At 41.5% G+C, this 204,998-nt stretch overlaps 7 protein-coding genes across 18 annotated transcripts; 3 read left to right on the forward strand and 4 right to left on the reverse strand.

The window, feature by feature from the left end:
• Window positions 1-451: 451 nt before the first annotated feature.
• On the reverse strand, window positions 452-46,784 carry LOC136783894 (homeobox protein caupolican-like). Of its 2 annotated transcripts, XM_066744252.1 has the most exons (8): window positions 45,976-46,784; window positions 37,622-38,020; window positions 26,628-26,761; window positions 16,464-16,822; window positions 13,211-13,381; window positions 12,331-13,141; window positions 10,700-10,781; window positions 452-3,043 (listed from the first exon to the last, which is right to left on the reverse strand). In XM_066744252.1, the coding sequence occupies exons 1-7, from the start codon at window positions 46,021-46,023 to the stop codon at window positions 10,742-10,744; spliced, it is 1,962 nt and encodes a 653-aa protein (XP_066600349.1). In that variant the 5' UTR covers window positions 46,024-46,784; the 3' UTR covers window positions 452-3,043; window positions 10,700-10,741. The 2 variants fall into 2 exon arrangements, with proteins under 2 accessions (XP_066600349.1, XP_066600340.1); XM_066744243.1 differs by having other exon boundaries at window positions 12,331-13,381.
• A 25,278-nt stretch (window positions 46,785-72,062) lies between these two features.
• Window positions 72,063-162,389, forward strand: sowah (sosondowah). Its single transcript, XM_066746157.1, has 13 exons — window positions 72,063-72,208; window positions 72,380-72,441; window positions 72,756-73,154; window positions 73,285-73,434; window positions 86,964-86,999; window positions 87,316-87,420; window positions 123,515-123,529; window positions 156,695-156,799; window positions 160,103-160,175; window positions 160,260-160,352; window positions 161,517-161,543; window positions 161,616-161,767; window positions 161,842-162,389. The coding sequence occupies exons 1-13, from the start codon at window positions 72,082-72,084 to the stop codon at window positions 162,124-162,126; spliced, it is 1,629 nt and encodes a 542-aa protein (XP_066602254.1). The 5' UTR covers window positions 72,063-72,081; the 3' UTR covers window positions 162,127-162,389.
• Window positions 162,390-162,493: 104 nt separating this feature from the next.
• BTBD9 (BTB (POZ) domain containing 9) lies at window positions 162,494-169,584 on the reverse strand. Of its 4 annotated transcripts, none has more exons than XM_066746134.1 (10): window positions 169,429-169,584; window positions 168,889-169,218; window positions 168,476-168,818; window positions 168,151-168,406; window positions 167,937-168,069; window positions 166,345-166,482; window positions 166,131-166,261; window positions 165,918-166,046; window positions 165,664-165,853; window positions 162,494-165,593 (listed from the first exon to the last, which is right to left on the reverse strand). In XM_066746134.1, exons 2-10 carry the CDS (start codon window positions 169,201-169,203, stop codon window positions 165,426-165,428), a joined length of 1,803 nt encoding a protein of 600 aa, XP_066602231.1. In that variant the 5' UTR covers window positions 169,204-169,218; window positions 169,429-169,584; the 3' UTR covers window positions 162,494-165,425. The 4 variants fall into 4 exon arrangements, with proteins under 4 accessions (XP_066602231.1, XP_066602236.1, XP_066602241.1 ...); XM_066746139.1 differs by having other exon boundaries at window positions 168,889-169,214; window positions 169,429-169,579; XM_066746144.1 differs by having other exon boundaries at window positions 168,151-168,373; window positions 168,889-169,240; window positions 169,429-169,579.
• A 7,514-nt stretch (window positions 169,585-177,098) lies between these two features.
• On the reverse strand, window positions 177,099-179,302 carry LOC136785756 (interferon-inducible double-stranded RNA-dependent protein kinase activator A homolog). The gene is made up of 2 exons (XM_066747007.1): window positions 178,677-179,302; window positions 177,099-178,607 (listed from the first exon to the last, which is right to left on the reverse strand). Exons 1-2 carry the CDS (start codon window positions 179,037-179,039, stop codon window positions 177,960-177,962), a joined length of 1,011 nt encoding a protein of 336 aa, XP_066603104.1. The 5' UTR covers window positions 179,040-179,302; the 3' UTR covers window positions 177,099-177,959.
• A 624-nt stretch (window positions 179,303-179,926) lies between these two features.
• Window positions 179,927-190,566, forward strand: Tao (Serine/threonine-protein kinase Tao). 5 transcript variants are annotated; one of them, XM_066747140.1, is made up of 12 exons: window positions 179,927-180,300; window positions 181,307-181,744; window positions 181,822-182,170; window positions 182,248-182,423; window positions 182,516-182,678; window positions 182,781-183,124; window positions 183,204-183,449; window positions 183,531-183,758; window positions 183,841-184,080; window positions 184,153-184,410; window positions 185,674-185,930; window positions 186,084-190,566. In XM_066747140.1, the coding sequence occupies exons 2-12, from the start codon at window positions 181,439-181,441 to the stop codon at window positions 186,202-186,204; spliced, it is 2,688 nt and encodes an 895-aa protein (XP_066603237.1). In that variant the 5' UTR covers window positions 179,927-180,300; window positions 181,307-181,438; the 3' UTR covers window positions 186,205-190,566. The 5 variants fall into 5 exon arrangements, with proteins under 5 accessions (XP_066603237.1, XP_066603241.1, XP_066603238.1 ...); XM_066747144.1 differs by having other exon boundaries at window positions 182,802-183,124; XM_066747141.1 differs by having other exon boundaries at window positions 181,311-181,744.
• Window positions 190,567-190,855: 289 nt separating this feature from the next.
• CrzR (corazonin receptor) lies at window positions 190,856-199,134 on the reverse strand. 4 transcript variants are annotated; one of them, XM_066725032.1, is made up of 6 exons: window positions 196,847-199,134; window positions 196,271-196,506; window positions 193,410-193,593; window positions 193,126-193,331; window positions 192,914-193,026; window positions 190,856-192,764 (listed from the first exon to the last, which is right to left on the reverse strand). In XM_066725032.1, exons 1-6 carry the CDS (start codon window positions 197,133-197,135, stop codon window positions 192,629-192,631), a joined length of 1,164 nt encoding a protein of 387 aa, XP_066581129.1. In that variant the 5' UTR covers window positions 197,136-199,134; the 3' UTR covers window positions 190,856-192,628. The 4 variants fall into 4 exon arrangements, with proteins under 4 accessions (XP_066581129.1, XP_066581131.1, XP_066581128.1 ...); XM_066725034.1 differs by having other exon boundaries at window positions 196,271-196,629; XM_066725031.1 differs by having other exon boundaries at window positions 193,122-193,331; window positions 196,271-196,629.
• LOC136786148 (probable ATP-dependent RNA helicase DDX46) lies at window positions 194,003-195,050 on the forward strand. The gene is made up of 2 exons (XM_066747681.1): window positions 194,003-194,272; window positions 194,553-195,050. The coding sequence occupies exons 1-2, from the start codon at window positions 194,129-194,131 to the stop codon at window positions 195,048-195,050; spliced, it is 642 nt and encodes a 213-aa protein (XP_066603778.1). The 5' UTR covers window positions 194,003-194,128.
• Window positions 199,135-204,998: the final 5,864 nt, after the last annotated feature.

Genomic DNA, 204,998 nt, shown 5'->3' on the forward strand with positions numbered 1-204,998 from the left:
AACAATGTACAATTTCATTATCCGCGGCTGACTGCCGCTGCTAAATCGCCGCTTGGCAAAAGTACAAAACGCCAAGTGCAAGCCGCTCGGAACGAATCGGCGCGAGCGATCATTGTCAGTGTGCGACGGTTACCTGATTTCTTCTCCCCATTTTTTCCTCGCTTTTGGTCGTAGTTTAACAAACGATTTCTAGATACGTTGCTTATCGGAAGGGACGATGCGTACCATATACATATACATATAAAAAAATATCAACAATCTCTCGAGTACCGTGCACGCTACGTGGGATCGCCAAGAGAATTTTTCACACCGTGTCAACCTTGTCAATTTTAGCAGTCGACGAAACGTAGGCGTTCGGCCATTTAATTCGATTTCCTTGAGAGAAAGAGAGAGAGAGAGAGTGAGAAACTTATTATCTCTCTCTCTCTCTCTCTCTCTTGTTTTTCGCCAGGACTTGTACATTACGCTTGCAGATAGCTTCACACGACCAGGAAAAACTCTATTATACCAGCAGTGCTACGAGTGACACATAGATACACATGAAACATTTATTATGACAGCGGATAATTGCGTTTGTGCTTATAATCACACACGTAATATAGTATACAGTATACTCCATTAAATACAATCGTTCAGCGAGACGAATGACAGTCCGTCCAAGCTGCACGCGCAGTTTTTAAAGTAACGTTATAGAAGAACATCCGGAAGTAATCTGCAGTCGCAATGAAGCCAACCGGAAGTATCTTGGTTCCTGCTGCTCATCCCAGCTTTATATATGCGATCGATGGGGATCTTTTTTAAGTTCGTAGATCTTTGGAAACAATTCTATCGTAGTGGTCAGATTTGCTCGTAATTTACATAGAAATCTGCTCATCGATTTGGAGTTCGCCCAATTCTTCCTTTTCACCCTATTTGTTCGGAGAATTGGAACTGCGGAATCGTGCATTTGGGATTCCGGCGCATTTTTACGATCATTCTGTTTCAGCTGTAGTCAAACTTTCAACCCTGAGCGTCCGCCATTTACATACATCTCTCCCCAGAGCGCACATCGATCGCTAAAGCACAGCTCTTTCGTGTGCTCGCGTGTAGTTGCGCGTGCTCGGCTCGCCTACGATTCGCCCCACGTATACCCCTTCGTATTTGTGTACGTGTGTGTGTGTGTGTGTGTGTGTGTATTTATAATACAGCGTGTACGCTCTGCGACGGGGATCCCCTGGTGGATCCGGGGGCGCCACCTCGATAAACTTTCGCGCTGCAGTTGATACACAGCCTTAAAGATCTACGATCTAGAATTATGCGTGTTCCGCGCGGGCCTATAAGAGTATTCGTGTATTAGTCTGTGCATATCATTCCTTTTTTTTTGCCGAGAACGCGTGCTGTATGCATTAATATCTCAGGGGATTTATTAACGAGTCAATGATAATTTTAAGATAGCAGCTCGTAGGTCCACCTTAGAAGATTTTTATGCCATCGTCAGCACGTATTTTCAACAATAAAAAAGTCTAAGGTTTAATTGCGGTATCTCGAATCGATAAGACAGGGTAGTTGAGTTCAAAGAGAAATTGCACACACTGAGTTTTCATCAATATTGCATTTTATTTCTTAGCAGATTCGCAAAATAAACGTATAGATAGTACTTTGTTCGGCGAGCCACATTACTGATCCGGCACGCTACTCACAGTGAAATCATACAAAATTAAACTCGATAAAGATAATAACAGGATAAAATAAAACAATTATAATTTTAGAAGCAGTAAACGAGTCACTTCTGGAGAGTTTATAATTATTATTATTATAAAGTCTTCGCATCGACTGATACTCTCATTGAGACGATCGGCGAAGATACCTCTTATCACTTGATTATTAAAGTGCTAATTTGCACGTTGCCCGCAATTCCGATTGGTCAGCGTGGCATCCTAATAAGTTGCGCCACTCACTTGCACAGCGAGTTCGATCATGTGCTTCGCAACGAATCGGCCCGCCAACGACTAATCGCTCATACGCATTTCTCCGCAGCCCTATGCTACCTATTTACAGAATATAATCATCGATCATCGGTGCTCGGTGTCGTATATATATATATATATATATATATACCCGAACGAATCTCGTAGGTCCCACGAGTAAAATAATTCTATTATTCGTTAAGCAACGTTATAAATGGAAAATTATAGCCGGCTAATTGGCCAATGCTGGCCAATCGAGCTGGGATATAGCGCGGCTTTAAAATCGTATAAAACATAAAAACGCATCGGTGTAATAGTTGAAGATTGCCAAGAGGTAGTTTCAATCTTTTCAACATCGGACTAGTCTTACCGCGAGAAACCGGTTGGGGAAGATCGTTCGGGAAATTCGAGCCTTCGCAGAGGCAGCACCGACCGATCGAGAGTTGACTAAAAATCCACAAAGGCGCCGGTATGTAGAACGCACAGGAATATCTTGCACAGCGACCTTGTACCGACTTATCGTTAGTTTCGTTGCTCCAATAATAACCGTTCGTCTCTCGCTCTCCGGCGAAATAGCGTTATGCTCTCCATAGCGACGATCGCAAATCAAGTTGCTTAAGGTGCTTAAGTTGCTTTTCTCGCGGTCTTCTTTTCTGGCTGGTTCCTTTGCTAGCCTGCACGCACGCACACTCACACACACACACGCGCGCGTACACTTTCACACACTCACTCACGCAGACGCACACACGCTCTCTCAATCTTACGTGCTGTCGTGCGTAAGCAGGCACTTGGACGTAATTCTCCTAATTCCCAAATCCCCCCTAAGCCTGCCCAGCCACCGCCGTACCGCCGCGTACCGCCGCCTCCGTCGCCACCGCCGCAGAGGCCGTACGTCTTTCGCAGTCGCACCTTGCGAAGGCCCAGCCACGATTTATGTATCTCGAGGTCGAGACCTCTGACTCCTCATGTCCCCTCTCGCCTCCCTCGTGGCCACGAGATAACGCTAATAAATCCCAGGACATCTTGCGAGAGTAGAGAGTCTGTATTTACAGTCCGGCGGAGGACCTCCGTGCGTCCAACTTTGCCGCTGCCTTATCCTGCAACAGAGAAATGGAAATGGTTTAGTCGCCATGCTCCTTTGTTCTACTCGACGGAATTAAGGGGGGAGAGTATCGCTCTTGTTGGCTGAGCACGCTCGAGCGAAACCTCCGGAAGCCGAACTGCCCGCAATAAGTATACGCGTGCAATGTACGCAGCTTTACACGCAAACTCCTTCCCACGTACATATACGCGTATATATATATATAATTATATGTGGCTACCTCGCGAGCCAACGCGAATCCGTTAATTGATTTTACGGAGCGTGCTGATTAGCTACCCTTACACCAACGCGCTTCCCCGATAAGAAAGAAAAACGTTCCTTTCTGCTCTACAGCTCCTTTCCCCCGATAACAGCTTTAAGCTAATGCACGAGCAATACTGCGCCGAGTAGGTATATATGTACGCGCTTGGACGAAATAGATGCGACGAGATAATTATTCTTTATTTATCCTGGCGGTAGGTGCTCTGTGTCTGATAAGCCAATCTCTCTCTATATATATATATATATATATATATTCAAAGACTCATAGCGCAGCGCCATTTACGCCAACTTTACGATCGATATTCTTACATGTAACGCGCGTAATTAAAAATAAATGTGCTTTTAAATACCTATATAAACGATGCTTGTAATTCTTTACAGTTATAAATGTCAGGTAAGTATAAGTATCGCAAAAATTACTGGGGTTTCCTGGCACGAGCAATTATGCGAGGAGCTTTATTAGATTTTTTCTTGTTAAAAAGTTTTGCAGCCTGCCAGAGCACGGATACGCTATAATTCGCTACGACTGTAGTAATAAGTACACGTGTAGCTGATACGGATCTCTGGTAACTAATGTATACGTGAGACACGTAAAAGTGGCGAATGAAGCTTGCGTATGGCGCGACACAAGATCCTTATAGTATAAGAGTCCATATCTCTTTTTGGAATTAGTGTAGCGCTTAGCGAAGTCGTTAACGCAAATCGGTCAACAATTTTCTCAATATTCCTACATATAATACATAGATACGATCGTTTATATGAAATGAGCAGCGTGGTTCTTTAATTCTATAATGAAACTAGCGTCTACTGCAACTTATGGGATTGGCCCGTCTAAGTAGTAGAAACATTCAGTCTGTGCAGATATTGATTTTTGGTACTAATTCTAACGAAAGTACCGTTTGCTACAGCTTATAAGTCAGGGCTATCTAAGTCATCAGAAACAGATTCGGTCAGATATTAATTTTAATGAAAGCATTAATTACTGTAACTTATAGGTTAGGGCCATCCAAGTTGGTAGAAACAGATTCAGTCAGACATTGATAGTCCATATTAATTCTAATGAAAGTAGCAGTTTCTGCAGCTTATAGATTAGGGCAATCAAAGTCGGTAGAAACAAATTCAGCCAGACATTGATTTCGATACTGGACGTTATCGAGTTGTAAAAATTGTTCTGGATACTTGTAATCATTGGAGATCCAAGAGATTCGACGAGGGAGGTAATCACAAATTACAATTACACGGAAACGGACGAGTTTGGAGTTTGGAGTGCTGGACATTACCGATGCATTTACGTGACAACGCGGCCACCATTGCTCGCTGGGTACGCGATTACCGCGTCTCGCTAGGTGGAGTGTGCAGTGGACAAGTCTGGTACGCATTCCACCACGATCGGTTCGATCGATACCACTTCTACGAATGCGTGTGCCTGTAACTGTCGAGAATCCATGCTGCAAATAGGATACCAACACTGCTAATCGTCCTTAAGATTGTAAGCCTGCTAACGATAGTGCCTGATAAAATTTAACTATTCTTGACAGACAACAAACCTGCACGTTACTCGTTTTTTCAGTGATCCTCACCTCTGTCGAGAAATGTATCCACCTATATAATTATGCAGACCTCCGTGTTCTACAACTTGTAACTCATGCTTCACTGCTAGTGTAACATTACGTTTGTTATAATGTGCACGACGTATCTGTAGTGTTTTTAACTATTCTCTCAAGACTCTTGATAGAAATACTCGAATGTCTAGAATAATTATAAATATATATACATATATTGATGAGAATCTATGGTAGTAGTAAATATTGTTAAAGTATTTTGTGATTTTAAAACTACTATATTTAGGATCCTGCAAAGGACCAATCTTTCAGAGGCACTTGACAAAAGCGCGCCTATATTCGCTATCGTCGTCGTCGTCGTCGTCGTCGTCGTCGTCGTCCTGGCTGTGAGTTACACCGGCCTCGCGCGCGCGTCACATGATTATTAATTTTTGTCAGTGTCAAGCGTTTATTTGCCACGAGTCAGACATTCCAAGGATTTATCGCTCGGCTGGATTTTTCCGCGTTTGATAGATTCGACTAAACGAGTTACCGGTTTTCATCTACCTCCACATTTTCGTGTACTGTCACCTCGGAGCAGTATTGTCTGTGAAATATTTGAAAACGTCGCGTTGCGCGAGATAGTTGATCATGTCGCTAGCTGTTCGACGACCAAGCGGAATATCATGACAAATTTCACGCGATTAACAGACAAGTCGCTTGAAACGGGCCTGCCATCCAGCAACACTCTTCTTCGCTTCGCTCAACACACACGCTGGAATAAAAAAGAATCCATAAATTTAAATAATGACGCTTTTATTTCATTCAATTCATTTTTGAATTTACAACGTCTGTATTACAAGCATATCTTTAAATGTAAATTGAAACTCTGCTTGAATCGGACGTATCGCGGAATATCTGTCTGGCGTTAAATCTTGATACAATGAATGTCAAATCGTTTATAAAGACTGTTAAGAGGAATAATTGTAACTGAGAGCGTCTGGCTGCTAGTAAGTATCTAAAATTTATCTATGACTCGACATCGATAGTGTAGCGCTTATATAGAACGTTATCCCCACGCGAATTATTCGCATGTATGAACCTCCGGGATCAACGAATGGAATATTCATTGAGGCTGCCCATGAATTTAATAAACCCACTGCTATTTATGTTTAGCGAAATACCAGACTTAGGAACTTATGGCGCTTTCACATTTATCTTTTATCAGACTAATCTCCCGTCTAACGGATTGATTAACGCAAATTCGTAATGGTCCAACACTAAAGATTTCGTTCAATTATTAAACAGTATTATAGCTCCAAAAATAATATTCTAATGTATTCCAGAAACAAAAGTGAAATTTTATATACCAATATAGCTTCGCAGCCAATCGATTTAACGTTGCATAATTCAGAGGCTAACAATGTTGAAAGTTGTTGATATCGTATACTAATAATTGAGTTTAATTTTGAAGAACGCTTAATGTGCTATAACTAAAACGCGACTAATTCTCCGAATATCTCTTAAGAACCAGTTTGACCGTTCGATATTATCTCTGACGAACCATCGAAAAGTGACATTGCGAAACGTACACTCCGAGTAGATGCTGATTAGAGCACCGGCGCGATCCGAGCTCACTAATCATTTCAAAGTATTCTTGGCTAATTCACCAAAGGATCGGGTAAGCTTTAATCTCTTGGACACCGATCGTCGAGTCATTAAAAGGCCGCCTATCAGAATTTCATGCAAATGCCACCCATTTTAAAGTGATACAGTCGATCTTGCGCGTTTCTACATTCTGTCGCGATACTTCGATTACCATTAGCTACCTACAACAGTCGTTTTACTAATTGATCGACTGATAACCGCGACGCAAGTAACACTTTTCTCACAATTTGGTTATCGAGCCAGCCATACTCAAAGAGTTACAATATTTCCTCCTCTCCGAGATAATATACCGGGAATACTACCTTTCACCGTAATAAAATTCACAAAAAGCTTCGACTAAATGTTTCCGATATTTTATATATGTTGGACAAGGAGGTTTACAGAATTTAGTGTGTTGGACAAAAATCCTATCTCACTATAAGCTTATACAAATGTGATGGAATGTTAAAATCTTGTCGCGATAACGGCTCTCTCGGTACTACAAGCCGATATATGAGCTAATAATTAAAAATATAATTGATATTTTAACGTGAATGTTAAAGTCGCGCCTCGTAAAATTTAAATATGCTCTGGAGTAAGATTATTCGTATATAGGGGAAAGTGGAGGAAGAGCGAGAGAATCCTGTAAAGTGCACGACTGACAGATAGTATTACGTGTGTGTGCAAAGGGAATTATACATATTAGAGATCTCTGAGAAATGCAGATCTCTTATTCGTGTATCGTTTCATGAATTCGCAACGCGAGTTAGCTACGACTGGTAATTAGTCGTAGAGCGAGAAATATAGTGACGAAGCACAATTATACGAGGTAGCGCTGTAATCCCGTGACGGTAAAATCTGGAACGTTCGACACGTGTGACACATTATATATGCTGCGTTAAATGCTGCATAAACGAGGAGCGTCCATGAAGCAAGATTCAAGACGATTGGGACGACCGATAAGAAGCCAAAAGCATCAGTAAGCTAAATGCACTTGATGTACCACCATATCCGGCCTAGAATCAAGCCCTTTGCATTGCGCAATGCGGAAAACTCGAGGAATTAGCATGAAATTACAAGTTGCCACATTGTATCCCGTAAGACTTATTAATCCAATTAAAGTAAGAACGATCGTAAAGCTGCAGTATTCCATACCGGCATTTTTATTACGCCACTTAATTTTAATACCTCCTAGCTCTAACACTTTTCAGATACTTAATGCAAAATGTAAATTTGTAAATGGATTGAAACATTAATCGCGCTTTAATTACTTCATCCCCGAGAGGTGAGTTTTTGGTACATTTGCTGTAGCAAGATAAATAATGGGTATACTTCTACTGTTGATATACAGACTCTTCGTATCAATAATCTATTACTCGGTAGGTAATCTATTGAAATACTGTGAGAGAGAGAGAGAGAGAGAGAGAGAGAGGGGGGGGGGGCACTTGGAATAAATATAATAGAAAATATATACTATATCCTATATATATATTTGGTAGCATCGTTACCGCTGATGAAATTAATATTGAAACTAGGGTGTCTGGTATAATATATAATTCGCTGCGCAGAAGGCTACCGACCGTCTGTTAGACTAAGAAGAAGATTTTGGGGAGCATAGGAAGTTCTCCGGTTACCCAGGTAGCTCGCGCGAGCCGCTAGAACATCTCGAGGCGTAAATCCGAGCTACCGTTTCGGTGAGATCGAGGCTTCTCGCGCCGCGCGATAAACCCGAGAGGGCCCCGAGCGACAAAAATAAGGGTCGAGGACAAAGAAGGACGCGCTATTTGCTCGCTCGCTCGATCGCTCCTTCGCTCGTTCGCTCGCTTTCCAAGTGCCGGGCATTCCGGAGTAACGTCTGCCCGAAGGAAGCTTAGATAGAGGCCCGAGAATCTTCCTTAACCGCCAGGAAATTCAGACTGCTGGAAAGGAAAGGAATATGTATATTTTCGCATGCGTTATTTTATTCCGCGCTAAGAGAGCTGCTTTTGGAGAGGCTGAAAGCTGAAGGAGGACGGGGAATGGATCGCGACGATGTCTCTCAGGATTTATTAAGGAGACACTCGGATTCTCCCGGAATCTCGTAGCCGTTAAAAAAAGAGCAGCTATCCAGGCAGGGACGGTGATCGCGAATTTTATGCAGATACCGTGAGATCGTGTGAACTTGAGAAAAATAAAAGAAGAGAGAGAGAGAGGGAGAGGGAAGGGAGGGGTTAAGAGAGGAGGGAAGCTGAGAAATCTCGACGGGTCAACAGCAGGTCGGCAGCACCACCACCCACCCTAATGGCAATTAAATATCCTCGCGCTAATTGGCAATTACAGTGCACGGGTGTCGACCAGCTGCACTGCTTTCTCTCTTTTTTCTTCTCCTTCTTTTTTTCTTTCCTTTCATATATATATATTATACGCAACTTATTATACATGCTTATTAACTTATTAATCCCGCTGTTATTAAGCGCAAAGATGGGTAGTGAATGAGCGAGTGAACGGAGAAGAGAGGTTCAGAAGTGTATAGAGAAAAAAAGTGGACAGAATACGAGTTGTGAAGAAAGTTTGGGTCTGGAGGAAAGACAAGGCCTCACGGTCTCTTGAGCAGGAGTGGAGAGGCAAGGTGACGACAGCGAAAACTAGTTTATTTGGGACGCGGCTATAAATTAGGATCAGATCGCCAGGAGATAAGGGAGTACCAGCTAACACCCGGAGCCCTCCGAAAGAACGCCTTTCCAACCTCCTCTCTTCCCCCTCCCCCCCCCCCCTCCCCCCACCTCCCTCTCCCCACTGTGTCCCTCATTCCCGTCCTTTCTCACCTTGCCCACTGGCCGGGAGACTTCTGGTATCTTGCGAGAAACACACCGGACGTTCCTCGCGCTCGTTTGCTAACCAAACCCTTCATCCTCGCTCTAACCTCGCCCGCTTGCCCCGCGTCACTCTCCTCGTCACCTTACGTATTCCGCACCTCAAAGAGAAAGACGAGACGCGAGAATCGCCTCTTGAAAATCCGACGTTAGTCCTTCGATCGTTCCGCGAGTATTTTATTTATTTCCAGCCAGTAGTAACGTAACTCTTCCCTCGACAGCAATCATATTCGTTAGGAGCCTTGGAAATGTTTAAAAGGCGAAACTACTGGTTTCTTTTCCTGTAATGATAAAACGCAGGAAACTTATTGGCATAGTTGGAGCGAGGTAAACATGGAAAAGCCAAGTTAGGATGGCTGTGGCAAAGTCTCGTGAGAAGATTGTCCGTCCGAGTCTCGAGGCCCGTTCGTTCGTTCATCGGCACGACAGGTTGAGGTGTGTCCAAGTGTACTATAGCTTGCACGTACGTAGCACCATGAGTCCTCTTGAGAGTATGAGTGTGATGTACGTGAAGGAGAAACAGAAAGAGAGAGAGAGAGAGAGAGAGAGAGAGAGGGAGAGAAGAAACTACTCGATGGTGATTCCATTCACTGATTGAAATCTCTGTCCATTTGTCACTGTCAAGAAGGTGGCGATAGCCTCTCTCTTTCTCTTTTTCTCAACAGCTGGGCCACCCTTCTCTCACTCTATTTACTGCCCACACGCTACTCAATACCCGATACCATTATTATTTCGACGCGAGTCCTCCTGCCTTAACGACCAATTGACTCGGTAGATATTAATTCCTATTATCGATTGTGCCGAAGTGTCCATGCAAACTTCGAAGGCGAGCACCGCAAGTCGAGTGAGCTAATTCAGCGAATAGCTGATCGCTAGCGCGCACCGTTGCACGATCTTTGGATCGATAAGCCAACCGTGTACCGTTGCCACATACAGTCTCACAGCCTCACCTAACGCAATCTCGATCGTCCACTCCCCACAAACGCAATATTGCTCATATAAGCGTCTCTCATCAGCATTTCGACCCAGCAATATAGTTTTCCAAGTATTACCGATCGAACCGTTCCAAACCAAATCTATATTCGCGTTCATCCGCTCGATATACGAAGCAACGTTTAACATATTCGAGCCTTGATAATACTGATAATAATAGTCTCTGCACAGATATACGAACATATGCAGAAGCGTTATTGAATAGATAAAATCGTGCGATAATAGTGACAATTATCCGCGTCATTAATAAATTATTCGCTTTCACGAGGCTCGTCGTCTGGTTCAGTCGAGATTGCGAAGAGACGGCGCGCGGCTCGCCCAGAAGATATTGGCAATGAAAGAGTGATTTCAGCTCACCTTGAAAGGCGTGACATTTATCCAGAGTGTCGAGAGCTCGCTTTAAACTGGTGACACGAATCCACTACCCATCGTTTGAGATCTGGAAGAGGATCAGAGAGACATAGAAAATGGTCTTAATTTCGTTATGCTTTATATATATGAGCAATTCCACCAATTCGGGAACTGGTTTACCGACGCACATCCCAGATATTTTTTATATTCTCAGATCTTGTACTCTTTATCGAAAAATGATGTTCTAATTTTTTTCAGAATTGTTTATCCATTATTTACGACGTGGTTATGTTGAAAAGATTTTGATTTTAAGTACGTCCTATCTTTTAATTTATTATCTATACTTTTTCAAATAACTTCACCTTTCCAGTGGAATAATTGTTCTTCTAGTAACATCACTTTATACCGAAGAAATTAGCGTTTAAAGTATAAAAATCAATTTTTCAGGAAATGCGTATTTTTTTTAAGTATTTTTTTCGTAAAGTTGAGAAAATTCCACATGGAACCTGTAACTTTGAAAATGGGATCCCTATTAAAACTCGTCGAATCGATAATAATAAAAAAAAAAGAAATAATAAATAGTTTACCGCAAGTATTATGAACTATCTCGATTCTTATGGACTTTTTTTGCAAGTACGACACTAGAGCCTGTAATATTTATTCGAAATTACTTAATTTTATTACTGTAAGTGCCGGTGTCTTTGCGTAAAAATCGGGATTACGTAGGAGAACCAGATTAATTTTTTTTAATTGCAGTAATAGCTATCCCAATGTGTTTTTTCTACTCTGTATATCATTTTTTATTTTTAAATCAACTTCAAACCTACAAATTTTAAACTTTAAACTTTCAAAACAAGAGTATATTTAGGGTTGAGGAACAAAAAATTTAGACTGGTACTCCTACGTAATCTCGACTTTTACGCAAAGACACCGGCACTTACAGTAATAAAATTAAGTCATTTTGAATAAATATTACAGGCTCTCTAGTGTCATACTTGGGAAAAACGTCCCTAAGAATCGAGATAGTCCATAATACTTGCGGTAAACTATTTATTATTTCTTTTTTTTTATTATTATCGATTCGAAGAGTTTTAATAGGAATTCCATTTTGAAAGTTACAGGTTCCATGTGAAATTTTCTCAACTTTACGAAAAAAAAAAACTAAAAAAAAACGCATTTCCTGAAAAATTGATTTTTATACTTTAAATGCTAATTTCTTCGGTATAAAGTGATGTTACTAGAAGAACAATTATTCCACTGGAAAGGTGAGATTTTTCTACATGGAAACCATGTGTGAAAAAAATGTATTAAGTTATTTGAAAAAGTATAGAAAATAAATTAAAAGATAGGACGTACTTAAAATCAAAAACTTTCAAATATAACCACGTCGTAAATAATGGATAAACAATTCTGAAAAAAATTAGAGAATCATTTTCGCGATAAAGAGTACAAGATCTGAGAATATCAAAAAAATCTGGGATGTGCGTCGGTAAACCAGTTCCCGAATTGGTGAAATTGCTCATATATATATACATATATGAATATTATACACAATGATAAAATGGCAGAAAGACAATTAAGAAGAGGAGGGAACGGTGTCCCATCGGTTGGAGGATTGAGAAATAGCTGTCACTCACCCTTTGTAGAAAGGTTTGAAGGCGGTGGTGGCCTCCGTAGGTGGTAAACTGGCAGTGGTCTGGTGTTGGTGAAGTATGGAGTTCTGTCCAGCCGAGGAGAAGTCTTTGTGCGGCGAACTTTGTAGCCTGGAGCTGAAGGAGGACGCACTACTGGCCGATCCGGAGCTAGTGGAGAGGTAACCAGTGGCGACAGGATGATTGTTCACATAAGGATTGGGATTACCGTTGGTCGTCGTATTCCCGTTGCCACCAGGGCAGTAGCCGCCCGGAGGTCCCTGGATCACTCCATTCGGAGTAGCCACCTTCATATTGGGAGGTGTTTGGGGCGGCGTATCCGTGCCAACTTCGGGAAACCCCGCCGCAGCCGAGGATGAGGCGCTTGACGTAGATCCGGACGAAGAGTTTGGATTGTAGTGCAACTGACCACCCGAGGAAGAGGATAGGAAGCCACCGTATCTCGCGCCAGCGGCGGAATACGGCGCTGTTGCCGCTGCGGACGGGCTCATGGATGCCGACGAGGGTAGGGCGAACGAACTTAGTCCTCCAGCAGCACCGGTATTACCCCCAACCCCGCCTCCAGCACCACCAGCACCACCACTACCACCACCACCACCTCCTCCTCCTCCTCCGCCTCCAGCACCGCCGGAGCCCAGCCAAGGTTGTTGAGAATGGTGATGGTGGCCTTGATTAGACAGGTGATGCTGCTGCTGCTGCTGCTGCTGAGCGTAGTGCTGTTGTTGGTGTAGGTGGTGGTATTGCTGATGGTGCGGGTGACTGGGCGGTGGCGGTGTTTTACACGCTGCGGTGTCTGCTAACGACCAGATTTTTGGTTTCGTTGCTGGTATTGGCACACCACCACCACTACAATCTGTTTTAATACCCTCTTCTTTCAGGTGATCCTCCGGCCCGTAACCGTGATGATGATGGTGCTGCATCGCGTGGTGAAACGGATGATCGCTTCTCCGGGGATCCTCCTCCAGGTCCAAATCGTCGTCGTCCTCCAGGTCCTTGTCGTGCTGCATGTGCTCCGCTTTCACGTGTCTCATTGGCTCTGCGGAAATAATGACTTGAGCTTATTTTCATTCCGGCGAACGTTTCTTTCATTTCAATGAGAAACAGAACCAACGCGAAGGTTATGGACAGTATTGGTATGACGAGCGTATAGGTGGTGTGCATGCGCTAATTGGATAAAGAGATATTCTAGCCCGCACGGTTTGCTAAATGTCAGGAAGCATAGTTTGGAAGCACTGCAATGCCGTTTCGTGGTAATATAAGCGTTAAAGTTTTATAATCCCTGGCGTGAAAGTAGGGTATTGAAAGAGCGGAGTCATTTCGCAGACGAGACCCGGCTGCTGCGCTAGATAGCCCGGTGATATGGTGGTTGGAGAGTTTTCTTCGCACCCCAACAGAGTTGAGCTGTAAGGGATGCTGCGAAAAAAGGGAGCGAAGCCTTCAACCACTTTGGGGCGCGAGAGATTTGAGCTCCCCTTGGGGCAGAGGGTGAGAGCCTATCTCCCTTTCTTTCTAACGCGATGCTGTTAGCTTCTATCCTCATCCCCGTCGATCCTTCTTGCCTGTCTCTTTCTCTCCTGGGGCACTCTAGGATCGTCCCAACAGTCTGCCAGGCAGCCATCGAGCCGAACCGAGCCAAGCTAAACCGAGCCAAGCCAAGCCGAGCCAAGCCAGTCAGTCAGGGGTGAGAATTTCATTAAGAGGTTCGAATGAGTCGGCAGAGGGTTTACTTGATGGGTCGTCAAGCGATAATTTCCAAGCTGGAAGGGGCCGCCGGCGCTATATCCAAAGTGCGAAAGAGACAGAGGGAGAGAGGGGGAGAGAGAGAGAGAGAGAGAGAGAGAGAGAGAGAGTACGAAATAATGCAGGAGCGAGAGCGGTATCGACGGAAAAAGAGAGTTTAGGTTTAGGGTGCACGCACCCCTTATAAAAGGAACCTTATGGCCCAACTAAATAGATACTACCGCCGAGTCCACAAGTGGCTCTTTAACTTTTGACCCTCTTTTATCAGATGTTAATCTCATAATCTTCGTACCGTCCGGTCCAATGCTTCGCTTAAGAGTATCAAGTTTATAGCAAACATTTGCCTTCCTCGAGAAATCACCAACATATTTTTCCCATCCCTTCTCATTCCCATTTTATTTCTCTCTTTTCGTTATATCGTACATAAGTGCGATAATAAAGCTCGACTAGGCTAAAAGCTTGAAGCGCTATTATCACATACATTCTACTCGTGTATAAAACTTTTTGCCCTCGTGTCCTCCCGCATAGGCACCACATGGTTTCGAAAACAAAAAACACGACTCCGAACTTTCTCGACCATTTCAGCGTCGCGCCAGTGGAATATACATTCGCACCTCTCTCGACGTTTTTTAAAAATTCACCATTCCTGAAATATCATGATTTTATCGCGTAATTTGCTTGGAAAGAGAAAAATAATTGCTCGAGTTTGATCGTTAGTATATACTCGTGAGATTGTTCTCGCGAAGATTGAACAATAGTAGCAAAGCGTTGGTGAAACAATCCATCAAGTGCATCGCAGCTGCGTCTCACGTCTCTTTCTCACATCTTGGCAAATAAATCATGACACTTCCGCAATCTCAACAGCGAGATTGCGTAACAGGTCAGTTTTACGGGAGAGAATCTTCTCGGAAATCTGACGCGTGACACTCGGTAAGAGCGCCTAGATGGCCCGGTGTGCGCTTGGGGATAGAATAGAGTTGATGGCAGTGTAGGGAAGGTGGAGGAGAAGGGGAGTGGAGGGGTACGAAGAGGATAGAGAAAGGGGGTGGTTGGAGGCAGGAGGAAATGCGCCGATATTGGCCAATGTGCGGTGGGGTAATGGTGGCCATAGGAGGGTCTGTGCCATTCGTCTCGCCGTGGGCGCCGATACATCACCGTGCCTCGAACCAACGCTATCCCTCTATCTATATACATCCACGCTGCACATACATGATATAGTATACACTCCTCCCATATACGTATATACTACATTTGGCATATATGGACCTGTGTACAGCCCTGCGGAGAGTGTATGTACTATAGATGGCTACTCAGGTCAGCCGCACCCTCCGCGCACAGCACGCGCGCGCACTTAGGTGTTCCTCTATCCGTATACACGTACAATAAAACCACCTATGTATTTGTAGCTACATACGCCTCTCCTCTCGTACGTATGTGTTCAAGCTGGACGCGCACAACGCACACTGGACCCAGCAGCCAGTTACCTACCAACACCAGCGTAGCCTCCGACGAGGGACCAAACCGAAGGCCATTAATCTCTTTGCGCGGCAACCCGCAACCCGTCACTGTGTTTACCCACATGTGAACCATTATGTCCGCCCTCGCGATATAGACCCGGCTCCGGGACCGTTGCGAAATTCTAACGTGCCGTTTCCGGGCATCAACCGACCAACGATGATATACCATACACGAATTTACCTTCTCCAAAATCCTACATTTCTTACCAACGAATCGTTAATAATTTCCTTTTCGCACTGTCATTCTCAGCTTCTTTGCAAATCCTAGCTGTATTTTTATGGTAAAGATATTAGCTCTCTATAACTGAATATATATATGACAGAGACTAGTCGGATACTGTTATAAAATCAACCACAGCACAGTAATGTATCCGGATGTTGAATAAAGTACGGTATCTGTCCTGGTTATGGTTAACGTAAGATGATGAGAATCGAAGAATCTATTTTTTCAGCTTTCACGGAGACAGCTTATTGGAAAGTTTTGAGAATGTATATAGTGATCTATTAGTCCGGACGTTGGAGCTACACGTGGGAGGAGGTCAAATAGCTTGATTCATTGTGGCCGGAGCTTACGCAACGTCAGAATTCACGAGCGATGAGTATTGGATATATCGGGTAAACTGCAGTCATGCGCGATACACGCGTCACTGCTCGGTATTGCCGCGCGCTCGAAGATCCCGTTTCTTTTAGACTGTCTCTCGAGCTATTTTTAACGAGACCTTAATTACTCTCTGGGGACAGAACTCTTAGACTCTAAGAAACTCGTGCTTTATGCTGGGTAAAAAATTTGTCACTTGGCAAGGTTCGCCTTTGGAGAGAGGTAAAAGAGAGAGAGAGAGAGAGAAATTTTTGTTAACTCACCATTGTCATCCAGGCCTCTTCTTGCCTCGTCTCCGACTCTGTCACCTCGATTGTCAGTCGCCATTTCATCCTTCTCCTTGTTGTCCTCAGAGTCCGTTAGGACGGCATCGTCATCGTCATCCGTCTTGTTTTTCGGCTCCCATGTCATTTTGTTCTCTTTCTTCAGGCGTCTTCGAGCGTTCGCGAACCACGTGGACACTTGCGTTAACGTCATTTTCGTGATAATCGCGAGCATGATCTTCTCGCCTTTAGTCGGATATGGATTTTTCTTATGCTCGTTAAGCCAGGCCTTCAAGGTTGCCGTTGACTCCCTCGTGGCGTTTTTTCGCCTCGCCGCCAGGTCGTATCCAGCTCCGTATCTGCGTTAGAGGCAAAAAGAGAATGATTCCATTAAATCCCGCAGCGACAAGCAAGACGTTCTGCATGATTCCGAAGAAATTACGATAATCATCGATTATGGTAAAGTAACGAAGGAGGGATAAGAAGCGTTCGGACAAGGACGGATAAATGGGTCATTACGCCACACTGCATGGATGCTCGAGTTTGGAGAAAAAACAACAAAGCTATGTGTTTGACAAAAAAAAAAAAAAGAACAACCGTCCATCATCATCTTTGGAGCGGAGCCACACTCCATCGTGAAGTGGCATTGTGCGAAGGGTGCGAATTCCCTGCAGATTTTGGCAAGTCCAAAGTGCTGCGGAGTCCCGAGGTCTTCGCAAGAGACGACGAGTTACGGAATGGCGTCTCCTACTGGGTTGAGGGTGATACTGCGGCAAATATATACGGAGAATAAACCCCCAGCTGCGGCGTGATTCCATCGAGCACCCCCAGCACTCACTCGCCGTAATGGCGATTCGATCGATCCCCCAACCACCCCCGGACTCGCTTTTACCGTCTCTCTCACACACACACACACAATCTATATCTATCTATCTCTCGCTCTTTCCCTCGCACACGCTCTCTCGGAGAAACCTGCCACTGTGCGCAGTGTTACGCGTATGTACCATTATATATATACACACACATACCCACACTATAGGCTAAAATACCGTCTATCGACGTTCCACGAAACGCTTTTGACGCTCGTCTCGCTCTCTACTGCCATATCAGGTATGTATACATATATTCCATTGCACACGATACAACCATTTTCCTTCCTCGACCCGATTAACGAAAATAATCCGTAAAAAAAAGAAATGAAAAAAATCTAACGGTTTTCCCCCATATATTTTCGTGGCACTCGAGGCATCGTTGCATATCGCGACTCCTATCGACGTCCCGTCAGCCATGAAATATTTCCAGCAGCTCCGTTCTCCAAGCGAGCACAGGGAGAGCTGCGTCCCTCGGACCGAAGCTTCGAGGTTAGGCAATTTTCTCAAGAGAAAGAGCAATATCGCTCGACAGTGAGAAACAAAGGGATCGGCACTGGTTGCACGCTAGGAAGCGTCCGTTTTTGCAGCTGCTTAGACTCCAACAAGTCTCATCCGTCGAACGATTCGTCTTAGCGAGTGTTTTTGCCGGCTTAACGAGAGATGGCTGGCCGAGATTGGCCGGCTGGTGTTGCGGAATTACACATAAAAATGGTAATGTCCTTCTATCGGATGCGCCGCTACCTCTAAGCCACTTTAATTAACCGACGCTCATCTCTCGCGTGAATTTTATATACGCGCAGCGAAAAGATGAATATTCAACGAGATTTTGTTTTCTCGGAAAAGTCAACGTTCCTCCTGCACCTATGCTTCGTACCGTCCTGAAAGCTATACCTGGGCCAATCAGCTATCGCCTTCTCTCGCGAGGCAAAATCTTTCTTTACGAGCTGGTCTCATTCGAATGGACACGTTTCTTCCGACTGGATCGGTTTTTATGATCGGTCCTATCGGTGTATATATAGCACCCCGCTGGTGTCGCGCGCACCAAATACCATGCAGCTCCTTTATATCCACCTCTCGTTCCGATTTAATTTTAAAAGTAGCACCTGCATCCTCCGAGGAAGCTCGGTTTTATCAAAATTTCAAATTTATCGAATATCTCGCTCAATCAACACAGCTCCGAGATACATTTTAAGCGGCTTCATCGCGAAATTATTATATTTATACTTATAAATAATTCATTTGGAAAAGATGAGGGAATAGAGTTATATATTGCATCTATATATATATATAGCACATACATGTATATATATATATATATATATATATATAGGTAGACGTATAACGTGCAGGGATTTGCCACGGAGGAATCTTTTCCGCTCGTTTTCCAGTGAGAGGCACCGACACGGATAATCGAATCGGAAGAGGGCCGTGATAAAAGCAGAAAGAGATTTAGAGCGACGCGCCAGTGGTGTGGGCGAATCGACCTCGAGTGGGGGAATTAAGGGAAGCAGACTGAGGAGAACGGGATGGATGGGCAACGATTAGGTTCCTGATTTTAGACCAGCGCGCGTATATAACTCCCATTGCCATTTCTCGGCTTCGGTAAACATTCTGGCTTTTCGATGAGCTCGCGCGAGTGGCCAGTTGTTGGCAGAAAAGACGCGGAGAAGGTGGAGAACGTTTCACCCTCTATTAAATTCCATCGGACAAGGGAAAGGCGGCCACCAAGCCTCTCCTTTCTCGCCAATAAAACCGGCCTCCTTTTACTTCTTCTCGCCCTATTCTTCCTTCTGTTCTTTAAGCTTCTTTTTCTTTCTCCCACTGTCTCATCTTGCTTTTTTTGCCCCGGGCCCACTACCGGGGGCCACTCGCTTCTTCTCCAAAGTCTCCGATCGATCGCGATTCCTTCCACTGTAGTCAGCCCCGTTCTTCTCCACTCGCTCCAATCGAGCAAACACTTATAGGAATCATGTAGAGAAATCCACCTGGAGCTCTATTATAGTAATACTGTAGCGAGTGTGTAATGAGTAAAATTCCATTGTAGATATATATAGAGCACTCCCCCCCCCCTCCCCCCACTCCCACTTTCCGCCAAAACATTCCATTTCTCCGGATTATATACCAAAAACGATCAAACATCCCAGCTGAATCGTGCGTATCGTGCAGGTTGCCTGTTCGCAGGTCAGTTTCATATATCACTCGACTTGAGAAGTTTTTGTTTCATGCTTATCCGGCTTGTATCGTCTCACGTAAAAACGAACAGCTACCGTACAGGTCGCCTGTAATAAGTATTATTTGTAGCACGGTATATGGCAAGGCCTCGTGTGTTTTACGATGGGTAATTTTTAAACTTACATCGGAGTTTGTTCGCACGAGCGAGAGGAGAAAGGCAAAGTCAAAAAAGACACGCGGTCTCCGCTAAAGAAGAAACAGAAATGAGCTTACACGCAGGTGAGTGTAATAAATTGTACGAAAGGTCTGAGGAATTTTTATTAAAATCTAACGGGTGATCTCTGCTGCGCGGGTGATATTTGTTTCGATGTAAAGAAAAATAACAGACTATCGATTTTCTTCGTGGAGTTATTTCGTAGCTGTCAGATTTCTAGATTTTTACAAAATTCAACGCATAGGGTTAATTTAAAAATGCTAGCTGTCCATTTCTAGCCAAGGGGTGGGAGTTTTACTCGATCAAAAATTTGACATATCGACTGGAAAAGACATTTTTTACCAGAGTAAAAAGAATGAAACTAAAAGAAGGTTACGCAAAGTGAATGTATAGGTAAAACGGTTCATGTGCACAAGGATATGCACGCGAGATTACGCCGTTGTTGCGCCATATTTGCCGTCCTTTGCATTCACGAGACCAAAGTGCTCTTAAGAATCATTATCCTGATCGGTAACTATTGTTCACTGATAATTTTACCCTCGAGCTACTTTAAAAGAGCGCGACTTAAAATCTTGTAAATTTTAATCTAAACGATTGGAGCAGCTTGTCGCTATGTATGTATTATAACTATACGCTTCGAGTCAATTTTCTGTTATGCGTGTCTAAAAGTTTTAGTTTAGGCTTTTTGCCCAGGCTACTAATCTTGTCAATGTGGTTATTTCGATGGGAATGAAATATTGCTCGGCATAGCGAGGCTTTGGCCCGAGATGCAATTTCGACTATAGGTAGTAGGTACTCCACTAGAGCTTGTGCGCCGTAGTTGCTGCGCAATTATCTAGATACACCCTGACGCCCGCCGGCATTTACATAGTAAGCGTACCGTTGCGTGTCGTGGGAAGAGAATCGCTCGGATGTATCGACGCGATTGCCTCGCGTATGAAGAGGCACCAACGGTAAGCCGCAACTGCTTCTTCTTCTTATTCATGTCCCCCCCCCCCCCCTCTAACCCTCCCCCAGCTTCTCCCACGTTTCTTACTCCCGGCAGCCGAATCAACGAAACATTCAGCGAAAATAAAATAAGCCCCGGCAATAAGCCGAATGACCTCGTATAAATTTCCCCTTACCACACTTATCTCCATTTCCATTTTGCAAAAAATTTAATTTATATATTTCGCAATCGGATTTTTTTTCTTCCAACATGATTTATCGAGATAAGACTTCACGTAGAACCGAAAGATTCAATTTCCGGATTAATCAACATCTCGACGAATTTTGTTTATTGCAGTTTGAACGGGATTTAACAAATTTCGTATACAGTATATATGTATACTATCTATCGCGTTTGTGAAACGCCAGGCGGAAATCGCTTAAAATACTGTGGGAACCATTGAAAAGCCATTAGCGTGATGGCGCGACGATGCCAGTGTCGAAAACGCTTTTCATGGAAATTTAACACACGCTTTTGAAAATGCAAGCAAAAGCTGACGGAAAAAGAGTGGGATTCCAATGGTTTTGAATCGTATTTCGGACGTTGCACCGTCTAAATCGACTGTTATCCACCACTATCATTGAATCTTTTACGTTCTGGACTTTGATTCGAGTATTTCAGTAACGACTGTTTCGGAGCTTTCACCCGGAAGAGGTGGCCATTGGGGCTGTGCAAAAAATCGATGGCAAGGATATAGCATTGGGTAACAGGTGTAACAGGATAGACTTTTTTTATTATAGAAGAATTTTTATCAAGATTGGAGAATTAATTTCGTAGTGTGGAGAGGATGAATTTTTAAACGGAGGATAAATAAAGTGTGCATGGATGATGAAGGTATATATAGACGGGAAGGGAAGATACGTGTATACTATACTATAAATGCGAATTGTCGAATACGTCCAGGGGGTAATAACGATGTGGAACAGTGGATGAAAGAGCACGTAATACCAGATACCGAGGCCACTCGAGCGTCTCATTAGGGCTTTTGCATATGGTGGCGTCAACCTCGAAAGGTTAACCAATATTGGCAGAACGCGCATAATTACGTCCTCCGACTAACTGTACCATTCTCTATTGCTCTAATAGCATATATATATATATATATAGCTGGAGTCTGCCTATTCTATCCGGGACTCGTCAAACTCGATCCCTCCTACATCTGCCAATCAGGCTTTATCACTGGCTCCCGTATTTTACTACAGTGTATGCAAACTCTCCCCGTATACAGGAGTCATGAAATATTTCGTATATCTCGTTATAGTTTCTAGAGTAAAATGGTGCAATAAGAATCTATATAGCAAGCTTGTCTCGGGTAGATTCAAAGTTGCCAACTGAATGTGTTTTACCGCAATTGCTCTACACAGCACTATACTGCATTTCCGGCAGACGCCGTGAACTACAGTCAAACTCGACGGCGCTTTGTGTCGAATCGGTTTCTCCGGCTTAACTCGTTTGTCCTCGTTATTGCTACCTTGCCAGTTACTATAAGGTCCGTTTCCATTAACGAGCAGTGTGCAGTGATCTGTGGAGATGCATAGGTCCAGCAAACTCCACTTCTACCAACACACTTGAGCGCTTCGATGTCTCTTGAATCTTCCGTGAATTACTCCGCACGACGGCTATTTAGAACTCGATACTAATTGTTCAACTTATCTCGACGTTTTTCTCTCCGAGAGACAGCAGCTATTGTTCTCGCGATCGCTGTACCTCACTTGAACCTAATTGATCGTTCGTCATTAACCGATTCGCTCGTTCGCTCCGAATAATCACTTAATATATATACATATACGTGCGAATCAATTTCAGCGGACCTGCGGATAGAATTATGGTATATATGTTGGAATAAATTAATAGTTAATTATTAGCAAGGCTCTCGTGTTCCTTCTTCGTTATGTCGATAAAAGCTGAGATTGAGATCGGAGGTTTTTATTTACGGATGAGATTGACTTTTCTACGAGTTAAGTTTCGTCTGGGTAGATCGGGAAAAACGATAGCTAACCGGTTAACAGCGAGTGACTGCAAGCCTAAAAAAACAACTGGGGCACAATTAAACCGCCATCCTCACCTGGATTAGATCGCGTTTCACAAGCAAAAAGTGGTATTTCTATTTTAGGTAAAAATTAACTTGGCACGACTGGGAATTTGCTAACACGACAGCTTGTTATATTCAACGAAAGAGAGCTATTTAATGTTATTATTGAAAAAAATTCGAGCATTCGCCTCTTCCTTAGAAAAGTATATTTTCTACATCCCTCTGTACCATATATATTCTCCTAAAAATTAATGGAACGGAAAGCGCGGCGTTCATACCACTTGAATTCATAAATTCTTCCAAACCCTACACCCTATTTTTTTTCAATCTAAATAAATAAAACTTTTATCATTGTCGAGAAATCCCAAGAGATCATCGAATTAGATTACTTTTGGCTTTGATAAAAAATTAATCGCGTTCATCGTTTAAGTTTTAATTCGCAGCTTCCTGCCATAATATAGAAAGCACTACCGGAAAAAGAGGAGCCGACGAAAGAAACTGCGGTAGGACATCCGTCGATTAAAGCAGGTCTTGGCAAAGAGTTGGTTATCTCTGAGAAGCTCCGGGAGTAGTAAAGTAGAAGTATAGCAGGAGGAAGAGGATCAGCACACATACGCACGCACGCACGCACGCACGCACGCACATACACATAGGAGAAAAAGAGAGGGAGCTGTTAGTTGGCAATCGGGGATAGTACGTGGCGCCGATCGAGCAGCGCTCAATTTGCGCGTCCGCCGGGTCTCGTTGGAAGCTCCAAAGGGATGAGACGGGAAAAAGGGGGATGGAGAAGCTTGAAAACAATGGGAATGGGTAAGTGACGCTTGGCCAACAGAATACAGCTCTCTCGACTGAAGCGGGAAGGACAAGGAGAAGAGAAGCCGCTCTCGTATTATTAAGCAAGTAAATTAATAGAGGCTCGTGGAGGCCGACGAAGGGTGGATTCCAGGATAAACAAAGCCTATGGGAGGGGGGGGGGGGGTAGCGTGAGCTAACACGTTGAGAGTGCCAGTGTCTTTGTATGTGTACAAGCTGTGTATCCGTGCGTGGGCCAAGCGTCACAGGGTGGGGAACTCTACTGGTCGTGGTCGTCGTCGTCGACGCTGCCGTCATAGTATAGTTGGTGTGTTTGCATCGACACAAGGGTTGCTAAGCAAAGCAAGTAAAGCACCTGTGGGAGTTGTCTCTCTCTCCCTCTCTCTCTCTCTCTCTCTCCCCCGTCTCTCTCGAAGCAGAGTAGAGTTAGTGGGTGGAGAAGAATGGGAGCTAGTAGGGATATGGGAAGAGTGCGCTGGCCCGTACAGTATATATACGTAACGAAAGAGAACGAGAGAGAGAGAGAGAGAGAGAGAGCGAGAGAGAAATGCAAGGGAGAGAGGAGGCTTGGCGAACGGGCGAGCCAAACCCGGGAGGAAGCCAATCAATAAACCCACTCGCTCACTCGCTCTTCTACGGAGAGAGACCTACTACTGCTCGCGTAGGGAGAGCAGATGCCTATATACCTAACCTGGAAGCCTCCATTATGTACGCCCACTCGGCTGCCTACAGCCATTTTGTAACCGTCCGTCGAGCTCGCGCTCGCTACACTGATTCTCTCTCTTACTCTCTTACCCCCCACCCTCTACCATCCCGCCCCCTCTTTCTCTCACTCTCTCTATCTCTCTCTTCCTTCCTTCCTTCCTTCCTTCCTTCCTTCCTTCCTGCCTTCCTGCCTTCCTTATTCCTTTGGACAGAATTGCCCCAGCTCTTTCATCCCTCTTCCAGGATAAACAGATATCAAGCACTCCCTCAGTTATACGTATCACGATCCCAAGATCTTCACTCCACTTATACTTCGCGCTACCCATTCAATATCCTAGAGAATAAGACTGTCCCCCGTAAGCTCATATTTGTCAGTCTTCCCACTTCCCTCTACCACATCTCGAAACATTTTCAAAATAATGACGAAAAATCTGCGTCTGATAAACTTCCCAGCCTCTATAAATTTTGTCGTCATTTATACAGAAAAAAGTTTCTTATTCAATGTATAGCGCTAGACGTACAGGGTAACCTTGGGACGAATAACTAAAGGTTAGTAATTTTTAAAAACATTCGTGCATTCTATACTTATCAATGGACTAGTTTTATAACATTTATGTTGGTAGTTCAAGAAATGGAGTAAATATAGCAGTAGGCTAAAAATTGTTTAATTATAGTTTTCACGAAGTTTTTATTTTGTCCTTGTAGTCTCCACGTGCAGCACCGTAATTTGTACTATTTTTTAACAGTAAAATTTACAAGAAATTTCTATTGTGTAGGTATATAATAAGATCCGAATCGGTATTAAGGGGTGAGAAGAGGGGAGAAAAAAGGGCAAAGGAAAGGAGAGGAGGGAGCTTACCACGTGCTTCCAATTAAGACATACAATAAAGTATTCTTTGACGCGTTATTTCGTCAACGGCACGCGACACATATGTGTGTGTGCGTATACATATTTCGAAAATAAAGCACGCATGTTTCGAATTGAGGAAGATGGCGGCCAGGCTGAGCAAAAGATCTGGTTACGATTGTATCTTCCGTTGAAAGAGCTGTACGGATCCAGCAATTCGATCCCGGAAGAGTCGTCAAAAATAAGTCGAGTTAGTCAGAGTCCTGTGATTTTCTGCACGTTTAATCATTTTAATAATAAGTCCAATGCTAATGGTTTTGCTTCCGGAGGGGTAAGGAAATTAGTCGGGTAAATGAAATCTTGGCCAAAGTACACGGAAGTTTCGCTAACAAGATATAGCAATCCCGTCATCGATAATCCCACTTGGAGAGAAGCGAGATGAACTGCGAGGGTCCTTGTGTTGACAGCACCCTCGTAACTCTCCGTCCCCGGCAGAAAGTCCCCGACAGAAAGGACAAGCCACTTTCTATTTCTCTCGCTCCTTTACGCTTCTCTTTCTCCTTCGTATACCATCGTTCTTTCATCACCCTCTCTTTCTCTCTCCTTCACACGACACTCGAGATTTTTTTCTACGGATTAAGACCAGAGGACCTTGGCAACGCGTCGTGCTTATGCAAGCACCTTCGCTCTGTCTCAAAAATTGTCACGCCTTGTATTCATAGCGTGCCCTCAGCTGTGGTTTTTCCCTCGTTACAACCTTCTCTGCTTGTCCACGGAATCTATTTTCACCCCAAATATATGAAATAATCATCCATCAACTACATGTATACCTATGCATACAGCATATATATATATTTTTCAAACGCGACGTTATATCGTCTCCCACACTTTGCCATTCCATTTGCTTTTTCTATTACAGACAATAGCAAAGTTTTCCAGCTCGAGAGAACCGTGCTAAGGGTAAACTTTGATCGGAAAGTTTTGCCCTCTTATGTATATACATATATATGGGTATATAAGGTAAGAAAAGCAGGAAGAAGGTTAGAGTATTTAAGGTTTAGAGTTTAGAGAGGCGTGTGAGAGCGCTGTAAAGTGCGAAAGCAAACAGGGAGATGTTTTTGCATGATTCTTCGCGGAGTATGGATCCGGGTAATCATCTTGTCGATTTAACCGACGCAATTTCGCAGGGCGTACGACGCGAGTAACGGCCTGCTTCTCGCGCGCTGCAGAGCCTCCAGAAGATATTACGGATTCGCGATAACGATAACCGTTCGCGTGGAAAACGTTCCTGCAAGTGTGTAGCCAGTGCGAGATCGTGACTCTCGTTTTAATGGCAGCGAGCACAAGTCAGGGTATCCGGCAAGTACCGAGGATGTTAGGGTATATATATATATATGTATATATATAGCGAAGGTAACTATAATGGCGCCGCGCGTTGGTGGTGGTAGTGGTGTGTGGCATAGGTGGTGGTGGTTTAATCTAATGGAGCCGAGAGACCATGAAACCTGGTGATAAACTTACCCGTAGGCGGCCAGAGTTGGGTCGTAGGGGTAGTAACCCGTAGCGGCAGGTTGAAGGGCGGCCGTACCCCATGCAGTCCCCATGTCCGCCGTCATCCCCATCCCCGTCGCGTCCTTCAGCCCGTACGGATTTCCCTGCAAGAGCATTGTAGCATTGATTTTCCTTTTTACCTTCTGGCGTCGGAGCAGACTCTCTTTCTACTGCAGACTTTGTTTCACCTATACTCCCATCCGCCAACGAATTGCTTTGTTATACGCACTCAAACTGTATTATACTCTGTATATTTGTGTATATATAGCGCATACATGTCCCATCGACCAGTAATCCTCTCTTTTCACCTCTACGTGCCCTCAAACGGACAATATCCTTTATTTATAAAGCAATTCGTTTAACGAACAACAAGTACAAACTTTTCGAGAGCTATATACGGATGCACACGAAATATATTTTTTGTGACTTTTTTATAAATATATAACGATCTTAGGCTGTAATTCTCTCTCTCTTAATTCTTTTTTTATAATTAGAAGACTACTAGCAAACGTGATGTATATCTCACATTTTTATTATCTGCATTTATGGTAATGTCTGGTTGATTTAAGCAGAGTACATGTATCAGTGATCTTAGTTAGGCCGAGTGTGCACTCAACATACGTGTATAAATGTCAAAGGGACTGTGTTTATGCGATGTTTGCATGCGCATATTTAATTGGAAGATTTACTACAATTTAAATCGAGCCTTACAAGCAATATAAGAGTAGAAATTTGAACTTTTGACGCATTGGTCTGCTCGTACCAGCCTTATTTGATACACCGCGCGGAAAAAGTTTTAGCTCCGAGCTGATTTTAAAATGCCTAACATAATCGTATACCATATAACTTGGCACAGAATTCATGATCTATAACTCGTGCTGCATTTACACTCGTGTTGCTGCCAGCTTAAACTTATATTTATGCATTTTGAGCGCACGCCTAAAGATAATAATAAAATATGCCCACACATCTATAGATATAACAATATATTTATTATATTAAAATCTCTCCTCGACCCGTAATATCTACTTATATATATATATTTACTTTAGTTTGATCGCTGTGCTTGAAAACTCTAACCTCCCTTTGTGCCAGTGTGGCATCGGTCAAAACAGCCCGAGTGAAACATAGATCCGTCAATTCGACCATTTGCCAATCCATCATTGTGTCAATATGAATAATCGTTGCATATTATATTGACAAGTTCTATTGTAATGAAACGCTTCGCGATAAAAAATTGCATCGAAAGATAAATAGAATGACAACTAGTTAAAATGCAGTTTTTCCTGTCATGTAAAAAGCTGAGATAAATCGGCTGTCCGACGAAAGAATAAAAAACCAATAAATAACAGAGAAGGGGTATGAAAGTTTGATTAATCTATAATTAGCAGGAATCGTGCCTGATTTTTGTCACCGAAACGAATATGCGGAGAATCCAGTGATATTCCGGAGTAAATCAAGAATGACAGGTTAGATTGCATAGAGCGTTTTGAGTCGATTCATCGCTTTATTCAGTAGCGACGAGTCGAAGCCTCTTGTATCTCGAGAGATCGAATGTTGGGAGAAAGAGGAAAACGGAGAGTGAGCAGAAGGGTGAGAGGTGCAGGAAGAGGAAGAAGGGATTTGAAAGCTTTAAGTAGCTAATGGTGACGGTATATGGGGATATTATTAGAGTTGCAGGAAGACTGGCGCCAGAAAGCTTCGTATTACACCTTGGGTGGACCTAAATTTTTAATTCCTGCACGCCATCCTACCGGATCTTTTCTCATTTTCGAGCGACCGCGGCCTTCCTCGACCTCCCTCGGCGACCTGACCCTCTCCAACCCAACGAATCTGCCCCTGCGGGAGCTAGCTTTAATGGCCTACCGCGGGTGGTCCTCTGACCCCGACGCCTTGGACTATTGTTACGACTCCACGCACTACGCTCAGCAGCCGATTATAATGAGCCACCGTGCATTAAAAGCCAATATACAGGGTGTCATTTAAATAATTATCAACTTGGAAATCATGTGGAGATACGAGATCATGCTGAGTAAAAAAATACTGCACCACTTAGCAGCCTGGACAATAAAATTCTTTCGGAGATATATTGGAATTGGAAAATATTCTCCTCCGTCTTGTAGCAAAGATTCTCCGTGTCCTTATAGAAGCGAGTCTTTTCGTTGGGTCATGCAGATACATTCTCATTGTCCAAGTCCACTCTTTATATCGCATTGGAGAAAGTGAGCAGCAATTATTATTTTCTTAGATTGTAGAGCGTATAAAAATAATGAGGCAATTTGGTGTACAGTTATGAGAAGGAATGGGAGAGGGGAGTAATAGGCCTTAATACGGTTAGACTAACCGTACCGGAGTCGAGATTCGATCTATCATCGGTGATATTGATGAAGCATGAGTTTGCAAAAGTATCGATTCAATTATTTATCGAGAGCTGCTCGCTTTTTGGTGGAATCAAATTTTATCAAAGGAGAGCGACAGGTATTTGAGTGAAGTTTTAATTATTTGTTTCTTTGGTTAATCCGTTTGTTAGTAATCAGTATCAGCGAATCGCGTGTATACACACGGGGGTCGAGGAAAGGGAAGCCTCGATGAAGCTAGAATTGGACGGTGTACAGCAGGGGTGTCTTCTCGGGCTATAACTCTGTCGAGTGCAGGAATAAGCCCCTGTCCCATTCGGTCCCACCTCCTCCCCACTCGTACGTTATTTCATTCGGCTGCCGATTAAAAACAACGATATCGGGTACGATTATGACGCAGAGCGTGCATGCTCATTTTTATCACACGATCGAGACTGCTGAGCGGGCCTCGTATTCCAAATAGCACGAACTCTTCCCCTCCCAACACAAAACTTTTATACCACCAACCGCCTCTATATCGATTCAATTAATTTCCTCCAAATTATCACGATCAACCCTAACACTCTTCAACTAATGAAAATAAGCTGATCGTGTCGCGTGCCATATCCTCTGGGTAGATAAATCTGCAGCGAAGGTCAAGAAATGTTTTCTTCTCGTTCAGATAATTGTTATATAAAAAAAAAAAAAGATTGACGACTGCGTAATAGAGATGAAACAAAAGTTGCAATGTAGTGATATTTGGTTAGATAAGAGAGACGAGAAGGAATCTTTCGAGGTAGTTGATGTAGAGCAAACCCTAAGAATGAGCATTCAGGTAATGCGAAGGGTTTTAAGCGCGGGTTGAAACAATAATTTAATTAAGCAGGCCAAAGGGTGCGGCTGAGTATCGACAAGGCGATGATGAAGCCGTAGGGAGTGTCCGGATAGGTTCCAAGCTATTCAAGTCTGTGCTCAGTACTCGAGAAGATGTCGCTCGACTAGCGAGAAACTGTACAGAGAGCCTATATAAGAGGGAAATGGAAGGAGAGAGAGAGAGAGAGAGAGAGAGAGAGAATACCGTGCCACGAGCATTACCTTTTTTATTCAGAGCGAGTTGTGTTCTTATTTTTCTGTAAGCAGAGACCACCGTGCTTGGCGTAAAAGACCTTCCCCTCCTCCCCACCCCCCGAAGCAACCCAGTGGCCTTTTTGCAGCCCTTTACACTCGCACCACCCACTTCATTCAATGCTAATCCGATTCTTATTATATTATAATGCTCGTCGAAACGACGTTCCCTTCCGAATCGTCAGAACGCGCTTCCCTCTTAACGATCAGACCTCGTGATATACGTATCCTGTAAACGTGTGTGTATACCTGCACGCGTGTGTGGAGGCCGCGCGATGAAAGGTCGAATTAACGAAATTCGAGCCGACGACAAGTGGACGACGACGGTGAACGTTACCGTTATGAAAATATATCAAATATACGATACCCCCATCGATGTATGTTATACTTTTATATAAAGCAAAGACAAATGTCTCCTGTTCTTTCTTTCGATTCTTCAGAGAGATTCCTCTTGCAATTATACCACATTAATTTAAAATAAACAATTCTTTTAGAAAACTTCTTGCGATCATCTATAATGCTCGCTCAATTAATCTGCTGGTGGATCAGACGATATCGAAAGCTTAACGATTGTTGAGAAGGGTGAGTTGGCACGAGGCTCGAGGTCCTGGGATGTACTCGAAGAAAACGATCGCGTATCGAGGGATGGGGGCAGAGAGGACTGAGGGGCACTCGTCAAAATGCTCAAAATTCCCGAGACCGGACGCTTATGACATTCCGAGCTTGGTTGTCGTACCGCGGCCAGTAATCGTCGCGTGCACGAAATTGCACGGCACTGAAATTCCAGGAAGGATTGACCGGGGCCGCGAGGCGTTCGCTGCAATTTATAGCGATAAGGTGCTAAACTATGACGTTCGACGCATCCCTCCAGGACAAATGGCATTCCGCGGGACTCTAAAGTCTCTAAACTAATAGCGAACGCGCGATCTGCTTATAATACCCCGGTCCTACACTTTTCGTGCCCTCGCGTGACCCAGCTTCATCAATCTCTCTATTTTTTCTCTCTTCCTCCCCTTATACGTACCTGCCAACACCACCCACCCCGCATGCTCGCGCCACCTCTAATAACACACTCGGCAAAAACCGACGCCGTATATCAATAGATTAATACCGATTTCTACATCGTCGCTATTATTCTCGCTGACAATCGGAAACTGAAACCTTCTTTCAGATATAGCTACGTAATCGTGTTTTATATATAGTATTCAAGACAATTATTATAACGAATCCGTCGAGCGATAATTAAGTGACGCGTAATGGATGACGAGAAGATCGAAGCCTTGGTGGTATAAAGTTTCGGATTAACGGTGTTAGGTGTGTTTACGAAGGAGTCAGCGAAGGTTATACACGTGTGCGAAAGCTGGTATCACATGCCGGTTGCACTTAACTGCCAATTAAAAAATTGCGCGTAACATACTACGATTAAGGAGACCACGCGTGTATGTTGCACTTATCAATGAACCGTAAAGTGTAATGTTTTATGATTGTACATTGTACAAAGAAAGGTCCGCGGAAGACTTTCGTTGTCTCGCATTAACACTCGCTTTCTTACAGTTTTTCTTAACCCCCCTCCCTCCCCCTAGGTGAAGTCATAAATTTCTATAATTAAAAAGCAAAAAATCAACGACCGAGCAATCGTGTGTAACCCAACAGTGAAAATAGAAGGTTTCGGAGAAAACTGTGGTATGCTTGCTATATTTAAACGTATATAAATTTAGTGCTAATGCTATAATTTATGGATGGCGACCGTGATGGGAAGGATTATACGATTTTTCTGAAAAAGATTTGTATGCTGGCGGACATTCGCGGGGGTGTATAGAGAAGCATTATCAGACGACCGAGGAAAAGTCTTACATGTCACGGTAGTTTCTCGCGAACTCTGGATTCCGTTAGAGCTACACGTCGCTTTCAAATAAGACAAATCCCCACGGTTGACGAGCAGAACGTACCACCTCCCAACCTCTATTTCCCAGCCATCCTATCTCAAGCGATGCGTTTTGTAGCTCCTCGTCGTGTATTGATTCTATAAACTCGTTCGCCTTTCTTCCCGGAGGCGAAAGGACGTCTTTCGGCTCCTTTTACTACCTTTTATATCCAACTCTCTATCTCTCTCCCTCTCTCTCTCTCTCTCTCTCGTACTCGTTCGCTCGCTCTTTCGTGTTTACTCCTTATAGCTACCAAGTATCTTACATAGAGAAGCTGTTTCGAAGAGACCGAATTAACTGATACGATTCTTTGCAAACATCTAGAAATATAGTACTGCAGTCGCAAAAACCAAAGACAAGCGTGGTGATTATATAGGTTTTCTACTTTTTTCTTTTTCTTTTTTTTTTTTGCTTTAATTATACAGTGTTCGATCAAAATCCCATCCTGTGTACCACGTCACACGCTTGACTTTCGATTCGTTGATTAATCTCTGACAAGAAAGTTAATTATGTATAGCATCAGGAATACCAAGTTGAAAGGTATACGTTTGCCGTGGTTTTAAAGCCGAGTGTCACTCGGAGTTTTCCTGCGAAGGAAATGAACGTTAGGTTGGAGAAGAAGCTAAAGTTAAAGTTGCTTCGGCGCGCGGGAAACCTGTCTCGATGGATTCCTGGCATCGCGCTTGCTCGTGCTGAAATCTCGTTCGATCAAAGCTGCTATAGCGGAACATTAAAGCATTTTTTTGCACTTGCATATTAGATCTACATTCCTGCGGCGGCTCGCGGCACGGTGATAAAATTCCGATAATTTAATTTGTCCGAGCAGCATATTAGCCACGCTCCTGATTTCTTAATACAGTTCGTACGACAGTTTATTTGCCCGGTTGTGAAAAGAAATTAATTGCTATTTACGTATATCCATAGGTATACTACAGTAAAAAATATATATATATATATTTTAGTATAGAGAATATCGCTGTCCGAGGAATCCCGTTTATTGAATCATATTGCGAAAATGATGGTGGCATAACTTTAGATAAGCTGTTTTTTATGAGCAATGAAAGGTGAGATTTTTGTACAGCGTAGGAGAGACAAGGCAAATAAACATAAGATGGGATCGAACTTCCCTGAGATCAAAAATCACGAAATCTATCTTAATTTACGCCTGTACGAAGGCTGAGATAAGACAAGCCTCGACTATCGGCTCTTATCTTCGACTAACTTACAGTGATTGCGCGGTAACATCAAAAAGCTGTTGCTCTATATGCGCGCGTGTACCTGTGTGCAGTATGCGCGCGGACAAACGCGCAAATGGTATCTCAGTGTGACTGATTAAATCGAAGACGACGTGACGCAAAGTCTACTTGTGTTTTATGAGATATATAAATATATATATATATATATATATATATATATATACACACACACGGTATGAATTATATAATGCACAATAATTTAATTCAAATTTCTTAATAAATTTATAAGAAGAATTTCAAATATCAACATTTTTATTGCAATATTTTTGAATTATTAGCTTTTTACTTGAGCCCACGATACTGGTTCACTGATAAAGCAAGAAAGACAGCATGAGAAGGCGAGAAGAACAAGCACTGTATTCCCTTCGTTTTTGCACTTATATTGACGACGCAGTTTTACAGGCTGAACTATATAAAAATTTAAACAATTTAAAGATTGTTACATGGTTGAACTTTTCTGTATTAGACTCTTTTGCTTGTAATTCTATAAATGAATTTTTAGTTGAATTAATTTCTACGATATATAATTTACACCGTGTATATACGTGCAATTGCAAAAAGTTCGTTGCTAGGAAATAAAAAGACTTGTTAACAGCAATCAATAGTTCTCGATCGGTTACAATCTTGTTCGACAGGCGTACAAATCTCGTAAGTGAAAAAAAGAGCTTGTATGATACAAGTAGGTATATATAGCTGCATAAAAATGGTCGAGTTATGAAAACTTATCGAGGGACTTTGATTGGTTCTCATAGTCCAAAGCGACACAGATAAACCTACTCCGAGAACATTGGTGTAAACCAGAATATACGTTACTCCAATTATTTTCTTTCATTTATCTAGCAATCGCTGCGCTCTCTTATCGTATTCTATTACATTAAACAGCTTACGTGTGACATAGCCATACTGCTGTCATGTAGCTCGTAAAGTTAAATGCGCGATATAATTTACACGCTTCATTATGAGAAATTGGAACGTACCGAAATATCACGCTTGTATATAAACTTTCACCGCGCTCATCCGAGAAGAGAATCCAAGAGAATTCCCAATTAATTAAGAATGTTACCGAATCGAATTAAAAGTGCTTTTGAACGAAAAGGCTGGTGGTTCGGGGCGAACCCTTCTCGATTATTCCTTTTCCCATTGGCGATCTTGGATTTAATCACGGATCGGTGTCTTTAATAGCGTACGAGATTAATTAATCAAATGCTTCGACCAAAAGCGACTAATTAGTATAATTACGGCGATGAATTCGAATTTAATTGGCTCGACTTCCTCTCTTCTCAGCACAGAGCCTTCTCACAAACCTCTATAATAATTCGCACGCGTTTATTTCTCAGCTGACGTATCCCGCGGGATAAGACTATTATATAGGTGAGGCGCACGCAAAACAAGTTAATGTCCTATAAATTCTAATGGGGACGGAAAGTCCGACAAATGCCACTCGCATTATTGCATAACCAGATATAGATATCCTTGCGTAACTTTCATATAATGCTAACATTATTACGATTATCTTGGCAATTATGAACACGCTAATTTGATGAAATATATATATATATATATATATATATATATATACGAATATTAATCTAGAATGCGAGTATGTTTGATCAAGAAATTATTTCAATGATATAGTAAACGATATAATTATATGTATTAGACGAAGAAGCTAGCTTCGACTGATTTAACTAGTTCTCCTTAAACATTAAATTCCATTACCATTCTGACACTAGTTTTAGCATTATTGATTATTTTTATTTGAACTCTGATGTGTGTTAACTAGGTAATACATATCAGCATAACGAAGGTACGTACTCGTTTGTACACATACTTATCGTACACTTCAGCAAGTTTTTGCCAAAGAAACCAACGCAATTAGTCTGTTGACATCTATTAACAGCGATAATTGCTGAAGCAACTTAAATCAGGATTCCATCAAGGATAATAAAGAAATAGCAACGATGTCATAATTAATAAGTTATGCAGAAAATTTGTTAAACAAATTGTGCCTTTATAAGTTTATACATCGCGTTCTTCTTACGATGTAATATCATTTATATCGCACGCATTAAAAGCAGTAGAGTTATTATTAAAGTAGTCCAACGCGATTAATCAATCGCACAAACAGATAAACGTCCGGTCTGCTGGCAAGGCAGTACAATGACTCTGTAAAGAATTAATAAGGGAGGCAGGACAGAGTAAGGATTTTCCTTTTTTTCGTATAATAATCTCTACATATAAATTTTAATTGGCGATATTGCATTGATCGAAAGAAGCAAGCATCAGAGTTCGCTGTACTCGGAGATGAAACAGTATAAAACTATATGTATATATGGGAGAGTCCATAGGTGAATTGAATCGTTGCAGGATAATGAAAGATAGTTGGATTCGATTTGGCCAATTTGTATACGGTGATGAAGCTAGGCGGTTGGACGGTTATAATTACAGCGAGAGTATAGGACCGCTTTCTATAACGAGGCTCGGTAGATTTTTTCTTCGCGGCACAGCGTATACATATATACATTAATATAGCGCGCCTACGTTAAAAGCAATGGTGCACCGCCTACCAATTTTGCCGCGGAGCTCACGCGATCGTTCGATATAATTTCAATGTCTGCAGTAACTTAATTACCTCGTGGCGCACTTTCGTCGAGTTGCACGCAAGCGACCGGGCAGGAATCGCGTTCGAGTTGGCCGTTGTTGCCGGCGCGGCGTGGCGCGCCGCGAGAATCGCTCCGGCACCGACTCACCGACCGACCGACACACCATCGGCTAGCGCGCCGCACCACCGCACGTTGCATCTGCCTCATTCGAGAGCTCCCGCCAATTATCCGGGACACAATTCTACGTACAGGGATTGTTATTAGATCATTAACTTGATCCACGTCTCTCACATTTTGTATGATTGCTACCTGCCGCCCCGGAGACCTGCACGAGACGAGAGAGGAGCGTTTCAGGCGTTACGCCTCGCAGCGTGATAAACTGCACACGTGGAAAACATACATGAACAGCGTCGATTTGTCGTGACTGCATGAATTGCAGCTGCCTTTACAATGTTCGATGTCACTTTGGTAACGGAGATTATAATCACGGAAGAGCTACTCTTCCATGGCGTGACCAGCAATTTTATGCCCAAAGATTTTTCTTCTCCGGGATGCATCGACATGCAAATTTCGTCTCTCTTCAACGTACTGGCTCTGATAAAGAGGGGAAGTATTTCCTAAGATTCGTGAAATAGGAATTGTGATTGTTTTATTGGAGGTGAAAGCTTATATATTACTGCATGCGGTAGGACATTTTTATTTTTCAAGATGCATCCACAACCGTGTGTATATTCCATCTCGGTACTTTGCAGTGTCAAAACGAAGAAATATTACCAAAGATTTTTAAAACTTTTCTGGCTACCAGATGGAAATGACGTATATTCCTGGCTAACAAGAAGAATCTTTTCAAGTTTCATATATATTATAAATAAAACAAAAAATGAGTTGTTTTTGAACTCTTGTAACATCAGAAAATATATCTTTCGAATTCTTAAAATGTTCCTACAGAGCTCGGAAGAGAATCCTTCTTTTGTTTCACGAAAAAAGCTGCACAACCGTTTTAAACATCAATAACTATATTTGATCTTTTTCCCCAAGTAGCAGATTTAATTAAAGAAGAAGCACTCGAAAAGATTTCCAGAACTCTTGCGATCGCTCGTGAAAAGTTGAATACAATATATATATATATATATATATATATATATATACTTATATACATAATACATAAGTAAACATAATAGAAGTGGAGAGAAGCGTGAATAATTCGAGGCAGCCGGTGCACCTTTAGGAATTAACGAGAGACGAATGGAGAGACGCGCGAGCCCGTTGATATCGGAGGACCGAGACCGAGCACCATCGCCGGGATTCCAGGCTAATTCGCGGCAAGACCACGTGCTAATCCGTCTTAACTAAGCACGTCGGAGTAATAATCGCTCGGCACGCCTAGCTAAACGCCGAGCATTCATCCGTGTGCCGGTGTCCCAGAACGCTCTATTTTATCCTACGAGTCTCAGCTGTCGCCTTATATATATATATATATATATACATACATACATGTATACACTATGCAGCCTAATTTCGAAATCTCGCCAATCGCCAGAGCAAAGCGAACGCTGCTATTATAAGACCGGTGGAAAAATGAATGGGACATCATGAATCCTGCGCAAGTTATTTACATATATATATATATATATATATATATATATATATATATACTTGAAAGTGTGTAAGAATATAGAATAATACTACGGTGAATCGGCGGAAGTAAGAAAGACTTACCAGTGGCGAGTAGAAGGCGGAACTGTCCATACCGATGCTAGGATAAGGTGCCTGGTCGGTGGTAGAGGGTGTTGGCGTGGGGTACGAGGAATAGGAGGTTGCCGTAGGCGCGAGTCTCGGGTAGGCACCAAGCGCCAGTCTCGCAGCGCTGTCGTACTGACAACTGCAGACCGTCTGACCAGTGACGGGGTCCGTCATCATGGGCCTACCGTTCTCGCAGCAGCCGGGGCCCGCGGCTCCCGCTACCGGTGTACTCGCACCCCCTGACGCTCCCGTCACTCCAGCCCCCGTCGTCGTCGTCGCCGTCGACGACGGAGACAGGGCACCAGGACTCAGAGCTCCCCCCGACGACATCGCCGGCGACGTCGCCGTTGTTGGCTGCCCGCCGCTCACCAATAGCTAAAATCAAACAAACTTCCGTTAAATAACGCAATTCCAATTACCACTATGTCATAGGCAAGTGCAACCTCTACAACACCCTACTCTCTTCTCACCTATATAACTATGTGGACACGCTAAATATATTTCGTCTCTCTCTTAATTATCACCAATCGTAAAAAACAACGCGTATATATATATAAATATACAAGTGTAAAAGTAGATTATTCCTAACGAAGCAACGATTAACTTGCGTCAGCTTACTTTGACAAGTGATATAGCATGCATTCTTGTATACGCATAGCAAAACAAGGCTATATCAGTTTGCTGGACAAGTATCTGACAATCCCGCGACATTCAAATTGATCCAGCGTTAGTAATCAATAAAGAGCTGCATAAGCAAGGTAAAAACAAGGTAAATGAGCCGATTACCAAGGTTAGGTTTCAACTGCGGAAGTATAATAAGTGGATCTCGTTTATTATTATTAGTTAATTGCTTTTTTTTCTTTCGCGAAGTTTGGTGGAGAGCGTTGTTTAGGTGGCACGGAGTCTCGTGAATAATTGGGGAATTATTCCGGCGCGATTAATAGGGCCGTAAGCCGAATATAAACACGATGGCGTCAGTCGTGATCCTCGGGCGGATGGCTGCGAGTGAGCAGGGGGAGGATTGCCCGTTTAGCTATAGGACGGGATCTCGCACGGTAAATTAGCCTGTTGTAAATGAGGATGGAATGAATCCCGGTAATTAATATAGCAAGGGCGTGGAGTTATTTCGAGAGGACGAGCCACTCCAGACGGTGCTAGAATATATCCGCCTTGATAAAGCCTCCCACTGCGACTTCCAGCATTCCGCTTTGCTCCACGCTCCCGGGAAAAACGGTAGTACGTATATGCACCCGTGGCAAACGACTCGCGCCTATTCTCCTTTCTATTCGTAGACCGCGTGTCGAAATGGAGCGCAACCCGCCCACCGCAGACGTGACAGATCGACCCGACGAAAGCTTTATTGGCTTCGGATTAACACGCTTTATTTTCTCCCTTCTTTAAATCAAGATCAATGAAAAAAATCTGAATAAACCGAGAGCAGGATCTTCCCAAAAGAGACTAATCGTCGCTCGAAGAACGCGCGTGAAAAATTCAACGAGCTGCCAATGCGGAGTGTGTTATATGGTTCTTTGAATCTGGAAAAAGTTTCGTATACACAAATCCTTGAGCTCTACTCGAGCTAAGTGGCAGCTCGTTGAATCGCGTGTTTATCATTCGTGGTCCATCCTCGTCCGCTCGATCGTGCACCGCCACACTTTGGTAGTCAACGACTCTCGTACGAAAAAAGAGAGAAAGCGACGAGACGGGGGGAAAAAAGCGGTGAAAAAAGCAAGAGTAGAGGTAAACTGAACTTTCGTGAACAAAGAGGCTGCTGCTGGAGGTGGCGATACTACTACGACGGCCGGAGGACTGCACGCATCGCACGTACGAGTGCATCGCTGTATGTATGCGTACACGTTTCTCTCTCTCTCTCTCTCTCTCTCTCTCTCTCTCGTGCACTTGGCTTGCAGCATATACTCCTTCGACACACGAAACGCCGAGCTACGACAGCTCCGTCGAGCGAGTCTCCGCAGCCATTCACACCCTGCTGGGTTTCCCATCGGAACCTTTTAAGACCCATTTTCATCCCCGCGGCTGTACCCGAACAAATCAAGGATCATAGACGAATAGTATCCTTGCTAAAAGTACCCGTCTGGAAAAGCTTTTGCTCTGCAAGATAATTGAAATATAGGATTCTTTTGTCTGATATATATTACAGGTATACTCGCAATTGTAGATAAAAGACCGATGAGTTTTATCGTTTATCGCAGAATAAATTTAATGCAGCGATAATGAATCGTGCAAGAAGCGTCGCATAGAAACGGGGAAAGAGAACAGCGTGGATATACAAAAGTTCCGCGTAGGTAATATATAATGTGTAAATTATAGCGCGGTGTATCACGGTTTCGTTATATAAAAGCATTATTTTGAATCAGGATTAAGCAGATAGGTGCGGAGTTGTAGAATCCGTCTCGGTTGGCCGAGATCAGATTTTAATCGAGGCTAGACTGAAAACGGTACGATGTTCAAGATGTTAAATTATCGTGAAAGGAAAAAATAGAGAATTACAAGAAGGAGCTTTTTGTCGTAGCGGTATAATAATTGTGGTTTGTTTCTTAAACGAGCGAGCTCTGTAACGATACCTTATATAAATTCAGCTTGGTGAGAAAATCCGCCATGAGTGGCCAGAGAGCTCCCATTATTGTTTTCGTCGGCCTGTGGCATCACGAATTGTGATTGAGCGCTTGATTACGAGCTACGACCTCGAATTCACGCACAGGTGCTCGTCTTGGCCCGCATGTGTCTTTGTGTGTGTGTGTGTGCGCGTCGATGCTGCGGGTTATCGATCGATCGCCAAGCCGAGCCGAGCCGAGCCGAGCAGAGCTGAAGGGCCACCATCGAAATGTAGAAATTTTCAATGCGTGGGTCTCTATCGCGCACCTCCATCGCAAGATAAATATGTCCTCGTAATAGTGATGCAATAATACAAATTGACAAACGATAGATTACCCCGATAGTCATAACGATTATTATTCCATGCCAAAACCTGAAATACCATCGAATTATTACTATATAGTATTGTGCCAATCAGATTCAACTTTACCACGAGCTGAAGAATCGCGAACTCTATAAGCCTTATTGGCGAAAGATGCTCTTAATCCTATTGTCATCATTTCTTTCAAGCATTTTCTTTATTACGTAAGGGCGCGTAACTTGTTTATCCAAGAGCCGATGTTTCTTGCTCGAAAACATAAATAGCTGCTTAAAAGGTGATCGGTTTATGTTTAGCTCTCTAAGTTTTTTTTTTCTCTCAGATAAGGGAATAAAATTTCTTTACCGAGTCTGCTGAACTGCTGGAGATAATCGAATAAACGTTAAATGCTGCAAAAGTTGTAGACTAAGTGAGGGAAGAGTTGATGCGCGCGCGATTATGGTTTGCGCGCGCGCATTTCTTACAGGTAAGATGGCGGCTGATTCTTCCCTCCCGTCGTCCAACCCCTCCGTGTGTTTTTCTTGACGCTGAAATCTCGAGCATCAAAGAATCCCGACTTTCCCCCCCACATCTCCACCCTCCGAGTGTTTCCACATCAACGACCTCTTGTCCAACAATGGCATTACAGTCCAGGACACCTGTCCCCTCCCATACTCATTTATGCCCCCTCTCTTCTCGACAAATTAGCCGCCAAGCTGACTTTTATTACCCGCCAACATGGTCACTTCAAATGTTCCTTCCTGCCCCAACAAAAACTACCTTTATTTTTTACACAGCCCTTTTTCCTATAAAATGCCAAGATTTTCAAACCCATAGGAAGCTCCAATTTCCACACTGCGCAGGGTATACACCAGTGATATTTTCTTCGCTCCGCGATAAAAGAAGAGTATAGATCGTTATTTTCGTAAAAGCGACGAAAGATGGAAGATGCGTCACTGATATAGAATAAGAGTTTTTTCTTTGTTGGTTTTTTCAAAGTTGTGGGTTATTTATAAAGAGATGTCTCGATAAAGCGCGCATCTGCGGCTGGTTAAAAAATGGTAATTTGGTGGGTTAGTTAGGTGAGCGAGATCGGAGGAGTCGCAGCGTGTAATAAAGAAGGTCGTCCCAGAGATAGATAAGGTAGAATGGTGTCTGGCGCGAAGATTTTTGACCCATTCACCCTCGAAGAGGAAGGCCTGTCGACACGGTGCTCAATGGACCGTGGTCCCGATGATGCTGGCGAGATTTACCGTTAATTATCTCCGTCTAAGTAAGGAGGCGGCTAAATAAGTTTTATCGTGTGTGAGTTTAAAAAGGTCCGCCGCAGCAGCAGCCACCGTGTCTGGAAACGCGCTGCGCGGGGGCGACGAGAGAGCTGAGAGCTATTTGAGGCGTTAAAGACTCCGTTAAAGTGGCAGTAGCTCGACGTTAAGAAGCCGCAAACGTTAACTACACTCGAGCGACGAGCGGAGGCTGCCTGAGAATTTCTACTCTCTCTCTCTCTCTCCATTTCCCAAAATGAAGAAACAGTAAAAAGAAAACCAATAAACTTGTGGTGTCAAGTTTGCCGGATAATTAGCGAGCGGGATGATATGCGATGCTCCACAACGGATTCTAATTGTGATATAAAGGAGTCAAGATCGTAGCTTGTCCCGTAAATTTCACTTTATACGCTTGTTTACGTTTTCAGCTTAGTTCCTTTTTTCCTCGATGTTGCTCCAAAGCAATTAGGTAAATTAACTCAACGCGCCCGCTTCTCCGATACTTCGTTTGCTGGAATGTTGATGTATCGGTCCAACGGCTTAAATTGATATAAATTGGAATATAGCATTAATTAGAGGAGACGATCGAGTGATCGGGAAGAAGAATGTATTTTTCGGCATCGTTGGTAAATGATTGTTTATTGTTCAATATTTCCGAGGGGGTTTCCTTAATCTCTTGACTCTTCATTGAGGCGTCTCGTGAAGAAAGAGAGAGAGAGAGAGAGATTCTTTGGTCCGATAAGGAAGTGGAAGAAAGGAGAGGTAGAGCAGGGGAGGGGGAGGACGAGAAGGACCGAATCTGCGCGAAACGAGGTCGGTTGATCCTAAGCGGCTACGGGGCACGTGCAGCACTGCTGGCCAACCGGTTTTTCCGCATGTGTGTAGCGTTATACGCGATACAGGCTGGTATACTATATAGCATGCACACATATAGGTATATCGGCACGGCAGCACAATCACTCGGTCGGTAAGTACGTGCGAGAATTCGCGCCGTAATTGCGGATTCTGTCAATCATTGTGCAACAGAGTTTCATGCCCCTGCTAAATCCCCCTTTTTGGACTGGAGGGATACGCGCGAGAACCGACAGGTAATAACAAAGTATCATAAGTGCACGTAACGAGCGTATACTATATATATATATATATATATATATATAATAATAATAAGCCGAGAGACTAAGCAAGTGCCGGTCCCGAATTTCTCTCGGCGGTCATGCGATTCTGCGGTACGATCTTAATGAGAGAGAAGCCGAAGAAAAAAAGCTTACACTGGCGGAGCAGACGGCAGGCATTGGTGTAACAGCCTCACCCCGCGATTAATCCCAACTTCTAAGACGATTCGTAAGAAAAGAGCCAAGACGCACACTGTATAAATCATGATAGGGTGCGTGCGTCTCTAAGAATCCCTTAATACGGCCCTGTCGCGCGCGCACAGAATTTTAGCCGACTTCCCCTTTAGCGGCGCGCGTCCGTCCTCTTCCCACTCGCCACGAAAATTCCATCCTGTCCACAGCCGCCAGAATAAATATATGGCAAGCCTGTGTTTACTTGTATACGTTCCTCTCTTTGCCTTTGCCCTCCTTCCGTCCCGCGCGACTTGCCCACAACCAAAACAAAGCAGAAAAAAAGCATCGCAAAGAATCGGACGGCTCCAATTAGCAGGCTGGCCCTTCGAGAAATTGCCCCTTGCAGTGTTTGCTCTCTCGGGAAAAGACGTTTGAAAGTTCGTCTGGAAAAATGTGATCACGTCGCGCTACAAAGAAGCGATGAGAAGATCGTTCCAAAAATCGAGTAAATCTGCCCTACGCTAGATCTACTTTTCTATCGATGGAATCTGATAATCGTGCCTCTGGGATCGTTGCATCGGAGTTAGAGAGAGAGAGAGAGAGAGAGAGAGAGAGAGTGGGAAGAAAAATTCAGAGCAAAGAGAGAGGAACGATGAGGCGAGATGGCAAAAGGGCGATATGAAGAGTGGACGGAGGCGAGCTTCCGTGTTTACTGCTACACGTAATTATATGGCGTGCACGATGCACTCGTATACCGAGTCTATAAGTGCGAGCTACCAAATGACGAAAGAAACGCTCGCGCTCGCTGCAACTGCCTGTAAATTTAATGCCACGGATCGATGTCCCTCGTACGCGCCATGCACGAATTCCCACCGTCGATCAGTCATTCATCCCACATCCCGTCGACTCGACCCAATCTAACCCTATACCACAGACCTACGCGAATTTTCCATGATTTTCCGTCAATCGGCGAAAAATTACACCTGACGCCTCTATTCATCTCCCTTGCTTAATCTCTACACTTCCAGTCCAAAACTTCCCAATAATCCACCTTGCTGAGAAAAACAATCGCAATTTCATTTTCAATGCTGTTTTTGCCCATTATACTTAATTTACTTCCGTTGTTACGTTATAATTATTCTCTATGGAATGTCCCAGCTAGAGAATACTAGCTTCTTTTGTCTCGTAAAAAGAGCTTCGACGTTGTTTCGAAAGAATTCTGTTTACCGTATAGTTATAGGACTGACTTTTTCGCCTCGCCGGAATTAATCCAACGTAAAACCACGAAATGCGGGACGCGATTCGAGCTTCATTTTTTATTTAAACGGATATTAAGAGTCACCTTGACCCAAAATTTACGAGCGACCGATTGCGAGCGACGAGCTCGGTAGGATATAATGCAATTTGCAGTTCTCGGCTTCTCTTTTGCTCCTTCAGCAGTGGATCCAGTGCTGTGTGCCGTTGCCGAATGCGGGCAAGTCTACCCGTATTACGGCGACTCTAACTTTACGGCAACACCTGCGCGACCCTCGAATATACTTACGTGCTTCGACTTTATCGCTATTATTTATTTTATTCTCCTTGACTGTACATTTCCGTTGAAGGAGTGCGCCTGCGCATCATCAACCACTCGCGCGCCCTCCTGACCAATTTTACCGAATCGAAACAACCCTCGATAACCGCCCACGAACTCATTCATCCCCCTAACTTACCAGAAATGAAATTCCACGCTCATGCTGCTGGATATCTCTTTTTAGCTGTATAACAGGTGATTATAGATTTTCCAATAAATTTCCGATAGATATATATATATATATATAGTTTTTATCGCGAAGCAGCGGTTCATAGTTCATAGCGGAGAACGATTATCGAGTTATTTGCACGAATGCGAATTGCATACAGTTGATGTGTATTAATAGAGCCGGGGGATTTCGCTGATTTACATGCTCATTAAGCGAGTGCTTCATTGGGACGAGCGGTTAACAGCAATCGATAAGACCGAAAGGAGTAACGGCTGCAGCGTTCAATTAAACGATAATCGCTAGTTTTTGCCAGCGGACAATCGACGATAGAGTATCGAACATCGGTAGCGAGCGCGTTTCTAATTGCTGTTGAAGTTTTCCCGAGCTCTTCATTCCACGTTTCAGCCGGAGAAGAAAGTGAGGTTAAGTAACCATCCCGGATTGGGAATGGCGCGAGACGAAGCAATGCGGTCGCGCGACATATTCGTCGATCGCGAAGCTCGCGAGTCGACGTCTTGCCTGCTGCCGATTCCAACCGATTTCAACCGATTCTTACCGATTATACACCGTGCCTTACGTTCGACCAAAGTAACGCGCTTGTATGTAACAGCAAAACGCGCCTGTCGGACAATAGAATCGGAAACGTGTCTGGAACGTTCCTGAAACGTGCCAACGTGTCATATTGATTCCAGGAATGTTCCAGCAACATATTTCGCAACATTATGTCCCTTCTCCAATCTTCCACCTTTCTTTCCTCATTTCCACCACGCGTAAACCGATCGCTTCCTCGTCGATGAAATTTCCAACAATTGCTCGGTTATCAGCTGCCTCGTTCTATCACGTACGAGGCAAACTCGCCGAGTGACGCGACGGCCGTCGCCTATTGCTCGCGAATCATACACCGTGCAAACCTTGTCCACTAAAATTAACCGCGCAGCAATTTTCCACTCGTGCACGAACCAGCAATTTCGAGCTTATTTACGAGACACCTGTCATAAGCAATTTCTCCGTTTCAACAATAACAATGAAAGTTTAACGTTTACAGCGATTTGTCAAATTAGCGGCTGTACGGTTTTTCAGAGAGGGAGGAAAGAAATGTTTTTTTTGCCATATGTTTTAGTCTTACCTGCGACGCCGACGGATACGAGTATCCGAACTGAGCGTACGCCGACATCTCGATCGGGCCCAGGATCGTGACTCAGTTCCCAACCTTTTTGTCTCGTGGAACTAACAACTCGTTCACAACCGCACCTACACGCACTGCACTCACTGCTTCTAGTTTCTATTTTTACAAATCTTTGGCCTCCTCGGAGCAAACAACGCGAAGACGAGGGAGGAGCAGGCGGAAGAAGCAGAAGATGATAATTGGCCCAAACTGTCCAGCCAGTCGATACTTTCCAGTGACATATCAATGCGTCCTAAGCTGCTGACAATAGAATCGTAGTTGCTGCATGTTGCTGGCCCGTCGAGCCCGAATTTGGCCCACACCACTCACCACCACTCGAGTCCAGAGCTGGAGTCTCGCTACTCGTCGGGCCACGCGTATTGTCACGTCACGTTACGTCACGTCTCACCAGAGAGTCACAAAAATGCCACTAGGATTAGAACGCCGGGTACGGATCGTGTCTCTCGTAATTCGCGCCAACAGCCGTTTGATCGAAGGAAGTACGACGCGTCTCGCACGAACGACCTGTAGCAGCAACGTGCTGCGGGACGGACATTCGGACAGACGTAACGAGCGATTAGTTATAGAGCGCGAATATAGTTTAGTTCCTTCCTTCCTTCCTTCCTTCGTTCCTTCGTTCGTTCGTTCGGTCCGTCCCCTGCTCTCACAGGGCACTCCAGTCTGCGACTGACTCGGCAGCACTCACACCACTTCAGCAACGTCCCGCTCCATCCCGGCTCCCCCTCTGGCGAGCAAAATCGAAAGTATCCTACCCCCACCAAAGGCTAGTGGGTGGTCCCGAAGGTCGGCTACCAATGACAAAGTCCCGCTCGACTCGATGGGCCTGTAGCTTCGACCACTGCGCCATTTCTCATTAGTCCGAAACCGGTATACCTTGAAATAAGGAACACCCACCATTCCTGGAACGCCCACATCTGCCCCACCTTGCTCCGCCGGTACCGTGAAACGATCCACTGCCGCCACCTCCTCCCCCGCCACCCCCCACCCTACCTTTACCACCCCGCTTTCCCCTCAAGTCCAACGGCCAACAAACGGCCGCGTCGCCGGAACAACGAGAAACGAGTATGTTTACGCGACTCTACTCTTGTCAACCCGACGGCGAGGGACTTGACTAAATCTGTCGCCCTCTTTACTCTCCACGGCCTCTTCTGCCTTCTTCCGGATTATATCTCGCTGCTCCAAATCTACTGGATTTGTTCAGCGACTGACGCGATAACTTCCAACCGTGCCATCGTCCAGCAAATTCTCCTCAATATTCACTTATCAATTCTTTCCCGCCACCATGTACGACTCTCGCTGTACGAGATTCTTTGCTTCGTCCCTCGATCCACCGTACCATCTACGTGATTCTTTTCTAATTGGATAATTGCGAGATGAATATTTTTCCTGTTATCCTAATTACGACACGAGCCATTTCATTGGTTCCATTCTCCGTGCATTACTAGAAATTTCACGAGCGATCAACTCCGAAGGGGTGCCCAGTCATAGGATTTGCTCGGTTCCGTGCCACTCCGGATAATTTCACGGGTTATTAACTCTTGCCTATGGGTTAAGACCGCTTCTGGTCAAGCAGTATTTGTCTGCTAATTTCCCAACTTAGCCAAATCTGCGGATATTTTGCTTTTCCCATAAACACGGAGATCACTTTCAGCCTAATCGCCCCTGTCCATCTGACGTACAGCATTAATCATAATGTACCCGTCTGGAACTCTCTGGCTTAAAGCGTGATCGTCGATGAATCTCTTCCCCTATAGACTCTATACTTCGACCACGTTCATAATTTATGACTAATTAGTCGATATGGTCAACGTGAACAATGCTACCAATTTGGTCAACGTGGCGAAAAAACAGTCGGTCGTCCCGAGGAGAAAATCTCACCGGAAGTTTGGAAGGAAGGAAGGAAGGAAACACTGGCTGGAAAATAGAAGGGACTGAAAACAAGGGCAATTACAGGGGAGGGTGCTTTGGAGAATGGATAAATTGTAGTTACGACGCAACGAAGCCTTGTGCCACTAATAGGATTAGCGAGCAGGTCGAAGTGGTCCTTGAAAGATAAGGATCCTCCAGTCTCGTCGCCGGGACTCGATCCTACCTGATCTCCGAGGTTTCTAGAGTGTGCCCTCAGGCCTACTCGAATGATTTATTGGCCTCTGCGTAAACCCGGTGACCTGCCGATCACGCCCCCTTGCCAAGCAGTCAGCTTCCTATTATGCACGCATTTCTGAAACCTATATCCCAAAACTGGAAGCTACCCGTGGTAGTTCAAACTTTCGATCTATTCATCCAAAGTCACTGATATTCTCTTTCAAACCGCAAAATAAACCCTTTAAACCTTGACTAAACATTATTGACAGACCATTCACCAGAAACATCTCCTTCCTTCCTCGCTTCCACCTGTCATGCCATTTAAATACAGTCTCTTCGGTAATATTCGTACTATTGACTAAAGTATATAGAAGCAAAATTTTTATTTCAATATCATTGAATGATACCATTTTGAAACCATGATGAAGCTTGAATGAATGAAAAATTGGAAAATATTTTAAGAAGACACAAGGGAATATATAGTTAAATATATAGTATAGTTTTTTATTCCACAATAGCGAAAACAGTGTGAAAAATCCTCCTAAAATGTTGCAACCTGTCCACTTGATACTGGGAACGTCTTAGAAATGCTTTTAACGCTACATTTGCTATTTTCTTATAAACTCGATATTATAAGAAAATAGTAAAGACCTTTGCCTCCATTACCAGATCCTCTCGGCGCGGACTTAAATGCTACATAAATATCTCTAAGCAACCAATAATGCTAAGCTTCTTTTGCATCTCGTCAGCAGCTTTTTCATCAGAACATTAATCCCAACTGGAATCCAACTAGCTATCTTTATCGCGCAATTTCCAACTTTCCTCTCACTCCTGAACATCAATGAAAGCCTTGCTAAATTCCAGCCTTTACTTTTTAGACTACACTGTAAATTTCTCTCTATCTTAACTACATCTCAGGCGTTGCTTCTCTCTTTCTCTGTCTCTCCTTTGCTCTCTCTCTCTCTCTCTCTCTCCAATCTAAACGCGATGACTCCGAGCATCTTGCTTGGCTTGCGTGTGAAAAAGTTGTAAACTTTTATCATTCGTGACAAGTGTTTCTCGAATCTTTAAGTCGTAGGGAAGTTTCCAAAATTGGACATAGCCGTTGCTAGACTCGAGAGTTAGTTTTTTCCTCGTGGACAGGCCACATTGTAAATCTATTTCAGTTTGGGTATATCTTGAGAGTGAGATGCATGGTTAGGGGGCCAATGTTTGCAGTCGTCAGGTCTTCCTGATAAGGGAAAAGATTTCTACCGGGAGGAAGTGCCATCGGTTTCCTATATCTGTGTGACTATGTCCATCGCTTGTTTGCAGGTCGAGTAAAAGTTAAACGGCCATGTCCGGATAGAGCGTTTCAGGACGATAAGAAAGTACCTTAATAAGCTAAGGGACCTTCTATTCTTCATCCCTGTCAATCTTCCTGTCCTCGTCTTCGCTCCTTCGGTAAAATCCTCGTCGTTCCTACCTTTCGTTAAGCAAATTCGACGGTCCAACTAGATAGCGAATAATTACCAATTCGACGATCTTGATTAATAGTCCATCGTGTCACGAGACTGCAACGAGTCATCGTGGAAAGTAGAAAATGAACGCTGAAGAGGAAATCAAAAAGCATATAAGTATAATCTCCTGGCGGAATGCGATGAAGAACAATCGGTACAATTTCCCAAGAGATTGCATGACGATGGTTTCACCCAGTACGAAGCGGACTTTCACACACAGAGCAGGAAGAGAGTCGGATGTTTGATGGAAGTTGCAGCCGCAAGAAGAAGATCGAGGTGCACGGTTCTAATGCGACGGTCATAAAACGGCGCTATATTCACACTGTAGGATAAAACAAAAGACCGTTAAGAGGGTCCAGAGTGAACGTGCTGACGTAGGAAGAAGGAAACTAATAAGGGATGAGGCCCAGACTCTGCTTTGGCTGCTGGCGCCTTCGGAGGACCTTCGAGGGCCGATGCAGTTTTATTGGTCGTTGCATCCTTCTCTCTCGTCTCTTTTTCTTCTTCTCCTGCTTCTTCGTCCTCCGCTTCTCCCTCACCACTCGCCATGGCTGACCAGTATGTTGCCGCAAAAAGGCCAGTCTTCTCTCCCTTTTTTCACCACCTCGCCACTCCCCTCGCTTCAGCCACCTTCCATACGACGAGCGAACGACCAACGAAATGTCAACTGTGAGCCTCGCGAGCCAACACTAATTAACCCGACCGAAATAAACTGCCTTCCCCAACTGCCCTTCCACCTCACCATCCCCCCTCTCTTCGTCTACACCGAAAACGACCTCGGGATTAGATTTGATTAAGAAAAAATTCTAGAGTTGCATTTCGATAAGATAGCGATCTGAGGATCGATGGTACAACCCAACGCGAGAATATACCATATAAATATATATAATATACTATTTCCAGGATGAATTATTATTTTATCGAGAGACATATTATAGGAGGCGCAAAGTGGCTAAAGAGTAAACCGAAACTTTTCGAGGGTGAGGGTCAGGAAGAGGGGATGGGATGGCTTTCATGCAGCGAGTAGGAGTTTAAGGGGGTAAATCAGAATCCCCTTCCTCGTACGACGAAACCGCGGGGTTTCCCCCTACCACCCGCTGCCAAGCATTTCCACTCTACCCCGGCACGTCGCGATACTTCCCCCTATACTTTACAAGGGGACACCTACGAGGACGTTCACAAACGTCCAAAGCAAATATTTATAAACAAAAGAGAACGCTATATATGCCTCCAGCATCGAGGATACATCGTCCCAGTCGCCTAATATAGTACTCATATCCTAGGTTATTCCATGAATCCCCCAAGCTGACCCATGCGGACACGAGAAATTTTGTCTTCCACGGCACACCAAGCAACTATTTCATCCGTCGCGTCTCGCTCGTTCGTGGATTGGCCTGCATGGACTGGCGCAACAATCCGATTAACTTTGCAGCTTTCAACCTCGTCATGTGGAGAGACAACAAATATATACCATACACACATTATACATACAGTCGATGGAAACTCGATTTATCAATACAACGGTGACACAACTCCCCAAACTAGCCGAGCCAGTTATCTCCAATAGTGTAGTTCGATCAAAGATTCACCATTATTATACAGTCTCATCCATAATATATATGTAGGAAACATTACCTATGTAGGAGCAGCTTGTCAAAATGAAAGAGACGAGGAGGCTAGCGAGAGAAGCGGAGATTTCCCATTCAGTCAATAATAAGGAGACTCGTCGAAGGCTGGCACACTTTTACCTCCCAGCAGATGTCTTCACCACTTTCGGATCTATTATCATCACTTTTGACGAGTGTATCAACTGGCAGTTCTCTCGCATGCACTGCTGTCGAAACGTCAAGCGCAATATCACTTTAGAATTCGCAGCAACAAAAGGAACAAGCGAGTAGTTTTGCAACAATGCCGAGTAAGAGGGCGAAAGAGGGAGAGAGAAAGTTTGCAGAAGGTATGGTGCAACGTTAGCAACGAACTGCTGGCCCTGGCTAATTGTCAAAGTGCTTTCGCAACGTCGAGCCCTTCACACGTTCCCGATCCACCTTGCCACGTCCAAAATCCCACCCCTCTTTCGGCACCCCGCTCCCCTATCAACCCCCCTGTGTTTATTGTAGCTCTGCTCGAGCCGAGTCGAGCTTCCACACACGCCACTTTTCGAATGCTCGCGTGAAACGCGTCAACGGGCGACACAATTGTATGGCGTGCAGGAAGAGAAAAGCTGACGAGGGGACTGGGGGAATGGCCAGGGAGAATATTGACGGAGCACGTGTTTAGACAGTATCGCGCATTACAATTATGATGCGATTACGGAGCTCTTATGTATTGTTTGACGAATTGCGTATCGCTCGCAAGCTCGCGGAATCCCAATGGCCGTCGCGTCGGTACTTCTGATTATTATCTTTCCCGCTATCAAAAACTGTATATACGTACACGTGACGAACAATGATAGTTCTCTTATGGAAACAACTGTCGGAACATTAGAACTCGACGAGTTAAAATGGAGTTGTACTCTTGTGCCAATCAACCAGTGGCGACAAAGATACAAAAGCTCCGCGTGTATATATGTATATAATTATATTCTTCTCTTTATTCCTCTTTTTTCGAATGTATGTTTAGTAAATTTTTAATATCCTTATCTATAGAGTCTTCCGTGAATCTCTGCACGAATGAAATATTTTATCGGACTCGGATGCTTGTAAAAATTATATCGAAAATCGCAAAGGTGTTTTGTGGTATTGAATTTTTCGCTGGCAACGTTAATGGATAATGTTTATTAGCCTTGTCGAAGGTGAGCAAAACGAATGGGTTAGAATAAATTTCGAGTGGCTTAATTACGAAGCGATGGTGTCCGCACCATGCTGGCTCGTAGTTGTCGGTTGTTGCAGGCTGCATAATACTATACTGCATATACTATATATATTGCATGAACGGCTTCTCCTCCCCGGACTCTACTTCCACGCACAGCCCTCTTCTTCCCTATATATACACATATACTATCTGCAATCAGGTGTAAAGCACACGAGGCATTGCATGAGCGTCGCGCTTCGATGTAACGTGCCTATACAGAAAACGAATGGGTAATAATTATAACGCATCCACATAATACAAGGACCGGAAAGCTCTACTTCGTCCAATCCCACCAAGATCCTTTGATTCTCGGAACCAACAACGAGATCCACGAAATCATTCTTTCTTCTTGCAATGTATTTTTTACAACTATATATAGCATATCATTCCTTTTAGCTTCTTGACTCCCATTCTTATACCCGTTGAGTGTTACAGTAGCATGCTACAACTGTGTACAGCTTACTAGCTTGGACCAATCCACTTTGACAACGCTCAACTTATTTCTATAAATTTCAGAAACTCGCCAGCAAACTCCGTTCCACTACTACGTTATTCCATGTCTTGCTGGAGAATTTTTCTTTTAAAAGAAATCTCTTCTAAAGTTGTTTCTTTTTTTCTCCTGCCCATTCCCGAGCTATAGATCGCTCGTAGAAGATATTAAAAACAGATCTTGATTGGGTTTTATGGCGCTGCTGTAGACTGATTAGAGCCAGTAATAGTGTAACTTTACGATATTGTACGCAAGTTCACGTATTATAAGCGGAAGATGTTTGCGTAGCTATGCTGGCAATTAAATATGTTTAAGATGTAGACTACTCTGTGCTCTATAGAGTGCAAACTAGTTCTTATGGCTAAATTATGGCTTGCTAGATTAACGCCAAGTTTTACTCAACTATTTTTTTCTCCTTCTATACTTTATTTCTACGCCTTTGGCTGTAATCACAATTTTTCCTCGTATCTCGTAACTACTTCTAATTATAGTGATTGCAATTAAGTCGGTTGTACGAAGCACGAGAAACTGTTTTATGACTTCATGGCTAACATGTAAATAAACTTACAACGCATAATAAGATTGATCCCTCGTGGTCTACATAAGTGGATTGGATAAAACGAGCTTTCAGAATATGTAAAATGGAAACCATCTCTAAAGCTCAGACTGTTAAGTGTAAATACATCATGGGGACCTATATTAGGACGAATAGCCAAGAGTATCGACATCAAATCTACTCGATAAATTTTCCATCCACTCGATTGAAACAAGAAAATCCAGAAGATTTAAATCAATAAATAAAACTAATCAATCACTGACTTTCTCAATATATTCACTGAATCTATTCAACGAACACGTATCAACTTACGAGAAATTAATCGTTATTGAATAAACGAATTTATAGCTGTGAATCCGTCTAATCAAAATCCATTATTCGTGCATTCTAAATCGAAAACTAAATAAAATTATAGTAATTAAGGCGTATTAGAATATAGATTGACGAGTATTTACATTTGAAATCAAGAGGCTCGACAGAGTCTTGCACTAATAATTAAAAAAAGCTATAATATATGATCGTGATACAATTATTATCACGTGAACGTGTTATCGAGTATTCTTTTACCGAAACAGCAGACATTAACGATTTAGCTGCAGGATTTGAAAAAAAATGAAAAAGTTTAAAATTATAGCAGAATCCATTGGTTTATATAATGATACATGAATCTCCAATTATCGATGAACCGATCTTTGCAAAAATGTGGAGTTTTCCGATAGCGGAGTGAGGGATTTGTTGCGTGACGCGAGGAACGCTGATGGCTGAGCGATCATATCCTGCGATTTGAAGAAAGTCGCGAGGCTGGCGGGTCGCCGGAGGATAATGATCGGCGGAAATGTTCGTGCTAAAATATGCAGGTCCGGCTAAAATTACCAACGGGAGCCGCCGGCCAAGAGCGATTCCGTCAGGCTTCATCGTACGTATACACACTCGCCCGCGTTTCTCCCTGCAAATCACAAAAGACTCCGTAAAAAGAAAATCCTCTGCCCGCTTGGTCCTTCAAAATCCATCGCGCGTCGTTCGAAATTTATCACCGACTATACACTCCACACTCTTTTTATCCTCCGAAACCTTCCCTCGCCGTCGAGACTGAAAATTTCTGCATTTCCATTTGCAACTCGCGCATGTATCCGAGTTCTTTTTTCCTGTTCCAATTACAAATATCGTTTTTAGCATCGAGGAGGAAACAGGAAAATCTCAATTAAGCGAGAGAAATATAGCGTTTGGAGGGAAGAATAAAAAACAATCGAGAGTGTGGGTTTTCACAGCATTATTTAAAGAGCAGTCCAATGGAACATATACGCTTGGCGTCGCTTATGTCAGGTGATATCATAGACAGAGGCAATTTCCTGAAACGGGTTTATACGTTCGAGACGCGTAAGGAATTTTTCAAGAAAAGTGTACAAAAGAGATAGGGAATAAGGCGTGTAAATGGCTAAGTGGTCATTGTTTTAGAGGCGAACGATTTATGGGATGGGCGCACGGAGTAGGATTTCTTTCGCAAGTTCTCGTTATGCGTTAACCTTTAAGCGGCGAACGGACGTTCGAATGACGGAAACCTTCGACGAGCGGAACGACGCACACTTGTGCGTATATGCACAGTGGCATGTCACAGGAACCAATTAACTTCTCTACAAGAAACAGCCATTACTACAGAATGCGTTAAAACAGCCGACGCTCGCGAGGATTAATAGAAACTGGCCGCCCTGCCAGATTACGCTTGACAGTTTTCCTACGTAGATTTTCCAATTGAAAAACACACATTGACGAGAAGACCGTGCGCCAGCACACTGGATGCAATTAATTTTACCTCCGACCAACGCTTATCCTCCTCCTCCCCCCACCCCCACTCCCCGTCTAACAAATTAATTCTCCAGAGAGACATCGCACCTCTCCTTCTCAATAACACCATGAATCTTAATTCCGCTGCAGGTATATATACCAGCTCCTATCGTGCCAGGGGAAGCTAAAAAAGAGAGAAAAGAAATACCTTCTGAAAATATCGTCACGATCGATAGCTTGGACCTCTTTCGAAAGGAATACCAAAACCTGCGAGAAAATGGCCCTCATCAGCGTCGACGACAAATTCCCATCGAGCGTGAGAATTCTCTATATAAGAGCGCGACGCGACGCGCCTTTCTTTCGGCTCCTCGATCGATTTGCATCTCCTACGTGAGTCGCGAGCTGACGATTATTCCACGGTCGATCCCAGTCGATATCGTCGATAATAAACGCGCGTGCTGGAATCCAGCGATTTTTCACAATAGAACCTTTAATGGAGAAACGCGATAAATAAGATCCGCCGCTTATGTTCTCTTAACGATTGTAGTTTAGCCTCCTCCAAGCTTCCATTTATCACGCCCGATGAGTTTGATTCATGAACCACCAACACGCAGATATACAACAGCACTCGACCTCGCGCTTCGTGTTTATATACGTGCGAATTCTTTTTCAAGGCCACTCGCGATATTTGCAAGACTCCGCGATAATTTTTGACGGCGTCGTTATCGGCCGAAGCACTTCCGGTACCGTTATATACGGCGGGTGTACATTAGCAGCAGGCTCTGAATTTATCGGTGACAATTATAATTATCGAGCGGCTTGGCGGGTTTTAAGAGGCAGCTGTATGGTAGCGGGTTGACGGAGAGAGAGAGAGAGAGAGAGAGAGAGAGAGAGAGAGAGAGAGCATCGTGTGACGAGAGCGTTGACGGGGCGCTGTAATAAAAGGAAGAAAAAAATGAAGGAGTCGAAAGGTTCGGGTGTAGTCGTTAAGCTCCGGGAATTTCTCGGCGCGGTCTTTTTCTTTGGACGCGAGCGCGCTGGCAACGGCAACGTACCGACGGCAGCCATGATGGATCGGCCCAGTCACTTTTATCAATCGTTTAGACGCGATCGTGCCTCGATTCTCGAGAAACCGCGCGAACTCGACGATAATATTTGTCAACGCTGGCCCTGAAAGCTTCCCGGAGTGCTCGACTCTTTCGTTCCATCATCGATCACCTTCCGGTTCGTCTCGTGCGTGATCGAAATCATTACGACGCACTTATAGTAAGTATATTATACCATAGCTAATGTATATATATATATATATATATATATATATATATATATATGTATATACAAATCCAATCGAAACGCACGACGACCTTTCACTTTGACTTTTTCCCAACGCATTGTAAACCCAACAAAAAAAAAACTCATGAGAGAACAATGACCATTTCTCCGTCCTCCGACAATCTTGCGAATTTTCCATCATCGCGATTAAATAGGCGTTTGCTTGAGTTTACGGCGGGACCTTGAGGACTTTTGGTAAACCAGTGGTTTTTCGATTCAACTGGAACGTATAAGGGAGTCGTGCGTGGAATTTAGATGGAAAGATTTTGCGAGGACTCGGTGAATCAACGTGGGGACTTCGAGACTAACTTTATACGTATTGGCACAACTCTTATTCGGTCGAGTGTGTATAAACGGGCTCGATATAAGAAATTAGCACTTTAAAAATACTTGTAGTGGAATATTGGGAGGAGGTGTAAATATTGAAGAGAGAGGACAGAGGGACTGTGCGCGCCGAGTGGGAATAATAATTTCAAGATGAGCCCTCGTGGGGCTTCGCAGGGCTTTGGATGAACGAGGAGGAAGAAAGAAGACGAAGAAGCGGAAAAGGGGAGAAGGCCGTATACGTTACAGGTGAGAGCGCGAGTATCGCGTGCTGCAAACGAGCCGGCAGCTGCCCGCTCCTGACTATACATGCTCTCGGCTATTAATATACGACTGACCGAGTGGGACCGATGCTTCCCTCTCTCTCTCTCTCTCTCTCTCTCTCTCTACTTTCCTTATTTCTCTCTTCTTATACATACGCTTATACTTACATTAACTTAACCGTCCTATTATATCACGTCAACTTGTCCAAACTCTATGCATTTTAGCAGGAAAAATCAGCTGTGGAACAATTAACCCATACGTCAACTACCCCTTATCATATCGATCTGATCCTATCAATCTTCGTTTGCATCAAAAACTCGACTGTATAGATGCGCTCTAGTATATTGATCGATGAATAAATAAAGTCTTTTATGACTCCTCTCCAGCAGCTATATATATTCTTTATTCTTCTTTCGCTCACATTTATTTTATTCTATTTTCTGCAAATTATTTGGTCACACTGTGATTGACACATTGACAGTTTATGCGAGTCCAAACGTTACATAGTAATCGCTGTTAAAAGAGTCACGCACACTGGCGAACGCTCGCGAGTAATCGTTATAATGAAGGGGTAGGTAGAGTTGATCGGTCCCAAAACGGTCAGGAAGCAAGAATAATTTTCGACAAAGATGTCGAAGCTCGAGTTTTTTTCTGAATTACGTATATGCTTGGTACACAGGCACGCCGTGCAATGTATCCTGTCGTGACGGCTCGCTGGTAAATTTACCAACGCGTGTAAATCTAATTTTCTCCCTTCTTCTTCTTCTTCCTCCTCTTCTTCTTCATTGTAATTTTAGTGCCGGCAAATTTGTGGAGTGGAAAATGTTAGAGAGATTATTTGAAATTCACGTTCATATCCGGCACACGTCAGTTTTGTGAAATGTGAAATCGAATGATTCTACACGTCGCGAGTGGAAACGAGAAGGTACATAGTAATAAAGTATATAAGAAACCGTCAGTTGGCCTGGGATAATCTGAAGAGAAGCAGCGAAGCTTGTGGAAATTTATATGCGACGTGGCGGTTCGCGAGTCGCATCCGTGATAGTAACGGGCTAATACAGTTTGATTTACTCTCTGGCAGAGTGTCCACCCCCTCCCCCTCCCGCACCGTCGACTACTGGCTGAATGTTGGGGGACACTTATGGCTACAGCCGATTGTCGAGTCTTTCACAGGATCCAAAGGACCATCTCGCTCTCTCCCTCTCTCTCCCCCATATCATTATATACCACCCATCCCGATGCACGCATGGGTTTTCATTGACGGCCGGGGCCCGCGGGCCCAACGTAATCGAAGAGAAAACTGCCATTTACCAGTCCCAATTCATGCCCGTGCAGTATAATTTACATGACTGCCAAAATGCCACCTGCAACTATCATACACCTCTCATAATCCTGTACTTGGCATTCCTCGTTAATTATATTCCGCAAACTAAAACAACTGTGCTTCGACAAATTGATTTAAATCATACGTCATTTGGTACACTTAGCATTCGAGCAGAAATTATCCATGAAAATGATATTTGGTTCGTATATAAGAGAATACAGCAGCTTGCCGGTGATTGAATAGAATTAAGGAACTGGATATGATAATTTATGAACGAGCCGTGTGGCAAGGAGGTATTAAAAATTTGCAAGTTGAAAGTGTCGTAAAGACTGGATATCTAAACGGTTTAACAGCGAGGAGTGAATGTACAGCGTCAGGTCGACTGAGAAATGGATTCTTTCCTGCGGGAAAAAAATACGCGTAGATAATATCGGCGTACAAGAGGGACTACTTCCTCCAATGGTATATATATATAGGAAGGAAGGGTGGCAATAAGGGACCGGAGGAAAAGGAGAAAAGAAGCGGGTAAGCTGAATTAAAGGAACGACTTGTTGGTTGGTTGACTCACTCTCGGTACAGAGTGCAGAAGGTGTAGTGGTGGTGGTGCAGCTGGAGAGGGAGGTGGAAGGGGAGGGTGATTCGGTCTATTCTCCAAGCTCTCCCTCTTACCATCGTCGATTGCTGCTGCGGTCTTCGTGCAAGAAGCGAAAATCCTCCGGCAAGATCCAAAGGAGGGGGGAAAACTCTGCGTTGGCGCGCACGCCGCCGCCGCCTCCGCCGCCGCCACACGAGGGAAAGGAAAATGGAAAGAACGTCCCGAGAACGACTGAATACCGGCAGGCAAGGGCAATCTGTTTTCAGCACCGCTCGGCTAACTTCGCCACTACCCTTTTTTCGCCCTCGAAGCCTCGACTATCACTCGGCAACTCCCACCGAGACGCTATCGCCACCGCCACTGGGCGTAAAAAGCACATCCGAATTGAATCATTGCTGAATAAGCGAGAAAGTGTCTGCCTCCGGGAAGGATAAAGCCATTTTGACCCCTGCGCCTTGCCATCTCCCTATCTACTCCCCCACCCCCTACCTCCCCTCTTCACCCCAATTCCAATGATTGCCAAACCTCCTTCAGCTTCTCCTCTTTCCATCTCGATCGCGCAGCCTCCTCCTTCGTGTCCGTTCACGGAACTGTCAAACTTTTATAGCTCCACGCTGATGATCCGTTCTACCTTTATTACCGATCGTTTCCCATCCAATGCGTATCTCCACGATAATTCGATTAGCTCCAAATCCCCTATAAACTAAACTATCTTCCTAGTTTATCTTCCCTTTAAATTATTTATCGTCTATTATACAATCCAATGCTATTTCTCAAAAGACGAACCTTAGGGATTATATGTATATATATATATATATATATATACAGTGTGTTTCTGGCAGTACAATATATTATTAATGCTGTGGCGTAAAACTCTAGCTTTCTATACCTCCTTTCGAACTCTACTATATCTTGCTGCATCTAATCTCTTGCTATCCATCGGGTCATCGGCTTTATCTTCGTTTTTCATTTCTTATTTCTCTAGCAACAAGTGGTCGACCGAATGAATTCTCCTTGTACCCCCAGATGCGAACTCGAAACTTCTTCATTCACCGCCTGAATGAAAATATGGAAATTTAGCGAGAGAATCCGAGATTTTCACCTGCTCGATCGAAACCGCGAAACTTTCGTGGCTCTACCGATGCGTTGCGTGCAGTCGTTAATCTTATCAGGCTTCTCGGTATTGGATTGAATAATAATTAGTTGGCCCGAGACACGGTCGATTTCATCAGACATCAATTCAGTCAAGCATTACAACGCTAATAATTCAATTTTAGAGATTCGTGCATGGTAAATATAGTACGCGTTTAGCGCTGTCTGTAGTCTCATTGGGATATATATCGGTATGTACTGCTGAGTATACAGTGCTATACAGCTCTCTCGATACTTATTGGAGAAAAGTTACAATCCTTATTGGGATACTCAATAATTTCTAGCACGATAATAAAACCATTTTCTAAAAACTTACAGTATATTAATTCGAAATCGGCCAACACGAGCTGCGATTCCGTTTTGAATTTATGAGGCGATCGCTACTATTAGAAGAAAGTTTCATATCATTTCCAGCAGCCTCGATCGAAATAAGCTTCTTTATTGTGCATTATGGAAGATTGATAGTCGAACGAAAAAGTTTGAGAAAATTTAAGCGAATGGCGCGAAGGCATTGGCCTCCGTAATGGCCCTTTATGGAGTTATGAGATCTTTTTTAGCAACAAGTGGTCGGTTGTTTTCATCGCTGTACGTACATCAGCCGGCTGCACGGTTTAGTCGATTTTTCCACTAAGGACCCTCTGATGATCTTCGATCATCTTCAATGGCTTAGAACCAAGGTTCGTGTTCCATCAAGCCACCGCAAGCCGGTATATAAATCCTATTGCGCCTTCAGCTTTCCATAGTCCAAATCCATTTTATCCTGCGAAATTGTGGTTTTATCGCTCATCGTCCGTCCATAAATAGAAATTTTAACGATTACGAGAGGAGATTTAACTGAACTGACGTGATATAATTGGCACGACCCCTCTGTATTAAATGGTAAAGTACAGTATAGAAGAGAGTTTTTTGCAGGTTTCTAAAAAACGTCCGTGGGAGCTCGATCAGCTCCAACGGTTCGGAACGGAAAGTTTCATTGCAGCGGAATGGAGCGCGACGCGTAACCGTAAAGTGAGAAATTTCCGGGGGCGTCGCGACGCACGTGTCCGGAGGATGCGGGACGCACGTGTCGCGAGGCTAGCTCATTCATCGACAGAGTCCATATTTCGAAGGGGACTGCATATCCTGGGAGCAGGAAGTAGTGACAAGTGCGCCTGGCAGCGACAAGTGCCAACGCTCCTCTTTCCCATCCTCGTGCGAACGCTCCAGCCAACGAGCAACCCTCGCGCTATATACTCCACCCTACACCGCTCTGCCATTCCGCAACCAATTCACTTTCCCACAAGGCTGGACTCCGTTATACCAATTTATCGAACGATTGTAAGCTCAGCTGTTATTTATCTTGCAACACGCAGCTCCCATAAAATTATATCTGCAAAACTTCTCTCTCTATATATACATATATTGTTCGTGCATACTCCCCATCAAAGAGAGTCCGAGGAATACATCATCCGCAGGTGCATGGCGCGTGTGAGATATATGCTCGATTCGGAAAAGCTTATTACGACAATATTGTGGCAATATTTGAGCTTCGAGAGAAGTACCACTTTTCCGAGCCGCGCTCCTGATATAAATAGTACACTGCTGAAAGTATATTGTTGCTAAGGCGAGGCTACACGCCAATACTGCGGGAGTAAAACAAATTTATGTCCTCGTTAATGCAACATTCCGAGGGAGACGTGTATGCTAAACGGTAGTATATGTTTAATTGCTGCATGGGATAAAAAAGTGCATTACAGACACATGCCTAGTTCTCAGTCTCCGAAAAACGGGCCTTTCTCTGCGTGGGACGAGGTTGGATTATGTGAAAAGATTGTATGGAACGATACGCCAGCCAATGACAAAGATCACGACGTGTATCGTTGCGCAAGATCCAATCAGTCGCTGTGATTCGTAAAGCACAGATGTTACTCGTCATTTTTCAGGATAAGCGAACCTGATAAGGGGCGAATGGCCGAGGTCCTTGATAAAGCAAATGGCACACCGCTATTAATTTTCTCTATTGTAGCTTCGCGCAACAAGCTGGCAATTAATGAAAATCTTAGTGAATCTACTCGAACAAAGGCTCTTTGGGAATTTTTTGGACAAGTTGTTATCTTGGTATTTCGGTAAGAGATTATTTTCAACCTATCAATGTTCTAAAGAGTAATATCCAACATATGAATGGAAGGATAATTAAGGAATTTTCTGATATTGTTTACTATAATAGATACTTTTTTGGGATTCTCGGAGCAGTAGCAATGGCCTAAGCAATGTTCGACGTATATATACAATCTTCACTTTTATTTGTTATTATTGTCGTCTGAGTATTTTAACGCGAAACCATAATGTCCATTCTGACGAGTGTTATATAATTGTCGATCGACTGTCTCATCTCTACGATTCGTCAAATCGTAATATCACGACGCTTCGCGAGCTGATGTTCACAGCCAAGTGCAAGGTAATTGGTTCTATATAAGCGGATTATAGTGCGGTAGATGGGAGAACCTGTGTCCACAAAAAACGTCCACCACCACATGTATAATCTTCATTTTTCGCGTCTTTGTCCCCCTAAGACGTGTCACCTATATACAGGCCGAGTCAATGGATTTTTCAATATTTGCATATTAATCTCATTGATGAAGTGGGAAATTGTCTTTATATTAAGGCGATTGCCGTGTGAGACCTTGGGAAGAAAAAGTTGTGGAGATTGAGGAGGAAAAGGAGCGCGCGCGACAGGGCGATTATTTGAAACTCGTTTCGTGCGAGTTGTGTCAGCGAGCCTCCCCTAATTAATACGCGACGAGGAGATCCCGCTGTCCGGGACGATAAAGGAATTAAGAACCGGGCGTTGCAGCTGGTGGTTTTATCCGGAGGAAAGGAGGGCGAGGTTGCTCGTACTCACTCCCATACTCTCGCACTCTCCTTATTTCTCCAGAGTCGCGTTGAGATTAGTGAACAGATAGGAAATAACCTGCAAGATCGGGATAACCATGGATCACCGATATAGACTATATATATATATATATACGCATACCTACCAGCGGAAAGGATCCAAGCGGAAGGGACCGGAAGTGCAATGTCTGGAAAGCTGGTCGGCCCACGAAGGCTACGAAAAGCGGTCAGGCACAGGTGTACCGCCCTTTAATTACTGCCGCCTAATAAATTTCACTCCCAGTATATCGCTTATAATTCCTTGAACACTGGACCGGAGCTAGTGCAGAAGAGCTCTCGGCTCGACTCGCCTCGACTCGCCTCCACTCGTGACACACGCACTTCTGCTCAGCTTCGAGCTTTATATTATTAAGATGTAATCGAAATTAAGCAATGACTATAAATTTTGCCAGCACGCCTTGATGAGAAATATGACTCTAATTTCTGCGGGATAATGACTGGATCAAACTCTTCCACGCTCCCCGGTATGCACAAAAAGTTTAAAGTCACTGCGAAGAATTACACTGTTGATAATTGAATTTCGATCGAAGCATGGATGCATAATGAATGAAAATACGATAAGATTGAATATGGATGAGATATATAAGTGTATATCCCATAACGATTATAACTCGACGATTAGTGCGGTTATAAATTTTTCAGACGAATTGGGAGTAGAAAAGACCATCCAGGGGTTTTGTCGGATAGCGTGTGCTATCGTGATTCGGACAGCGTAGCAGAGCTGCCAAGTCGTTTATCTCCGTAAGTCCGTGAGTGTTCTTAACAATATACTCTGCGCGGAGGAGAGTCTGGCTGAAAGCGGCAATTCGGAAGCAGGAGGCCGACGTCGTTATCGTGCGAATCGGCCGAGTTCTCTCACGAAGCTCGTACGTGCTTTGGGCCTTCTTCACGGGTCGGAGCTATACCTCGGCGTGTCCCTTTCGGTGTGAACGGGCCCTGAACGGACACTCTGGAATGTCGCGTCCCATCGAGTTTAGCCCGCGCCCACCGAGCTACCGTTGGACCCACCTTTGCCACCTACGATCTCCTCGCGATACACTCGCATCGCCACCAACGGTCAACCTGCTGCGAGGAATACGAAAATCCTTCCTTCGATGGATCGCGCGCCAACGCAAACTACGCACGAGTAATAAGGCCCATATTCCCACACATCTTGCCCTCCGCCACCACCCTCAACGCTGCCTGCGCTCGCGCCGTGGGAAACTCATACGTGAGCTCCTGGCCCGGACTCCCAAAACTACTTTCCAACACGAACTTGCTCCGTACAGCTGCGAATCTATTAATTCTCATTGGGGAATCTCTCATATTTTGGCCCATTCATCGCGAGCTCAGAGTATTTCATGGTGGAAGAAAATTTGGCCGGCGAGTGTATCGCGTCGTGCGAGACAGAGTGCCTCGGGAGTTTGGTCGGTAGACACGCGCGCCTCTCCAAGGTACAGTTTAACGCGGTAATAAGGCCAGGAACGACAATAGCGAGAGCTACGTGCCCCGTCTATAAGTGCTTCTAAGTGTCGTCATTATTTCATCATCCTGCGACTGTATTATGTATCAAGGATGGATATATATCGGTCAGTCTCGCGGAATTTACGCGTGCACAGCCACGTAGGAGGGCGGAGAGGGATATAATAAATATAGCGTATACATATATATATATATATATACTATTATATCGGGTCTGAATCTGGCTCTCGCAGGTGCAGCTGCAGGAGCAAAACATGCAGGAGAGGATGGAGAGCAGGTAAAGGGGGGGGGGGGGGGGAGGGGTGCACGCGCCCCTGACGCACCGCGATGCCACCGATATCTTCTTCTTAAACTCTTCTATCCGCTCATTCGTGCTCGCCTAAATGCCTATAATTTCCTCAATGATTACAGACCACAATAACCAAACTCTCCGCGCACTCTGAGCATTTTCTTTCTTCTCTATCGCTTACTCCCTTCCTCTCCACTATACCTACTGAAAAGAGAGAGAGAGAGAGTGTGTGTGTGTGTGTGTGTGTGTGCTCGTTACACGAAAGTTCGATAAAATTGAAATGAAACGAGCCTCCTAACCTTTCCCCTTTCTCCCACTTCTCTCTCCTTCTTTTCTCACCCTTTAGCCTGTTTTTCGACCGTGAATCCCGCGCAGGATTGAACATTAATGACAAGCGAACCCTTCGTTACCTATATGGAGAGATGAAACTACGATACATGGATCCGTTATTAGAGGATCGTTGTTGTCTCGATTGCTTGTGCAAACAGAAATAAATTCGCAGCTGTCTGGAATATTGATGATGAGGCTCTTTCTTTCCGGAGCTTAGAAATTCCCGTGTGTTTGTTTTGCCGAATGCTAGTTTTGACTTATTCCTCTCCAATTATAGCGCTTTATAAATGAGAGATCGCTATCATAACGATTATATGTCGCGATATAAGGAGATTAGTGCTCCGATGCTTTTTTTCATTCTTAACAGCTTGTCGAGTTTATCGAAACGAGCGTAGATTCCGTCGTGGCAGGTGCTTTTGGGATTTTCGGACACGATCAGATTCTGATAAACACGCAGTCACATTGTTTACAAGATCGCGTTTGTCCGAACAATATTTTTTAATGGCAATTTAATTTTGCGCGACGTGGAAATAAGGTTTCGATCATCTCGCCATAACGACGACAACTCTGTCACTTAATTTTCTTTTCATATGCAAAAAAGCGTGGAGTAATTTTTAACCCGATTCGGGAAATGTTTTAATTAAGCTAATATAGGAACATGGGTAAAGCTGACGTTTATTTCAATCTCATTATATCCGTGGTGTTGCATAAATTATGAAATGAAAACCTGAACGAGGATCGATATAAGCTTCACTTTTAGCAATTTAAAAATTCTCAATCAGTGCTATTGACAAATTTTCATAGAGCTTTTCGAAAGTGTTAATTGAATGATTGTTGTCTCATGATTGATAGAGTACTGGTGTATAAACGTCGAGACCGCGTGCTTGTGTGCGGGGGAGACTGGAGCACATATCGGGCGTGAATGATCAAGTAGCGTTTTTCAAAGCATCATTTTTATCTCCTTAAATCTTGATATATTAATGAGCAAACGAGGGGAATAGTCGCGTTAATTTTCAGTGTAACTCTCGGTAAAAAATTAAATCCTTTAGGCCTTTAGCAAGGACATTCCCCAGGAGTCAATTAAATCGTGATGGATGCCTGAGGAATCAAAGTTGATTAAAATCATGTCAGGTGGCAGTGGCTAATCTCGAAAAGCTATTCTGGGAAAGTAATCGCCCCGAGCAAGTGTGCAGTCAAGCATTGCAAATAGCATCACGCCTGACTATCCAACTTTTTCTTAACATCGAATCACTCGGACTTGCCATATTAATGTTTTAATGGCGCAGCGAAAGCTCTTATTGCGATTTGTTATACTGACACGTGGAATCGCTTTTCAAACAGAAGTCCTTATCACCCGTGACTAATACCAGTGTGTTACTAAAAGGAACGAGTTCTTCAGCATTACGATTCCTAACAAATGTTTCCTGTTCACCATATAAGAAAGGGAAGATGAAGTATAAATCGACAAAAATCCCGAATGTGTATCGACGATCATCGAATAAACCTCTCGCACAATAAAGCATTATAAAATTTTAAAATAACGCGAGATCTTGGCAATAAGAAATTAAAAAGAAGATCGACTCACCTCTTGTTGGTGAATGAGAAAATCAGGCGGAGGTTGGGGCTGGTGGTGGTCCGCCGATACGTCGTGCAGGAGGCCCACGTGGTCCCAACAGTCCTCGGACATGTCCATGATGGCTAATTATGTAAAAATTGCAGGAAGCTCCTTTCCCAGAGGAGCTCCGCAATGGAAAAAGTTCACGAGTCACTAAAGTCACACTCTATTCTCGGTCGGATGAAAAGAGAGAAGGACAGATATATAAATAGACGAAGAGATATTAGTTACGAAGGTAAACAGGAAGGAGAGACGCGCGGCTGTGGACGCACATACGTGTTTTGATGAATGAAAAAAAAGGGTGGTGGTTTGAAGGGATCGAGATTGAGCGCGGGAAAGGTATACGGTGCGTCGTGGAGTCGCGTGCGCGGCGTTCTGCGACAGAGAGGAACGGAACGGATTGTGTGCCGACGGTGGCGACGGCGACGACGACGGCGTCGAGGACGACGGCGGCCGTCGGTGGTGGTCAGTCGGCGTGGAATGAAGTTGGCCTGCGGGTTAGGTTGGGTTAGCCGAGCGAGCCGGAGTTGCAGCATCAGGCAGCAGCAGGAGAGGGACGCTATAGGGAGCCGGAGCGATTCGGAGTAGCCGAAGCTACAGAGGGAGAGAGAGAGAGAGAGAGAGAGAGAGAGCGGGTGTGTGGAGGGGCTCGGTAGAGGGTGTAGAGGGGATTTTGCGCGCGCGATAGAGAGAGAGAGAGAGAGACGCACAAGGCGTAAGTCTAGCCTGGTCGTTCGCTTAACCGTGCAGGAGGTGGCGCCAATATAACCCGCACACCCCACCTCCAACAAAGAGCTTGCGTATATAATACCTGTGCGAAGTGTATACGTTGCTACGCTCGTATGGTGTACCAACCTCCTCTCTCCCCCCCCCCCCCCCCCTCTCTTTTCATCGACACGTACCGTATTGCGGGATTTCTCTGCCAACCGCGGCGTAATTATTATTGCGATTTCACTTTAACCGAGAGGTAGGGGAAAACGTTTTTCTCTTCATCCACACCATTCAACCTGAAAACTCATCCGACCGCTAGCTCCCTGATGCTATACCTCGCGCGTCCTTTCCAGGTGCAATCGTAAATTATCTCCCTCGAAGCATCATCTATTCTATGTATACGCATACAGTCCGTAAGAGACTCCCGAAGGACCAATACGTTTCGAACGCTTGTCTCTTATCAAGAAGGACGATCGACTCGTTCCAATAATCCTGTTGAAAGACAAAAGAGTGGCGAGATCGACGCGCCGCCGACCGATGCAGTTTTCTCCGAGTGACCCAGTTTTGGCGACTCGTTTTCCACGCACAATCCATATCGCGCTGGCACTCGTTATCATTCTTAGCCTCGAAAAGCAACGCTGATAGAGATAATCCTTTTGCGATATACGAGTGAAACGTTCTCGTTGGAAATATCGCGCTGAGGGAATCTGATGGATTTTTCAGATCGGCTCGCAGCGATCGACTCCCGCTGGAGCTAGTCTGGAGTCTGGACGGAGGAGAGTCCTGCACCCTTGGAGAACCTCGCGAGAGTGCGAGCTGTTTTGCACCAGCAATCCCTGCGCCACGGTCCATTAACGCTCTTTCCCTGCACTTACCATTCTTACCAGATATGCGAAAATCGTGTGAAGTATGAATTATGCTTCCCAGAATCTTCCTAATACGTGTTTACTACCCCTTAAGCTGAATAAAACTTAAGGAAGATTGCTGCGGAAAACACACGAAATAGCTCGGTGTATTATACTTTTTCCTGATGCATTTAGTGTTATTTTGCAATTTCTGATTATACCGGCCTGCAGACATCTGCTTGATTTACAGTATAAGATTGCGCACTACATTTTGTCCGTATATGTGTTAATGGATAATTATTACCAAGTATAACGAGGAGATTATCGCAAAAACTGCAAACCACCGCGATATGCGCGAAGGGAGAACGTTTTTTCAGGTAATTTAGAAAAAGTTTTTAGTCGTGTTTTTTTTTCCACTGTGTACTCTCGCTGCCATGTCCCTCGTCCTGGGTGGGTTTCCAATTGAAATTCTGCTCGATACTCTCCGTCTGACGCTATTATCGGATCAGTACACTCGGGAATGACCTGTCATGCTATATCTACGCGAATAAAACGATACATGTAGCTTTTACTGTCAAATCGTAATTTAACATTCAATTTTCAATCGTACTAATTCCCAAAGTATATAACAATCGATCCTGAAGCATTCCTTTTGAATTGCTGAATGAACGCGGGACAGTATCCCTCCATGCTTTTCGAATGTAATAGAGATGAGCCAATTAGCGCGGCTATTTTTGCGTACCGCTAAAAGTAGAAACAGAGTATAATGAACGTGAATGGAGCGGAAAATCCGATTAAAAGTATGTAGGATTGTAATAATATTTTAACAAAACCATCCTATAAATGAGCTTCGTTTTTAACGATGAATTTGCTTGTATTTATTATTATTATCATTAATAATGGGTATACCTTACAGACTGCAGCTTTGTTCCCCATCGATCTCTATACGTTTATGTTGCTGGCGAGCGTTGGTAAAATCCTCGACTTTGTGTGCTGCACGCTCGACCACTTTGCGAATCTTGTCCCGGAGCCTTCGTAGCGATGATAATGAAAGTTGAAATAAAAAAGTACAAGGCGAAGGAACAAAAGGTACCGAGTGAGATACGGAATACCGTATGGGAATATACTTCAAGAATGAAAATTAAGAAAATAAAATTCTGGAAAAATGATAAAAACTAGAAGAAATAAGCTCATTTCAGATCATTTCCTGCTCCTGTATATATTAACAAGCGTGTTACCGCAGGGCAGAGTTGAAGATTTTTTAAAAACGTTAAGCGACAATCTTTAATCTACAACGAAGCAGAGCGATTTCACACTGGCTTAAAATTAAAAGATGTATCAATCTTATCTCTGACATTTGACGACGGTAATTTGGCCCTAATGACGGGTTTAAAAGATCCTTTTCGGTAGAAATCGATTACGGTACTTATCGCAGTACTTGGCGCGCTTTAATTTCGAAGGCATTTTTTCAGTACGCATGAATATGCACCTGTATACAATGTATAGTATTTTTAAAGGACGTTGGTAAAAAGGGTAGCGCGCCGCCTTCCTTATAGATGAAACAGCTTGATAGGCCCTATATATGTCCGCGGTTTCCTCAAGCGTATCGCTGCCCAATATTATTTTCATTAACATCGTAACCCCGTACGTGCAGGTTAGACCGAAGAAGAAAGCATCGTTGCTGGTTGATAAAATTTTAATTATATTTCCTAACGCTTTTGAGACTCGAGGTTGCGTAAAATCAGGAAGAGATGTAAATTTCGGTGATTCCGACAGGAATAAAAGAAGCAGACGAGGGAGGGTCGTTGCACGTATATAGAGTCGCATGTTTTTGAGGATCGTTAGAGGCGAGTCGAGCGCGGAGAGTGCAGAAAAAGGCGAGTGCAATGGCGGATGAGGGAAAAGAGGAAGCTGGTTTTGGAGTCTGCTGAACCGCGCGACACGTCGACCCGCGCGCGCGGTACATCAGAGGGAGTTGCCTCCTTGGCAGACTGGCAGAGTGCCGCGGCGAGAGCGGCGACGACTGCAAACTCCAACGGCAGCGCGGCTACGTCGCTCCGAGCTTTCGTATGCACCGGCTGGCATAAGCATAACGCTGAGGAACACGAATAGATGATATCGTTACTGCACCTTGGTGCCGCGCGCGAGATTCAACCCGGGCGACCCCGCATTTTACCCTCAGGAATCCGCACGGCCAATCTCAACCATCAAACCGTCCGCGCTGTTTCGCGCGAAACCGCTGAAATGGCCGAAAAACCTCTTGAAGCCGCTGTTACTTTTATATATATATATGTGTGTGTGTGTGTGTGTGTGTAGCGTGCAATAGCGCGTACGTTTCAACTTTAACGGCCCCCTTCCACGTCTTTGCATTTTTATACTCGCTTAACGCATTTATTTTGGTTTGGCTGCCGGTTTATATATGTACATATGTGTTAGTCGAGTGTGGAGCGTCGAGAAATAGGATTCTCGCGCGTCGGTTTTATAGCGGAGATGCGGGCCCCGATCATTACTCGACGCTTCATTAGAATATCACCGATAAAAGGACTTTAATTACAAAGGCATCGCGTAGCTTCCTGCCTCGAGACACGCACGTTTCATGTGCGTGCGGCACGCATCTACGCCACTTTTACCCTATTCTAGCATCTCGAGCGTATTTCTGCATACCGACAACGATTAGCTAGGTCGTTTTCTTAATTACGAACAATTGTAATGAGCGTTAAGAACGCCCTATCCTTGCCATCTCTGTAATACGCATGATAAACGCACGGGCGAACGTGTATTATTATGATCCACCATACTTTTATATATACAATAATTAATATCTACTTTACAGCTTTATCTCACAGTAAACTTTTATAGGATAAGCTATGTTTTTCTGCAGATTAATGATTTAAATGCAATTTTTGATGCACGTGCTCGTAATGCAATTTGCGCACCAGTCCATTTGGACCTTATATACATCGCTTATTGAAAAGGCTTTGTAAATTATTTATGTGTGCGAATAAGTCGATGTAATGTATATACATACTTTTATAGAGACGTTGAAAATAATTCCAATAAATCCAGCTGCCAATATATTTTCTGATAAATTGATTATTGGAACGTTGTATATATGTATTAAATAACTCATGTATGCTCTTTTTCGTTTTTTTTTTTTTTTTTTTTTTTAATATTTGATATATCTTGCCAGTCTCTTATAAATTGCATTATCCTTTTTTGTCAAACTTTCAATAAAGCAGTTGGACAATCTAATTTTGACGACAGAAGAGCAATAATAATTTTTCGTAAATCTGTAGTAGTGGAGAAAAAGCAATTATTCAAAAAGGAATTTTTTTTATTCACGAGAGGGAAAGAGTTTAATTTTTTCGATGGAGATTATTTTAAATGCAGAACAATCGGCTCGATTGAATCTGAACGTGAACGGAATACCGCGAGTCCGATAACTCGTGAGCCTGTGTGCGTATGTGTAGTACACTATTATGTGTTACGATGTATCGGGAAGACCGTACAAATAGCTGCTTGCTGTGGAGAAAGGAAATTTCTTTACCACGGGAGTCGTTGGTTTGTCGACCGCCGCTGGAGTCGCTGGCGTATCGATTAGTACAGGAAAGATGGCGACGCCCAGTGAACTGTCTATCGAAGAAATACGTAAATATATGCTGGAGAATGGTGGCACAGTGCGTAATCACGACTTGGTGAAGTATTTTAAAGGATTCCTCACGGATCCTGTGACCAGAGGTAAGACTCGTTTCCTTCAAGACCATCAGCGTTGCGAAGCTAGTCGTGTAGCTGTAACCTAGCACATCTGACATGCTCAATAGAACCATGCTTGCATTCCTTCGACGAATGTTATTGTTATAATGAAAAACAACAAACGGATAGAGTTTAGTGAATTGTTTTGATTTACAGTGGAAGCCAGGAATCGCTTCAAGGAATACGTGAACATTCTAGCAACAATAAAAAATGAGGAGGTAGGTCACAGTCTCGATGTTTTCCTTTCTTGACAGTAAACGAGTAGCGACTTGTTGCGCGCCGTGCAACGTTGCCGGCTGTAACCTCGTGGCGCGGAAAAGGAACATTTCAAATTTTTTTCAAGAAACTTCCAAATTTAATTATTTTAAATTAAAATTTTTTTGAAAACCAAATAGGGATTCTAAGATTAAATAAAAATTACAATTATTAAAGTGAAGAAATCGACAGTTTGAATATTATTCACGCTGAGAAAAAATGTCTCGGTGTACGTATCCGAAAATCTCGTTTACCAAATATTATTGTACTTTCTTAGGGAGAAAAGTTTCTAGTCTTGAAGAGAAAATATCGGGAAGCATCACTGGATCTCTCGTCTCCACAGCTGGTCGTCTCACCTTTTTCCTCTCCTGAATCGATTACGCCAGTTTCTCCACTTCGCGAACCTCCGCCTTATAGGCCTCCTCCACCCGCACCTCTCAGTCCCGTACCAAATACTCCAATCGAACAACAACAAATTGACGAACGATGCACGGCTCAAGAAGGGAAGAGACCATTGGTTGAAAAAGGAAGAACTAGCTGCAGTAGCACACCCGAGGAAGAATCCCTGTCATTCTCGCCACCTGTACCTCCTCGTCGCAAAAGTCAGGATAAGCTCAAGGTCGAGAACAAAGAGAATGTCGATCGCAATAAAGGAGGAACGGAAAATGTCATCAAGGTATGTGTACTTTGCGTCTCTCTCTAAAGATCGAAATTCTTAAAGAATCTTATTAAAAAAAAAAAAAAAAAAAAAAAAACCAAATCCAAAGTAAACAAGTAAAATATTCAAACTGTTTTGATTTTTCCAGGAGGACGAGGCAACGCCATCGAATCCAGGGTCAACTGAACACTTGAGTTTTCGCGAAAGAATGCAGCGCTTCAATCGAATGGCTAGTGAGACTGATCTTCCCAATAAACCAACGGGAAACACCACTCCCGTGAAGAAACGAGCAGAGAAGGTAAAGAAAATCTGAGCAATTTTTAAACGCACAGTCCACGAGTTTCTCACGCTATCTGTAGCAAGGCACGATTCCGGGGTCGTTCGGTTCGTTAGAATATATTAGATTCGAGCAGTTGGCAAGAGGACTAATAACCTTTGTATCAGCCAAGTGTATTGTATTTCGACAGAAACGTGGTAAACTTGGATAAGAATAAAGTGATCGGTGCACTTTGAAAAATGAACAATGCTTCGCAGAATTGCACACACACACACACAATCGTAAAGGTAAACAAATAAAAGGTTGAGCGAGCAGATAGGATACAATGCGTAAAGGTTGGCTGTTAATCTTGCATACGGGCATACCGAGTAAACTGCTAGTAAGGAATGAAATCCCTTATTCGAGTATCCTTTGCTGGCTGAGTTACACGCGGCGCGCAAAGTTGGCCAATGGCCCTTCCCTCTTTCTCCTCGCATAGGCGCGCGCGCATATTTCCTTCCTTCGACGATTCCTCTGAACGTTCGTGAGCCGTTTATCGCGGCGAGCAATATTCATCGCATTTGAATATCCTGCGGGCGGTATCTCGCGTAGCGATCAGGATGTTGCGCCGATGTTGCCGTAAATCATAATTAGCCTCGGCTGAAAATTAAAAGTGGTAGAGGAGGCTGTGTGTGCGCGCAGCAGCAGCAGCAGCAGCAAGAGGACACGGGGGTTCCTTTCCGCTATAGCTTGCAAAGCTTTCACCAACACCGCCCGAGTACTGCCGCCGACCTTCGTCATAATTTCGATATGTTTATCGTTCCGAACGCTTAAAGACGCCGAACCTGCCGAGGATCCCGCTGTAAAGAAGCGGAAGAACCACACCGTTGCGCTCCGAGCGCGTACACGAAGACTGCTTGATGTCTTCCTCTCAGCGATTTCGTTCCCCCGAATGGATCGACGCTCGCTTCTTTTCGAAACTTCCAACCAGCACGAGTGGACTCTGTATAGGAGTTTTAATAATTTTATAGATGGCTCGCAACGGTTTTATTAACATATAAGAAAAAAGCGTTTACCGGTAGAGAGAATAGACGATAGGAAGGCCGTGATAATTATGTATTATTCAGAAAGTGCCGCGTTCTCTCGGCGGTGCGCCTTTTATGTACGAATTCGGACAGGCGGGCCGTTAATTTTTATTGGCCTTTAGCGTGGAAAGGGTTTTGGATTGCACGGAGGGAATTCTCTCGCCTCCGGACATCCCGTAATCTCTCGGTTGCCTCCGGGAAGGCCCACTACCACCACCACCACCACCACCATCATCGCTTTGCTCACTCTTTCTTTATAATAATTATCATGCTACGTGGCCTCGCCATTTCGCCCTTCGCATCCCTAATGAGCGACTCGCCGAACCCTGTGTCGCGTGCCGCCCTCTTTGCCATCCAATTGCCGCATCAACACGTTTTACGTAATTTTCCGCCGAACTTTTATCCTAATATTCGTTATACGGGTCAATTGGGATACCGATAGCCGCGTCTCGACTCTTGCACAGCCGCTTGTAAAATTTATTTCTACTCATCAATGGACTATCTTGGTTTATATCACACTTTACGAACATTCCACCGTTTACCCGACGTACATGACGTAAGTGTGTGTCGTGTAATAACCTCGCGCAATGATAACGGACGTGAATTTATGAATGATTAAAATGCAATAAAAGCAATTATGCCATTTCCTTCTCGGAATATATGACGTCTTCATTAACGGATCTCGATGATATCTGCTAATTAGTCTATATATTAGATATGTATTTTTTCAAGGGTTTCCTTACGGTCACTGATCAACGACAGGTGTTCCGACACAAATGTGTTTCCCCCAGGTATTTTTACGCAATAGGGTTTTCTTCTGTCGCCCTGAACCACCACCTGCGTCGATAACACGACCAGTAATAACCTCTAACGTATTACAACCCCGTTACAAATCTAATGCGATCGTTTGTAAGCATTTCGGCACTTTGCCACATCTTTTCGTTTTATGGAAATGCGGGGAAAGTGCGGGTGGCAAGGAAGGAATACGCTCGAAACGCGCTTCGCTCGAGCTTCCACCAACTAAGCCCGCTTGAATACATTACGTCTTGACGCTAGACTACGAAAGACCAAACTACCACCATCAATAATTTCCTCTATATATATATATATATATACCCATTATTCCTCTATATTGTATTCCAAAGCTTGTTCCATTCACTATCATGCAGAGAAACCATATTGATAAACGTACATCGTGTTCTTTTCAAGAAAACACGTTTCAGAGTGATTTTCCATACTTTTAAGGGCTCTTATCCGACCTAATTAAATAGGAATTATTCATACTATGAATTATTCATACAAGGAAAACAAGGATTCACATTGCTTAATTGTACTTAGTCTATAATTAGAGCGGGAACAGGAGGAGGAAGCCAACAAAGACAGTGTTCGAGGTGTACTGTTAACCTTTGAGCAATTGGCCTTTGTAGTTTCAACGAAATTCCTAGTATATAATAGTTTAAATTATTTTTTATCGAACCTTTATAGTTAATATATATATATATATATGTATTAGCTGTCGAATAAATGTAAACATTCGATCGACGATTATTGTACTCGAGAACGATTGTCGAAAAATGAAGCAGCAGTTCCATAGCTGAGGAGTGATGGAGGAAAGCAAGGTTTGTAAGTTGTCGAAAACTGCAGGAGAGCACTTACTTTATGTATACACACGAGGGCATAACTGCCGAGGGGTCCTCGCAAGGAGCCTAACAAGAAGCTCGCTTTTACTTGGGCACCTCGAGGACGCGTTCTAATTAGGATCACGCGTGTACTCATCTTACGGCGCAACGCGTCTTGTCGACAGCGTCTCTTCGCCAAGCTGGAACCTATTGGATGGAGCAAGAGGATCTCGTTGGCTGCATGCGAGAGGGGGAGCGAGACCGGGAAGGCAAGGAGGGAAGATAGGACTCATCGTAAAGGAGCCTTACACGACCATGCCGAACTTGGGATTCGCCTGTATAGTTGCGCATACATTAGGGACCTTGGCTGAGAAACTTGGAGGGTAGTTTGCTCCTTGTGCAAAGTGAGCGAGCTGCTCGTCAAGGGTTCACCACCGGCTGAGACGCACCGAGACGCCCGGGCCACAGGGTGTAAACCGCACAAAGTAATCTTACAGAATGTATATGCAAAGAGGTTCCTCCACGGGGCGGACTGGGGCACAGCTTGCATGATCCCATCCGCGACAACCTCGACAAGACACCTCCCCGGGCAAACTTACCTCATACAGTTTACTTCCCGAAGCCTTCTCGACCTTCGACCGAACCTCCAACGCGGTTCTCCAAAAAACCACTCCTCTTATATCGATCTTCCGCAGATATCTTTTTTTCCTTATCGTGTTCAATACTTCGCTTTCGGGAATCAAAAGGAATCTCCCGCAATGAATCATATTCCTGTATACGACGTTCGCTCCCTCCTCCCTTTCTTCGTTTTAACGAAGAAATTCTCATCGCGACAATTTTATCTTTTAATTTGAATCTTTCGATCGCTCGAGTGGTATATCATTTTTTGCTTCGATGCGATCGCGCTGGTTAATCATTGTTTAGTCAAGAAATATGTCGATCATTAATCAACAATGCAGCGCGAGGCTCATTAAGCGCTTGACAGAAGCACCTGGGCCATTAGCGGTTTTGAGCGGCTCGTACTTGCAGGGCGTAGCGAAAAATCATTTACACGGGCAAAGTGCGTAAATTTGTTGGTAAAAAAGAATGAGCGGAGTAGGTTATTCGTATTAAATCTCGTAAAACGATCCATTCTCCTACTTAATCTCCGCCCCTAACTAGCGTGACGGATTACTTGGCACAAAGGCCACTTACAAATCGAAAGTGTTTCGATGCGATCCATCAGTACCCTCGCTCTCCCTCCTCCCTAATGACCCACCTTCTTTTAAAGAAGCAGCTTATCTTTCAATTTACATCTCGGGTCCCGTTCATCAAGGATTCCCGACCGTTTTGCGTGCTCGACAGCGGAACCATGCCGCGTATATCATTGTTTGCTCAGAAAATATTTCGTGCATCAATCAGAATCTCGTTACGAAATTCGAGCAGTCGACAGAGACGTTTCGCAAATTTTACATCGCCGTACGGTTAAACGGGACGCACGGATCAGCAACGCGGAATTCATCAGCTCACTTGACTTATGTTAGATGAACAGATAGCAGCTAATTCTGATAATAAAATCGTTTACATCTTGTTGCTTTAATTAGGCAAATTCTCGCTGTTAAGAAAGCCCCGAGATAAGGGAGCGTACACTCATTATCTAGGAAAATTTATAGACGCGCTTTGCTACGTTGTATACTCTGCCGGTCATTAAGCTTTTTACAACGATATCACGCTTTCATCGTGTTCTCACGAGGAGAGGCCAAGGGAAAACAGCCGGTCACTCGATACGCGCGTATAGTATATATAGAGACGCTGCTGCGAAAGCCTCATCGTCCGTTCGTTATTTCTCTCTTCTATATACGGACCCAAAAAAGCACTTACGAAACTACGATTAAGGCTTCCATAGTTACCCGAACAATATTTCAGATGGAACGAAGCAATTTGTCAACGGGAATTGAAATAGCATTTCTCCAATCGCGCTGGAATAATCTAGTGGCAATTGATAAAATTGAATCAGAGATCCGATGGTATCTAAGAGTTAACGTAGGACCGTGTACGATAAATAATTTATCGGGACGTATATGATTTAGTCATAGCAAGCTGTCCGAATAGGTTGATGAGGCTTGGTCCAATTTTCTTGACGTCGTCAGATGTGTATCAAATTTACACATAGGTTTAGTGGTACATGGCGGACCAATATAAACAAGCTTGTCTACAGCAGCAGTTAGCACCCACTGTTTCCATGTAGCAGCGTTAGATACGCCTAACAGGTCTGCCGACGTTTATTCCGAGCCATTACGAGTTAATCTCGAAGACATACGTACTCCGTATTATCATTTAAATTGGTACCGTTTATGCATGTACATAAAATTTGTTTCCACGTTAATGGTCCACTTGACCATAGCTTCAATTGTTGCTCCATGGCTGTGCGACTCTCGGAATGACCGCTTTTCTTTTACGCATTTTATTCCTTTCAAATGAATCATTTTTATGAATGAATTTGTCTCCCGTTGCTTATTCCGCTACCGTATGCTATATTGTTTAGATGGATAAATGGACCCGTCGCTTTTTTCATTCAAGCTTTAAATAGCCGTCATTACATCAGTCGTTATGCGAAGATTGGTTGTACGCGTAACAGTGTATGATTTATACGAGAGTCTGAACGATTGTGACTGTCGTACGAAAGTGAAGGACTCCACCCTTCCTGGTCGTATCGTTCTTGGTGGTCCGTTTGTGGGATCTTAACTTTTGGTATCGCTCGGAAATCATGCACGGCGACGATCATTCGTCAAGAAGTCGCCAGGAATGTATGCAAATTTTTAATGCAAATCAGAATGAGCAGCGGCGAGTCTCTCCGAGCCAAGACTTCTCTCGTTGAAATATACCCATTTTTTCTTCATCCACTTTTTTACGGGATCAACCGACTTATTGGTTATAAAAACGTTATCAGCGTTATCAAATCGATGCGAAGGACGTGTAATATAAATTTATAAAAATGGTTAAAGCAAATCACGAGGATGAGTGTATCGACAAATGGCTGTCAATAGACAAAGGGGGCGTATCTTTGGACGTTCTTACACGACATTAGCTGCAGATGAATGTAGATAGTGTCTCCAATCGTGAAATGCACGGCGGGAGCGTGGATATCTTCGAACTGATCGGCCGCATGGGCCCAAGGGATGCTTGATCGAGTCATTGTGTTTCTTTTGTGTGCAACGCGAATTCTAGCAGCAGGCAGCACTAAAGGAATGACTCTTGGTGATTTGTCATCGGCATTGTAGAAGCTGATCCCGCTCGAAATACAAATAGAGAGTCTTCTTTTGGGCAACTGCATGCTTTATTCGTCTAACGCTATTCATATAGAATTTTACAACCATTTTGATCTGTAGTGGATGAAGTAATGGGTCCGATGTGAGTCTTTATCACACATCATTGTCATACTCCAATAGCACAAATATCTTCGGGACATCCTTAGACTGCTCAGGGAATATCCTGCACACTTTCAGTAGACATGCCGAGAACGTCCTCTGATAACAAATTTACCGATAGATACTATATATAGTTACAGATTCTCATATTAACATCATTGCGTCAGTACGAACACGTAACCGAATATATGTTTGGCGCACAGGTGACTCTGCAGAGTCGCGAGCACCTGGTTTTTATTGGTGCTTTTCAGGAGCGTTTCGCCGAATTTGCATTCCTTAAATACCGAACGGATGATCTTTCGTTAAATGGTCGAACGTCCGTGGGTTGTGGCCAGTACTCGTATATATATAGGTGCGCGGCACGGTGCGACGTTAAACCAAGAGGGTTAACCTCTTATCAGAGATCTGAGTCGCGCAGTGAGCGGCTATTTGTATTCATAAGTCCACGGGAGGCCGGCGCTCGGGCCTCTGGACCCTTTCCTAGGGCTGTCTGGAGCTCGAAGAGTGCCCGTGGAGTTCCTCCGGGATGTCGGACCATTCGTCCTGGCCACATCTGTCCGAACGATAGGTGCGGAAGAAGGAATGAGCCAACGGGGAGGAAGAATTATAATATACCGACGAATGTTGAATGAATTAAAGGAGGAATATCGGATATCAATTCTTTCCAGGGCAAACTAAATGGAGAAGTATTACGATGCACCGTGGAGATGAACTGATAACAAACTTTATTATTGCACGGGGATTCTTTTATCGAGAGAGAGAGGGAGAGAGAGAGAGAGGACGTCGATCAATGAGAGAACTATCGATAGGAATAAATTAGAGGAGCTAGAAACTTACTTTGACTGACGAATGTGGTTGAGAGAAGAGTGCGTGGTTAAAAAAATGTGCGTAGCTTGCGCACTGGAGAATGTGACCAGTCATCGAGTTATTTAATTTTTCGAGGCACCCCCGTCGCGCGTGTTTGCTCAGCCCCGCTGTGAGCACAAATTACCTCGCGACCGAATCAACTCGAGCAAAACTCTCGTCCTCGAACGGCGTTCTACGCCCTTGACTGAATCCATCAGTGCCGATGATGCCTCGATACGCCCTAATCTCACCAAAATGATCTCCCGCACCAGCACGGAAGTCTCCCAGCGTCAAACCCCCGAATCACAGAAAATTCAACATAATCGATTTTTCACGGTCACTCCTCCTCATTGCCACTCAATGAATTTCTAAAAATTACCTCATACATCAACTGTCATATGTAAATTATGCACTAGACTCCCGTGTTACTGTTACACCGAAGCGTTCCGCGCAGTTATAGAACCAAATAATGAGATTACTTTCCTATGGACTTCATTATTAAACTGTTCTTCAAATATATGACCAATTACATTGGGACGGCGCTTAAACGCGAATTCGGACTATGACCAGCGTATAATAAGTGGGATTTTCGGGTCGTTTATTGTGACGTTCGTTAAAGCTTAATGCCTCTATCCGGATGATCTGACGAACATTTCCTGGCTGAATAAGCTAATCGAGGGTAGCGTCGAATCCCTGCAATGTTCTCTGTGTGTTTCCGAAGCAAGCAACGTAGCAAGCACCTGACCCCCTTAGATCCGGGGACACGGGACCAAAACGGACATGGCCGCGCGACGGCAACGTGGTCTAGGCGCGTATACATATATAGTATGTATATATATATATATATACGGTCAGCCCACTTCGCTATCTATATGCTAATCCATTGAGATGGTACCCGCTGATTACACCTCGGAATTAGTCCAGTGAGCGGGGTATCAGGGTCGCACAGACAGGCTTGCTGTCCCTATACCTTGGTACCTTTATCCGACTTTAAACACGCATCTCTCCCTGTTTCCCTGCCCCCCCTCTCTTCTCTCTCTCTCTCTCTCTCTCTCTCTCTCTCTCTCTCTCTCTCTCTCTCTCTCTCTCTACCTGTCTGCCTCGTTGCCTGGCCGCACGCACGCACGCACACCAAGGCACGACCTGACATTGCCCTCCTTCACGCAGGACCCGCTCTGACTCGGCACTTCCAGTTCGTTAGCCCGTGTTAATAACGTTAAAGAGGATGCGATAAACTCGTTAGGAGACCAGGCTGAGCGCAGAGACCTCTCGCGGACCGCTTCACTCCCAGCGCATGACGATATATCTTTCTTCTCTCCTACGCCAATAACGGGGATAACTCGACTCGATTCCTCCGGTAAACGCCGCATCTCCCATTTTCCTTTCTAAATTTGTCGCATCCACCGTATGGACACGGATACCTGTATAGATCGACTCTTGGAAATTCCGCGCTCCGCTCGGAGATGAGCTCGCTCCTACTGAATAATGTGGACTCTTGTCGAGCCAAACAATTATTGATAGCGTCAACCCTCTCTCAACGGCGCCGTTCTAATAAACGCGAATCAAAAACTTGTCTAGACAAGTTAAGTACATCATAATCGGAGAACGGTCTTAATTGCATTCCATATTCCATTATAATTAAGCGCTTCGCCGCATATCGGATCAATGAAATCGCACGCTTTCCGTTAGACGACAATGAATTCTCCTTTTTGTCGATAATCGCGAAACAAGTGCATTTTTAGTCTCGCTCTCGCGCTGCAATAGTCTCGCGCGAAGATATCGGTTTTTCGAGGGTGCTCGAGGCTGCTCGATGATCGTTACATGTTTCTGAAGAGGACGGAAACTATGACATCGTCGGCAGACCAATCGACCAACGACAGCAATACCGAAATTGCACTGCTGCCGAGTACCGCGCGGTAAATTATTAGCCGACGGGAATATGATCGCGCTACGCGTATTGCGGAGTCGAGGTACACCCCAGGAACAAGCTAGGTACCTACGAATATAATCCTGTCATCGCACGCGGGTTGTGCAGTGATAGAGATGGAGCGAGAGGAGAGGGGGATAGACTAACCGTGCGAGCGTCGATTCTCCATGTTCCCCATCCGGAGCAAATTCGACGTGTGCCGCCCGCGAAAATACGGGCCGCCGGTTATGAATCACTCTCTATACCACGATGGCCCACCTAATAATCGCCGCCGGTACTCTCTCTCTCTCTCTCTCTCTCTCTCTCTCTCTCTCTCTCTCTCTCTCTCTCGCGCGCGCGCGCTAATTTCTCTTCCAGCATGTAGTAGTCCCTGTCCTCCGATAGCTTGTCGAATTACGACCCAACGAAATCTCGACAGCCGTGATTATTTGCCTTTCGATAAAAAAATTAATCGGCTCGTGTCCCGACTCCCGGGAAACCACTTGTCAGCCGCGTTAAATTATTGCTTATAATGAGTTATAGCCGATGTCTAATAAATGTACAAGCTCTGTTCTCGTTACGACTACACAGCTCCATTTTTGTACGAGCTCGTTCTGCTATCCACTTTTCGAAAGTCTTTGAGGTTCCAGGTGCTCCCACGGGACCCTCTTTTATCAATCGGACGTTAATTTGTAACTCCGCTCGTGTAATAATCTTTTTTCTTCTCTAGTAAGAACTTTAATTTGTTTTATTTGCAATTCCCATTGTTTTTTCTTGAGCTTTTCAGCCTACGCAATATTCATTTGTTTCTTTTTCTTTAATCGAGTAATTTGTAATAGTTTAATGGATGATATGATGCACGAGGATTTATTAAACGTAGCAGAAGAGACTGAACCAAGTTATTCCATAATAATCTCGACGATTACGGACTATAATTGTATTAGTGGAGGGATATGGATGGCAATAAGGAGAAGCTATAACGAGTGGAATTCTTGCGATTGCTTTTGGCCAAAGCCTTTGGATTACGATTGTGAAGGATAGCGCGAGCGATGGAAGTGGCGTGGGTTGCGGGAGGCTAGGTAGGCATAATGATAGTGGTCGTTGGGAGGCGTCGCCGAACCGAACGCTGAATCACCCAGCGAGAGTTTTCCTGTCAGCGGCAGCGCGGCCACCGCCACCGACGAAACCCCGTGGAATTGCCTCGTACGCCTCGAAATGAATGCGCGAACGCCCATTAGGGGAATAAATCAGGCCAATGTTATCCGCAGGATCGCATAATCGATCTCGACTGCGCAACTAATCCAAGCCTAATCGTTCTGTCGCCAAAAGTTTCTTCGCCATTCAAGGTCCTTCCCTTTCTCTCCCTAAAATCCCACGGATACTATATATATATATATATATATATATATATACCTATATATACGTGCACGGAAACCGGTCTAAGCCATGGATATATATATACGTACGTGTCTCCGGCTCGACCGCGAAACAATCGTTTTTCGCACGCTCGTCCATTATAAATTGGCAAAGTTGGTCAAGTCGATTAAGTCCTGGCATATCAGCTTTTTCCAACTTCCTCGATCGTCATTGCGCGGAGCTCTTGTCGTATAGCTAAAGTTTTCATTTATAGGAACCGCGTACGCTGCTGAATGATATATGTGGCGAATTTTGGTCAGCCCGAACACTCGGTAGGATTCTCCCACGCAGCCCTTAATTCCGGAGGTTGTTGAGGACAAATTCGAGAGTGCGCGACGAGTGGAGAAAATGTTTTGTTAGCATTGGGCTTATTGGCCGGCAAATGTTGGCGCGCTGTTAGGCGTGTATGGATGGCCCCCAGGTTATAATAAAGCTAATTTTGCGGAGCTCTCGAGGCAGCTCGTGCCGCAACATGTTTTGCCTCTCGTTGTTAACCCCACCCACCTCCCGCTCCTTTTCACCGAAATCCTCCTCACCCCACTTTCCCTGCGTACGTCTCGTTCGCTCTACAACCGAATATATTTATATGCCCCCTCGGAGGGTAGCACACGCTCGCTTATTAAAACGTTTCCACCCTGCAAAAGCGGCTCATCCTTCGTCCTTATCGCTCCACCTATTCGTAGCTTTCATTATATATCCTAGCGAGTAAAGGGACCACTGCACGTGCGCGCTTTTCACCATACCTGCTGCTCATGGTGCTGATGCTCTTGTGTTGCCGTTCCTGCCTGTGTACACGAAATTAGAAGCGCGAAAGTGCAAGCTTAACTGCAGGAACCTGTTTCCAAGTCAACGCTGATCCCGTCAACAATAACAATTGGGGATGATGCCGCTGGCTACTCCCTAACTACCATGCGGTTTTTAATATATATACCTATACCAGCAGCCTCCATACTCATCCCGTTTGTTCTCCCGAGAACCATCCTAGTTTATCCAAAAAAACAAATATAACATTTCAATTGAAATATCTGCTTCCTGCGAAAATCCGATGAAACTGATGATCGTGTCTCGTAGATATCGAGCGTCCCAAAAGTTTTACGCTATATCCTGCCAAAGTTTTAAGTGCGTGTTCAGGTATTTTCCAAGTTTGACCCTTCTAGTTTGTCCCTTGTATAGCGTACACATATATGTATCTCTTGGTCCTTCTAATCGAAGCCTGCAACTCTTCATATATATATATATATAGACGCTCGCTTTTTTCACCGTGGCAGAGACGAAAAACGTGGCTGCATACGTCATCCGTAAGAATTCTCTCACGGCGCGAAAATCTTCATCAGACGATGAAGCTTCGGCAGGGCGGCGCGTTACGTCGGATTTAATGAGCAACCAGAAGAGTTTAATCATCCCAGTGTATTAATGAACTCTCGGTTCTCTCGATTAAAATATTAATTACGTTGGAACAATGACGCGGTGACGGGTGGAAGCGCCAGTTTGGGTATTGATGAGAGAAAACGAAGATGAGAGAGAGAGAGAGGGGGGGGGGGGGGTTAAGTTAGCAGGTGGAGAAGAAAAAAGGGTTGGTAAGGTCTCTCTGTTGCTTGGTTCCGAGTTGGAGAACAGTGCTGTGATGCCATTACGATTAACTCGGACCTATAAGCTTATCTGATAACTATGCCATTATGTACCTCTCGGGCTCGTGGCTCAACGTCGCTGACTGGTCCGTTTGTCTGGTGGTTCGCGGGCCCTGTGGTCTACCTCTACCGAGGAGACCACAATTTGCATATCTCTCCGCTGAGATACCAACAAACAAGTGTCTCCTTCTCGGCGATTCCATCGAATATCTTTCCCCCAACATCTCCGAATCATTTAAAAATCAATCTGTAATCTTTTCACGATGCTCTCTACTCTCCCGACTAATCTTCCGACCAATATTCACAGTTTACCGTTCCGTGACAACGCGCGTTGTTTTTCGTCGCATCCGTTTCAACGGTGCCAGAGTGAGGAAGTGAAAGCTCGAAGGCTCAGAGAGCTCGGATAATATTGAGAAGGATTTCGGGTAGAGTATATATATATATATATATATATAACTGTGCGCGAACTGCTGTCGGCTATCAGGGCGCGTACAACTGTCGAGCAATAACAAGAGCTTATTGAAAATACGATTGTCGAATCACTGATGTCGGATAGCGCGGGCGGACCACGCATGTAAATGTGTGTGTGTATATATATATATATATATAATAAAGACTACCCCATCAGAGTGCGAGAGTCGCTTTCGCAGCAGAAACGTACAACTGGCTGGCGTTAGCCCATGAAAGCTGCTGGGAACGCAGCTCGGTGAACCACCTGACGCACCAGGGGGTCAGTGATTCTCAATCCAATAGCGTGCCTCCATTAGGGGACTAAGCAGTGCGCGGACTTTACCGATCTGGCTGGATAGCGAGCTATGACCCAAATCGGACACCGTTAAAAGTCTGATCAGCTTGTTTCGGAACAATTCAATTTTCGACCCCCTCCTCCCCCCTTCCAAGCTGCTAACTCGATTTCGTTTAAGGATGCACCAAGTGGCGTCGATCGGTAGATATTCATCGATCGGTAATGATGACTCGGCCGGAATCAGCGCGCGTCTCCACCTCATCCCGGTAATTTACGAAGAGTCACGATCGATTCGAGACCGAGTGTCGATATGAGCACCTCGAACCTTCGGCGCGGCCGTGACGAGTGAAAATACAAACAATTTAACAGGGATGAGTAGTCGTTTAGCGTTCCTGAGATCGGACACCCCCCCCTCCCCACCCCCCCCCCCAACCAACTGTAAAATCCATCGGGCCTCTCGCAGCGCGCTTAACCTGCCTCTCATGTGCAAAGCCACTTTACCAATAGCTCGCGCGTGTACTCGCTTATCGGAACGCTTTCCTAATTTTTCCGCTCCTCGAGAGCTCCATTTAATTTAGCAATCATGGCGAGAGAATAGAAGCGAATCTTGTAATTATTTATAGACATGGAAGTTTATTCGAGACTCGCTTTCACGGAGGGCTCATGCGTCGTGGAATCAATTATTGGATTCGTATATCAATGTGATGGCTGTAGCACGTTTGCGCTTATTGCGGCCTCCCGTTGCTTTTACGAATTTCTTTCTTCGCCGTGAAGAGCCTGCTGCGGGCCGATGCCATATAGAGTGTCGCGCGCACAACCGGTTTTCCTCACGACAATATACACTTTGCCGCGCGTCACGTAGCGCGTAATGTTGATTTTCGAGCAATTGACTGACTTCCTTCTCTTTTCTGCTCCACAGGGTGCCGACGAGGATGACAGCGCTTCCGTTGCTTCGGTAAGTTCGTCGTCCAACCGAGATTCTAATCGACTATCCCTGGACGAGTGGATCCTCTTTATTCGCTCCACTGGTAGCTAATTAAAATTGCATTCGAATCACAATCATTCGTTTTAGCTATTTTATACTTTTTTTCTTTGTTACCTTAATTTAATCGCCGGTTGTCCTAAACGATATGTCTTGTTCAATCTATCTCTCGTGAATTCTACAGTATTTTATTTTTAATCTCCTCGGTCCTTCCTCTTTCACCATAATCTGGTAATTTAATGTAGACCGACCTCGTGGAAGCTATAATTAATCAATGGACGATTTTCAGCAACTGGACGGAAAATCTCGAGAATGGTTAGTTAGAGCTGCGCAAGGAGATTATCAGGCATTGGCTAAATTGGTGGCTGAAGAACCTCGACTCGCTAAACTTAAGGTAAGAAATGGAGTAAAAATACTGACTCCGTTGAGGAGAAGAGGGAACCAGGAGTAACGATGAAAAAAGTGAATCAAATACAGGAGCTTACACGTGACACTTAAATATAAGCTTGCACATTGCAATAATTTTCAAAACAACGTTTGTTTACAACTATACTTAGAAATTATGTTTGGCAAAAATCTATTCGGCAGAAGCCTTGAATGGACATAGGTGTGGAAGATTGCTACGCGTTTATCAAGCGTTTATCGTCCACACGCGTGCACGCGCACTGCCACGGATCTTACTGAGTTACGGACGGTCCGCCTCGAGTGATAATGACAAAGGAGGTGGGTCCGTGGTGCTGGGAAATATAATTACGGTGTGGCTTACCGTGGGCTGGGTATCGGACCGTTATTACACGCATGGCGGAACTTAACACCTGCGGCGTTGTAAATTCGCCGTTTTCGCGCGCCACCATTGACAGGTCAATAAATCTAAGGGTCCCCGTAGCAATCAGCCGGCCGGTGTAGCCCGGACCGCACCGATATGTGGAGCGGATCAGCACGCAACGCGGCTTGGCAACGCGCGTTAAGCTCCATTCACACGCGTTGCATCCCTTCGCGATCAAAATCCGATACCCCGCGCAGCCCTCCTTTTCTCTCACTGCACCTTAATTCCGCTTTACGCGCAGCGTCCTCGACGCACGATCTTCTCACGTTCCGTCTCCCTCGGAATCCTCTCGCTCGATCATCAGCCGCAACTCGCAGTTCTGCCAATTGCAATAATCGACCAGTGCAGATCTGGCTAAGAGTATACAGCGATAATTTTCCCCCTGGAGATTAGCGACTCTCTCTCTCTCTCTCTCTCTCTCTCTCTCTATCAAAGCAGAATGTTCTACCTGCAAAATTAATTACTTCTCTCCTAATATCTCTACCGCGCAATCTATTTTCCTCATTAATTCAGCCTTATCTCCACTTTGATTGAATTAGTCAGCGTCTACGTGGACGTGAGTCCATTCCGGATGTTTTCCATGCTTATTTTGAGCTTCGCTTCGTTTGGATTAATTAACATCGAGACATTTACAGCGCTTCTTTCGCAGCTACTATTTCACACCCGGAAACGGTCTGAATCGGGCTTAACGCGCGAAGAGACGTAGATTGGACGAGAATGAGAAATAGAATGAGTAGAACGAGGAGGATGAAGCGATCGGACGGCGGATCATGGATGGGGGTTGAAAACTGGACCTATATATAGTGTGGAAAGGGAAGCCACACAGGGGTTGCATGCTGAATTCATTCCACTGGACAAGGTTACCCCAAACCTACCTCCTGCCCACGCTGGCCTCATCCCTTGGGATAAATTGGCCGAGCTCGCGTGTTTGCGGATACCATTGCAGCGATATATAGTACGTTCTTCCATGGCTCCCACTGGTCCGCGTATCTACTTCCTGCTTTTTGCAATGAGACTGCTCTCATGGAAATTGCCAATAAACTCCCGTGTTATTCTTGCCTTTTTACTAAAGCTAATTTTGTATTACCATATAAATTCTGCAGGTACGAAAACAGAAGGCGAGTCGTTGAAACTTGGAGATAACAGCTCGCTCATCTGACGTATGTATATATATATATATATATATATATATATATATATATATAACTATCGGTTGAAAGAAGGGTGAAGAGATCAAGATTTTAATATTCAGGTAGGCTTTTATATCGGGTAGCACACACCTTGCTTACTCGCGCGAGGCTTAGGCACGTAGAAATGTTTAATAGTCTATCAATGAATATGCAGTGTGGCTAACAAAAGGGTATGAGTGGAGTCGAAATAGGATGCGGGAGACAGCGTGTAGGGAATGTGCAAGGGAGCGAAGCGAAATCATGTGGAGAGGTGGAGAGGGGAGGGACATCAGTAGGCATGCCAATTACTCCCCTAGTAATTAAATCAACACGGGAGCTAATCAACGTATCCCCCTCCTCTTCCGCGCTCCCATCTCACCAATCTTCATCCGAATAAATAAATCGCACCGCTACTCGACACTCGGTAAATGCTGCATTTGGGTCATTTCGTTGCTGCACTTAACAATCGAAAGGCTCCTAACTAATTACATTCTTCTTCTGAGTTGTGTACAGAACACATTCGTTATTCCTATACACAAATCCATAGATACATCTATCTCTCCCCCTCATCGATTAGATGAGATACGTGTGCTGACACATAAATGCACTTTCGATAAATAACTTTGAAGTTCATACCGTCCATGTCGCTGAATGTATCGATGAGTCAAACACTCGCTGATATGCGTCCATTGATGAATGGCGACATTTAAATGCTCGTATTGTTTCTAGGACGCTCTTTAAACTAAACTTTGCATTCGTCGAAAGACATTTGAAAATCAAATTAGTTTGCCAAAATATCTGTAGTTGGTATTTCTATTTTGCAAAATGTCACATTAGAGAAGAAGTCTGTAACGTTAATTTAAGAAGCAACCGAGTTAAGGAAATTAAAAACAATCGAGATAATTTACGAGCTTTCCTATACGGACAGTGTCCTGAATGCTGTTCGCGTGTTTCTTTTTTACCAAGCAAAAGAGTCAATTAGTCAGTTTTGGCACGTTTATCGGTATTCCAGCGGCTTTTTATTGTTTGCTTTATGTGATTATGGCTGGCCACGCGAAATTCATCGCTTGGTCGATTGGTTTACGAGCCCGTATTAGAATACGCTGTGAAACACGCGGAGCATACGCGATCGTGGATTCTTAATGAAACGAGCATTGTGTCAAGCGGGTCAGGTGTACATTCACGGGTTCCCCTTGCGTGCCTATTATAATTTATTAACGAGCTCTCGTCTGGCATCGCGATGCGTACCCTCCTCGCCACTTTGATTCGCGCCTTCCTTCGAAAAAGCGCACAACGGCTGCACCATTCCTGCACACACTCGCTCGATCAACCGTCCGCTTGCAGCTGTGATCCCGCACTGCGCGCTCTCCTAACATTATTAAATTGCACCTTCCACTTTTATTACAGGAATCGACACGTGATTTAGTATTTGCCAGAATCTCGCGGTTAAACTTAATCAAGGCTCATCGATTGCAGCGTTATTCGATCGTTAATTTCACTCCACACGAGATACCTGAGTCAATGCAATTTGCCGAGTGATACGGATGAGAAAAATCTTTCGTCATTTTTTCATGGTAATTGATGCTGCACTTGTGTATATATATATATATATATATATGTATATACACGGACGAGAGAGGAACCGAGTGGAATAGATTTGACTGCGGGTTTAGTAATAATGGATTCAATTACAATTTTCAATAAGCTTTGGACGTTGCATCGATCGTACGTGGGGAGCATGTAAAAATGTAATAAAAGCTGTTAGCAAGTATCGTGACGTTATATATTGGCCGTGCGTTTACTGGTTTCGCCTCCGTGTATTTATCTCCAAGTATCGCTCGCTTTAATAACGCCAGGCAATCAGAAAATCTTCCATCTCGCCTATACTCCGCCCTAGTCGATAAATAATATCCATTTGTATCGGATTCTAATTACTTGCTCTAAACAAACAAATAAACGGCTTTGCGAGAGGTGAACTTAATGTTATGGTGGCTATGGGTTGATTTAAGGAGTGCGGGACCGCCCACCTCGAAGATTCAACAGCGTCTCGTAGGTCCACCTGTTATGAATGTTTCCACGCCATTGTACATGCGTGTAAACTCGCTTCTTTCGCTTAATTTGTATAGTATAATTTACATTTTAAATAAATAAAAGGCCAGTCTTACTGCAGTAACTTTTATTACATAAGAATGACTTTAGAATGTGAGACGCGAGACTTGTTTCGTGGTTCGTATAAGACTAACGCAGTTACATTCTCGAACAGATGATGTCTATAATACAGTACTTGTCCTAAAATGTTTTTGTTTGCTCGTCTAATATCACATGTACAAAAATCATTGTTGTTTCAACCAGTTAAGAAGCGGCTTAGGAATCCTACGATCTGCATCGGAATGACAAGAATGATCGATAAGAGGGCCAAGTGCATTTTCGCTCTCTCAAAAGATCCTTGGAAAAGAATCGCCGGTAGTTCGTTACCATGGAGCTATTAGCGGGCGTAACGCACGTCGTAGCAGCTTCGGTGGACTAAGTAAACCCAAGCTAACAAGGAGGCGTAGCCGTCGAGCGCGAATGATCTACCGATCTCCAGTCGGCATTATTGCCATCTCTCTTCCTTCTTCCTTCCAAACGAATTTCTCCCTTGACGTTCGGCAACCTTCCTAGTCCTTATACCTTATTTCCTCTCGTTATTTCTACCAACGAACCAACGCATTTTTATCTACACTTCCGACCTACGCCCCCGAATATTAACAGGCTGATTTATGCGCGTAATTATCTCTAGTTATTTTCTTAGCAAAGACTGGTACCACCGGCAGCTACGGCTATTGCTGTTCATCCTCGGCAAATTAACCTTCCTTTAACATTCTTTTTCTTCCTTCATCTCATCAGACGCCCGAAACTCCTTCGCTTCTATCGTAACAATTTCTCACCGTGGATATTTATCATTCCTATATAGTTTTATCCCAATCTTTTTATTGCTTCTTCGTCCTTAACACTTACGAGATACTTCAGAATCCCATTTTGTTTTTATTCTCACAAAGGTTTACGATTTTCTTTTTCACAGAATGTTTCTTTTATGTTTTTGAGTAGCTAGGTGTGCCGTGTTTGCTTCAAAGCGAGGCGGTCATCATAATCGGTTAGATCCACTCGAATGGGAGGCTACAGTCATTTATATTCACGCGAGTAAACCTTTGTATATTCCAAAGCTTCGTAGTTCATAGACTCGCTGACCGATGCCATATCTGCTATAGACGGTTAATTGAAATGGATGTCCCCAAGCAGATCATTTATTTTAGATTCAGAGATCGGATTCGAACTACTGCATTGGGAGCGTGTGTGAATTTGCGTTATATCTATTTTCTTGCAGGAAAAGTCGAGTCGTCTCGTTTGGAAGTGCATTTAGATGGCCAAAGGAAGAAGAGATGGGAGAGAAAATCTTGAGATTGTTCGTGATAATTTTAAGAGTGTTGCGTCCAGCGAATGGTATATATAGGTGGAAGACGAGTTCCGGAACTCGGGGACCTAGATTTTATGGTTAATAGACTGCAGGGTGTCGAGGGAATCGCGGCGCCAGGGAGGCGTCATCTCGCTATGGGATCGTCTTGCGAACCACAGCCACCCTTCTCGGTCCTTTCTCGTCCTTTTCCAACAATCTCACTCTCTATCTCCCTCTGTCTCTCTTCATTCCTGCCTTCGGCCCTTCGCGGCATCTAGAATTTCATTTTCCGCCCCGCCTTACATTGCGCGCCTGTTGTCGACCACTCAGCACAGGCCAAAAGACGTCCGACCATGCTCATGCGCGCTTTTGATGTACACGCTGTCCTTTTTCGCCGGTCTAGCCCCGAAACCTAAGAACCATTCGCCGTTCATGAAATTCGAGTAAATTTAATTGACCTTCGTTCGTCCTCGATGGCGGAATTCCTGTTTACTTGCATCACGCTACTTTATACCTTCCTTACGAAAAGACTTTCTTCTTATGAACAAGTTGAAAGTCTGTTTACATTGGGTATTTTATAGTTGTGAGGAAGTATAGAAAACAAACGGATCTTTTTGTCGAATATGTTATTATTATGGTTTTGGAATGAGCTTTTTCATAATCTGTCGTTATTTTTTTATCCATCTCAATGTATTTATTAAATATTATCGTTTAAATTTTAAAAAACGTGAAAATTTCGAAATTATTTTTCAATCACCTGTAATTTAAGTTTGAAAATGCGGTTTGTTTTTGTACTGTAATTTAGAAAAAAACAGGCGGCACGCAAATATTTACGTTATGGTCCACAAGGCCAAATGGAAAAAATCCAATATGGCGACGACTTTTTAAGAAAATAGTAATTTTTTGCTTTTTTTTCGATATTCTTAATTATTTCAAGGCAGATACTAGCAAATATTATTAAAAAATCGAAATTCCTCTTATTGGAGAGTGTTATATACACACTGCACTGCAATACGATGTGAAAATTTTTGAGAATTAAGCGCTTTCGGTACCACTTGACACTTCACCTCGATATTTTGTCGTATTTTAATCGATTTTTTAATTAATAATGAAGAAAGATGCGAAGTTCAGTTTTCGGATTTGTGAGAGCAAGTTCTCCCTCCCCGGCCTCCGACGCCATCTTTTTCTTCCAACATGGCGGCCGCGACGAATTTTTGAAATCTTTAACCGCGAGTGAGAGTGACCGGACTTTTTGCTTTTTTCACTTTTTTCTCGCGCCAGTGCAATTTCGTCACTTTTCATCGAATAAATTCGACGGAATTCACATCTTTCTTCATTATTAATTAAAAAATCGATGAAAATACGACAAAATATCGAGGTGAAGTGTCAAGTGGTACCGAAAGCGCTTAATTCTCAAAAATTTTCACATCGTATTGCAGTGCAGTGTGTATAGTGATGTTAAAAAAGTTTATATTTATAAAATTTTGATAGAATATTGACATGTAGTGTGCAGTGAAGTTAAAAAGTTCCGTTTTCGAATTTGCCCGAGCAGGATCTCACTCTCCCGCGATATCCCTCCGCCATATTTATTTTTCTTTTTTCGAATCTACCCGTGAGTGGCATGTTGCCGGATTTTTCACTTTTGTCGCGCGCGAATGCGATTTCATCGCTTTTTCTCAACAATTTCGCCGGAATTCGCAATTTTATCGATCAATCGTCGAATAATCCCTTGTAAAACAGTGCAATAAGTGAACAACTCGCCAATATCGCCGGTTCCCGGCACGTGTGTCGTGTTAGATATGTGTATTCCCAATTTTCTTCATTAATAATTAAATAATCTTTCATAAAACTATATAACATTAAAGTACAGTGCATGGTGAAAATGAAAGTTTTTATATTCATACAAATTCGTGTTATAATTTAAATACCAGTGAATTTTGATAATGAAAAACCTGTATGTTGTTTTTGTGTTGTGTTTATGAACTAGCAGCGGTCAATGGCAAACGTCTCAAGGATTCTCAAATCCTACAAGTCTATTTGATCTTATTTTAAACCTGAATAAACTATCAAATTAAAATTCAGTTAAATTATATTCGCGCGATAAAGCCATATAATAAAAGTGTTGAAGTGTCAAGTGGATAAATTATAAAGTTTTGACCAAGTTGGCCATTTTTATCGTTTATAATTTTATTAGTCAGTTATATAAAGTAGGTCATATTTGATTGATTAGCCAAGTCCGGCTAATTACTTTGAAAAAAGCAACTACTCGCTGTTTCTAAATATTAGTTTGAACGTGTGAGTTGACGCTTGGTGCGTGGCACGTAAATTCTATCCTGTAATGTTTTCGATTAAACACTTAATTATTCGAAAGTTAAATATTAAAGTTAAAAAATACCAAAGTAATCATAATCTAGGCCGTTTAAGTATTTTCTAACCTCGAAGAAAGTGCGAGGTTAATGTAACACCCTGTAGAATCACGAAATAATTTCTCGTGAAGAGTTTGAGCAAAATTGTTGGTATCTCGTGTGATTGGTAGTGTTTACAGGTACACCACTACATTGTAAAACACATTGTGGTGTTCGACTGGCACGCACGAGATGAGATTGATCCGCATTCGCGCATAATTTTAGCGCGCCTTGAGCGAGGTTCTGAGGAATTATGCGCGTAATAAGGAAGAAGGACGTAATGCCGGCTATATCTGGCAGGAAAATCATACGTGCCGTGCTACCATCGATCGTATTCGTTTATACGCGGATCATAAATGTAGAAAAAACTTTAAAATAACATTAATATTGTTTGTTTTCTGTAAGAGCGGAAAATTGGATCTGTGTGTAGCGACTGTTTTGAAATGTTTATTTATGAATATAAACAGACATAATAAATTTTAGCTCGAATTAAATGTTCGGAAAATACGTTGTAATATGCTTATGTTTGTGGGCCATTCTATTTACAAATAAAACTTAATAAAAAATCATTTATCAACGTCTGATAACGTTGTATTTCTCCGTTATCTATATTTATGTATACAAAAAACAATAATGAAGTGAAAATTGTATCTAAACGAGAAAAATTCGTTAAAAATGACTATAAATTTGCCAATAAATTTTGTCAATATTTACTACTAAACATTCCTACTTTAATATCATTGTGTCAGTATGCATATAATGAATATCCATTGCGTAGAGCTGAAAGCGTAAACTAGAAGCCCTGGAACAGATCTACAATTCCATATGCACTATGCAAAAGCAAAGCTTACGTGAAAGCAAAAAAGGGTCGGGTCATCCACTGGCGCGAGTTGCATGCATTTGTTCGTGTATCGTATTTAAGGTCTACTTGGTTACAGCTTGTTCGCACTGCGAGCCTCTAATTATAGCTTTAAACCCGATAGCTATCTGTCCAAACCGTATTGCACTTAAACTCGCGAATGCAAACTTCCGCTCCTATAAAACTACTCAAGATCACATCCCTCGATTTACCCTAAAGCTTCAATTTATCAAATTACTCCGAAATATATTTATAAAAAAATCTAATAAAAACTTTACTCCCTGGGATTTCTCATACCATTTTCTCTGCATCGATGATAAACGCGTATATTTCTGACAAATTGAAATAATTAGAAGATGGACAAATACATAATATAAACGGCAATTGAGAAAATTTGCATGACGCTGCGTGTGCCGTCTAACTTGAAGCAACCATCACGTTTGTAAAACGTGTTGTGGTATAAATACCAGATCGCCTTGCAACCACTCTGGCTAATCTCTCTCACAGGTAAAATTTTTTTCTCCTTTTCGTGATTCGACCAGGAGTTTTGCTTGGTAATGAATATGATTTGCGGGGCGTAAAAATGGGAAACGTAGTGCAATTAGTAAGCAGTTAGCTCATTATGGTGATTTCTCTTGTAACTAAATACCTACTTATTAGAGGTCTGCCTCTTCTTCGATCCCTCGAGTTTTTTTTCCTCAATTGACAAAGAGTCGAAGATGACACGTGTATCTCCTTGTTGCAGCAAAACTCGAGCATAATGATCGTTGCTCCAATCGAGGAGCCCGAGCCCCTGACTTTTCACATATAAACGTTAAAATGCGCATTCCACACGATTCTATGGCTGTGAGAGTTCGCAAGAAGTGCGGTGGCCTAAGTGGCGCGGACGGATCGCGTGTCGATTTGCGTCGAGATATTTGTTACTTTACAGTTGTATTACGTTTTGCGTTTTATGCGGGAAACAAAGCCATTGTTAGTACTTCGTACATGCTACGGCCGTAAAGTCCCGCCACGATCGGGGATGCGAAGCGTCTATCGAAACAACTCGTTCCTTGCCTCTTCAACAATATATTGCGATGCTTTACGAACTTTCGTTGGTTTGTAATTTCCGCCAATGTCGATCGATCATCGGATAAATCTCGAATGAAACGATTGACCGGTAACGTTCCGATGACTATCGGGTTTAGTTCGGGAGTGGGGAGCAGAGTTGCAAGATACCCTGATGAATTCGTGTGGCAAGACCGATATTTCAGTGTCAAGTAGAACGGTTTTTGTCATTTGTAGAAGCGACGGCTCGTCGAGGCTAAATCGAGTTTAGGCTCTAATTACACGAGGACGGCTGCACCATTTCCGAGGAATATCCCTGCATCATACGAGCCGTACCTTGGTATCGTGTCATGCTGCATAGATAAGGATCCAAGTTTCGTTTTAATGCGCGGCCACGAACGCTCGTTAACGGCCGCGCCTGCGGTCCGTCACTCCGGTTATTATATTCTCCCTTCGTTTCCACCCCCACCTCTCTCTCTCTCTCTCTCTCTCTCTCGCACCTTCGTCATTCATCCTCACCTCCGAACCGTTCCACAGAACCTACGCCATTCACCAACACCCATTAACCACCTTCCTCCCGGATTCTTGTCATCAACGACAACCTCCTTTATAATAAATTATTTTTTACAGTGGGCCATTACAAATTTTATCTAACGTTGTTTTTTTATTATTGAAAGCACTATATATAATACTGTGATACACTGTAGATTGATACACACTGAAAGGACGTTGAATGTCATAGTACTTATTATAATATAATGCGGAAAGGTTTGAATATGCTTGGTATTAGGACGTGAATGGAATTAGCCATGCACTGTATTTTAACAGGATCTAATTGTCTCGACGTAAAGGTGCTTTTCGAGATAGTTCGATAGACAGATAACTTGTTACTCGCTGTTTCTCTTAGATACACAAAATGCCACTGCGCTTGAAGATTAGCCGATTCTTATCAGTCTCGCTTGTTTTACGTTAACGAGCTGCTACATTGTGGATTATAATCTGTCTTGAGCAGTTTTCTCCGGTTTCCGAGGCCCCACCTTCTTTACTTCCGTTTCTGCCTTTAAAATGGGACAGTTGCGCAGGTATAGCCTTTGCACATGGCTAATGAATTATAAATGCTACTTTGGCCTTTATGGAAAAAACTATTCCCCGAGTCTTCCTCTCACGAGAGTCAAATTACACGAAATCGTCAAATTTATCGAGTAAAATAAATATAATTGTTGATTTATTCCATTTGCAGTAAAGCATAGCTATACACCGCAGAATAAAATATTGCAATGTAAAGATTATAGTGACTCGTGAAAATTTATTAGTACCTCAAGGTTTTCTTGCACATTTGCCATGTTAAAACGAGCCGTAGGTCTGGCGCCACTCGAAACCGTACGTCTGTCGTTAAACTATCGTTAAGACGAGATCCTATCTCTTTTCGGGTCTTCCTGACCCCAGAGGGTCTCAATTTCCGAGCATTTTCCTCAACGAGCCATGCAAGCTAAATGTTAGCAATGTGTTTATATGATTCGATACAGAATTTTACCTAGTCGAGGGCAAATTCCACACTTTCTAAAAATTTCGGCAAGGAAGATGCTGAAGAAGGGATATATGATGTGGTGCGTCAGCGGCGGGCGAAAGTAACACCTGGGTTGAAAGCATTGCATCGTCGAGCTGTCAGAATTAGAGCAATTATTGCGAGTCATATACAAGTGATAACCATGAAGAAAGGTCAAAAGCTTCCCGAGGGTAGAATAAACAGCGATTAATTAATCGCGAACGGGTTAGACGACCAAGTCGAAACCATTGTGGTCACCAGGGAGAAACAGGAGTCGTAGGGTTTGTGCCAGGCCGTTACTCTCCGTAACGAATTGTTCATTTAATTTTGCCGAACATTTTCGTGGTCGTTACGGGCTCGCTTGTGTATAACCCTTAATAGTGTACGTTCCGATAAATCGAACGAGAGTTAACGGGAAGGTGGTGGGGGCTTATATACGGACGTTCGGTCAGTTTTCTGTGGTGAAAAAAATTCGACTCCAAGGATAAAAGGAGAGGAAAACAGATCCTAACTCACTCTGGACAACCTGCGGAATACTTCCCGAGATACCATCTGATCTACGAGTTTTTATGACATAGTTAATTTATTTCTGGGTAATAGAGAGAAGAGTAGCATTTATTGCTGTACGCCACTGATGAGTCCCTTAGGAATATTACAAGCGTCGGTAAAAAAAATGTAATTGCGATTATATCAAGCTCTCGTACAGTTTTTTTTAAGGGAAGAATGTAAAGCTTACAGATTTAAAATTTCATCATTATCACAGCTGTGAAGATTTAGTTACAAATAATTTCATAGTGGCTATGCTTAATTTTTTGCTGTCCGTTCAATAAAGGTGTTGTGAGTGAAGCTATAGCTATTTCGTGGAAATATTTTAACGAGAGCAATGTAGAGCCAGGGATTATATCTGTTCGTCGATGCGTCCTTCTATTGGATTTGGGGAGAGAAACGAAAAATATCAATTAAACATAAAAGCGCGGGTTCGTGTCATCCGATAATGGTGAGATCGTTCGGCCTGCGGCATTAAGTAATTGGAATGATGGTAGAGAACGGTACGTGAATAAAAAAAGTGCAAATAATACAAAGCGACTTGTATTTAGCAACTTGATTGTATGAAGAACAGATTTAATTGGATAATTAGTGGAGTAGCAGACAACAAAAAATATCTCTCAATGAGTATACAATATAATGAATATTTTCGCTTGTTAAGATATTACTGTTTTTGGTTCGTTACATATTGTTAGTTACAAGAGTGTCTGTTATTGTTCAACAAGTTCGCGTTTTTATCTTTGCTATCTATAAAATAATCAGTTTTGAGTATTACACACCACCATCTTTTTTAAATAGGTTAGATTATCACCGCTTTCTGACCAGATCTTGATACACATTAAAATTAGTTAATTTTAATTTACGTTGTAAACATAATTTTATAACAATACCGATAGATATTTTCTTCTTTTTAAATTGATACCTGAAATAGTTATTTTTTATGGAAGAGTAGTTTTATTGGAACATTATCGATTATCAAACTTGATCTTTGGAATAATGTATGAGCTCTTTGGATCTTTGAAGTATACCGCCTGCTCTTTCCGACAGAGAGACTCGAATATATGTCGAACTTCCCATGCAGGTGGCAACTTTTCCACGAAACAGTTCCTGCAAATTATAATTTTGTCGTGCTAATAAAATAAAAGAACATCGCTGAGAGATATTAGATTTTGTACAGCATGAGCCAGAGTGGTAAAAGTAAATTTTTACGGTGAATTATTGGGAGGACTGGGAAAAAAGAGGTGTAGCTAAGGAGGAATTTCATGGTAGGCGCCATTTTCGAGTAAAGGCCGACCCTAGTATTATTTCTTGGTGGTGGACAGAGACTCGGGACATCCTTGGCACGACTTTGCGGAAAGGGGTGTGAGAGGAGGGTAAAGACGGATAAGAAGAAAAGAATGGCGCCCACGCGTTATGCTAAAAGTAACGTCGCTGACACTGACTGGGTGGTCCTATTCCGTTCCACCCACTCACCCTTTAGCCTCTTCTTCATCTCCCGATTTGCCCAGCGTCCATATAAATGCGTCTAATCCCTTCGATCCTGGAGTCCAAACAATCTTAACGATGGATAATCACCGCGCACCTTAAATCAACCTTCCAAGGCTTAGAGATTTATCTTATCTCTTCTCTCAATGTTTTTATCGGGTGAATATTTCTGATAGTACAGTCTTCATTAACATCTAACAGTTAAAATTATCAGAATGATCCGAGCAAAAACTACAAGTTTAATTTTAGTTGGAAAATCGACAGGAGCGTCGATGAAAAGAAAAAAAGACGGTAGGGAGGAAAGTATAGACTGTTTATAAGAGATGAGCGTGAAGGAGAGGAGACAAGAGAGGCGGAGGTGTGAACGAGGACAGTTTGTAGCGAACGCCTCCAGCGACGGCGATCCCCTTGTGTCAACACCTTCACGAGCCTTCCGTCGCAACCCTAACCATTGGCCATGCACGACGAGCGATGCACCCCCGTCTTTCCTTGCCTTTAGCGCGCTCGCCAAGTCCTCTCGCTCTACGCCCCTGAATTCATTTGGACGATAAACATCTTAAGGTCTCCGCGCATAATTCGTGGCGTCGCGAATCCGCCCATTCACTGCCATGCCTACTTCTCAATGACTCGCATGCCTGAATGACGATGGGACGGCCACGATGCCTCCTGCAAATTTCTGCGACACTGGCGCCACAAATCCCCAGCATCCCCCACCCTCCAAAGCCCAACACAGGCTTTAACCTCCTTCATAACTTTTTCTCTTCCGCAGGAAACATTAACATGCTCTCTACGGCTTAAATTATTATTCGTGTAAGCTCTCATCGATGTGTACGTGTATCTCTCAATGGCCACAAATCTTCGTAAGTTAGCGTTACACTCCGCTATCGACACGGTCATTGAAAGCGATATTAGAAATCATGGTATGTTTTTTTTTGCCTGCCAGTCGTCGATACTGCTTTATGCATTTTAAAGCCATTGAATTAGAAAGCTGGGACTCGTGAATATTTATATTGCACTCGCGAGCTAGATTGGAAATACAGCCCGGCAATCGGTAGATTTATGATCGCGCCTCAAAACGAGTCCTATAATAACATTCGTCTTTTCAATATCAGATCGGTATAGGATAAGTGTGATCGGGCTTTCTCTCTCTCTCTCTCTCTCTCTCTCTCTCTCTCTTGAAATCTATCCCTGTATCTGCGTTTTTCTCTCTCTCGAAAAATTTCATCTTCTTAGTCGAAATGTAATTCTGAGGGGACATTAGAGCTTTGGTCCCTTTTGGCCGACGGTTCTCAAGAAATTATTCGGCTCGAATGTCGCGCGGAGGCACTAAGTGGAAATTGTTGTCAAATACGGCGGGACCCGGTTTACTATACCGATTCGATGGTACCACTGGCTGCCGACTCATATATTTTCAGACCTGATGCAACGCCGGAGCACGTGGGCGTGACAGGGGGAAGAGAGCGAGCTACACATATTATACCTACCTGCACGCTTCGCCATGGCTTTTCAATTTTTCTGATAGATGTCGCACATGAATGGGACACCTCTAGGACACCTCTATTCATCCTCCGTTCATCCTATTAATTATTTTCCGTGTCTACTCGCCCTGACAAATACCGCTTCGGTAAAAAGTTTCTTTTACCTTGACTACCGTTCAAATAACTCCCGTATGAATACTCATAAATCTTACGTTTAACCATTATTTGTTTACTTTCACGTATATCATAGCTCGTGATTAATACGGTGCCAGTTAATTTTTACGAAGAATTTTTATATTTTAATTAAATAAAAGCAATGAAATATTTTAGCTAAAGTTTTCCGAAGAGTTGTTCAAAGATAGTAACGGATAAAGGATATCCGTGGCAAATATAGAAAGTAGCGAATCCGGGGAATATCGAGAGCAAAGAAGTGTGAGACGTTCGTAAAGATGTCATGAGTTTTTGACAAACGCAAGGCAGAACTGCGAGGATAGAAGACAGAAAGAGAGAGAGAGAGAGAGAGTTAGAGTTTCCTGTCGAAATACCAAAGCAGAGACGTTTGCCCATTGGAGGGGGTGCTGCGCATTGGGCAATAAAGTCGTATTGTTTTTGCGGCATTTGCGCCGTTTTAACGCCCGGCAATATAACTTTAACAGCCTCCTTGGCCGGCGTGGAAACGTCGCCAGAGTGACTTTGTGAGGCTGGAGTGGAGCGTAGCGGCGCCAGAGCCTCTCGGCAGGTTCCGCGACGTGGATACCCAACCAGAATCAACTCCAACGGACGGTCCAGGCTCCGGATGCGTCGGGATATACCTCCCCGTGCACGTCGTATACACCGAACGACCCAACCCACCCGTTAGACCCTCGTAAAAATTTTTTCTTTTTCCTTTTTGTCCAACCTACGAGAGGCAAACGGACCAAGAGCTCTACGGCTCTTCGACGTTCGAGGATTTAATTTGGGCGACTACGCCGTTCCGTTCTCTTTTCACCTCTCCCCCTCGCAGACCTGATCCTTATCCCGTGGTTTATCATATCCACTCGGTTCTCCAGTCAAGTGAGCAACTCGCCGAGCCCCGCAGCTTTGTTTTAGAGCATTCGATTTAGGTCCGATCGTTTAGCCATTGGGATGAATGAAACTGGATTCGAGGCTACTTCTCCTTATCCTTCTTCTTCTCCCCCCCCCCCCCCCCCCTCTACTTTAGCTGCTTCTTCGTCTTCAGGGATATTCAATTTTATAGGCACAAAGATAAAGATTAGGCCTTGCCCAGTCGAGTCTCTTTCGTATTTTTCGGTCATTCATTTTATTCCTTCGCCCTCTCCCTTATTTCTATCTCATTTTTTTTCTCCAAAGTCATAGAATCTCTTGGGATATAATATTGATAAAATATCTTATTTATTTCGTGTTTGCTATCATTATCAATTTTCCAATGTCCTGTGTAATTCAGCAGGTTGCCAAGATATTCGGATTCTTAAGTGAAATATTCAATATTACCGAACGTGTCAAATATTATCCCAAGATAGCATCGGATGTTAATTGAAAAAAGTACCACCTACGTCTAGTATTTATCGTGTCGTTTAAAGTGTTTATCTCGTCAACGACTATCCTCGTGCTGTTAACATTTCTGGCACGATAGGGAAGGTCCCATAAGCTTCTGACAGTTTTCTACAAACGAGAAAAGGTCAGTGTAATCTTCTTAACCAGATATAGACAGCTTGTATCAGATATGAACCATCCATTTTTTCTTTATGACACTGTAGGTAATTATTCGTTCTTAATTGATTCCATGATTAGATTGTGAAAGTGACCCTTGGGCCTGCGCCTGTGTAGACTTCAGGACTCATTTGGTTCGCCTAAAATGTTCGCTGACTTTACATTGTGCCTTGCACGTTCGTTAGAAGTGAAAGGAGACAAAGTACGATGAATGGGAATTCGCCAATGTCTTCTCTCTGTCTTTCAGCGTGTATATGCTAATGGGAGATGAATGTTGTACATCCGCCTTAAATGCATCTTGTTCTCCCGCTTCACGACTTAGCTGGATGAATCCATGCGTGGGCGGATTTTGCCCTAAACCACAAACACATTTTTTACCCCGGGTTCAAAATCCTTCATTTACTCTACACTCGCTAATAAATCCATATTCCGTGGAACCACATCCTAGTTTGTTGTCCCTTGTGAATTCTTTCGTTCGAATCTGTAAGGGGATGAAGAAGTCCGAAAGCTTTGCTCCCAGGGATAATAATTTCTTTGAAAGAGATAGCACGTTCATTTTTCAGTCGCGAGCCAGAATACACGAAACCTCGGTGGTTTATGGTGATTAGTACTTTACCGAAGACATTTCCGTTTCTCAAAAGCGTCCCCGAGTTTCCTTCGACCCGTTCTTACATTAGTTACTTGATCCCGTTTCCCGAACAGCAACGCCCCCTCTCTTCTCGAAACAACGCGCGGCGCAAGCAGACGAAGCCAGAAGTCGTCCTCGTAATTTACACCTACTCTCCGGCAAACCACGTGCACGGAATTCCACAAACACGGACGGAATTTACTTTGATTTAAAGGAACTCTTGCAAAAAGTAAACTGCCCCAGGCACTCCAAGTAACGTTTCCCTACCTCGTAAAACCCATTGTCTGCTTTTATTTAATTTTGGGCTTATATTTCCAATAATGCTTTTCCTCTCGGTAGGACTATGTTTTTTTTGTACTTAGTATTTTCCAGAAACATAGTCCATGAGTTTCTTTATTGTTGCATAAATTGAGAAATAGTGTGTGTGCGTGTGTGTGTGTGTGTGTGTGTGAGAGAGAGAGAGAGGTGAGGAGCCATAAATCTAAGAAACACGTGACGCTTCCAATGAATTTTTACGAGGAGGTTTGAATGCTTACAAATGCATTTGTATGTTCATTATGTCCATAGCATGACAAAAGTGAGACAGACACTGCAACTGCGAGTAAGATCCGGTCGTAAATGGTTCGAAGGGTAGGGATTTTGGGACGCTTTGACAGCTAAATAGTTCTGGGTCCGGGCTCGGTATAGGCGGAATCTCCTAATTACCAGCACACAACGTACAAGCCGGTATCGGATGACGGCTGTATCCGGGTTAGAGACTCTGGAGACTGTTAACGTTTTAGCCGACATCGATGCTACCGCTAGCTTAGCGCCAGACTATATCGCAACCTCACTCCCTTCGAGCATTCTACCGGCTTAGGACCGAGTCCTACCAAGTTTATGTTTTCACGTAATAAGACACCGTTCGTCTACCAACTAACAAACTTATAGACGAAAAAACGACGCTCGCGCGCCGGAATTATCTCTCATAACAAATTCCACCCTCTATTCTTCATCATTTCAACCAACACGTTTCTTCCCTTCGCCATGGAACTCTTCCGCGTCTCGTTAGAAGAGAGATCTTGGCGAAAGGTGCTCTTATTTATAGTCGTAATATAAATATAAGCTAGCTAAAAGTTCTCAAACGTGTTGTCCATTATTTTTCCAGTCTCGACACCAAAGAATACGACGACGTTCGGCATCTTTTTTTTATTTATACGTTTTTCAAGTGGTTCCTGGTAGGTCGTCATTGGTATAGTATCGACGCGTAGGTATAGCGAAGGGTGCAAGGGAATGCTCTGCTTAGCGCCAAGTGGCCTTGCACTCAAAGATGCGTACACATGCTGGACGTATGTTCTCTCCCAAGGCTGGAGTCTCGAGCACGGCAATTATTCACCGGTCGCACAAGCTCCTTCCGATTGTATCTCGTACAAAGTTTGCGAGGCTCGAACAAAAGACAGGACAGCGAGGCCTGTCAAACCAAACACTGACCACACGTCGCACGGAGTGTTGCCCTACGAGGAATCGTTACATCCCGAAGGATACGTGAGAACACGAGTGGCCGTAAGGACTTTGCCAAGGCAAACGCCGTTCGTCCTGTCATTTATCTGGCGCACTCGAGGAGCGGCCGAGAATCGAATGGCGCGGCTGATTGATCGGCTGCAACGCCTCGCCGACTAACCGACGTCGCTCGCCCTTATAACCAGATCCAATCCTCCTGCCTTCGCTTAGCATATACCAATCACTTCCGTCTCCAAATCTTCCGCACGTGTAAATCGGTGTGGTACGGGTTGTGCACGATTCTCTCAACCCCCTCTCCCTTTTGCAAGAATTTATATACGAATTCATCGAGAGAACCAACAAAACCCCTCCCTCTCGTCTCGCGTCCCATCAATCTCGGGATCTTAAATTATAAAGAATTTTCAGAGTGAAAAAGAAACGTCTATTTTTATCGAGAGACTGTTTCCGAATTTCAAGACAATTTGTTCGTGTCCTTCATCGGGAAACGGAGACTAACGGCTCTATGAACGGATCGTGGAGAAATATTTTCGGTTGCATTCTTGGGAAGGCTGCGGGTGAAAAAACAACAGGGATAGGCACGAGTGTCTTCTTTATGGATAGGGAAGAAGAGAGGGGGGGGGGGATAGAGAGAGAGAGAGGAGCGTTAACGTTACTGGCGTCTAGAGGCCTTATAAATCGTTTGCAGGTTTTGGCGCCTTCCCCGCCGAGACGGCTGTCACGCGTTATTCCAACGACGTTTAACTAATCACGACGGGAGAAAATATATATCCGCGATGGGAAGCTGGTGGCCTCCGGCACTCGATCACCGACCCGAGACCGCCTTAATTTGTATCAAAACATGTCATGGCCGCCACGCGAGCGAGTTTTATGATGCGTTATCCTACGGGATCCTCGCTCTCTCTACTTTTCTCTCAGCTATACTCTTTCTCTATCCCTCTTTATATACAACCAGTCGCAACGTGCTACGCATGTGTGCAGCTCTATACGCCTCCTCCCACTGTCGGAATTGACCCTAGCCCTACCATCCCCCGATACTCCATTTGCGCCACTCGAATTAATTAGCCGGATCGTATATGAATCTGTTTATTAAATTAACTGGTTTCATGGGTTGTGCTAGGATAAAATATCGAATTAATCCTGCGATCCTTTCATACACTTCGCGTAACGTACTTTATATAAAACATTTCTGCAGGCGTTCCGTCACATTTATTGCACACAATACACACTGGCTAATTTTCTAATTACCAGATACAATTATTTCACGGTAATTACGGATCAATTATCGTCTCGTACACATGTCAGAGACGGAGCTTTCGCTAATTGGAGTAAGGATAAATTTGTTTTAAAAGTGGATTCGGGGGAGATAACAGATTGGTCGCAGTGGGAGCTGGCGTCATATTTAAAATAATGCTGAGCTGCAGTTCGCAATTAAGATATCGTCTACGCAACTGCAACTGCATCGTTATGACCCTTTTCCTGTCCTGTCGGGCTTATTCCCGTCGTGGACTGCACTCGTGCAGTGATAACCAGCAGCTGCAGCCCTTGCGCCCTCCCCTATCTCGACGATACAAATACTATCGCAACGCCTCTCGTCGCCTGTGTGTGCGATATTTTGAGTATATTGTTGTTACGCTTATCGACAAGCCAGAAGCATCGTTTCGCCATTTTCACATCGCTGAACCTATAATTCTCCAATGCATCGAGTCTTATCACCGTGCTTATTTTACAAATTCATTTGGAAAAACCACCAATAGAAAAGCTCTTGAAGCCTTAATTTCGTTTTGCATGCAAGAAGTATCGTTTCTATCAAATAAAACACTTCTTAGCACTTGTACACAATTACATATCAGAATTTTTAATAGCTGCAGCTGAAAGCGAACGCGAGAGCGTTGTACCATTAAATCTCGTGATTGATTAAAAACTTTTAGTGATGTCCTAGGATATTTTTTGCCCCATAGTTTATTCGAGCAGTGGAAGGAAAAACAGGTCATTTTTATACAACTTATCGTTTGAATTAGTCTTTGAATCCTTCGTTCATAAGTGTTTTTTTTTTAAACCTAACGTGACCCTTTGAATATCTTCACTATCAAAAGCAAGAGAAAAAGATTTTGGTCGCACGAGATGGTCATTTTACTCGTCACGCATGCAATAGCCAATTTGCCCGTAAACCTAATTATGTCCAGGGCAAAAAACGAATCCTCTCAGTTGGAACGAAGCATTCTTTCTTTCAAACACTTCGTAAAAGATCGTTACCACTATTATTATTATCAGTTTTTTTCCGGTAGCTTTATATTTGCGATTCGTCTATTATCACCCGGCTGGATCGAATAAATAGACTTGGCATTCGTGTTTGAAAAAGTACATGTTGACAGAAGGTTGCAGGCATATGCCGTAGCATGGTCGATAGTTCAATGTGTCGTAGGCGAAAATAACGAAGCTGGCCGTGCACTGTTTATTCTCGCGGATAGGCTAGAGATGCCGGTCAATTTTTTCACGAGGATAGGCTCGTGTTTCTGATTTACGGAGGCGACTGTAACCCGAAGCCGAAAGGATCTGGACACCGACTGCCTTTAACGGTACTGACGCCCGTCCGCGTTACCATCGCTTGTAAATCCTTCGGAGATCGCGTAATCTCAGTTCCTTCGATCCCGATATCGGTCGACCAATGGGGAAACGTTATAACGGTTTTCCGTGTCGCAGTTATAGCATATATATACCCCCATGCTACTTAATTGTAACTCCAATTGTACGACAAGGAGCAGTCGAGGAAGTAAAGGGATTGTCTATGATGCTCCACTTGTAATCTCTAATCGTTTGATCGTTGTTCCGCCCAATGCAATTTTGTCGAATCCTTCTCGAACATCCTTGAAGAAACAACCTCGATTATTATATATTTATAAAACACGTGGAATTCTTTTTGTACCGCCTAGCAAAAGGAACAGGCAATCAAAACTTTTCTTGAAATCTTGTTTTGCCAGATTTAACGATACACAATAAAACTATACAGGTGCCGAAATTTTACTTGGCGCGTTGAGATACGGTGCGCTTTCGTCACTCGTCATATCGTGCTTTACATATGTATATAGAATATCCTTGAAATTTGTGTTTTTCTTGCGGAACTTTTTTACATCGGAAATAATCAAGAACGATAAATCGTGGTAGTTGGAGGTTGAACGAGGTCCATCGAATCTTTCGATGGTAGACTTACGCGTTGGGCATAAATATTCCTCGAGTTGCCTAAGAAGTAGCTGTGGAGCTGCCGCGAAGCCAATTTAGAGGCTGCTTGGTTAATGAGCAACCGCGGATGCCACACGCATCTTTTTGCGCCCGCGGCCCTCTGCCTCTGTGTGGCCTGCCAGCGCTTAACAAACGCTCGGGCACCTGGTTCCTCCCCCTGCTCCCCCCTCCTCCCCCACCTCTCTCTTTCAGCCACTTTTTTCCAGCTTCACCCTATTCCTAACTGGACCTTGTCCCCTGTTTAGATATTTTTTCACTTGCCAATAATTAATCTTTCTTCTCTAAAACTTGATGCAGTGCAAATTGCCATAAAAATTGAAAAAGTCAGGGATTATTTAGCATCTGGAATATTTTAAAATGGTTTACTCTGTGCGAGGCCTCGAGGCACGAATCATATTGCGCACGTTTCAGCAAATGCGTTTACTCTTCGCTTAATTGATGATCCTCGTTGATAGCTTTCGCATACTGGCAGAGGGCGTGTAGGTTAATCACGTAACGCCGGGACGATCGCAAATGGTTTTAGCCGAGCGCAGAAATGATAAGCTGTAAATCAGCGTTTTGGTTGATTTTCTGCGAAAGGCCGTATCGTTATCCGATTAAGAGATTTAGGCATCGGGTCTTAATGTTCTTAGACTCTCAACGTCCATCCAATTAATTTTATGACACATAGCACACTCGTTCCCTCCTACAGCTGCGACTAAGCACCCCTACAGCGCACTTTCTTTCGTGTAGCTCGCCGTCGGCTGTTTCGCATATATGCGAACCTGCGATCTCGCTCCAAAATCACACCTCAGGCCCCAATACAATCAAACTTTTTGCCATAATGTGGCGAGGAAAAACTCCCCTTATCGCACGGTTTATCTATTGCGAGACTCCCAGCTTACTGTGCCTTAAGCACTTCCTGCTATTACCATTGATGGATCGTTAATGGAGTCAGCTCTTCCAGAAACTATTTATACTCCCTTTCAGAAAATTGAATGATCCTCAGATAACGATATTCAACTTTTAGAAACATGCGTGGGATTTTTTTTTCGTATAAATATGTCAAAAATAACATCGCTCTCAGTAATGGATAACTCATGCTTGAATCTTTGATAGGCACTATTAGTGCAGGAAATGCATTATATTTGCTTTGGAATGCATTCGAGACATAGAGAAGGTATTTGGAATACACGACAATGTCTGTTTCACTGAAATACATCTGTTTCACTGACGGATGTAAGAGCTCTGGCACAGCAAATTGTTTACTCTAAAAATAAAATGATATTTTCTCAGCGAGCAGTACCGTCAAATATTTGGAATCGTTCGAGAACCTCGTATGCGTGAATTAGTGCAGTTGATTGCATTTTCTTCTTTTTTTCAGTCCATTAAACTTTAAGATTTTTTTATACTGCAGATATAAAAGTTGGTAATTATGTTTTTTCATGTTCGGACTGTTGATTCCAAAGTTTTGCTACCTACTTCAAGATTGAAATAACGCGATGGTTCATTACCGTCGTAAAACAATACTGGCTTCACACGAATACGCCACATTCTGGAGAATTCCCAAGTACCCATTCGCGCCAATGAAACGGGAACCAGCCAGCCATAAGCGTTCTTTTATTCGTCGCAAAACGAACACAACTGGCTATAACCGACTCTAAACTACCAATTGCCTGCTTGACAATCACTACACCCACTTTAAACTTTCCATACACAACGCTCCAACACCAAATATTATACAAGTCGTTGCACATTTGGGAAAGCACGATTACTGGAATTATCGTAGCGCATAGATAGCTTTTATAAAAAGAATCATTAATCAGTTTGCCATTAAAGCCGTTCACACATAGGATGACTTGTCAAGTGCGGTATAAAAATTGATTTTTTCTAGAATTTAATAAGTGCCACGAATAATAAGTTACCATAAATCTTTAGTGCGAAAGATATGCTTGATTAATTTTGAGTCACTCGATGCCATGTTTCGCAGAGACGATGGCTAGTTGTTATAGGTTGGGACAGATATGCAATGGCACATTCGTGCGAATATACCGTGGACACGTACATATATGTGTATATACACACGTCTACAGTAGAGCGAGACATACGCGTGCGTGTCTTGCGTGGTTTATACGGGACAAACGAGTGAGATAGTGCAGCGGTGACAGCGGCAACGAGGCGTGCATCGGTTAGTCTCGCCACATCGAGATCCTAACGTATATATATGTACGAGCTCCTTATGCTAGAATCGTTCCTTTCCTACGCACGTGCTCTTTAAGATGAACCCGATTGTACAGCGCGGAAGAAAACTTAATTGGCCCTTTCAGATAGATTGAAATTAATTATTCAACCTCCGCAATATCTCGCCGTTCTTCCCTATTAAATAGACCAGCTTCAAGATCTTGTAAACTAATTTACCGGTTCCTGTTTATTCTTACCATCCATTCAAATTCCTGTGTAGATCTGCCGTAATTTACCGAAAAACAAAAGCGTGGACGTGAGTCAACAAGTTAAAATTGCGAAATGTCTGCTATTTGTCACATACCGAAGTATATCAACAGAAGGATCAATGTAAAAAAATACCAGATACATTTTCGAAGAATGCTATCATAATTTCAGCAGCGTTTACATTTGTTCCTCGTGTAAGCGAACGCTCTTGCCCGAGAGAGAAACATCTTCCACTCGAAGATACATTTCCCGACAACGGATTTACGCGCGTGATACACGAGCACGCGTGAATCAATGTTTATTTCCTCATAATACACGTCATGCTTGCATGCATCAGTATACATAGAAACGTATCGCATAGTCCCCGCGAGTATTCATATTTTGTTGTCGTACGTATCTATTTTCATCCTATAGGGAATTCACTTTTCCGATCTCACGGGCCTTGGAGCATTCGAGCTATTGCTCGAAAATTGTGTAAAAGGCAAATGGTACATGCGTACGTTCTGGAGAATAGAGATCGATCGAGATTTGGTTAATTGGAAATATTTGCTGGTCCTATGCGTTGTTTGGCTGATTTTAATGAAGGAATTCGAAAGAATATTGATCGTTCGAATAGTGGATACAGCGGCCTCCGTTTTGCATAAGTATAAGGTATCTATATATTTCGTTAGTGCAGGATACTCCTAGGAAGGACTGCAGCACGAGAGAGAAAATCCTTGGAAGGCCATACATTTAGCGTACACGCGTACTCGAGGGATGCTGATGCTCTTTTTCCTGAAGGATCTCGACGAGGAGGCCGGCAAAACATCAAGGCCTCGAGACTCTCCAACCTAGTATGATATTTCTGCAGGATGGTCCTCCTCGCACAACGTCCCGTCGAGAGGCCACTCGACGATATGTTTGAGAACGCGGCCTCTCAGTTTTCTCTCGAAGCTTAAAACAAACAGCTCCTTCCATCGATGCTATAATAACCACCTGCTCCTCGCACACACTTCTTCTTTGCTCCTCTCCTTTGCTTCCTGGATTTTTCCCTTTTTTTAAACTCCGCTTCTTTACTTTCTATATCCTCGTGTACACCATCCCTATTTTGCCAAACTCCTTTCTTACTCTGGCACAACGTCCACGCTGTATTTACTTCTTCATGGTATACTTTCTGTGCCCTCTCTGCACTTGTGCCATATCTGCTCGTCCGCGATCGCTCCAAACTTATTCTTTCTTCCTTCCTTCCTTCTTCCTTTATCCATTTTTCGCCAACATTTGGCCTTTTGGAACCGCCACAAGACCGTCGAGCCACTCGTTTATCTTGCTTGACGAGGAAAGGAGGAATTAACGAGGAATTAATAGCGGATCTCAATGATAAATGATTCCTGGAGCCAACCACCCCGGTTGCTGCCCTAATTTGTCTAATTATTTCACTTAATTCCCTCCCGCGCAACGACAAGGTTTCGAGCATCGCTTAAAGAAACGAGACTAATTAATAGCGCCATTAAATCCTGCGAACCAGACTATCTTTTCTAACGAATTCTTCTAGGGAATTTAACCTGGATAAATGAACGCATGCGATGTAACATAAATTGCAGTAAATAACAATTAGGATAATTATTTGACAAATGTTGGAGATACCGTTGGGCAGTTTGAGGAATAAAGCTGCTTCGGTCAACTAGTCGGCATTAGCCGTTATCCTCGGAACTTTACTTTATGTTGTTTCTAATAAAGGGACACTTTGCAGCGGTCCAATGAAACTCTTGTCGTAATAGCTTCCCAAAGCGTCGTTTATACTGATCGTCTTTAAGCTCAGTGACACTAAAGTCGCATGAGTGACATCAACTACGAAATTCTCTCATCGCAACTCGTTAACAGCTTCCTTCATCCGAGCCCTCCAATTCCCATAAAGTCCCCTGCCATTTTATCGTCCTTATATCAACTGGCTGAGATTTGATGTAAAAAGGGAGGACAACTGGGCTTCTGCCGACGGCCATAAAACTTCACAGTCCGTTCTCGCTTCTTCCGGTTCTCTCGTTGAGAACGCCGCCGTTTATCGTTTTCGGATTAAAAGAGTGAAAATAGTCGAGTTATAGCGGCACGAACTAAGAGAAAGAGAGCTAGAGAGGGAAGGAGCATAAGATCTTATTTTATCAGGGTCGATCCTTTGATATTCGTTTAACTACATCCCTCCTCTTGCACGTTTACTTTTCATCCAATTTAGATTTCCATCGTCGCGCTGATATTTATCATTTATACCATTTGTAGATCTCTTACCGAGATAATCAAAAGATAAATTTTACCAGGGCACGAAATCATTCAATTTTCTTCGTGCTCGAGATATTAACATGGTGGTCTTCAAACGAATGCAATTTACAAGGTGCCATTTAAAAAGCCCTAAGTTAAGTTCGTCAGGAAAATATATACTAACGTTGCTACATGAAGTACCAATTAAGTTAAGTAACAATTTTGTAGCAGGTGCCTTATTACCCCGCTCCTTTCATTACTCATTTAGAAATTATGTAATAATTTGTAAAAGTAATCGTCTTTCCTTATACTCTTATCGAATAACATAATAAAAATAACATTTTGCCACTCCAAAAAGTTTAAAATCATAATTTTTTCATTCGGAAATTTGATTTTAGATTCCGATAATGGCAATCTCAATTATCCACGTCATTATACCGTCGGGCAGACGAGTGTATCATGAAAAGTTCGCTTTGAAGATAAATTGGATATTGCGTTTTAATATATGTATATATAACTCCATAATCGATACATCATCCATACCACTAGCAATATTCAAAATCCCATACTAGAATTGAACGAAGATATCAGTAAGCTGTGTCGTTGATTCGTCATGTATGTCCCAACTCGTTAGAGTCAGTAATTATTTTTCGCCAAGCTCCTGAAATGAATTGCGACTCCGAAGCTGAGAGGATGGAGCAATACGTGATTCGAACATTATCCGGTCGAAAAGCGATATACGAGTCGGTAATGGAGGAAAAAGAGGAAGGGAGAAGAAGAAAAAAGTATGTATGATAGGGGGTGGGTGAGGGTGTTGGGTGGACGCGTGCGCACGGCTGTTACCCACAGCACTTCTCAGCTGGCGCGTTCCATCAGTCACACGCAAATAACTCACTTCCCCTTCGCGCGTTGGAGCGCACTCGGTAATTTATGTCCGCCAAAGTCCCATCGCTCTCGGCCCCGTCGACTTCTACACCTTTACCAGACTCGCGCGCTCGCTCACTCGCGAGCCGTGAAAGTAGATACATTCTGTTATTTATACTCAACCCGCTGCCACACAGCTAAACCCTGAATTGTCTGGAAAGCCTCGCGAACGCCACTTTGCAACGAGATCCACATGCTAATCACATCGTCTCTCTTTCTTCCCTCTTGCACTTCCTTCCATACGATACAATATTTCATTAAATATTCATCCTCCAATCACATTTTTCTATTAATAAAACACACTACCCCCGCGATGGCTTCTTATGATGAAAGTTTTGCTTGATAGAATTATGCGGAATCTGAAAGAGAGAGAAAGAAAGAGGGGGGGGGGGGGAGGGGGGAGAGTTGAAGAAGAAGGGGAAAAAGTGGCGAATCTCGTAAAGTTGTCAAGTTTATCCGTTGGCGATCTGGCTGCTCGCACTTCGGGGACTAGATACGCCTTCGACATCAGCCTGGCAGAACGAAGCGGAGAAGGAAGGAGGAGAGAGGATTGGAGTACAGGGAAGAGTCGGTTAATTCTGGAATCGTTCGTCAGCGAGGCGTGCTCGAGAGAGAGAGAGAGAGAGAGAGAGAGAGAGAGACTGTTGGCCAGGGGTGAAGCAGCTCTTTCTCGACTACTATACCACACTGGTATATTTATTGGTGACGTTATTTTGGTATTTCGTTACAGCCAACGTCGGCCAAGAGACTCATTCGATCTGCTGAATAATCGTCACCATTAAGTAGTCTGTCCTTTCACTCACCGAGTCTGCTCACTGCCTTTTCGTTAGAAGACTTGTTGAGAAAATGAGATCGGTGTACATGGGAAGTGGAAACTGTTGGAAACACCATCCACGAGGAGCACCGGAACTTCTTAGCAGAGATGGAACGACCAGGATTCAAGCTATGACCGTTACACCGCCAATTCTCCCTGTGATGAACTGCTCTCTACTCTCTTCTCCCTCTCTCATCCTTCTCTTTTTCTCTTTCACCTTGTACAAAAAGAAAATGCCGACAAAAAGCCCCGGAAGGTTGGCAGATTCTGCCTTTATCCCAATCCAGACTAGCTCCACTCTTTCCACAATCGTGCCAACCAATTAGCTTTATCCTGCTTGACTAGCATTTTCCATTTCAGCTGACTCCTCTCCAAGAACTCATCAATCTCTTCGTTTCTTCCCTCTAAATAGAATTGCACGTGCCATTGATTCCTTCGTTTTTATTATTAATTTTGCAATTACATACCGACAAATTCACGATCCACCGTATTGTAAAATGACGTGTGGATCGAATAAAAGATACGAGTGAATTTTTCTGCGGCGGGCAAAGAGCGTATAAGCTGGCTTCTCTTGGAATTTCGCTCGTAGGCGGAAACCTGGTCGACGAGGAAAGAGCCCTCTCGGGGAGAAAAAACTGTCCCCGTGGAGTCACCGCGGGCCATTATGTACGAGGATTAATGGGGGTGGGGGTATGCCAGGTTTTTTGCGGCTTTCTTCACCGAGGGTGGCCGCCGCCGTCACGTTGACGAGGAACGCGCAGCTGGAAAAGCCTCCATGGAAAGGTAGAGGACCGAGGAGATGGAAAAAGAGGTGGAGGGGAAGAGAGAGGGAGAGAGAGAGAGAGAGAGAGAGAGACGCGAAGGTAGCGAGTGAAAAGGGAGATTTGGATGCGTCGAGTGAAACGTGGAAGAGACATTAGCGAGAACGAGGGGAGAGGTTGAATATGGCGGCTTGCATGCTTTTGCTCGACTCCTATATATTCCGTTCTCACATCAGCCTACACGTGTCCCCGCGTGTCTCATCGCTGTTACAGGCCTGACATTCCTCCATACTTTGACTCAACATCTCGCGCTACGCACGCTATTCTTTTACCAAAGAAATTCGCGTATCACCAGAGCGATGCTTCGCAAACAAACGCGTAATCCTTTCGTCGCCTCGAACCACAGGCTTCAATCCTCCGGCGGATGTTCCCCAAGAAAATTAATGTCTCCGACTGTCCGACCTTTGCTTTAAAATAACGTCTACGCGAACTTCTCGTATGTGTGTGTCTTTTTTTTTTATTTTCATATATTTTTCGAGTTTTTCACCAAATTTTATCCTTCTTCGTCGAATTGATTTATTTTTATCAGATGGACCAATAGCGGGTCGTTTAGACGAAGAAAAAACGTTCGCGGTGAAATATAATGCTGAAATAATGTATCGACGTAAATCTCTGCTGTAAGCGGAGAGAGAAAGAGTAAAAGTATAAGAAGGGGTTGGAAAAATATGCGAATACATATGTGTTTGCGTTAGCAGGACGGTTAATATTTATACAACATTACGGCTCGCTAAATGAATCTACACCGAGTATTTCAGTCGCTCTGGCTTTAGCACTGACGATAAATTGTCATTTAAATAGTCGGCTGGGCCGAACGGAACAAAATATTGTCTTTTGCAAGGGAGGCTGAACTATTTTCTTATCTTCCGGAGAGTATAAACGCGATAAATTTGACGAATTCCGTTTTTCAACGCTGGTTAATCGAACGTTTGGCGCTCCCAGCGTAAATATTAAATTTCATCAAATAGACAAAGGATCAAGAGAGCACATATTTGCGTTCCATTAAAAAAGCTGCTCGGGTTCGGCAAAGCAGAGCCGAGTAAACTTCATCCAAGATTGGCTGAAAGCCGTGGTAACACGGGTTTAAATAAGCTCGCGCGATTAAGCAGGTTTGAATGAGCGGCCGAGCTCATTCTGCCATCCCGATGCCATTTCTCTCTATCTCGAAGGGATGTAGGAGAGAGCAATTGGGAAGCTCATGGAAGAGCAGCCGAGCTCGTACATCAGAGCAAAGTGGAAAGAGCGATTAGCGCGACTCGCTGTCAAAACATCCTCTCGCAGCCGGGACAGTTTCCCCTCTTTCCCCTGCTCTTTCGCTAGCCCAGACTCGGCACGAAAGAGAGAGAGAGAGAGAAGAGATCGGTGAGAGTGCATCCGTGCACTCCGAGAACCAGCCACCCGTGTGCACTCACAGCAGTTCATCACTCCCGAGCGGACACGTTTGCTGCAACGCTCGCACACGCCGAACGGAAACCGAAATATTGGCCGAGGTGCAGTGTGAGCAAGAAATAGATAGATAGATAGATAGATAGAGAGAGAGAGAGAGAGAGAGAGAGAGAGGGAACGCGAGAAAAGGGAGCGTAGCCAACCAAAGCGTATAATATATTGGTTTAAAAGTACCATTTATTTAAACGGTATTTACCGTCCCACCACGGGACGAAAAACACGGCCTCTGAAAATAATAACGGTGTTAGCGGGACCGCCCGTGCGCGAGAACCGCACACCGAACCAATTGAATCAATCATTCCCGAAAAGAGCTCGCGGAGCTCCCCGTTACGGATCGGGAAGCGAGGCTGGGTGTCGTTAAGTGGAAAAACACCACTTCATCTTGCCCGATAGACTCGACTGAATTAAAGGGATGCGGTCTGAAACGCGTCGACGGCTCCTTCCTTCGATCCTAATGTCTTCAATCTGCTGGACCAGAAGGTACGTTTCCTTATACTAGAAAATCCAGTTCCTTAATTGGATCTTATCTCGCAAACGGAAATCATTATTAATACGATAGCTGGGAACGAAAAGCTTGAATAATTCCATCCGGAATTCCTTTGGATGTGAAAACTGTCATGATTCTCAGGAGAGTGGAAAAAAAATTGTAATTTAATTAAAGGAAATTTATTTAATGTACGAGGCAGATGGCGTTTTTCGTGCACAATCGCGTCAACATTCGGGTGAGGAAATAAAGTGGTGGGAGGGGCATTAATGTGTTAACGGCTGGAATCCATTTAAATCGTGAGTCTCGACGGGTACACACAGTTTTAAATGCGAGCGCGCGAGGATCGGGATCGGTGCATTCTTCCACGACTTTATTTATTGGCCAGTGAATTTTCGTAAGCACCGGCAAGCGCGCATTCGCGCATAAAGCAAGTAAACATAGTGGCGAAATCTTGATAAAGATGAAAATTTTCAAAAGAAAGGTATAAAAATAGGGTTTCGTTAAAATTCCACGGAGAGTCGAAGAATCGACGAAACGAATTCAGTCTCGGTCGACGGATCAATAATATATACCTATATATATATATATATAGTTGTTATTCGAAAGAGTGTTTCTAATTACACGGAGGAATTGAAAATTATTCTTATCACATATTGCATTGGTTCCGGCCGAATCGAAAGGATCTCAATTAAATCATTAACGCTGCCCGGCACCATCAACATTCCTTCAGGGTTCAGTTATTCCTACCAGACGCACATAGGGACCACAAGAATCCCTTTCGACTGGACGATCCTCCTCGGCCGGTGCGTTCGAACGCAACTTTTTGCCAGCGCGGCGCTCGCTCAGGACGAAACGCGGATCACGTTTCGCCGCGAAGCAGTGCTAGCAGAACGAAACTGTATGAATAGATATGCTGGCCAGTACTGCAGAACGCAAAAGGAAGAGGATCGGCAAACCGGCAATTCAGCCACGCCAGCATCGAAAAGGAGATAGCCATCGCAAAAACGCTGACAGATGAGCAGATTGATATGTCATCTTAGTTTTGCGAATAGCAAAAACCGCTTTGATTCCAAACAGCATTCGTATCGTTCAGCTGCTCGATTCGAAAAAAATGGGAAAACAAAGAAAAACAAAAGAATAATGGAGAATACCGTTCAGCTATATTTTATTTCGTTTCAGCCAACTTTCAATCTGCGAGTATGGTAAATGGTATTGTTGAGAGGAATCAACCGTTCGGTTTGAGGATAATAGAAGAGGTGGTATGCGTCGAGCGGACGAATGGGACGGTAGCGGACGAAGAAGGTGGATTAACAATGGCGCAAATACTGCTGGTGGGTATGGTATGCCCGCGGGCGCACACGACGCATAATTAATACCATGCTTGGGTACCGGCACGGCGTGGCGCGGCGCGGTGCGCGGCGCACCGTCGAGACTTGGACGAGAATGGGGAAGGGAATGGGCATCGGGGCGAAGGGCACTGGATGCGGCGCGCAGGATCTTGGAACGAAGGAAAGAAAGCCAAGAGGGGGGAGGGGGGGGGGGATGGAGGACCCGAAAGGAGAGTCCGGGATGTCCGCGGGAAGGAGATTTATGTGGCTCCTGATTGAATCGTTCTCACTCGATCGCGCTGCTTGCTTTTTGCTCCTCGTCTCCTTCCCTCCCTCCCTGCCCCCTAACCTACAACCGCCACGACCTCAACCACCGGCTTTCTCCATCTTTTTCCTCCTCCCAGTCGTACCCAAGAGGCACCGTGTGCCCCCAATCACGACTCACCCACCCTGCCAGCTTATCTCGGCGTTCCTGCCAACATCCACCGACCGGAGGGTCCTCCGAATCTTTCCTCTACATACCGAGGACTCTTTCCGCTTCGCGGATTTTCTCTTCCTTTTTAGCTCTAATCCATTAGGAAGATTCTTTTAAGACCGTAGTTTTCCCGATCGAAGCTTTATTACTCGTAACGATCTCTCTCTCTTGATAATCTATCCTCAGATGATGGACAATTAATTTACTTCCGTAATCACCCGGTTGCTTCTTGCGTAGCGGAGTCGTCCAAGTTGGTGGATTGTCGTTGCACGGTGCGCGGTGAATTTCTGAAACGACTGGAGCGCACAGTCTACTCCATTGTGATGCCACGCTTTCGCTCGGGGCGCTCCGTTATAGCTAGCTATACGCGGCGAACGGAAGCAAAACAAAAGACGCCGAAATGCGTTCATTATTTCGAGCTAATTGGCGGTGCCTTTACCCTCGAGCTAAGAGGGAACCAAGCTCTACTCCTGCAGGAGGGAGCTACCCGGGCTCTATCGTACTTTCAGAAGCCGCTTTGCTTCTCTGCCCTGCTCTCTGCTTTGCTCTCCTCTTTCTCTCCTCTCGCTCGAGCAAGACGATTCGCCGTGAGGCCACCTTGCTTCTCTCTCGGTCGGGCAGAGCGAGAGGGGGGACGGGGAAAAAAGAATCGAAAAGACGTTGTGGCTCCTGTAACCCGTACCTGTATATCGTGGATATACCCTTTAAAAGTCCCTCCCACTGATAATAACCAATCACCAAGATACAACCTGACAACTTCTCAATTTTACAATCATTGGAGTTTCTCGATAATACGAGTGACATTGTATCTGCAATTTGTATTATATGAAATATATCGCAATTTATGTAGTTTTTACACAAGTAGAAGATAAATACAGTAAACATTCGTCGAGAAAATATATCGCGCGTGCACCTGTCACGAGCAGCGTAAATGTTGTTTTTTCGCGAGTGTATTTGTTGGTCGTACGTCACTCCACTCTCCAAAAATGGTCGGCAGATTTTGTCTAGTGGAATATAACAGTAGCAGAATAACGTGACTGAAAAATTGCAATACCGGAAAGGGTAATATTTGTACCGAGGCATCTCTCTGGGTGAAAATATTTCCTCTTCATTAGTAATTATTTAATATGCGCATACTTGCCAGCTTTCACGAATAGCGACGAATCACTTGAAAATGAAAAACGGAACAGTCCAAGCAACGCGTGGGAGATTAATTATTAGCATAGCACGGTACGTGGCTTTGAAGAAGTATTTTATCTTTTATCGGTACACCTGTTGAGGGTGTGGGGTGGATCTACCGAGGGATTAGATTACTAACAGTCGTGTTTGGCGTGCCACATTAAGATTCTGAAAAGGTTTAGAGGCGGAAATCTCGGTATGGGCCGTAGAAAAATGGGACCGGCGCGTAACGGGTGGTTCATCGAGAGTCCTGGTAGCAGCAGTGGCATTGCTGAGAAAGAACATAAATTGGTATGAGAATACAGCGCATGATAAGTATCGCGACACATGTCGACGTAAGTACTGCGATCAATAAACGCGAGATGTTCGTCTTGCGGCACTCTGCTGGAAGTCGGATGCTTCCATTGAGGACCGCGAAGAAGCCTGTTGGAATTTTCTACTCGGCTACCCTGCTACGCGCACTTCCTACTCAACATTTAGACGCCAGGTGAAACAGCGCGCCTCGGTCTTCCCAGCCAGCCCCTGGCCAACTTATGCCAGGCAATCAGTTTTACTAATATACAGCACCGCTGGATCACTTCCCTTTTTCATTTTACACGTGTCCTACTCTCCTGTACCCCATTGTGCCTACCACCGTATCCTCCAAGTCCACACCTTGTTCACCAGAGAAAAATATCCTCGGCATTCCACCACTCGTGATATCCTCCGACCCATCTTTGACTATCGTTATGATCTCGTGTTACAGTTTTGATTTATCACCGCGCACTTTCTGAATCTCGGTTTGATACAAAGTCCCATAGAAATAGAGTCTTGGATTTATTCGAGTGCTTTTTGAAATTACATTCGATCGGATCGTCAGAGTGGGGAAAAACCGTTTGGATCGTAGTAAAGTGTTGCTGTTCGGCTTTAGGTGAGGCGATGTAAACTTGGTTGGTGGAGATTATATGCAAGCACACACACACACATATATATATATATATATATATATATACGTAAGTCTATGCGGAGCTAATACTCGTGGCAATAGAGTGCGGTAGGATACTATGGTGCGTCGCTGGTTCCACAACGTTGGTGGACAACGCCACGTGATGGTAATGGCCGCGATAATTATTTAGATAGCGGAGGATATATGCTTCCTAGCGCAGCATGGGACCCAGCGACGTCGTTTCCATGGTGCCCCGTTGCCTGGGACGTGCACGCCCGAAGCCACCGATGGCATAGCCAGCACTACCACCATCACCACCACCACCACCGTCATCCTCATTGCCACCCATTCGAAATGATCGACCCTTCATTCGGCTAACCCTCGTTATTCCCCACCGCCAATGTTCCTGCAAATCGTTCCTTCCTCTCTCACCTCCTCGCCGTACGTAGAACCCACCCTTTGCCGTATTCCATAAAATTATACAAGCGCTATATCGTTCCTGATCACGCCGAAGAATCGATCATTGAAAAAGAGTGGAAAAGCTCGTGTAAATATTCGTGCGTCCCTTATGGTGCTGACCCGGCCGGAGCGCGTAGCGTGACCCTCTTGGTATGTGCGGGGTCCCTTAACGGTACCATCCTCCCCATCGTCATATGATAAAAAACGAGCAATGAATAGAACACGAGCTCCGTGAATACTCGTGGGCGGCTCTTCGAACCGTGCGACGCGGACGGTTTCGTCGTGCGGATCGATCGCATTCCACCCGCTCCTTCTCGATACCCTGACGCGATCAGGATTCCACTCCCCAACAATCCCCGCATTAAGCTGTCAGATCGAGATTATGCAATTGCTTCTCGGGCCCGATCCACAAGCCTAATTAGAGAATCTCCGAGCTGATCAAAGAGCGCATCAATTTTAACCGTTGCCTAATTGCTCTATTTATCCTCTACTGACTGATCAACGATTGTCACCGTTTACTTAACATCGATGAAAATGTTATTTTCATCAAATTTATTCAGAAAAATTTCTGCCGTTCGAAAGGTATATAAAGATCCTCGACTCGGTTTATATAGTCTTTTGGGATGGATTGGACCAATCTAGACTTATAACAGGGCATTACTTCCACTCAGTATACCTAGGTTGGTTGAATCCAAACAGAGTCTCCGATTTTCGCATAAATCAGGCCGGTCCTCTGGTACCCCCGCGTTCCACCCACGGACAGAGGAGAAAGGTCGGATGGAGAAGGATAGGTCGAAATAGAAGGGGATACAACGAGAGAGAGAGAGAGAGAGAGAGAGAGAGAGAGAAGCCTCGAGCCGAGGAGAGCGCTATTTTATTGCCGGCTTAATAAATGGAGTCTCCTTTATTTGCTCGAGGCAGCATCCGCTTGCAGTTTGCCAACCTGTTTGCTAACAACAAATTAATCGGGTGACGTACCCCGCCGCGTCTCTATAAGTGTACGAGGATAAGCTCGGTGTGCGTGAGTTTTTCAAAGACGTGCGTGTGTTGAGCCATTGCTACATCGAACCTCCTCCCACTTGGTCGAGGACGACAGGCACGTAAGGAGAGTCCGACAGCGGGCGTTCCTTCACCCCTCGCGAACCTACAACCTGCAACCTGCTGGCTGCTGCTGTCCCTGAACAGGACTCTCTCCTCGATCCCGCTTGTGTGTGTATTTATCTGCACTTGCGTACTTTGCGCGTCTCCCCCCCCCCCCTCTCTCTCTCTCTCTCTCTCTCTCTCTCGATATGTACGCATACGCATTCGCCAATCTGTAATTCATAACGCGAAGCATTCGCAGTTCTTGCTGCCTTCGCGCACTCCTATCCAGCAAAGGGGACTTGCTCCATTACCAGCCGCATCCCGTGGGAATAAAACCTGACCTAGCCAACGTTCCTCACCCTGGCAAAACAATCCAGCCTGCAGAAACGAGTCTTCCTTTGACAGCTACGATATCTTCGACAGACCTAAGATTTATATCGATGCTGACTACATTTCCGAGACACGGGCATCCGCTATATAGCCGTATCCAAAATATTTAGCAATTTTTTTTATAAACATTGAGTTTCCTCAGCGACGAATAAAGATTTGTTATTGAATACTGTTTGAGCTTGACCAATACCTATATATAGATATATTTGTATTTTATTCCGCAAGAATGATCTGAATTTTGTGGTGATCATGGTCGATCGTCCGAAGGGAAATTGAGCTAACTGCGACGTTGGATGGGAGCAGAGGGAGTGTCTTTGCGCGAACGTTCCAGGGACTATATCACCTGCGACGGACAGCTCGGCTAACAAATGATTCCCCTAATTCCCTTTTCATCGCGTATTCGCATAATGGTCGTTATCGTCCCCGACCCACCGGGTAGCGCTGATACTTCGAGATTACCATATTTACGACGAGTGCCGTTATAGAATCCCCTCGTAACTCCACGTATGCTTTGCTCCCTGCGAATAATCCTCCGCTGTCTATCCGGCGCAAGCGAGCTTTCTTACATCCGACTTATCAAAATCTCATGCACCGTCGAGGCTCTTACCATTGTAATATATACCTTTTATCATAATAAAAAAGAGTAATAATCAGAAGAGACACGATGGAGATAGAATTTTTGTAGAATTTTATTCCAAGTTGTCGCTACACGTTCTTCTATTCGCGTAATGAAGGCTTGATAATAGAGGGGGGGGAGAGATTTCTCAGTGAGCCAAGGGACACAGCGGACGATTTAATTTGGAACCAAAGCACGTGGGAATGGTCGAACTGGTACGCAAGCCTCGCGACAAGTTACCGACGTTTCGATACATTTCTATTAAGCGCAATAAAGTTTCGGTCCCTTTTTGCCAGTCACATTTCAGAGATGGTGAGCTGGGACTCGCCTCAATCGCCGAGTCTTATCCGGTTTCATCGGAACCGGGGACGAATAGCGCAATCCTCGCTTTTTCTCGCCGCATTTTCTTACCCGCCACGTTCCATCACGACTGGCATCACGATAGATACGGCCATGAACGAAAAAAAGAAAACAAACAAACAGATAGAGTAAGAAAGAGGTAAATAAGGGGAGAGGGGTGGATTTACTCGTTCGTGCACGAGTCGCGAGAAGAATCTAACCAACGACGCCCGAGGGACTTTGAATTCCACCACGAGACGCCTCAACTCTCTTATGTAACCAAATCTCGACTCGAGGGAGAGGAGCAAAGAGAAGGGGTAAGGGCAAGAAAGGATTCCAGGCTATTTATGCCTCTCGTGCGCTGGACCGTATGCACCTGCTGATGCAATCGATGCCTCCGTAATTGTTCGCGAAATTCTCCTAGATTCCTTACAGCAGCGCTATCTCGCAATTCTCATATTGTCTTTTGCATGGTATTTAGGTAGATGTTAATCGCGGAATTGATTCTAGATTCCTCATTGGTGATTGCACGTTCGAAAAATTTTATTATTTATTTCTTCTTCTTCTTCTCAACTAAACCCCAGACACCTTGTGCCACACTATAAAAGATGGCTAGCTTTACGCGATTCCCCGCAAAATTAAAATGCCATTCTTTTGCAAACGTTGTGTTTTGAATATTATTTTTGCACTATGACCTTACTATTGATATAGTTGATTAGATTGATTCGTTTTGTGTAATATCAGACTCGCAATTTTACAAATCCTCTTTATAATACACTCAATCACACAGATAGTTGTGATTACTATGAAAGCCATTTCTAACAATGACTCTAAAAAATATATATATAAATACGCGATCATGATACTTCACAGTGCATAATTAGTGCAATTATATAAGCAATTAGTCAACTAAACTCATAAGGCAATTAGTCCCAGTCTCCCCTAATATAGATTTGTTTATTTGTTTGATGAAAAATCGTATGCTATCATTCTATGAATGCTGATTTACATTTGGCATACAAATAGCATACTACCTTGATTAACCGTAATTACTGATTGATGAAATTTACTCATTTTTTCTATGGATATTATTATATGTCCTTTTTTCGTTGTGGCTTTGGAGAGTAGAAAAATTCAAGCAATGTGAGTTTTGCAGAAATCACATTGATTTACGACTGAGGTATGTGGGCTTTTGCGCGATATTACGTGAGAGAAAGGAGAAAACATGGTAAAGTGGCTATAATACACCTGCTGCTTCGATTGGAAAAGGCAGAAATCCAACTCATAGGCGGTCAGTTCTGTGCCGGTAGTATCGGACCCTGTACTGGTCATGCGTCGCAACTATAATTTGAAATAGTTTATAAATCCTATTCAATTCAAATTAAGGCTCCACTCTGTCGGATGAATAAAAGATGCACTCGTACCGCGCAATAATGCGCGTGCGCAGGGCAAATGGAACCCCATTATGCTCGATCGTCGTGGGTTACTCAGGGACGGATTGCTTCCCAACACAATTCCTCAGCAATATCTTCGTAATTCCTTCGTTATCTCTCTTACCGATCAAAACTTTATCTCACCAGTATATAACTTCATGTATCATCGTTTCGTAGCAATTTAAATTTTAAAATCGTGCTGTATTTTATTGTTATTATATATATATATATATATATATATTTACATTGCTTTTAGACTGTACAGCTTAGTTGCTTTAATAATGTTGATAACTTTAATAAACGATGAAAAGGTAGGATATTTTATAGATATACGGAATGATAACTCTGGTGGATAATAAAGACGAAGATAATTTATTAATTAGAATCCGCCCCTGGTTTAACCGCTCGGTCATCTTACAACATGCGCGTGTGCAAGGCGCCATCGGAACCGCACTGGTTAGACTCTCAGCTGGTTCGCTCGCGATCGCTAGTACCTACATAATGCATGCCAGAGTGCTCATAACTCACATTGTTATTTAGACCCTCGTTACATTCAATTTTGTTGGCCAATGAAGAAGGGAGCTACAATGCGTAACGTACCTCTAAATCAGTGCTTCTCCTCATTTGCATTTTTCTATCCAACGAATGGTGACAAGAGACACGAACGAGGCAGGAGAAAACAGCCGAACAAAATTCTCGAGTATTATGAGATTTGGCCATATGAAAACTAGGGACATTTGCGTGGAGATTCGCGATCGGCAATCCAGAGTGAAGTGGCTGCACTCGGCTAAAATCTACGCTTTTGCAGGTGGATACTGCGATGCACTCAACGCTCTGGACGCTGTCGTCATATTTTACCGTGAAAAATCCCTCTTCCCCCACTGTGTCGTATGGCAAGGGGGTGGCGGTAGAGGGAGAGAGAAAGAGCGAAGGTGCGTAAGAGCAGCGTTATAAAGCATTACAAGGAGTGCTGTTAACGTCCGTGTCCAATCCGCGAGCCGCTCAAAAATAAAATACAAAATAGCGCGCGACAACGCTTTGTAAAGCTTTCTGTCAAATCCATCGGGTCCTTCCCCCCCCCCCCCCCCACCCCGCCACTCCATCCGCAAACCTAGCTGCACTATCGCTCGGATATATTTTCCCCAGAACAAAATAAATCCTCTCTTTTTTCTCCGGGCCATCCCTGCCGCCGGTGCGGCGTAGATCCGCCAGTAAAAGGGTCATGATATAACGGTGAAAATCACTTTTTGTCACCCCGCTCTTTTACATTTTATTTCCTTCGTCTATGCCCCAGGCAGTGGGGCTCTAAAAATTTTCAATTCCCGATGCTTCGGCACTAGATCAGGTCAATATCGAGGGGATCGTCCCTTCGGGAAACTATTTTTAAATCACAATAAATCCAAGTTCCGCGCGAGCATGTATTAGCTTCGTTTCGAGAACATCCATGAAAATTCGTATAGGGATTATGACGTTTCTCGCGCAGGCCTGCCACACGTGTTTCTCGAATTTTCTGTAAACTGCAGGAATCGCGGGGTCGCGGAAGGAAATTCCCAAGACGAAAATCAATTTGCTCGAAGGCACACTTGGCAAGTGGCGGAGTGTGTTTTCATCCCGAGACAGGAGAAACAGCGGCAACTTTCTATTCGTCCCTGGCGCTGGTGCGAAGCGCGGCTCACGCGTACAGAGAGAAACAAGGAGAGCGTCCGTGCGGAGCGCGCGAGTTCAAGTCGCTTGAATTGCAAATCAAATGGAATACGTCCCGCGTGACTTCGTCAAGGAACATCCTGCTTATTTTCTACGCTTCCTGATGTACCGCGCGCGCGTCCCTGCTGCGCCTTTAACTCCATCCGAAAGAAACGAATTTGGCTCCGGAGCTTTGGTACCTGCAGCCTGCCGCCGACCAATAAATTACTTATGCATGTTTCTTTGTTTCTCTCGTTAATCCAGCAACCGTCGGATGAAATTCTCACTGGTGGATAACAGGGAGGGGAGGTGTAGAGGACGAATGTTAAAAATTCTTGATTGGCCAGGCGAGCAGTGGGGTGATTAGCCGATATAGATTTGCGGAAAAGTACCGGGGCAAATTTGGTTTCGTCCCGTTTAATCATGCGTCGTGGCCCGTTCGCGAGGCAGAAGGGTGGTTGGGGGATGCGGAGATGGTGAGATGAGAGAAGGGGCGGCGGCAATAGGCCGGAGCGGCCGTCATTTGTCAGGGGCTGTCGCGCCGCGAGCGTGTTTCTGTTCCACCAGCGCAGATAGCAGCCCATCCATAGGCCGTTCATCTTTATTCCTTTATATATAGGGGCCCCTGCTCCCCTAACCCCCTTTCCACCTACGGTTCCCATCCACAACCTCCACCTACTCCACTCTTCCGCGCGCCACCTCCGCCTCCACCCCAACCCCAACCCCAACCCCTGCCAGTTTACCAGTGCCCTACACGACTCCCTCGAACTCATTTAATTACAACAAACAATTTATTAGGTCCATTCGGGTTACGCCCACAGGCATAAAACGATGGTGGGGCCAGAGTTTGCGGGGGCGGCCAGGAGGGGCCAAACTTACTGACGGAAGCGCCACTCATCGGCTCGACGAACGCCTGTTCAATCTGGAATTATTCTGGCCCTCCCAGTGATATTCGTTCACGTTGCTCCCATTTCCGAAGCGCGCGATATTATAATTGACATTGATACGTAAATATATAGAATTTTTTCTGTACGCAAGATAGTGCCACACTGTGCGTCGATCAGCCGAGCTATATTCGATATCTAAATCTGCATCGGTTGTCCTCTTTTCCTCGACTCATGGTCACAAACTTTTTCTTACGATTGTATTCCAATGACAATTAAACTGAATAGGCGAGTAATCATTTTTAAGATTGGACTGTATATATAAGGCTTTTCATTTTCATTAATTATCGGCGGAAACGAAAAGTGGAGATCTGATAGCTAACGTGAGACTCTGGTGCTAACGGCTTCTCACCTGATCAACAACGGATCAATTATGTACCAGTGAATTTTCCTCCGAGGAAAAATTTCCCTTCTCCTGTCCTCTCAACCAAGTTCTTCTCACACGCGTCGCACTAACGCGAGAAATCGGCGTAATTCATGATCCGTTCATGTGGGTAATTGCTTCTCCTACATTTCTTTCATTTTCTGCTCGAAATCTAATCAAAACACGCTTGCGTGTGGCAAATGAATTTTCCACGGAAACTCGAGTCATTTGCTATCGGCGGAAATCTGGGTGAAACTACCAATTATTCCCTATTGAAAAGCTCATTACTATACACTCGTGGAAAATCCTGTTTTTTCAAACAAGAGCAGAATTTCATTCGACTATTGAATGCTGATGTGAAATTTCAACAACTCGTACCCTTTATTACTCTATCCATCCGCGTTAATCCCCCGGAGCAAGAAAAACGTTGCAGCTGTTATTAATATTCTCTGAAAACTTGTACAAAAGGCGTAATAAAGCTTTGGAACAATATTTTACTTTTCTTCCTTTTTTCAACGAATATAGCTATATAGATGTATGGAATAACGATCGAAACTAGGCAGCGTTTAGTTTGAAATGAGAATATCTTGCATTGCGGGAGATGGAGTCAGTGGGTTTTACAGTAAGATTGAAGGGAGCATGGGCACTTTGGTGCGTGGGAGTTGAACTTTGCCAGACCTTTGATCCGTAGCTGCATGCAGCCATCGGATATGTAAAGAGACATCTCCAGCTATACCAGGATAAGATTCGTCCAGGTTATTCATCATCCAAGCGAATGTTTGAATTGTAGCATGATGCTTTTAACGGCTCTTTATTCTCCACCTCACCTATGGCCCCGGCCTATACCACCAAACTCGACCCATCTCTCGATCAACTTTACTCCGAGTGTGCGAAACATATCCGAGGTCTGCAAGTAGAGCAGAGCGTCTTGTAAATTTTATCAAGTTAAATGTAGCAAGGAAAAATGTGTTTCGAAGCAAAGCTGTTATTACGATTATCATAAGTGAGAAGAATGAATTTTAATTATGGTTAATAGGCGTGTCAGTGCGATAAAAAAAGAACAAGGGAAAGAAGAAGAAGCAGTTTCTCCAGTACGAGCATGTAAATGTATAGGAATCGCTATAGGAACTGTGTATTAATGAATCCCTGCAGAGTGTACGTAACGGGTAGTTATCCCTGCCGGCAATCTGAGCTTCCTCCAGCCACCAGGACGATTCGTTAGAGGAGTTTTATTAATGGCTTGAACGCACTATCTTAATAGCCTTTCAGTGGGCTTGACAAGCCTCGGTGGCACCCACGAAAGCGGCCAGTTCGCGCTTCCGTCTCGTCGCCTTCCGACTCCCCTTATCGCCGGGTTCCTGGCCTTCGCGTTACCGCTTACGTCTTACCTGGAAACCGCGTGCAAACATTGTCACACGCAAGCCTCCTAGCGTTTGGACTCCTCGTTAATCCATTTCCAGCCCTAAAAAATAAACAAGGAACACGATGAAGAATTTGTTCGCACATTGATTCCTCTCGATTCTCGGTAAGAAAGCTTTATCGAGCAGCACGCATCGCGTGTAACAAATTGCTCGAATCATCTTAAAACTCATTTTCAATGTTACAATAAAAACTGGAATTCATTGTTTTATGCTATAGCTACGACTCCGTAGGGATCGAGGCACGGAGTATCGTGCAAGGGGCAAAGTCACAGAGTCAGAGTCAGAGTTGTATAATTAAGAGTGGAGACTTTAACGGGATGACAGTTTTATAGTTGGTAGCCGAGTTAAAACGTGTTAGGCAAAGCATAATTCAGCGTGAGTAAGGTCATGGTGAAATTCCGTAGTTACAGTCGGACGATCGCAGGTGCGCTCCGAGTAAAAAATAGTCTGTACCGTGAAGAGTATCGGGTGACAGTGCAGTCATTTTGCATGCGGCTATCATGATCATTAGCATATATGGGCCACATCCGGGAGAGAAAAAAAGTGATGCTTGATAGTAGCTTGCATGGAATAAAATATAGCTTTGTTAGAGCTGAATAATACAAGAAGCCCTTTTTCCCTTGTCGAGAGAAGCCATACTTTACTTTGTTTGATCAAACAACCACCACGACACGCACGCTCTCCGCGACACGAGCAACCTCTACTTTACAATCAGAAATCACTACCTCTCGGAGATGTTTAATCTACAACTTCTTACATCGTAGCATTCCATGGCGGTTTATATCCAGATTAGCCAGGTAGACCTAATAAGTGTTTTTAAGATCGTTAAGGTAAAATTGAGGGAATTTTCACGGGAAGGTGCGGAGTAGCTAGTCTGAGGAGTGCGTTTTCCTTGAAATATAAGATCTTTACTGCTGGCAGGGTATGAGTGGCAGCGGAGCACAGTTATTTGGCTCTATATGAGAAAGGGAGCTCGTATGGCAGGGTTTAGTAAGGAAGTTTACCCGAGGCGTAGCCGGGGACGCAGCCAAGACGGTTCCGTAGCGTCGAGTGGGTCGTAAAGTCTTTCCCACCTTCTCCTCCTCGACTCGCTCGCTCGCACGTCATAAACCATCCTCGTGCGCCTATGCTCCTCCTATCCGCTCGCTGGATACTATCTGATATTATTACCATCAGGCCGCGTCGCCTCGCGTTATATATAATATATTACCCCTTATACGTACCCGCTATGCTCTTCTCACGCGGAAGAAAAAAACTGATAAGCCACCGCCTATCATTTTTTTCGTCTCGCGTCTCGAGGAGCGAGAAACGGCAGGACGAAAGTGCGCCTGCATGCACGATTTCGATTTGGCAAAGTAATTTCGAATTACGCGCCACGCATGGAAATAAGGAGCAGGCGAGTAAAGTGGCTCGAACGCCGAGTAATTAATTACGGCGATCTGATTGCGCGCAATTAATCGCGCCGTCTTCTCGGCGGATCATTAATTAAGAGTAAACGAATGTCTCCGGGATGTAGACACTCGAGGATACGCTCATTTATTTGGAATAATTTACTCCAAATGAGTAAACGTTCCCGATGCTCCAGACTCGAGCCAAGATTGCGCGCGGCGCGCTCGTTTTGCGCCAGATTTCCGATGATAAATAGCGCACGACCCGCTTGTACTCGACGATTACATCGCGTGTGTAAAACTTAATTCAGCTTCTTTGCGTATTGCACGCGCTTATTTATCCAACGTCCCGCGCCACCAGCTGTGACCACGTCACTGCATCAATTAAACCGACTGATCATTTTTCATCCATAAATTTCAGCCTCGCCGAATTAAACCAAAACACCCGCTCCTGCTTTTTCATACACCGTGCTGCCGCATCCCTAATTAATCTCGCCAATTTGTACATTGACGCGCGGCCAAGAAGAGGCGAGCGGGCGCGCGCGATAATTCCGAATTTTCTCGCTCGCACTCTGCTATTGCAGCGTATGACTCGCTTGGCCGATAAAATATAGTCCCTGTGAGAAATTACCTGCACTTCTTATACATATATACACAGACGGTAAATTAACATTGCGCGGAGCTAATTATTATTCGGCATTGAGCGCCAAGTTTTCCCTCCCTGCGCGATGTGCCACCCCTGAAGAAACCACACTCGGAACACTACACAGAACGTACGCTTTTGTCGCCTGCCTTCTTCATCTCTTTTTATTTATGCCGCGCTCCTCGTGTTTTTCCACACGCTTCGAATACCTCACTCGTTCGTACCTCGCTCTTATACTTTCCTCGATCAGGATAAACCCTAACGCAGAGGTCACCTTTTATAGTCGCTTAGAGCCCGATATGGCTATTTTCCTAAGGCACAGTCTCATTAATCAATTTATGGAGCTCGCCAGCATGGGAGCGAGACTCGCGCTACGGGCCAGTTACGACCGATCAAAGATTATTTAATTTTTTCAGCGCACCAGGTACTAGCGTTTATATCCCTGCAAACTGGAATATGTATAAGCTGGTGCGCGCGCGTTTTTGGGAGTGATATGGCGTGATACGGTGTATAATAAAAGCGCGAGGAGTCGTGTTGAATCTCTTTTCGCGTTGCTTTCTCAGCTGTTTGGAAAGAAACCGATCTTGATTACGAGGAGATTGGAGCGACGACGGCTATTGGCGGTCATCAGCCGGGTCAGATAGGTCGAGCTCGATAAAAATAATAATCAATCGAAGAAGCGGTCGGGCGGTAAGTGAGAGCTCTCGGCAATTACGCGGTGGTGGCGGTTCCTGTGCTGCGGTTTGCGTCCAACATCGCTTCTTCCTGACGCCCTTAATTTCCAACCCCCCCTCCCCCCCTCCCTCCTATCTCCCTCTCCCTCTCCTCTCCTCCTCCACTTCCTCCTATCGTACACCCAACAACGCAAGACTCCCTCGCTTTATTATTAAAATTTAAAACTCCAGTGAGAGCCAAAGGCGATTTTACGGGAGTACCAATCGCGCGGTAGGAGAGGAGGGGGGGGGGGGGAAGGAAGGAGAGGGAAGCTTTTACTCGGACTACTCTTTTTGCCTTCATGAACATATTCTCGGCCTCTCATCTTCTCTTCCTCTCCTTTTCTTTCCCTCTCCTTTCCCACCTTTACCTCAATTTCGTCTTTTTATTAATTTGTGCAAACTAAGGGGAGAGCGATTGAGCATGTAACGGCAGCATATGAAAACTTGAACCATCGTGTTACACGAAATTATGCATAATGCGGCATTTTCGCTGCTTTTCGTAAACTTACCGATATTATCATTAATCCTTTAATTTCTCAATATATTACCGCCGACCTCCGAATGAGAGATCAACAATTTTTACGAGCACCCTCCGAAACTCTCATTTTAACCAAGCCTCTTTTATGGGAAGGATCCCAACGGTGCGAATCTTTCGACTGAAAATTTTCGCAAGTTTCGCACGGGATTTTCCGGCAACTTTGAGATTAACCCTCCGCCAAACTTTCAGCTTCATTAGACAACTTTGCCTTACAAGCCAGACCTTTATTTTCCAAAAGTAAATTGCCTCAATGATGCGGTCCGTGAAGTTAATTGACGCGTCCCAACGTTTTACTACTTGGAGAAACATGATTGAAAAGGATGTGGAAAAAACTAACACCGATCCATATTCCTGGCGAAAATTTATCGCTTTTTCCACGCGTGGTGCTCGTTCAATTCCGCCCAGAAAATTTCGCGCTTGTTTAGGCGTCGTACTTTTTTTGTAGCATGTATCTGCCGACAAGCTAAATTCTCGGGAAGCGGTAAAATTGTTGGGCGAGGAGTTAAACGGGGAGGCAACACAACGGCGACACCACGACGCAAGCAATACGAGTTACGTGAATTCGTAACTGCAATTTATCCGGAGACTGATTGGAACGGGTTAAACGTCCGTCGAGGGATAAAAAATATTTCGATAAAGCAGCAACGATCCATTCGGGTAAACGAACCTCCCTATCTCCAAACTTTCCCATTTCTTTATCGACAATTATATACAAAATCTGCAAACAATAACCCCCTGTAATTCCATCGATATAACAATTAATATAGATGAAAATTCGATTGTACCTGTTATCAAAAGCTTCGCTAAAGAATTATTTGTTTCATCCGCAAAGTTATTGTCCCTTTATGCAGCCACAAAATTTATGCAATTGCATAATTTGCAAAGGCTGTACGTGTTTCTTATTGCGTGTTGCTTTTCATGAGAGGAAAATGGAAAAAATGGTAGTTCAGCGATTTTTGTTGTACCTTTGAAAAACATGAGAAATTTTGAGATATTTTCTCGTTTATTTGCCGGGGTTAAACTGTTCTGCGAAACTGCTCGCGATGAGGAGCAAATTTTTGTGGTGGGTAGAGATCATTTTTCAGCTAACGACAGTACGTGGCTTCGATACGTATTATGTATTATGCTAAACAAGCGAGAATGGCCTTTTAAATGGGACACCTGCATTCACGAAGTAGTAAACATCGCACACCCCCGCCCGTCCTCCTCACGAACACTGGCCGGAATGTCAAATTAAATGCAATTTTCGTCGAGGCGAGAGCATGCATAACAAATTGTCGAACGTCTTTATACTTAGAAATTCTTTGAGATTTTTTGTCCCACGAAATGGAGTGGCGCGCCGATTAAGCTCCAATTATTATTTGGCCCGCGCAACATTGCCCATCTACCAGTCTTGTACTCACCTGCATATTTTTGTGTAGCGCATTAAGGCTCCGCGCTCGCAAAACTGCAAAAGAACAAGGACAGAAAGAAAAACGACTATATTGGCTGTGGTAGATTCGCCGGCTTTCCGTTTCTCTCCCTTGCCAGCCCTTCGTCCCTGAAATTGAAAATTAAACGTTTCGACGCCACTGTCCATCGTTCGAGCGATCTGGCTAATTTGTATCTTCTTGATTTTTCTGTTTCATGCGCTGTCCACGTCCAGGACCCTTCATCCGTAAGTATGGAACACGTGTTATTATAAGAATATCTCATTGATACAGAAAGTTTTCGGACAGGTAAACCGCTTACGCGATTACATGCTATCCGAGACTGATCCCGTAATAAGCGTATTTTATCTGCTCCCGGATAGACGTTTTAAATTCCCATTAGCAATGTATACGTCGCTGGGAAAAATTCACCGAATGACTTTTACATCGCTGACGGCGATTTTTATCGTTGCTTTTTATACTATAATTCACGTGTTGATAGCAGTTACGTGCAGTTAGTTTACTACTAGCAAAACTAGACAATAATTACTTCACCGTCTTATTCTACGATGTTACACAATTTTAATTACTCCACAGTAATTACCTCCTAATTACTTGTCGTCTTGATTCGCACTGATGCTTTTTACTTTTTCTTATGTTAATTAGTTTATCGCGCCAACTCGGTACGGTACAGGCTAACTTGGAATTAAAGTACCTACTCTCTTCGCTCAGATTAATATCTAGTGTGTACAACAGTAAGAAATATAATACCGTTTGGAGATTAAATTATCAAATAAATACAACATTACCGTTCGCTTTATGCTTTCGCGCATCTATTTTCGAGTCTCAAAGTTAAAGTTGATTTTCTTTCTAAACAATGCTTTCCAAGATTCTTTTAATGTTTCTTTTATTTTCCATACTCGTCGAATCACTACATTTTTTCTGCGATGCTGGATACCATTGGACAAAATCATGTCGTAATCAGGGTGTAAGTATACTATATATATGTATATATACATATATTTCAATATAGCGCTTTATAGTTTATGATTTCCCTTCTTACAAAGAGCATGCTAGGTAAAAGTGCCAGTGGCTGTAATTTTCAAGTAAGTGCAGCACTCTCGTACAAACGTCGATCTATCGTTTACTTTGCGTGAAAGCAAATATTTATTTAATTTTGTTGGCGGATAATAAATGGTCCAACGTAAAGGGAAGCTGATGCGAAAGTACCGGTTAATCGCATAATGATAATGCTCCTCACATGGAATGTGGAACGTACGAATAAATTATGCAAATAAATTGTGCATCTCTCGTACAATAAAAGCATCAGGCCTTCTTCTCAAAACATTTAATTCTCCTTATAATTGTAGGTTAATCATTGTGCAACAGCCATCCCTCTTTGCTCCAATATTGATCAGTCGACAAGTAGACGAAAAAAGGTCGTACACTCGTGTTATACAAATTATTTCTTATGTATACAAGAGGCATTAAAAATATCCCAAGATTAAGAGGATTATTTTAAAGTATAATAAAAGCGTTTATTATTGTTTAGCGGATTTATCCTCGTGCATCCCTTGAAGTTGCGTGCGCTTTATCGTCGATATTTGTTCTTGTCAACGATGGTAGGATTGATGCTATAAATCCGCCGAGTTCTTTTTCGTGCAGTTTCGTGTCTCGCTCGCCGTGTGTCGCGCATTTTATGCAGTCCCCTGGATTGAATTGAGAAGCGATCTGAAACCGGACCCGAAACAAGCAATATTATTCCTGCTCCTTTCACCGCAACGCCAGATAAGTAATAACGATCGCGCGGTTGAATAAACGTGCAAGAAAACAATTGACAAGTATTTCGAAAATTAGTATATATAGCCATGGAAGTAAAGTGCTTCTCTAATTGATTTATCGATCTGCCAAAAGCAGATGGATGTAGTCAACGTGGCAATTAACATTGATAAAATGAAATGAATTATAAAATATAATTAATCGTCGTCCGTCATTTGATTAATTTTCGTGGAATTGGCTAATGCGGAGTACATAGAACGGAATTAATGTTCCTTTTCGAATAAAGTTTGCTTGATAAATCATGGTAGGGAGGCTAATTGCATAAAAGAAGAATTTGGATGAGCACACATGGCATTATAAGAAAATGAGTGGCACGAATCACTGTCAGTGTCAAGGCACATGGGTTCTTGCACTTCGGAGAAGAGAGTTTGTGGTCGGGGGGTCTTGGAACGAGTCCGTGGAGGACCCGGAGAATACGAGGAGTGGTGGACGGGCCCGGGCCCAGCCGGGACGGATAACTGACGTCTCTATAGTAGTAAAACAGTTCGAGCGTGGCGCTCGCGTCGCAACGGGGCGTCCCAGACGTCGTCGGAGACATCAGCTCCGCGGGCGGCCATTGTCTCAAGAAAATCCAACGAGTTTTAGAGGATACCAGCCACGAGCATCCACGAGCATCCACGAGCTCGAAGGGGCCAGCTCTCTGGCCCTTGACACGCACGAGGGGGTCGCAGCGGGACTCACGAAATTAATAACCAAAATTCAAATAGATCCCAAGCCTTATCGATCCTACCACCCACCTATCCCCTCAGCCGCGCCGCGCCGTCGAGCCAAAGAGAGCAACGAGGAAATCTCTCTCCTATGCAATACCTGAATGCATGGAGACTTGACCGGATCGTTCGAAAACGAATGTCACGCCCACGCGAGACTCGTCGCCAGCAAATCTTCCATCCGCGTTCACTAATTTACATCCTCCTAATACTAAGCTCTCTCTCTCTCTCTCTCTCTCTCTCTCTCTCTCTCACTCACTCACTCACTCCGCTCCCTCCAATTAATATATGCGCGCGGCTGGGCCACGATACGACCGAATGTCAAGTGAATGTATATATATAGTAAATTCAGCGCGACATCGGAACGCGTACCGGTGTATAAGCATAAATGGTCCGTTCATGTAAATGCCTTTTCGATTGTATAGGAAGCACACGACCCTAAACGTTGTATGGAATTGAATGAATCGTGGTAACCAGGTGCGCAGCGAGAATTATCGTGAAATTAGTAGAGGGCTTATCGGTAGTAGATCGGTGGGGAAAACGCGTGAGAGGAAACGAGCATAAAATATGAGCCGTGAAAGTTACTTTAGTTGGTTTCGCGGGAAAAACTGTCGGTCCCGTAGGCTGTCCTGAGAAATGTATAAATTAGGAATGTAAATTGTTGGACGTGGAAGGTTCGGGGGATTGTTGGGGTATAGCGATTAAATAAGGGCGATAAAAATACGGCCAAATGTCTTGCAGGTATATAGATGGCCGAGTGGAGAAAAGCCGTGGAGCGTTTTTGTAGCTTGTTTACATGCTTTCGTGTAACGCTTGTAAAGCGAACCGAAGAGCAAACTTCTCTTTAGGCTTGGGGGGCACAACCGTGTCACCGCTCCATTCTACTTTTATTCCACTTACGGAAAGGGCTTTTGTACACGCGATAGCTTAATCGTCATGTTAATTGACTACTGGACAAAGAACTGTGCTCCTCCTTCTGCCTTCGACGTTCTTCAACGTCCACCTTTATATCCGCTTACGAGAAACTCGCCAAGAACCAGAAATTCCCTACTCTCGCCTTTTATCTCCGTGTAACATGACTTAATTAGCAGGTGAGATGTAATTAAGCACCTTTGATCTTTTGTTACCTTGAGGAAGCAGCGAAAGAAGATATTATACAGTGGATGTGTGTGTGTGTGTGTGAGAGAGAGAGAGAGAGAAAAGGTTGAGTATAGCAAAATGCTCGTACACCTTTTTGTTCATTGGATAAGAACTTTTCTGAATTAATTAGCCCTTCGGCAGAGATTTATATTCTTACGTATTTTCTCCTCGATGCGAGTTGTACTCCGCAATTGTATTAATCTGTTTCGATCCAGTTTGGATTGAATGTGGATTTAACTATCTTGAGCTAATTGACAATCGTGGTTTAATTAGTATGGACGTCAGAATCTATTGTTTTATCGATCTGATTTGGGAAAACTTTCTTTCCTCGCTTGTTATGTTAACCGTTAACTAAAAATATATGTCTGATTATATATTCTTTAAACTACCTCCAACCGGTCTTACGCGATTAATTTTGCCAAAGGCAGATTTTACAAGAACCGGAAAGACTTCATTCGTTGAGTGTTTGTTTCCCTCTGCTACTGGTTTATCAAGTTTGCTATAATTAGCAAAAAGGAGTTAAGTAAATAATTTGTATACTCTTATTACTGTTCCAAAGCCTAGTCCAATTATGGTACCTTAATTTAATTAGCGCCTAGTTTATGTAAATTACTGAAGAATCATTGTAGACTTGTGGATTATATAAATTTATCGAAACTAGATTATTTCTCTGTCGATTGATCGATGGATGACTTATCTATGACTAAAGTATATGGAAGTTTGGTAGATGGTACGAGTTTTGGTTTCCCATGGAGTATTCAGAATTATTGCACTATAAGCTGACAATTAAAAGCGTGCAGTAGGGACATTTATGTTGGCACTAACTGCCCGTTAAGACGAAGGAGCCACTATCTAACACTGGAGATATAATTGGCCAACGTGCTGATCCCGCAGCTCGTAAATGCTCAGCGGGTATGCCTGCCTTCCACTAGTTTTTTCCCCATTTTACAAATCGTGCCACACTATATGTATACAAAATCCTACTTGAAAACAATTATTATTATTGTATACTCAAAAAACCAAAGTATTCATCATGCAATGCTTTATTTATATGATAAGACCACAAGTGGCATTATAATCTGAAAGAAAAAAGCAGTTATACTATAGTAAGTTTCACTCATATAAAAAGCAAAATAGCAACGAGTGATGCGCCTAGTAGCAGAAGAATGGTAGTACATTACAAGATTAAATGTTGATAATACATTAGATAGCATAATTATGCTCGTGTGGAAGCAGCCACAGGTACCGTAGAAAAACACCTGCACTATCAGAGCAATAGCTTGCTGTCATATTTCACATGACGTGCTTAACCAACAATGAGCTGGATAATTAGTTAAGTTACCAGCTAATTAATGAATTGCCAGTATAGTTTCTATATGCTACACATAGAATTCTCTATATATTGTATAAGCAGAGGTTTATCACCCTGTAGATGGAAGAAGGTGTTGATTCTTTATTATGCAAGCAAGGTCGTTACGGAATATGGGCCTCTCCGGATATTCCCGGCCAATTCTAGTTTTCCCCGTGCGCAAGTGAAGTATTAAAATGCCAAACGTCGGGAAACCGAAGAGAGCACCGAAGGTGAGATAAAGGGGGAGAAAGGGAGAAGGATAATACCGAGATTCCCTTGATACGTGATATTGCTACGCGTGTACACGTTGTAACTGTCCAGATTCGTGACGGAGTCACGCGATATGCATTATGCACGCACGTAACGCGCCATCTCCGCAGTGCAGAGGACGTTTCCGTTAAACTCCCACGCTGAGTCAATCTAACGACGATTCTTCCACCACATTTTTCTAAGATAGTAGCATCGCGAAGACCATCTCCCGATTAATTCGCGCCTGTGATGGATGATGCTCCGAGATCGCTTCCTGTCAGTTCTGCGAAAAAAAAACGCCTGCAACAGTATACCGCGTATACTCTATATTAATTTGTTTCTCATAATAAATCCACGGCACTAACGAAGCGGAACGATGTTTATACCGGAAAAACTTCGTGAGAGATCGCATCTAAATTTTCAGGGAGCTTTTCATAAATCGGTAATCTGATTGAAGCTAGTATATATATATATATACATAGATCGGATAAGAGAGATTCATTGATTCGGGACACGACGAAGTTGATTAAAACCGAGCGAGTTATTTTATTGGACGTGTCATTACGGTGATTAGCATAATGACAGGCGGACAACTCAATTTGCATGGGAAATCACACGGGTTCGCGTAACGATTTTCTCTCTCCGGCAGGATTCTCTGTGGAGTAAAACGATGGAGCATGCAAGGAGTGTAGGTAAAACATTGTAAAGAGGCAGTCAAGGTGCAAAGCAGCAGGCTACTAGTCTACTCCTGCCGAGCGCCAGTCTCTCGAGCGCCCCCGTTGCATCCGATAATTCCGTATCATCATCCAAATTGCCTGCGATCGGTCCATTTTCTCCCGATGCGAACGCCCATTCGATAATTGGACGCCGTAATGAGATCAGCCGTTATCTCCTGCTGTAGTTAAATCTTTTTTAATTCCATCGAAAAATAGAATACCTATATATATGTGTGTGTACGATGATTCCACTTTCACTCTTCATTGAACAGAACAATAATTGCGGGAGCTTTAGTTACCAGCTGTTTATTCCTGTACACGAGATGATTTTTCGAGAATTTGGAGAAAGTGTACTGGAAAGGATAAGAGCGAGAGGTATTATGCAAATAGGAGCATGCGTTAAGCATTGAAGTTGGCTATCTAGTGCCGCCTCCTGGCGTGGCTGCTCCAGTAGAACATAAGAAGTGCATAAAGCAACATTTAGCGCGCGCTTCGACTAAATTGCTGTAATCGGAGGAGGAGGAGGAGGAGGAGGGGGGGGGGGGAGGGAGGGGACGACCTCGGCAAAGCGAGACTAGAAGGAGCGAGCAAAAGGGAGAAGGCTGTCCATGGTGATATTAACATAGCGATTTACATAATGCGTATAATTCGAGTAATTATGAAGGGAAATATACACAATTTAATATAATGGTGGATGTTTAGGGCTCGACTCTATATCAGGCTGAGATCTCTCCGCGCGACTGGATCCTATGCATCAATGCATTTATGTATATATATGTGCATGGGGCTCCTTGGCTCCTTGCCTCCTCACTCCCTTGTCTCCCTACTTCGACTACTCAACTGTGAGACGCTATACGCGCGTCGACCCGGCAAAAGTGACGAGAACCACCGATAGGAAGCAGGTGCACCCTCCTCAACGTCTCCCAACCTCATTTTCTACCAGCGCCCCTTTTTTCATCTAGATAAGCGTTCCTTCGTCTCCCCACCTCCTTTCCCTCGCTGCTCCTTAATTCTTGTACTTTTTCCTTTTTCACGAAACGACTTTGAATTAATAGTCATTTTATTCCCTTCCCCATTACACCCGGATCAATTACGTAAAACGGGGACAAATTCGCTTTTGGCCAGTTTACCTTAATCAAAATGCACGGATAAGCAAGGTTGATGAAATTATGCCTCCTCTTGTTGGAATAAATGTTTGTAATGATAAAAGTAATCTTGACGTCGCGTCGCGCAATATACTTTCATCCCAATTAATGATAGATATTTTCCAGCTTTTCAACTACACGCCTTGTAAATCGCTATCTATCCTTAACATCGCGTACTGGCCAGTATTTTTAGGAATAATGATCGCGAGGAGTGTCCATTTATTTCGATCGCACCATCAGCAGCATCGATAAAATGATAATTTCGTCGCAATTATAGGGGCCTTCGATATAACCCGCAGTAATCAGACTTCTCAATGTTTTCCGGCGATAAATTTATCTAGTGTAATTCAAGCACAATGCCAATCGAGATTATACTCTTACGCCGCGAATTATAATTGGATATAATCAACATAATTGTTGCTACATTCGGAGGGCTGCGGATCTTCCGCATTGCAATCCTCAGCGGAATTTCTCCGACGACGACGACGACGATGACGGTTTCGACTCCTTGCTTAATATGTTAATAAGCGTTAATCCCCGGTGATTATTCTTCCGCACGGAGGAGCGAAGATTAATGCTTTGGCATATTATTGACTGCTGGGAACAACGTTTTTCGTCGGTTCGATAAAACTTTCATATTTTTCACACAAAGCCAGATAAGTGTACGATGTTTGCCATAAAAGCGTAAGTGAAAAAAATCTTGCTTGCTAACGGGTAGTTGCTAATGAGAGTTAAGCCATGTTTATCAGCTCCTTAGGCTGGCGCGCGTACGTGGTCTCATTCCAATTAGCGTTACAGGCTAAGCTAATTGCTTGATATAAATCGCAGCAAGCTCAAAACCGTTGAGTAATCGGACTGCCAGGTGCTCTTTCGGCGTGTTCCACTATTGTCCCGAAGAATTTATTCTTATTTACCTGCAACGTCCACTATTGTATATATGTATACCATATAGGTAACCAAATACAACGAAAGCAGATATATACTTCCCGATTCCGCTAATCGATCGATCGCAACTTTACCCTAATGAATAAGACATCCGTCCAGCTTACCATTACCGACGGGTCACAGACTACTCGATAATTGATCCCGTCCAGCACAACGGACAACTCGCGATTAACCTCTCGTTTTTCAGCACTCTTACCGATCTGCGAATCCATTCAATAATTCCAATAATTAACCATCGCAGACCGTCGAAAAACTCAAATTTATCAACTTTTATCCAAAAACAAATCCCATCGGTTCGCAATAACGAATAAATCGTGTTTTTTCAAAAATTCCATAATATTTCTAGCCGAGGACTGTCTATATTTCGAAGGAAACGGTTGTCGAGATCGCGCGATGCTCTCCAGGAATAACCGGTCGATGGCGAGAAAAATATTCTCGTCGTTTGAATCTCCAGTGTTAATTCGATGTTTTCCGTTCCGTTACACGAGTTGCGCTGCGCGAAATAAATGGAACATGTACAGGTGGCAAATGAGAAATCACGTTTGACGTCAGGAATGGTAATAATTATTCAGAGTAGGACGGATAAGAAGTGCGCATATATAGCGGAGTCGAGTGGTGGTAGGCCGTTTGATAGACACGAGTTTGGTGGGAGAAAAAATTGTATAAGAAGGAGCGAGAAAGAGAGGGTGTAAAAGAGAGGGTGGGGCAGGGAAGGAGAGGGAGGGAGAGGGGGGGGGGGCAAGATTTCACACCGAGCGTCAAGTATAATTCTGATAAGTGACAGGCCGGAGCTTGCTATTCGTGACATTTAATCCGGGCGTGCTCGTGCACGCAGGCAGACGGATCAGCGGACAGGAGAAAACGAGGGGTTAGAGAAATGCTCGGCGGTGGAGGTGGTGGAGTGGAGTGGAAGAGGAGGGAGGGAGGGGGGGGGGGGACGCTCGAGTTGCGTATCTTTCAGATCTATCTGAATAATAACGTGTACGACAACATGTCAAATTATACAGAACCGCGACGCGAGCAGACCGACACACAGAGATGCAGGGGCCTCTAAAACATGCGAAGAACGTGCGTTCGTGCGTGCGTGCGTGCATGCGTGTCGCGCGTTCACTGCCGTGTCGCGGCCAGCCGTGAGGGGGACACCAACATGTGTTCGCGGTGGCGGTGGCGGTGGTTCTCTACAACAGTTTTATAATTGCCCGGACTGGATATCGTGACGCTCGTTGGCGAGATTCGCGAAAAGCTGCCTGCCAACTCGTTTCGCCACGAAACCGCCCGTTCCGATCGAACCCGAACCGTCCGACGATAGCCGCAGTCCCCTGCAGCCTGCGTATGCTACGTACACGCCACACGCTCTCCACGTCGAAAAAATACCCTTTACCGCCCACTAAATGCCTCCTCTTAACTGCCATCCTCCACCGCACGTCCATTTTTACAAACCACCGACAACTCCCTCCCTCTCTCCCCCTCTCTCTCTCTCTCTCTCTCTCTCTCTCTCTCTCTCTCTCTCGTATGGCTATACTATCCCCCCATCCTATATCTTCGCTTATCAAAATCTACCTATTCACCATAATCTTTCAGCAATTTCGTCCACTCGTGCAAACTTTATTTCCTTCCCTGCATATACTTTATTATACCACGTTAGAACCTTCCATCGCTATATCATATCAATGAGGTAACGTGTTAATGCATAAAACGTCATAGCGTGCCATTGTAAGGTATCGTTACGCATTGATTGCTGCTTTCTTGGAAAGTTTCGACTGAACGGTTGAAGGAGGCATTTTGTGCACGCTGACAATTAAATCACAGCTCTCGTTGATCATGACGGATCGGCCTCGAGACGTCCACCTCATTCCTGATAATCACCTTTCCCTGAAACTTTCCTTCATTTTTCTAATCCTCCTCGAATCGTGTTTATTCGCCTCGTTTCGCCTGCTCCTGGCACGCTACAAGCTCTAAAGAATTCCAAACAATACTCGAGCAATTTGATGCACAAATTTCTAATATTAATATGTTTCTCGCTAATTTATATATCCAAGCTACCAAGCTACCGATCGATAGGCACTGATAAGATCATTTTTTTTTATAATATCGAACATAACACTGATTGTAACATTTGTTTAAAAAATATTTAGTATTCTCGAAAACGAGATAATGCTCACCCTTCTTTCAATGCGATAACCTCGACACATTTTACAAAATTGCTACCTGCCAGCGGAGAAATGGGAGAAATCATTATGCTATACACGACGTTTGTACGAGGAAAAATCAGAATTTTCAGTTAGTTTCTTATCCCTCTTCCACTACACCTATTTTCTATTACATCTTGCATCTAACACGATATTATGTATTTAATATGTTGCATATCGCTGCTTATTTCTGGAATTGACTCCATTATTCAACCTGATGGCCACCATTGCTGACCAATGTAGTATGTAAGTAGCAATTACATTTTTTTTGTATTTAATAATATTCTTAAGCAAAGTCGAACAGCGGGTAGGCTTAACCGCACATGGCAGAAGCTTCCGCGTCAAGAGTGCCGCGCGTGAGATTATTATTGGCTGTGTGGTTTCGGAGAAAACTAATTCTCGACGATCGATGTATTAACGAATTTCGATCGGTTTGAGCGGGACCAGTGTATCGAGGGTGAGAGAGAGAGAGAGGGAGAGGAGGGACAGGAAGAACAACAGCAACGGGTGCACGATAGTTTATCGACGGCTCAACTGCTTTATTGGTTAGTCGTGATTTCTCGTGCGAGATCGGATAAGAGGTCCGCTTGATTTCCCGAGAAACGGCCGCTTCTGAGGGACCAGTTAGTTGGTTCGGCGGGCAGGTTTCAATTACGCGCCGATGTCGGCCTGTCTGATGTTGCTGCCGCCGCTCTCATTATGTGGAATATGAGCTCGTGCTAGCTGTTCTTGTTCTTTCCCGCCTCGCGAGCTCTGATCCCTCACCGATACTGCGCCCCGTTACCTAGGTATACACCAACCTCCGCTCCGCGGCCATATTCACAGTTATAGTACATCTCTTCCTCCTCTTTGTCCAAAACCATATACTCTCAAAATCAAAGATCCTCTCGAATTACAATCGTTGCAAATCTCGCATCGCCCATGAGGAAAAATCCAACTGGACTCATCGTCAATGATTTATGCTCTTAACGAGAACACGATGAGATTTATAACTTTTTAATACGATAGCCATCAATCGATGATTTTTTGGTTATTCCTTCAGCAAGATCAGCTCTTCATGGAGATTATCCGTTCGTTAATGGAATTAGCGTTTTGTTAGTTTTTCACTGGTAATTATTAGAGTGATCGTTGTAAATCGGTTATAGGCAATGATTTTTGTCGAGTGTCGCCTCTGGTTTACGCATAAAGTATGCAGTTGGCCTTGTCAAGCTGTGCCTGATACTCGTGGAAGTTTGGTGAGCGGTGCGCGACAGCAGAAACAGCAGCAGCGCGCGTTCGTGTATCGGTTCTCCCAACCTGTTATTATCAGGGATATTGCTCGTACACCGATGTTAAACCCGTTTGAAAACCCTCCGCGTCCGGACGCGATTTATTAATGTTCAACATTATTTTCTCCACGCTTGCTCCGTATCGACGCTCGATCGCCAATTCCGGAAACTCGTTTGCTATTTACTTCTTAATATTCTTGTTCCGCGATTATCGATCGTGAAAATCGTGTATGCGCTAAGATACTTTACGCCGAAACTAGTCCCGTGAAGCTTACACCTCAGGAATCTCCCCAGAGACCGAGAGCAAAATAGTCCGACAAAAGCACCAATCATCCAGTTTTTTATACGGCTCATCTCATTTATCAGTAATGACGCTTATTACTCGATTATATCGATAACTAAGCGTGTAGCCCATAATCTATCGATTTCTAATACCAGATTTGCATTGACGGTACAAAGCTTTTTAATTAAATACTGTAAACACATCGTATTGCACCCATGCAGAAAATCAATTGCTTATTTATTTTTGCAATTATCACTGGTGTCACTCCACTTCTCGTGTTAGATTATCGTTATTTATTACTATGCGAAGAAAGCACGCTTTTTCTTACCACTATACGATTAACCCAATATCCTGAAGTCTACATGTAAGATTTTGGTAACAATGTGTGTGATTTTAGCGAATTTATTGCTTAAACGGGAAAGAACTCTAATGGTGCATCCTATCTAGGGGATCGTCTCGCCAAATAAATGAGGTATAACGGAGAATTTTGGCGGGAATAGGCTGCGTGGGAGGGGTTGAGGCATAGATTTTTGCGGACGACTTGAGCGACATCAGGCAGCTGGTGTGCGGTGAGCCGCTAGCCGCAGCTTTGCGCTGGTCGTGCATCACCGGCCACCGTATTAACCCCAAGCTCCAACGACTCCAACTCTCGCTTCACGGTACCATAACCGGACCAGCTTTCCCATTATTGCCCCCTCTCACCACAAAAATTTCGATACTCCCCTTACATGGACAACTACATCTCGTTTCAACGCAAAATCGTCTCGTTCCACGCATGAAATTCAACAATTACCACCAGCACCATATCGATACGTATATCGATTCCCTTTATAGATGGAATTAAAGCTCGAATTTATAAGGATTATCGCTTCGGATGGATTCGTGAGAAAGAAAATTCGGTGGAGCTGTGTAGCGGTGCTCGAAGCGCGCTTTCGGCAATTGAAATGTACGCACGTCTGCACGGCAGCGGGGTAATTGCGTTAAACGACGCGCCAGTTGCGTATGCAACGCCCACTGCGTCGCGTCGCAGCTTAAATAATTGAATTTACAACAACGTGGCCAGCCATGTGAGTTTCGTAGCTTTTCCTCTCTCCCACCACAGAAACCGCTTCGTGTTGCCAGGAGAACGCAGCGGGCCTACCAATTAATCACCGATGAGTCAGACTAAGCACGGTGCCGTCTTTTTTTTTAGCCAGGACCGATCTTATCCGCTTCCTGGTTTTCCGCTTTCTTCTTATATTACCAAGCGATTGCTTTGTATGCAACGCATCGACAACGATTTCTTTCCGACCGCCCAAGCTGCTTCACCGAAATCCCACCACGCGACTCCTTTGAATCTTAATCGCTGCTATAATTACAAACACCGCTTTTCGTTATTCCTCACCATCGGTTGGATTCCCCAAATGTTCTCACAAAACGATTATGCGCAGGCAGTTTGGTCATTTTACCTTATTCATTCTGTACTATATGGTATATCGAGGTTTGATGATTGGTCGATGACTGTGCGATCCATCGACTTTTCTCGTTGACAAGAAAAAAACCGGCAGGACTTTTGGCAAAAAATTTATGCTATCCAATCATCGAACTCGTTTTCCATCTTTCCATCGACCTTCGCTCTTTCACCGTGGGAAGGCCACTACCGTAATGATCTTTCCAAAGCCGTTCGCAAGCGAGACCTCGAACGCAGTAATTTAATTGACCCAGTGATTGCGGACAAAAAACTGCTTGATCGTTACTTAATAGTCGTTTTCCTTTCCCATACGTCGATCATTCGACCGACCCTCTTCGTGTAAGACGTAAGGGTGGTCGGATTAAAAATTAATAGTCAATGAATTTCAGAGCTACAGTGTATGTATATATATATATACAAAGATTCACACTGTTTACTTTTGTTGGTCACACGCAATTGAAAAAAAAATCCAGTTTAGGCTAACCGCACAATTGGATTAGGTTCTCAGGACAGTCAGAAGTAAAGTCGTTTTACTTGCCTACCGAGGGAAAGTTCTGAAGGATTTTTAGAAAGATTTAGTGGAGCTTTTCTTTCGAATGGGTCAATGGTCCTTTGGTCTAGGTATATATAGTACCTGTGGAACAAGGGTAGACGAAGTAGCACGTGAAATGGAACTGGATACCGCTGTGGCCTCATTGTGTCGGCTTCTTCTCAGTGACAACGATACCTTATTGTCATTGCCTGTTTTCGTTACTGTTTCGCGACGATCTAAACCTCCTAGATCCCTTAATACCTTTCTTTCTCCCCTGCCTTTCTTACCTTATCCACGTTAATTTTTTTCTCTTTTCTACTCTACCGATTTGTTAAATGTCCCGGAAACACTTGGTAAGCTTCCAGCTTCCTGATCACGAAAATACACGATATTCTTCTATTCTAACAGATTTCATAAGTTTCTCCAAGAGACCCATCTGATAATCTTTTTACGTTTTGCTACGTTTCTGTAATGTTTGGTGAAAATAAATAAATATAGACAAATCTATGTATCTATTCAAGTTTGAATATATGTATCACATATTTGTTTGTATGTGTACAAGTACAGTAATTTCATAGTTAATTTGTCTCGGTTAATGAATGGAGAAACACACTTTCGCTCATATACCTTCTATTCTTGTAACGTTCTCCTTATGCACATGCAAAAGAATGATTGTTTTGGCTTCGTCCTATTATCCTCTTTGTCTCGGCAACCGAAATCCAATTTGCATTAACCGTAGCGAGCATGGACGAGGTAATTGGTACACAGTAGGGATTAGGAGCATGGCAAGACGACGGAATACGCGCACACTAGTTTTGTCCTCCTTGTCAGGACAAATCACCAACACTTGAAAGCATCCACGTAAATTTTACCTGATTCAGAGCTTTTCTCTTTTACCACTCAATTATAGCAATATTATATCATCCATGAAAATTATTCCCCTTTGTCGTTAAAAAAAAAAAGGGACTCGGTTGAGACTTTGCCAAAAAATCTGTGAAGAGTAGAAAAAGCTGCAAGGTATATAGCTAGGTTAATTTAAGCTTTACGTAAAAGCACTGATTACCGAGAAAGTATATTCGCTGGAACAAAGGTAAATCTTTTGAGGCATCAGCGAGCCAAGCTGCGTCCTCGCGCTTATGGTATGGGCAACGTTGGAACAGGAAGGAACGTGGAAGAAGAAGAGGAGAAGGAGAAGGAGGTGAAAGAGTGAGAGAGAAAGAGAGGGGGATGTAGGGGGAAGCAAGACGCTCACATAAATACGTACGCAACGCAACAAAAAGCCACAAAGGGCCGCGCTTACGGCAGATACGATCTTGCGGCATGCAGATACGAGCATACTAATCTCTCCGAGAGGTCTCCTCGAGGAAACCGCGTCCTTTTGTTGTATCCGTCTATGAAATATATCGCTGGCCCCTCGACGTTCGACACGCTCAACGATTCAATATCGTCGCAACTCGCAGGATATCCGAGCTGATTTTTCCACCGATCGTCCGATCGCACGGTATAATACGTACCGAAAGATCTATAATCCGTCCCCACTACCCCCTCCCATTCCTCCCCAGTCCAATAGCGCAGAAGGGAACAAAGGCCAAGATTTTTCCATTATCTCACGAGCGGCTCGCGACTCTTTTCCCTTCCCAATACCACCCGCGTCCGGATATCCTGTCTATATCCGCTTTCGATATACCTATATATGATATATACTATATATTATAAACTGAACAGTTTCGTGTCTTATATACCGTCTCCCAAGGTTCTTCGCCTAAAAATCTTTATATATTCCTCTTATTACTCTGCGAAGACATCATCATATATCCTTTAGCTTCAATCGCACCTTCACTTGGTATAATATTTTGACTCACAGATACATGATTTCTCAAACGGAGGATACGTCGGTTAATTCGCAGTGTCCGAAACTCGATACAAGATAACGCGCCACTGTGGAGGCGGTCTCGCACTAGTTTCAATCTCGTCACGGCAATCCAATCATGTAAATCAGTCCTGGCATTATTAGTGGCGGTAATCGAACCTTCGGAGAGCATTTGGAAAGGGTGTCTTGGTGCTGCTGGCTCTGTCCACCTATCCAGAGCTAGAGGCAGAAGCATCCAACTAATCCAGGGTTTACCTAATCGCTTAGCCTCACCGCCGCCTCCGCCGTCCCGACGCGACTCTGCAATTCCACTAGCCGTTCGCAAAGCGGCTTACCGCCGCATCCCTTGCGACTCTTGCTACAACAATCTCCCCCCCCCCCCCTCCCATCCCCCTTTCACACACACACACACTCCTTCTGTCCCATCTTCCTTCCTTCCTTCCTTCCTACCTTCCTACCTTCCTTCCGCCATACCACTATATCAACTCCTGAAAAAAGTTTTAAACCCCACCGATCCTAATCGATACGCCAGCCTCGAAAAATATTTCATTATTTCTCAGACCAAAAGAGACGGCACGTAAAGCTAAAAGGTTCGACGATTTCTTTATCGGTTTATAATTGTAGATTATGCAGTTGAAGAGCGAGAGGAGAAAAAATCAATAGTGAGCGCAGTTAATAGATGAAAATCTTAAGCTTTATAATCCAGCGTGAAATGGCCTGCCAGATTGAGAAGTTTGGTACTCGTGCTCGAGGACACGAAGGATATTGATTATTCGTGGGAAGCCGCCAATGTTAATCGTTTAAACTCGATTCTCCGAGTGATCCCAGATACGCGTACACCTGTGCTCGTTGCTATCCTATGTCCAGGAAGCCACGAGCTACGTTAATGTTCCTATATTCCGTTTTCACAGGATACCCGCAAGATCCTGGAGTTTCGGATTTCCTGCATATAGGAAAACCAGGTCGAGTCACCGTGGAAAAATCTATTGGCGCGATTAGGCTAATCACTTTGTTGGCTTTTCTCCTAACGAGCCAACTAAAACCAGTTTGTCTAAAGTGATTCGAATGTTTTTACTGGTTTTAAGTCAAAGTTGATTTCGTAGGGTTTTTAAACAGACTGCATTTAGTGCTTCAGGATTGGTCGTGTAAGAAATAGTTGAAAACACGAATTTACTCTCTGTACCGACTCTCACCGGTTAACGTTTACGAACTAATGGAAGAGCTTGATGGCGATGTCTTGTCACGTTGCGGCTGGACGAAGCCACCTGCGACTGGCCAGACACTGGCAGAATGCTCACCGCGCTGATTTACATCCGCTTCCACCTTCGCCTAACACCTTTCTGTAACAAGCGTAACTCTAATTATAATAGCTTACGAAAGCTCATCCGGTCTGCTTTAATAATTTTCGCTAAAATCATCCTAATTTCCTACCAACTAACAAAAGCCTTGGCCAAAGCCAACAATACTTAAACAGAGTCAATCAAATTCCCATCCATCATTCGTCTCTCTCGTCCGGTTACCGTACCAATTCTTTTTCGACTAAATGGAAATTCTCGATCGAGCGCCCGAGAAATATTATTAGCGTTGTGCGGTATCTGAAGCGAAAATCGCTCCGGGGATTAAAGCGAGCTGACTGGATAAAAATCTCCAGGCAGTCACAGCTCGTTTACGCAGCACACGCGGCTCTTATTATTTTCACAAACGAGGAAGCGGTGTATCAATCGCATCGCTGCCACGTCGGATTGAAATTGCAGGCTCGATGGCACTCGGATACCATTGTACGCGCGATCTTTCCGATTCACGGAGATACCTTCGAAGTGTAACTGACCGAAAATGAAGAGGTGTACCCGCGCCAATTGAATATCAGAACAACAAGAGTCCACCCGCCTACCATACACATTTTCACTCACTACATAAGATTAAAATCAAAACCAGTCCATTGACAAAATCTACGACTAATATCGCTTGATAATTATATATCAACCAGAATATGTACCGTAATAACAATATATAATTGCCGAGAAAATAATAGTCAAGTTTACTTGTAATCGCTAAATAATGATGTAATTGGATAATTTGAAGGTGTCGGTTGACAGAGGCGTATATAATGAAAGAAAGAAAGAATGAAAAATGATTATTTAAAGCAGCAAGGAATGAGGTGATCTGTAAGGTATGCCAGGAATACCATACCGTAGGTCTTGCTCGTGCTTAGTCGGCGTGCAAGAAGCATTACAAGTGAAAAGAATAACAGGAGAGGAAAAAGAGAGCGGATAAATCATAAAGCACGAATCCTCCACGCTATGCTAATGACACCTCGCGCATCCTGTGCCTTCGTTCCGTGTCGTATTCTTTTTCGAGGCGCGAAACTTCACGCGAACAACGCTTCTGTTTTCGCCTTCCTCCCACCTGCAGCCGCAACGCCCGCAGCACTCTTGTAGAACACAACATGGTACTTTCTCGCATTGAAATAGAAAACTATCTAATTCAGGCGAAGCGTATAAAATATCCTAGCGATTGTTCGTTGTACAAATGATGGTTTTGAGAAAATTTGTATAGGATCGAGGATATGTCGTTGCCGGCGGCGTTGATGAAGAGACGAAGACACGCGCCATCGAGCACGCGCCGATAGATCTGACATCTCGACGGTATGCACGTGACCGGAGGCTCGTTAACAGACATCCTCCCACCCCCTTCTGCACCGTCGGAAGACACGCGTCCAACGTCCCCAATTTTCCTGGAAACGACTTTCCTTCGATCGGTCATCGAACTCTTTCAGCACGCGCCTGTCTCTCTCTCTCTCTCTCTCTCTCTCTCTCTCTTTCTATATATATATATATATGTGCAATTTTTTCTCATTACACATTTAGATTTTCTACGGGCTAGGATATCGATACACGCGATTGGTACTGGGAATCTGGAAAGTGGAGGAGGGGGAGGGGAGTTGGGATGAAAAATTCGCAACGTCGAGAGACTCCTTGAGAGAGAGAGAGAGAGAGAGAGCGTGCATACCAGGAGGCTCGGGTCCCACGGGAGTCGGGAGGTGGAGCAGACGGGTGGACAACGCCGGCCACTAAATATTGTGTTCGCGCAGAGAATACAGCTCTCTGGACACGTGTAAGCGGGGCCGCGGGATTCCGTATGAGCAGATCGGTCCGCCGATTATACGCTAATTCAACGCAAATTCCTTCCCGGAGATATCTGTATCGCCCGCATACATCAGCGCCCGCGGTAGCTAGCCCCCTTACCACCTTAATCACTATGAAGCAAACTCGGTACGGTATACTCTTCAGCCATACAGCAGCCGCTTTGCTTACCCCTTAAAACCTCCAATTTCCATCAGAAATTTCATCGAGCTAAATTCCAGGAGGATCTTTGCCCGAAAAACAATTGATGAAACGAACGGAGATTGAATCGGCATGCGAGTCGGTGAATTTTTCGAGCAAAACTCGTTGTGAGAAAGGAAAGGAGCTACCGTGTGGTTGCTTTGGGGGGAGTTGGAGAGAGAGATGGAGGGGGGGGGGAGTAAAGGGGATGCTGTGCAGGGAAGATATATCACGGTGTCGGGCGACATAGCATTCTTTTGCGGCAGCGAGTGGCGAGTGGCTATGGGGCTAGCGGCCAGTGGCCAGCGACCAGTGGCGAGTGGCTCGCAACGAACACAGCTGACTGCGCGCTGCAGAATTCGCAAATTAAGGAGCGCCAAAGTCCGCGGCGTTGTCTAGCTGTGGCTACCGTGTGCCATCGCCACAGCGCTTCATAAAACTTCGTTAGTCTCGGGCTTGGTAGACGCACCGAGGCTCGCACAAGCGCATGCAGGGATGGCCTCGCGAGGCCACCGTAAAAATTCATTTTCCAGCAGCGACCTCGCATTCGCCCCACACGGAACGAGCCCGCTAACCACCAATTCCCAGATTTTCTACGTCTTTTGTGCCGGACCGCTCGTATTTCGCTCATTCTTTTTTGCCCTTCAGCACACGACGACTCTTAATTATTTCCCCGTGCTTTCATTTCCACCAGCCGACACAAAGGTGCTTTCCTCACTTCACTAATATATAGCGAAGCACCAGTCCACGCTAAATAACGCTCCGTGTTAAGCTTGTAATATGCCCCCTGCTACCATTGTACATCTTGTTCACTCGCTAATTTCTACCTGATACGTCCGCTATTCCCTCTCGATTTTTCTCTTCCTCTTTTCCATCGCGAAGACTCTCGTTGAACGCGACCGAAGAATCCCGTTGGAATCAACCAAATTTTCCGCCCACCGCGATGCAACTTTTCGGCAGGACTGGTCGAGTGGAAATTGCGGTGGGAAATATCGCGGTACGGTCGAGGATCGCTACGAGGGTTCGATGGTGCATGGTAGTTTTTGGAACGGTGAATATCCTGTCCAAGTGGCGCCACGTGCCTGTAATATAACGGGGCCGGAAACGCTCGAATCCTCTTGGTCCCTGGTGCGCGTCGCTCGTTAATTTGCCGCGATGCTACGAAACGCGAGGACATATAGGGACCACGGAGAGTGCCCACCGGCCACGGTCCAGCGATGCGCATATTCTGCGGAGAGCTATACACACACACACACACACACACACATTTACGATTACAGTGCGTTGCAAACACATGGAAAAGGACAAAAGACAGGGTACATTGCAAACACACGCGCAACAAGCTCCTCCTCGTCATTAGGTATAGCTAGCCTCGTTAGGATCAGTTTTTCCCCGCTAATGAGGCGCCCTGCTACTTGCATACCCCCCACCCCTCTTTAACCTGCTGCCTGCCTGCCTTGCTCCCTACTATCCTCACGCTCATACCCACCAGCTATCAGCTAATCACTTACACAGCACATAGGACACTTTTTTTTAATCCCACGGACTTAACGAAATTATAAAGCCACCTACATCCACCGGAGACTACGACAAAAACTGCCCGCCGGGCTTGTTCAAGGAGTCCGACCCGATGTTGCGCCTTAATTTCTCGTGTCGCTCGTTCTTCACCGCTCGACCAGTGTATTCTCAACTCTTCCTCGCCCCCTCTCCTACAGCTCTTTCTTTCTCTTTCCATAATTAGTTTTTTCCAGGTAATCTCGCTCAACGCACGCGCGCCTTATATTTGACGGGAAAAATTCGCTGTAGAATTTTCTTCGGCATCGAGGCTGAGGTTAATTCATGGGAGGGCTGATAAGTAGACAGCGGATTGGTGCGCTGTGGTCTGTTTTGATGGTGAGCGAGCCGAGTGCTGTCCGACGTTCGCCATTCATCCCAGTTGTCTCGAGCGACTTGGTCGCCGCGCTAAGCTTAATTCGCGAATATTTCACAGAGGCCTGACTGCCTGGTCGTCTCTGAAAATACGCCACGCTACAGCTGCTCTCATCGTGTCTACAACCAGACGCTTCGGCGAAAAGCCACCGATCCCGGAACGCGGATTCCACTTGCTTGTTAGAAACGTGCTAGAGTCTTGCCACCATCGATCGCCCATGACACCTTGGAGTCTCACTCTTCCACGCCTTTTATCTCCCTCCTCAAATTTCAACAGAGTTTCTCCTTTTTTACCCCTGCCTTCCACCAACGTTCAACGAACTCTATTCTCTCCTGCAAAAATTCCATTTTCACTCTTGAATTTCAATTCTTATTGTGCTTTCAGAATGCGCTTCACTGGGCCGCCAAACATGGAGATGAAAATATCATCAAGCTAATAGCTGGTGCTTATGGAAATTATATCAAAGGTGTCAACGAAACTACGGTAGGTGTAACTTGTTTTTTCTATTGTATAACTCTAATAAAAGAGTAATTTAATATACGAGGGTTCTAGTGTAACGATCGTAGGGAGTTCATTCCATTATGCAACGAATTGTGGCAAGTAAATTTCATTTGATTTATCAGTACCATAAGGTGCTATGTAGCAATTGGGAAGGGTAGAAGCCATATGTAATAACCGTAGCGTCAAATATATGACGATATATCGCTTGCCTTATCGACTTTACATTATCCCATTTTCAACTTTTAACTTGTATCTTTTTTTTCATATCTTCATCCTGTGACGTCGCGTCTTCAGAATGGGGTAAGTCTGACACTGTAGTTATTATTTAATTTTTCAATTATTTCTATCGTTTGAATAGTAAGTGCGGAAAGAAACAGACGATTTAAACTTTAATATACGACCATTTCTGTACGATCGGTTAATCACGACAACGGTAACTGTCACGACAGCGTATAATTCACTACGTGGGGGAATCGCGTTCGTTTATTGGCAGGAAAAGAAGAGTATGTGGAGTATCGATAATAGGAAAGGACGGAGGTAGGAAGGAAGGAAGAAAGGGAAGAGAGGAGAAAAGAGATGGAGGGCAGACGAGGTGCACAGAGGAACGGGTAGATAGGATCGGATGTGTGTGGTCCAGCGCTTTGCTCTTTGTAAGACTTATATAAGGCCCGAGTACAACTCGGTAAATAGAGAGAAAAAGAGCGAGAGAGAGAGAGAGAGAGAGAGAAGGGCTGTGGGAGGGGAGGGGAGGACCGTGCTCGTTAGCGGCTCGCGACAAACACCGCGCAGAGACTGCCATGCCGCCTCTTTTGCGATATGGACCCTTCCTACTTTGTAACTGAAGATACCTCCGAGTAGTGGCGGATTGCTTAACCTTCAATTTATCCACAGTCGGATCGCTCAGATTTATCCGACAAGTTGATCTCTTACCTCCCCTCGATCAATTTTAATCTCTCGCCAATTCAGCTAATCCAATCTTTTCCCCAGTGTCAAACTTCTGCTACTTCTCTATGCACTCAAATCTCATGAAAGTTTCTGGAATGAAAATAAGAGAAAGCCGATCAAGTAGACTCATTTGTTTCACCAAGTAATTTGGAGATTGGTCCGTCCGTTTCTCTCCCGTTTTGACCCGTTTTTTTCGGCCTTCGAATCTCATGTAAATCGACTAATTCCGATCGGTACATTAATTATCTCGTTACGTATATACGCGGCGAAGAAGCACATTCTCCGCGGCCAATTATCGACCGAGACCCTCATCTGCACCATACTCTCATCTCTCCGGAATTTTACGATTCTCCCCGAAAGATAACTATCAGTCATTTTCTCTCGCCGCCAGATCTTATCGGCGACAATTTCCAGACCGATCTGACAGTCCGCGCCTGCGATTTGCATGGTACGCAACGTGTAATCCAATAATCCATCGTTCGTCGAATCCAACACCTGTTGGAGCACCGGAATGATTTTATAAAAATATTTTATTCATCGCGGACTAGTAGGAGAGATAAGGGGATAATATATAAGGAAAATAATGTATATTGTGGAGAGTCGCGCGAGTAGAATGGGAGTAAAAACAAGTGGCGCTTATTCACCGCTTAGTTTGGAACGTGGTGCAACGTGGTATTCGTGTATACAGCGTCGTAAGTAGCTAATCCACTCCCGGATGGATCCATCGTCGACCCCGCGTTCCTTTTTTCCTTGCCGGCTCGGCGGCTTTGCTAGCAGACGCTGGATCTGTGGCATGGAATAATCTGTCACCTCCACCAATCCACCGCCACTTTTCTACGGCTTATGCTATTTTCCCGCACTGGCTCCTCCCTAATCCTCTACCTTCTCACAAAAAAGCCGAAAAAGATCAACTGCCGGATTCTCCCCTTACTCACAAAATCCACTTTTATTTTTATTCCCAATAACAGAATCTCTCTCGAACTCTGCCTCCTATTTTAACACTACTGCAAAATCTCCTTTCTTTCTTAGCTGCATGGGGTTGCAGTGTTTCTTGTGAAATTGTAATATGAGATGAATTTTTTTTCTTGCTGCTTTTAATTAGGTGTTGCAACGGTAGGAGATCGCAGTTAGAAGCATAATCCGTCAATGGGGCTTCCTGCATCGTAGTTTTCTACGGCTTATCGCACCATCGAACCACATTTAATCCGTGCAAAAAACGTCCGATACCCGCCGCCCGTGTGGCGCCTGCATCCTTATCCGGTGCACGAGAGCTCCATGACAATGCTGATCCTACCGCCGCGCCGGATTTCTTTACATATAGCAAACTGACTACCTCCTTTTAAAAACAAATCCCAGCCACTCGTTTTCTTTCCTCTATTAAACGTTCTTACCTCAAAACTCACCCCTTTGCGTGCTTTCGGAAAAATCCCCTAAAATTGCGAAATTATTCAATTTGGCCTTGAACCGACAAAATTCTTATAGAATACTCGATCTATATACATATAATAAATAGAGTCGTCTTGTTTTACCGAGCTCGACTTGAACGCATGATTTAACGATTCATAAAGGAAGGTTAATTTGAAAGAAAAAAAATATTACAATTGAAATTCGTCAAGAGTGATATATACGCTTCCGTGATATTGGTGGCCGGCAGCTGTCCTGTTCCCGAGTCTCCCGCGAAGAAGGAAGAAATAGTTGAGCGAGGGTAAGGGGAAAAGCAGAGAAGAGAAGCCTGTAGAAATCAGAGAACAGGAAAGGGTGCGATATTGTCCCGGTGACTCCGGTTCCAGGACAATGCTACTTTAAAATATTGTCGAAAGTATAAAAAGAAGATGGTCCACAGGCGTGTGTGTATGTGCGCGTGTGTAGCAGCACGAAAGGGCGAGAGAGGGTGTCGTGCCACTTGTCGCAAGGGCACACGTGTCGCATACTATTGGAGTCGGAAAAGGGTGACACTCGCGGCACCCTCGTATGTGCCATTTTCCATTCCATATATATACAATACTTATACACGCACCTATTTCTACTATATATACCCATCTATACACGCACACGCTTGGAGAGAGAACGTAACTCTCGCGCGCTTACTTATAAACGCGTGGACTTTAAAGTGAAATAAATTAGAGAGTCTGATGGCGTGGGGCAAGTTTCGCACCCCTTTTTCGCTAGGGTAGCATACTGGGAGGGTAGACAGTTTTGATTATGCCGAAGTGACGGTGAATAGCGGTCTCCGCACATTTGTCCCTATCGTTTATTGCGGGCTCTGACCTTTCCGAGTATCATAATAACATACGTCAATCTTAACAGCGAGATATTATCAATTTCTCTATTCTTTCTGTTTTCTAGGGATACACGCCCCTTCACATTGCTATGCAATTCGACCATGAAAACATCTTTAATCTTTTGGTCCAAGTTTATGGTAAAATGAACTAATTAATCTTTTTTGTACGTGTATGGTTCTCTCAGAGTAGGATATAATATAATGAATGTTAATTTTTTGAAGGAGCCAATCAGGATATACGAGATCATAGTGGGAAGAAAGCTCGACAATATTTAGTGTCTCAGGAAGCTGCCATTAGCCAAGACACTATTCGTAGTAAGTTGTATAATTTCATTATGTTAAGCTATACGTATAGAGATAGAAATGATAGATTTATGAAAGGAATAGTTTGCTGTTGCTTATGGCTAGGTACACGCGTCAGCTAATTCTTATAAGTAAGTACCTGCCAAAATTGTTTGCCTAATATTACATCATTCACTCATATCAGCTGCTACCTCTGTCTTTAGTACAAAATATACTAATGAAGCATTCATGCACAAATTTAAAAAAATCGCTTTAATATTATAAGTATGACGTTTGTCAAATGCTTGGAGCACGTTTCTATAGCATAGCTGCTTATTTTCAAAGTGTGATTGAAATGGCGATTATAAGGTTATGGGATCTTTTTGGTGAGTATCGGGGCTCTGGAAATGTTCTTCTGTTGTAGGAATTTCTACTGCCGCCACGCTCAGGCAAATTCCGAAGTACTCCTCTGCTAAAATAGTAAAGCGCTTACGTTGCAAGACTAAAGTAGGCGTATCTTAAAGTAACGTATGACAATCTTTTATTTCCAATAGAGTGCTTTTATTGTGCTGTAAGTATTTATCAAATAAAAGAGTTCAATATACATTTCAATTAACACTGTATCAAAAAAGTAGCCTCTGTTAAAACCCTTTAATGTCTAATGTGATTATAATCTATATAAAATTGATTTGCAATAGCATCCCTAATAATCTTAAAAGTTTAGTTTATCAGCTCCTAAGAACAAAATAAGAATTTGTTTACTCTTGTATTCTTAATAAATGAAATTAAATTATAGACTTCTGTTTCATTATGGTAATCTTAATAAGGTAATCTTAAGATTCATAGTAAGTATTCAATAGAGTATTGTTAAGGTTTCTTTTGTATCGTATAAGGATGGGACCATTCAGATCTGGGACGACTGCTTGAAATAAACCTTTTTACATATAGTGAATTTTAAATTTCATCTCTCTTTGCATGTTTTCTTATTTTCTTTTTGTCTTACAAAAGCACGCAGTGGGGTTAATGCACTTATTAGCTCGCTTTTCCTACATTCTCATCAATTTGCCAACAAAGGTAACAATTAAAGCTCCCATATATTACTTTTTCATTTTTAATCTCTATGTTCAAATCAATTTCTATCTACAAATATGCATCATTATAGTCTGTTGATGGTTAAAATCGTTTTATTTCTTTCAGAAATCAAAGCAAGGAAGAAGCACGCAGGTGAGTTTTTCTTTTAAGGTATTATTTTACAGTAGGATACAATTTTAATTGACTAATCATTACATTGTGCAGACAAAGATCTTGGATTTCTACGTATTGGTTCGTTAAACGTTCGTGTGAAACGTACGACAGAAGCCTTTAGCCAATTTCTGGGTGTGGCCAGCAGCAGCACCAATAATAGTGAAAAGATTCACAAGAGTTGGGGATCTGCTGATAATGTTCAAGTATATACATATTGTTTCGTGACTAATATTGGTCGTTAATAATATCGATTATATACTTTATTGATTTATTCCAGTTGGAACACAAAATAATGCCACCCCCAAAATATGCACCAATTAAAAAGAGACGAAGCAAAAGGTGCCAGGATTTTAGCAACAATACGCGAACACACGCGGCCAGTCAGCCTACTACGCCCATACTGGAAGGAAAAGTAGCCACACGCCAGCATCAAAATTTTCATCGACGACCTACATCTGCAACTGCTGTCAGCTGTACAATACCTACCAGTCAACAAAATGATTCCGATTCGGACACTGCTTGTGGTTTTGATGCAGCATGGCGTGGATCATCACAATTGTAAAACTTTAATTTCAGCAATCATCTATAAACATATAAATTTTCTATACTCTAGGTAATATTGTAAATATCCAAAAGAGACTCAATTTGAATTATTATTAGCGAGCATGTATCTACATACAATATGTTTTATATTTATGATTTGAAATTGTATTTCATGTTGTTTATCTTTAATCTGTTATAGTATATTTATATAAATATTTTTAAGTCAATTAGGATAGTTACTAATAAGAATATACTTTTGAGATATATTACATTTCGCCTAAAACTTGAACACCACAGTTTTAGATTACAATTAATTTATTGAATTCCTTAATAACATTTTACATTACTTTTACATTAATTCTGTGAAATCTTTCTACATTGTTTTTATGCTTGTCGACTAGAAAAATAAACATTTTCTTATACTTAATAATACAAAAAGTCATGATAAAGCTCTATTAAATATTAAAGATTGTATGCGAAGGAAAATACTGACAGACCAGGCATCTTCTAAAAAATATTGAACACCTATATTATATAAATATTCCAAGACTCAAAATTGATATTTTTTTGTTTTATTTTGTTATTTATATATAATAAGTTCAAATTTATGAATTATATCAAAATTAAATTTCGATTGAATATTATACATCCAAAGGAGAAACAAGATTGAAAGAAACTCTTATACGCATCTTTATATCACAAATATTAATTATTTTCGACAATTTTCAGAATAGATTTATTCATTGTTAAGGACGTAATGAAAGTTAATTGATTAACATGCTCGTCGCCGCATCACCTATATTTGGGTAACGCTCATCTTCTTCAAGTTAATGGGATTTTCAGTAGGATTTTTCAAAGAAATTTAGTGGAAAAAGCACTGAAATAGAAACACAGGATAAACAACCTAATGATATTAAAAACTGACATGCGTCTTAGAATAAGTAATTCTCGACTAAATAAAGGATCCAGGATAAGTGCAGTAAGATATTAAGCAGTAGTTTAGCCGAAAGTTTATCGCATTCCCTACTTCGAAATAAACACTTTATTATTTATAATAAATCGAAGGCTCTGTTGCACTGGATCACGAACAATGTAAAGGCCTACTTGAGTTACATTGTTGCTATTCCAGCTTATCGCTCTGTTTACGTTCCAGTACTTCAATAGTTGTATTTGGGCTCCGCGAGAATCCCAAATGAATCGCGTTGGGCGACGAACGTGTTAAAAAGGCTACAAAAAACACCTCCCATTAAAATTATCATTATAAGCTTCAAAATATTAATATATTAATTCCTTGTAAAGTCCGTATACTTAAATATTAAAATACAACTAATCAAATGTGTAATATTTTAATGTACACATTTATAATAGATATTTTTTATACACCAAAATGTCTTGTATTTAGGGTAGATCACAAATTTGGAAATCGAAGTCCCATCATATCCAAAATTATAAACAGTATAGCGATATAGAATTTGATACTTAAAACGCCATAACATGTAAGAAATTATTTATCTTTATATAACTATAGGAGATATCAAGTTTTTTCAAAGAACCTTTACAAAATTTCTTTCTATTTGAGTTCAGAGAGATTTCATACACAAATTAATATCCCTAATATGGTTATGAGGATAAAGTTTTTCTTACATTAATGCTTTGGAGACGTTTTATGTGAGTGGCATTTCTACATATGTACATTATATAAAAAGTGTGGCACATAGCGGCTATCAGGATTTTTTTAGATCTTTCCCGCGGTCATAGAAAAAGAAGTTTTAGACAAAATTTCTAGTTTCAAAAAATAGATAACCTGGTAATATTGAATTGACATTAAGGGTTCATTTGAAGGTCAAGTGAAAGTACCATTAATTTTTTTAAGTGCAACCGCTAATATATTTTTACATATTCTCTTAACTGATTTTATGAGCTTGCCAAAACATTAATTAGCTTATCACTTATCTAGTCCTGGGCGAAATTTTTCGACTTAAATGTATACGCAGATGAGCAACTAAGCGTACATAAATTAGCGTTCACACAGTTACTTCAAGGGGGCCTGCATTTATGTGCAATCCCAAATCGAATTATGTCGTAAACGACTATAGATCAAATCAAATTAATATAATATTTTGAAAAGCTATTGAGAAGTTACAAGAATGTGTAAAAATATATGGTATCTTCCATTTAAAGAAACCATAGAATCCTCTGCGTGACCTTGAAATGAGTATTCAAGGCTAAATCACTATTACCAGGTTATTTACCCTTTAAAGATATAAAATTACACTGTATGAAGTTTCTTTTCCTATGACCGCGGCAGAGGCCTAAAAAATCGTGTAGACCGTAATGTGCCACACCCTGTACATTAAGATGCTTTAACAAAATTATTAATTTCCTGTTACACCGCCAATAGTTTTACGTTTCTGATGGAAATAATATTAATCAATTTTTATTTAAAACCTTTACATTATTAACCAAATATACAGAAACGATCATTGCAGATATCAGAAATCGGTAACAAATATACTACATATATTTGTTTTGATTACTCTGTAAGATAGTCGTTTTACTTCTATCGGGATATTGTCTACAATGACTAGGGAGTATTCGTTTTGTTTTATTGACATTTGCAGTGACTTTTCTTGTTTAATCAGTTAATTGTTAGCCACTTCGAGCACTCTTTTACCAGTGTACATTGAGTGTATCTTCCTTAATTTTCAGAGTAAGATGAAAACAGATACAATGCGCATAAGGGTAAATCCCCAATTCTTTATATGTGAACGTTCTAAATAAAGTTTGAATAATATTATTACCTATAGAAGAGTATAACACGATTTTTTACGCATTTTTTGAAATAAATAGAACCAAATGACTTTGATGACCTCTAAATCATCTCCTATTAAATATTTTGCGCCATTTTGTTTGCCTACATAAACTAGCATTTGTGTAACGGTTGATATAAAAAATTCGAATTTTTATTAAAGCACCCTATTATATATACGTCTATAATACATGATATTATGCGTATAAATTTCATTTATTAGAAGCATGCTTAAATTAGTTCCTAGCAATTAATATTTTATATTATATCTTATGATTTAGAAATGGCACGGGCCTTTGATTTATTTTCTCAAAGCTAAATTTGCTGATGAGAATTTTATAAATATTGTAATAAATATTGAAATAATTTAACAATCAAACCTGTGGGCACTGATCACATTTTACAGTCTTACACGTTACAGTAAAATGTTAAAGCAAGAACCAAATATAATTCACAAAAATTAAAGCATCAAATCTCTAATGAGAAAAATCCTCAGTCAAATAGACTTGTTAATGATCAATGTTCACTGCTTCTGCAGCTGTTTCTGGTGGTGGTTGAGATACAGAATTACTAACACTGGGTAACGATTGTTGCTGCTTTCCAGAGTTTATTGACGATTTTCCTACCGATTTTTCATCCATTTGCGCAGGACATTCAAAATGCACGCAATGAAACACCTAAAACACGATACGTTTAGCTAAGATTTTTCAGTTTTTACATGACACATAAGAATTTTGTTGTAAAAACCTCATTCGCTGTATTGTGCGTTCCTACTATACGTATAAAAACGACAGGCCTGGCTGGTTCAAACCGAAGTGTTTGCCAAGAACGACATGCTTCCCTTGATTTGTCAGCTACTACTTCCCAATTCCAAGAATTACCAGATACTTCCACATAGTACGAATACGATCGATCGTCGCAATCCCATAGAAGCAATCTAAATAATTGCAATATAAAAAATAAGTTAATAATTAACACATCATTTAAAAAATTATATATACCGCATGGAGTCTATCATGTATGGTTGGCCAAGTTGTACTAAAATTGCACCAGATCCAAGTTGATGGCACGTATAGCCACTATCCCAATCGTAATTTGACGTATCTCCATTTAATAATACATTACGCGATCTAAAATTGAAATTAAAATTGTAAAGTGCATCTCTTATATTCTCAAAAAAATATATATATATATATATTTCGTTTTTTACATACCTGCTAACGCCTTCAGTAACGCTGGCACTTCGATCCATTGTAGCAACATTTTGCGTTGGAACGATCAATCCATTTTGTAGTTTTTCTGTATGATTAGTATAGCAAGCTTCAAAATGTACAACATGAAATACCTACAGAAATAAAATCATAAAATTCATTGAATAGTTTTAGAACAGAATAGACATAACTTCATTTATTAGCAGATCATCTTTACCTTATTAACTGTATTATTAGTTCCAACAATCCTTAGATAAAGAATTACCCTAGGCTCAAAATACAGATATTGCCAGCTACGACAAAAATATTCTGTATGATCTATTACTCTAACCCAGTCTTTTTGATCTGTAGATGCCTGCATTAAAATTATTACAATAAAATCAAATTTACAAATGTATTAAAAACCAAAAAATAAAAAACTAATGTAGAGTATAAAGTGTCTCAAATTATGTGAAACGACTCTTGTAAAAATTAGAAACATCTTACATAAAAATGTTCTTTTTAGAGTTAACGCCAACTCTTACAAACTTAATTACTACTTAATTATAATTAAGTAGGGATACCAATCAATTTAAGACATATATACAAATCTGATGTCTTTTTTTGTGATTGGTACCCATTCTTAATTGCAACTAATACATAGGGGGTACAGATTTATTTGAAAAAATTCTCTTGCCTTTCGAAAGAATTTAATTTTGTGATGCACAGAATAATATATATGTATAGGCAGTAGATTTTTGGTAAAATTTCATTTATATAAATGATGTCATTGAGACATTAACTTTTTCATATTTTGAATGACAAATTACTCTTTATAGCTCATTTAAATAAAAAAGAGTACACAATGATCCTTAGTTGTGATATGCATCCAAGAGGTTAGAATAATTGAGCTTACGAAAGATTAGGCCTAAATCTTGCTGGATTGAGACTAATTCCCAGCTTATTTTCAGTGATGAAAAATTATGCAATTGAGAAAAATTGTCAAAACACTAATTTTCTATAAAGTGAAGTATTTTTTATATATGAATTATAACCTAATGTTATTAAGAAAATTGTTCAAATATTACATCTAAGGCTCAACACCAGTTTACAAAATCTTTGGCCAACATTAATCATTCTTATTTTATTTTCTGTTTATATGTCAAATCAAAGAATTTTCTTTTAACAGATTTGTTTCCTTGCAATAATAAACTTATTGCAATAGAATATTCTATCTCAAACAAAAAAATATTTGTAACTTTGAACAATATATTTTTTTTTTTTTAGGAAAAAATAAAACAAGTATCTAGTTTATCAAAAGTAAATTCAATATAAACAAATCTAGGAGGTGGCTTCATACTCCTTGAAACTTAATCTATAATTTGATATTAAATAAGATTATAATTTATTTCTTTACGCAGAAAGTATAATTTTTATGTAGTTTTTTATATATTAGTAAATTTTTTAGTGTAATATAAAAAACTTCTTATGAAAAATTCTTCATTTTGAGAAGTAAACCTAAATCAAATAAGACAGACTAATGTTGGCCAAAGATTTTGAAAGTTAATAATATTGGGCCTTAGATGTTGACTATGAACAACTGTTTTTACTAATATTACATTGTGATTCATATGTACAAAATATTTTACAAAACAATTAGTTTTTTGAACATTTTAACTACTTACATAATTTTTAATAACTAATAGTATGTTAGAAACTAGTATTTGTTCAAACAAGATTTAACACCAAAAGTAAAAAAATATAACTGCAGTTTTTGTAATTCTTACAAGAACTAAACTTACTTACCATAAAACACACTGATCAACATACCTCAATGAAGTAAGAGTAAGAACGTAAATCCCTATCCCATAATAACATTTTGAAGTGATTAAGAATAAACTCTGTTCCTAACTTTATTAAAATGCAATGATCTTGTGTGTCTGTTATAATATGTCTTGCATAACTGAAATTCATCAAAGTATTATTAAATTTTCTTGAAATAAAGATTATGGCAAGTATCATGCACCATAAAAGCAAGACTTACCCGCGCTCCATATCGTAATTACGTGTATCTCCGTCTAACAAATAACTACGCATTTCGCCTTGAAGCACCACTGCTCCATGCCTTGCATGTGCTACATTTTCATCTAATAACATTCTTCCACGATAAGCTAAGTCTGAATCACGTGTTTGAGTTCTTGTTGCTATTGCATCCAATATTGCTTCAGGAGAAACTAAACCTGTTGGCCTGACAATATTCAATAATCCTGTAATTGATATTAAGCTCAATCTTACTTTACCTAAAAAAAAATTCAGAGTTTGTACAGATCCATTAGTGAAAGCAAATAATATTGCTTTTAAAACCTTACTAAGTACTTCCTTGGGATCCATCTCAGGATTGGCTTTAACCCATTGCTGTATAGCCAAAAATATATCAATTTCTGGTGCGAAAAAAGAGTTTTTAGATATCAGATCTATTAATGCACCATCACTGAGTTGCAAGAAACTCTCATGTTGGATAATATTGGGGGCATGAATGTCCATGTATTCATGACAAACCTTCAATAAAAACTCTAATTTGTATAGTCTAGCAGCATCGAATATAAAACAAACGTTTTTTATGTTTATAATCTCTTTGAGGTAATCAGATATAGCGCTTTCCAATTCTGTAAAGCCAAACTGATGCACTAATCCCAGAATATCTAAAATCATCTAAGAAATTGTTTTTGTTAGTTAAATATAAAAATGATGCAATTTATATAAGCATAAATTATATATTTACTTCTTCTCGTTGCTTTACTAAACACATGCGTCCAGTATATATATAATTGAGCAAAACTTTGAAAGCAGGTAAATTAGTTCCTTTCAGTTCAATTTCTTCTTGCGTAGATTCTTTAAGACCACCAAATAGTAAAGCACGAAAGTAGTGACTACGTGCAGCAAGTATAAGTTTATGACTTCTAAGTCGATGCCCAGTAATCACTAACGTTACATCTGAGTAATCATCATTTAAATAAAGTGCACTCAGATCATCAGAAAGTATATTTATATGTTCAACTTCACCAGAACATGGATTAAGATGGTGGTGAGAGCTCATTCTTGTAGTAACTATCTTTGGTATAAAAATAATAATTCTATAATAAATAAATCAAAGAACCTTAATGAATTTAACATATGTATATTTTATAAACAAATGTTTAATTAGTTTAATACATATTCTAAAAACTTTGAATCATTTATTGACGTTTACGGACAACTTGAAAAGATATTTATTATATTTTATTAGAGCAAAAACAAAATAAACAATATTGGTAAGTCTTACCACAAGAAAATTAAAAATTGAATAATTTTCTCAAAATTTCTCTTTGTAGTATCTAATAGACGATAAATATGTTATTCTGTAATATTTAAAAAGTGAAAACTGTGCGAAAAACCCACGGATCATCAAAATTACTTGAAATATGTATACACAAAAGCTTGCGATTATATTACTATATATGTTGAAGTTTGAAAGTAGTGGTAAGTAGATAATACATATGTATATAATGTATATAGTTCTTGGCTTGTTCTTCTTTGTCGGGTTTTGGGCTGCGCTCGCTACGGTGAACGATTACCCGCTGTTGGTACAATTGGGACAAGCAATTCTACATGGCCAGCACAAATAACTTTCGGATATCTTTTTCTTTTAGTTTTTTAAAGATTTATAAGGTATATCTTAAAGATATTTTTAAGTAATTTAAATAATGATATCTTGAACTGGACTGTTAACAATTAACGAGTAAGAAACAAACATAAGGGTGAGTTTCACCAGTAAGGGTCAATTCGACCCAGTAGGAGCCCAAGTCTGAGTTAAGTTGGTATAGTCCCCGTCACATTAACTATACCAACTTAAGTCTGACTTGGGCTCTAGCCGACTCTAGCCTACTTGGTCGAATTGACCCTAAGGTCTAACTTAAGAGTGATATAATTCACGTCACAGGAACTATACCACTTTAAGTCGGCAGGCAAAAATTCTATCTTAAAATGATATAGTTCCTGTGACGTGAATTATATCACTCTAAGTTAGACCTTACTGGTGAAATTCACCCTAAGATACAGGGTGCTTTCCAATTAGCCTACAAATCGACACAATCGGATACAAATGGTACATTGCATGTCACACAAACTGTACATTTGTGTCTGATTGGTTCGATTTTTAAGCTAATTGGAAAGCTAACGTAAATACATACAGTTGGGTGCAGAAATCTTGCGTCAGGCGAGGGGAAGTAGGAATCTGAGGGGCGTAGGGATTTCTAGGGAGTTTGTCCGTAGCTGTCAAATGGCGCGATTAACCCTCAATTTTGGATCGTAAACAAAAATAATATTTTCGCAAAACGATTGCGGAAAAGAAGGAAGGATTTTAATACATAACAGAGAAGACAAAATATATCAGATGAGTATAAATTAATAACAAAAAATTAAAATTATTGTGAATTTATAAGGAAATATATACTTTGTGGTTATTTTATTTCTGTTACAGGCTAAATCCTATTCTTCAAGAGTTTAAATCGCAGGAAAGAAATACTTAAAGACCAATGAATGAAAAAGGACTAATTTACAAAGCATTTCTGTGTGGCGCAGTAGTTTCAATAATTGTGACATAATGTTGTAATAGTGAATGTGTAAGCGATTACCGCGATTACTGTCTATACAAAGAAATTTTATTATAAAACAATAATGATGTATGATAATGTTTTGATTCCTATTATTATAAAATAAAGCTAGTTCAATTAAAATTTATTATTTTAATTTCTTCCTTATCCCCACAAATTCTATACGTACATAGTAATTACATATTCTTGTAGAACCTATCTTTAAGCTACTCTAACTAAATTGCAACTACTTTAAATCTGCAGGTCATAACTATTTACTTCAATAATTTGTATTATTCAATGTGAGATAAATTGTATAAAGTTTCTACTAATTTCTTATTCATTCGTCACATGCTTCCACATCTCGTATGACATTTATTTGCCTTGATTGCTCCTTCTTCTTCTAGATTTGAACACATATACCAATAATTCTCTAGATATTTTCAAATATGCTCAGATATGCTTATTCTGCTGTCTAATTGTTTCTATAATAATTAGGATGATTGGTAAACTATTGCTGTATTAAATTTGAAAAATGGACACTGGACTTATTGTACTTAAATATGTTTGGCACTTCATCCACATGATATCTTTTCCTTCCATTTGAGAGGATATTGTCGACCAATACGTTTATTTATACTGCTGAGTTCATCTTGTTTTTAACTTCAAATTATATTTTCAAGCTATATATTTTGGATATCCATTCCCAATATGCAATACTTATTTTATTATTCCTATTTGTTCATGAAACTTATCTGTTAAAACCTTAATTTATCCAGTCGCCATGTATATCCTATCATTTTCAGATGATTGACATATCTTTCTATCAATCCTGACAACATTTGTAATAAGAGTAATGAAATAAGAGTATTCTATATTCAAAATGTATATTCAAACACGTTGCTGGAAAACTACTTGAAGCTAAAAAATAAGATGAACTCAGTATTATACACATAACTTTTAAGGAACTTTATCTATCTAAGTATTATGAGAATATATTTCACAGAAGAGAGGCCCACTTTAAATAGCATCATTCAAATGCCCATTTTCCAAATTTAATAAGACAATGGTTTAACAATGATTCCAATATTTATAAAATTAATTACAAGTCAGCATAATCATCTTATCTGCGTGTATTTAAAAATGATAATAAAATTATTGTTATGTGTTGAAAACTAGAAGAAGAAGGAACAATCAAGACAAATAAATGTTATACGAGATGAGGAAGCATGTGACGGATCAATAAGAAATTAGCAGAAATTTTACACAATTTGTCTCACAATGAATAATAAAGATCATTGAAGTAAATAGTTATGACCTGCAGATTTAAAATAGTTGCAATTTAGTTAGAGTAGCTCAAAGATAGGTTCTACAAGAATATATAATTACTATGTACGTATAGAATTTGAGTGTGGTTAAGTTAGAAATTAAAATAATACATTTTATTTGAACTAGCTTTAATTTATAATAATAGGAATCAAAACATTATCATACATTATTATTATTTTGTAATAAAATTTCTTTGTATACACAGCAATCGCTTATATATTCACTATTATAACATTATGTCACAATTATTGAAATGGTTAGGCCACAGAGAAATGCTTCATAAATTAGTCCTTTTCATTCATTGTTGCTTAAGTATTTCTTTCCTGTGATTTAAACATTTAAACTCATGAAGAATAGGATTTAGCCTGTAATAGAAATAAAATAACCACAAAGTATATATTTCCTTATAAATTCACAATAATTTTAATTTTTTGTTATTAATTTATACTCATCTGATATATTTTGTCTTCTCTGTTATGTATTAAAATCCTTCCTTCTTTTCCGCAATCGTTTTGCGAAAATATTATTTTTGTTTACGATCCAAAATTGAGGGTTAATCGCGCCATTTGACAGCTACGGACAAACTCCCTAGAAATCCCTTCGCCCCTCAGATTCCTACTTCCCCTCGCCTGACGCAAGATTTCTGCACCCAACTGTATATCTTTACTGCACCAAAAGGCACGAAAGATAGGTAGAGGGTAAAGTGCCATAATATTTTCCTATAGCAAATTTAAGGAACTTTGGGTGAGTAGTTTATATTATGCAGCACATGCCCTCTACCGTCTCATCAACTATAAAATAATATGATATAGTAATGTTCATCCTTCCTTAAACATTTATGTACTGTATGAGGTTAATTTGGAGATTATGAAATCATATATTTTTTCTTTCAGTTACAAAATGTTGACTGTATAATAGTTTTGAAATGCAAACTATTCTTATTTTTTATTGAAATTAAATAAAACTTATTCAGAAAACATACAAACACATTTTGATTATGCATGTCTACACAATTTAGTGGATACATTGACGTTTTTAATATTATCCTTTACTAAGGAGCGAACTCATAAATAGGTAAAACTTGTATGCATGTTTAAACAAATATTTGTATTCCTTTTTTAGTGTTTCTTCGTCTTCAATAAAATAATTTCTTTTTCATAAATTACGTAATGCTTTACTATTATTTTTTATGATACCATATAATCGTTTACAAATTCCCCTTTTCATATTACACAATTTTAATGTTTTCTACACTAAAGCTGAAGATATTTTTGATGAAGAATAATAGTTATAGCCTTTCTAAACACTCGCCTTTGAGAACCTTATAATTTCAGCATCACTTATCTACACCCAGATTTTAACAGTCTAATCTCACTAGTGTTATAGCTGTTACTTATTGTATTTTAAAGTTGCTTTTTATATTCCTCTTTTTTATAATATGAAAAGTAATTAATACACTTTATTTTAATAAATATTTACACAGACGTGCCAAATCTCATTTTCCTCATTTTTAAAAATGGTCGGAGACGATTCTTGTTGATCTTATTGTGTTGTAAACGAACCTGATTTTGAAATTACTCCAGTACATCAGATTTTTTTTTAATTTTTAGCTTAAATAGTACAAAATGGCTTTTTTCGCCATTTTCATTATTTTACTTCAGAGAACGAATTTTGTTTAAATTCCACAATTAAACCATATAGTATTATTCGTTAGCTTTAAAATCCATTTTCAAAACTTATTATACTAGCAGGATGCGATGCAATAGTGGTAATTTACAAAAAGAAAATTTGTTCTCTAAAATAAAAATCATAAACTGAGGAAAACAGCCGTTTTTCAGCCATTTAACTGATATTTCAAAACACCTGATGTGATAGAGAAATTTCAAAGCCACATTCATATTCAGTAAAAAAAATGGAAGAATTGCCCCCCCCCCCCCCTCCTTCCCGTCCATTCTTGAAACTGAGAAAATTCAATTTTCCAGGTCTGTGTTATTGTTGAAGATATAAAGTCGTAGCAAACTATACATATTACAATAATAGCATAGATACCACACATGCTACCATAGGAGTTGTTGAATTGTTCTCATCTTTTCACACCGTTCAGAAAATACTTGTGAAATTTCCTTTATGGCTGCTGGTAAAAATTCCTCCATTTCCTTATCTCATTCTTGTATGACAATTCCAAATATTTTCTTCTTTTATATATAAGTTGAACTTCCTGTAATCATTAAACACGGTATGAGGATCTTAATTGCAGCTTCGAAACTCGACATATAATAATAATATGAAAAATACATTAGAATATTACAAATAATATCAAATCAACAGACCTATTAAAGACACTATCTCAACTAGACCTAAGACTGTATGATGAAATTTTTCTAATTAAATAGTCAAGAGTACTTTTTTTCGATATGTAAAGTATTAGTGTTAATCAAGCATATAAACACAATATATAACATGCTATTGTTAGACAATATGTCAAAAATTACTAAGTTGATCTTTCACTCTTTGTCGAAGGGTATGGAAATTATTCTGTGGGAGATTTCCATTCTATGTAAACTTCAGATCAATAAAAAATTGAAGATGGCTTACAATAAATAAATGATTAAATCTGTAAAATAAACAAATTACATCCACAAAGCATACAAAAGATTTATTCTTGAATATGCACTTATTATATACAAAAGATATACTTATCTAAAAGTATTTTTATTATATTCTTTGTGCATATGCCATATGGCATCAATATGTATAGTGAATGACAGGCCATTTCTCTTTGGTTTTCTTACAGAGATGGTTATTATACTTTTAATTCTTTTATGCCTCAAACTTTCTATATTACTTATTATAATCTTTTAATTTCAGCTGTAAGTATCAATGCACACACATTTACATGAAAACATTTTTGGATTACTTGTGTTCGTAAGTTTCTTCTACTCGCACGCATGCGCACAAAATACATTATAATATAGTCTACTCATCGAAAGCTCCATCCCTAGAAAGTAACTATAAAATTTTATGGCACTTTACCCTCTACCACTTTACCCTCTACCCGAAAGATATACCTTATGGTGTCTTTTCAAAAATAGATGTCACTAGTGTCACTATAGGCGCGTTCACGGAGCACGCTTTGCACTCAGTGCGAAGTGCCAACGCTACTGCGCATAGAAAAATGATTGAAATGTGTGCGCAGTAGCGTTGATAGCGTCTCCGACACTCCGTGAACGCGCCCTATACTATGTATGTATACGATTAAACCAATGAAAATCACCCTATATGATTATAGTGTATCGTTATAAGTCTATAGGAGGTTATAATCAAAAGTTTGTTTATGTTTTTGTTCGTAAAGGAGCTAAATGGTTAGAAAAAAATCTTTTTCTGATCTGTCGAATCTCAAAAAAAAAAAAAAATCAATTAAGTTACATATCAAAAAAATCGAAAAATATTTTAAAACTAGACTTAAAGAGGAATCAAAATTCTTTGTGGAACATTGGTTATGACTACTTGCAGACTAGTCACAAATGTAATGTGATAAATATGATTTTTTGAATCAGGAATTATACCATATGTATAAGACAGTTTAATATTACTTGTGATGCTTGTGATATAGTGACTGAAGTTCAATGTTCAATGTGTAGCAATTTCAGGATGCAACGATTTTCTGTGTAGCTTGTATTACTACAGTACATATGAAAATTAGTCATTACAGTTTCATTTATTATATGAATACAGACTCTAAGTGCCATCCTCGGTAACAAAATTGGCCCAAATGACGTAAAACTTACTGAATTTCTGGCCATAATGCCCATAATGACTTAAATGACTTCATCCCGAACAATTTTACTACCGGGGATGGTGTCACAGTACTTTCTATTACAATGATTCCTCCACTGCATAAGGGTTTCTCTCACCAAGTAATGTAAGATAAAATTTTACCATGTAGGGTTGCTAATTTGCTATGAATTACCAATCAGCATACGTATTTTTGAAATTTGGTATTCCTACGTGGTAAAATTTTACCTTACAGGACTTGGTGAAAGGTATTCTAAGTCTAAGTATCAGTAAACAGAAACATAAATTTTAATAGTGCATATAAATGATCATGCTGAATTTAATAATAATATGAGTATATAAGGTCTGATGTTCTTTTTCTCTGCATTGCTGCATTAGTATAATAAGTTAGAATAAGAAAGCATGTTTGTGTCTTATTTAAACTAATTATACTAATTCAATAATACAGTGTGAAAAAGAACAAACCTGTATATATGTCTCCATTTTTGCCGCGTTTATTGTCACATAGTTTTATTGTTGTGGAATGTTTGGGTCTAATGCCGGTCAGGGTAAGACGCGACATGTGCGAAGCCTTTCCCACTACCTAAATCAACAAGGTCCTTTATAACGCGTATTTTGAGTTTGAACACAATTAAACTTGAGGAATTGTATTCATTCCAAACCAAAGATGAATTTAAAAAGCTTTACTTCGCTGGCATAAAAGGCTTTTCCCCACACCACCACGAGGTTTACCTGCGGACTAGCACTAAATCCCGAGCAATAAATCGATGGAAATATAAACAGAATAAAATCAAAGAACCCTAATATACCTGATACTCCAATGTGTGTGACTAAGCATAAATTAGAATTTTTATATTTTTACATATTTAAATTATATATATATATATATATATGCATTACTTGTATTTTTAAGATGAAAATGAGCTCCAACACGATGTTTGTCGAATGATTTTTTTTATAATAATTGTATCGTGCAACTGTCATTTTATTAAAGTCTGATAAAAAGTTAATTTTTTATTTTACTATATCTAGAAATAATTCCAATAACCAATTATTAAATCCTGGCGAAATTGTACTAAAATTTTTTGTAATTTTATAAAATAATTAATATTTTTATACAAGATATATAGGATTTTGAAATATATACGTTAATTTGTCAACTACATTTTTAAAGTAAAATATATATTTATTTATCGCTTAATAGATAATGTTTGTGTTCTTTTTAATGTTTTGTAATTATTATAATTAATATATATATACAAAAAAAATATAAAATAAAGTTGTAGCGAGTTTTTATTAGAATTGAATCAAATAACAGCTGTAACATATAACTAAAAATATAGAAATAATCGTTCGATTAATGTCCTGTGTAGGCTCATTTCCACCTTAAAAATACAAGCAATGTTTTGATAAATATTTTAAAAATGTTTGATTAAAAATATGGAAATCGTAATTCTGGATTAGTCATTAATGTATAGATAAGTAAGTGTTCGTCAATGTCGATCGGTTTATTGCTTAGAAAATGGGTGATTCGGTGCTAGGCCAGGTACTGATCAGCTAAGCCGCGTGATATGAAGAAATCTTGTCCGCCAACAAAGTATGGCCTTTTAAATTCATCTTTGTCTTGGAACAAATATATTTACCCGAGTGTACGAGCAACTCCGAAGTCAGTGTTCATCAACCTTAATTTATTTTCTGATGAATACTCAAAATTATCCGTTAAGTTCTGCTAATCAGGTAGATTACGCGTAAGATCTCGACGTAATACTTTGTCGTAAGAAAACTCGGATTGATGTAAAGGGATGAAGAAAGTATAAGAGTATTCAGTTACTGAAGAGAGGATTCTCTTTCTTTTGAATTTGATTTGTAAATAACCTACAGACTAATTCAGAAGTTTATAGCGAGAAGCTTCTTAAAATTATTTTAATAAGTATTTGCTTAAATTTTGTTAAAATTTATTAAAATAATATACATCACATATGTTTAATATTTTAGAAAATATATATGTATAAAGACTTAATTATACAAAATTAATCATTTTAAAAATATAAAATTGATTTAGTAACAAGCATCTTTTAAAAAATACAAATATTTACAATTACTGTAACAAGATGTCAATAGTTTTAATCATTTTTTTTGTTGCTACAACTTTTGCTAAGAGCTCAGTCTCACCAGTTCCAATCTCTAAGATGACAGGCTCAAAATCTATTTTATAGCCCACCATATATTTATTATCACGTTTATGTAACTTAATTAGTTTTATAGGTAAATTAAAAGTGTTTTTAACAAATGACTGAAACCCGTCAAAATCAGTATTTTCATCTGAGCTTATTGTTTCTTTATAATTTTTCCATAAAGTTTCTTTCTCTTTGAAAACAGATTTGAAAATATTATGCCATTTGTCGACATTACACTCTACTATATCATTGCTGGTTTCAGTATTAGTTATGGTTTTATATAATTCTACAATCTTTTTTGTCTTTTCTTCTTGAGAATTTCTAACATTAAGATTTAAAAATTTTATACCTAATTTATCTAAACTTGTATCCATACCATCATTTACTTGTTTAAGACGCTCAAACATTTTCTTTGCAGCACCTTGCTTGGCTTGCTTTTTATTTAATGCTGTAGCATTTTCAGCACATGAAGACAAAGTACAAGTAACCATAAATCTAGGAATATATATAGAACCAATTGACTCTTCTGTATATATTGGTGCTCCTAATCTCCTTTGATCACACATTTCCTAAAAAACATTTTTATTAAAATAAATATATGACATAAACTTTTTTTTAGTTTATTCACTAATATTAACCTTTAATTTCCCAACATAATTATCCTTTTTACATTTCAAATTAGAATTACTTTCATCCTTAACCTGACATTTTGAAATTGTTTCATCAGAGGGTAGAGGCAATGACGTTTCTTTGTCTTTTAGTTTTAACAACATATTTTCTGATGCTTTATGTTCTGCAGCTTTTTTTGTATATGCTGTTCCTTCAGCAGTCCAATCACCACATTTAACTGTACAAGTAAACTCTGGGATATGAGTACCTACATTTTTCCCAATTATGTCATACTTTAATTGCAATTTATATTTAACCGATAATTCTTGCAATTGGGATTTAAATGTCTTTCGCATGTTGTTTTCAAATATACCACTTTCTTGAGTAGCCATAGAAATAAAACTGTTTATGAAATTCACTTAAAAGTATTAAATTAAATAACTTTATATCTCACTTTACAATATTTCACAACAGTTTTCTACACTTCAATTACCAATTTTAGTCAAAAGACATCAAAGATTTATGTCTTCTTTCGCTATCTTCTATAAAGTTAGGGACTTTTTGGAGCAGATTCCAGAGACGTCAGAATAAGTAGCAATTGTAATCCTATTGGTGCTCACAGTGTCCACGTTATTTAAAGAATGACGAAATATGCTGCGTTGCCTGCGTTCGTTTATTGCCATGCCAATGTATATTGTAAAGATTCAACCTAGCGCCACGGGTAGCAACTTTGTGAACTTTTTAAAAAGGGTGAGTTTGTGAGTTAAGGGGGTTAGGGCCTAAGGGGGTGAACCCTACCAAGAGTACATATACCAAGTCGGGTTAACTTAACCTAGAGTTAAAGTGGTATAGTTCACGTTACATTAACTATACCACTTTAACTCTGGGTTAAGTTAACCCGACTTGGTAGGGTTCACCCTAATATGGTATACTTTCGGGCTAAAGTAGCTTAGTTTCCGTTACATGAGCTGTATGAGTTTAGCCCGGCTAGCCCCAAGCCGGGCTTGGTGAACCTCACCCTAAACAGAATTGCCCTACTGTATGTATGTAGTACATACATACATAACACTATACACTATACGGGAGCCCCAGCCGGCCCCAGGACTGCCCAGGAGGCAGGAGGCCAGGAAGGACAAGTAATTAGTAAAGAATAAAGAGAAGAGGGGATAGGTTTGGTTGAAGGATTGCTCACGAAGGGGCAGCAGCAATAAGATCATCGAATAGGGAGGTTGCCTATCGAATGAGTGAATGAACCTAGGCGAATAGGCGTCAAAAACTTTGCGAATTCTCGTGTGAGTCGTGTGTCCGGGGCGACGGTGGGTATTAGGAAGGAGAGCAGGGAGTACTTGGGAGCAGGCAGGAGTACAGGGAGCCCAAGGGAATCAGTTCAGCCAGTCAACCGTATTGTTGAAAGCTGCCGCTGCTAGTGTCGTGGTCGTCGTGGTGTATCCGCGCGTGTGTGCGTACGTTCGTGACACGTACGGGGCGTGTACTTTCCGGGGTGCGGTGCTTAGGCGGAACGAAAATTCAGCATTTCTGGCATCTAATATGCTCCAGGGTTCGTGTGCTTTTTGCAAGAGGAATTTCTTCAGCTGAAGAAAGTACTAGGAGTTGCGCGCATGCTTCCCTGCCCGCTCCCTCGCCATTTTGGAGGTGAATATTATTTTTTTCTCAGCGACCGGGACTCGTAGCGGGTTTCCAGGACCTTGATTTTGGAAGGATCAAATCTGTCGGTGCCTGTGCTTTACCGGTCACAATAGGCGAGCAACGCCTTTTCAACCACGTCAGAGCGACACAATCTAATACCATTCCTTGCCTATTCTTTTCTCTGCTACTTATAATATTTATTCCATACTTTCTTTTCGTCTGCTCTTACAAATTGTAATTAGTTATGAAGTTCCTGATTCTGACGCGACTTCGTTGCCGTTGAGTGTTGCGAGAAGTTCGGAAGACCCAACCCTCCTTACGCCCGCATTTCTGCATTTTCGTGTCGGCTTCAATCATCACACTGAGATTTCTTACTCCCCCCTTTTCTCTCTCTCTCTCTCTTCCTCTATCACTCCACCTCTCCTCCTCCCCTCTTTCTCTGCTCCATCCCTCTCTCAAACGCTTACTTCACCTATCAGCCTATGTTTGCGATCGCTCTGTTCAACGAAACGTCGATTCTCCATTTGCTGTTCCGTCTTTGTCCTTTTTCTTCCTTGTGTTGTTTAATTATTAAAGGGCTGTCTTGCTTACAAATTTACATATCTTGTTACCTACATCTCATCTCCAAACACAGAAAAACTTTTCTTACATATTATCTTTTGCCTATAAGTCAATAATATCACCAATCTCATTCGTGGTTCTATACAATGAATGGCCAGTTTAACCTAGTGCGCGGTAGTATTTCCTTTTTCCTTCGATAATTAAGCCTAAAAGCAAAATAGCAGTGATAATAATAGACTATCAAATGATCTCCATATTTCCTGTCAGAACTGTGGTTTCTGAGGCTTATCAGTTGCACAGTATTGTTCTCAGTATTTGTACTCTCTTGTACAATTATCTTGGTAAATCCTTTAAAATAATTCAGAAAATACTAACCTACTTAAATAATTTTAATTAAATTGTATTATGATATTTTATATTTTACATAATTACTGATGTATTGTGGTCATAGATAGAATGCTTCATCTGGTAATGGATTGACAGAAGCTTTAAAAACATTGAAGAATTGGATAATAAGAATACTAGGAGACTGAAGCAAGTTGTGTAGTTTGGCCTCGGCCTACTATCAATCAATTCTTTTACTATGCCTGCTGTTCCAAGACCTGGCAACCTTAAGGATCCAGAAATAGCAGAATTATTTGAAAAAAATGATCCTGAGAAAATATTTGAAGATCTCCGTGAAATCGGACATGGAAGTTTTGGAGCTGTCTATTATGCAAGATGCTTGGTTACCAAAGAAATTGTGGCTATCAAAAAGATGTCATATTTGGGTAAACAAACGGTGGAAAAGTGGCAGGATATTCTAAAAGAGATTCGTTTTCTTCGACAGTTAAACCATCCTAATACCATAGAATATAAGGGCTGTTATCTCAGGGACCATACTGCCTGGGTCAGTATAATGAGTAATATTAGATGCTTAATGCAGATTAGACTGATATATTTTTTATTTCTTATCTTCTGATATAGCTTGTTATGGAATATTGCCTCGGCTCTGCATCTGATATCATAGAAGTTCATAAGAGACCATTGAAAGAAGATGAAATAGCTGCAATTTGTGAAGGTGTTTTACGTGGCTTACATTATCTTCATTTACTTGGAAGAATTCATAGAGATGTTAAAGCAGGAAACATTTTATTAACTGAAAATGGGACTGTTAAATTAGCTGATTTTGGATCTGCAAGTATTAAATGCCCTGCTAATAGTTTTGTTGGTACTCCATATTGGATGGCACCTGAGGTTATTTTGGCAATGGATGAAGGACAGTACGATGGAAAAGTGGATGTCTGGTCTTTGGGAATAACATGTATTGAATTAGGTAAATAAATGTACTTTAAAATAAAATAGTAGAAACTAAATTTAAAAATTCTTAATCAATTTTTTTGTTCATTGTAGCTGAAAGAAAGCCTCCCTATTTTAATATGAATGCTATGAGTGCTTTATACCATATTGCTCAGAATGATACACCCACTGTCACTTCTCCTGATTGGACAGATATTTTTCGTCACTTTGTTGAAGTTTGTCTTACAAAAAGCCCAAATGAAAGACCTACTTCTGGTAAATTGTTATCTGTGAGTTACAAAACTGTTAATTATATCTAAACATTACTAGAATACCATTATTATTATTATTGCTGTCTTCTTATGGGCTATGAATTTTACAGCATCAGTTTGTTACGAGGGCAAGATCACAGCAGGTTTTGATAGATTTAATACAACGTACAAAAGCTGCAGTCAGAGAATTGGATAATTTAAATTATCGTAAAATGAAGAAAATTTTAATGATTGATTCTTGTGAAACTGAGAGCACAGTTGGTGATGCGGATGGTATGCAGTTATTTGATTTTGTTTTAGGAATTTTTACATTTTCATTATCATTAGACATATATATATAAGTTTTACAAAAATATTCACATATGTATTTAACAGATACTCCTGACGAACAAACAGGTGGCGACAGCAGCAAGAGTAATTCAATTACCTCTGAACATTCAATTCAGTCTATGGGCGTATCTGCAAGTTCACAGAGCTCCTCTACGAATAGCTTGCCACTGCCGAATGCGGATGCAAATGACTATTCTACCGGATCTGTTAGAAATCGGCATAAAATATCTGGCGTCACTGCCAATCTTCTTGAACATGGTGCCAATAATTTTGCTACCATAAGAACAACGTCAATTGTTACGAAGCAACAAAAGGAGCATATGCAAGAGGAGATGCATGAGCAAATGAGTGGATACAAGCGAATGCGCCGAGAACATCAAGGTGCTTTGGTAAGAATCTCGATTAAGTTTTTATAATGTGATATATTGTTAAAGCCATTTTAAATTTTGCATGTTAATGTTTTTGCAGGTTAAATTAGAAGAACGTTGTAAAATGGAAATGGAATCACACAAGCAGTTGTTAGATAAGGAATACGAAACTTTATTACAACAATTTAGTAAAGAATTAGAAAAATTGCAACTTAGGCATTTGCAAGAATTAGAGCGTAAACTGAAACATAACCAAAATGCCGAGAAGAAACTCCACAAAGAAATAACAGGTAGACAAGAAGCTGATCGCAAAGCGCTCGAAGCTCAACAAAAACGAGAGTACAAAGTAAGTTTTATAATTTAGAATCATTGATATTATACTTTATGCGCGTTTTATTTTATTAATTACTATTGTTTTTCTTTCAAGGCATATAAAGAGCGATGGAAAAAAGAGCTTTCTCAAGATGAGGTAACTCCTAAGAGACAACGAGATGCTACACTCCAAAGTCAAAAAGATAATTTAAGGCAAATGGAGGCACAAGAAGAGCAGCGTCTTGCTCGAGGCCAACGAGAATATTTGGATTTGGAAATTCGGAAGTTTCGCAGAAAAAAGCTACTTATTTTCCATAGCCTCGAGCAGGAGCTTTTGCGCGAGGTTAGTATGCTTTCTCTGTGTTGTAGTTAATTATAACCATAAATAATTAATTATTCATTTTATTTAAAATACGCAAATATAGGAGTTGAATAAAAGACAGCAGCAGTTGGAGCAAGCACACGCCATGCTTTTACGACACCATGAGAAAACTCAAGAATTGGAATATCGACAACAGAGAGCAGTCCATGCGCTTCGCGAAGAGCAAGTGCACCGTCAACACGCAACTGAGCTTTCCAATCAGCAGGATTATATGCAAAGAGCGGAACGCGATTTGCGGAAGAAGCATGCACTTGAACTTAAGCAACAACCAAAAAGTTTAAAGGTAATATAATTTCAAAATTTATTTAAATAGTAAACAAAATTTTCTTCAAATAACGTTTTCATTTATTTGCAGCAAAAGGAAATGCAGATCCGTAAACAATTTAGAGAAACGTGCAAAATACAAACACGTCAATATAAGGCATTAAAGGCTCAAATTTTACAAACGACTGTAAAGGAAGAGCAAAAGGCAGTGATTAAAAAATTAAAAGAAGAACAAAGGAGGAAGCTCGCACTTTTGGGTGATCAATACGAACAAAGCATCGCAGAAATGCTTCAAAAGCAAAGTATACGCTTGGACGAGTCACAAGAAGTCGAATGCCATAATCTTAAGGTAATGCATGGTATTTTAAAGAAATATTCATAAAATTTATGTAAATTCGACAGATTTATTACTCTGATACAAAAGTAAGATGAATTTTCAATAAGTGTGTTCAGCGCACTGAACATTTGAGTGTACGGTCAGTGATTGTTTTATCTGATTGGCTTCAAGGGAAGCTTCAAACAATCACATGATAGAATCACTCATTGCTTAATCAACTGTCCAGTGCACTGTATGCTCCCATTTTAAGCTTCGCGGGTTTATTGATTCGAAAAAATTTTTGTTTTATTTTTTAGAACTATGTCATTGATATCGGTAAAAAATTTTAAATTAATATCTGCATTAGTGAAATAGTTTCGATTTTGTAATGTCTAATTTTTTATGTATTCCACCATTAACGGATACAGATCGATAGCAGTTAACAGAAGTCAACGCGAGTATATAATTTGTGTGACAGGCAATGTACCAATTTGTTGACTTCTGTTAACATCTGTAGATCTGAGCTTGTAATTGGTATATGCCCGTTGTTGAGCAAAAAAGCTTAAGATTTTGTTTGGGAAATAAAATTTCTGCTGCAAAAACGTTGAGAACGTTGCAAGAGGCTTTCATTGATGAAACTATGTCATCAAGAAATTTGTAGAAGTGGCATCATGAGTTCAAAGAAGGCAGAGGAAATGTGTTGAAGGCAAAAAGCGCTGCAAATGACCAAAAAATCTATCTAACAGCACTACATCAAGGAAGTCAAAGATGTTTTGCTGGAAAGGTCTCTTAGTAAAAATCGACGGTATTTTGAGTGTGAAATCTTTGACTTCCATGACACGGCGTTTATTGGTGTGTTTTTGCTCGTCCTGGGCGTTTTTTAGCTTCCATATATTTTTTCTCCCTTTTTTGAACTCATTGTATCACTTGTAGAAAATGATTTGTAACATGGTTCCATTACCAAAAGCTTTCGGCTATATTCTCAATGTTTTTGAACCAGAAATTTCATTTCGCAAATAAAATCTAGTTCGGCTTATTTGCTCAAAAAAATTAGACATAAAAAATGATAATAAGAAAATTATGTTATCCGCAAAATTGACGGAAATTATTTCATTAATGTAGATATTGACATGAAATTTCACACAGCATCAATGACTGTTCTAAATAATACAAAATATATTATTTGAATCAATGAGTCTGTGAAGCTTAATTTAAAAATTTAATTTTCCGTTTCATAGAAGTAGTAGTATTTAAGTAATGATTATAAATTAAAGTTTTTGTTTCTTTTACATAAAGGAACGATTAAATTACGAGTTAGAGATTCTAATGGCATACCAATCCAAAAATAAAATGCAAGCTGAGGCTCAAAGAAACCGAGAACGGCGAGAGTTGGAGGATCGCGTATCTGTTAGGCGAGGGCTTTTAGAACAAAAGATGGAGTTTGAAACACAAGAATTCCTTCGAGAACGTAGTGAGAGAATAAGGTTACTGCACGAGAGACAAGAGCGTGAACTGCAACAGTTTGATGAGGAAAGTGCAAGAATAGGATTCAGGTAGGATTTTTATTGATATAAGTCTTTAATAATTTGTTTAAAATACATGAGAGCACAGCCATTATTTACTAAATGTCTTATATGAAATATTTAAATAAATAGTTTAAGTAATTAGTAATTAAATGCTACATATTGCAACTTAAATTATTGCAGTGCTCTGGCGATAGCTGAGGCATCGAAAGAATCTTATCCAGATGACGAGAGTCTCAGTGGCTCAATGTTAAGTCTGGCCCACAGTAATAGCTCCACATCTTTCCCCCCCAATAGTCTTTAATTTTAAAAATATTAAGAGAACATTTATGCGTGTATGTCTTTTTTGAATGCATTACGAGTCAATCGTTTTATTATTTGCTGACTTATATATACACAAATAAGAGAAATTAAGTAACAAAGGCGTTGACTCGTCGTATGTAGCGTGATACGAACCGTAAGAGTGATCTACAGAGGTTGGGAATGTGTATTGGACTGAAATTAATCTAACGAAATATCTTTTAAACACTATCTGAATATATCGTTACGATTGGTCGGAGAGCTTCACATTGAAGGAGAACTTAGATGCTTTTTGCAACGTTGTAATATTTATTAATCGTACGCAAATATTTTCAAAGATGACAAGGAGCTAATGAAGCCATTTAGACATCAACATGATTTAGCTTTCGAAGAAATAAATAATAATTTTAACGAAGATAATCTTGCGTAACTCTTTACAGATTTTATATACGTCTACTATAACAAAAGAATCGTTATAAATATAAATATTTAATAATAAAGGATCTCCAAATATAACAATGATATATAAACGATAACAGTTAGATCTGTGTTATTGAAAATTTTGATTTGGTGCCAATCCCTATAGAGGAGCAAAGGGTCTCGTAAAGCTGGTCTACGTATTAGATTGCATTCTCCATGCATCCATACTTCCAAGAATGACAATCTAATTAGGAAGTTTTTTAATTAAAGGAAATATACAATGTGCAAGTATTATATCAAAGATTTTTTATTTTGAAAATATAAACGTTTTTTTGTATTACTTTTAGCTTCTTAAATACAACTTAGCAAGAATTTCAGTACCAGAAATATAACAATGAATGAATATATTATTGTATTCGTTAACGTTAACGAGCATATTTAATAAAATTCATTGTATTCATAAAGTGTAAAGTATGTATAATATATATAAGCACATGATGTTTTATTTACAAGTTAAAAATAATAAACATGTTCGAAGAAAAGTCACAAAATTTATAGCATCTTAAAATATCTTATTCTGTAGCATACGAATTGTTACTTTGTATATATAAATATATATAAGCATAAAGTCAATTCATTTAACTACATAATCTAGTAGAACATTTAATCTTTCATATGCATAGAGTATCAATATATTCAGAATAAATTATTTTGTTCAGTTTGCTTCAAAATATTTATTACTTTATGATATAATAAACAAACAGTGTTTCAAAAGTTTTAGACGAACTTTTCAAGTTAATTCGACTATTATTAATAACATGATATAGAACTATTATTTGTTCTCTATAACTTCGTTCTAACTTTTAATAAATATTTTGTTTGGATTAAACGAGGTCTTCCGTTAGAATTCAAGTAAAAAATATTATTTTTGATCTTTTTCCTTTTTAATTACATGCATGCTGTACTTAGATTAAAATTATACAAAATCTTGTTTTTATTGAAATTTAACGGCTGTTATTAGTTTTTTGTTGAATTGCACTGATTAAGTTACAACAAAGATGAACTGTTTTAAGTATTTTGTGAAAAATATTAACATGTTTAAGAAAACTGCTTGCAAAAATTAGTATGATTTCATAAAATATTTAATACGGTAAATTTTCAGTAACTATTTATTACAGTATATATTTCATTATAAAATAATTTGTACTTTAATATTATTTATAATTTCATCCAGTACACATCTCAAAACTTGTGTCCTTAAATTATAATAGATTCAGCAAGTGTTTTATTTTGTTCATTTCTCCTAGTTCGTGTAATTGTTTTTGTTTTTTATGTAGTATATCCTTATGATCATTCTCAAATGTTTAGGTAAACTCCAGATGATTCCGATGGTTTTTCTTCAAAGCAACGTTGCTAGTATTTTCAGTATTTTTTAAAGGCTTTGTTAATAATAGTACCTCATGTGAAGTGTGTACGATATTTTTACGTAATTTTAAATTGTAAACTATTTTAAAGAATGCAATTATGAAACTAGCTATTTAATTCCGATAAAGCATCTTTGAAATGCAATAAAATACTGATTTATAACTATAAGAATGAGATTTGTACGATATAAATGAAAATAAAGATCATTTTGGCTGTAGCTCTTATTGCTCGTAAGCAAGGAATAAATGCAAAGTTAGTATTCGATTATGTGTTCAATATTATTGCAAGAAACGTAATACGCACGTAAGCGTAATAAACGTGATATAACATGTGTAACGAATATGTGGCATAGAAAAGCATCGTAGTCATCTGAATTTTCGTACTCCGTAGTGAAACATGTAAATATAAACAAATAATTATATATAGTGACTGAAGCAAACAAAAATAATTAATATGATTAAAGTGTTAAAAGTCGCATGCGTATGTATAAAGATATTTAAATTCTTCCTTAAACTGTGTCACTAGGAATACGTCTGTACCTATATCTCTGACAACTTTTACAAAAATATTATATGCTATAAATTATGAAAAGAGAGATAACACGTGCTACACATTCAATTAAAACATTTCTTACACTTTTCATTTCATAAGAATCCAAAATTTCTATAGACGGCTGCTCTATAGATGAGTATTGTACTATTATTTAATAATTTATTTTTATTCTGATAGATTACATTTTTTACAAATACTATTAAGAATTAAAATAGCAATTTAATCATATTTAATGTAATAACTAACGAAATTTCAATAGAAAGGTAATAACGAAGTAGCTAACGTATTTATACAAGTATGATATACTATAAATAAAAACTAAAGGCAAGATATTAATTCTTACGATTAGTAGCACGAGTTATCTCAATGCTCACTTTATGTATGATATATCAGAAATGGTTAATTATATGGCTCCAATTGTTTTTCAACAATTGTTCCAGTGGATAAATAGCAAGTTACAGAATTGGTTTTCAATATTGCTGGCATTTTGTAAATACGTTTGTGCAAAACGAAAATTTCGGGAACAGCGACGAAGATCTTGCATACGGAAAGATTCTTAAAAATGTCCAAAGTTAGAAAAGCCTCAAGGCGCGCGTGCGATTTATAATTGAAATGTGATATAAGTTTTGGCAACGCACTGCATATCAGAGAGCGATTATCGTAAAAGTGCTTGTGGATTTTGGACTGATTTGTTTTCCGTTTAATTATTGTAACACGTAATTAATGTTACGTCAACAACAAAGTTTTGCTATAATCTTCACGGCTATTTTGTGGAAATGTAGAATTTTTCAAATTGACATACTCGAAACATTTAAAACTGGGCAATTTACGTGTGTGCGTGTGTACATGTAAAACCAGTATGAAAAAAATGTCATGTCTGTTTATAAAAAAAAAAGTAAATGTAACGATACATTTCGATACAACGCTTAGCTTTAAATAGATAAATTGTATTCCTTATTTTTAATAGTGTTATTTGTTACACGAACCGATGCGTAGGGTGGAAACGAGTATAATTGCTCGCTTTTCTAAGTCCCGTTGCATCAGGGGTACTATTGAAAATAGAGAAGTAATAAATAATTAAACGGCAGTCACGAAACAACCAAAATATTTATCTTATATTAGTTATTCGTTAATAAAAGAAAACTCAATTTACACAGATAGAAGCAACCAACAATTATCTTCTTTTTTGTTACACTACTTATTACTCTTACTCTCGTTTCTATCTTCCAGTGCATTGTTGTGCAAATAAATAAACTTTCACCTAATTGATAAAACTATTGTCCTTTCTTTTTCATTTTTTCGACTTTTATATTTTTTATACTTTATAAAATGTCTATCATTGTTTTATAAAATAAATTAGAGACTTCTATAAAATAAATTATATATGCACGGATGTGATATTTATATCAGCACTTTAACATAAACTGCACAACTTGAACCATTTTTTACACAAGTCAGTAAGTAGCATGTTTAGAGTAGTTTGTGTGTTTACTTTAAAGAATATCATCTATAATTAGGATTAGGTATGTAGTTGATTTGTTAAAAATAAAAAACAAGTATTTTAAAAGAAGGAAATAGCCGCTGAATGTAGAGTGATTTTGGCAATACCCAGCTTCATATGGATCACTCAAACTATAAGTGATTTGAATATCGAAGTAAACGTATTTTTTTCTACTTGGATTATAGAAGTATAAGGATTAAGTTTGAGTTTGCTATTTTACCTTATTTTATATATTTGTATTTCTATTTTTTAATTATCATATTGATATATAGCTTTAATCTTATAATGATAACTTACGAGACTAGTCAGCGAGAAATAGCTGCTAATGAAACTTTCTATCAATTATGACTCAGCTAAGGTTAATTTCTATGTATCTTAAGCGATTGAAATGAACAGAGTTTGTTCAACTGAGGTGCGAAATTCAATTTTAAAAGCAAAGAAACTCATATTGTAAATAATATCTTTTAACATAAAAATCGTTTTATTAATCGCTAAGTATAATTTTCATTTATTTATTTATTTACTATTGCATCTCCTAAATAATAAGTACTAGCGACCTTGCTTGTATTGTTTAAATAATACACATTTATATCTTAAGTATAATATAAAGAGAAATTACAAAAAGGTAACAAAAGAAAATTTAATCCTATTTTTTTTTATTCTTTTTCTCTCGCAATTATAGGTGTTGTCAGTAAATTTAATTGTTGTTTTATACACATCGGTATATTTTAGGATATTACAGAGCTAACTTTTTTCATATCACATTTTCTTCTTTGATCGTTGAATATTGGACATTCGATTAAAATGTATTTTATTTTTAAGGGGATGTTGCAGTTTACATACAGGTTTTAATTTCTTTTTTCTAGAAATTGTTGGTAAGAAAATTTGGAGTGAGACCCATGCAGAATCTATAGTTATTTAAATTTGGTGCCTTCTTGGAAAGTTGATGGCTGATTTGTGTGTGGCCAAATACATTACTTTTTATTTTATAGAGATACTGAGTATTTTCGTTTGATAGCCATCTTTTATTCAATTCTATTTTAATAAAATTTTTTATTGCAACCCGGAAAACTTCACTTGAAAATATAAATTCTTTTGTAGCATCAATCAGATTGTAAAGATGGTTAGCATTTTCTGAAATCTATTGCAGATTAGTTGGTTTAATTTTAAAGAAGCAAATGGCCGTATTACTATTATGAATGTTGTTCATGATAGGATTTTCTTTGAATAAATTACACCATGTTGAATTATTTAGAATTTTATCAAACGATATGGAGATACCGAAATGTATGTAGATTTTTGCCAAGTATAAATAATTGAAACTGGAACCAGCAAGTTAGAATAGAATTAATAAACGATTATATTAAGCATTGAGTATTATAAAATCGGTTTGAAAATTGGGACGGCTAAACTTGCTGTATAAGTTACACGGTAGTGCTCGGCGTTATAGACATGTCATTATCTACTTTTATATATACTTGCCGTCGAGACACTACCGTGTCTCTTGATTGATTTATTTTGATTAAAAAGACAAAAAAAACCAACACAAATATATAGGATGTTCAAGAATTTGTTTTACACGGAATATTTAAAAGAAATATTCCTAATGAAATTGTATTGTTTCCACAGCGTTAAAGAAGGCTACTTCTTTTATTTCAAATTACATGATTAAGGTCATTTAAGGTCAAGCTCATTTTTTTCAAATGGAAACATTTTGATTTATTACACATCTTCTCCTATATAAACAAAATTCGTATCATTAAAAATATTTTGTAATCTAAGAAAATTTTTTAAACTCATCATTGTGTGTGAGAACTTGACTTTAATATTACCTGCAATATGTTTGTTGAAATAAAAGTAAAATGCAGTCGTATAAATTGCTGAAGGCAACTTAACGATTTATATTAATAAAAGAAAAATATGTATGATTCTATAGAAAAGTGGAAAATATAAAAGATGTCAGGACTACCTTGAACTATAAGGAGAAATATCTAATACAATACTGTAGCGTATAAAAAGCTTATTTTTATTAACTATCACCTTTAGATCATTTTTTATATTATTTAATATGATTAATAATTATGATTTCTAAAACACCATAAATCTATAAAATAGCTGATATTTTGTATGATTGTGGCGTATGAATAAGTAGCTTATAAAAGATTGATATAATTGAGTATTCGACGTAATTAAATACTATATGTGTTTCGTGAAATGATAATCTAATTACTGTAGCGAAAAACAATTATATTACAATTGAAATTACTGAAGAAATATTTGGTTTTAATCTAGCTTCAAGTGAAATATTTAAGTGATTAAAAATCGTTAATTAAAAAATAATTCATTTTATAAAAAATTAATGAAATGTTTTACATTTAAGCAATGGCGATCGCGAGATATATTTGAAGTACAAATCACTCATCATTTAGAAATATTTTTAAACTATTAGTAATAATTATATAATTTTAATGATTTAAATCTGGGTAATGTTGTGAGAACAGTTTATCAAATTATGTAATGTATTTATATATCAATGGATCCCTTGTGCAGCAGATGCAGTTGTAGAGATGCCTCGTGACAGAAATGGGATTCGCATTGCATGTGATTCTCTGATTGTGCTGCTGGTATTGTTACTCGCGCTTCGTCGATTTGTCATTAACCTTTCTCTGAAAATAAGCAAATTTGATCTTGAGCTTTATTATAGTTCTTAAGAATGGGACGACGTATCTTTTCTTGAACTAATATTAATTTTAATTTTTAATTAAAGTACGTATTAATAGAGAACATTTTGTTTAAAAAAGACAGCATCTACTACCGAAAGTTTCGGTGTCGCTTTGGCCAAAGATGGAAGGCTCCATATATGAGGGGATTGACCAAACTGTTGCTCATGCCAAAGAAAAATATTCCACTCTGCAGCTCTTCGCTCAGCTAAAAATGATATTTTCTGGTCAATACTAATATTAGACAGCTCTCTGTTAAATTGGGCTTTAGTTACCAAGATTCTATTTTGTATAAAGAATTACCCACGTGTCTATCTGGGTTTAGGAACATAAAAATAATCATCATGGTGTAATACGGCGTCCACCATAAAATAAAAGCCGCAACGATAACAATACTTATACGTAATGATTTATTCTTTGCACGATGCATTAATTTTCGCCTGTTCGCTTCTATATTTTCGAGGTGCAAACTATCATCATTCATTACTTCTGCTTTGAATATCTTTTCATTACCTAAAAATCAATACTTTGTTTATTATTAATATTATAGTCTTTGTGAAACATACAAAAGTTTATTGTATGGCTACTCACGCGCAAGTGTAATGACAGTCGATACATATGTAGTTATAAGTATACCCAGTGGTAAGATGAACATGAAGAATAAGCTTAAGGACAAGTAAAGCTGTTCCTGCCAAGGTTCCGTATAAAATCCATGAGTCACACATTGCGTGAATTCCTCTATAAAGGGACCTTGAGCCACGTGAAATATAACTATCTGAGAATAAAATATAAAACATAGATAAAATTTTAAAATGGAATTTCCATTAGAAAGCAACGCTGTTGCGAACAATTGAAAATATATGCACCGAACATTAGCTTTATTTTCTTTACTACGCGCGAATTTGTACGATTTATATATTTTTAAAACAAATGGAATGCGCTCGATAATCGTAATATCGCTATGATCGTTAAGTAATTAAAACATTTGACAATATAAATAAAGCCTGCCAAATTTTTACATAGGCAGGAAATATTTTAATTTTATTTGAAATTTTCAGTTATATTTCTAAAAATGTAATAATGCATAATATCGTTAGGATAAAGTGATAATAAATTAAGTGAATAGTTACAATAAGTAAATCAACATCAATTCGGCTACGACAAGAATGAATCATTTTGGAAAATAAAGTTACAGTCGTTAATCAGGTTATTAAAAGTGATTAATTTAAAATTTTATTGAATTTGAGCAAATTAAGCAATAATTAGGTAATTCTATATCTACAGTAGATTCTTATTTGCAGAGTATAAAAATGGTAAAGTTAACAGCGAAAGCTTTAAGCCAGGTGATGGCAGCTATTAGGAATCTTCGCGAGAGCAAAGGATCTACGTCGAAAGAAATCTTGCGCTATATAAGTGCTGTCTGTAATTTACCATCAGATGTTGTTAAGCGTGAGGTGAATCACCTTTTCTGATTTCTATCTTATTTTTTTAAGCCGAAGGTCTTATGAAAATTAGTGATTAATTGTTAAAGTGTTTTTACAAGTTGCGGGCCATAAAGCGATGCGAACATTGAAATGAACTTACCGTCTAATTACTCTATAATTGACATTATGAATATTTATACTTTGTATTTCATAAGAACGATTAATCAAAATACATTGGAAGAATGTACAAAATTTGAAATATCAATCTCGATGAGGTTGATTCATTTTTTTGTCTCTTATTATTTGTTAGATGCAAGCAGCTTTAAAACGTGGTGTTACGTATGGTATATTGATGAAAAATGGAGCACGTTACGTTTTGCCAAAGGGCCCAGCAGCTGAGAGCGAAGCAATAATTAATCAGGAGCTTGGGTTATTGAATATAAGATGTATAAAGACGAGACGGAAGCAAAGGCGGAGTAGTTCCAGAAGATCCGAAGGAAGGAAAAGCAGCAGCGGGTGTACGTGTAAAACAAAGCGTAGAAGAAGGCGTAAGCGTTCTAGAAGGCGATCATCGCGAAGAAGATCTCGCAGATCGTCAGGGTGTATATGTAATCGTCGTAAACGAAGTAGACGCAGGCGTAGAAGGAAGAGCAGAAAATGCGTGTGTGGTAAAACCGGTTCCCAACGGAGCGAAGGAATAGACAATACAAAAGTCAAATCAGAAAATTACAAAAAAGAACACTCTGCCAAGTGCGTTTATTTCGCAGATGAAGATCGATCAGATCTTTCGGATAATGAGAAATCATAATTCGTGAGTAATTTGTCGCAATTTGTTATATAGTTTTATAATTTTGAAAATTGTTTTTAAATTCTGATGTAAGGCAGTACTTATTTTGATAAATTATACGGTGTGAACGTACGTTATATACTATGTTTGAATATACTCTATTACAGTATTTGATAAATAAAGTTATTTATATGATTCAGTGTTTTAGCATTATTCTATTATTGATGTGAGTAGATAGGTGGAATTTATTACCTATTTTAATAACAATTAAGCTGTAATAAAAAAATTCATTATTTTTATTTTTTGATAATGTAGACCTATTAATGTAGTCAAGTTTTTATTTTTTTAACCAACAAAATCTGTCTTTAAAAATATATAAATTATTGTAATCTACTTTTGTCATCTGGTAGTTCTATTGTTAAATTATTATTTCATGTAATGTATGCTTTTAACGAGGAAAACAAATAAAGAATGAATTAAACATTAAAGCAAACAAACCAACAAATTAATGATTTGTAGGTTTTGTGGTTAAATCAGTTGTCATTACATAAAAGCTTCGATATCTCTACCTACTTTGATGAATCATACTCATTGTTCACGTCAGTTAAACGTGCTTACTTGAAGAAATTCAAAGCGGTAAATGCAATCGCATGATTATGAATTATTATAAATTATTATAATTAATTTTGGCATTGATGCATTCATTTCTTTACGTTAGCTCGAAGTTTCTTATAAAAAGTCAAAGTATATTGTATCTGTTAATACTCTCATTACTATGATGATACTCTATAATTCTGTTTTCGTCGAATTATCAGAAATTTCGTATTACGAAAACAATAACAGATAAAATCCTTCTGTAATACTTTTCCTATAAATACAAATTTTAAAGGATAAGTATTAAAAAAATAGCTTCTCGATTTGATATTAATTTTTGTTATTTCATAGCGAAAATTGTAGCTTGAATAGCTAACGTTAGACAGTGAAAATCAATATTATTATAATTTACAACATGTCTACGTATGAACATAAAGCATAATCGTAAGAACACAATAATCACTTGAGCACGTGCTGGAAGTTAATTAGAAGTTTTTACAATCGACGAATGAATTAATTATGATTGACGTGTTAATTGAAGCAACGCATCACATTGGTGGATACAAGTAATAGCTAGTAATTTATTATTCAATGAGGGTTGAATGACTGTTGTAGTAATAGCTGTTATTATTAGTTTGGTGTTTTACCTGTGGCGTGGCTAGAACCAAGGAGAGTAACCACACGAAGAGAATTGGACGTGTACATCGATTGGCTGCATTGAGACCCCTCATTGGATATTTTACAGCTACGAAACGATCGATACCGATCAATACCAGTACGAAGGTACTGAGATACAAACTGAAGACTTGCATGAACTTAAAAATCTTGCAAGTTACGTTGCCCCATATCCAAGCGACTGTGTAGCTCCACAATGCTTCTCCACCTATACAGAATATCGTGACGAGTAGATCGGCCACTGACAGATGCAGTATCAGCGTGTATATAACCGAATAGTTATGTTGAGCGCGTCGATTTTTTGCCACGGAGTATATAGTTACAACGTTTGCTATTAAAAAATTAATAATTACTGAAAGGATAATCTGATTAATTTTCATACGGCTTTCTCTCATATAGATATATATATATTTATTATAAATGACTGAAAGCAAATTCACACACGGTACACTCTATATATGTATTTGAATTTGGAGCGTTCGGAAGTGCTTTTAACGCTATGCAGTTATTTGAAATAGTAGGTTCGACGTGGTATGAATAATTCCTACCTGCTAGACTGAGCACCGTCATAACTGCCAAAACGATAGCTTTGAGAAACATAGCGTTGGTCAATCCGGGAGCATGCTCCAAACAGGTAATATTCTCCATTGTCAGCGATAAAGCGGTACCTTCAAAGGGGTCGATCTCAGTCGTATTACGCCAAACAAATTCAATGTTTTTATCTGCCCCGGCTGTTCGATGAATTAAATCGGTAAGATTGTCGCAAGCTGGTATCGCAATTGCGCCAGAGCTTCCGTTTATTACCGGAGAAGACGATGTCATCGTCAATCTCATCATCTTCCACGTTCCCGTGGCTTTCTCCTCGTCTACCTGGATGATGCCTGAAGCTCATGGAGAACACCTTCGTTCACGTTCTGCCGTAGATCCTTCTAAATTTCAATCTTCTCGACTAAACAAACAAGTGGGTACAGCATCGATCTCAATCTCGCGAAGATTTAGCAAACGTCTATTATAAACGCGTCTTTCCTTTTTTACACTTAATTATTTTCTTTGGTATATACGGCCCACTGATCCATCTGCTATTTATCTATGACGTCGAGTTTGTTATTCCACTTGCATCTCTCCTTCGGTGCTCCACAATGTTTAAAACGTTTTTCTTGCGTCCTCGAATCAAACGTTAGACGAGTCTTTTTCAGCGTTTTTCTGTTATGTTCTCCTTTGAACAGGCGTTTAACAGTAAAAGTTAGAATTCAACTAAAAAGCATGATAACGATAAATGCAGTAATTAATAGTAGCGTCAAGGTATGCTAAGTAAATTACTTTATGTCATTCCCACGTGTCCACGTGCATTAAGCAAATTTCAATAATCCCTCGTTTTCATTGAGTGGTCACCAGCATCAATGTCATGCTTAATTCTTCCTTATTAATATTCATGTGTTTGACCGGAAGGTGGGTCAAGCTCCGGGCGTGCAATTCTGTTTTTGCCTGATTTTAGCTTCTTTCTTGCACTATACGGTATCTCTTTCGTTGGCAAGTTTTGCAAGAAAACATTTAAACCCACGCTCCATCTGTGACAATGCGTATGAAAATATATTATGTCTATATGGGCTATAAGTATAATTCTTTAAAAATATACTTTCGGGTTAAGAAAATTCTTCTGGTTTGGCTACCTTGCCATCTATATTCACCGTAATATACTTTGCATATCAAAGAACTTTTTCATGTTGACTGAGACCTTTGAATATAATATCTCTTTTCTATGCGCAATAGACTGGTTTTCATAAAAAGAGGCCAGCTTAAGTAGCTCGATATGGCATTGCAGCGATTAACGGTGTACAATATGTAGTATACCACGTTCAGAGTCTCTGCTTAATGAGTTTAGGCAATCGCTTCAATGATATTGGATTCCTACCGAGAAATTATCACTTCTGCATTGGTCAACATTCTTCTGTCGTTTTTCTTTTTTACCAAAGTACGATCAATACTGATAACAGTTCGTTCTAATTTATACACGAAGATAATTACACGGTTACAATACAGTTGCATAATCTATGTGCATTTATCATTCTTACGCTAAACCATTACGCATTTATTTCTCACCTTTCTTCTTTTCGCAATAAGCACAAACAGGTCGGCTGTTATTCATACGATACAAACATGGATCATGCCAATCAATTTCGGACTTCTTGTTCCATAAAGCAAATCACTCTCTGCTGATGGCAATATAAGCACATTACTATGCGTTACTACTGCGTTCGGTATTCCGAATAGTTTAATTTCTGAAAGCTAATTCAATCACTTCCAGCTGCGTTGCTAAATCCATACCAGGCGCTTGTAATGTCCATCAAATAATTATATTTCTATGAGACCAATGGGTATGCGTAAACAAGCATGAATGATTATTATGGGTAGAGATCCTCCAGTATTAGCGCACCACGAAATTTTGATCGTTGCACTGTATTTAGTTGTTAGCACCCTTTGTCATCGGAAAAAAACCGAGTGTGGTAGATTGTATGGAGACAAAAAATATGAGAGGGCCAATGTCATACGTTTTGCTTCACCAATTTCAAAGTTACGATGCTGAACTCGAATGAGCATGCAGGTCTTTGAACATCCGCTTGGAAATGTTTCAATTCCTGGCATACCGTTAATAGGTGAATTTGCTTTGAAAATAAAGTGATGCGAATTTAGCCTATCTCGAATGGTAGAGAGTTGCCGAGAAGCTTTGCACTATCTTGCTCTGCTGCGGTTCTACTTAAACTTTTACGTGTTCGGTTTATTTACGTTTAGCGTTTCACGCAAAGTTTTAGGCGTTCGGATCGATCGACTTCTGCACACCGCGAATACTCGACTGAAAGGAAAATTGCTTCCAGCTCTTCTATCCGCCCCCTTCTACCCCTCACTTTACCTCTTCTCTCCTTTGTCCTCCATTTATCAACACTATCCTTTTTCTTCCTTTCGCATGCAGGAACATGAATTTAATTTTTTCTTCAAACTTTACACGAAATTTTAACTGTTTTTTTTATATAATGTAAGACTTTCAACTCTCATTAATTCATTGGTCAAAACTTTGGACCGAAGCTAGTATATATTCATAGTAAAGTCTCGAAGGAAGTTGGAACGAAGAGAACCGAAGAGTTATATGTGCACCTTAAAACAATTATAGCCTATGTGCAAGTAGTTTGCTGCCTCACTTGTACATATATAAGTTAATTTTTCAAAGGAGGGGGGATGATATTTATTGTTTTTATGGAAAAAATATACTAATTTATTATTAATTGAATAAGAAAACATGTATTAATTTGTAATAAGTGCACGCAGTATAAAAAGTAGAGCGGCTATTAATATCGAAACAGCATTTGTATGATAAAATGACTTGCTTATAAGATAAAAAAAAAGAAAAAAAAGATCAGGGGATTAATAAGAGAGTACGCGACGACGACGCTGAGTCAAAGGAAACCGTTGGTAAGTTGAGAAGAGTTGCGGGTAAAGAAGTTTGAAGCTGGCGCCACTGACTAAAAGTAAGCTTTTCTTGTATAAATTCTTATTCAAAAGCATTCTGCTTACTCACGCCATCTGCAAGCTCATTCCACATTAGAAAATGTGGTTGGTATTCGCTGTTTATTGTCCGTTTTATTATTCATTCTGTGCTTAATTAAATTTTTACTCATCTAACTTTTTCCAATTTTCCATTCGCATAAAAAGTTGTCCACTTTTAAAGGTTTAGTAATCTGCTGCTGTTTATGATGGCTTCAAGTTTAAATACTGTTATCATTAATGGGAAAGGAAAAAGGGAAGCTGGTAGAAAGGGATTATGAGAGTTAATACTCTTTAGTCGAAATACAAGTATCATCAGCTTTTCGCCAGATATCTCACTTCGGAATAGATAAACATAAATTGCTTCGTTCCCTTTAGCCGGTGAAACTGAGAAATGTGGAAATAGCAACCTACCGGATAAGCCAATCAACCAATCAATTTTCCACCAGTCGAATATATCTCTTTGCCTTTCCGAAACACCAGTTTTTCTCTGCTTTTCCCCTAGCGCGCTTTACCATTTTCTCTCAATTCAGTAGGATTCCCTTTCTTTACTCGAGTAAGTGCCCTTTATTCTTTCGTTCGTATTAAACTCACTTGATGTTTAACTCATGAGTATATATATACCCCCCCTCCCTCTCCTCCTAGCATGGACGCTCCATCGTTGGAGGGTTGCAAAACACCAACACTCCTGGAGATTTCGTCCCTGGCTGACCACCACTCTCATTTCTCAACATCAGCCAGCATTTTTCACGGCTGGCTATCTTCGTAATCGCTTTTCAAATCCAATTTCAAAAACAAACAGTCCGAAGAAATACTTATAAATTCTTTCCACGATACCATCGAGCTCGTGCGAGCCGTCCGATTATATACATATATATATATATATATATATATCTGAAATTAGAATGGTTAATTTTAGCGATTGATTTCCGCTATTGGATGAAACGCGAAGCGAGTGGAGGAAAGGATAAGTGGAATTCATATTGCATTGCTTAAGGTTAAAGTCACTTTGAATGAATTGGAAAATAATATACAGAACACGTTTATGCGCTGCATCGCTCCGGCCGATCGTGAGAGGAATTTACGCAAGCGTTTGCTGGACGTTCTTTATAAATTGGGATCGCTTCTTTCTTTGCAACGATCACGCGAATCGTGACGACTGGGCAAGAAAGCGGAGCGAGATAGAATAAAATGGCTAGAGAGGTGAAGCAAAAACGTAGATCGATAGCAGTATAGATAGATAGACTTTATTACGTCTGAGGATGGAATTCCCTAAAGAGGAAAAACAATCCCAGTTTCATAAGGAGAAAGTACGATGTAATACTGATTGCGCATATAAATTAAGCTATATAAAAGAATGGGAAGAATATAGACACTATAATCAGATTATTATTATTTACGCTAATGATACAGAAGCTCAAACTACTCGGGTAGAAAAACTGAGGGAATATCTCGCGTTTCTCCAAGTTATTTCTTTTTCTCACCCCTTCTACCTTCCAATCCTTCTTCTGTCGGAATTAGTAGCCGGCTTGAAAAGAGACAGTAATATTCAGTGCGGAAAAAGTACGGGGACAAGAACGTTTCGCAAAGTAGTAGGCAATAAATCGTGGCATAAGTTCGCAGATAGTTTTATGTACCTCGTTAGAAACTTCTCGCACTTGCCAACGCTATGTCGGAGCATTACTAATTATGACAGTGGAATTTATCACGCATTCAAAACGTAAAGTCTAATTATTCTTCCAGTCTGCATTATCCTGAAGGTATAGCCAAAAATTTCTTTTATTCCAGAAGAGGGGCTCGCAGTTTCCGTAATAAGTGCTGGATGCATCGAGTTATATATAGTCTCGGCCGCGATAAGAAGTATTCATAAATCTGCGAGTGGAGGAAATTTTCCAAAGTCGCTTGGCACTGATGAAAATGAGGAAAATACCAATTCACTGATAATTTTCAATGAGTCGTGTATGAAAAGTTCGGAAAACAAGTGACGTTAAAGTATCATTTATCAGAGACTCGTGTAGATAAGGGGGGTTGGTAAAGGAAATGGTGTTGGGAAAGTTTGTTGGCGATCATCACGAGGTGGTTGTGCAGAGATTTCTGGCCGGAAGTAAAAAGTGGGTTGGTTGGTGCGGAGGGTGGAGGGGGGGGGGGGGGAGGGGGATGTTGGCGTGACTGGATGAAAAGTGGAAAACTGATCGCACTTCCGCAAGAGCTTGTCGTCGTTGACGGCTCGTCGTATTTCGACCTTTGACTTGCGGCTAGGTGTATCGCAAAGCCTCCGGGTGCTTTACTTTACGTAACGGATTTTCCGATAAAATATCGCTCCGACGTTCTTCGTTCGGCACCGCGTAAAATGTTATCCAGCTCGTAAAGGCGTCCCGTGAGGAACCTTCCACGTTTCTTATATGTATAAGCGCGTATATCTGCGCATGAAAAAAAATGTCCCGTCTCGTGGTATGTACGGTGGCTCTACCTATATACAGAATCTTATCCCCGCGTCGATCATCGGATAAGCTTTCAAGGCCTCGCGGGGTATGAATGCTCCTGCTCATCTTATCTGCCTAGCGACGTGCACGCAATTGTCTATCTCCCATCGTGCCACCGTCTACCCTCCCGTTTGTATTTTTCCAGCCCCTCAGAAACATAGTAATATATATATATATATATATACACAGTATAACCTACACCGCGTTACGAATCCAGCGTCGGTCGTTACGCGATAGGTATACACGCGAATCGAAATTCTCCGCAAAACATTTTCTCGCTATACGAGCGACGTCACGCTTACAGTTTACTCGACGAATTTAACCTGTTGAGAAAAGACAAGTTTTCTTCTATAATAGGCATGCTGACGTTCGTGACTCGACAATTTATCTCTTCTTTCGCCGAAGGTCTGCAAGAATCATTTCCTACTGAATACTTCGTCGAGTTTTAGTATCCCAACTCTAACAGTGTTCGATTTTCATGCAACGATTCGTCTTCTTATAACACTCTACAGTAGGTACACTATATAGCATATTCTAATATCGCATTATCCAGCTTCTTACTCTGTTTGCATACTGCATTGGAAATGTAGCGAGCCACGCGCGTCTATCCCCGCTCTTTCCAGAGAACAAAGTACGAATAAATGAAAATTTTCACGCGAAACTTTCTCAACTTTCCTGCAAAGTTATTTTCTCTTAGGCTTGCGAGTTGAAAAATTATCGCAGCTCTGTTAGAGGGAAATGAGCTACTTAGTAGGAGCCAGTGCCTATACTGTATACGGTATATATAATATAGGTAACCGATACACACACGCAGGGGCTAATTCTAAAGCTTCCAACTTTGCTTGCGGACGAGGTAGTATAATTTCACGTAATGGCACGCGCTCACCAGAAGACCAGGGACACGCTTGAAGTAATTTCCAGCACTCTCTGGGATATATACTATTCATGGCATAACTTTATCCCAGATTTGTTATGATCTCATTCAATTTCACGGTGCATTAACAGACGGAAGTTGGCACACGTTGCGCTGTCGGTGAAAGTGATTAGGTCGAGCGGTGAGAGAGCAGCCACTGGATTAAATGTCTCGTATCGCACACTCGATTTCGAAAGGTCAGTCGCCCACGATTCTCGAGTTTCTGGCGAGTCCGTATCCCTTGCACCCCTCCGTCCAATCTAACTTCGCCACGGGCTTCGACCCTAACGCGCGTCGTTCTCACTCGTATCTCTTCTATTATATCATATATATATGTATGTACAGTAGCCCGCGGGATACGGTTTATTGTTCACGCACCTATATTATAATATTATCCTCCCTCCTTTCACCCGTCGGAGCAGTACGAGACATTGACAAGTGTGCGCGTGAAAATACTACGAGTCCCTTCCACGATATAAGTAAAATCCATCCGCAGGATATAATCGCATGCAGAATAAGCTACGTAGCACCGGAACACTTGCATTCCTACTGCGCAATGTAATACTTGGCGTTGAATAACGATCGCTATATGACAGCTTATCGAGCCACGGAATATTTACGATCGTCGAGGGATCGGCCAAATATCCCGTATAATTAATAATCGCACAATAAACGAACCGCAATAGCGCGCTGGAGAAAGGTGACCGGTAGGACCAATCCCCATCCCCCCCCCCCCTTCTCCCTCCTCCCTCCTCCCGTCACCCCTTTCTATTCGATAGATCATTCTCGCCTATATGCACATTGCGCTGCATCATACACCACTAACCAGCCAGATCTCTATACCAACGCCAGATGACCATAAAATATTGTGGCGAATATTGAAACAACGTAGCCCTGCCTTCATCTCTTTATCGTTTATCATTGCTTTTTCGAACCTCGCCATTTTTCAGCGCTACTCCCTTTAATTAAATGTCGCTGTGTGAAACGTTCTACTCTCTCTCTACGCTATAATAATGAGCATGTGTGAAACATGGATTAATTGCGATCGCTGATTGTTTTCTTGGCGGTTCGATGGCACTGCAGCTGCTTTAACGATTTATTAAAATATCAGTGGCACGATTGACAAGGCTCCGGCTCCGAGGTAGCAGGGCACAGAAATAACGAGAGACGTACGGTTTTCAAATAAACTGATTCCGCGATTTATCGATGGCAGACTCTGCGCTGCGAAAGCTTAACCGTCCATATGTGGATTTGCAAAATTTCAAGCACGGTCCGCATAAATTGTAGAATGAAAGGCTCGGGGGCTGAAGGGGTGATCTTCGCTGGCTTTACTATACTGTGCTATATAGACGTTCGTGTAGGGCGAGAGACGAAATCTCGACGATTTATAACGCTGGCAATGCGGCGTTATCTTACTGCGTCCAGTTCCCGCGAGGATGGCTGCCACGATATCGTACCTGACTCTACTTTGTGTGTATAAATAGGTCGCACTGTAGCGCACATGTATGTATCTTCGTGGCTATAAAGATCGAACTGTATAATCGCTCGAGTAACATCGAGAATATATCTATGAAATATCATCTTCGGTGGTAAAAGATGGCGGTATTGAATCGGATGATTGATAAAGAATTTTGTAGCAAAAGCAATCGTAAGAAACATGAAAGTTTATAGGAGTTTAAGTTTGAAAACGCGAGGCTGATAAGGTATAATGGCAAGGAGAAAGGTTGAAATATATATTGCGAAAGTTTTCTAGCTGCTATGGGATTT

The sequence above is a fragment of the Prorops nasuta genome, unplaced genomic scaffold (assembly GCF_024137725.1).
Source record: "Prorops nasuta isolate Cenicafe-Biocafe unplaced genomic scaffold, Cenicafe_Pnas_1.2 PNAS00003, whole genome shotgun sequence".
In the NCBI taxonomy this organism is placed as follows: Eukaryota; Metazoa; Arthropoda; class Insecta; order Hymenoptera; family Bethylidae; genus Prorops; species Prorops nasuta.

Excerpts from the sequence above, each read along its gene's own strand:
- LOC136783894 (XM_066744243.1), bottom strand. The coding sequence starts at position 46,023 with ATGTCGGCGTACGCTCAGTTCGGATACTCGTATCCGTCGGCGTCGCAG. Across the intron at positions 38,021-45,975 it reads CGTATCCGTCGGCGTCGCAG|CTATTGGTGAGCGGCGGGCA; the intron begins GTAAGACTAAAA and ends GTTTGATTTTAG. Across the intron at positions 10,782-12,330 it reads TTCAAACCTTTCTACAAAGG|ATCTCAAACGATGGGTAGTG; the intron begins GTGAGTGACAGC and ends ATCCTCTTCCAG.
- sowah (XM_066746157.1), top strand. The coding sequence starts at position 72,082 with ATGGCGACGCCCAGTGAACTGTCTATCGAAGAAATACGTAAATATATG. Across the intron at positions 72,442-72,755 it reads CAACAATAAAAAATGAGGAG|GGAGAAAAGTTTCTAGTCTT; the intron begins GTAGGTCACAGT and ends GTACTTTCTTAG. Across the intron at positions 73,155-73,284 it reads GAACGGAAAATGTCATCAAG|GAGGACGAGGCAACGCCATC; the intron begins GTATGTGTACTT and ends TGATTTTTCCAG.
- BTBD9 (XM_066746134.1), bottom strand. The coding sequence starts at position 169,203 with ATGAGCTCTCACCACCATCTTAATCCATGTTCTGGTGAAGTTGAACAT. Across the intron at positions 168,407-168,475 it reads GGATCCCAAGGAAGTACTTA|GTAAAGTAAGATTGAGCTTA; the intron begins GTAAGGTTTTAA and ends ATTTTTTTTTAG. Across the intron at positions 165,594-165,663 it reads CGCACAATACAGCGAATGAG|GTGTTTCATTGCGTGCATTT; the intron begins GTTTTTACAACA and ends ATCGTGTTTTAG.
- LOC136785756 (XM_066747007.1), bottom strand. The coding sequence starts at position 179,039 with ATGGCTACTCAAGAAAGTGGTATATTTGAAAACAACATGCGAAAGACA. Across the intron at positions 178,608-178,676 it reads ATTATGTTGGGAAATTAAAG|GAAATGTGTGATCAAAGGAG; the intron begins GTTAATATTAGT and ends AATGTTTTTTAG.
- Tao (XM_066747140.1), top strand. The coding sequence starts at position 181,439 with ATGCCTGCTGTTCCAAGACCTGGCAACCTTAAGGATCCAGAAATAGCA. Across the intron at positions 181,745-181,821 it reads TCAGGGACCATACTGCCTGG|CTTGTTATGGAATATTGCCT; the intron begins GTCAGTATAATG and ends CTTCTGATATAG. Across the intron at positions 184,411-185,673 it reads TCGAATGCCATAATCTTAAG|GAACGATTAAATTACGAGTT; the intron begins GTAATGCATGGT and ends TTTTACATAAAG.
- LOC136786148 (XM_066747681.1), top strand. The coding sequence starts at position 194,129 with ATGGTAAAGTTAACAGCGAAAGCTTTAAGCCAGGTGATGGCAGCTATT. Across the intron at positions 194,273-194,552 it reads CAGATGTTGTTAAGCGTGAG|ATGCAAGCAGCTTTAAAACG; the intron begins GTGAATCACCTT and ends ATTATTTGTTAG.
- CrzR (XM_066725034.1), bottom strand. The coding sequence starts at position 197,135 with ATGATGAGATTGACGATGACATCGTCTTCTCCGGTAATAAACGGAAGC. Across the intron at positions 193,027-193,125 it reads TCCTAAACCCAGATAGACAC|CTGAGCGAAGAGCTGCAGAG; the intron begins GTGGGTAATTCT and ends TATCATTTTTAG. Across the intron at positions 192,765-192,913 it reads AAGCGACACCGAAACTTTCG|AGAAAGGTTAATGACAAATC; the intron begins GTAGTAGATGCT and ends GCTTATTTTCAG.